The sequence below is a fragment of the Microcaecilia unicolor genome, chromosome 1 (assembly GCF_901765095.1).
Source record: "Microcaecilia unicolor chromosome 1, aMicUni1.1, whole genome shotgun sequence".
In the NCBI taxonomy this organism is placed as follows: Eukaryota; Metazoa; Chordata; class Amphibia; order Gymnophiona; family Siphonopidae; genus Microcaecilia; species Microcaecilia unicolor.
The window spans coordinates 451,977,032-452,209,111 of NC_044031.1; the positions used below are offsets into that span (position 1 = coordinate 451,977,032).

At 44.5% G+C, this 232,080-nt stretch overlaps 1 protein-coding gene and 1 pseudogene across 1 annotated transcript; one reads left to right on the top strand and one right to left on the bottom strand.

Annotated features, from left to right (window-relative positions):
- Window positions 1-39,042: 39,042 nt before the first annotated feature.
- THOC1 (THO complex 1) lies at window positions 39,043-170,677 on the bottom strand. The gene is made up of 21 exons (XM_030212935.1): window positions 170,572-170,677; window positions 152,098-152,171; window positions 151,941-152,001; window positions 144,504-144,570; window positions 132,320-132,438; window positions 127,947-127,995; window positions 126,944-127,039; window positions 118,563-118,645; window positions 116,852-116,928; window positions 107,835-107,943; window positions 100,328-100,459; window positions 91,477-91,577; window positions 90,621-90,687; window positions 90,268-90,318; window positions 85,652-85,722; window positions 85,184-85,279; window positions 71,111-71,176; window positions 57,059-57,142; window positions 47,666-47,813; window positions 46,718-46,793; window positions 39,043-40,497 (listed from the first exon to the last, which is right to left on the bottom strand). Exons 1-21 carry the CDS (start codon window positions 170,617-170,619, stop codon window positions 40,202-40,204), a joined length of 1,971 nt encoding a protein of 656 aa, XP_030068795.1. The 5' UTR covers window positions 170,620-170,677; the 3' UTR covers window positions 39,043-40,201.
- Window positions 83,314-84,349, top strand: LOC115460094 (annotated as a pseudogene).
- Window positions 170,678-232,080: the final 61,403 nt, after the last annotated feature.

Consider the following 232,080-nt stretch of genomic DNA (forward strand, 5'->3'; position numbering starts at 1 on the left):
GCCTGGTGAAGCCTTAGCAGCACTCCTGGAATATCTCCAAGAGGTCATTGAGGAAAGGAGTTTTCCAAGATACGCAAATACAGCGTTGATAACGCTAATTCCTAAACCAGGGAAGCCCCTAGACAAAGTGGAATCTTACCGACCGATATCGCTATTAAATGTAGACACAAAATTATTGGCTAAAATGATGGCAGATCGGTTGGCGCAATGCTTGCCCTCGTTAGTAGGCACAGAGCAGGTGGGATTCGTGAGAGGCCGTCAGGCGGTGCATAATGTTAGGAAACTCTTATTGGCAATGGCAGCAAGTAGGCAGAATAAAGTGCCCACCCTGATTCTGAGTCTCGACGCTGAGAGAGCTTTTGACCGGGTTGGGTGGGACTTTATGTTTCAAACACTGGAATTGATGGGTCTAGGGGGTGGTTTATGCAAGCAGTGGAAACACTTTACTGTCAGCCCAGAGCGAGTGTATTAGTGAATGGTATTAGAGAACCAGAATTTCGGATTTATAGAGGTACTAGACAGGGTTGTCCCCTGTCTCCTCTGCTGTTTCTATTGTCTCTAGAGCCCCTGATACGAATGGTCCTCGCAGCTCCAGACCTTCAAGGGGTTACTTTAGCGGGTCATACCATAAAAATTCTGGCCTATGCAGACGATCTACTGGTGGTGATAAGGGAGCCCTCCAGAACTCTAGGAAGACTACTAAAGATTATCGAACAATATGGGAACCTCTCTGGCTTCCAATTGAATCTGCATAAATCTATGGCCCTCCCGGTGTTCTCGGAGATACGTGCAACATGGCCTGGGACTTTTCCCCTACAATGGGCGCAGACTTCTCTGAATTATCTGGGAGTCTATATCCCCATGGACTTGTCCAAACTTTATGAACATAATGTGTTGCGGCTTTTGCGAGATACTAAAAAACAGTTGTTGGCCTGGAGGGCGTTGCCACTTTCCCTAATGGGACGAATCGCTCTGGTCAATATGGTCATAGTTCCTAGATGGCTATACACATTTCAGACTCTTCCACTCTTTTTAAAGAGGACTGACGAACGGCAGATGATAAAAATGGTGCAAGCCTTTATATGGAAAGGGAAAAAGCCACGCCTCCCTTATTCTGTGTTGTGCATCCCGGCAGAATATGGCGGCCTGGGACTCCTGAACATCAAATTTATGACAGTGGCTAGTGGCATGCGTCATGTGAATGATTGGTTCAGAGGAACTCAGGATTTTACAAATACAGCACTCGAACTACAGCTGCATCCTGAAATTCATTTTAGCAGCTAGTTGCATGTAACGGGACCCCAGATACCTTATATCTTGAGAGTTACTGGAATAATGAGGACAGCGAGATTGGTGTGGAAATGGATCTGTAAACTCCACAACTTCTCAGCAAAAACCACCCCATACCTACCCATATGTGGAAACCCAGCCTTTAAAGCTGGCTTGTTATATCCAGCATTCCAGAGATGGGGGCGCAATGGGATGCGATATTTATTGCACGTTATTACCTCCGAAGGAAAACTTAAATCTTTTCCGGAACTGCAGAAGGAATATGCTTTACGCTTTTCGGATGAATTTCACTATCTCCAGCTGAGGCACTATGTGCAGTCTTTGCCTTGGGAGGATTTAGCAGAGGACGATCAAGAGGAACTAACTTCAGCCTTCTCCCTCACAGCACAACAAAGGGTTCCACTCAGATTTCATCACAGACATATTAGAGATACAGCAGAAGAATTAGATTATAACAAACTACTGGCCATGTGGAAAAACGATATACCGATGGACTTGACGGTATCTCAGATTAAAGAGCATCTGTTAAAGATACGAAAACAATCCACCATGACTATGCATTGGGAACTGCAATATAAAGTGGCACTCCGCCAATACATATCCCCAAGAAGAGCCTTCCACATGGGGCTCTCTCCATGGGGGGAGTGCCCCAAATGTGGGGAGGTCGGAGCCACACTGGGACATATGCTCTGGAATTGCAGGGGTGTAGTGCGATTCTGGACAATTCTGATCCAATATTCCTCCAGCCTTTGGTCAGCAAAGTGGAAATATGACCCTGGGTTATTGCTGGGACACCCGAAGTTCATCTATCCAGTCCCAGCAGGATTTACAATCTTTGTCCAGAAAGCAATCATAGTTGCCAAACAAGTGATCATGGCTGAATGGCTGTCTCGGCGATGCCCCACACAATCTCAGTGGAGGACGCGCATGATAGCACTATTGAGGTTGGAGAGAGTGGGGATAGTGGATTTTAATTCCAAAGCTGGATTACAGTTTCAAGATGTATGGAGCCTGTTTCTCAACACATTGACCCCGACAGCTAGGAGTAGACTTTTGAACTATTAGTGGTACCTTGTAGATTATGCATAAATGGGTAGGGGAGGGGGGAGGGTAAGTGGGAGGGAATAGGGGGAGGGAAAGGGGTTGGTTGGGGGGGGGATGTTTATATAAAGCAAGTTGTGGTTACTGCGTTTCTGTAACAATGTGTTTCTCTTTTATTTGCAATAAAAATGATTTAACATAAAATGATCTGAACCAACAGTTTTGTGTGAATGATTTTGAGTTCAGATTTTAATATACTCTCGTTTTCAAATTTTTTTGTGTTCAACAAGCTTCAACCAGGAAATCGTGCTGGCCCAGTTTGCCCATTAGAATGCAGCCAGCCACCTTGACACATTCACATGTTCACTTCCACAACTCTTGTTTTATTTTCTTCATCTCTCTTTAACAGTCTCCACTTTAGTTACATTGTAAATCAGGCCTTGACAAATTTTCTTAGGCTATAGGAACCAGACTTGGTCTCAGTAGAATTATTTATTCATGCTCATTTATATATTGCACATAATGTGCTCAGTGATGTACACAAAACAATTTATTACAATAGTAGAGTGGATAAGAGGCTACTGCTTTCCCATCACCTACCCATCTGCAGTGTTTGTGGCAACAGAGGCTTTAGGCTGCAGTTGGTGGGACAATAGGGGAGAGGCTAGAATTGCAGCTGCTAAGGGTGGATGAAGGGTGCACCAGGCTGCTGGCATCAAGGTATAAAAAGGAGATAGAGTAGCTTTTAAACTAGAAACTGGAGGCAGGCTGATAGTCGCTGAAAAGTGCACGGTTCAGAACAATGTATCTTTAAAAGGTATCACCAAAAGAGGGGAAGATAGGGCATCCTGATAATGAGGCTGCAGTAGAGATCATAGTAGATCAGGTGACTTTAAATAGAAAGCAGATTTTAAAGATTGCAAGTTATCACTGTAAACTGCTGAGCAAGTTGTAACATTGATCTGAAGAAGAATTTTGATAGGAAGATAACCAATGAGACATTGTCAGACCGGGGTCCAAATTATATCGCAATGACAGGGTGGATCGAATTGTTGGGAGAGGTAGCATATGTTAAGGAGGACATTGAATAGAACAGACTAACAATTCTGCAGGACACAAAATACATCTTGGAATCCTTGTGGATAGAAACTCCATGTGTGAAGGGGAAAAGGATAGTGTTGGGAGTATACTACTGTCCACCTGGCTAGGATAAAGACAGATGCAGAGATGTTATCGGAAATACTAACAAACCAGGTCACACAATAATAATAGGTGAATTCAATTATCCCATTATTTTCTGGGTAAATATAACATCAGGACATAGTAGGGAGGTAAAATTCCTTGATGAAATCAAGGACTGCTTTCTGGCGCTGCTGGTTCAGGAACTAAAAAAAAAAAAAAAAAAAAAAACAATTCTAGATCTGGTGCCGGAGGTAATGGTACTGGGGCCCCTTGATAACATATTGGGCATGGATGCTATTCAAAAATACCATCCTGGAAGCCCAGACCAGATACATTCTCCTTAAAAAAGGAGGAAGGAAGGCCAAATGGTAGCCAGCATGGTTAAAAAGGGAGGTGAAGGAAGCTATTAGAGCTAAAAGAAAAATCCTTCAGAACATGGAGGAAGAATACGACTGAAAATAATAGGAAACCGTGTAAGAAATGGCAAGTCAAATACAAAGCACTAATAGGAAGGCAAAGAAAGACTTTGAAAATAAGATTGCGTTGGAGACAAAAACATAAAGTAAAAACATAGGCATGGGTGTCTATTCATTACATATGAACAGTAAACCACATTGCCAGTATTAAAGACTGTTCCCTAAAAGAGTGATTGGTTACAGACTAAATTAACAATAAGTAGCATTAGTGTGAACTAGAAATTACTGAATAATAGCAGCAACAGAGAAAATTGTCTGTAAACACAGTAAAAGCAAGTTAATTCCTTCTTTGTTATTGAAGCAGTGCTTCCACATTTCATTACTGTAATTAACCTTCTCAGTAGTGTGAATTCTGGGTAGCAGTATATTTGCTTATTATAGTTTAAGTAATCATGGTGGCCGTGATCAAATTTAGAATCCATTATCTCCCCGATTGTATTAGCTGTTGGGAGGGAGTAGTGTATGTGGCAAAAGGGGCAGACACATGAGGGCATATTGGTCCAGGAATATCTGGGCTGCGGTAGGCAAGCTATGGATTTTCCTTCATCCTTAACACAATTTGATAAGTGGCAAACTCTGCGTTTGGAGGCTATAATAAAGGTACAGACCTTGAAAGACTGGTATAGGTAGATGTGTATATTGCAAGTAAAGGGCTGCTGTGCCAACATCTTCCCTGAGGAGCAGACTTGCATTGGAGAGACTGACCATCTGAGGGACCCACTGACATCTGAAGGACTGCAACGGGTTATCTGCCATGCATCTTTATATTAGTGCTCTAGGGTTAGAGTGACTCTTTGTACTTCAGAGTCTAGTTAGGGATTTGTGGGTGTTTATTCTAAGCTATTTCTGTAATGAGAGTGTTTTTGTCTTTATTCCTGTCTTCCTTATATTACTTGCTGCTGTTGTAAATAAAATACCTTATTTTTATAATACTTGGGTGTGGAGTTAGTTCTTTCTATCATTTTGGTGCAGTGGGCTTGCATCTAAGCTTAAGGGGAATACATTTGCATCTGACATCAGACTTACTAATGTTTGGGACCCATTTCTTTCACAATTTATACAAAGTGTCAGGTACCCCAATAACATCCCCAAAAAAGTGTCACAAACCTAGTTAACCAGAGAAGGTCATATAACTTTAGCAATAAGACAGAACAAACACAGATGTGATAAATTCAGCAAAGTCTCTACAAGAAAAAAAACAAGGGTCCTAGCTCCCTAAAAATAACAGATGTTAAGTCACACTCCCCCCAGAGGAATTGATCTACTGTATAAAAGCCTGAGCAGCCCCCAGGGCGTCCACATCTATTTCCCCAATGAAAACACTTTGAGCACTGCAGGATCTAAAAACATAAGCCAAATGTTTTTTCTGACAATGTGGCACAGGTAGGGGAATATCACCAGCGGTGTTCTTGCAAAGCGGGAGAAAAATCCTGGAAGATTTAGATAGGTATGCCCTCATACTGAAGGGTATCCTCTAAGAATATCCACCTTGTGCTTGAAATTGGAGAAATACATTCATCTTATTTTCCATCTCTTTCATAATAATTTTAAGCATCCTATTTGCTTTTTTGGCCCCTGCCGCATACTAGGCAGTAGATTTCAGTATATTGTCTACGATGATGCCTAGATATTTTTCTTGGGTGCCGACTTCTAAGGTGGACTCTAGCATTAAGTAACTATTTGGACTATTCTTCCCAAAGTGCATCACTTTACATTAAAAGTTGTCTGCCATCTGGATGCTCAGTTTCCCAGTCTCATAAGTTCCTCTTGTAATTGATGGACCTTTGGTCTGTCCCAGTATGGCACTGACTTCTCCCATGTCCATCTCAATAACAAACTATGGACTTTAACTCCAAGAACTTGTCCAAACCCTTTAAAAACCTAGATATGCTAACCGCTGTTACCACATTCTCTGGCAATGAGTTCCAGAGCTTAACTATTCTTTGAGTGAAAAAGTATTTCCTCCTATTTGTTTTAAAAGTATTTTCCATGTAATTTTATTGACTGTCCCCTGGTCTTTGTACTTTTTGAAACAGTGAAAAATCAATTCACTTTTACCTGATCTATAACACTCAGGATTTTGTAGACCTAAATCATATGCCCTCTCAGCCATCTCTCTTCCAGGCTGAAGAGCCCTAACCTCTTTAGCCTTTCCTCATATGAGAGGTTTTCCATCCTCTGTATTATTTTGATCACTCTTCTTTCAACCTTTTCTAATTCCGCTATACTTACAAAGTTACATAGAGGTGTATTTTCAAAGCACTTAGACTTACAAAGTTATATAGTAATCTACTTTGTAAGACTATGTGCTTTGAAAATACACCTCTACATCTTTTTTGAGATATGGGAAAGTTGATGGCAATATTCAAGGTGAGTTCACACGATGGAGCGATACAGAGGCAGTATAATATTCTTGGTCTTATTTTCATCCCTTTCCTAATAATTCCTAGCACCTTGTTGCCATTTGGATGCCCAGTCTCCCAATTTCCTATGCTCTTCCAGGAATTTTTCAGTCTGCATTTGTTTTGACAACTTTGTCATCTGCAAATTTAATCACCTCACTCGTTCCAATTTCCAGATCATTTATAAATATGTTATAATAGCACTGGTCCCTATACAGATCCCTATGGTACTTTACTATTCACCCTCTTCCATTGAGAAAAATGGCTATTTAATAGACGAGACTGAGCATTTTATGGCTGGGGAGAACAGATTAAGATGATGGGGTTTTTTTTTGCGTTGCTTCATATATATATCTGGTACTCTTACATTCCAGTTAAGTGTATTTTTTTTAATTGAGTGCTGCAGTGAAAGGAAGAGCTTGTATAGTATGATATAAGGCAAAGTCAAAGGGAGATCTAGCAGTTTCACACTTCCAGAAGTGTTAATGAGACTGTCCAGTTGAGAGCAACTTTGGACTAGAGAGGGCCAGTGAGTAAGGAACAGGTACTTATAGAACAGCAAGAATGTGGTCCAATTCCCATCTGTCACAAGGTAGATATGAAAATACCATAATTACCGTAAAGGTCATTCTCACTTGCGACATAAAATTTTCCAGTAACCATACTTCTGCTTTATTCCTTATCACCTGCTCAGCAACCAAAAATTCCCCTTAAATCAGCAAAGCTATAAACCAATTTTCAGTAAAACCATATTTCTGTTCCTTAGCAAGCTGCATTCACTTCCTTATCAGCTTGTGTTGCAAGCTTTTATAGGAGGACATCTGTCACGCTTATTAACTAGCTTCTTAGTGACTACTTTTGACCTTTTATTGAGGCCTAGCTCAACACACAACTTATTCAGGCTGCAGTTCGGCCTGCTCTATGGTTCATGTCCAGCATGTTCCATATATTAACATCTATATGCGAAGACAGAGAACACAGCGGGGCTAATGGGTGTCTTTCCCAGAGATTGATTGCACTGGGTACAGCACTTGAAGCCACTGGGAACCTTCCTGGACATGGAAGGAAAAACTGATATTTGGTAAATTATGATTTGAAAGTGCCAAACCCCTCCGAGAAAAACTGCACTGGCTCCCAATCAAAGAACGTATTACCTTCAAAACCTGCACCCTGGTCCACAAAATTATCTACGGCCAAGTCCCAGGATACATGACAAACCTCATAGACCTACCAATCAGAAACATAACCAGATCTTCTCTAACATACCTAAACCTCTACTACCCAAACTGCAAAGGACTTAAATACAAAGCAGTGGCATTCCTAGGGGGGCGGTGGGTGCGGTTGGCCCCGGGTGCATGCCGCTGGGGGGGGGGGGGCCTGCTGCGCAGGCGCGTCCTTTGTTCGTTCCATACTCCATCTGCCCCGGAAGAGGTTACTTCCTGTTCCGGGGCAGAGGGAGCATGGAACGAACGAAGGACAGGTGCACGCGGCACCCCCCCCCCCCAGCGGCATGCACCCAGGGGGGGTTCTTTCACCGGGGGGGTGCTACACCCAGGGGGTGGGGCGCATCGGCGATCCGCCCCGGGTGTCAGCCCCCCTAGGAACGCCACAGATACAAAGCAACCTATGCATCCAGCTTCTCCTATATAAGCACACAACTATGGAACGTATTGCCAAAAGCTGTGAAAACAACCTACGACCACCTAAACTTCAGGAAATCACTAAAAACCAGCCTGTTCAAAAAGGCATACCCCACCGACCCAACATAAATACCTACACTCTGCAACACAGCAAAACAAAAGCTCGTAATGGACACTATATAACCTTTCCTCTCCTCAATCCCCATTGCACCTGAAACACATGTACCTTATTCGACCACAGTATCACCTTGTATTTGTTTCTCTACCGGACTTGGCGAATGCCTTTACGGTACTATGTAAGCCACATTGAGCCTGCAAATAGGTGGGAAAATGTGGGATACAAATGTAACAAAAAAAATAAAATAAATATGAGAGAAGTTCCATCCCCTTTATCATTTTGGTCTTTCTTCTTTGAAACTTTTCTAATTCTGCTATATCTTTTTTGAGATATAGTGACCAGCACTGAATGCAATACTCAAGGTACGGATGCACCACGGAGCAATACAAAGGCATTATAGTATTTTTGGTCTTATTCGCCATCCCTTTCCTAATAATTCCTAGCATCCTATTTGCTTTTTTGGCCAACTCTACACACTGAGCAGAAGATTTCGGCGTATTACCCAGATCTTTTTCTTGAGTGCTGACCCCCAAGGTGGCATCAGGTAACTATGATTTGGATTATTCTTTCCAATGTACATCACCTTGCATTTGTCCACATTAAATTTCATCTGCCATTTGGATGCCCAGTCTTCCAATTTCCTAAGGTCTTCCTGCAATATTTCACAGTCCGCATGTGTTTTAACAACCATGAACAGTTTTGTGTCATCTGCAAATTTGATCACCACACTTGTTGTTCCGATTTCCGTATCATTTATAAATATGTTAAATAGACCAGTCCCAGTACAGATCACTGCGGCACTCTACTGTTCACCCTCCTCCATCGAGAGAAATTACCATTTAACCCTACCCTCTGTTTTCTGTCCAATAACCAATTCCTAATCCACACCAGAACCTTGCCTCCTATCCAATGACTCTTTAATTTTCTCAGGAGTCTCATGAGGAAATTTATCAAACGCTTTCTGAAAATCTAAATACACTACATCAACCAGCTCACCTTTATCCATATGTTTATTCATGTCTTCAAAAAAATGAAGCAAACTGGTGAGGAAAGACTTCCCTCGGCTGAACCCATGCTGATTCTGTCCTAGTAAACCATGTTTGTCTACGTGTTCTGTAATTGTATTTTTTATAGTAGTTTCCACTATTTTGCCCAGCACCGATGTCAGGCTTACCGGTTTATAATTTCCTGGATCACCCCTAGAACCCTTGTTAAAAATTGGCCACGCTCCAATCTTCAGGTACTATGGACAATTTTAATGACAAGTTACATATTGCTAACAGCAAATCAGCAATTTCATGCTTGAGTACCCTTGGATGTATGCCATCCGGTCCAGGTGATTTACTACTCTTTGTCAATTTGGCTCACTACATCTTCCAGGTTTATCGAGATTTTGTTCAGTCATCAGAAAGACTGGGTACACTATCTGGGAGGAAAGCTCACTGGTATAGCATTTGAGGCATTCCAAGGACTATCTATGGAAACATGCTCCCACTTTGAAGAGGTGCGCAAAGCTTGGTTGAACCGTTATGCTATTACCCCTGAGCCATACAGACTAAAGTTCTGGACTTTGCAAAAAGGGGGTGGATGATATTCAGTGAGTTTGTGATTCAGTTAAGATACCAGCATCAGCGGTGGCTCAGTGGAGCTGAAGTTAAAACCCTGGAGGACTGCCAAAACCTGATGGTCCTGGAGCAGTTTCTGCAGCATTATCATCCAGAGGTGATAGAAAATGTTCAAGATCATCAGCCCCATACTCCAGAGAAAGCGGCTGAGTTGGCTTACATCTTTATGGCTAACCATCCCTGGTTGGCAAAGAGGAGCTGACCATATCCGCAGAAGCCAGTATCTAACGGCAGCCAGGGCCCTAAGACAAATATCCCTGCAACCTCAGAGAATGTCAGCAAACCCTCCAGTGTTCCCCCAAAACATAAAGACTTTAGGCATGAGTTCTCTTGTTATCAGTGTGGGCGTATAGAACATTTCAAAGCGGATTGGCCAGATAATCCCAAGCCTGCACTAAAGAGCATTCCAGTTCCTGTACCAAGGTTGAGGCTTTTGTGGGTGGCTCCAGTCCCACGAAGGAAACCCACACAGTTGCCACAGCACAAAATGTTACTGGCTATTCAACAAGCAAAGAAGCAGATGGATTTCCATGATACTACAGTACTCTAGTAACTGTGAACCAGACCCAGGTGGTTGGGCTTGTGGACACTAGCTCTAGCATGACTTTGTTACGACCAGAGCTAGTGCCGGAAGATGCTATTCTACCAGGGCGCACTGCAGAGGTAGTGCTAGCCAATGGATCAAGAGAGACTGAATCCATTGCTCAAGTATTCCTGGATTGGGGTACCAAGCCTGGATACAGAGAAGTAGGCATAATGAAAAACATGGCGGTACCAATGCTGTGTGGGACCAACATAGGTCCAATGAACATTACCCTTGATAGCGGAGTCAGCAGAATAAAATAAATTAAAAACATTTTTTAAATATATAGCATTCTACTCGCTCAAATAATATCTGCAAAAAAAAAATACTGTTCTTACTACCTGTTTCAAGTCCATTTTCTAAACAAATACTTGTTGGCTATCTCTGGGAGGGTAAAACCAAATATCGCTGTACTCCCTACTCCAGCCAGACACCAGCGCATGCGCAATTTTGTTATTTTAAAGTCCTGTCTTGGATTGAATTCATGACGTGTTAAAAGCCCATTGGTGAACTAATATTCAGGATATCCACAAGTGAACATGGATGTGCCTCCATTAAGGCAAACCAGGACCCGATGCCAACAGCACATGCCCAAAGAGTGATTTTCAATCTATCATCTAAAGTTCTTTCATTGGATCAGATTCAAGTTTTATTCGCGTTATGACGCTATTCAGATGAGGAAATATTTGCACAAATTTTTTTCACATACTCAAACTGCAATTATGTTTTGATAAAGTGACACAGGATATGGGGAATACATCTTTCATGTCAACTCATCGCTTACCTTCAATTTGGATGCCCCCGGGCTCCCTGGATTCAGACATAGATGCTTTTCAATGGTCAGTATTAAGAGACCTTGATGTGATGGAACATTTAAAACATCCTGTCAATTTGACCTGTAACCAATGGGCTGCCTTAAAAAAATCTACAACAAGATCCGTCCATAGTAATTATGAGAGTGGACAAGTGAGGGGGTATAGTGGTGTTGGATAAAAAAAAAAAAAGCATATGTTCAGGAAGCTAATAGACAACTGTTACATTTAGAATTTTATACTCCATTTCAGTCTGATCCTATCATGTTGTATCAAAAAGCTGTTTATTATTTGTTATTACAAGCAAATCAGCATGGAATTATTACTTTTAGATAATTTAAGTATTTGTATAAACAATTTCCCACAATTCCACACATTTACTTCCTACTGAAAATTCACAAATCATTACATCATCCCCCGGGCAGACCAATTGTTTTGGGGAATAATTCATTGTTTGAACCTCTTTCTCAGTATTTAGATCACTACCTCCAACCATTTCTTTTGAACACACAGTCATATTTTAAAAACTCTACTCATTTAAATCATATATTGAATACATTACAAATAGAACCAAGCAATTCCATAACTTTGGTTACACTGGATGTTCAAGCACTTTACACTAATATCTCACAAGAAAGTATGTTACGGTTAATTACAGATTACATTCACAATACGGAGGTATCATCCATGGACAAGAAAAACTTTTTGAATCATATAGCTGAATTCATTAAGAATTATTTTGCTTTTGATATGGAGTTCTATCTGCAGGTAAAGGGAGTAGCCATGGGGGCAATGGTAGCACCCACTGTAGCATTTTTGTACATGGCAGAATTTGAGAGATTCCACCTATATGAATCATACCGCTTTATGGAAATGTTTAATTGATAATGTCCTTTTAGTATGAACAGGTGATAGTAAAGATTTGCAAATTTGTTTTACAATACCTCAATGGCTGTGATCCAACATCAGATTTTCCTTTCATGTAGGTGGTCTTGATATAGATTTCTTAGATATCCGTGTACAATATACAGAGGATGGCTTTCATTCGGCAGTTTTTAGGAAGTCTACAGACAGGAAAACCATTCTCCATTTTGATAGTTTTCATCCTAAAACACTGAAGAATGACATCCCCATGGGCCAATTTTTATGAGTCAAGCGCTCGTGTGGTACATAGGAATCCTTTGCACACCATGCATTAGGGATGGTAAAAAGATTTCAACAATGTGGATATCCCAGCAGGGTGACAGCCCATAAATGTGCTTATAATGCACAACTATGTTGGTTGTTACAGGATGAATGGTCAAAGCAGGTGGATAATCAAATTATTCAGTGCACAATGCCATACACAGCTCAGAGTAGAGCTATTAAACAAATTATTGATAAGATTTGGCCTATTTACCCAACTTTGTACAGAAACCTCGGATCACCTATACTAGAGCTCGCAACATGGGTGAATTGTTATCAATTTTTAGATCCAGAGAGCACAATCAAGATGGATTAGGTCATACTACTTGCCAAAAATTTGTATACTGTAAATGTGCAATTGTAGCTCATTCAAATTGCACATCCCAAAACAGGCAGGGAATTTCAACTGAGATCGCAAACTAATTGTGACTCTGCTCAAGTAGTATATGGCGTATATGGTACATTGATCTAACACGTTGCAAAATTAAACATTGAACAGTGAAGCATCTCAGTAATTCAAGGACATCTAAACAAGAAGCACCATTAGTAGAACTTTGGACCGCCAGTAAAACATTTGGAGTCTGATCTGAAATTCATGGTGTTGACACAAGTATGTATCAAAATGGGGAGGAGATGTATCATCATTATTAACCCATATAGAACAAAGGTATATTTATGACTGGACTAATCAGAGAGATCGACTGGATATCCTGAATATTAGTCCACCAAAGGGCTTTTAACATGTCATGAATTCAATCAAAGACAGGACTTTAAAATAACAAAATTGCATATGTGCTGGAATCTGGCTGGAGTGGGGAGGACAGCGGTATTTGGTTTTACCCTGTCAGAGATAGCCAACAAGTATTTTTTGCAGATCTTATTCGAGTAGAATGTGATATATAAAAAATTCTTTAAAAATTCTTTTATTCCGGTCTTATTTCTCCTGAGGATGCCGGTAGTGGCAAAATGTGACATCACGGGAACAGCAGAGGGAGTGACATTATGCAACATTAATGACTGATGCACTATTTATGCACTTCAATTGGATATGAACATTTCGATTTTGAAATAACTACATACTGGCGACACCATCCCCTCAAAAGATAAGTCAATAGAGTCTTGAATAAGGAATTGCATGTTGTTATAATTGACACATTTATATGTAGCATTATTAATCATCAATATTGACTCTAGGATTCATTTAAGAACAATGGACTTTAAATTATTTAACACATTTTCTGTGTTGAATGGTCGGTAGGGAGGGAAGTGATGATGTCTGACCGTTAAGTGGCTGAGCTGGTATCCATTTCATATGGTGTTTGGCACTATACTCACTCTGAGTACTATAACATCATATTTTGATATTACTGTAGAATATAATTATTATTACACTGGTAGATAATTAGAAATTTTTGGAGTTAAAATTTAACGCCAAGAAGAGCAGAGTGATGCACTTGGGATGCAGAAATTCAAAGGAGATGTACCAGATAAGGGGAGAGAGATTGATAAATACAGCTTAAGAGAGACCTTGGGGTGATGGTGTCAAAACAATGCAACAAAGTGATGGCCATGTCCAGAAGGATGCTAGGCTGCAGAGAGAGGGGTATAACCAGCAGAAGAAAGGAGGTGCTGATGCCCCTGTACAAGTCATTGGTGAGGCCCCACTTGGTGTACTGTGTTCAGTTTTGGAGGCTGTATCTTGCTAAGGATGTAAAAAGACTTTAAGCGGTTCAGAGAAAAGTGACCAAAATGGTATGGGGTTTGCGTCACAAGATGAATGAAGAGAGACTTGAGGACCTGAACATGTATACCCTAAAGGAAAGGAGAGACAGGTGATATGATACAGATGTTCAAATATTTGAAAGGTATTAATTTACAAACAAATCCTTTCCAGAGATGGAAAGGTGGTAGAACTAGAGGACATGAATTGAGGTTGTGGAGGTGCCGACTCAAGAATAATGTCAGGAAGTACTTTTTCACAGAGAGGGTGTAGATACCTGGAATGCCCTCCTGCGGGAGGTGGTGGTGATGAAAATGGTAACAGAATTCAAAAACGTGTGGGATAAACACAAAGAAATCCTGTATAGATGACGTGGAACCAAACAATCTTAGTGGTGATTAGATGGCAACACTAGTAATTTGGAAGCAAAGCGAGTGCTGGGCAGACTTCCACGGTCTGTGCCTTGATTGTGCAGATTCAGCTTCCGTAACTGGAGAACAAGGCCAGTGATGCCCTGTCTATGCTCTGAAAATGTCAAGGACAAATCAAGACCCGGTATATGTATCATACCTTTCCTATGAGTTTATCTTGTTGGGCAGACTGGAAGGACCTTACAGATCTTTATCTATTATGTTACATGTAATGGACACATGGGGACCGAGATATGTAATGCAGAACTAATGTTTAAGTGTTTTTCATAAGATAAATTAATTTATGGATACTTTCTGTTAACATATCTGGGTTTAAAAAAGGTTGGACAAGTTCCTGGAGGAAAAGTCCAAAGTTTGCTATTGAGACAGACTTGGGGAGGAAGCTGCTTGCCCCAGGATTGGTAGCATGGAATGTTGCTAATAACTAGGTTTCTGCCTGGTACTTGTGATCTGGCTTGTCCACTGTTTAGAAACAGGATACTGGGCTAGATGGTCCATTGGTCTGACCCAGTATGGCTACTCTTATGTTCTAAGTTGGAATTATGTATTAAGTGTTTTAAATGCCAAAAAAAACAAAACAACGTTTTTGGAGAAAAATGGACCTATGATGAATGGTTGTGAGTCAGAAGAACATTGTATGGAGAGGATCATTTGAAATAGTCACCTCTGACAGTCCCATAAACAATTTTGCTATAGCATGTGATTAATTATGGTCTAAGTTAATCTTCTATGCATTGGGATTATTATGGTAAACTATTGAATTCTCCTACATTTAAGAATCCTACTAAGATGTGCTAATGAATTTACATGCCCCACTCTATACCTATGTGTTGCCTGGTACGTAACGCACACTAAATTTATGTGTGCTAAATCTGATATGCACTTCAGTGAAAGTACCCCTTAAATCACTTTATCCGGTCAATTTATTTATTATCAATTTACTTTGTTAAAGTAAGTCTTGCTGGTGTAAATTCTAGGGTCAGATGACATTATCTTCTGTATCTGCCTCTGCTATGCAATTCTTTTTCTTAGCATAGGGCTTTGTGGATCCTGGTTTATGCTGCAAAGGCCAATAAAACAACTCTGAAGTGCTGGTTGTGAAATAGTACCTCATGTATTGTCCTATCTTAGAGTGGACTGAAGTTTTGAGCACATATCTCAGATCTTTGCTTACTAGTTAGGTCCAACCAACAAAATAGTTATCTGGAAATTGGTATCATCTCAAGTGAATTTCCCCAAGAACTATGTCAGACTCTTTGATATCTTGTGTTTAGCCATTAAAGTAGCTTTGGGGTTCTGGAAAGACAGCTCAATTGTATCTGTGCATAACTGGTGAAATCTAGTATGTCTGACACATAAATACCTCTGTTTAGCTGCTGCTTTTTTGTATCTTAAACATTTGTGAAAGTATTTGATACAAACTGAAGGATTATGTAAATTCTCATGCACAATGGGTAAATATGAAGAGTAGGACTATAATGTGATACAACAAGGTACTTGGGTCTGTAAAGTGCCAAGATGGAGATAAAGCAAGGCAGAATGGTCAGTGGATTAATGGAGGAATAGCCTAGTGGTTAGTGCAGTGGACTTTGATCCTGGGGAACCGGGTTCGATTCCCACTGCAGCTCCTTGTGACTCTGGGCAAGTTACTTAACCCTCCATTGCCCCTGGTACAAAATAAGTACCTGAATATATGTAAACCGCTTTGAATGTAGTTGCAAAAACCTCAGAAAGGCAGTATATCAAGTACCATTTCCCCATTAATGAAAACAAAACATAGAAAGATGAAAATCTAATGCCTGATACAGCCATGTTTCACCTTCCAGTAGGACTAGAGCAGGCCAAAGATTTGCATTTATGAAAAAGGTGTTTTGTTTTGTTGTTACTAAGTTTTAATAAAAGATAAAATGGTGTCTTAAAAAGGATTCACAACAAAGGTAATGACATTTTATTTCAGCTTTAGGCTGCTGAGAACCACTAACTCTTCCTGGACAGTACCTTCTTGCCTCCTTGAAGCACCACCCCATGGCCAACTGAGATCAAACTGAAGCTTGGAGACAATTTTTTAGGAGCCCAGAGCCTCCAGAGTTTTGACAAGCTTTTCCAAGAAGCAGCTTGCCTTTAAAGGGTCCATTTAAGTACTGTTTCATCAACGTATACCATTAAAGACTTGAACCTTTTCTTTGGAGGCCCTTGGTGCTTTTTGTTTGTTGGCTTTTGCTGTATCCATTTCAAGCCATACCACTTTGGAGACCCCCTCCTAGACATGACAGGGATCCCTCTGGCAACTGTTCTGCTCATTGAAAATGGCTTGGGCCATGTGTAAGGCCAGAATGACCACTTCAGATAACTGTTTAAACTTAGAGTTACCATATTTTGTCCTCTGAAAAAGAGGACACATGTCCTGCCCCCACGCCCATGCCTTGCCTCACCCACACCCCCTGTCACATATTCCCCTCCCCTGCCCCCCCATCACCTCCCCTCCTCTTACCTACTATCTTCTGCCCTGGTGGTCTAGTGATGTCTTTGGGGCAGGAAAGAGCTCCCTCTTTCCTGCCCAGAGCTCTGTCCTTGCCCTGCATCCTGTTGCTGTGATGGTCTTGGGATTCAAAATGGCCACCGAAAGTTGACCCTATCTCCTCCAAAGTCCTGAAGGGACAATTCCAGGCCCTTCACCCTTATATACTTGCTTTGATTACCACTGGCCTTACTACTGATGGAGCTTGTACCTCTGAGGAAAAATGCAGGTGTCAGGCCTATTTAAAGAAAGGCAACTTTACATAGTTCTGGATCAGATTATTATAGACCAGTCTTGAACTTGCCCTATGTATCTAAAAATAAGTAGAAAGAGCTGCTTTGAACAATTAAAAAAAAGTTGTGGCATAAACAAATTTGTTACACCTGCAACAACCTGGGTTTAGAGAGCTCCATAAAAGTCCTCTTGATGGCTCTAGTAAGTGAGATCCATGGATTCTTGATAAAGGGAGAGATGCCCTGGTGGTCTCTTAAGACCTCATAGAAGCCTTCAATCTGGTTCATCTGCCACTGTTGACACATCTCCAAGATTGTGGAAATGGAGTTGTCCTTTAAATCTTTTCTATCAGACTGTTGTTACTACATCAATTTTAATTTTACTTACTTTGATTACACACCTCACCAATAAGCCTGAAGAGACTTACATAGAAAACACAAAATGAAAAATACAAATAAGATTAAATGCAACAAAAATGGATCACAATTTATCAACAACCGTATTCTCAAATAAAAACAACAGTACAATCATAATAATGTTTAAATTTAAAACATATAAATTAATATAAAAACAAATCTTTTCCAGAGAAGGGGAAATGGTAAAACTAGAGGAGATGAATTAAGATTGTGGGGTGCTATACTTAGGAGTAATGTCAGGAAATTCTTTTTCACGGAGAGTGTGGTCAATACCTAGAATGCCCTCCTGAGGGAGGTGGTAGAGACAAAAATGGTGACGGAATTAAAAAAAGGATGTGGGATGAACCCAGAGGATCTCTAAAATGGGCAATATAAAAAACAAAACTTAAATGGCTGCCATGTGTGTTGATGTGTCAAGTGGTGCTAAGATGGCAATTCCAGCTGTGAAGAACTAAGGCCAATACCTGGCCGACTTGTACAGTCTGTGTCCCATATATGGCAATCCGGTTTAGGATGGGGCTGGAGGGCTTCGACGGCAACACTAGTAGTTGGAACGCGAGGACAGTGCCAGGGAGACTTTTATGGTCTGTGTCCGCCAATGATAAGATGGATTCGGATAGGCTGGGCTTCGACGGAACAACATCGAATCTATCTAGCTTACTGCCACCAAGCTTATATATATGCTCCATATGATCACATTTTAAGAATCTGAATATCCATAAATTTTGACAAAATCAACAAATCATCAAATATGTCATACCACAGATAAAACAAGAAAAACTAAAACAACTCAAAACACTTTTGGAAAGGAGAAGATATACTAAGCCCGATTTTAAATGGTGATCAAAATCACATGGAATGTGTATATAAGCTTGGTTGCAACATGCCAGGTAGATTCAATGCTGTTCCTCCTGCAAATTGATGCTGCTTGAAAAGTGACAGTATCTGCTCCACTTGGTAAGCTGAATCTTGATGTTATAATCTTGTCCGATTGTCTTTTAATCTAGTTGCAATTATCTTTTATTCTGATTTATTATTTTCTGTTTTAGCTTTTCATGTTCTAGTACTGTTTTAAAAGGAATCTATGTACAAATTGATCTCAAGATAGGTATGTAACGTGTGTCTATTTACATTTTTATATATATGAGTTATGTTTACATACGATTTTACGTTGCATTTTATATTTATGATTTTTCTGTATTGATCTTGGAGTTACCCCTGACAGCCCAGTATTAGGAGAAATGTGGCCATGTCAGGCATTTTATGTGAGGTTTCCTATCTTGAATATAAAACTTTATCTAATACACAAGATATGCTGATCTGTCAAGATATGCATAATTAAAAAAATAAAACTCAAACATGATCATGCTAACACAAAAAATGGCTATATTTTATACTAATTGTACCCTTTTCAACTGATATTTTGGGAGTCCACAATACAGAGCACTGCAATTAATCTAGTTGTAACAAAAGCATGAATCAGAAACAAAACCACTGTTCTCCGAGGACAAGCAGGCTGCTTGTTCTCACTGATGGGTTGACGTCCTCGGCAGCCCCCTCCATCAGAAAGTTTACTAGCAAAGGCCTTTGCTAGTCCTCGCGCGCCCATGCGCACCGCGCATGCGCGGCCGTCTTCCCGCCCGAAACCGGCTCGAGCCGGCCAGTTTTCTTTCGTCCGCACTCGGTACGGTCGTGTTACGCCGTTCGTGCCCAGAGAGTCGACCTCGCGCGTCCTTTTCGACGTGTTTTTTGTCCTTTTTTCCTTGGAAAAAGTTCGGGAAGCGCTCCGGTAGTGTTCCGGAAGACCCTTTCGGGTTTTCTGCCCTTCCCGTATTTCTTAGTTTTTGCCCGTAAGTTTTCTTTCGTTGTCGGGGTAGGCCTCTTTTGGCCTCGGTCGAGATTTTTCTCCCTCTAAATTTTGGTGCTTCAATTTTCGCCATTTCGGCTTTTGATTTCGGCCGGCGTTATTTTTTCCGCCCATGACATCGAAGCCTTCCAGCGGCTTCAAGAAGTGCACCAGTGCGCCCCGGGTAATCTCGCTCACTGATAGGCACTCTGCGTGTCTTCAGTGTCTAGGGGCCCAGCACCGCCCTCAGAACTGCAGTCTGTGTTCCCTGTTACAAAGGCGGACTCAGGTAGCGAGATTAGCCCAGTGGAACGTTTTGTTCTCGGGCTCTTCGGCGGCCTCGGCACCGGAGGCATCGAGTGCATCGACGTCGTCAGCGTCCGGACCATCTTCCTTGGCTGCCGCTCCATCGACTGCATCGAGGCATCGGACCTCTGCATCGGCGCCGAGGCATCGGGCGACTGTATCGACGGTGGTACCGAGACTTCGTCTGCTGATGTCGTCGGACGGAGGTGCATCGTCAGGAGTGCAGGTGAGGGCTGTCCATTCCCCTGCTGGTGGCGGTGAGCCTTCGGGTGGGTCTCCTCCTACCCTGAGGGCTCCTGCGGTACAGCCCCCCCCGGGATCGACCCTCTTCGGTCTCGGCCCCGAGGAAGCGACGGATGGATTCTACGTCCTCCTCATCGGTGCCGGGGAGCTCCGGTGACATGCTTCGGAAGAAGTCGAAGAAGCATCGACACCGGTCTCCTCCCCATGTCGGCACCGAGAGCTCTGGGTCGCCGAGGGATTCGGCACCCAGCAGGCATCGGCACCGAGAGGACCGCTCACCCTCTGTTCAGGAGGTGTCGATGCGCTCCACTCTGGACAGCCCGGAACAGCCTCCTCGCCCGGAACAGGTTCTGACGTCGACGCCTGCATCGGCCTCTCAGCCTTTCTCTGCAGCCGCTCTAAACGAGAGCCTCCGGGCCGTTCTCCCAGAGATTCTGGGAGAGCTGTTGCGCCCTACCCCTCCGGTACCGGCGGTGCTTGCGCCTCCGGTACCGTCGAGCGTGGCGCCGGCTGGCCCATCGCCCAGGTTGAGGTCCCCGACGTCGGTACCGCTGTGCGGTGCCGACCGCGGCCACCTCCCAGGAAGGCTCCCCGACTACGTCGGCGGAGGGAGCTTCGCCGATGCGGGCGAGGGAGTCTACCTCTCAACGCCCCCACCGTGGACGGGGTTCCACCGAGTCGAGCAGGGCGAGGTTGCAGACACAGGTTCGTGAACTTGTGTCTGACACCGAGGGTGAGGCCTCGTGGGAGGAAGAGGAGGACCCCAGATATTTCTCTGACGAGGAGTCTGAGGGTCTTCCTTCTGATCCCACTCCCTCTCCTGAGAGACAGCTTTCTCCTCCCGAGAGTCTGTCTTTTGCTTCCTTTGTCCGGGAGATGTCTACGGCCATCCCCTTCCCGGTGGTTGTGGAGGACGAGCCCAGGGCTGAAATGTTTGAGCTCCTGGACTATCCTTCTCCACCTAAGGAAGCGTCCACTGTTCCCTTGCACCATGTCCTGAAAAAGACATTGCTTGCGAACTGGACCAAGCCACTAAGTAATCCCCACATTCCCAAGAAGATTGAGTCCCAGTACCGGATCCATGGGGACCCAGAGCTGATGCGCACTCAGTTGCCTCATGACTCTGGAGTTGTGGATCTGGCCCTAAAGAAGGCTAAGAGTTCTAGGGAGCATGCTTCGGCGCCCCCGGGCAAAGACCCTAGAACCTTAGACTCCTTGGGAGGAAGGCCTACCATTCTTCTATGCTCGTGGCCAAGATCCAGTCTTACCAGCTCTACACGAGCATACACATGCGGAACAATGTGCGGCAGTTGGCGGGCTTGGTTGATGCTCTTCCCCCTGAGCAAGCCAAGCCTTTTCAGGAGGTGGTCAGGCAGCTGAAGGCGTGCAGAAAATTCCTGGCCAGAGGAGTTTATGACACTTTTGATGTTGCGTCCAGGGCCGCTGCTCAAGGTGTGGTGATGCGCAGGCTCTCATGGCTGCGTGCCGCCGACCTGGAGAATAGACTCCAGCAGCGGATTGCGGACTCGCCTTGCCGTGCGGACAACATTTTTGGAGAAAAAGTCGAGCAGGTGGTAGAGTCTCTCCACCAGCGGGACACCGCATTCGACAAGTTCTCCCGCCGGCAGCCTTCAGACTCTACCTCTACAGGTAGAAGATTTTTCGGGGGAAGGAAGACTGGCCCCTATGCTTCTGGTAAGCGTAGGTACAATCCTCCTTCCTGACAACCTGCGGCCCAGGCTAAGCCCCAGCGCGCTCGCTCTCGTCAGCAGCGTGCGCCTCAGCAAGGCCCCGCGGCTCCCCAGCAAAAGCAAGGGGCGAGCTTTTGACTGGCTCCAGCAGAGCATAGCCGACATCCAAGTGTCAGTGCCGGGCGACCTGCCGGTCGGGGGGAGGTTGAAAGCTTTTCACCAAAGGTGGCCTCTCATAACCTCCGATCAGTGGGTTCTCCAAATAGTCCGGCAGGGATACACCCTCAATTTGGCATCAAAACCTCCAAATTGTCCACCGAGGGCTCAGTCTTACAGCTTCCAACACAAGCAGGTACTTGTAGAGGAACTCTCCGCCCTTCTCAGCGCCAATGTGGTCGAGCCCGTGCCATCCGGGCAAGAAGGGCTGGGATTCTATTCCAGGTACTTCCTTGTGGAAAAGAAAACAGGGGGGATGCGTCCCATCCTAGACCTAAGGGCCCTGAACAAGTTTCTCGTAAAAGAAAAGTTCAGGATGCTTTCCCTGGGCACCCTTCTCCCCATGATTCAGCAAAACGATTGGCTATGCTCTCTGGACTTGAAGGATGCCTACACACACATCCCGATACTGCCAGCTCACAGACAGTATCTGCGATTTCAGTTGGGCACACGCCACTTCCAGTACTGTGTGCTACCCTTTGGGCTCGCCTCTGCGCCCAGGGTGTTCACAAAGTGCCTAGCTGTGGTAGCAGCGGCACTTCGCAGGCTGGGGGTGCACGTGTTCCCATATCTCGACGATTGGCTGGTGAAGAACACATCCGAGGCAGGAGCCCTGCAGTCCATGCAGATGACTATTCGCCTCCTGGAGCTACTGGGGTTTGTGATAAATTACCCAAAGTCCCATCTTCTCCCAGTGCAGAAACTCGAATTCATAGGAGCCCTGCTGGATTCTCGGACGGCTCGCGCCTATCTTCCAGAGGCGAGAGCCAACAACTTGTTGTCCCTCGTCTCGCGGGTGCGTGCGTCCCAGCAGATCACAGCTCGGCAGATGTTGAGATTGCTGGGCCACATGGCCTCCACAGTTCATGTGACTCCCATGGCCCGCCTTCACATGAGATCTGCTCAATGGACCCTAGCCTCCCAGTGGTATCAGGCCGCTGGGGGTCTAGAGGACGTGATCCACCTGTCCACGAGTTTTCTCAAATCCCTGTATTGGTGGACGATTTGCTCCAATTTGACTCTGGGACGTCCCTTCCAAATTCCTCAGCCACAAAAAGTGCTGACCACGGATGCGTCTCTCCTGGGATGGGGAGCTCATGTCGATGGGCTTCACACCCAAGGAAGTTGGTCCCTCCAAGAACGCGATCTACAGATCAATCTTCTGGAGTTGCGAGCGATCTGGAACGCTCTGAAGGCTTTCAGAGATCGGCTGTCCCACCAAATTATCCAAATTCAGACAGACAACCAGGTTGCCATGTACTATGTCAACAAGCAGGGGGGCACCGGATCTCGCCCCCTGTGTCAGGAAGCCGTCAGCATGTGGCTCTGGGCTCGCCGTCAAGGCATGGTGCTCCAAGCCACATATCTGGCAGGCGTAAACAACAGTCTGGCCGACAGGCTGAGCAGGATTATGCAACCTCACGAGTGGTCGCTCAATTCCCGTGTACTGCGGCAGATCTTCCAGGTGTGGGGCACCCCCTTGGTAGATCTCTTCGCATCTCGAGCCAACCACAAAGTCCCTCAGTTCTGTTCCAGGCTTCAGACCTCCGGCAGACTAGCATTGGATGCCTTCCTCCTGGATTGGGGGGAGGGCCTGCTGTATGCTTATCCTCCCATCCCTCTGGTGGGGAAGACTTTGTTGAAACTCAAGCAAGACCGAGGCACCATGATTCTGATTGCTCCTTTTTGGCCGCGTCAGATCTGGTTCCCCCTTCTTCTGGAGTTATCCTCCGAAGAACCGTGGAGATTGGAGTGTTTTCCGACCCTCATCACACAGGACGAGGGGGCGCTTCTGCATCCCAACCTCCAGTCTCTGGCTCTCACGGCCTGGATGTTGAAGGCGTAGACTTTGCCTCTTTGGGTCTGTCAGAGGGTGTCTCCCGCATCTTGCTTGCTTCCAGGAAAGATTCCACTAAGAGAAGTTACTTCTTCCATTGGAGGAGGTTTGCCGTCTGGTGTGACAGCAAGGCCCTAGATCCTCGCTCTTGTCCTACACAGACCCTGCTTGAATACCTTCTGCACTTGTCTGAGTCTGGTCTCAAGACCAACTCTGTAAGGGTTCACCTTAGTGCAATCAGTGCATACCATTACCGTGTGGAAGGTAAGCCGATCTCAGGACAGCCTTTAGTTGTTCGCTTCATGAGAGGTTTGCTTTTGTCAAAGCCCCCTGTCAAGCCTCCTACAGTGTCATGGGATCTCAATGTCGTTCTCACCCAGCTGATGAAACCTCCTTTTGAGCCACTGAATTCCTGCCATCTGAAGTACTTGACCTGGAAGGTCATTTTCTTGGTGGCAGTTACTTCAGCTCGTAGAGTCAGTGAGCTTCAGGCCCTGGTAGCCCAGGCCCCTTACACCAAATTTTATCACAACAGAGTAGTCCTCCGCACTCACCCTAAGTTCCTGCCAAAGGTTGTGTCGGAGTTCCATCTGAACCAGTCAATTGTCTTGCCAACATTCTTTCCCCGTCCTCATTCCTGCCCTGCTGAACGTCAGCTGCACACATTGGACTGCAAGAGAGCATTGGCCTTCTACCTGGAGCGGACACAGCCCCACAGACAGTCCGCCCAATTGTTTGTTTCTTTTGATCCCAATAGGAGGGGAGTGGCTGTAGGGAAACGCACCATATCCAATTGGCTAGCAGATTGCATTTCCTTCACTTACGCCCAGGCGGGGCTGGCTCTTGAGGGTCATGTCACGGCTCATAATGTTAGAGCCATGGCTGCGTCGGTAGCCCACTTGAAGTCAGCCTCTATTGAAGAAATTTGCAAAGCTGCGACGTGGTCATCTGTCCACACATTCACATCTCATTACTGCCTGCAGCAGGATACCCGACGCGACAGTCGGTTTGGGCAGTCAGTTCTTCAGAACCTGTTTGGGCTTTAGGATCCAACTCCACCCCCCGAGGGCCCTGTTTGTTCTGTTCCAGGCTGCACTCTCAGTTAGTTGGTAAATTTTTTAGGTCAATCTCAGTTATGTCCTCGCCGTTGCGAGGTCCAATTGACCATGGTTGTTGTTTTGAGTGAGCCTGGGGGCTAGGGATACCCCATCAGTGAGAACAAGCAGCCTGCTTGTCCTCGGAGAAAGCGAATGCTACATACCTGTAGAAGGTATTCTCCGAGGACAGCAGGCTGATTGTTCTCACAATCCCGCCCGCCTCCCCTTTGGAGTTGAGTCTTCCCTTGAAGTGTATTGTCTTGCTACATACTGGACTGGCCGGCTCGAGCCGGTTTCGGGCGGGAAGATGGCCGCGCATGCGCGGTGCGCATGGGCGCGCGAGGACTAGCAAAGGCCTTCTAGTAAACTTTCCGATGGAGGGGGCTGCCGAGGACGTCAACCCATCAGTGAGAACAATCAGCCTGCTGTCCTCGGAGAATACCTTCTACAGGTATGTAGCATTCGCTTTATGCGGCATCCCACAGGGGTCAATACTGTCTCCACTTCTTTTTAATTTGTTCTTAAGTCCACTGACACTTCTAATGCAACTCCTTGGAAATCAGTTCTCATCTTTTTGCTGATATTCAGTTCATTGCTTATACAGACCCAGTTCATCTGAATGTTATATTATTTGATGCTCATCTATCAGCTGTTTCTTCCTGGCTGGAGACAAATCATTTAAAATTAATTCCACTGAAATCAAAGGCAATGTGGTTGTCGTGGTCTTGCTTCTTTAGCACTACATTCTGAGTTATCAGTTAATTTTAAGATGTCAGCCCTTACCTTTTTAATTAGCAAGCTAGAGTATTGCAATTCACTTTATAATGGTTTACCTCTCATGGTCATTCACCATCTACAATTAGGACAAAACACAGTGTTCAAATTTATTTAATTTGTTCACAAATGTGACTCTGTCATACCATTGCTCAAAAATGCACACTGGCTTTTGGTCAATTACTGGGTGAAGTATAACATTTTTATTTTGCCTCATTGAGTTTTTACACAGGTTTCTCATACTATTTCTTTGATCTTCTTATCCCTTATGCCCTAGCAGATCAGTACAATTGCAAGATCCAAATCTCATTATTGTCCCACTTTTGATTACAACTAGATCTGATATCACTAGGCCAGTGGTTCCCAAATGTGGTCCTCGAGGCACTTCAGCCAGTCAGGTGTTCAGGATATCCACAATGAATGTTCTTAAAGAGAGATTTGCATATAGTGGGGGCAGTGAATGCAAATATCTTTCATGAATACTCATTGTGGATATCCTGAAAGCCTGACTGGCTAGGGTGCCTTCAGGACCAGGTTTGGGAATCACTGCTCTAGGCAGTCTTTTTTTTTTTCCTTCCACCAAGTTTATGGAATGCCCTTCTGCTATTTTTTTTTGTTTAAATTTTACTTTTCCTGAGAGGCAGCTTTGATGGGGATATCAAAGATGGCTACAAGGTCTATTACTGTTGACCCCCCCCCCCCCCCCCTTTTCAGTTTGTACTTTTCATTTGTGCTATATGGCCTATTAGCTCTGGTTCTCTCTTCTTTCAGTCTGTACACTTTTGTCTCTGTTAACCTTTCCTTTTCAATCTCTTCCCCCCCTCTTCTTTGGTTTCTATTATAACCTAAAATTATTTTAATTTGATGTAAACTGCTCTGATTCTGTCCCAAGGTCAGTATAGCAGATCTATTAATAATCAAACATATAGTCTTTTAAATTCTTTTTTTATGTTTAAATCATTTTTATTGACATTGAATGAAAACGTTACATTTAGTGTTTATATGAGAAGACATTATTCAATATCAGAACATTGAACTTTCAACTTTTATCCCCTTGACCTCTAATCCTGCCCTCCCCCTCCCTCCTCTTATCGGCAGGCTATACCGGCAAAGCCAATAACTTATACATCCTATATCATATGAGCTTGTGCAATATATTTGCTCATCTTACAATTGTATGGAGAAGCCTTGTTCTGGTTGCTCTCCCTGGTTTATGGCTTCCCTGCGGGAGTCTACACTCCTGTCCCCCCCCCCCCCCCCCACCCCTTGTGGCCTTGCTTCCTGGGCACAGTCACTTCATTATTTTTATCCAGTTCAGCACTCTTTAGTCCGTTCTGTCCTTTATATTTGGTGTCTTAGATATTCAGTAAATATCCTCTGGCTGCTGGTGTTAGGGTCTGCCAAAAAGCTGTCCATCTTTGTTGGAAACTTTGGCCGTTCTTTGTGTCCATCTTAGGGGTCTCCACTCTCTCCATTCTCATTAGTTGTATCATCTGTGCTCTCCACTGTATTATCGTAGGAGGCTTTCTGGACAACCATTCTTTCAAGATGACCTTCTTTGCTACTGCAGTGGACCGTTTTGCAAAGGCTTTATATCCTTTTGGTGCCGGTGCAGTAATCTTGAAGTGGTCAAAGAGTAATTTGCAATCTGGCTTCCACTGCACTCCCCACATCTGCGAAATTCTTTGTAGCAGCGTTTTCCAGAATTTGTTTATTTGAGGGCAAAGCCAGAACATGTGTCCCAGCGTTGCACCCACTGTGTTACATTTTGGGCATTCTCCTGCTGGGGACAGTCCCATATGAAAGGCCCGTCTGGGTGGTATATGCATTCTCAATGCTGTCTTGTACTGGACTTCCCAACTCCACGTGACGTTTGTCGTAGTCTTTATTGTTTTGATATGCTTCTGGAATATTTCTGTAGGCAGACTGATGCCTAAGTCAATTGACCACTCCTTTGCTAACTGCGCAAAATGCAATTCTGCTGCCGTATCTCTAATGTGTCTATAATGGGCTGATAATAGTATCTTGTTCTGGGCTGCCAGCGAGTATGCTGTTGCTAATTCCTCTTGCACGTCTTCTGTTAAGTTTTGCCACTTCAAGCTAGTCACATAGTGCTTCAGTTGTTGGTAGTGGAAAAGATCTGAACTTGGTATGGAATAAGAGCGCTACAACTCTTGAAATGTCTGCAGACGGCCTTCCTCTGTTAGGATCTGATGTAGGTATTTGATTCCTTTTGTCTGCCATTTTTGGAAGGCAGGATACATGTCTCCTGGGGGGAACGCCGGGTTTCCACAGATGGAGAGATATGGAGTGGCCCTTGCTGAGAAAGTGTGACGCTTGCACATCCATTTCCACACTTTTTTTGCTGTAGGCAATATGGACGTTGTCGCTAGCACCTGTGGGAGAGGCCCTCCTGTCCCATGCAGTAAACTGCTGAAATATACTTTTCCTGTGAGTTTCAATTCCACAGGGGTTGCCGTGAAATCTTGTGTTTCTCTGTACCAATCCGCTATGTGCCTCATGCCACTGGCTACTGTCATTTGTCGAATACTGAGCAAGCCCAATCCCCCATGCTCCACTGGTACTTGCAGGATTCTCAGTGGGGCCCCGGGCTTTTTCCCTTTCCACAGAAACTTCTGGAGCTGTCTATTTAAAATTTTTTCATCTTTGTTTTTCAGGTATAGCGGAAGGACCTGAAACACATATAGCCATCGAGGAATAATTAGCATATTGTATAAGGCTATACGTCCCATCAATGATAGTGGGTATCCAGTCCACGTCTTTAATCTGTCCATTGTTTCATTCAATAACCTGGTTATGTTCAGGATATACAGTTTGTTCAAATCTTGTGAGATATAGACCCCCAAATATCTGAGAGGTTCGTCTTTTTGTAGTATAGTGATGTTTTCTCCTCCTGTCCCCACCGATTTCCCCTGCACTATTAAGGCCTTTGTCTTTTGCAAGTTCAATGTAAATCCTGAATGTCTCCTGTATCGTTCTAGTTCTTCAAATAGTCTTGGCATTGACCTTTGCGGATCTTGCAATAAAAGTAACAGGTCATCGGCAAAGGCCAAGGTTTTTATTGTGGTCCCTCCGACCTCTACTCCCTGTACCCCCCTGCCCCTTCTATATGTCTCAACAGTGGCTCAAGCGATAATATGAACAGTGGGGATAGGGGGCAGCCCTGCCGGGTCCCTCTGCCTATTTGAAACAATGGTGTCTTGATCCCATTTATTAATAGGGCTGCCTTTGGATCTGTGTATAGCAGCTGGAGTGCCTCTACATACCAGCCCTCAAATCCCATCGCCTGCAATACCTCAAACAGGTAGTCCCACCGAAGCTTATCAAAGGCCTTTTCAGCGTCTATACTGATGGCCCATGTCTGCTGTCCCTGCTGTTGACTTGACGCCATTCCCAGTAACAGTCTGCGGACATTCCCTACTATCCGCCTATCTTTGACAAAGCCTACTTGCTCATTACTAATAAGCCATGGTAGTATTTGGGAAAGGCGATTTGCCATAATTTTGGCCAGTAGCTTTAAATCTACATTTATCAGCGATATTGGTCTGTATGGGTCCACTAAGTGTTCTTCTTTTCCTGGCTTTTTAAGTATTATAATTAGTGCTTCATTTGCATGCTGTGCGAATTGTCCTCACCTGATTGCCTGGTCATAGTAGGATGTCATGGGGCCTATAAGTTTGTCACTGAGTATTTTGTAAAATTCTCCTGACAGGCCATCTGGCCCCGGGGCAGAATGCAATTTCAGGGCTTTCACTCCTTCCTGGACCTCTTTTCCCATTATGGGCGCATTTAACTGCTGTTCTTGGTCCGTAAGGGATGGGAGGCCTGCCTGTGGTAAGTAACTATGTAGGCCATCCCTATCTCCTCTGTCTGGGGCTGCGTAAAACTCTGAGAAGTGTTGACTGAACAGATCTGCGATCTTCTCACTTTTATGATGTATTTGCCCGTGCTTGTCTTTCATGGTTGTTATCGCCCCCTTTCTTCCCCAAATCCTTACCATTCCGGCCAACACAGAACCCATTTTGTTGCCATATCTCTGGAATTTATATTGGGAATACAGGATCCCTCTTGTGGCCCTTTCATGCAGCAATGAATTGAGAGACACTTGCACTGAATGCAGGTTCTCTCTGTTCTGCGCTGTCGGTGTCACTATGTATTTTTTCTTTGCTTGGGAGAGCTTGTTTTCTAGGTCTATTATTGCCCCTGATATTTTCTTGTTTCTGGCCTGCACATATGCAATTACTTTTCCCCTCAGGACCACCTTAGCCATCGCCCAAAATAGGGTTGGGTCTTCTCTATGCTGATCATTTCCTCTCATTTGTTCCTAAGATATTTTATAAAGTCCTGATTTTTATATAGGTAGGCCGGAAACCTCCATCCTCTCTCCTGTTGTTGGTAGTAACTGGGCGCCTCCAGGTCCAGCCACACCATTGCATGGTCTGATATGTCCGCTACTCCTATAGTTACTGATATCACTTCCGGGAACATCACTCGCGCTAAGATATAGTCAAGCCTCGAGTGTGTCCCGTGCGCCCTTGACAAATGCGTGTAGTCTTTTTGTCCCGGGTGTAGGGCCCACCAGCCGTCCACTAAATCTAGACTCTTTATAAATGATGGTAATACTCGTGCCCGGGGGCCTCCTCTATGTGCCAAGCTTAGCGCTGAGCAGTCTACTTCAGGCTGAGCTACCAAATTAAAATCGCCCATTATCATTAACTTTAGTGATTTATACGCTCTACAGGTTTGCACCAAGTTATTGTAGAATTTCGTATCCCCGCTGTTGGGCTCATATAGCGTCAGCAGCAGGATTTCCCTGCCTTGCAACCAGAGATGGATTAAGACATACCTCCCCTGTGGGTCTGATAATAGCATTTCCGATTTTGTCACGAGCCCTTTCTGTATTAATATTGCTACCCCCACCTTTACGACCATCTGCGGGAGAGGCGTGTACTTGTCCCACCCAACTTCTCTGCAGCTTAGCGTGTTCTTCCTGCGACAATCGCGTCTCTTGTAGGCACGCTATGTCTGCCCGCTTCCTAAGCAATGCTGCTAACACCTTGGAGCGTTTAACTGGAGATGTAATACCTCCCACATTCCACGTGAGCAAGTGAACAGACCTAGCCGCCATGTTTCCGGTCCCTGCCCAACCTGTAGTACTGTACTTTTGTGAGGGTTAGGCGCCTAGCCCCACCTCTCCCTCTTTTTCACTTTTGGTAGATCTACACCCTTAGCCAGTGTTGTATATTGGACTATGTTTTGTCGATGTATAATGATTAGGTTCCTGTGCTGAACTGGATAAACTTGACTCAAAGCCTTTACTGCGCCCCTCCCATTCCACACTTTTCCTACCCTCTGCCCGTCTCCCCTTATGCTACCCTCCCCCCTGTTACCCACCCTTGCCCCCTTTGCACCACCTGGATCTTGCCCCCTTCTTCCCTCTCTGCCCCTTTTGTATCTCCACTCTCTGTAAAGGAAATTGTTGATCTACTTGATTTGATCCCCCGTCACGGCTGTGGCCGTGACCACCCTCAGACTTACCCTGTTTCTGGGAGTCAGTGGCTGTGCTGGCTTCTGCTTGTCTCTGTGTCTGTCTTGGTTTCTCTCTGGCTCTGTGTGCTGATTGCCTTACTGGACCTCACCTGTGTGGGCTATGCCTCTTCCAAGATGGCTGCCGCCTCCTCCTCTATGCCAGTATCCAAGATGGCTCCTGCTTGTCCTTCCTGTAGGCTCACTTCCTCTGTGTGTCAAGCCTCTGTTTGGAGGCAAGGAACTTCCTGCTTCTGTCCTGCGGGTGGTGACTCATCAGTGAGTTCCTTTATAAGGAAGGCCTGTGCTTGCAGTCAGGGCCTTCGCATGGTGTCATTGTCTGGTGTCATGCCCAGAGGGCGACAGGTTAGTTAGTGTATTGCTGCGCTGCTTCTAAGCCTGTCTTCTGTGTGGGCTTGCTCTTCTGTCTGGTACCTGTGGGCTGCTTGCCTTTGTGTGGGCTTGCCCTTCTGCTTAGTACCTGTGGGTTTCTTGCCCTTCTGTGTGAGCTTGCCCTTCTACTTAGTACCTGTGGGCTTCTTGCCCTTCTGTGTGGGCTAGTGCCTTTCTGCTTAGTACCCGTGGGCTTCTTGCCCTTCAGTGTGGGCAAGTGCCCTTCGGTTCCCAGTACCTGTGGGCTGATTGCCCTTCTGCGTGGGCTGCTAGCCTTCTGCCTTTAGTCTGTGTTTAGAGCCTGCTGTTCAGGCCTAGTTTCCCCGTCTGTGTTTGCAGCCTGCCCTACTCCTTGCTTGTATATTCTGTGTGCACATCCTGAACCTGGTATATCCTGTGTGCACCTCCTGGCTGCTAGCCTTCTGCCTATAGTCTGTGTTTAGAGCCTGCTGTTCAACCCTGGTTTCCCCGTCTGCGTTTGCAGCCTGCCCTACTCCCTGCTTGTATATTCTGTGTGCACATCCTGAACCTTGTATATCCTGTGTGCACATCCTGATCCTTGTACATCCTGTGTGCACATCCTGGTCCCTGCTTGTTCATCCTGAGTCCTTGTTTTGGCTAGCTAGTGTTATCCGGTTTCCCGCTCTGCCTAGCTACCTTCTGTCCCATGTGTCTACCTTGTACCTTGCTTGTATATCCTGTGTGCTTATCCGGATCCCTGCTTATGTATCCTGATTCCTGTATCTGTCTAGCTAGCGTGTATCTTCGGGGGGATTTATCCTGTTACCTGCCTCGACCTAGCTAGTGGGTTTGCCCAGGGGGTATTCCCAGTCTCCCCTTCTTCCTTGCTTGTATGTCTGTCCTAGTTCCTGCTCCTGATAAGCTTCTGTCTGTCTAGTGTGTCTGGCTTAGCAGCTGCGTGCAGCGCTTAGTGCAGTCTAGTATTGTTCCCCTGTTTTTCCTAGACCCGAGGTGGGTCCTCTGGATCTTCCGTTCCGGCCTTGCCCTACAAGTCCTGTCGGCCGCCCGCACGCTAGAGCTCAACTCTAGCGGAAAGGTGGCTAAGTACAGGTGAAGCGGTTCCTGTACTGCCGGTTCAGTTGCCTACTTCCAGTCCAGAGTTTCCGGTCCGGTCCTTCCGGACATCCAGTTCCAAGACAGTCTTGCCTGCCTCTGCGGGCCCAAGAGCTCACGATTCCCAGTGCTGTCTTGAGGACCTGACAGTATGCCAAGGCCCTCGAGAACGCGACAGAATGCGAAGGCCATGATTCCAGCAAGATCATCGGTCCAGGTGGGCTGCCTGCCCATGAGTTCGTTCCCTATGGACAATCCGAGGGTAACTTCTGATTTTGACCTTGACCCTTATGCTAGTCTAGTTCCTTTTTTGGATCCTTATATGACGCTTCGGGAGTACAGAGACGAACTTCTGTCTGATCCAGCCTTGAAGGATACTCCTGAAGCAGCAGCTGAAAGAAAGCGTCTCTGGTGGCGTCTGGTCCACCATAGCCCAGTTTCGGATATGAATCCTGCTATCTCGCTCTGTGAGTACCGCCTCAGACTTCTGGAAGAGCCAGCTCTGCAGGATACTCCGGAAGCTGAGGCCGAAAGAAGACGCCGGGGACTTCCTCCGCTCTGGTCTCTTCAGCCGCCTCAGCCGAGCAGCCGGCGGTACCATGGTGGGTTAGTTCTTCTTCGGGAGTCCAGTCCACCAGCGCTGAGTCCAGTCCGAGGAGAGTTTCAAGTGGAGCCTTTGAAGCCTCTTCGAGTGAAGCCTCCAGCTAAGCCTCTGAGGTCAGCCCGAGGGACGGGCCTGACCATGTTGCTGAGGTTAGGCCGAGTGAGGCGTCGGACCAAGCCTCTGATTCCAGTCCCAGTAGTGCCGCCACCAAAGCGCCTGAGTCCAGTCCAGGGGATGCTTCATACTGAGCCTCCGATTCCAGTCCAAGTAACGATTCCACTTAAGTCTCCGAGTCCAGTCCGAGGGAGGCTTTCGATTGAGCCTCAGATTCCTGCTCGAGTGGTGCTTCGGGCCGAGCCTCCAGTCCTCGTTCAAATGGCACGCCCTTTGAAACCTCTGAGTCCAGTCCGAGGGGTGCTTCTGACGGAGTCTCCAAGGCCTATGCAAGTGGCGCTCCAGGTCGAGCCTCCGGTTCTTGCCCAAGTGACCCGTCCAATCAAGTTCCTAAGGCCAGTTCGAGTGACGCCTCAGATCCCTGTCCAAAGGGTGTTTTCTGCCAAGCCTCAGTTAAGGTTCCGTCCCTGCCAGGAGGCAGAGGGCGCATCGAGTTCCTGTTCCAGCCAAGACTCTGATTCCAGTCCGGGTCCCAGTCCCGGTTCAGCTCCTGTTCAGAGTTCCTGCTCCAGTTCCACTTTAGACTTGGATGCCAACCCGGGTCCTAGCCCCGGTTCCGTTCCTGATACCAGTGTGGGCGCCCAGCCCATAAATTTTGCTGCAGCTACCGCCTTTAATGATGGGATGACGCTCCAAAGGCACCGTGATAAACTTTGTTCTGATCCTGCCCTGGAGAATACTCCTGAAGCTAATGCTAGAGAGATATCCCAGTCCGGCCAGAGGGGTGTGTCCAGCCCTGCAGCTGAATCTTTTCCAAATTCCAGTTCCAGCCAAGATGCTGCGCCTGCTCCGAGTTCCAGTTCCAGCCAAGATGCTGAGTCCGTTCTAAGTTCCAGTTCTAGCCAAGATGCTGAGCCTGCTCCGAGTTCCAGTTCTAGCCAAGATGCTGAGCCTGCTCCGAGTTCCAGTTCTAGCCAAGAGGCTGAGCCTGCTCCGAATTCCAGTTCCAGCCAAGAGGCTGACCCTGCTCCAAGTTCCAGTTCCAGCCAAGATGCGGAGCCTGCTCCAAGTTCCAGCCAAGATGCTGAGTCCGTTCCAAGGTCCAGTGTTAGCCAAGAGGCTAAATCTCTGCTGAGTTCCAGGATCAGCCAGGAGGCTGAGTCCGTTTCCAGTTCCAGGTCCGACCAAATGTTGAGGTCGCCCTAAGTTCCAGTGTCCGTCAGGAAGCTGACCTCCTGCTGAGTTCCAGTTTCAGTCAAGCTCCTGAATCCAGTTCCAGTCAAGGGGTTGATTCCAGTCCGGGTCCCAATCCCGGCTCCGTGTTGGATGCCAATCCAGGTTCCAGTTCCAGATCCGCTTCTGTTCAGACTTCTAGTTCCGGTCAAGACTGGGATGCCACTTCGGGCCCCAGCCCAGCGGTTGAGGTTAGCTGGGGTAGTGGCTCCAGCCTTGTTCTTGCCATTACATGGAATTGCCAAGAGGTCCAGGACATTGTGGGTTCCCTCAGGGAAGGGTTACTTTTGAATTTTGTTCCTCTTGATGCATCCATGTTCCTGAAGTTGCCCCGTGGTGATTCGAAGGAGCCTCCTGGTCACAAGCTCTACTTTTGTCTGCCAGTTTTGAACTTCCTTGTGACTTCCAGTCCAGTGATCTATGTCTGGCTTCTGAGACCCATCAGGAAGTTTCACCATAGTTACCCCTGGATACCTGACCTCCTCAGGGAGACCGAGAGGGGGGTCTTGAGGAGGGGATACTGTCACGGCTGTGGCCGTGACCACCCTCAGACTTACCCTGTTTCTGGGAGTCAGTGGCTGTGCTGGCTTCTGCTTGTCTCTGTGTCTGTCTTGGTTTCTCTCTGGCTCTGTGTGCTGATTGCCTTACTGGACCTCACCTGTGTGGGCTATGCCTCTTCCAAGATGGCTGCCGCCTCCTCCTCTATGCCAGTATCCAAGATGGCTCCTGCTTGTCCTTCCTGTGGGCTCACTTCCTCTGTGTGTCAAGCCTCTGTTTGGAGGCAAGGAACTTCCTGCTTCTGTCCTGCTGGTGGTGACTCATCAGTGAGTTCCTTTATAAGGAAGGCCTGTGCTTGCAGTCAGGGCCTTTGCATGGTGTCATTGTCTGGTGTCATGCCCAGAGGCCGACAGGTTAGTTAGTGTATTGCTGCGCTGCTTCTAAGCCTCCCTTCTGTGTGGGCTTGCTCTTCTGTCTGGTACCTGTGGGCTGCTTGCCTTTCTGTGTGGGCTTGCCCTTCTGCTTAGTACCTGTGGGCTTCTTGCCCTTCTGTGTGGGCTAGTGCCCTTCGGTTCCCAGTACCTGTGGGCTGCTAGCCTTCTGCCTTTAGTCTGTGTTTAGAGCCTGCTGTTCAGGCCTAGTTTCCCCGTCTGTGTTTGCAGCCTGCCCTACTCCTTGCTTGTATATTCTGTGTGCACATCCTGAACCTGGTATATCCTGTGTGCACATCCTGGCTGCTAGCCTTCTGCCTTTAGTCTCTGTTTAGAGCCTGCTGTTCAGGCCTGGTTTCCCCGTCTGCGTTTGCAGCCTGCCCTACTCCCTGCTTGTATATTCTGTGTGCACATCCTGAACCTTGTATATCCTGTGTGCACATCCTGATCCTTGTTCATCCTGTGTGCACATCCTGGTCCCTGCTTGTTCGTCCTGAGTCCTTGTTTTGGCTAGCTAGTGTTATCCGGTTTCCCGCTCTGCCTAGCTACCTTCTGTCCCATGTGTCTACCTTGTACCTTGCTTGTATATCCTGTGTGCTTATCCGGATCCCTGCTTATGTATCCTGATTCCTGTATCTGTCTAGCTAGCGTGTATCTTCGGGGGGATTTATCCTGTTACCTGCCTCGACCTAGCTAGTGGGTTTGCTCAGGGGGTATTCCCAGTCTCCCCTTCTTCCTTGCTTGCATGTCTGTCCTAGATCCTGCTCCTGATAAGCTTCTGTCTGTCTAGTGTGTCTGGCTTAGCGGCTGCGTGCAGCGCTTAGTGCAGTCTAGTATTGTTCCCCTGTGTTTCCTAGACCCGAGGTGGGTCCTCTGGACCTTTCTTTCCGGCCTTGCCCTACAAGTCCTGTCGGCCGCCCGCACGCTAGAGCTCAACTCTAGCGGAAAGGTGGCTAAGTACAGGTGAAGCGGTTCCTGTACTGCTGGTTCAGTTGCCTGTTTCCGGTCCGGTCCTGTCCTTCCGGACGTCCAGTTCCAAAACGGTCTTGCCTTCCTCTGCCGCTCCGCGGCAGGGGCCTAAGGGCTCACGATTCCCAGTGCTGTCTTGAGGACCTGACAGTATGCCAAGGCCCTCGAGAACGCGACACCCCCCCCCCCTTGGTCTCCCCCCACCCGTCCATTCCTGTTATATGTTATTTGTCCCCTGTGTTGACTATTTTTATTGATGTTTCCAACCACATTCAAACAACAAAAATTTTCCCAACATTTACCAACTTCTATGTCCTTTGTAGTCCCGAACTTTGGGTCCTTTCCAAGTTTAAATCTCTTGTGGAGAGCTTGGCCTTTTCATGTCTGTCAAAGTTCCACTCTGTTCTATGTGAGTGTAACTGGTGCTTTTTGCCTTCGTTTCTTTTTAATCCTTTTGTGTCTTGACCGCTTCTGACATACTCAGTTCCTTCTTTCCATTAACTCCAAGTCGTTGGTCAGTCTTCTATGTCTCCTGCTTTATGTTCATTGCCTTCTGGAATGTGGCTGTTTCATCCGCTGATGTAAAAGTATGCCATTTGCCCTTATATGAGATTTTTAAAGTTGCGGGGTATATCATAAACTTTTCCTTCTTAACAGACAGCGCATTACACACTGGGTTAAATTCCCGTCGACGCTGCTGCAGTGCCAGTGAGTAATCTTGAAATATCTTTATAGGTGCTCCTTCATAGCTGAGGCTGTCCCTTTTTTGTCACGCTCCCCTCATTATTTCTACTTTATGGAGGAAATTGTGCACCTTTGCGATGATTATTCTAGGCCGCGTGTTACCCTCCTGTCTACGGCCTAGTCGGTGTGCACGCTCCAAGCAGACTTTTCCAACGCTGTCTGTGAGGATGAGTTCTGCACTTAGCCATCGTTCCAGCACTGTGCTCAATGTCTGGTCCAGTACAGTTTCAGGAAATCCCACTATCCGTATATTTGATCGATGGGATCGGTTCTCCAGTTCATCGAGTAACTTGCCTTATTCTGCTACAGTGCTTTGCAGATCGCGTATGGTTGTCTCCAGCGTCGACTCACGGTCCTCTGTCCCCGCCACTCTTGATTCTAATTCACTCGTGCGACATTTTATATCCTCCATTGCTCGTTCTATAGATGTCATGTGCTCTTTCAGTTGCGCGAATTGTTGTTCTGTCGCTCCTTTTACTGTGACTGCTATCTGCTGCAGCTGAGGATCGCTGAATAGTTGTTGCTCCGGGCCCGGACTCCGCACCATCTTGGAATCTGTGTGGCTGCGTGTCCGTACTTGGTCTTTTTCCCCGGTTTTACTCGTCTTGCCCGCCTCTGTCCCGAGTAACAAAAGGATTCATGCAACTTCTACTTGTATTCAATTGCGTTTTTCCCGATCTCTGTTCGCGTTTCTGTCCGGGTGGAGTGCGAAACCAGGAGGGGACCCGAGAGAGAAAGCAACATGCTGGCTTCCTCCTCTAAGGCATCACTTGATCTTTAAATTCTTAAAAAAAAAAAATATATATATACACACACAAAGGAAAGCTCCCTCAGGACCTGTCCCCAAAGAAGTAGCAGTTCCTTTCTCAAGATTTACTAGGCTGGGTTCAGACTACACAGGCTAGCTTACCTACCCCATCTACTACAGCAGCGATTCCCAAACCGGTACTGGGGAAACCCCAGCCAATCAGGTTTTAAGAATATTCACAACTAGTAAAAAAGGCCCGTTTCTGACACAAATGAAACGGGCACTAGCAAGGTTTTCCTCGGAGTGTGTATGTTTGAGTGTGTTTGAGAGTGACTGTGTGAGAGAGTGAATGTGCATGTGTGTGACAGACTGAGACTGTCTGTGTGAGAGAGTGTGTGAGAATGAAGTGTGCGGCAGGGGCCCCCCCTCCCCATTCCAGGTTCGTCGCCCCCCCCCTGCCTTTCAGGGTCGTTGTCCAACCCCTCCCTCCAGCCTTTCAGGGTCCTTGACCCCCCTCCCTCCCAGTTTCAGTGAAACGGTCCCAGTCTTTGTCAACCAAGGAGCTTCCCAGGTACAGGTCCCAATGCAACTTGATTGTGCTAAGCCGTGCGCTGGAACCCGGGCTCTTGTATTGGTTGCGACGCGCTGGGCTACTCCGTCCCTCAAGCTTCTGTGAAGCTCCACCTCTGCCCCATGCCCTGTCCCTTTCGCCCCTCCTCCTCCGTCTCTGGCGTTCTACGTGACGTCTGCCTGGGGGGGGGGGGGCGACATGCTCAGAACAGCCTGATCTACGGAGCCTAGCACACCAAGGAGCCACGGTCTGAGGCAGCAAGATTCGAACATTGGAGATGAGAATTATTATATAGGATGAATATGCATGAGATAGATCTGTCTACCAAGGAGGCAGTGAATGCAAATCAATCTCATGAATATTCATTGTGGATATCCTGAAAACCCAACTGGGGACAGGTTTGGGAATCACTATGCTAGAGACAGAGAAATACTGGCTGGGTAGACTGCTGGCAGGAAAATGTATATTCATGTGTCTGAACTGGTCTGGAGGGATGATGAGAAATGTCCTGTTGTGTCTGTTGAAACAAAAGGGTACAGGATACCAATACCTCCATTTATAAACCTCTAGAAAGAGGAAGATGGGTCAGAAATGGACCAGGAGAGGGACAAGGTCAATGAGGCACTGAAAAATATTCATTCTCCAAAGATATTCTCTCCATAACATGAGACATCAATGAGCTTTTTCTGCATGTCTTAATAGAGATCAGAAGCTTGCAGCCAGTTTGCTATGGCTACTGGAGCTCATAATGTCATCTCAAAAGCACTGAAAGGTCAATTGGATCATATGCTTTCCACATTTCTTCCTCTTGCTGATCAGTGATCTGAGTTTGGCAGACCTGTCCTGAGGGAGAGGATTTGTGAACTTGTATCTCACACATATACTGGCTCATGAAAGAATTGGTCAGGAAAGATGCAGAAAGTACAGCATTATGAAATACTTTTAACAGAATCCAGTCTCTGCCAGTGGGGATGGAAGGGAACTCAAAGAATTGATCTTTGAACGTTTGGATCTGAGTGGATCTGCCCAACAGATGCGATTAGGAAGCTGTGGCATCTTGAAGCTGGGAGCCTTCTAGACTTTATACTTCAGTCCGCCTTCTTGTTAACAGAGCACAGAGAGAGGAATCTCCAAAATTCTTACCCATGTCTCCTTTAGGATTTTGTGAACAGGAACCGTTATTTCTTCCTTGGAAGCGGGAGAGGATTGAGGAATTGTAGGATACCAGATATTTAAAAAAAAAAAAAAAAAAAAGTAAGGTGATGGAAACATAAGGGGTTAAGGATGAAAAGGGATAGAAACAGCCACCGCAAACTCAACACTTGATAAAAAAAAATATGACAGTGTAACTTACAACTAATAAATCAATCCAATTAAAGCTAGGTGATATTGCTGTTTGAAATATTCACATTATGAGAAAATAATTTTACCATATATAACATGTTCATCTTCCTGAAGGAAAACAACTACAAAACATTACATACAAAAAAAGTTTATTTTTGTAGCTCCCACTCAACGGTATATGAACTGCCATCTAAAAAAATCTGTCTGTTTATAAAATTATTTTTAAATAAACTTCTATCAGAAATAAATTAACTATCATTTTCTGTGTCATTTGTCAAGCTTTCTGCAAGGTCACTTAATCGAGCATTATTCAAGGCAACAATAAGGTTGTCTGGGGTTGCATTTGGCCCCTCTCGGTCCTGCCAAGCAACGAGCAGCAATTTTGCCCTCATGTGTACATCTTCACTGTCTGACTCAATCTCTCGAATGTCGAAGTCCCTCATCTCCAAGTAAGGGGCCAGAATTTTCCAGTGCTCTCCCAATTTATTTGCAAATGATTCAATCTGCTCCCCAGTCACAGGTTTTTGGTGCTGTACATCTGGGCCTTGATAAAGGGAAACAAAACACTGCTTAAGAAAGGGACAGAAATACCATCCATTAAGGTGATGTGCTTTCACATAAGAATAATAAAGACATGTACATGTATATATTTGAACAGCAGCTGTAGCACACATTTTTAGACAACTTTCCCTCAACAATATCAATTTGAGGCAGTTTACAATAAAATATCTCAAACGCTGCCTAATTATATTTTTATTAGGTTTGTTGAGGCTTTGAATACCATCCATGTTTATTGTTATTTTACAGAAAGATTCAAAAGAACTAAGACCCTTTTTTGAAAGGGACCTTCCCTGCCCAGTATGTTTTTCAAAAATAGGCTGTTGATTGTTTGTCCTTACTTCTTGCACTTACTTGCTGTGTCCTATTATAGGGGTGAGGTTTCTATTTACTTTTGGATACAGCTGTGAAGAGTAGCATGATCTTTTTCACTGGAGTAACAGAAGCTGAAACCTTATCAAATAAGCAGAATACTGTTACTACAGTCTTTTTTGTGTTTAATTATTTTCACAGACCTGAATAACTCAGGAAGCACACAACTGGCTTATGTTCTTTACAGCAAAGTTACTTACCTGTAGCAGATGTTCTCTAAGGACAGCAAGCCAAGTATTCTCACATCTTGGTGATGTCATCCAAAGGAGCCTGAGTGCAGACGCTACTTAGCGTATATAGCTACTAGAAATTTCTAGCAGCATCCTACTGTGCATGCACAGGTGCCCTCCCGCCTGACACGCGAGTGCAGGTTACTCAATAGGATAACATAGCTGAAGGAATACAATGCCTAGGGGAGGTGAGAGGGTATGTGAGAATACTCGGCTTGCTGTCTTCGGAAAACATCTGCTACAGGTGAATAACCGCTTTCTCAGAGGACAAGCAGTCACTATTCTCACATCTGGGTATACTTAGATAGTAGGCTCCTCAAAAACAACAATGCTAGGACAATAGGGACTGGAAACATCAAGATCTTGTAGTTAAGTCAACCTTAAACTATATACAATCTAGTTGTGGGGGTGCAGTCTGGAACAGAATAAAACTGGGCTTAGGAGGGTGGAATTGGATTCTACACACCAAACAAATTCTGCACTACTGCCTGACCAAACTGGCTGTTGTGTTCGGTATTCTGCTCAAGGCAGTAGTAAGATGCGAATGTGTGGACTGAAGATCACGTTGCAGCCTTGCAAATCTCAATGGAGGCTGACCTCAAGTGGGCTACCATTGTAGCCAAGGCTCCGACATTATGAGCCTTGAAATTACTTTCTACAGCATAAGTTTTCAACCCCATCCTTGGGGCACACCCAGCCAGTGATGGTTTTCAGGATATCCTGAAAACCCCAACTGTCTGGGTGTGCCCCGAAGACTGGGTTGAAAAACTGTGCTCTAGAGTCAGCCTAGCCTAGGCATACGTGAGGGAGATACAATCTGCTAGCCAACTGGAAATAGTGCATTTGTTGATAGCTAACCCCATCCTGTTTGGGTCAAAAGAAAAAAAAAAGCTGGGTGGACTGCCTATAGGCTTTAATCCGCTTCATATAGAAAGCTAAGGCTCGCTTGCAGTCTAAGGTATGAAGTATACTTTCACCAGGAAGGACATGCGGCTTTGGTAAAATGTTGGCAGAACAAATGACTGGTTAAGATGGAACTCAGACACCACCTTAGAAAAGAACTTAGGATGTGTGCGAAGAACTACTCTACTGTGATGAAAGTTTGTGTAAGGCAGATCAGGTACTAGGGCCTGAAGCTCACGGACTCTGCGAGCTGAAGTGACCGGCACAAAAAAACACAACTTTCCAGGTCAAATACTTCAGGTGACAAGAGTCAAGTGGCTTAAAAGGAGCTCTCATCAGCTGGGTTAGAATGATGTTGAGATCCCATGATAGATGGAGGTTTGATCAGGGGCTATGACAACATCAAAACTCTCATGACTTCAATAACTAGAGGCTGAACAGAGATGGGCTTACCCTCTACATGAGAATGGTAAGCACTGATTGCACAGAGATGTGCCCTTACAGCATTGACAGGTGTAGGAAGTATTCAAGCAGTTTTTGTGTAGGACAAGATTTAGGGCCTGGCCCTCACACCAGGCAGCAAACCTTCTCCATTTAAAAGAATAAAACTTCTTAGTGGACTCTTTCCTGGAAGCAGGAAAGATTTCAGAGACATCCTAAGGCAAAGTCAAGGACTGAAATTCTATGCTCTGAACATCTGGGCTGTTATGGCTAGGGACTGGACGTTAGGATGCAGAAAAGACCCCTTGTTCTACGTTATGATGGTCAGAAAACACTGCAATCTCCATGGCTCCAACTCCAGAAGGAAAGGGAACCAGATCTGTCTTGGTTAGAATGGAGCAATCAGGATCATTGCTCCCCAATCCTGCCTGAGGTTCAACATAGTCTTCTCTATGAGAGGTATCGGAGGATACAAATTCAGAAGACCTTCCCCCCAGTGAAGGAGAAAGGCATCAGATGCTAGTTTGCCGTGTGATCTAAGCCCAGAGCAGAACTAAGGGACTTTGTTGTAGAGATGAGTAGTGAAAAGATCCACCGACGGGGTGCCCCTCTCTCAGAAGATCCTGCGGGCTATGCCCATATTGAGAGATCACTCGTAAGACTGCATTACCCTGCTCAATCTGTCTGCAAGGCTGTTATCCTTGCCAGCCAGCTATGCTGCTCGAGGTTTCATCCCCTGTAGGAGGACTTACTGCCACATCTGTACCGCCTTCTGACACAAGGGATAAAATCCCATACCCCCTCTCCCCGCTTGTTCACATAATACATTGCAACCTGATTGTAGGTTTGGATGAGAACAGTTTGATTCTGTAGTCAATCTCTGAAAGCTTTTAGAGCACTCAAAACAACCCTGGGTGTGAAGCCCCATCCCAAGTTGGATGCATCCATTGTCAACATCTTCTGAGGAGGTGGAATTTGGAATGGGAGTCCCACGGTCAAATTGGGCCGAATTGTCCACCATAGGAGAGACCAAACAAGCTCTGGAGGAACTTGGATGACATCTGCTAGGTTCCTTGTAGACTGAGACCACTGGGAAGCTAGAAATCTCACAAATGGAGGTGAGTCATGGGAGTGACATGCACTGTGGAGATCATGTGACCTAAACATCTGCCGAACTGCAACCTGCCTAATGCTTCGGACCTGCAAAGCGACTGCTATCAAGGTATCTGCTCTCACCCGGGGCAGGAAGGCCAAGCTTGCATTGTATCTAGCAGGGCTCCTATATATTTCAATCACTGAGTTGGGAGAAAGATGGAACTTGGAGTAGTTTATAACAAACAATAGGAGCACCAGCACTCGAACAGTTCTTTGCATTGACTCTTGTGCTCTTTCCTGTGATGTGCTCTTGACCAGCAAATCGTCCAAGTAGGGAAACACAAACTCCCAGTCTGTGTAGTGATGCTGCAACTACTGCTAGACATTTGGTGAAGATCCTGGAAGCTGACAAGGCCAAAAGGCAGAATGCGATAATGGTAGTGGTGTTTCCCTACTCAAAATCTGAGATACTGCCTGTTACTGGGAAGCACTGAAACGTGGGTATAGGCATCCTTCAAGTCCAGAGAGCAGTCAATCTTGTTCCTGAATTATGGGAAGAAGGGTGCCCAGGGAAATCATTCGGAACTTTTCTTTGACAAGGAATTTGTTCAGATCCCTTAGGTCTAAGGATGGGATACAATCCCCCGCCTTCTTGGGCACAAGGAAGTACCTACAATAGAATCCCTTACCTTCTTCCCTGTGTGGCACAGGTTTGACTGCATTGGCCTACAGAAGGGCAGAGATCTCCTCTACAAGTACCTGCATGTGCTGAGAGCTAATGTAAGATGCTCTCGGTGGGCAATTTGGCAGTTTCTGACGCCAATGAAGTGCGTAATCAAGACAGACTATTTGACGAATCCACTGGTTGGTGATTATAAGGGGCCACCTTTGATGGGCAGCCGTCGAGGTCGATGCTTCTAGTACTGATGTCGATGGACTGGCATTCGAGGAGCCAAAAGGTTTCTCCTGCTGGATCTGAGAGGCACTCTGTGGCCTCAGCTGCATTTGCAAAAAGAGAACAAGAATCAGGCACCAGGTCAGGCCAAATGCACTCGATGCATCAATTGTGTGGGACCGTGGCAGAAATCACCCCATTACATTGGATGCAGGTTTTGAAGCCACTGGGGGGGTCTTCCTAGACATCGAGGAAAGAATCACAGCCAAATTAAATTCCTCAAAAAGGGGCAAGGCTCAAATCGAGGTCGGTGCTCAGGGCTAAAGAGCCATGCAAAAAAAAAAAAAAAAAACTTGAAAAGTAAAAAAAAAGAAACCTAATAAAGGGGAAAGGTACCAAAATAAGATGAAGAAAATGAGAAAAATTAAGGAAAACCCTGCAAGGGAAGGCACTGAAAAAAACAATTGTTAATACATACAGAGAACATGAAGATGTAACCCCTCAGCTCCAAGGATAAAAACAAACTGAGAAACCTCAGGCAGGAAGGCAACCGTGCATGTGCTGTGGGACATTGCTAGAAATTCCTAGGACCTATATACGCTAGGTAGCGTCCGCACCTGGCTCCATCAGATGATGTCTCCCAGATTTGAGACTACCAATGGCTTGCTTGCCCATCAGAGAATTTACTATTATTTGATACTCGTCTCACCCAGATAAGTCTCAAGGTGGGTTACAGTAAAATGTATTTCTATTTCTGGACTTTCAATGTTTGTTTTGGTAATTTTTTTTTTAAATAAACAGTGTTGGCAAACCAATAGCCCACATTAGTCAGCCATCATCATTTGTAGGGGGGAGCAGAAGAGTTCCCGGAGAAGTGAGAGATGGTGCAACTGCAGGTCACTGGCCAAAGACCTTTCATCAGTTTGGGGGAATTCCTCACTCCCACATCTACACTGTGACAGGAGTCTTAGCATCACAGCTACATCAAGAAAATGCAAACTCTCCGGTGTTTGTATCTAAAAAGGAATCACAGTGTTAGGGAGGAGAAGCAGCTTTGCTCCTGGCAGCACACGTCAATGAGATACAGACATGCAATAGCCTTGGGGAGAGAAGCCTGAAAGGGAACATCTGTGGTGAGTGAAAGAGGATTCTGTGCCCAAGGTATTTATCTGGAGGAGTGTGAACAAGGTTGTGTCTTTCTAAGGCGTAAAAGTTAAAAGCAGGTTCTAGATGACCAAGTAGAATGACAGAAAAAAAAAAAACATGCAGAAAAAGAAAGAAAAGACACACAACAGCTTAAAGAGGTGAGCTTGAAAAACTATGTTTTTATGACTTTTAAAACAGTATCAGTGTACTGCATATGCTTTTTTAGCTACTCTGTATATAGAGTGTGCACAGTGCATTTGTTTCTTTTTTGAAACTGCTGAACAGTTCACTGTAACCCTAAACAAGCTTTTCATCCAGCTTACCTGGCATTTCAAAATTTAGTTGCCTGCTGACTGCGTAGCTCTCAGGCTGACCATGCCAATATCTTCAGCAGCAAAAGCTTCTGTGTATCATAAAACACAGGTGGATTGAGCTTTGCTGATGTCAGAATAAGCAGGGATGGGTGGGAGCTACAGTGGCTAGGAGATGAAGAGAGAGGAAGCTTAGAAAAAAAGTTGTGGAAGTTGGCAGGTTTTGTGTTTTGGGACACTGTGGCTGTTAGTGTCACCCTACTCTCTTCTTGCTCTTATTATGCTTCACTTTCTTCACTGTTAAAAAGCCATAAACAAGAATAAAAGAACAAATGCCATTAAGTATGACACAGCAATACAACTCCACTGGTAGCATTTAAGCTTATAATAGTTTTTCCTCTTTTTTTTTCCACTCCCACTTTCTCTCGATCAGTCTTCTCTAGGGGGTGCCAAGGCCCCTTCTTTCCCCAGGAAGAGCCCCAAATGTGTCTAAGGGTGAAATTAAAAAACAAACCAACCAAAAACCAAAATGTTTGCCCAATATTGCTAATATAATCAGATTAAAAAAAAATTGTTCCTTCCTGGGTGCTCTTCAGACAAAATGAAAATGGAACATACAAAATGCTCATATAACCATCCTTAAAACACGATTTTGAAAAGTTCATCCATATGTCTACCTTCAGCAGTAGTTCAATTACACAGGACATCAGAGACACTCCAATAAGTCTTCATTTGACTGCTGGTTAAGAATCACCAGCCAAAACATGTTACTTTAATATACACACATGAATCAGCCAAACAACATCCTCTTACTTTCACTGTTCTCCTTTAACAAAGCATCATTGTCTTCCTCATCATCTTCACCAGTCTTGATCTCTTCAGAAGGAGGCTAAAATTAAGAAAAACTATAGTAGACATGAGGGTCCTCTAGTTAAAAAAACATTTTGTAAAGATTTATTGGACATCAATTGCCAGCAGTAATGAGGATAGTTCATTACATTACACTTTTGGATTAGAAATAGAGAGCCAACATCTAGAAACCTACAGAAGTAGGTAATAAAACCAGGTAAGGACATAATAACCTCAAAAACAAAGATGAAAAGGCTCTATATGCAAAAGGAAAATGTTATGATACAATCAATAAAGCAAATGAAACCCAATTGTGTATATGCTGGATGAGAAAAATCAGTACTGACAGGTTCTGAACACCAGTGGGATGGGCTTAATAAACATGAATAGAATGACGAACAAAGCAGTAAGAACAATTGCACACAGGGATCAAAAACTGCTCTTTTTACAGCTGATATAAGAGAGGAACTTCCAGGATATCAGGAAGTCTCTGAGTTGTAGGAACCGCACTAATAAAATACATTCAGCAGCAGATGATAGCACTACAAGCCATTATATCACTGCTCCCTTTTATTATGTGTGAATTTCTACTGATTCCCTGTCTGCCGCTCTCATTCAGCCAAGCATGGGGCTTCTGCTTTTATCTAGGGTTTCTTTTACAAAGCTGTGCTAGCGATTCCCGTATCGCAAATGAGAGGAAGCCCATAGGAATTGAATGGGCTTCCTCTCATTTGTCGCACCGAGAATTGGCAGCATGGATTTGTAAAAGAGGCCCCTAGTCAGGACAATCTGGTATTTCTACTCCTACCAACTATTTCTTTTGTAACATTAGTGAGCAATTTTAAGAACTACCACTCATGCTTTATGAGTTCTTCAAGTGCTTCTCAAGAATTAAAAAAATACTTTACTTACAGGCAACTCCTTGGCCAACTTGATGACCATACTTTCTAGATATTCTGGCAAACTTCGGAACTGCTGGTTAGTTGGCTGGAAGAAGTGGGGACTTCTGCGTGCTAAAAGTCTCAGTGCTCGCCAGCCATAATTTGAATTATTCACCACCCTGGAAAATGAAGGTTAGTTAGCAAGCAAGCAAGCAAGCATGTGCTGTTCTACACCGAGGAGAGAATATTTGTATGATGGTGCATATACAGACATTATTTTAGACGGATCTGAGGCTAAGGGTGAAAGTTATTAATGTGAGGGTATACACAAGTGCGGGTTATACACAAATTTATTTACAAAATCAGCGCTTTCAATAGGAGAAAAACAATTTTATGCTTTATTGCAATAAATGCAGAGTATACATGGGTGCAGGTTATATACGTAACAATACAGTAATAGCTCAGGTTAACAGTAAAATAACCTGTCCTAATGGTAGCCCATGTTGATAACTTCCCCCTTAAGTTTTAATTAATAAGCTTTGGTTCCTTTGGAACAGTGTTCTATAAAGCAGGACCAAAACTGAAAAAGCTCTTTTTAGACTCAATATATTTTGTTTCTGAAATAGAAGGGGTGTGAATTAAATACATCTTGGGAAGATTATAATATTCTATTAGAGATACCTAACAGGAGTCTGTCTCTCAAATACTGAGGGCCAGTTCTAAGAATCAGGATAAGAAACCTTAAAAATCCCCCTAAAAGCAGTCAGTCAGTGAAGGAGAGCTATTACTCCTATGGCAATGGAAATTTGACCCCATCAAAATCTGTGTGGCAGTATTTTGGGCATTCTGGTCTGTTTAGCCCTTTTTTTTGTTTGTTTTACAGCAATCCCAAATATAAAATACTAAGGGCTAGTGTTTTTAGCGCACGTTAACGCTAGACACACCCATAGGAATATATGGGTGTCTTTAGCGTTAGCGATCGCTGGCTGAAAACACTAGTGCAGCTTAGTAAATAGGGCCCTATAGTCTAGTCTATTACCAAAGCATGAATGATTTGTAGCAAGATTTTCTCTTGATAAATATGGTCAAAGTTTTCATAAGAACATAAGAATAGCCATACTGGGCCACACCAATGGTCTATTTAGTAACATAGTAAATTACAGCAGATAAAGACCTGTACGGTCCATCCAGTCTGCCCAACAAGATAAACTCATTTAACATGGTATGCGATACTTTATACCAGAGTTTGATTTGTCCTTGCCATTCTCAGGGCACAGACCGTAAAAGTCTGCCCAGTACTGTTCTTTTACTAATTTCTGAAGCTAATGTCCAAACCCCTTAAAATTTACACTCCAGCCCATCCATATCTATTCAGTCACGATCAGGGCATAGACCGTAGAAGTCTGCCCAGCACCGGTTTTGCTTCCCAATTACCGGTGTCACCACCTAATCTTCTTGCTTACCATAGACTTGCTTTGTTCACTTCCACTCCTGTCTATTGAACGTCCTGCAGCAAGTCATAGGTTTGTTTGCTTTCCCTCCCCCCTCCTCTGACTCGCCACTACTGACAGAGTATAACATAGAGAGCCAAGCTTTGAAATGTGGGCCAAAACCTAGGACATCTAGAACTTCAATCATAAAGGGCCATTCAACACTTATCAAATGCCTTTACGGCGTCAATAGAAAACTACTAAATAGTTGGCAATAGACCAAGATGGCTGCTTCAGTGTGAGGATGTGTGTGACCTCTCTCTGCATTTTGCCATTTACCTTCTACCAGGCCAAAGCGCTGCAGGAAGCCCTCGACTCAGCCTGCCCGATGAGTGTTTTTCCCTCAATTATGCCAGGTACAGATCACGACATTCGCTTGTGCTGCTCAGGGCGAACTGGCTGCTTGTGGCAGGGAGAACCTAAACTTTGGAAGTGAAGTTACACTTAGCCCTGCATGTCCCATTACTCCCCTGCCTCCCAGGTCAGAACCCCAGCCAGGTCTTGCTGGGACGTTGCAAGTTATGTTGCCGCTGGTAGAGGCGAGCGGGTCGAGAGTGAGGTTTCTTCTGGAGTGATGCCATCATTGCCAGTGTCTTTGGATACTGTGCCGGTTCAGTAGAAGCTGGAAGGACAGGCCATGTCTGCACGCAGTCTGCAGCGATTCCTAGGCAGGGGGAGGAGTAGGGAAACACGCTCCGCATGTTTCCCTACTCCTCCCCCTGCTTGGGTTGCTGTTTGCTGCTGGCTGGTTCGCCGTTTGCCTGGGTCGCTGTTTCTTGCTTGCTGGGTTGCGGTTTGTTGCTGGGCGTCGAGCTGGAGGCGCAGCCAATCAGTGGCACTTCAGGAATGACGTCACTTTTATCTACTCCACTTTTCCTGAGCATAATTTTCCACCTAATTAACGAGAGCTTGCATATTTGCATACATTTGCTTAAGAGTAAAAATTATGTTGGTGCAGTGTGGATTTACAGCAGGCTTTGGTCTGAAAGCAGAATGCAATACAACCGTGGAAAAGTACTGCCTTCACCCATCCCTGGTGACACTAAAACATTGCAAAGATCCCTTCCCAAAGCTCTAACCTGGCCCTAGAACATTTTAGGCCCATGTCTGAGCTGAAGTGAGGTTTGACCCATTGGGCTACTAAGGATCGGAGGAGACTTCCATTTCGGCCAGTAGGACTTCAATTTTCATCTGCTGTGCAAAAGGGACATTATTTTTTTCTCTTTCACCTCTTGGGAAAATAAAACAAAAACCTACAGTTCTTGAGCTGTAGTTATTTTCTTTGAAACAGGCCTGCAAATAAAGTCTGTGTACAGAGCTGGCACGCTGACCTGTTTGCTGTCTTTGCTGGAAACAGCTTCTGAATCTATTTATACTAGTGCTTCTCAAATATTTATAACATGACTCCATTTTAATAAGGAAAATTGATATGATCTGTAATGATGATAACAACAAAACAGACCTCTACTCCATTTCTACCCCTTCACTTCATCAAAAGCAGAAAGGCAGCAACAGCAATGGTGGCAACAATGGCAGTAGTCGAGGAAGTGACGTCAGCCCTAGAGATGGCAGCTTGATTTCAGAGCTCTGCTGTCTCCGGAGCAAAATAGGAGCTTCCCCTGCGTTTAATTAAGAAATTCACTCACCCAAACGGCGGAGAAATCATCGGAACGATGGCAGCGAGGAAAAAGTTGGCGAAGTATAAATTCGGGGCTGATACGCCCAATACGAGTAAAGGATCGAACCTCCGGACACGCGGTGCAAAGATGGCCGCCGAGGAGAGCGAATCCGACCCAGATCCCGAAGAGCAAATGGACAGCGAAACGGAGCTGAGCAAACGGGACTTCGTACGTTGGTTCAAAGATCTTAAAACTGAATTGGTGGCGACTCGGCGAAGTATTCAAACCGCTGTAACGGAGTTGCACGAAGAAATAAAAGAGATTGGTAATCGAGTGGCGGAGAATGAGGAAAAAACGGAGGCAGCAATGGCGGAAGTGAAAGAACTTCGGGGAGTTCTTAAAGCTGAAAAACAAGTAAGAGCAGACTTGGAAATAGTGCTGGAGGATCTGGAAAATCGCACAAGACGGTGCAATTTGAGATTTAGGGGTATCCCCGAGGAAGACCAGTATAAAGATCCAGAAAAGGTAGTGAAGGAAATTTGCTTCTTTTTACTACAGCAAGACTCTAACGGGCAGCAAGAAATGGAGCCCATAGAATTGGAAAGAGCCCACAGAAGCTTAGGGCCACCAAGAGGGGGAATGCCCAGAGACATAGTGGCATGCTTCCATAAATATACTGTTAAAGAGAGAATATGGAGAAAAGCAAGAGAAATGGGGGAAGTAAACTGGCGGTCAGTTAAAGTTAAAATCTTCCAAGATCTAGCAAGGAAAACGTTGCAGAAAAGAAGAGACTTTAAAGACATTACTGCTTATCTGCAAAAGGCAGGACTGCGATACCGTTGGTTATTTCCATTTGGATTACAGATTACAGTGGGAAATAATACCAAGCGTCTACACACACATCAAGGAGCGTGGAAACTATTGAGAGAGATGGGATGTACAGATGTACCCAGAGATGAAGAGGTGAACAGGCCATCTACTAACAATTCGAGGAGGATGGAGCAGAATGGCTGGCAGAAGGCTGGGGAAAAGAAAAAGCGTACACCCCCAAGGGAGGACAGAGAGGAAGATCAGTCAGTAGCAGTTACCTGAATGAGAGCTATACAACTTCTGGATTTGAATTATTCATGTTTTGATTGAAGTTGGTGAGAGACATGGGGAAAGGAATGTTATATGTAGATGTTAAAGTGGAAGAGAACAAATGTTAATGATTAGGTTGGAAACGCAGGGGGTTAAGATTCTATGGATAAACATTGTAATGGTCAGGCTCTGGGGAAGGCTAGCTTCCTAAAGGGTAAGACTGGCACGAGACACAGTTTGCCAGTTACAAGGGGGTACTAGGGGGGGGAGGGGGGGAGGGGGGTTGGGGTTGGGGAAGGGGGGAGTACGAATCGGATCATGGAATGTTAATGGATTAAATAACCCGGGTAAGAGAAGTATTATATTTAGGGAACTGCGGAAACTGAATTGGGATATAGTAATGTTGCAAGAGACACACATTAAACAATGTGATGAATCCCTAATCATGAACAAAGGTTTGGGAAAGGGGTACGCTCTAGCAGACTCCAGGGGAAATAAGACGGGAGGGTTGGTGATTTATGTGAAAGACCACTTGAAGTTTAACAAAGAAGCAGTCTATAAAGATAGAGAGGGAAGATGCTTAGCAATTAAAGGGAATTTGAATGGTCGAAATGTTACACTTATTAATGTATATGCTCCTAATGTGGGGCAGGGAAAATACTTTGAAGCGCTTCGGGAAGAATTGCTCCCTTTTGTGAGGGGGGGGAGTGCTGATGGGGGGGGGACTTTAATCATTCAGTGGGAACACTCCACACGGCAGAGAGGAGGGGGCGGATATAACGGGCGACAATTCCACAGATTGATGAGAGAATTGGATTTGATTGATATATGGAGACTGAAACATCCGGGCAGACGACAATTCACGCACTATGCACATGTACAGGGAACATATGCGAGAATTGATGCTATTTGGGGGAGCAGGAATGAGTGGGGGGAAGTGCGAGAAGCCTCTGATCATGCTCCGGTATGGGTGAAGCTAGATGGGTTAGGGGAGCAGAAGGGAAGTCAAATTTGGAGATTAAATGAATCCCTCTTGGACAAGGTCGAAGACTGTCAAGAAATAAGATCCACTATTAAAGAATATCTAGAACTAAACGATACAGGGGAAGTGTCAGAGGGGATACTCTGGGATGCACTTAAAGCGGTGGTGAGGGGGGTGCTTATACGTAAAGGAACATACCTGAAAAAGAAGAGGGCAGCTCATGAGATGGAAGTAAGGCATAACTTGGCAAGATTAGAAGCACTACACCAGAGGGAGGGTAAACCCCAGCAGCTTCTGGAGCTTAAAAAGTGGAGGGGAGAGCTGCAAAAAATTCAGCTGAGAGCAATGGAGTTCCAGAGACAGATATTACAACAGAAATTCTTTGAATTTAGCAATAAAGCGGGTGCAATGCTAGCCAGAGGGCTAAGGGATAGAAGGGTTAGAAACACGGTTACTAAAATAAAAGGGCCAAAAGACTCAATGCTTCACCAGGATGGGGAAATTAGAGAGCAATTTGTAAAATTCTATAAGACATTATATAGCAAGGAATCTAAAGCCTCCAAAGGGGAAATTAGAGAATATCTACAGAATCTGGGACTGCGGAGGGTAACGGCCCAACAGAGGGAGAAAATTGAAGCTACGGTGACCTTAGAGGAAGTAGTAAAAGTTATCAAAGGGCTGAAAGGGGGGAAATCCCCTGGGACGGATGGGTTCACGGCCAAATATTATAAGCTCTTTCATCAAGAGCTAGGGCCACTACTGGTAAGATTGGGCAATGCTTGTTTTGTAGAAAAGGGTTTACCGCCAAGCATGCATGAAGCCGGAATATCGGTGCTCCTAAAATCTGGGAGAGATCCAACATTATGTGGCTCCTACCGCCCGATATCCTTGCTGAATGTAGACGTAAAAATTTTGGCCAAGCTTATGGCAGATCGATCGAGTGAGATTTTGCCTTCTCTTATTCATGAAGATCAATCTGGCTTTATACGTCAAAGACAAGTGGCAAATAACATTAGACGAACTCTTAATTTGATTTGGGGAGCGCAGACAAGGGGGGATTCCATGACACTTCTCACAATAGATGCGGAAAAGGCATTCGATAGAGTGGAATGGGATTACCTATGGGAAGTAATGTTAGAAATGGGGCTGGGAAGACCTTTTGTGGGGTGGGTGAAAGGGCTATATGAGCAGCCAGTAGCAAGAATTAAGGTCAACGGGGGATGGTCAGACATATTTAGTATACAAAGAGGAACTAGACAGGGGTGCCCCCTCTCCCCTTTATTGTTTGCTATTTCTATTGAGCCTTTAGCTCAACAAATTCGGGAGCTTAAAGACGTGAAAGGAGTTCGGATGGGAGGGCAAGAACACAAGTTAGCCCTATTTGCAGATGATCTATTATTCTATATAGGTTCCCCAGGGAATACCCTACCAGTGCTTATTAGAGAATTAAACATGTTTGGAAGAATGTCCGGGTTTAAAGTAAACTTTGACAAATCGGAACTCATGGGGATAATAGCAACAGAGCAGGAGGTGGAACAAATGAAAAGATTCGGGTTCCGTTGGACCGACAGAAGTTTTCGGTACCTAGGTATACATATTCCAAGTGATCTTAATACACTGTATCAGTTAAATTATGTACCACTAATAGCGGCAATCAGGAGAGATTTAATCCACTGGAAAAAAGGATGGTTGTCGTGGTGGGGCCGCATAGCGGCGGTAAAAATGAATATATTACCAAGGTTGCTCTTCCTCTTTCAGACTCTACCAATTGCTGTCCCTAGGAGAGAGTTACAGAAAATACAAGCAGAGGTGGGGGAGTTCGTATGGGGAGGACACCCAGCTCGACTATCAAAGAAAATAATGTGGAAGACGGTAGAACAGGGAGGAAGAGGCATGCCAAATATTAGCTGGTATTATTGGGCGGCACAACTCAGGCAAATTGGGGCTTGGAGTAGTGTGGACTTGTCGCCCGTAACGAGATTTGAGCAGATCTTTGTCCAGGAGGGAAATTTGGATGCATTGCTGTGGGGTTCGGCCCCGGATAACATGTATAGATCTTTGACCTTAAATCCATTTATTTCCCACTTACTTACAATATGGGGGAAACTTAAAAAGAACATGAGGGGTACTCAGACCCGCTCCACTTATGCCTGGATAACTCAAGAACCAGGGTTCCCTGGTGGGCGGGAGAATAATACATTTGCAAGGTGGTTTGATAAGGGGCTGATAAGATTTCGAGAACTCATGGAGGAGGGGAATCTTAAGAGCTTTGAACAGTTACAACAAGAATACAATCTTCCACAGACTGACCTATATGCATACTTACAAGTAAAGAATTACATGAGCAAGGAAAGTGGTTTAAAGATAAAGGGTTGGAGGGCGAGAAGTTTGAAAATTTATGGGGAAGAATAGGAGAGGGTGGGAAAGGAATCACAAAGCTATATGAACATATAAGGGGCTCTGAGATGGTAAAGCTTCCTTATATGAAGGCTTGGGAACAAGATCTTAAAATGGAAATTAATGAGGGACAATGGAGGAATATTTGCAAAGAGATGAAAAAGGCATCAGTGTGTGTCCTAATTAAAGAAAATGCCTATAAGGTCTTGAGTCGCTGGTATTTTACTCCAGACCGAATAAAAGCTATGTATCCTAATGCCTCGGATACCTGTTGGAGGTGTGAGGAGGGGAAAGGAACATATTTTCATATCTGGTGGGAATGCCCGAAGATACAGATATACTGGGAGGTAGTTACTGGTTATATATCACTAGCGGTAGGATTTCAATATTCTTGCGAACCCCAATGGTGTTTACTAGGAGTGGGAAAAAAGGGAAGGAAGAAATGGCAAAATAGAATTACACGAATGGGCCTGGCGGCAGCAAAAACAACCATTGCATTGAAATGGAAGCAGAAGCTGGGCCCTACAGGGCAAGATTGGAAGGGTAAACTTCAGTTAATGATGGGGTTGGAAAAATTAACGGATAGACGTAGGGGACACTATAACCCGAATGCAGAAGAGTGGCTTCACTTAGCTGAAATATGGAAAGATGATTAAAGGAGCAATAAACTAGGGGTACAAGATGAGGACGGGGAAGGGAGGGGGGGGAGGGAGAGTTGGGAAGCGGGAGGGAGGGGGATTGGGAGCTCAGGGGGGGTGGGAGGGGGGAAGGGGGAAAAAAAAAAAAAAAAAAAAACTTGATTGTGAAATTGCTGAATGTTGCTATTTTTGAAAATTTTTAAGGAGTATTTGACTCCAGATGTTGTTCTTTTGATGTGTTAATAAAAACTTTTATAAATAAAAAAAAAAAAAAAAAAAACAATGGCAGTAGTCAGCGTAGGGCCTAAGTGTGCAATCAAAGCCCCCTGTACGAACAGGAAGTCTATCCTAATCCAAGAGCAACCAGGGCCTGTGAATGAATGTTTACTGGCTCACGGGCCCCATACTGACTGGCACTATTAGGCACAAGTCACAATGGAAGCCCAGAGAGAGGCGGAAGTTTGCACTATTTCTGTGATTCTATCCGTTGATGATGTGACCCCCATTTGGGATCCTAGCTTACAGTCTGGAACCACTGATTTATACATAAATAACTACATTGTCTCATTGCTAATGTACCTTTTGTACTGTACCTTTAAGAAAACAGAGATGATACAATTATTTTTAAATACAGTGTTACAGGTAGCCTGTGCTGGCAGTTACTGCAGATACAGTATTTGACAGTCTATATTTTTGCATATTTCTGATTTTTCTGTGCATCATTTTGAAATTTCTGGCACATAATTCCCCGAGGTATAGTTGAGTATGTTTCAACATTTTTTATTGATGTGAGCATAGAAATTTATACAACACTTGCCTCCATTCTCCTAATACAATGTCTGATCCCGCTTGGTATAGTTGAGTATATATATTGAACAGTAGGGCAAATAGATCAGAGCCCTACAGCATCCCATATTTAGGCTCCTGAGATTCCTAAGTATCTCAACACAACACACTTCACACACTATACTGACACACTTCACAACTATACTGCAAAAAACGCACAGATCAGTCTTGTATACGGCAGACAATCAGATGCTCCATGATACGGCCCATTGCTATGAAAGTCACTGACAGGATCCAGCAATACCATTAAACCATTGAAGCCCCTTAGCTTCTGTTAAAAGCATGTTAGTGTCACTCTTTAAAGCATCTTGGTTGCTACTGTATTCTTTCCAAGTTACATATAGAGAATGAAAATCCCACATGCATACTCACTTGTATTCACTTTCGACCATGTTTTCAGGAACAGCCTGTTCAATGGCTTCTTCAAAGAACTCCTCCAGGGTGGGAATATATTCCCTATAAAATAAAAGGTTTTTATATTCTATATATAAATGCTTCTGGTGCAGCCTCTACATTAGCATGGGCACCAAGAGTTTGAAAGGTGGGATTTAATTGTGTGATTTCTGTTTAAAAACCACACACTAATAAGCAGCCATTCCATACTGGAATCTCAAGGTCTGAACACATCACTCCAACATTAAAAAAATTACACTGGTTTCCTGTAACATACAGAGTTCAATTCAAGACTCTTGTATTGACTCATCAATGTATATTTGGGGCTGTTCCAGCCTACTTTTGACATACAATGCAATTATATAAACCAAAACGAGCACCGAGATCTGAAATGTCTTATCAGCTCTGTTTACCTTCCACAAAGTCATATAACTACGTGGAGACAAAACTACAGGCCTTCTTTATTGCTGCCCCATCCTTATGGAATGCTCTACCTGGATACCTAAGTTCATGTGAAGATATTCAACAATTCAAGTGGTTGCTAAAAATGCATCTATTTGTACAAGCCTTTTTGACTACATGAGGACTTATCTGTTTTGACTTTTTTTTTCTTTGTGATTACACCCATTCCATTGATCATGTTTCATCATCATATGCTTAGCGATTGTTATGTGTCTAGGACCATGTATGTGACTATTGTTTAAGACTATGTATGTGACTATTGTTACCCGCCTTGGACAAAGGCGGGATATAAATGTAGTAAATAAATAAAAATTATAAAGCACAGGTTTCCAAATACCAATAAAATACAATGTAAAATCTTATATCTATATAAAGCAGAAGTGTGTGTTTGTTTGTCTGTGCCTGAACTCCTCAGGCCCCAGAAAAACTACGGCCATCAAATTCGGCATGCAGACTCTACCTGTCGTTGCCGAGGTTACTGTGTACCTTGAAGAGATTCAGTTCACGGGGGCAATCAGGGGAAGGGGAGAAATACCTCCCATCCATTAAATTAACAGGATGCAGGTTGGAAAGTTCTTTCTTGCTACTGGGATCAGGCTGGGAAGTGTATGTATGTGTGTGCATGATTTCACTACCCCCTCCCAAGCCCATAAGATGAGACAGACTACTAAGTGACAAATTGAGGGGTTGGGAGACTGTGACAGAGACTGCTTGGGTCAGGGTGAGGGCTCAGAGACTGGCAAGGAGAAACACAGACAGCAGCCGTGGAGTTGTCCCTCTCTTTCTCTAATTCCCTCTTCCCTAACAATTTCAGTACGGGGGGGGGGGGGGGGGGGGGGGGGGAGTCAGAGACAGCTGGGAACAGGGTAGAGAGAAATTATTGGGGTCAGGCTAGGAAGTATGTATGTGAATTCAAAACGCTCCTCGAAAAGGGCAGGAAACTGAATTTCAATATGCCCTTGAAAAGAAGGCTGTGTTTTGACAAGAAAACAGTGAAAGCCAAATGGCAGGCACTCTCTAGATTGAAAGAAACAACTAATCAAGAAAATCAACCTAAACAAATTGATCAGAAAAGAAAAGTTAGTGCTAGGTAGGGATCCAGTCTCCACATTTTCTGATTTATGCAAGTATTAAACTCAATGTCACCCTTTCTCACCCCCCCCACTTACCCATTCTAATATAGCACTCAGCAAAATACCCCACTCACCTGTTCTCACACACTCCTCAGCAAAACAACCCCAATCACATACCCCAGAATAGCACACCCCCACACACACCTCAGTACTACACCCCCACTGACACTCACCCGTTCTCATACACCCCAGAGTAGAACACCTCCACATACACTCACCCATCAGCATACTAATACAGCATTATTACATACAAATAAACCTTGCTTTTCTAAATTACAAAGTACTAACCTATTGCTGAGCAATGCCAGCAGGGACAGCTAGTACTGCTATAACTCAAAATACTGGTTCAACGCGGTTAACAATAAAAAGAAAACCAATACATAATTAGGAATTGAACAATAAAAACATTTTTATGTAATTGATTGAAATGTAAGTCTTAGTGGTTGTAAATAAGACATTTTTGAAAAAAGAAGTTATTTTACCGTATTTCTTATTAGTCGCCAATATTCCCATAAAGGGTTCAATGCGACTTACATCAAGAAACGAAGTACAATTTTCAGAATTACATAGTAAAATACAACAAAAAGAGAAGGAACTTAAATATCATCTGATAAACTAATTACTGGCAATCAATTATTGTAAGTCTAAATCGCATGTAATTTGTTTCCAGTCTTATTTCTAATGGAAGAGACTTCCAATCTAAAGCTGCTATTTGTCAGGGTTATAGTGTTACTTTTTAAGACTCAACTCTTTACCGAGGGGAAATACATAGATCAGGAGGTTGTCAACCCAGTCCTCGGTACCAAGGAGGTTTAAAATGATAGGAGACTGCATGATGTCAAAATGTTGAAGCCGTCTTCCCTGCATAGCTGCTCTACTGGTGTACCCTAAACAAACTATCAGTTGCATCCTTAAATCTTCCCTCGCCTGTGCTCACAGTTTTTAGCTTGATTATGTCTGCATATTTTTATTTAATCTCAGTTATAGAAACATTCCAGCTTGTGCAGCATACGAATGTACAGAGAAGAACCATCAGAACAGAATTAACTTTTATTGGTCAGGGTAGTAATTTGTCATAAACCATAATCAGTGTGTCATTTGGAGGGGTTGGTTATAGGGACACCCCAGTAGGCGTTGTATTGGTGCTGAGATTTTTTTTCACCTAAGGGCCACCAAAGAAGACATCATGTTATGAGAATCAAGTGCTCAACATTCAGAGTTTTCATTTTTAAGTACAAAGGATTTTTAAAAACTTTAATTAGGTTGAAAGCAGGGAACATTTAAAACCTTCTTTTTCCTGTACGTAGAGCAAAAGAGAAAGATGTTGTGTGAACTTGCTGCTTTTGTTTTGTGGAATGCAGTGGTATATTATAAAAATGCACTTGATTTTGATTTTTTTTAAAACTATTATTTAGAGAGGTATTGAATAATGAAGGAAGAGCTACATTCATGTAGAAGTCCAGAGTCAGTTTAAATGTACCAGATCTGTTGTATATATTTATTTCTTCTTAACGTCTGTTTGGATGTAAGTGCAAGCAGTACACTATTAGATGCCAAGTTCATACAAAGTTATTTTCAGTGGAAAATAAACCTGTTGGCTGCCTACTATGTGAATATTCCATCACTATTTCATTGTTGCTACCAAGTACTACATATTTTGGGTGTTTGCTTTAAAATTTGATTGTTTAAATTTGATTATTCAGACCTTGCATACACATGGTATTGCTTGTTAAATCCAAAGACAAAAACCTATAATTATGTATAAAAAACTGTGTTATTTATGACTTTACTTGTTTCGGACTGCTTTGGGTCCTACTGATCCTCCACCGGGAGACTATTCCATGAGTCCAGTCATTAAATCGCGACAGGATTGTGAAAAATTACAAGAGGACCTTACGAGACTGGGAGACTGGGCGGCTAAATGGCAGATGATGTTTAATGTGAGCAAGTGCAAGGTGATGCATGTGGGAAAAAAGAACCCTGAATTATAGCTACGTCATGCAAGGTTCCACGTTAGGAGTTACGGACCAAGAAAGGGATCTGGGTGTCGTCGTCGATAACACACTGAAACCTTCTGCTCAGTGTGCTGCTGCGGCTAAGAAAGCGAATAGAATGTTGGGTATTATTAGGAAAGGTATGGAAAACAGGTGTGAGGATGTTATAATGCCGTTGTATCGCTCCATGGTGCGACCGCACCTTGAGTATTGTGTTCAATTCTGGTCACCGCATCTCAAGAAAGATATAGTAGAATTGGAAAAGGTGCAGCGAAGGGCGACTAAAATGATAGCGGGGATGGGACGACTTCCCTATGAAGAAAGACTAAGGAGGCTAGGGCTATACAGCTTGGAGAAGAGACGGCTGAGGGGAGACATGATAGAGGTATATAAAATAATGAGTGGAGTGGAACAGGTGGATGTGAAGCTTCTGTTCACGCTTTCCAAAAATACTAGGACTAGGGGGCATGCGATGAAACTACAGTGTAGTAAATTTAAAACAAATCGGAGAAAATTTTTCTTCACCCAACGTGTAATTAAACTCTGGAATTCGTTGCCGGAGTAAGTGGTGAAGGCGGTTAGCTTAGCAGAGTTTAAAAAGGGGTTGGACGATTTCCTAAAGGACAAGTCCATAAACCGCTACTAAATGGACTTGGAAAAATCCAAAATTCCAGGAATAACATGTATAGAATGTTTGTACGTTTGGGAAGCTTGCCAGGTGCCCTTGGCCTGGATTGGCCGCTGTCGTGGACAGGATGCTGGGCTCGATGGACCCTTGGTCTTTTCCCAGTATGGCATTACTTATGTACTTATGTACCCTTTCCGTGAAAAAGTATTTCCTTAAATTTCTCCTGAGTCTATAACCTCTTAACTTCATCCTATGCCCTCTCATTCCAGCATTTTCTTTCATTTGAAAAAGCTCACCTCACGGAGATATTTAAATGTCTCTATCACATCCCTTCTCTCACACCTTTCTTCCAGAGTATACATACTGAGGTCTATAAAAGTCTGTACCCATATTCTTTAAGACAGAGACCACTGACCAATTCTGTAGCTGCCCCATGGACAGGTTCCATCTTGTTTATATCTTTTTGAAGGTGTGGTCTCCAGAATTGCACACAGTATTTTAAATGGGGCCTTGCCAGAGATTTATACAAGGGACCTATCACCTCTTTTTTTTCCTGCTAGCCATTCCTCTCCCTATGCACCTGAGCATTTGACCCTTGCCTTTCCTGTTTTGATAACATCTTGGCCTGTAATATCAGTATAGGCGGTATAGCAAATATAAACTAAGGGCTCCTTTTACAAAGATTTGCTAATGATTAGCGGCGCACTGAATGCGAAGAAGCCCATTCTACTACCAATGGCTTCTTCGCATCCAGTGTGCCGCTAATCAGTACTACAACTTTGTTAGAGGAGCCCTAAATAATTTGCAGTGTTTCCAATCTTCTTAATGACCCATTAGAACAACAAAGCGGACAGCACTTCCCTCAGTGACTTCCAAGACCGGAGCCGCCTCGACGCTGAAGACCCGTGATCTCAATGGGGATGTCAAAGGGCCAACTCCTGCATAGAATGTGGCGAAGCTTCCTCCAGCGACGTTGATGGGGAGTCGACCTGGGTGGCAGCCGATACTGGAGCTGCAAGTGGCACCAAGCTCTGGGACCTCACCGCGGGTGGAGGGCTAGACACAGCTGCAGTAAACGGCAAGGTAGGCGCAAGCATCCCTGACACCGATGCAGATTGACGCAGCAGTCCTTCCAGAAGCTCTGGAAGTAAGGCCCGAATGCGCTCATCGAGAGCCGCAGGGCCGGTGTAGCAGTCGGTGGCAGAGCTGCCTGGGGTTCGGGAGCAGTAACCGGGCTGCTGAGTGACCAACGCAGTGGCACCTCTTGTATGGAGGGGGAGCGATCCTCCTGGCGTCGACGCTTCTCGGGTGCCGATTCCATGCATCGAGGGAGAACGGTGTCGGTGCTTTTTAGCCTTTGCTCAATGCACCTCACTGAGTCTCCTCGGTGCCAATGAGGACGACATCTAATCCCCACGTCTCCTCGGGGTCAGGTCCGGATGAACGGTCCTGGGGGGACCTGTATAGCAGGAGGCCTCGAAGCGGGTGGAAACCCACGCAATGCTTTGCTGTTCCAGTGTGTCGGGGTCTCTCAGCAGCCATGCCTACCTCTACTCCCGACACCGATGCCTCCCTCGATGCCGAAGGACCAGACTGAGCCCCAAAAAGCTTCTCTCTTTGGGCTTCTCGAGCCAGTTGAGTCCTCTTCATACAAAGACAAAGGGCACAATGGGCTGGGCTATGGTCGGGCCCAAGGCACTGGATACACCATGAATGAGTATCAGTGCCCTAGATGGTCCGGTTGCACCAAGAACAGCATTTGAAGCCACTGGAAGTCTTCGATGACATGGAAGGGAAGACTGCCCTAGCCAAATCAAAAAAACGCGATTGTGCCGAAAAGAAGCACAAAAATAAGGGGAAAAACATGGCCGAGCAGGCCTAAGGATGGCCGTGACTAACAAATAAAAGAAAACTTAGATACGGGCCAAAAGTAAAACTAAGAAATAAAGGAAACTTCTTTTTCTTTTTTTAAACTAATAGAAAAACAGAAAGAAAAGAAGAAATTAAGAGAAAAAACCCACGAGGCACTGAAGGCTCTCCCGGGCGAAGAAGTGGAGCCAGGGTAAACCGCTGCCGCTCCTCACATGGAAAAAACAGAACTGAGGAGTGCAGTGGGCGGGAAGGCACTCGGCGCATGTGAGGTTGGACACACGGCGCGTTCAGAAGGCTCCAGCAAAAGTTTTTGCTTTTCTAAATGCCGGTTCCCGGGCCGGCACGCATCGCCGACCCCCTTGTGAGGATTATACAGCCTGTTTGTCCTCGGATAATGTGACCTATCAAAGACATCTATAATGCTGTAGATACAAGTACAGTAACAGGTGACTATTTCAATAATAGGTGTAAATCAAACACTGCCTGACAAAAGCTGCACCTTAACTAAAACAGTCTTATTCAATCTCTTCTCCTACCGGTCACATTCAGTTCTCCGGTAATGGAGAGGCCCATGAAACTTACACTGGTAACAACTATTTCCGGTATTACTATTTCCTTGGAAGAGGTTTAAGGTGTCGTGGAAAAATACACTTCTCCGTTAACAGGCTGGTGTAAAGGTCATCTGGATGGCTCCCAATGGCAGTGTTCTCCCATAACTCAAGGAAACCTTTAAAACCGGTTTCTGTAAGCATGTATAAGGGTTCTTGTGCTGAAGACCAAGTCCCATCCTCCTGTGAACTTGGTCGTTTCACCCTCCCCCTCCAATAGCTGACAGCTAGTTCTCATGCTCCTCCACACATAAAAAACAAGAAACTTGCTAGCTAGAGAAAGAAGCTGCAACAGATAAAATAAAGTAATTCAGAAACCAAGCAGCTCAGGACTTTGGCACATGGCTTCTAATGGAATTCCATCCCCCTCCAACACTAAGGACCCAGTTCAGTACTTGCAGGTTCCATGCAGCTGAACCTCTGGCCTCCATCTGTCCCAATGGACCCAAAACCAACACCTGTGGGACCCAAGACTTCAGCCACCAGCACCACATGTGCCAGCACACTGGATGCTGAGCCCACACTGTTGCAGCTTCTTTCTCTAGCTAGGTGTGCAGGACATAAAGGGGGAAGGGGAGTGGGGGTTGGCTCCACGTGAGTACAGCTACACATTCACTCCAACTGCACCTCAGTCAGCCACAAATCTCCCCTAAGATGGAGGTGGCAACCACTCCGACTCCTGTGCGATGTCCACAGGGAGATAAGGTCAAAAGATCCGGGCTCTACACTGCCTCCTAAGACTGGCCAAACTGCTCTGGCTCATTCTCCAGTAGATCTTGCAGCAGCAAAGAGACTCAAATCCAGCTCTCCTAAAGGCACAGCGCCTCCTGGGCAAAACAAGCACTTGCATAAAGACAAACTCCATCTTAAAATCTCTAAGAGGCCTGTGCTAGGACACAGCTCTGCAACAACAGAGACTAAAAGTCGCAAGGATAACCCAGTACTTTCAGGTAACCCCGCTCCTCCACCCATGCTGGTCCTGCAACAACTCCAGACCTTGCTTCACTGGGGGCATCTCCACCACCCTAAAAATGCTCCAAAAGTTCATTTCGAAAAGCACATCCCTACTTTAGCAGGTTTCCTCTCCTCAACCCACTTGTGAGCAGGCTTCTCTCTTGCCCCCTCTCCCCCAAGGAGATACTATGTACTCTCACATCACATTCCACCAGGGATCGATCCCATACCTTGAACCATTAGACTATCCATGGGGCCTATCCTAATGAGCTAAGAAGGATTCATTCCAATACTATTCAGACTTTCTCTTTATCATCTGTGGATCTGATTCACCTGAATTCCCTGAACAGCTGAAGGAACCACCTTCCTCAAGTCCCTCAGACATCTGGGGACCAGCAGAGTGAAGACTGAAAGAGGTAGCTGATTCCCAGGTGGGGGGAAGGGAGTGAGCTTCAGACCTGGGAGCAGGAGGGGCCATCAATGGAAGCTATGGCCAAGGCAGTGAGCTCCAGCAGACACGAGAACAGCTTGGTATTTGCTGCTCATTGGGGATGGAGGGGGAGAGGTAGAAGTGCTGGACAAATATAAAGAGGGAGGTCATGTGATGCACTGTGAGCACCAGACGTAGATATGAGTTGCTCTGGGGTCCCAGCACTCTCTTAAGCCGCTCAACTGCTTCAAACTTGCTCATACTGGGTCACAGATTGTGAAAATAGTGATCGGACGCTTGCATGGACCAATATGTAGTGTCCATGCCTACAGGAATGTCAAAAAGGGGTGCAAAAACTGACAAAGCCACGAAATGCTGAAACTAAAATGGTGGACTCAGTCAGCATCAGGTCATCAGCTCGCACAAATCACTGCACCGCTTGGTGCAGTACTGGAGCCCAGTTTCGAGGCTCTAGCGGGGCAATTGCAAAAGTTCAAAGCCCTACTTGATGAAACTATTAAAAAGACTACAGAGATTGAAAAATGGCTCTCCAATGTTGAAGATGAGGCCTCTCAGTATAAAAACAAGATGGTGCTTTTGGAACGATTAATAAAAGCACAGGACACTAAAACTGAAGACTTAGAAAATCGTTCATGACAAAGCAACTTGAGAACTGTAGGTTTTATTGAACAGGTGCCTGAAAGAAATCTGGCAAATATCTTGGAGCAATGGTTTAAGAAAAAATTCGCTCTCATGGACAATTCTAGTCCATTGTGTATTCAGCATGCGCATAGGCTGGGCAGGCCCCAAGAAGGCCGACAAAAATCTAGAGTGGTTATTATTAAAATCCTTAACCACATTCACAAGCAGGAGGATACACATAGCTATAGACTCAAATGGGATACACTGACATATGGTGAGGAGCCAGTCCAGCTCTTTCAAGATCATTCAGTAGGTGTACAAGAGCAGCAGAGGAGTTTTATACCAATCTGTGCAAAACTCCATGAAAAGAAAGCTCTATCCAGTGCTTCTTAAAGTTCATGCTAATGATAAATGGATATCCTGTGATTCGGTGACCACAGCACAAGAAAATCTGAGCACACTGCTGGAATAATGGCAACACTCCTATGTTTTCTGAAACTGCTGCCAGATACTGGCACTATCAAAAAAATCCCCAAAGGGAGAGACAAAAAAGGAAACTGGTAATGAAAAGTCAATCCCTAAATATACTGGTGAACATCAAAGGGTTCAACAGGATGTTCACGGAGAACATTCTACAGGTATATCTTCTACTTTAATTGTTATTATTATTGAGAGATGAAAGGGGATTCAGAATAGGCTGTACATACAGCCGAGCAAAGTTTCAGTGAGTCACACCGCTAAAAGCGGCTCACCTGAACAGCTCTACACATCATAGCATATCCTCCGATATCAACTCTCCTTCTAATTTTTTTTTACATAAAGTGAATACCTGAACCCTTATAGTGACAAATCCAATCATCAATATATAAAAGTTCTCCCTGAACATACTATGTCCCCAGAATTCACCTGGAGGAGGAAAACGATAGCTAAATATTGCTGTAAACAAACTGAGTAAAGTCTTGACTGTTAGCAAAACGTTTGTAACTCAAAAAACACTGGAATAAAGAACCCCAGCAGCCAACTTATCTAAGCTGCATATTCATTGTGAGGTTTGGCACATCCTACAGAAATTTCTGTTTCCAAGCTCTTCCTCAGGGACGTCAGTGTATGTCTGTATTAATCCTCCATTTTGCACACTGGACTAGACTGATCTTACTGAGGACATAGGCATGTGCCGTTGGCTTTTCACCACCAGTACCTCAAAGATTCTACTCCAGATCTGGACTATGTGACCTGGTACGTCGGTGGGCTAGAGATCTAACCTGTACCCTGACGGGAGAGCAAGTACAGTCATATATACTGCATTTGCATACCATGTCTTTATCTATTATCCACCAAGAACTACTCTACAAGTTTGCTTTCAGGCTTCATATCTCTCCCTACAGGGCTCATAAGGCGAATATTCAAGTTAACGTAGCTTGTGCCAAGTGTGGGTTTTCACCCGCAATGCTGGGACATATACTCTGGCACTGTCCTAATACATACCTATTTTGGAATAAGATTCTTAAGGCAATCGAGAGTTACTAGGGCTGTACGATTAAGCAAGAACCCCAACAATTGTTTGGATGCTATCAGTTTACCAAGCTGTGTCCTGCAGGCCTTAGCACGTCACATAATTGGCTATGTTGTTTGGCATTAAACAATCTTGTTGTTGTGGCTGGTAGATATTACCCCCACACTACAACATTAGAAATCTTTGCTACTGACTCAATTGCGCATGGAACAATAAAGGATTAAGACACTGGAGGATGAACTAGGTTGTAAATTTCAAGAGACATGGGAACCTTTGTGGATGACACTGGGGCGGGGATTTCACTGATGCCATGTAGTTACAAGCTTTTGTGTTCTATTTCTTCAATTCTATGTTTTTTGGACAACTAAATGTATTGGATTATATGGTTTTGGTATGCTGTTTTTGAAATGTAATAAAAAAGATTGTACCATAAATTTAGCTTGAAGGAGAGGCAGTCTGGGGCCGGGGGGGGGGGGGGGGGGGGGGGGAGGTATAATACATTAAAAAAACATGTTTGATGTAGCTTTGTATGTTTATTTTGTAGATGTTGAAGTCTGATGATGTTTCTGTTTGTTATTACGAGTTGAATTGGACAGATAGGGGTTGATGGTTCTATTCCAGATATTTTTTCATACCAAAAAAGATGGTGTGTAGGGGGGAAGTACATCTAATTTTCGGTCTGTAAGCCTTAAACAAGTTTCTACTCAAAGGAAAATTTTGCATGGTATCCTTGGGATCACTACTTCCCATGATACAACTCAATGACTGGCTTTGCTCTCTAGATCTCAAAGAGGCATACACATGTATAACTATTCTTCCTGAAAAGAAAGTTCATCTGCTTCCGCTCTGGAACTCTGCACTATCAATATAACAAGGTCTTACCATTTAGCTTGGCTTTGGCTCCTCAAGTCTTCATGAAGTGTTAAACAGTAGTAGCTGCAACACTTCCCACATGGGCCATCCACATCAACCCCTACATGAATGAATGATTAATCAAGGCAGACTCCCGGAGTCAGCACATACCTGTATTCTATCTGCCATAAAGTTTTTAGAACTTCTTGGGTTTGTGAAAAATTACCCCAAATCACATCTTCAACCAGTTCAGACCTTAGAGTTCATAGGAGAACTCCTTAATACTGTTCAGGGCCAAGCCTTTTTTCCTCAACCAAGAGCAAACATATTGACTCTTGCTGATTAGGTGTTCAAATCCACCTAGGTATCTGCTCATCAGATGCTCTGCCTACTCGGTCACATGTCTTCAACAGTCCATGTAACACTGTTGGCTCAATTCCACTTCTGAATTCCTCAGTGGACATACTCGGTGGGGCAAGCCACGAGATTGCTCTCAGCTCAAATTCAAGTCACTCCATAACTGCGCCACTCTCTACAGTGGTGGATGGTATCCTAGAATCTCACCGGGGTCTTCCGTTTCAGCCCCCTCCACATCACAAAGTCTTCACCACCAAATGCTTCCATGGTAGGTTGGGACGCTCACCTCAACAGTCTCCACACACAAGGTTCTTGGTCCCCACATGAGAAACATCATCATCAATCTTCTGGAACTGTGGGCAGCCCGGAATGCTCTCATGACTTTCCAAGATTGCATTCTTGATCAGGTAATACTTGTTCACACAGACAACCAGGTTGCAATACATCACCTGAACAAACATGGGGGAATAGGATCTTACATCTGTGTCAGCAAACTATACAGACATGGACTTGGGCAGTTTCTCAAAACATCTAAGAGCTGTTTACCTAGCTGACAAACAAAATGTGATGGCAGACAAATTGAGCAGAATCCTACAACCTCATGGTCTCTTAGCATCTCTGTAGTTCATTGAATATTCTAGCAGTGGGGAAACCCAGCAATAGACTTGTTCACTTTTCAGAACAACCAGCTTCCCTGCTTTTCTTCAGTGTTGTAGTGTGGTGGTAGTATCTACCAGCCACAACAGCAAGACTGCTTTAATGCCAAACAACATAGCCAATTGTGCGAAGAGCTAAGGACTGCAGGGCACACTGAATGGTGCGTAGCACCAAACACTCAGAGGTTATAAGGGGCCACCTACTACTACTACTACTAACAAACATTTCTAAAGCGCTACTAGGGTTACGCAGCGCTGTACAATTCAAACATAGAAGGACAGTCCCTGCTCAAAGAGCTTACAATCTAAAAGACAAGAGAACAATCTAAAGACAAGTGAACAATCTGGAGGACGAGTGAACAGTTAATCTGATAGGGTGGATGGATTGGGGCATTTTATATTTCTCGAGCGGTTAGGCGCCGAAGGCAGCATTGAAGAGGTGAGTTTTAAGCAGAGATTTGAAGATGGGTAGGGAGGGGGCATGGCGTATGGGTAAAGGAAGATTGTTCCAGGCATAGGGTGAGGCAAGGCAGAATGCGCGGAGCCTGGAGTTCGCAGTGGTGGAGAAGGGTACTGAGAGAAGGGCTTTGTCCTGTGAGCGGAGGTTGCGGGCGGGAACATAGGGGGAGATGAGGGTGGAGAGGTAGTGAGGAGCCGCAGACTGAGTGCATTTGTAGGTAAGGAGGAGGAGCTTGAATTGTATGCGATATCTGATCGGAAACCAATGAAGTGATTTAAGGAGAGGGGTGATATGAGTATATCGGTTTTGGCGGAATATAAGACGTGCAGCAGCGTTCTGAACGGATTGAAGGGGGGATAGATGGCTGAGTGGGAGGCCAGTGAGGAGTAAGTTGCAGTAATCAAGGCGAGAGGTAATGAGAGCATGGATTGAAATAGGATGAACTTCCCTCCAACTGTACGGTGGCAATGCTGTCTAGTAGTCAAAAATTGGGCTGTTTAAAATGAGAGGGTGTCTGAGATTTTTGACCCCGCTGGTGCCATGGACATAAGCACTGGAGCATAGTCCTTTGAGGCAGAGGAGTAGGAGTATAATGGCACTTAGACATATAGTAATTGAAGAATCAATATCCTCCTGCAAATCTTCTAGAAGTAGTAGAAATTTGTGGCCTGGATAGGGTTTTTATAGTATCTGTATTTTTTCTTTTTTTAAATTAGGCCAGCTTCTTCCTTGAATTTGTCACCAAACAAGTTTTCTCCCCGACAAGAGACATCAGTTAGACTGTCCTGGACAGCAGATAAGATTTCAGGATGGGACTGGACTTGTTGCTCCCTCCCTCTGAAGAGGCTCTTCTTTTCTGATGCTTTTCCATCTTTATCAAACTCATCCTTCTCCCCAATGAATCTCCCCCTTCACCCTAGTCTGTCCTTTCCAAGTTCTCTCATAACTCCCTCCTTCCCTTGATTCGAGAATGAACAAGCCATCACAAAATTACCCACACTTGATCCCCTTTCCACTGTGCATCCTTACTGGCCAGCAGCAGGAAATGCCATTTAATCTCACTTTAAAGTCCCAAACAGATTAAATATGTCTTCTGTTGCAGCCTGTAGGGCTCCTATTCTGATGTAACACTGCACCTACAGAAAATTTCATGAACCCATGGCAGCATTGAGGTCCCCTCTGTTTTATGGACACCTACAGGCTGCAGTAGGAGATAGTGGGAGGGTGATCAAGTATGGAGGACTTCTTTTGGGGGGGGGGGCAGGGGGAGAACTAAGGGAAGGAAGTTATAAAGTTAAGTTAGGAGAAAGTGTGTCACCAACGTATCTTGCCATATGACACCTCGAGCACATGACCTGTTTCCCACCCCTTTTTTTTTCTGTAATGGGAAAAAGTTAACAGGCCTTTTTCATATACAGCTAATTTGCATTTAACATGCACTTATATTCTGAACCTTCCTTTCCAACTTACCTGCTCTCTGCTTTACATGCATCCATATTGTCGGGGCACAGATTCCAAAGTCGTGTCAATTCATCACTGTAAAACAAATATAAGTACTGGGAATGCAACTACTATTCATTCTCAATATAGAAGAAGTAATACAATTTAGATCAAAAGGATAAATAAGAGCCATGTAAGCACAGTAGCATAGTAAATGACAGCAGATAAAGACACTTTCTAAAAAGATAAAGAAAAAACTTAGGAAAACTGTTAAATCTCTTATCCAAGATGGTGAACCTATCAGCATCTTGCCAGGTATATTTATTTTTTCAATATTTATAATCTGCTTTAACTAAAGTGTGTAACAATAAAACATAAAACAAGTAGAGCCATCCTTTTTAAGGCAAGCACTGGAGTGGCTGGCATCAATCAAATTAAGAATGAATTTGACTACACCTAGGAAAAAAGGCACAAACTACTTGTGTTCTGCAGGCAGCCCTTTTATCACAAACCCTGAGAGTCTTATGACATGGAAAACCTTAAAAAACATCATTACAGAATGTATTATGTTTTCTTCAAATAGATGCCAGAGCACTAAAGAGGACACACTGGTACCTACTTCACCAGGGAATCAGGTCACAGGCTGTTACCCCTAGAAACCTGTTCAATTGGTGGCTTCAGCCCAAGACTGCTGGCCAGAAGCAAAGTCCTAATCAACCAGCCGAATCAGTCCACAGACTGCTGTACAAGCGAGTCTAACTGGGATCCTGCTCCACCAAGGGAGGATGGCCTGGGGACCACTGCCCTAAGCCTAGCAATTTTTCTGCACCAGACCACATGTCTACACCATCTGCTGAAGACAGAGATAATGGAGAGCGGAAGGCAGCACCAGCCCCCTCTAGGGGAAGTGAATTCTGCTCTGAACGTTTTCTCTCTGACTCCATCTCCTGGCAGGGGGGACATAACCCACTTGGCCACACTGGTCTGGCACGGACAATAAGGAAGGTATGTTTGCTGAGGGCCCAATAGAATTAATTCAGCTCTGGGAAGAGGAACAGTAGCATGTGTAGTTAAACTATAAAATCTATTCTTTGAAATCTTGTCAGCGGCATCTAATGGTTACATATATCTGATCTCATATTATTTTTTCCAACCCTACTTATTTCCACAGCACTACTAGACATTACATATTATCTGCAGATGCTTTCTCTGTCCCTAGTGGGCTCACAAAGTAAGTTTTTTTTAATTGTACCCAATAGAATATTTGAGTACCGCCACTTCCTCCTCTCTAAGTCAAAGATACCTACAGACACAACACAGTTACACACATACAGGGATTGGAAATAATTCCATGACATATCAGGCATGTAAGAGCCTTGAGGTCTATGCTTCTAATAAATTTCATAATTTTCTGATGCATTGGTTTAAGTTTCAGGTGAGATTGTCTTTTCGGCCTGGAGAGTGGTGACAAGTGCTGTGAAAATTAAAGATGTGGATAACCAAAAGCACAGTAAAAAAAAACTTTTCTTCTGCAGGGATGCAATCAGCTCATGAATTCTGCCTGTCTGGTGAGGCTTTGCATCCAATCATCAGTGAACATTTTAAAGAGAATTTTGGACAGTTTCAGAATCAAGTAGGGTATTAACAGATCTTGTGATTACTGTAATCACTAATGGGCCGATGATCAAAGACAAACGCGGGCACTAGAGGCCATTGGCGCTGAACTACGGCCTGCATTTGCCTTTGCCCTATGATCAGAGCTGGCGAGCGCGTGTAACAACGAGCTTGCCAGCTCTGAGTGCAAGTAGCATGAAAATGTATGCTAAACAGGGAATTAGCTAGTCTTCCCCAATGCTCAGCGGGCAGTGCACCAAACATTGGCACTACTCCCGCGGCAAAACTTACACCAGCTAGGAGCTGGCTTTAGGGTTTGTGGAGCCCTGGACCTCCAGGGCGTATTATTCTGTTTGACAGGTCCAGGCTTTCTTATTTTGGGAGCCCAGACCTGTCAAACAACTTCTGCAGGAGGACTGTGCCTTGGGCACATGCCCAGGCACAATCCTCTCACAGAAGTGCCCCAATGATCAGAGCTAATAGCACGCCTAAATTGGCATGCTATTAGTTCTGATCATCGGAGCTTTATTTCCCCATGCCGTTCTGGTGCTAATTTTATAGTGCTGATAGGAACAGAGCAAAATTTGCTTTCAGACTTCAAAATAAACACCCCCTAAGCAGCAAAAACTGTAAACCAGATTTTTATTTTCTACTCTTATACACTAATTTAACTGCATCAAACAAGATTACTGGGCACCTTAATGCCTTGTTAAACAAAACCATCAAACATCTCTATATATAAAAGGCACCTCCAACGTTCTAAATTTGTAGTTGCAAGATCGCATGAGCGTCTGCCCCGCCCCCGCATCACAACGTGATGACGTTGAGGGCGGAGCAATGACACTCAACAAATCGGATTGTCATTGGGTAATCTCGGTTTCCACTCCCCAATGCAGCCGTCATTCCCATACACTCAAAACCAACCAAAATCGGCGCTGGACCCCGTCCCCCCGCCCACAGTCCCCCTCACCCACCCTGCCGCAGCTGCTCGCTCACCGTTCCACCGCCCTCCCTCTCCGACTCCGGCCACGGTGCACGATGATTACTACACACCAGGGGCGTATCTGACCTGCGGCGGTAGGGGGGGCCAGGGCCAGAGTGAGGGGGCACATTATAGCCCCCCCCCCGCCGCCGCCGCCGCCATTGCCGATCCCCCTCCCCCCAGCCGCTGCCATTGCCAACCCTCCCCCTCCGTTGCTCGCCTACCTTCGCTGGCGGGGGACCCCAACCCCCGCCAGCCGAGGTCCGCGTCCTCCTGCCGCTGCCGGCTGCCTTTGGTCCTTTCATTTTTCCATTGAAGCTGGTGCCGCCGCCGACGAAAAAGTTTCTTTTGAATCTGACGTCGCTGCACGTTGCACGTTGTACGTGCAGGACGTCAGACTCAGAAACAATTTCTGAGTCTGACGTCCTGCACGTACAACGTGCAGCGACGTCAGATTCAAAAGAAACTTTTTCGTCGGCGGCGGCGCCAGCTTCAATGGAAAAATGAAAGGACCAAAGGCAGCCGGCAGCGGCAGGAGGACGCGGACCTCGGCTGGCGGGGGTTGGGGTCCCCCGCCAGCGAAGGTAGGCGAGCAACGGAGGGGGAGGGTTGGCAGCGGTAGGGGGGGCCAGGGCGAAATCTGCGGGGGCCCAGGCCCCTGAGGCCCCACGCAGATACGCCCCTGCTACACACGAGCAAGGAAGCCCATTGGTTAATCTCTGTTTCCACTCCCCAACACGGTCGTCATTCCCATACACTCAAAACCAAGCGCACACACGTTTTTTTTTTCTTCCGAGGAGACTCAGCAGCACGAGTCACTTTCTGTGCAGCACAGAGAAACGAGGAACGTCGCTGGAAGGACAAAACTATTTGGATGCCCATGCTCCTGGTATGTGCAGCCACCCTAAGAAACGACCACGCACACAAAACTAACCACTGACTCGACGTCTGCACCCCCTCGCCCCCCCAACCCACCCAAAATCTAAACGCACACTTCCACACAACGAGAAAACCAGACAAATACAAATGGAGATAAAAACAGCAAGCAGGCAGGTTCCCAAGTGCTTACAGGAGCTTCAAAAGACACACTCCACCCAACCACAACAAACACAGCTATCCACAACACACATTAACGACGTCACAGCCAGGTACCCAAGTGCTTAAAGGGACTTCCTCCCCACCCACCCCCCCAAAACACATCAAAACGCAGCCTTCCACAGAACAAGGAATGCTGACAAATACACATGCAGTTCAAATTTGCAAACACAGCTCACCAGAACACAGGTATATTAACGACTTGGCAGGCAGGTTCCCAAGTGCTTACAGGAGCTACACCCCCCCCCCCCCCCACACACACACAAAAAAGAAAAACCAACCTTCCACACAAGCAACAAACACACAAAAGAAACACACACACACACACACACACACACACACACACACATTCACTCTCTCTCACACACAGTCAATCTCACACATACTCACCCAAACATACACACTCCAAGGAAAACCTTGCTAGCGCCCGTTTCATTTGTGTCAGAAAAGGGCCTTTTTTTTTTTTTTTACTAAGGGTAAAGGACAAAAGGTTTTTGTGTTTGGTTTCTTAATGCACACCATTTTAATTTATTTGAAACCTTCCCATCGGTACATATGAATATCATGAAATCTACATTAAATATCACTAAAACAGCTTTAAAAATTATTCTACCTGGTAGAAACACCAATTTTAAACTCTGTATTTTCAGATCATCCTCTTATATAATAAAACGCAATGCCAACATTCTGAAGCTGACTGCATGGCTGAGGCATTCCTGCTCTCTGTATCCATCTCCTGAATTGACATCACGTACTTCCGGGTTCCTCACAAGCAGAAGTGACCAACCACACGAGGTTTCTCGGTTTAAATAGGATTGGTCAGTTCCTTGAAGCACAGCCACAGCTCAGCGTCCTGCACAGTAACGCTCAGACACCAGAGAGAGAGGGGGGGCCTGACACCACAGAGTGGGGGAGGTATCTCTGTCACACACACACACTCTCTCTCTCTCTCTCTCTCACAGTCAATGTCTCTCTTTCTCTTACTCTCACACACTGTCTCTCACACACTCTGTCTCACACTGTATCACATTCACTCTCTATGTGTCACACAGTCACTCACACACTCTCTTGGTCTCATACACTCAGTCTCACAGAGAGTCTGTCTCTCACACTGTGTCTCACATACACACTTGCACACACTCTCATTCTCACAGACACACTTGTACCCAGACTCACACACTCTCTCTCTCACACATATTCAACTCTCTATCTCACACACACTCTCTCAAACATACACACTCCAAGGAAAACCTTGCTAGCGCCCGTTTCATTTGTGCCAGAAACGGGCCTTTTTTTACTAGTTTTATATAAAATTAGAAGTGCACCATTAGACATGGACTGCCTAGTGCTTAATGCAGCAGATCAAGAACCAAGAAAGCCAAGGTTCAAATCCTACATCTTCCACTGATGCTCCTCGTGACCTTGGGCAAGCCAGTTCACCCTCTAGTGCCTCTCAGAACCACTCTGTGAGGGAATGTGTAAGAGAATGCCAGTCTCCCCTAATGAAACCCCCTCCCTGGGCCACCTTAAGAAGCCAGGGCCCCTAGTACACAGTAGACGGGGAGAGGTGCGGAGTTCAAGCACAGCAGATAAAACCTCATTCTAGAAACAAGTCAAAGAGGCCCTGGGAAGAGAGGAGCAGCCCTCAAGCTTATGTCTCCACAATCTATGGGCAAAAGACCACCAAATTAACAGGGTCTCTGATTTGCGAGAGATTTTACTGGCATAGTACTAAGCCTGTGAAGCAACAGGTTTCCATACATTTGATGAAGTAACAGAATTTTCTGTTTACCTTTATATCTTATCTGGCTGTTTCTGTGAGGTCTCACAGAAGGCCCTCGCTCATGCTACCACACACTCTATACCTGAAACGTAGTTTGCCTTGAGCTCAGATTTGGAAAAATGAGTAACTTATTTAAGAAATATAGCTTTCACTAAACTGAAAATAGAGAGTATGTGGGGAGCTTGAGGGGGCTCAGGACCCCTAATGTTTGTATATGCAGAGCGCTCCTCTGGATAATAACAAACATGGTTTATCTGTAAGATTTCATCCCCCCCCCTAATTATTCTGTGTGCTGCTTTCAAGCCTTGCTAACTAGATCAGGCTGCAAGGTGGCTTTTTGAAATTGTGCAAGGACAGCCATGTGACCCCCCCCCCCCCCCCCCACTCCTCTAGATCCAAAAATATGTTTATGCATTTAGTGTGATTTGTTGGGCAAGTCATGGGAGAAGGGGAAATGGACCTTTTAACTGAGACAGATGTGTGTGTGTGTGGGCGAGAGATCTTGGGAGTGTGTGTCACCGAATGGAAAATAAACCCTGTGTTTTCTGTATTTTTGCTGACCAGTGTTCGGGTCATGCCCAGGGCAAGATACTGTACAAGACAGCTTAAGAATTTGTTGATTGTGAACTTTGTTACAAGCTTTTAAAAAATAAGTACATGCATATAGCGAAGATACATACCTGCAGCAGGTATTCTCCGAGGACAGCAGGCTGATTGTTCTCACGATTGGGTGACGTCCACGGCAGCCCCAGGAACGGAAATCTTCCTAGCAACAAAAAGTTTGCTAGAGCCTTCGAGCGCGTGCACCGCGCATACGCGGCCATCTTCCCGTCCGTCGTGCGAGAGTCCCGCTTCAGTTAAATATAAAGCAATAACAAATAGAAAGGACAACTCCAAAGGGGAGGCGGGCGGGGTTTGTGAGAACAATCAGCCTGCTGTCCTCGGAGAATACCTGCTACAGGTATGTATCTTTGCTTTCTCCAAGGACAAGCAGGCTGCTTGTTCTCACGATTGGGGTATCCCTCGCACCCAGGCTCACTCAAAACAACAAAGAAGGTCAATTGGGCCTCGCAACGGCGAAGACATAACAAGGATTGACCTACGAAGCAGAACATCTAACTGAGAGTGCAGCCTGGAACAGAATAAAAATGGGCCTGGGGGGGGGTGGAGTTGGATTCTAAACCCTGAACAGATTCTGCAGCACTGACTGCCCAAACCGACTGTTGCGTTGGCTATCCTGCTGGAAGCAGTAATGAGATGTGAATGTGTGGACTGACGACCACGTCGCAGCCTTGCAAATCTCTTCAATAGTGGCTGACTTCAAGTGGGCCACCGACACTGCCATGGCTCTAACACTATGAGCCGTGACATGACCCTCAAGAGTCAGCCCAGCTTGGGCTGGGCATAAGTGAAGGAAATGCAATCTGCTAGCCAATTAGAAATGGTGCGTTTCCCAACAGCGACTCCCCTTCTGTTGGGATCAAAAGAATCAAACATTTGGGCGGACTGTCTGAAGGGGCTTGTCCGCTCCACATAAAAGGCCAATGCTCTCTTGCAGTCCAATGTATGCAAATGACGTTCAGCAGGGCGGGTATGAGGAGGGGAAAAATGTTGGCAAGACAACTGACTGGTTCAGATGGAACTCCGACACCACCTTTGGCAGGAACTTAGGGTGAGTGTGGAGGACTACTCTGTTGTGATGAAACTTGAGATAAGGAGCATGAACTACCAAGGCTTGAAGTTCACTGACTCTACGAGCTGAAGTAACTGACACCAAGAAAATGACCTTCCAGGTCAAATACTTCAGAAGGCAGGAATTCAGAGGCTTAAAAAGAGGTTTCATCAGCTGGATGAGGACGACTTTGAGATTCCATGACACTGGTGGAGGTTTGACAGAGGGCTTTGACAAAAGCAAACCTCTCGTGAAGCGAACAACTAAAGGCTGTCCAGAGATAGGCTTACCCTCTACACGATAATGAAAAGCACTAATTGCACTAAGGTGAACTCTTAAGGAGTTGGTCTTGAGACCAGACTGACAGGTGTAGAAGGTATTCAAGCAGGGTCTGTGTAGGACAAGAGCAAGGATCTAGGGCCTTGCTGTCACACCAGATGGCAAACTTCCTCCATTTAAAAGAGTAACACCCCTTCGTGGAATCTTTTCTGGAAGCAAGACTTGGGAGACACCCATGGAGGCGAAGTCTACGCTCTCAACATCCAGGCCATGAGAGCCAGAGACCAGAGGTTGGGATGCAGAAGCACCCCCTCGTTCTGAGTGATGAGGGTTGGAAAACACTCCATGGTTCTCCGGAGGACAACTCCAGAAGAAGAGTGAACCAAATGTGACGCGGCCAAAAAGGAGCAATCAGAATCACGGTTCTGCGGTCTTGCCTGAGTTTCAGTAAAGTCTTCCCCACCAGGGGTATGGGAGGATATGCATACAGAAGGCCCTTCCCCCAATGAAGAAGAAAGGCTTCTGACGCTAGTCTGTCATGGGCCTGAAGCCTGGAACAGAACTGAGGGACTTGGTGAAACTTTTCGCCACTCAGATCAATCACAAAGGGGTGCCCCACGTTTGGAAGATCTTGCGCACTATGCCCGAGTTGAGCAATCACTCGTGAGGCTGCATGATCCTGCTCAGCCTGTTGACCAGACTGTTTACGGCTGCCAGATATGTGGCTTGGAGAAACATGCCGGGACGGTGAGCCCAAAGCCACATCTGGAAGGCTTCCTGACATAGGGGGCAAGATCCGGTGCCCCCCTGCTTGTTGATGTAGTAGATGGCAACCTGATTGCTGTCTGAATTTGACTAATTTGATTGGCCAGCCGATTTCTGAAAGCCTTTAGAGCGTTCCAGACCGCTCGGAACTCCAGGAGATTGATCTGAAGACCTGATTCCTGGAGGGACCAAGCTCCTTGAGTGTGAAGCCCATCTATATAAGCCCCCCAACCCAGGAGGGATGCATCCGTTGTCAGCACTTTTTGAGGCTGAGGAATTTGAAAGGGATGTCCCAAGGTCAAATTGGATCGAATTGTCCACCACTGAAAGGAATTGTGAAATTCGGTGGACAGCTGGATCGCATCCTCTAGATTCCCTGCAGCCTGATACCACTGGGAAGCTAGGGTCTATTGAGCTGATCACATATGAAGACGGGCCATGAGCGTCACATGAACTGTGGAGGCCATATGGCCCAGAAGTCTCAACACCTGCCGAGCTGTGATCCGCTGAGACGCTCTTGCCATGGAAACTAGAGACAGAAGATTGAATGCTCTCATCTCGGGGAGATAGGTGCGCGCCGTCTGTGAATCTAGCAGAGCTCCAATAAATTCCAGTCTTTGAACAGGAAGAAAATGGGACGGGGTTATTTATTACAAACCCAAGTAGCTCCAGCAGTTGAATAGTCATCTGCATGGACTGTAGAGCTGCTGCCTCCGAGATGTTCTTCACCATCCAATCGTCGAGATAAGGGAACACATGCACTCCCAGTCTGCGTCAACTACTGCCAGGCATTTTGTAAACACCCTGGGTGCAGACGCGAGACCAAAGGGCAGCACACAATACTGGAAGTGCTGCGCTCTCCTCCTGTGAGCTGGAAGTATCGAGATGTGTGTATAAGCGTCCAGAGAGCATAGCCAATCGTTTTGCTGAACTTTTCTTGGACCAAGTATTTGTTCAGGGCCCTTAGGCCTAGGATGGGACGCATTCCCCCTGTTTTCTTTTGCACAAGGAAGTACCTGGAATAGAATCCCAGCCCTTCCTGCCCTGGTGGAACGGGCTCGACCGCATTGGCACTGAGAAGGGCGGACAGTTCCTCTGCAAGTACCTGCCTGTGCTGGAAGCTGAAGGACTGAGCTCCCGGTGGGCAATTTGGAGGTTTGGAGATCAAATTGAGGGAGCATCCTAACCGGACTATTTGGAGAACCCACCGATCGGAGGTTACACGAGGCCACCTTTGGTGAAAAACTTTTAACCTCCCTCCGACCGGTAGATCGTCCGGCACGGACACATGGATAGCGGCTATGAACAGCTGGAGCCAGTCAAAAGCCCGTCCCTTGCTTTTGCTGGGGAGCTGCAGGCCTGTCTGGGCGCACGCTGTTGACGAGAACTAGCACGCTGGGGCTAAGCCTGAGAAGGCTATAGGGAAGGAGGATTGTACCTATGCCTATTATAGGCTTAGGGAGCATTCCTTCTTCCCCAGAAAAAACGTCTACTTGATGAGGTAGAAGATGAAGGTGCCCGGTGGGAGAGATTGTCCATAGCGGTTTCCCGCTGGTGGAGCTGTTCAACCACCTGCTCGACTTTCTCGCCAAAAATATTATCCCCCCGGCTAGGGACATCCGCAATCCGCTGCTGGACTTGATTGTCCAGGTCAGAGACACGCAGCCTTGAGAGTCTGCGCATCACTATACCTGAGCAGCGGCTCTGGTTGCAACATCAAAAGAGTCATAAGCACCCCTGGACAGGAATTTACGACACGCCTTCAGCTGCCTGACCACCTCCTGAAAAGGCCTGGCATGCTCCACAGGGAGCTTGTCCACCAAGTCCGTCAGTTGCTTTACATTGTTCCGCATGTGGATGCTCATATAGAGCTGGTATGACTGAATCTTGGACACAAGCATAGAGGTCTGATAGGCGTTTCTCCCAAACGAGTCAAGAGTTCTAGATTTCCATCCTGGGGGCGCCGAGGCGAAATCTCTAGTACTCCTGGCCCTCTTGAGAGTGGAATCCACAACCATAGAGTCATGAGGTAACTGCGACCTCATCAACTCAGGTTCTCCATGAATCAGATATTGGGACTCAGCTTTTTAGGAGATGGTGGGGTTAGTTAGTGGTTTCTTCCAGTTCTTCAGTAATGTCTCTTTAAGGACATTATGCAGAGGAACAGTGGATGATTCCTAGGTGGCGAAGGATAGTCAAGGACCTCGAGCATCTCAGTCCTGGGCTCCTCCTCTGATACCATAGGGAAGGGAATAGCCACAGACATTTCCCGGACTAATGAAGAGAAAGAAAGACTCTCTGGAGGAGAAAGCTTTCTTTCTGGTGAAGGAGTACGATCAGAGGGAAGACCACAAGACTCCTCGGAAGAGAAATATCTGGGATCTTCTCCCTCATCCCACGAGGCATCCTCCTTGGTATCGGACAAGAGTTCCTGAACTGCAGTCCGAAACTGGGCCCGTCTTGACGCCGAGGAACCATGTCCCCGATGGCGATCACGAGAAGTCGACTCCTGTGCTGGCGGCGATGAAGCTCCTTCCATCGATGTCGATGGAGAGTCGACCTGGGTGGCAGCCTGCGCCGGTGCCACTTGGGGACCTCACCACAGGGCCAGAGCCAGCTGCCGCTTCCATCAACGGTGCCGAAGGCGCAAGCACCCCCGGCACCGGAACAGGCTGACGCAGCAACCCTTCCAGCAAACCTGGAAGAATGGCTCGGATGTGCTCGTCCAGAGTCGCTGTCAAGCACGGCTGCGGGGTCGGTGCAGGAACCTGATCCAGAATCTGTTGAGGTCGAGGAGGCGGTACCGGGCTGTCCGAAGACTGACACCTCCTGAATGGAGGGTGAGCGCTCCTCCCGGCGTCGGCACTTCACGGGTACCGAATCCTTCGACGCCCCGGAGCTCCCAGTACCGTGCTTAGAAGGAGACCGATGACGATGCTTCTTCGCCTTCGCTCGAAGCAAGCCATCGATACTCCTCGGTACCGACGAGGAGGACGTGGAATCCACACGCCTCCTCGGGGTCGGGTCCGAGAGTGGTCGGTCCCAGTGGGCCTGTCCAGCAGGAGTCTTCGAGACAGATGGAGACCCACTCGATGGCTCACTGCTCCCAGTGTGTGGTGTCCAGACAGCTATTACCTGCGCTCCTTATGTCGATGCCATTTCCGGTGCTGATATCGACGCCGCCGACCGCGGTACCGATGTCGACGTCGAACTGGGCGAAGCTCCAAAAAGACAATCCCGAAGAGCTTGTTTCGACGCCTGTGTCCGCTTTTTCAAGCTAAGACACAACTTACATGTGTCTGGGAGATGGTCGGGCCCAAAGCACTGAAGACACCACACATGAGGGTCAGTACCCGAGATCGCCCGGTTGCACCAAGTACACTTCTTGAAGTCACTGGGCGTCCTCGATGACATGGATGGAAAAATCAAAATTCTTGATTGTGCCAAAAAGAAAGGCACAAAAAGGAAATAACCGCGTACGCGTGGCTTCGGAAGCGAAAGAAAACTTAACAGGACCTAACCTAAGAAATAAAGGGTTTTTAAAAAAAATATTAAAGGGAAACAACTTAAATGGAAAGAAAATGAGGGAAAAGGAGACAAAAAAAAACGAAAAATAAGCAAAGGTTCTTTCAGGGGCACAGAGAGAGACCACAAGCAGTCACTCTCTACCGCGGAGAATAAAGAACTGAAGCGGGACTCTCGTGCGACTGGCGGGAAGATGGCCGCACTCGCGTGCTCGAAGACTCTAGCAAACTTTTTGTTGCTAAGAAGATTTCCGTTCCTAGGGCTGCCGTGGACGTCAGGGCAGCCTGCTTGTCCTCGGAGAAAGAATGGTCCCAATTACGATAACTTTAATGGATATCTAGACTTGTATTAATTCTTTGGGCAACATTTTCTGTGTTTCATACAGTTTGAAACCACATTGTATCTGGATAGTGAAAAGGGGAAGTTGGGAACAGTCTGCTAGCTTAACCACAAGGTCAGACGAGTTGCGACTGCTCCTGTGGAGATATGGACTTTTCCACCGGTCTCCTGACTTATTGTGGAGTCTGTGCTGGGGTTTTCTTCAGTGTGTGGACCCAGTCCAGTATAGCAGCTATGATTGACGTGGTGGCCAAGCTTGTCCGTGGGCCTGTGTTACTGGCGGGTGAGAAGCTGGAATGTTTCATTACATTCACCAACCCCCTTTCATCTTTCTCCACATCAGCCAGCAGCGAGATGCTTGCCTGGGCCAGTGCTCAGATCCACTGTCAGTTTCACACTAGTGAAAATCGAGTGCTGCTCCCCCCATCTGAGGACACCAAGCACGATGTCCAGGCTGAGAATGAGACAGTCTTTGTCCCAAATATGGACGAGCGAGGTCAGTGCATTCTCTCCACATCACCAAAGATTCTGTTTTGTGATTTGCGACTGGATCCTGGAGAGTCCAAATCCTACTCGTACTGTGAGACTCTTCCCATTGATTGGCCCCCTTCCTTTCGAGGACAGAGTATGAAGTATGTTTACAAGCTTACTATTGGATGTCAGAGGGTCAACTCTCCAATCAAACTTCTGTGTATGCCCTTCCGGGTCCTGGTTCTGCAAGGTCTGAAAGACTCATAATTTCCCCAGGATGATGACACGGCCCCCTCAAACCCCTTCCTGGATGACGATGAAAGCAAAAGAAAGGATTCCAGATTGGTGGATCTCGCCACTGAGCTACCGATGGTTGCCACGTCACGATGCAACGTGCGCCTATTTAACATCAGTAACAATCGTGGGAAGGTGGGGACCTTCTGCATACTTAAGACTGTGTATAAGATTGGAGAGGATATCATTGGCACAGGAGACATTCCTTGCCTACAGTACTGTGTCAGCCTGCAGATGGAGAGCGTCCAGGGGGAATTTCAGCGGCGCCGAGGACAGCCTGTTTCCTACAGCATGCATACCCAGCACCAGGAATCCTGCCTGCACACTTCCAGGAGCAACTTTAGTCTTCCCATTCTGCTCAGCTCCACTCCGGGCTTTGCTATCAATATCGGTCAGACCATAGGTGTATTGTGTATGTTTTGCCCACAGTGCCTCAGCAGTGGCATGTAACCCGAGTGGAGGAATGGCCTAGTGGTTAGAGCACCGGTCTTGCAATCCAGAGGTGGCTGGTTCAAATCCCACTGCTGCTCCTTGTGATCGTGGGCAAGTCACTTAACCCTCCATTGCCTCAGGTACAAACTTAGATTGTGAGCTCTCCTGGGACAGAGAAATATCCGGAGTACCTGAATATAACTCACCTTGAGCTACTACTGAAAAAGGTGTAAACAAAATCTAAATAAGTAAATAAATAAAAACATAATTTGGAAATGTGATATAAAAAAAAACTGAAGTAGTATGAGGAGGTGGGCTTAGAATTTGTGACATGGTGGGAGAGGTTACTACTAGGTGGATGAAGATAACATGGCTTTGTGACTCAGAGGGAGTGGTGTAGTGGCATAACTGCAATTCTAGGAATTTGGGGTATGAATTGATAATAGGATAAAAGTCAGATATGCTGGATTAGGAAAGTAGATGATTGGTTAGTGGGATGTGCTAAGATGGTAATTAGTTTCTGGGTTGTTGTATAACATATGCTAAGTCTATTGTATAAAAATGAGGGAACTCTATGCAGAGGAGGGACTTTTTTGTTCCTATGGCAGGAAGCTGGCATGGAAATAGAAAAGGTCTCTAATATTTCTTTTCTGTATTTCAGACTTGCTTGAGCTACTATGTACTTGTTTCCAGAATAAACTTTTCTTTTTATTTCACTTCTGAGTAAGTATTATTTGTCTTATTAGTGTAAGAAACAAATCCAACAGCGTGGGTGTTCTAGCTCTAGGTTTGGCTAAGGTGGGTGCAGACCTCAACAAGTGCAACATACAGTTAAACGAAAAACAGTCTTACTTTCCCATGATAATTTTCTTGTTGTTTCCTTTGCTCAGGAAATCCTCAGGAGCTGGTCGTTTTCTTACAACTCTTGTAGGCTTGGGGTCCACAGGCCTATGTGGCAAAAGAAAACAGGCTTTTCCAGTTTTAATGGAAACTTTACAGAAATATTTCATCTTCTATTAGATTAGTTTGAAGCAATTATTTCTATTTAAACTTGCGCCAAAGCAGTTGTACAGTACTAGGAAAATGTTATTAGCAATCTGTTAGAATAAAACAGTGGGTCAAACAACAAAAAATTCCTCTTCCAAAAAGCCCCATGCTTAACTAACATATCTAATTAAAAGGAGAAGGAAGCTGAGAATATACATCCCACCCCAAAAGCCCTGTTTAGTGGCACTGCACATTTATGGAGGGGCTACAATACTATGCCCACACAGGAGTTTGAATGGATACATTTTCCCCATTTCTCAGGATTTTCTTTACCTTTCCTTCACAAAACTTGGACAGCCTTCATTTTTCCATGCATTCCAGTTTTCTTCAGTGTTCAATATGTGCTAAAATAAATTAAACAGGGCTCAATTATTACTTACGAAATCTTTGAATTGTCACACGCATCATTGCTAAACCACACCAGGTCACAATTTATATCACAAACAAATCAGCTAAAATTCAATCACGGAAGTGCTTAGTCAATGGCCATTCTATCACCTCCAGTACTGCTCATCCAGAATACCAAAAATCATAGAACCCTAGAACCCAGTGACAGAAACAAAACACAGGCAGTATGTGGAACAGAAATCCAAATCAAACAGTTTAAAATTAGAAGAGTATTTAGATATTTTAATGCCAAGGATTCTCAACAGTTTTCAGACTCAAAACAGATGGGCTAATTTTCAAAGCACAAAGATCCATAGGTTACAATGTAACTTTTGTAAGTCTAAGTGCTTTGAAAATATGCCTCGCAGTAGCCTAGTTCTTTTATCAACACTGTGGTGTAAACTAGTGTGAGAAACAAGGATTGACAGAGAAAATTCTACATATTTACATAGACTAGACACAGAATGCCTATTTAGTTCTTGATACAATATTGTGCTGAAAATTTGAACATCCCAGTGTTATCATGTCAGCCTTTCCCAACTCAGTTTATGAGATATTCCCCGTATAGGGCATCTGACTGTAAAATCAAGGGAGGACTATTCTTAACACAGACCCCCCCCCCATTTCAAACAAAATGCTTTTTCATATATAATGGCACGAGAAAAAAAAAAAGCAGATGGTTAAAGATGTGAGAGAGGGTAAAGACCAATGTGGGAAAGGGCCTCTGTATCCGAGATACAGAAATGGTATGCGCCTTTGAAGGCCATATGCTCACGCGGGAGGGTCCTCTGACTAACAGATCTGCCACAGGGCACGTTGCTGTTTTTAATCATTGGACTGCTGCTCTGGAATTCTTTGAGAAGTTGTGGTTGGAAATGGAGTATGCTTAGTGTTTAATTTCTGGGTGAAGAGCCTGGAACAGTTAAACCATTTATTTTCAGAAGCCAGAGCAGTGGGGAGTTTGTGTTATGCTGCAGGCTGCCTGCAGGACAGAGGAAAGAAAAGGATGAGCCTGGAGCAGAGCAGTCTGGCTACATTCTAATCAGCCTCTCTTCTCCTGTTGCTCCTGCCCCATCCTCTGACTACCCTCTTTCCCTGATTCCACAGTTCTACTTCCTTTTTGCCTACAAATTAAGTCCCAGATAAGCCAATTCCAGAAAGAACCAAAGGAATTTTTATCTGATGAAGCATCTGGTTAGTTTGTGCATAGATGGGTAGGACCCATACTGGTTGTCAGCAATTGATAGGCAGGTCTGTTTTTAGTTGTTTATGGGTTATGTTTTTCAGCTCTGAATGTGGAATTGTAATCTGCATGATAAATGTGTACTGATAGGGAGAACACAAAGAGAAACATTTCAATTTTGTTGTATCAACTTTATACCCAGCATCTGGAGCCTTCCACTACTCTGTGATCATATTCTTGATAGCCAGGAGAACTGGAAAATCTTTGGTAGGCTTACGGATGCCGTCAAGGAAAGGGTTCTTTGATGCCTCCTGGGCTGCTTGTGATTCAAGGCCCTCACGCCGAGGTGTCCAGTGTCTCCCCTTCCCTTCCTTCTGTTGCCATCTCCCAAGCATGTCCCTTCTTCTTGCTCCCTGCTAGACCTATCTCACCCTTTACAGTACTTGCTACAAAGTCAACCCAGGCCTGTGGATCTAAACCAGAGTCAGTGCATTCAATGCAGGCCCTTGAGCACCCACACATGCTCAAGGCTAGCTGACTTCTACCCTTACAAATTTAGTGTTTTGGAGGAGGTGTATCACAGCAGGCCTGAGTCAAAGCCTCTCACCTACCAGGTTGACTATTGTTTAGTGACACTATCAGACAAGAGGCCCCCCCCCCCCCAAATTATATCACCCTAGGTGGGCACCTAGTCAGCCCTAGGGGTCAGGCCAGCACTGGTTAAACTGAGCCTGCTCATGTTCTGGGTTAGATGGACTACTGGTCTGATCCAGCATGGCTATTCTTATGTTTCTATATTATGTTAAGCTAAGTATCCTGTTTAAAACAGTGGATAACCCAGGTCACAAGTACCTGGAACTATATCAAAAGAATAAAACAGATTTTAAGCTACTTATTCTAGAAAAAAAGTAGTGGATTTTCCCAAGTCCATTTTAATAATGGTTTATGGACTTTTCTTTAAGGAAATTATCCAAACCTTTTTTTAAACCCTGCTAACTGCTTGTACCACATTCTCTGGCAGCGAATTCCAGAGTTTAATTACAGGTTGAGTGAAAAAATATTTACTCTGATTCTAAATTTACTACTTAGCAGCTTCATTGCATGCTCCCTAATCCTTGTAGTGACCAAAATTGCACACAATATTTGAGATGTAGTTACACCATGGAGTGATACAAAAACATTATAATATTCTCAGTTTTGTTTTCCATTCCTTTCCTAATAATTCTTAACATTCTATTTGCTTTCTTAACTGCTGCTAAACACTGAGCAGAGGGTTTCAACGTATCAATAATGACACCTAGATCCTTTTCCTGGGCGGTGACCCATAATGTGGACCCTCACATCATGTAGGTATATTTTGGGTTCCTCTTTCTTACATGTATCACTTTACACTTGTTCATATTAAATGTTATCTACCATAGGATGTCATCTCCCAGTCTTGTAAGGTCCTCTTGCAATTTTTCACAAACCTCTTGCGATTCAATAACTTTGAATAACTGTGTCATCAGCAAATTCAATTACCTCACTAGTTATTCCCATCTCTAGATCATTTATAAATATGTTAAAAAGTAGTGGTCCCAACACAGACCCCTGGGGAACCCCACTATTATTTCTTCTCCATTAAGAATACTGACCATTTAACCCTACTCTGTTTTCTATCTTTTAACCAATTCTTACTCCACAGTAGGACACTACTTTCTATCCCATGACTTTCTAGTTTCTCCAGGAGCCGCTCATGAGGTACATTGTCAAATGCTTTTTAAAAATCCTGATAGACAATATTAACCGGTTCACCTTTATCCACATGTTTATTCACCCCTTCAAAGAAACGTAGCAGATTGGTGAGGCAAGATCCATGCTGATTTTGTTTCATTAATCCCATGCCTATGTATATGTTCAGTAATTTTGTTCTTTATAACAGTCGCTACCATTTTGCCTGGCACCAATGTCAGGCTCATTGATCTGTAATTCCTGGGTCACCTCCGGAAACCCTTTTTAAAAATTGGTGTTAGACGTGCTACCCTCCAATCTTCTGGTACTACGCTTGATTTTAAAAGGTAAATTACAAATTACCAACAATAGCTCTGCAAGTTCAGTTTTTAGTTCCATCAATACTCTGGGATGTATACCACCTGGTCCAGGTGATTTGCTACTCTTTAGTTTGCAGCTCCTCCTCTTGCCATGTTATGATGGATGAAGGTGGATGGGATGGCGTATGCCATGCCGGGGGGGGGGGGGGGGGGGCATGCGGGTGAAAGGTGTGTGATGGGGATAAAGTGTGACATTGGGTGTGGGGGTGGAGGACTCCAGAAAAACTGATGGGTTGGGGCATGCCATGGGGGGGGGGGGGGGGGGAGTAGATGTAGGTGTGTGTGACATGGGAAGGGGGACAGCTGGAATGTGTGTACCATAGGGATTAGGGCAACAAAAAGTAAGGTAGGAAGGGGGAGGAGACCTTGGGGATGAACAGGTCTTGCTGGGAAGGAGAGAACACAGGGTAGTGAATGCTGAGAGCTGCGGGGAGAGAATGAGAAAGGTAGTGAAGGTTGAGGAGTGGGCAGAGAGAACTGTAGAAGGCAGAGAACTGCTAGAGCAGGCTTGTACAAGTTCAGTCCTTGAGGGTTGCAAGCAGACTAGGTTTTCAGGATATCCCTAATGAATACACATAATAAATACACCTTTAAGTAACCACTATTTCAGCATTATAATCAAAAATATTATGTTTTTTTATTTTTTCATATGCTTTTAACACATTTTATCAATTTTCATCATGAGCAATATCAACTCTTATTTCCCTCTACTATATTGACATTCATACACCCATTCATACTATACCTATCCACAATACCCCCAAACTGCACTTATTCTTTCCCACTACAAGACCATAGCATAAACATGAATACACATGAGATCTGCATACAATAGATGTAGTGAGCATGCAAATCTTTCTCATGCTTATCCTGAAAACCTGTACTATTTGTAGCCCTTGAGGACCGAACATGGACAAGCCTGCACTAGAGGGTAGAGAACTGATGAAGAGAAAAGGGTAGGGGAGGGGGAGATGGGATACAAGCTGAGAGAGAAATGGAGAATACCGCTATATAAATATATTTCACTTATACTGAATTACATCATCAAAATTATCTGAGAGACTGGAGTGGAAAGGCCACAATTAAATTGAGCCCAAAGAGACAGACAAGATACAAGCACTTCCTTTGATCTTTTCAAAATACACACACCTTTTGAAAGCAAATACCTCACACACGATTTTTTCCATCATAGAAGCAATATGCATACTTTTCTTTTACCAGAAACATACCTCTATCATTTTGGAAAACCTGTCTCCAACTGGAGGGGTTTCACAAAGCAGCTGTTTGGAAACAAAGTGACAGGTAGTTACTGGACCTTAAAATGTCTTTGGTTGACCATTTCAAAAGTTACAGAAAGAAAATCTATCAAAGCTCTCTGTTCAAAAATACATTATGCAGCTACTTATTTCAGTCAATGTGTGTCTACTAATTTAGGACAGAAGGAGAGATCACAGATAAGCAGAACTACTTTTATACAACACATGCAATACTAGACCCCATTTGCAACGGTATGAGATGAAAGACAAAGTAAAAAAAAAAAATGCTACAGAACTGTCACCAATTTCCTTTTAAGTCTACTGACCTGATGGACTAGTTTTGTAGTGTCCTCGATCCAGAGAGACTGTTCATCAAGAAGAACATAGTTGGAACTGAAAAGATAATATTACTAAGTAATCCTTTCAGTTACAGGCAATAGAGCAATCACCATACTAAACTTATAATCATACTAATCCTTCCATTCATTTTTAGGTTTATATACTGCCTTGCTACCCAAAAAGGAGTCCACAAGACAGCGTTTTTCAATGTAAGGCCCAGGGGGCCAATGGCGGCCCCCAGAGACCACTGGAGTGGCTCCCGTTGTGTATGTTTTTTCCCCCTGCTATTCTGCCTCTGTACCCAGCTCAGAACAATGAAAGGAAATGGATGAGGGGGAAGAGCCGCACACTTGAAGGATAAAGAATTTCTCAATAAACAAAAGACAATGCATTTGGAAATGCTGACAACCTTGAGGATACCCCTCAATGAAGTTTGAAGATGGGCTGGTGGAGATGGATGTCATTGCCACACACTGATCAGCAGGATCGTGGCCCCTCATGGAAGATATTTGGTGGCTCTCTTTCAGCTCATTAGAATCCAAAGTGGGCCCCAGCTTAAAAATTAATGAAGACTATTTCCATAAGATATCTGTGTCCAATGCAATGCCTATATAACTTAAAAAGAACAAGAGACCTAATGGTAGGAAAGCTGTCATTTTCCTCTTCCTCGTATCCTACTCTCCCACCAGGAAGCCATATATATTGAAGTAATACTCCTGAATAACATTCATTTTCATATAATGCCTCGGTGTCATTCCACGCTGATGCAATACTCTGTGTACACATGTTAGTGACAAAATACATTACTCTGTGCTCACTTATGATTCACACAGCAGCTCTCACCTTTTGAACTTGACTTGTCCCTTCAGATACTGGAACAATATCAGATACTGCAGTAGGATGTGGCGGCGAAAGTTACTGTCACTTAGCTGCAAATCCATGAGCTTTAAATTACATGAAGGAAGAACTGTTAAGCATAATGTCAAAGTTCAAATATACAGATGTTACAACTATAGAATGCTGAGGGCTTTCATTTCTCTAAGAAAGATGGCCTTTCTATAACATAACAGAACTCCAGCTTTTCGGGGATTTATGCACAAGGCTCTTCCAATTGTAATAACTGCCCTTCAGGTTTGATCAGCAAACTTAACACATTTATATAAAATATTCAAAAAATATCATTAATCACCTAGCAGACCCGCAGCTAAAGATCATGTGATTTACTATGACTGATTTCCTTAAGATGGCTTCTCATCTTAAGAATTCCCTCTTCTTGTATACCAAACTTTAGGTTCCTTCTGTTCTGATTCCTACCATAAGACAGTAGCAAAACAAACTACTATTCAACTACAGAAGACAGCCAAGTTGTAAACAGGTTTTTGGATTTGCCCTGACCATGACATATGGATCTTCACGAGAACATGGTCCCAAGAAACAAACAGGCAAATGGTCCACAAGGGTCAGACCAGCATAGGGTCCAGTAGACAAATCCAAAGTACTTTTATTGGCAACAGACATGACTGCCCCCAGCACAACGAGAAAGGCACATGCCTACTGTGTGACTGGTAAGGCTCCAATGAACTGCAATTGCTGAACTGGGAGCAGATGAACTTGGGGTTGTTTAAAATGAACCCTAGTGCATAGCACCCAAATAGTTCTCCGCATAGATTCCTGAGCACCGTTCTTCGACATGCACTTCACCAGCCAATCATCCAGGTAGGGAAACACATGGACTCCCAATGTGCACAGTGACTAGACATTTTGTGAAAACTCAGGAGCGCCAGTTTAAATACCGCAGCCATCTTGGAGCAGGGAATCGAATGTAAAAAAACTTTAGAAAAGAAAGATATGCAAGGAGAAAGATAAATAGCCTGAAGCAGCGAAGACATTTGCGAAACAAGACGTTCATGTCAAGGAGAGGAACAACGGATCACAAGAAGAAGAACAATGTTTTCAATCCACACGAATTATAATTAGTGGAAGGCATGGAAAGCCCGTCGGAGAAATCAGCAGTGCATATCCACAATAAAAGGAAGAAAGCTCAGTTGAGAGAAAAGCAGAGAGAGGAGATATATCAACACCAGATGGCTGGAAAATACAAAAGAAAACACAAAATAAGTGTGGGTTTTGTATAGGGCAGTAGAATTACTGTAAGAGAAAATGTATTAACATGTGGTGTAAACATAAAGACATTATGAGTGAATTTAGTGTCTGATAGCTGAAGGAATGTGTTTTCACAGGGTGTAGAAATTTAAATTGACCAACAGTGTAACATGAATGGTTTTTCTCAGTAGGAGTTTTTTTTCACTGATGTTTACATTGGGGGCAAACAAAAACAGGACCAATGATAAGACTGACTCCACACAGTTTCCTGGAATCCTTTTGAAAAGAAGGTTCTTTTACACCCGAGAGGGTGATAGACCAGGAGTGGAATTTTTGAGGTTTGGTTAATAACTGTATGTAATTAATAGTTATGCTCATGTGAAAACAACATTCAAAGTATCCTTGGAATTAACCCAAAATAGATGGTATACTACTTGCAATAACTACACAATATGTAATAGAACATTATAATTGGTAGTGAAGGGTAAGGCAAAGTTGTAACATATAGATGAGTAAAAAAGTAGGAAGAATTAGAAAGTAAGGTGACTGATTTGAAGAAAGTTTCACATGAGGTCAGAGAGATGGTTAAATATCATCTCAGCTAGGGCAGGAGTGGATAAACACGTTCTGCTGCAGTATGTGCAGTCCGAGTCAATCATTGTGTGTGTGAGTGAGACTAACAAGTTAGTTACTTCTTCCATTAAAGCCTGGTTGAAGAGCCAATCTTTCACCTGCTTCCTGAAGTACAGATAGTCTTGTGTTAAGCGGCGCCTTTCAGGCAATGCATTCCAGAGTGTGGGGGCTACTCTGGAGACGGCTCGCTAGCAGGTATTACATCGTGTAATGTCTTTTGGAGAGGGTGTAGTTAGTGAAAGTCCTTGGGAGGACCTCAGTGTCATTGGCGGGGTGTGGCAAATCATCCTGTTCTTCAGATACTCGGGGCCATTTCCTTTCAGGGCCTTGAAGATCAGATATAGAGTTTTAAATTTAGCCCTGTATTGTACTGGTACCCAATGAAGTTTTTGCAAAAATGGTGTGATGTGGTCATGTCGCTTGCAATCTTCTCTGAGTCTTGCTGCTGCATTCTGAATCAACTGGAGCTGGTGCAGGCCCTTTGTAGTTGGACCATTGTATAGTGCATTGCAGTAATCCAGTCCCGATGTTACCGTGGCATGCACAACTGGGGTAAGATTTACCTTCTCGGTGTAAGGAGAGAGGCAGCATAGATGTCGCAAATAGTAGAAGCAGTTCTTGAAGGTTGTTTGGATTTGGGGAATCAGAGTAAGTGTTGAATCTAACTGTATTCCAAGGTTCCTGACTTGTGATTTGAGGGGGAGTTCATACTTCCTAAAAGGGAGTTTGATGCCAGGTATGTATCCACATGTGTTAGGGACCCAGAAAAGCTCAGTTTTACTTGGGTTCAGACAAGGTTTGTTGTGTTTAGCCCATTCTTGAATTGATGTTAGACAAGTGTGATGCACAATATTAAGGACTGCTTTTCAGTCTTGCTTTAATCAATAGTACATTTTTAAAATCCCGTCTTTGACCCAAAAGTGACTTTCCTGGTACATCTCAAAGAACAATGTATGAGATAAGGCACACTCAAGAACAATGTATGAGATAAGGCACACTCAAGAACAATGTATGAGATAAGGCACCTCTCAAGAACAGGTTGGACTGCCTCTGAAGGCAGCTTGTGCAGGAGGGGGGAGCGGGGTATGTTTGAGGTTCGGGAGATAATCCACCTGGCCAGTGGTTTGTTTACCTGAACTGAGAGCATATGATTGAAACCTCATACATTCCTGGATAAGTTTTAGCTTAATAAAAAGGGGGCTTTTGCATAGAACATGTCTAATGGAACTACAGGTGGTGCTCAATGAGTTGTTACACCAAAGAGCCACCAAATCCTTAGCCTATTATAAATACCAGTTATACAAGCACGGAAATAAAACGGGCCGCTTATTGGCCAGATTGGCGTGCCCTAAGGGGGGGGGGGGGGGGGGGGGGGGGGGGGGGGGGGGGGAGGGTGCTACAGTTGAATGATGGCCACGGGGGGAAAGTGCGTGCGGATGGGGCTATATGTGAGGTTTTCCATAAGTTTTATAGCCAATTGTATGAAGAGCCTCTAGATCAAGGGCTCCCAGGGACTTTTATCTGAACAACCTTAACTTACCCTCCCTGAGACAGCACGATGTGAGGAAACTAAACCGCCCTGTGCAGGAAGAGGAGGTAGCTTTGGTAATAGCAAGGAGCCCGCTACTCAAAGCACCTGGCCCAGACGGATTACGGATAGAATTTTATAAGATGCTGGGGGAAGACATAATAATACCACCCCTGATTCGGTACTTTAATAGAATAATCGATATGGAGGAAATGCCGCCCCATCTGGCGTTGGCACAGATTGTAGTTCTGCCAAAACCAGGCAAAGACCTGGAGCAGCCAGAGTCCTATCGTCCTATCTCTCTGCTGAACGTAGAGGCAAAAATACTGGCTAAGCTCATGGCTAATCATATGGGAAGGGTATTGCCGGGACTAGTGCATGAGGCGCAGGTGGGTTTCGTGGAAGGGCGAACAGTGGCAAAAAAACCTTAGGAAGATATTAACAGCATTGGAGATGAGGAGTAGGAGAGGGACACCATCCTTACTTATAAGTTTCGACGCCGAAAAGGCGTTCGATAAGGTCCATTGGGATTTCCTGTTCGCCACACTGGTGGCATATGGTTTTACCGGGCGGTTCTTATCAGCAGTGCGGGCCCTATACCATTCCCCTCAGGCCCGGATTTTGGTAAACGGGATAGAGTCATGGACCTTTCCAATATTCAGTGGAACGAGACAGGGATGCCCACTGTCCCCCCTTTTATTTGTACTGTCTTTAGACCCCCTGATTCTGGACATCATAGACATCCCTTCGGTAAAGGGGATAGAGGTAGGACCATTTCAGTTTAGCATAGCGGCTTTTGCGGATGATCTACTGGTACTGCTGACAGACCCGCAGGCCTCTTTTAAGGCTCTAATGGAAATCATGAGAGAATATGGTGATTTTGCGGGTCTACGTTTAAATTTAACTAAGTCAGAGGCACTGGCATCGTCCGCAGAAGTGAAGCGAATGATGGGTCAGGACTTTCCCCTGAGTTGGGCGGAGGACTCGTTTAAGTATCTGGGAATTCGGCTGGCCCTGGACCTGAGGACACTGCATGCTATAAATTATACGGCTCTTTTGGGGGATACTAAGAAGCAGCTGGAGAAGTGGGGATCCCTCCCCCTATCGCTGAGGGGCAGGGTGAATCAGATACAGATGATCATATTTCCTCGATGGCTGTACCTGTTGCAGACATTGCCGATTCGATTGTCACGGAAAGACTTGAAAAGTATACATAGGTCCTTCAGTAAATTTTGCTGGGCGGGGAAGAAGCCTAAATTGCGATATTCCTACATGCTAGGGGGATGGAGACAGGGAGGCCTAGGGCTACTGGACTTGTTTTTATATAATCAGGTATGCTTGATCCGTCACTTGGGGGACTGGTTCACACAAACTAGTAATTACGCTCCAATAGAAATGGAACGGGAACATTTTGCTCCTTTTGAACTCTTCTCGTTGTTACATCCTACGCGTAAGCAGCTCCCACACTAGCTTAGGAATAGTGCGTTATTACAATCCCTGAGAGAGGCATGGAAGGGACTGGTACAGGCAGTGGGGAGGAATCCCTCGACATCGGACCAGCTGACCCTCAAGGGGAATCCAGCTTTCGAACCAGGCTTGGACAACCCAACGTTCTTGGAGTGGGAGCGGTTGGGAATAACAAAGATTGAACACTTATTAAGGGAGGATGGGAATTTAATAGGATACGAGGAATTACAGACTCGGATCGGGGCGACTTGGGGGGCTCGGTTTGCATATGCCCAAGTCAAACATTACATTTCAGCATTGGACCCTGAATTGCTGCGGCAACGACTGGGAAGCAAGTTACGAGATTTTTGGGGGGAACTGGAGGTCACGGGAATGTCGGTGTCAGCACTCCATAAAGCTTTGGTCAGGCGTAAGCCCCCTAAAAACTTTGCAGAAATCAAACAAAAATGGGAACAGGAATCGGGGGCCACATTAACGGGGTGGAATGTGGGGCTCACATTGCAGGGAATCCCAGCCATTAGTCTAGATGAGAGGCTCCGGGAAAGTGGGTATAGAGTCATTTTGCGGGCATATATGTTGGGGCAGCAATTGGCTCACGTAGATTTCCTGCAGGGGGCCACGTGTTAAATGTGGCCACTTCCCACATACATTGTATCATGCCTTTTGGGAATGCCCCGGAGAGAAGGCTTTCTGGGGGGAGATTACTAAGTTTATATCTCAACTGTTGGGGACCCCTGTGATGGGATCCTGGGACCACTTTGTGCTAAATACGCAAGGGGCATTTCGCATGCAATCTAAGACAGCTCGACTCCTGAGCCGTAAACTGTGTTTGGTGGCCCGGAAAAGCATCTTACAATACTGGACTGTGCTGGAGGCGCCAGCCTACTGGTACTGGAGAAATCAAGTACATTTGCTGGCTACTTGGGAGGCTAGGGGGTCCCCGAAGTGTTTAGCACGTTTTACACAGATTTGGGGCCCTTATTTACAGACATTGAGTCCAAAGGGGCGAAGTTTGCTTCTGAATAAGGGGTAGCATGACATTATCAAGAGCCCCAGCAAGCGTCCATGAGACATATATGGCTCCACTAGGGAGGGGGGGTACCCTAGGACTATCAGAGTCCAAGTCCTAGGGCACGCGAGGGAGGGGAGAGGGCAACGGGAGGGGAAAGGGGTAAAGATGTGGTAGGATGGGAGGGAATATAAAAAGGGGGCTTTTTGCAGCAGAGCCTTGGGACTCATTCTGTGGATGGACGCATCGTGCAGAAAAGACTTGTTCCTGGTCTGGAGACTTTGGGCTTTTCGCTGCAACGGGTCCCCCAGCTGATGAGATAAGGGCCTGAATGATGTAATTCCTGACCAGTGATGATGATGTATGTATGTATGATATATATATATATACATATATATATATATATATATATATATATCATATAATCTTTATTTTACTTTTCTATAACCTTCCTTTAGTAATGTACTCGATTAGTGTTTATTTCTTAATCATTGTGATACAGTAATGACTTATACACTCTCCAATTAAAGTGCAAAGAGTTTCATTTACCCAAAACGAATCTAAAAGAATCAGTAGTATTTTAGTCTTTGAGCAGTCTGTGGTGATCAAGTGAGCAGGCTGCAATACCAAAGCAATACAACAAGTAATCAGTTTATTCAAGGCTGTACGTAAGTCAGGTTCAATGGGTATGAGTCGCTGCACATCATCTGCATAGATGTAGAACTGAGTGTCCATTGACCAAATCAGCTAAACTAGTGGCTTGAGGTAGATATTGAACAGAATAGGTGACAGTACTGATCCTTGTGGTACCCCGCAGGCCAGTGTCCATGGTGGTGGTGAGTTGCTGCCAAACATTATGGATTGTTGCCTGTCTGATACATAGGATCTGAACCAGGTAAGTACTGTTCCATTGATACCTGTTTCTGCCAGTCGTGCTAGCAAGATATCATGATCCACAGTGTCAAAAGCTGCTGAGAAATCTAGCAGTACTAACATCAAGGCAAATCCCGTGTCTCGGTTTCTGTGAAGATCATCTAGCAGGGATACGAGGACCATTTCTGTTCCATAACCGGGTCTGAATCCAGATTGACATGGATCTAGCCAGTTACTCTTTTCTAGCCATTCATTAAGTTGAACACAGACTGTTTGTTCTATGAGTTTCCCTAGAAACGGGATGTTGGATACTGGCCTGTAACTCCAAGTTTGTCCTGGTCAAGGTTGTTTTTCTTCAGCAGAGGGCGAACCACTACCCCTTTTAATGCTGTTGGTAGTTGCCTATTAGAAAGAGGTGTTCACAATTTTTGTGGCGCCTTCTAAAAGGCCCATACTTGCCTGCTGCACTATCTTTGATGGGCAGGGTTCGAGGGAGCAGGTAGTTGGTCAAAGGTCTCTTAGGATTTTGTCAAGGCTCTCCTCTGTCATTAGGTTAAAAGTGTTCCATCTGTCTCTGTTAGGAGGGGGCGAGTTTGTGCACCCCTGGTTGACTGGTTGGGCACTGGGTGGGATTGCCTCTTAAATCCTGGCGGAGACTTTTAATTTTGTTGGCAAAGTATGCAGCAAAATCATTGCAGTTCAGTTTAGACTGGGCAGGCTGGTTTTGTTGTGGGGGTTGCAGTAGGCTGTTTACTATACTGAACAGCTGCTTGGTTGAATTGGCAGTCTGTGCAATGCATTGAGAGAAATACTGTTTTTTGGTTGCTGTTAAGGCTTGGCGGTACTTTGCCATGTGCTTCCTGCAGTTTAGCCTGTCTTCATCCAGGTGAGATTTGCACCATCTCCTTTCCAGTTTTCATCCTTCGCGTTTAAGGATCCGAAGTTCTGGAGAAAACCAAGGCTGAGCGTTTGTGAGTGGGGCATAAGACCTTTTTTAGTGGTGCTGTTTTCTCTAAGGTCTTGGCTAAGTGTGTATTCCAGATATCAGCTTGTTCTGACACTTGTCTTTTCATCTACATGTGGATAGTCCAAGGCCTAAGGAAATGTGCCCTAAATGACCAGATGACCACTGGAGGGAATCAGGGATGACCTTCCCTTACTCCCCTAGTGGTCATTAACCCCTCCCACCCCTCAAAAAAATGTGATTTAAAACATTACTTGCCAATTTCTAATGCTATACTCGGGTCCATTACAACAGCATGCGGTCTCTGGAGTAGTCAAGTGGTGGGTGCAGTGCACTGCAGAAAGGTGGACTCCAGCCCATACCTCCCCCTACCTGTTATACTTGTGGAGGAAACTGTGAGCTTTCCAAAACTCACCAGAAACCCACTGTACCCATATATAGGTGCCCGTTTCACTTGTAAGGGCTATGGTAGTGGTTTTCAGTTGGGGGTAGTGGGTTTTGGGAGGCTCAGCAGACAAGATAAGGGAGCAGTGGTGAGATGTGTACCTGGTGGCATTTTATGAAGTCCACTGCAGTGCCCTCTAGGGTGCCCTATTGCTTTCTTGGGATGTCTTGGGGACCAGTGTACTAAAAATATTGGCTCCTCCTACATCCCAATGGCTTGATTTTGTGCGTTTTGCACTTGGACGTTTTTTTTTTTTTCCCCCCCAAAAATGGACCAAAAAACAAAACGTCCAAATCACAAAATCTTGTTCAAAACAGTATTTTTGAAAAAAACAAACAAAAAAAAAAACAACATACTTTTTCTTTTTTGAAAATGACCTTTCCTATTCAGATTTTGGATGTTTTTTGCAGAATGCCCCAAGTCGGACTTAGACATCATATAAAAAATGCCCCTCCACATCAAATGAAATCTAACACTTTGAAGCCACCTCACGGACATCTAGTGCAACATTTATCAAAGGTATTTCCCAGACACAGAATAGGAAAAAGCAGTTCATAAATCAAATCCTTCAGTTACATAGTTGGCTTCATGTCACTGTGAAGGAACATGGACGTAACTGAAACCAATTATGACTTACATACCAACTCCATTGAAAAACAAAGGCAGTATCACCTTTTCACTAGTAAGGAACTTAGCAAAATACACATGTTCTCCTCCTGCCTTCAGCTCATCCAGCTTCTTTCTGGAAGCCTGCGTATCATCCAGCTTGTAGCTTTTAAACACTGACAAAACCTCATCCGAATACTGGAAGATAAAAAAAGGCATTTCTTAATGGAAGATGAAGTGAGAGTTCATTTTTCTTGGCTTAGCTACTATACAGTACTGAGCAGTTGGTATTCAGCCTGTGGCACACAGCATTTTTTTTTCAATTGAAACTTTTGAGAATGATTAGAAAATAATCATTCAAGAAAAACAGGCAAAAAAGAAAAAAACTAAACACTATCAAGTAAAATAATATTAATGTTCCAGTCCACTTTAAAGAGAAAACAGAAGAAATACAATACACATAAATTACTACTACTACTTAACATTTCTAAAGCGCTACTAGGGTTATGCAGCGCTGTACAGTTTAACAAAGAAGGACAGTATAAATCTCAATATATTTACATAACTGTTACATGCACAAATGAAAGTTAGAACCCTATATTCCTGCATGTAATAAAACAAGAAAAACTTCACCTCAGAACTCTAAAGTGAGAACTTTTCTAAAAGAAATTTCTCTAAGTGTGAAGGATCTAAAAAAACGTAAGAATTTTCACATTAAATCAAACACAAAGACACTTTAGGAAAAAGGTAGATAAAACTCACGGTTTCATCAGAAGAACATCTTATGTCTCATTTTTGTGGATTTGGAAACATCATCATAAGTTGCCCACAAAATGGAACTTTTTCTTTTTTTTCAGAAAAGTAATTTTTCAAAACTAACATCTTTTGATCCTCACTTTGAAAAACCACTAACAAAGTAGCCCTTTTGGTTATAATATCTTGAGATGATTCTTTAAAATTAGATACACCTCCACAAAGGGTAGCAAACTGCAATCTAAACATTCACCAAAAAATGTTTGCTAAATATAGATGGCTGCATCAGACCGGGAGCAGCTGAAAAAAACTTATTAGTTACCATAACAGGCCTCAAAGCTCAAAGAGTCCAAGCTGCCTCTTCAAAGGCAGCAGCTCCATACAAAGTCCCCAGTTATTATCATCTGCCTCTTTTTAAACAAATACTCCAGAGAAAAGGAAGCAAGCCAAAAAAACCTCCACAAAATCAAAACAAATGGAGAAAAATAACTGCTCCCACCAAAAAAAAAAAAAAAAAAAACCAGAAGAAAAACAGTCAGACAGCTCACAGTCATCCAAAAATACAAAAACAGGAAAGTTCATCATTCCAGATCCCAGTACTGGCAATCTTCAAACTTTCAACCATTAAACAGTTCCACAGGTACTTACAGTGGTGGAAATAAGTATTTGATCCCTTGCTGATTTTGTAAGTTTGCCCACTGACAAAGACATGAGCAGCCCATAATTGAAGGGTAGGTTATTGGTAACAGTGAGAGATAGCACATCACAAATTAAATCCGGAAAATCACATTGTGGAAAGTATATGAATTTATTTGCATTCTGCAGAGGGAAATAAGTATTTGATCCCCCACCAACCAGTAAGAGATCTGGCCCCTACAGACCAGGTAGATGCTCCAAATCAACTCGTTACCTGCATGACAGACAGCTGTCGGCAATGGTCACCTGTATGAAAGACACCTGTCCACAGACTCAGTGAATCAGTCAGACTCTAACCTCTACAAAATGGCCAAGAGCAAGGAGCTGTCTAAGGATGTCAGGGACAAGATCATACACCTGCACAAGGCTGGAATGGGCTACAAAACCATCAGTAAGACGCTGGGCGAGAAGGAGACAACTGTTGGTGCCATAGTAAGAAAATGGAAGAAGTACAAAATGACTGTCAATCGACAAAGATCTGGGGCTCCACGCAAAATCTCACCTCGTGGGGTATCCTTGATCATGAGGAAGGTTAGAAATCAGCCTACAACTACAAGGGGGGAACTTGTCAATGATCTCAAGGCAGCTGGGACCACTGTCACCACGAAAACCATTGGTAACACATTACGACATAACGGATTGCAATCCTGCAGTGCCCGCAAGGTCCCCCTGCTCCGGAAGGCACATGTGACGGCCCGTCTGAAGTTTGCCAGTGAACACCTGGATGATGCCGAGAGTGATTGGGAGAAGGTGCTGTGGTCAGATGAGACAAAAATTGAGCTCTTTGGCATGAACTCAACTCGCCGTGTTTGGAGGAAGAGAAATGCTGCCTATGACCCAAAGAACACCGTCCCCACTGTCAAGCATGGAGGTGGAAATGTTATGTTTTGGGGGTGTTTCTCTGCTAAGGGCACAGGACTACTTCACCGCATCAATGGGAGAATGGATGGGGCCATGTACCGTACAATTCTGAGTGACAACCTCCTTCCCTCCGCCAGGGCCTTAAAAATGGGTCGTGGCTGGGTCTTCCAGCACGACAATGACCCAAAACATACAGCCAAGGCAACAAAGGAGTGGCTCAGGAAGAAGCACATTAGGGTCATGGAGTGGCCTAGCCAGTCACCAGACCTTAATCCCATTGAAAACTTATGGAGGGAGCTGAAGCTGCGAGTTGCCAAGCGACAGCCCAGAACTCTTAATGATTTAGAGATGATCTGCAAAGAGGAGTGGACCAAAATTCCTCCTGACATGTGTGCAAACCTCATCATCAACTACAGAAGACGTCTGACCGCTGTGCTTGCCAACAAGGGTTTTGCCACCAAGTATTAGGTCTTGTTTGCCAGAGGGATTAAATACTTATTTCCCTCTGCAGAATGCAAATAAATTCATATACTTTCCACAATGTGATTTTCCGGATTTAATTTGTGATGTGCTATCTCTCACTGTTACCAATAACCTACCCTTCAATTATGGGCTGCTCATGTCTTTGTCAGTGGGCAAACTTACAAAATCAGCAAGGGATCAAATACTTATTTCCACCACTGTATCTTGAAGTGAAGAGAACCAGCATACAAATGCTGGAACACCTTGGCTCCTCAAAATTTCCACTCGGACCAAACTCTGGTTCTCCATAACAGTCTCTTCAAAACTGGTATACCATCTCAATCCTAGTACTCCATCCCTTGACAAGGACCACTAGCTTTGTGAACAAAATGCTCAGGGGCCCTTGTTGAGGGATAGAGTACTAGGCTCTGAGCCTCCCAACCCCAATTTCTTTGTGCAAGCAATAAAGCAGTACTCTATTAATTAGGGTGTTTCTGAATAAAGCGAAGATACTCACCTGTAATTCTTCGAGGATAGCAGGTTGATTGTTCTCACATGTGGGTTGACGTCTGCGTTGGTCCAGGAATCCGGCGTTTTGCAAAAGCAAAAATAAACAAAGTTTGCCAGAGTCTTCTGGTGCACGTGCAGCGCATGCACGGACTGACTTCCTGCCCGCCGTGTGAGCATGCCTCCTCAGTTAAATCAAATGAAATAACAAATAACTCCTAAGGGTAGGTGGAAGGGTTTGTGAGAACATTCAGCCTGCTGTCCTCTGAGAATACCTGCTACAGGTAAGTATCTTTGCTTTCTCCGAGGACAAGCAGGCTGCTTGTTCTCACATGTGGGGTATCCCTAGCATCCAGGCTCACTCAAAACAATGAACGCTGGTCAACTGGGCCTCGCAATAGCAAGGACATAACGTTGATTAACTTGAAACTATATACAGCTAGCTGAGAGTGCAGCCTGGAACAGAACAAAAACGGGCCTGGGGGGGGGGGGGGGGGGGGGTGGATCTGGATTGTAAACCCCAAACAGATTCTGCAGTACTGACTGCCCAAACCGAATGTTGCGTCGGGTATCCTGCTCACGGCAGTAGTGTGATGTGATGTGAATGTGTGGACACCAGGGATAGAAGGTTGTCTGCCCTTGTCTCGGGCAGATAAGCCCGAGCTGTCTTTGTGTCCAGCAGCGCTCCAATGAATTCCAATTTTTGGACAGGAGTGAGATGGGACTTGGAGTAATTTATTATGAACCCCAGTAGCTCTAGTACCTGAACAGTCATTTGCATAGACTCCAGAGCACCTTTCTCCGAGGTGCTCTTCCCTGCCTGCGTAGCAACGCTATGACTACTGCTAGACACTTCGTAAACACTCTGGGCGCAGACGCCAAGCCAAAGGGCAGTACACGGTACTGAAAGTGCTGTGTTCCCAGTTGAAATCAGAGATACTTCCTGTGAGCTGGAAGTATCGAGATGTGTGTGTAAACATCCTTTAAGTCCAGAGAGCATAGCCAATCGTTTTGCTGAATCATGGGGAGAAGGGTACCCAGGGAAACCATCCTGAACTTTTCTCGGACAAAGTGTTTGTTCAGGGCCCTTAGGTCTAGGATGGGACGCATCCCCCCTGTTTTCCTTTGCACAAGGAAGTACCTGGAATAGAATCCCAGCCCTTCTTCCTCTGGTGGAACGGGTTCAACTGCTTGGGCCTTTAGAAGGGCAGAGAGTTCCTCTACAAGCACCTGCTTGTGCTGGGAGCTGTAAGAATGAACTCCCGGTGGGTAATTTGGAGGTTTGGATTCTAGTTTGAGGGTGTATCCTAACTGGACAATTTGAAGACCCCACCGGTCGAAGGTTATGAGAGGCCACCTTTGGTGAAAAAACATTAACCTCCCTCCAACCGGCAAGCCGTCCGGTACGGACACTTTTACAGCGGCTATGCTGAACTGGAGCCAGTCAAAAGCTCGCCCCTTGCTTTTGCTGGGGAGCAGCAGGGGTCTTAGGCGCACGCTGTTGACGAGGACGAGAATGAGCGTGCTGGGATTGAGTCTGGGTAGGCTGTCGGGAAGCTGGTTTGTACCTACACCTAGCATAGGACTAGAGAGCACCCCTCTTCCCCCCAAAATACCTCCTAGTTGAGGAGGTTGTAGCAGAAGACGCCCGGCGGGAGAGAGAATCCATAGAATCATTAAGCTTCTTGATCTGGTCAACGAGATCCTCTACTCACCAAAAAGGTTGTCCCCCCTGCAAGGTACATCCGCCATCCGCTGCTGGACTGAATGATCCAGGTCAGAGACACACAGCCATGAGAGTCTGTGCCTCACTATACCCTGAGCAGCGATTCTAGATGCCACATCAAGAGTCGTAAATTCCTAGCCAGGGGCTCTTACGACACGCCTTCTGATGCCTGACCACCTGGCGAAAAGGCTTGGCCTGCTCCGGAGGGAGGGCATCAACCAAGCTAGACAATTGCCTCACCGAGTTCCGCAAGTGGATGCTCGTGAAGAGCTGGTAAGACTTGATTCGGGCAGCGAAAATAGCGGCCTGAAACGCCTTCCTCCCAAAAAAGTCCAAGGTCCTAGCTTCTCTGCCTGAGGGCGCTGAGGATAGTCTCTAATACTCTTGTCTCTTTTGAGGGCGGAGTCCACCACCATGGAATTGTGAGGTAACAGACATCAACCCAGGTTCACTGTGGATCTGGTACTGGGAATCAGCTTTCTTCGCGATCACAGGGCCAGAGAGAATGACCAGTTCCGCATAAGAACTTCTTCAGTACCTTATACAGAGGAGCCGTTGCAGCCTCCCTAGGTGGAAAACGACAGTCCTGGACCTCGAGCATCTCAGCCCTGGGCTCATCCTCAACCTCCATAGGGAAAGGAATAGCCATAACCAGACCATTTGTCTCCTTTCAGGTGGAGGGGAAGGTTCAGAGGGAATCCCATACGACTCATCAGAAGAAAAGTATCTGGGATCTTCCTCTGACTCCCACGAATGCTCCACCTCAGTATCGGATAAGACCTCTCATAGAGCACTCGGCGACTTTCTATACACCGAGAAGCGACGCCTGCCTGGACTGCGGCGAAGCTTCCTCCACCGACGTCGAAGGGGAGTCGACCTGGGTGGCGGCCGACACCGAGGACCTCACCACAGGGTGAAGGGCCAGACACCACTGCAGCAGACCGTATGGAAGGCGCACACCCCCCCAATACTGAAGCAGACTGGCGCAGCAGTCCTTCCAGTAGCTCTGGAAGCAGGGTCCAGATGCGTTCGTCGAGAGCCGCCATCGGAGAAGGCTACGGGGTCAGTGGAACAACTGGTGGCAGAATCTGCTGAGGTTGGGGAGCAGGTACCGGGCTGCTAGGAGACCGACGCGTCGGCACCTCCTGAATAAAGGGGGGAACAGTCTTCTCGGCGCCGACATGTCTCTAGTGCCGAGTTCCTCGATGCCCCAGCACCGCGTGTAGAAGGAGATCGATGATGAGAATTCTTCGCCTTCGCTCGATGCCCATCATCGACACTCCTTGGTACAGACGAGGACGACATGGAATCCTCACGTCTCCTCTGGGTCGGGTCCGACGATGGTCGGTTCCGGGGGGCCTGCATAGCAGAAGGCCTCGAGACAGGTGGAGACCCACCCGATGCCTCACTGCTCCCAGCGCGACCTGGTCTCTCAGCAACCATTACCTCTGTTCAAGACTTTGATGCCTCCCTCGATGTCAATTACACCGACCATGGTACTGATGTCGAAGGCCCGGCCGAGCCCCAAAAAGTTTCTCTCGTTGGACTTCTCGAGCTATTTGTGTCCATTTCTTCATACGAAGACACAGACTGCAAGCAACTGGGCTGTGGTTGTGCTCAACGTACTGGATACACCAGGAATGGGTACCGGCACCTGAGATGGTCCGGTTGCACCGAGTACAACGTTTGAAGTCGCTGGGTGTCCTCGATGACATGGAAGGAAAAACGGCCTCGGTGAAATTAAAGGACTCGATTGTGCCAAATAAAAGGGGCACAAAAAGGTGAAATACGGCCGCGTCGAAAAAGAAAGAGAACTTTAACTTGTAAAAAAGAACTCTGAGAAATTATAATGGAAATCCTAATACACTTTTTTTTAAAAAAATCAACAAAGAAGACAACTAACTAGCGCGTAAACGCAAAAAATGGCAAAAAAAAGAGAAGACTCTTTCCCAGGTCAAACAAGGAGCACAGGGAAAACCCTGCCACACCTCATCGCGGAAAAAAGAAAGCTGAGATGCGCTAAAGCGGCAGGCAGAAACTCAGTGCGCACAGCACACGTGCCAGAAGACTCATGGCAAAACTTTATTTTTGCTTTTGCAGAATGCCAGATTCCCGGGCCGACGCGGACGTCGACCCACATGTGAGAACAAGCAGCCTGCTTGTCCTCGGAGAATAGCTTTATCAGTTCCTTTTCTATGTGGTACCATGTTATGGAGGCAGGCCTTTCCAATGCAGTTTTAATCCAATGTGCACACTTGGCTATCCAACTCTATCTTCATATTAACATACCATGATTTCTTAGCACTTTGAAACAAAACCTCAATTTACATTAGTTTTAATTAATAATAGCATAAGAAACTTTTTAGTTAATCCCAATGAGTGAGTAAAAAACAAACAAAAATCACCATCAGACATTTTAGAGTTCTCTTGATGCAAATAGGCCTTCCAAATTCAAATCTGAGCTTAAAGGTTATCTTCTCCTAGAAAATGGCAAGACTTGAAACAAAGCTCCAGTATTCAAGGTACAAGCCTGGCTTCTTTAGGCTTTAGTCATGTGTGATTTGTTACCTTGAGAAATGTTTTCCAGGCACTCTTGTCATAGCACTGCACGGGATTCCGGAAGTAATCCTGGAGTGACCAGAACTTTCTGTACAGGTTGTAGTCTATAGGAATGGAGCTAGTGAAAAGCAACACAAATTGATGAATTTTACTGGAATATGGGATTTCAAGACAGATTAAAAATTGCTTTTAAAACAGCAGAATAAGGAACATAAGAATTCCTACACAATTCAGTTTATCACAAGTTTTGGGAACTTAGCTGCAGCAGGTGCAAAGCAGTTGCAGAAATCTAGAGCAAGCTGCAGTTGAATTTGCTAAGGAATACATAGACTACCTAAGAGTAAGGATGTTTTTCTATTGCTCTGTATTGTAATGTAAGAAGTGCCTAGAATAATAATTCCCACATAAAAATCACAGCAATCAGTGGATGAAGTTACAAAAATAAGAATGGTCTATCTCTCTCCAGAACTCCACTTTGACCTGCAACTGGTAAACAATGCAGGGTCTATGAGTTAATGTGCATTCAGAAGTCCTGCGTGCTTTTCCAGCATAGGCTTTCTTCCAAAGCAGACACCCATGTATATTGATTCACAGGCTCTGTGGAAGCTGATGCTGCTTCCCTGGCTCCGGTGAGACAACCAAGGATAAACTTCTACAGTCTGAGTCTGAAAATGGCAAAAGATGTGGGTTAGGGAACTAAGGCCAGTGCTAGATAGATTTCTACAGTCTGTGTTCCGCAAATGACAAATATTGTCCCAAACTGCATCATATTTAACTACTTATATGTAGTTGCTATGATAGCAAACTGCCAACCAGTGTTTAAGCATGAATGACTATAACCTGCACAGAAAAAGGATTGCCGGTTCGGCTGGTTGGGCAGACCGGATGGATTGTGCAGGTCCTTATCTGACATCATTAACTGTGCTCCTCTACATTTTGTTTTGGTATGACATCATTTGATCTTTCAACTGTTAAATCTGAGTCATATTGGAAATCACTGGCCTAGAGCGCTACCTGAGGCTAAAACAAAACAAAACAAAAAAAAGTTTGCTTTTTAATTTTAGTGAATTTTATGAAAGACCCAACATGGCTGTGTTTTGCTGCATTTGTCTGCATTAGGGGTTAGAAAGGCATTATATTAATTCATCCTGTTTCTAAAACAGAAAAATATTTAAGGGCCCCTTTTATGCTAGAGGTTCCCATGCGGCAATGCTATTCAAAGCGAATGGGCTTTGTCGGCATTACTGCACCGGGGGACCACTAGCGCGGTTTGATAAAAGAGGTCCTAAGTCTCTTACAATGAAGTTTTTTCACAATCACTTAAATACATATCTAAATTTAAAAACAAACAAACAAACCTGTGCCTAACCTCAGGCGCATCTATATAGATCCGAACAATCAACAAGTTCTCTCTTCTCTAAATGAAAATTTTTTTAAAAAATAGCTAACTGGTTAGAACAACACAAAATGAAAAACAAAGGTGATTATCTTTAATGAAAAGGACACACCAACATTATAATCTCAAATTCAGATGGCTGGTTTACCATAAATTGGGTCCCTTCCCTGAAAACTTTAGGGATTTTCTTGGATGAGAAATTAACCTTTAAACCTTATAATGTCTTACCAAAATAAAAATGTCATCATAAACTACCAGGGCTGTGGAGTTGGAGTCAGAAACAATCTTGGGTGGAGTCAGAGTCAGTAAAAACATACTGACTCCAGCTTTTAAAAAAATAAAAAAATAATTTATCATTTTATAAATACTTTAGATCCAGAACAAAAAATTTAAAGCTTAACATCAGTAAGAGTCAGTGTTGGAGCTGGAGTCGAAGTTGGGCAGTAGAAAAATAAAGGAACTGAAGTCAAAGGTTTGGTGTAACAACTCCACAGCCCTGCAAACTACGCATGATTAGGTCAGTCAGGTCTCTCTTCACTACTGATGTTCCGAGATTAATAATTATTTCCAGAATGATGAGCAATATAGACTGTTGTAACTCTTTGTTAAAAGGAGGAATTTGTGTCATTGACATTTGACGCCTTCAACTGCTTCAGAACATTGCTATCAGACTACTTAAGGGGGCATGAAAATGGGATCATATTACTCCAGAAGAACATTGGTTACCTATTTCTCAAAGGACTTCACACTCAAGGAGGTGTGGCCAAGATGCTTTTCAGTAGACTCAAACTCCTCTTGGGATTGTTGCTGTTGACATTGCTCTCTTACCTTGAAGTTATGGGGAGAGAAAAGGGAAATTGAAGGTGTATCCCTCTGCACCTGGTCAATTCCCTGCATTGCGGCAGACCACCTTTGGGGTGGTGGTGGGTGGGTGGGTGGGGGTTCCAGCACGTTTCTGATTCCGGGGAGGTTCCAGCTTTGATGGTGATGCTGAGAAATCAGGTGGAGCACAGCATTGATGGGATTTCTTTTAGCCCCAAAGTGAAGAAAGCTTCCCCACAACCGGATGTGGAAATTCTACTGGACTGTTGAATTCAGCGCCCGGTGAGAGTGAAGTGCTGATACTCGCTATACAGGGATCCCCAGCAGCAAGGTCCTCTGCCAAATCTCCAGAAGAACTGTTTTTTTCTGGGCAGTCTGAGGGAGAGGGTGAGGAGCCTTTAGAAAAATTTCCTCCTGGACAGCATGGATTTTTGAGACCAGCTGTGGTGACTTTGGAGTCCCTGTGGAATGTAATTCAGGCCAGTAATTTCTCCTTAACAAACATATCTAATAAGTTTATGGATAAAGTAGCGCTAGGTATTGCTGCTCAATCCAGGCAGATCAAGCAGTTGAATGCCACGATGGTTACAAGTGTATGGTACAGTGCAAGTTAGAATATTTTGAAAATAAACAGAGGTGCAATAATCTACGTTTTTTTGAACTTCCCTAAACCACCAATTTTATTACTGATGGATATGTTGAGAAAATATTTGAAGTATTAAAAATGACTGATCAAACTATGCCTCCTATTGTAAAAGCATTTTATGTGTCTGTGCCAGGGAAAGGAGATCAGTTATCTCAGGTTGACTGTAAGACATTGGATTTGACCAACTTTTTTGGAGTCTTTGCAAGTCATAACCCAGAACACTTTAGTAGTGACATTTGCTTTGGAAATGGACCACAGCTTTCTATTGTGTTTATTCTTCAAGTACATGTAAGAGCATTTTTTGGGATCTGCAATCCATGTATTTCCTGAGCTGCCCAGGACTACACAGAAAAGGAGTTCTTAGCTTTCAATCCTAGAACTCTTGCGTTTGATGTTAGCTTTTTGCTTAAATTTCCTTGTAATTGTTTTGGTATTTTAAGGGTAAAAATTATTTTTTGACTCCAAGCAGCTCTAGATTTTTTTTTTTATATAGAGAAGGCGTGAAAGTTTTGAATGTAACTCTACAGGTATAATCGCTGTTAATGTCAGCTGTTGGATAACCCTGGAATCACCGTTGGTTAAAATTTGATTTTCCTGTTACTGTATATTAGTAGCCCACCCTCCTTTTTTTGTGGACGAAGTATTTATTTCTTTATTCCCTTATTCTCATTTATTATTTGTTGCATTTGTATCCCACATTTTCCCACCTATTTGCAGGCTCAATGTGGCTTACAATTTTCCATCATTTAATTGATATGGTTTATTTTTCTTTTCACTTCTAATGATGTGATAGTAATATCTGGAAATTATAAAAAAGGGACTTCATTCAAGATTATCTCTCTAGTACATAAAAACTTTTCCATTCAGGAATGCCTTCATCATTGTCCGGTTACATTATTCCATACACTATCAGATCACTGAGGTCAAGTCAACAGAACATTTTAGTTGTACCTTCTTTTCGTCATACTAGTCTAGACCAGGTGTTCTCAACCCAGTCCTTGAGACTCACTTGGCCAGTCAGGTTTTCAGAATACTCACAAGGAATATGAATATGCATCAGAAATTTGCATAACATGGAGGTAGGGCATGCACATTTTTTTCTTCATATTCATTGCATATTGCTAGCTAGGTGAGTCCTTAGGACTGGACTGAAAACCTCAATCTAGACTCAATAAAATTTAGCATAGTAGGTCCCTTCGGAATCACTTACCAAATCATCTACATCCTATTATGAACTAACTAACTTCCGCAAACTATTGAAGACCCATCTCTTTAACAAGGAATACCACAAAGACCAACAAATATGAACTCCTTCACAAATACCCAGAACTGTCTTTACTACTCGCTTGTTATATTAATAGCATGCTTTATCACTATCATGTTACCCAAGAGCCTTCTGTAATACTAAATGTTTACTTTCTCATATATCTCTATTATTCATGATGTATTGTAAGACACATTGAGCCTGCAAAGAGGTGGGAAAATGTGGGATACAAATGCAATAAATAAAATAAACCTTCCTACACATACTTCAGGAAAATATTGACTCTATGGCAGGGCTAGTGCACAGTCCTTTACAACACATCTTTACTTTTATTTTCACTTGTATTGAGATGATGTAATTTTTCTTCTTTCTCCTTTGCATGGCTATCTCCTATATTTTATTTTCCAAACAGTGGTAATAATAAACTAAATATAGAACAAATGCATCAACTACATATAAAATTCCAAAGACCAGATTTGAGATATAAATGCTACTAAGTTATGCCAAAAAATCAATACTGAAGGACAGAACCAGAACATGTGGCCCAGAGTGGCGTTCACATTTTGGCATTTAAGACAACAGTCTGAAGACTTCAATGTTGCCCTATAAGCTCTTCTGGGAGATATACAGAGCCTCATGACAATTTTATACTGCATCTCTCAAAGTGTAACATTATCCTTGAGGGCTCTTACTCTAGTTAGGCGCATTTTCAACTGCTCTTCTGTAACCTCAGTTTAATTCCCCTTCCCAAGCATGAGTCAATTTATCATAGTTAATAAGGGGTAGGACACTATGCAAATATTTATAAAAAAAACAAAACAAAAAAATATATATACACACACACACACACACATACCGGAACAGTAAGACATAAGCATCGCCACACTGGGACAGACCAAAGGTCCATCTAGCCCAGCACCCTGTCTCTGACAGTGGCCAATCCAGGTCACAATCACCCGACAAGATCCACGGAGCAAAGCATTTTGTACTGCTTGTCCCAGGAATAATGGATTTTTACCTACGTTCCTTTAATAACATTCTATGGCCTTTTCCTTCAGGAAGCTGTCCAAACCTTGCTTAAACTCTGCTAAACTAATCGCCTTAACCACATTCTCCGGCAACGAATTCCAGAGTCGAATTACGCACTGAGTAAAGAAACATTTCTCTTATTTGTTTTAAACTTAATGCACTCCAGCTTCATCGCATGCCCCCTTGTCCTAGTATTTTTTGAAAGCGTAAACAGACACTCCATACCTATCTTTTCCACTCCACTCATTATTTTATATACCTCTATCATATCACCCCTCAGCCGCCTTTTCTCCAAGCTGAAGAGCCCCAGCCGCTTTAGCCTTTCCTCATAGGAAAGTCGTCCCATCCACTTAATCATCTTCGTCGCCCTTCTCTGCACCTTTTCCAATTCCACTATATCTTTTTTGAAGTGCGGTGACCAGAATTGAACACAATAATCTTGGTGTGGACGCACCATGGACCGATACAGTGGCATTATAATATCCTCATTTTTGTTTTCCATCCCTTTCCTAATAATACCTAACATTCTATTTGCTTTCTTAGTCTCAGCAGCACACTGAGCAGAAGATTTCAACGTATCATCAATGATGACTCCCAGATCCCTTTCTCGTTCCGTGACTCCTAATGCTGAACCTCGCATGACAGCTATAGTTTGGGCTCCTCTTTCTCACATGCACCACTTCGCACTTGCTCACATTGAACGTCATCTGCCATTTAGACGCCCAGTCTCCTAGTCTCGCAATATCTCCTTGGAACTTTTCACAATCTTCCCGTGATTTGACGACCTTAAACAACTTTGTGTCATCAGCAAATTTGATAACTTCACTAGTTATCCCCACCTCCAGGTCATTTATGAAAATGTTAAAAAGCAACGGTCCCAGCACAGATCCCTCAGGGACCCCACTAACTACCCTTCTCCATTGCGAATAGTGACCATTTAACCCTACTCTCTGTTTCCTATCTTTCAACCAGTTTTTAATCCATAACAATACACTACCTCTGATCCCATGACTCTCTAACTTCCTCTGGAGCCTTTCATGAGGGACTTTGTCAAACGCTTTCTGAAAGTCCAGATACACAATATCCACCGGCTCACCTTTATCGCCATGTTTGGCTTTTTATTATATACCACTTGGGAAACTATGTTAATAAAGTGGTTTTATGATTTGGTGCTACTGTTTCAGTGGACAACAGACTTAAAGAAAACAATCTTATGAGCCTCCTTAGTATAGAGCACACCACCCCTTTTTTTCCCCTATAAAGTTGTATATTGCAGTTGAGTGTGGCATCTCCAATAATTGTTATGAGGACCAACAGCGCTACCTCTCTTTCTTAATAAGAAGTGACAGCATTAGATTTTTGTTGCAAATTATTGTAAGTAATGTGAGATTGTCCCAGTATATATTTTTATATCTCAAAAATTGTGTTTGAAATTTTATAAATAATTGATGCACATGATCCATACATTAGATATGCTTGGTCTTATTTGCAGAAACAGTTCTTAAAGAAAAAAAAGTTACATATGAATCCTAATTATTGTGGGAAATCTCATTTATGAGACTTAAGAATTGCTCTGTTTTATTCACATGGTGAATCATTAAGTTCTTAACAGAATGCCTTTCAGACCCTGAAGCAGGCAACTGTGTCAAAACATGGCCATGTTGAGACAAAACTTTTATAAACTATTTATTCTATTTTAAATTTGAATAGTTTGCTATTAAAGTTTTTACTTTTTCTTATAGCCTTTGGCTTAACTTTGCTTTTTTTTTTTGCTTGGTGGTTTGTAAAGCAGATCCTCTCTTTACAGTGCTACTTGCCTGCTCATGTAGTGTTTGCATTGCTCTTACAATCTTCACTTTGTGGCAAGTTCCACACAGCAAATTTACACTAAATAGCTTTCCTGTCGGTGTTGGCCTACTGTGCAGGTGACCTAGCTTCAAGTCCCCAAAACAGTGCCTGGCTCTCAGACTAGCAGAGGCCAGATACAGTGCAGAGGTGATGAATGAGAAGGAAATTCCAAGTACTGTACAACAGCGATACCAATTATGGAAGGAAAAATGAAGGAAAAAAAAAAAAAAAGAGCTGGCCTAACCAGGGAAACTTCCCTAGTGGCTTTGAATGAAGTTTTGTGACACCTCAGCTTCTGAAAATCTGTCCTCAAAGGTAGGATGCAGGGCTAGAAGCAAACAGAGGTAGCAAAATAAATAAAATTGTCTCTGCCAGAAAACCATTTTTTTTAAAGAGCTCTTCTTGACATAAGCCTATAAAAACGATAAACCAGGATATTTCAGGGAGACATCCAAGATGGCTGTACTCATCTAGGAGCGCTGCAGACCTCGCGTTTCTTTCTCATAGAATGCCGAAAAGAAGAGGCAAGGCAGTGGTTCGGGCTTCCCCAATGCCTACCTCTTTGCCTGTTGGTCCTATCGACCGTTTTCTGAGGATGACAGCTCAAGGTGGAATGCCCAGGAGCAGTTCCATAGGAGACGCCAGCACAATGGAGGAAATTTCGGCGTCTCCCGGACTAGATGTCACGCCGAGCCCTGATGCAAGAGCCCCGCCCCCGCAGCGGACAAGTTCCCCCTCTGTTAGAATGAGCAGTCAGACGCCAAAGAGCGGATCCGACTTGACTTCGTGTGAAGCCCATACTGAATATCTTCAGAGGGAAGCAGGGGGGCGATTGTTGCCCCCTTAAAGGAAGTAGTCCGGTGATATGTGGCGCGGGACAAGAAGAACCAGGTAATGGTCAGAAAACAGATTTATCAGATATGTCTTTAGCGATGTTAGAGAAACCGGTAACTTTGGATTCCTTGTGGGACCTGGTCTCTCAAATGGTTCAAAATCAACTGCAACAAAAGTAGTATCTCAAAAAGTTAATGTTACTGAAAAAAAATGGAGAAAAGTGAAACCGAAACTAAACTTTCTTCTGAAAAGATTGATAAGGTAGAAGAAAAAGTTATAAAGGTGGAGAAAACACAAACTGTTATATTGAAAGATATTACAAACTTTAGGAATAAAATGGAAATTTATGAGAACCACATGCAAAGATACAATCTAAGATTTATAAACTTTCCAAAAGTTAAAATGATAAAACCATTGGAGATGATACAATGCTATTTTAAAGACATTTTGGAGATATCAGAGATAAACCTACCACCTCTTACTCAAGTGTATAATGTGCCTTCTAAAATACAAGAGCAATTACAACAACAACAAGATTCCTTAAATGTGACAAATCTTTTGGAAATGTCTGATACTGTACAAGCAACTGCGGCAACCTTGGTAGCCACAGTTGCTTTACTGCCAGACAAACAATGGCTGTTTAGAATGTTCTTTAAACATAAGGATAAAATGTTTTTGGGATTAAAGATATCACTATTTCCAGATGTTTCGAAAGAAAGAAACAAAAAACGTAAACAATTTTTGATATTGAAACCAGAAGTACTGAGACTAGGAGCCACATTTTACCTTCGTTTTCCTTGTAAATGTATAATATGCTATAATTCACATAAATATGTTTTCATGGACCCATCACAATTAACATCGTTTGTAACATCTAAAAGAATTGAAGGAGCGAAATAGAATTTTAAATGTCTCCTAGATGCTAAATTTCCTTAAAGAATCGTTCTTCTTTCCCACTTTAATCCTCCTATACTAATGATGTCTCCCTTTAAAGTGGACTTGAGTGTTTGTATTATGTGAAATTTAGTTTATTTTGTTTGTTAAATATGAGAAAACAACACTTTCTAATCAAGTGTAATTCCTTGAAATAATTGTATATGTATAAAAATTAAAAACAAAATAATAAACCACTGAGATAAGAATCTGCCTTATAAATCTACCGGCCCATAACTCAGATTTAAACTTACCAGCTTGTAGGTGTTTCATCATCTCCCATTTCACCTTCTTCTATCCCTTCCATTCCTTCATCTTTGTCTTCTATATGCTGAGAATGAAAAGCTATTTTAACAATTCTCACAAACCGTTCCTCCTTTTAAGCATGTCCAGTTTAAAACAAAATGTGGCTTAGAACAAAACACCTACAGAGAGAGAGGCCGATCTGGAAGCTGTTCTGTACACTTGTACCACAAATCTGGCTTAAAAAGTGCATGAGAGTGGGAAGGAAAGGGAGGCTTCTAGTACGAATCCATACCAAAACTCTAGGCACAAGACTCAACCTACCAAAACCCATGTGGGCTCACTTTGAGCCTCTGTTTCTCTCCTCTCATCACCATAAGCCAGAACTCGACTCTAGCTGACACACTGGTTGGTATGAGTCATTGAAGGCATGATGACCTAGAAGCAACAGGAGCGACATTGCTGCAAAGACTGGCCTGCCTTCCATTGTGCTCAGGCCTCATCTAGCACAGGTCTCCCATACCAGAACACTTAATACCCAAGACTTACAAACAGATGGTTTGACTATTACTACATATCATAGATTTATGTCATGCATTACAGTTAATCCACTTCATGAATACACTGCAACAAAACCTAATTCCATGTTATTACTTAAGCATAATATCTATAGTGTTCCCTCTGGGACAATTCTTAGGTACAACCAAATGAATCAAAGTTATTTGATATACTGTCATTTGACTACAAGTACAATGCAACAGCAGAAGAGACGGTCAAAGTACTGACAATAAAAATACAAAAAAAAAAGCACCAAGAGCCATTCAAGCACGGGATAGTCAAGAGTCCTTTATTAGACTCGACACAGGCCGTGTTCCGGCATCTGAAACTTTGGTGCCAACTTCAGGACATCGGTGTGCTATGATGCACTTTGATTCTCCGTAGATATTTTTAACTTGTTTCAGTTTGCTGATTATATGGGCTTTTAGCTCACAATTTTAAATTGACTGACTCTATTGAGCCCCGACGTAGGCGCTCGACACCGAAACATGGTCCGTGTCGGGTCTAGTAAAGGACTCTTGACTATCCCATGCTTGAACAGCCCTTGGTGCTTTTTTTGTATTTTTGACTAGAAATAAACATCAAAATGGTTTACAAACAATTAGATTCTAAAACTCACAATGAATCCACAGTTAATATGCACGAGATAGATTTGCAAGCACTACATCCTTGGAATTCAAACCTCTCTCATGGATATGCATTGTGGATAACCTGAAAACCTGACTGGCTGGGTGTGCCCCAAGGACTGGGTTGAAAACTACTGCTCTAACATCTCCTCTCAGTCATCTATTCTCCCAGTTGAAGAGCTTGTTTAGCTTTTCTTCACAGGAAAACTGTTCTATTCCCTTAATTATTTTGGTTGCTGTTCTCTGTGCTTTCTCTAGCTCCTTGCATCTAAAAAGAAAATGGTACATATTTCTTAGCCATTTTCACGATGAAAGAAAATGTATTTTAAAATTAGAGACGTTTTCATCATCAAAATCATCCTTTTTTTTTTTAGCTAACAAGAATTTCATCACTGTTAAATGATACACCTTTTTAGGCTGGAAAGGATCATATGGAATTAACTATCTTTCAAATCCAGGTGTAATTTAGACCTGCAAAGGACACCTTTGTTATCCAACAAATTAGAAGGTTGGAGAAGAGCATTCCTATATGCTTCACCTTTTGTCCCAGTGTGCTCTCCTGCTCATTGGTATTGAAAACAGTGACATTTTCCAGGTTAAACTGAGACTGCAAATTCAGGCCTGTGAAGAAAGAAACACAGGTTACTAAAAGCATGAAAGGAAACGCCTAGACTGAAGTATTTAACAGACAGATAATCTGCGTGTAGGTTCTACCAACTGCACTAGGGATGGAGAAAACTAAGCACTGCAGGTTATGATACCATTTATTGGACCAATATGAAGACCACACAAAGATATATAGTATATAAGCTATCTGAAGAAAAGAATTGCAACTTCTTCATATAAAGCGAAGATACATACCTGTAGCAGGTATTCTCCGAGGACAGCAGGCTGATTGTTCTCACATTTGGGTCGACGTCCGCATCAGCTCAGGAATCGGCATTTTGCAAGCAAAATATAAAAAAGTTTTGCCAGAGTCTTCTGGCGCGTGTGCAGCGCGCACCGCGCATGCGCGGACCAATTTCCTGCCCGTCATGTAAATGCGTTCCTCAGTTAAATCAAAAGCATAAAAAGAAACAAATCAACTCTAAAGGGGAGGTGGGCGGGTTTGTGAGAACAATCAGCCTGCTGTCCTCGGAAAATACATGCTACAGGTAAGTATCTTCGCTTTCTACGAGGACAAGCAGGCTGCTTGTTCTCACATGTGGGGTATCCCTAGCAACCAGGCTCACTCAAAACAATGAACATTAGTCAACTGGGCCTCGCAATGGCGAGGACATAACAGAGATTGACCTGAAACCATAAACAACTAACTGAGAGTGCAGCCTGGAACAGAACAAAAATGGGTCTACGGGGGTACAGTTGGATTCTAAACCCCGAACAGATTCTGCAGCACCGACTGCCCAAACCGACTGTCGCGTCGGGTATCCTGCTGAAGGCAGTAGTGAGATGTGAATGTGTGGACTGATGACCACGTTGCAGCCTTGCAAATCTCTTCAATGGAGGCTAACTTTAAGTGAGCCACTGACACCGGCATGGCTCTAACATTGTGAGCCGTGACATGGCCCTTCAGAGTCAGCCCAGCTTGGGCGTAAGTGAAGGAAATGCAATCTGCTAGACAAATGGAGATTGTGTGTTTTCCGATGGCGACTCCCCTCCTGTAGGAATCAAAAGAAACAAACAACTAGGCGGACTGTCTAAAGGGCTTTGTCCGCCCCACGAAAAAAAACAATGCTCTCTTGCAGTCCAAGGTGTGCAAACTGCTTTCGCCAGGGCGGGTATGAGGACGGGGAAAGAATGTTGGCAAGACAACTGACTGGTTCAGATGGAACTCCGACACCACCTTTGGCAGGAACTTAGGGTGCGTGCGGAGGACTACTATGTTGTGATGAAATTGGATACAAGGTGCATGTACTACTAAGGCCTGAAGCTCACTGACACTATGAGCTGAAGTAACAGCCAACAAGAAAATGACCTTCCAAGTCAAGTACTTCAGATGGCAGGAATTCAATGTTTCAAAAGGAGCTTTCATCAGCTGAGTGAGAACGATGTTGAGATCCCATGACACTGGTGGAGGTTTGACAGGGGGCTTTGAGAAAAGCAAACCTCTCATGAAGCGAACAACTAAACGCTGTCCAGAGATAGGCTTACCCTCTACACGCCGATGATAGGCACTAATCGCACTAAGATGAACCCTTACTGAGTTGGTTTTGAGGCCAGACTCTGATAAGTGTAGAAGGTATTCAAGCAGGGTCCGTGTAGGACAAGAAAGAGGATCTAGGGCCTTGCTGTCACACCAGACGGCAAATCTCCTCCATTTGAAAGAATAACACATATCCGTGGAATCTTTTCTGGAAGCAAGCAAGACTCGGGACACACCCTCTGAAAGACCCAAGGAGGCGAATTCTAAGCTCTCAACATCGAGGCCATGAGAGCCAGAGACTGGAGGCTGGGATGTAGAAGCGACCCCTCGTTCTGAGGGTTGGAAAACAGTCCAATCTTCATGGTTCTTCGGAGGACAACTCCAGAAGAAGAGGGAACCAAATCTGACATGGCCAGAAGGGTGCAATCAGGATCACAGTTCGGCAGTCTTGCTTGAGTTTCAGTAAAGTCTTCCCTACTAGAGGTATGGGAGGATACGCATATAGAAAGCCTGTTCCCCAATGCAGGAGAAAGGCATCTGACGCTAGTCTGTCGTGGGCCTGAAATCTGGAACATAACTGAGGGACCTTGTGATTGATCTGAGTGGCAAAAAGATCCACAGAGGTAGTGCCCCACGCTTGGAAGATCTTGCGGACTACGCCCATGTTCAGTGACCACTCGTGAGGTTGCATTACCCTGCTCAGCCTGTCGGCCAGACTGTTTACGCCTGCCAGATAAGTGGCTTGGAGAAACATGCCATGACGGTGAGCCCAAAGCCACATCTGGACAGCTTCCTGACAGAGGGCGAGATCCGGTGCCCCCCTGCTTGTTGGTGTAAAACATGGCAATCTGATTGTCTGTCTGAATTAAGATTACTTGGTTGGCCAGCCTATCTCTGAAAGCTTTTAGAGCGTTCCAGACCTTTTTCCTGAAAGGACCAGGCTCCCTGAGTGTGGAGTCCATCTACATGAGCTCCCCATCCCAGGAGACATGCATCCGTCGTCAGCACTTTTTGTGGATCAGGAACTTGGAATGGTCATCCCATGGTCAAATTGGATCGAATCGTCCACCACTGAAGAGAATTCCAAAAGCCGGTGGAAAGATGGATTACATCCTCTAGATCCCCGCAGCTTGATACCACTGGGAAGCTAGGGTCCATTGAGCTGATTTCATATGTAGACGTGCCATGGGCGTGACATGAACTGTGGAGGCCATGTGCCCCAGAAGTCTCAACATCTGCCGAGAAATGACCTGCTGAGATGCTCGAACCATGGACAAAAGGGACAGAAGGTTGCCGCCCTTGCCTCGGGGAGATAAGCTCGAGTGTTCAGCAGCGCTCCAATGAATTCCAATTTTTGGACTGGGGTGAGATGGGACTTGGGATAATTTATGACGAACCCCAGTAGCTTCAGCACTTGAATAGTCATTTGCATGGACTCCAGAGCACCTTCCTTTGAGGTGCTCTTCACCAGCCAATCGTCGAGATAAGGAAACACATGCACTCCCAGTCTGCGTAGCAACGCTGCGACTACAGCTAGGCATTTGGTAAACACTCTGGGCGCAGATGCCAGGCCAAAAGGCAGTACACAGTACTGAAAGTGCAGTGTTCCCAGTCGAAATCGAAGATACATCCTGTGAGCTGGAAGTATCGAGATGTGTGTGTAAGCATCCTTTAAGTCCAGAGAACTTAGCCAACCATTTTCCTGAATTATGTAAAGAAGGGTGCCCAGGGAAACCATCCTGAACTTTTCTCGGATAAGAAATTTGTTCAGGGCCCTTAGGTCTAGAATGGGACGCATCCCCCCTGTTTTCCTTTGCACAAGGACGTACCTGCAATAGAATCCCAGCCTTTCTTCCCCTGGTGGAACGGGTTCGACTGCATGGGCCTGTAGAAGGGCGGAGAGTTCCTCTGCAAGTACCTGCTTGTGCTGGGAGCTGAAGGACTGAGCTCCTGGTGGACAATTTGGAGGTTTGGATTCTAGATTGAGGGTGTATCCTAACTGGACAATTTGAAGAACCCACCGGTCGGAGGTTATAAGAGGCCACCTTTGGTGAAAAAATATTAACCTCCCTCCAACCGGCAAGTCGTCCGGTACGGACACATTTACTGAGGCTATGCTGAACTGGAGCCAGTCAAAAGCCCGTCCCTTGCTTTTGCTGGGGAGCCGCAGTGGCCTTAGGTGCACGCTGTTGACGGGAACTAGCACGCTGGGACTGAGCCTGGGTAGGCTGCCGAGAAGCAGGAATGTACCTACGCCTAGCATAGGAATAGGGAGCACTCCTCTTCCCTCCAAAAAAAACCTAGTTGAGGAGGTAGTAGCAGAAGACACCCGGCAGGAGAGAGAATCCATAGCATCATTGTGCTTCTTGAGCTGGTCAACTAGATCCTCTACTTTCTCACCAAAAATGTTAACCCCCCGGCAAGGAACATCTGCTGTCCGCTGCTGGACCGAATGATCCAGGTCAGAGACACGCAGCCATGAGAGTCTGTGCATCACTATACCTTGGGCAGCGATCCTGGATGCTACATCAAAAGTGTCGAACGTACCCCTGGCCAGGAATTTTCAACACGCCTGCACCTGACCACCTGGCGAAAAGGCTCGGCCTGCTCCGGAGGGAGTGCATCAACCAAGCTAGACAGTTGCCTCACCGAGTTCTGCAAGTGGATGCTCGTGAAGAGCCGGTATGTCTGGATTTTGGCAGCGAGCATAGCGGCCTGATACGCTTTCCTCCCAAAAGAGTCCAAGGTTCTAGATTCTCTGCCTGGGGGCACCGAGGCATAAACTCTAGTGCTTTTGGCTCTTTTCAGAGCGGAGTCCACCACCATGGAATTGTGCGGTAGCTGAGACCTCATTAATCCAGGTTCCCCATGGATCCGATATTGGGATTCAGTCTTTTTCGGGATCACGGGATTAGAGAGAGAGAACGACCAGTTTCGCATAAGGACTTCCTTCAGTACATTATGCAAAGGAGCCACTGCAGGCTCTCTAGGCAGAGAAAAATAATCCAGGACCTCAAGCATCTCAGCCCTGGGCTCATCCTCAACCTCCATAGGGAAGGGAATAGCCGCAGCCATTTCCCGGACAAAGGAGGTAAAGGATAGACTCTCCGGTAGAGAAAATCTCCATTCTATTGGAGGGGAAGGTTCAGAGGGAATCCCATACGACTCGTCAGAAGAAAAGTATCTGGGATCCTCCTCTTCCTTCCACGAACGCTCATCTTCAGTATCGGACAAGACATCCCTCAGAGCAGTCTGAAACTAAGCCTGCCTCGACGCCGAGAAACGACATCCTCGATGGCGGTGCCGAGAAGTCGACGCCCGCCTGGACTCCGGTGAAGCTTCCTCCACTGACGTCGAAGGGGAGTCGACCTGGGTGGCAGGCAGCACCGAGGTCGGGGACCTCACCACAGGCGAAGGGCCAGATGCCGCTGCAGCAGATGGTATGGAAGGCGCAAGCACCTCAGACACTGAAGCAGACTGGCGTGGCAATCCTTCCAGAAGCTCGTCGAGAGCCGCCATCGGACAAGGCTGTGGGGTCGGTAAAGAAGTCGGTGGCAGAATCTGTCAAGGCTCGGGAGCAGGTACCGGGCTGCCAGAAGACCGACGCATCGGCACCTCCTGAATAGAGGGGGAGCGATCCTCTTGGCGCTGAAGCTTCTCGGGTGCCAATTCCCTTGAAGCCCCAGAGCTCCCAGCACTGTGTGTCAAAGGAGAACGATGATGGTGCTTCTTCGCCGTCACTCGACGCCCATCATCGAGACTCCTTGGTACCGATGAGGATGTGGAATCCTCATGCCTCCTTGGGGCCAGGTCCGACGAAGGTCGGTCCCGGGGGTCCTGCATAACAGAGGCCTCGAGGCAGGTGGAGACCCACTCAATGCCTCACTGCTCCCAGCGCAAATAGGTCTTATTACCTCTGCTCCCGACGTTGATGCTTCCCTTGAAGTCGATGTTGACACTGCCGACCTCAGTACCGATGTTGAAGGACTGGACCGAGCCCCAAAAAGCTTTTCTTGTTGGGCTTCTCGAGAAGCTTGGGTCCGTTTCTTCATACGAAGGCACAGACTACAAGTGGCAGGGCTTTGGTCGAGCCCAAGGCACTGGATACACCAGGCGTGGGTATCGGTACCTGAGATGGTCCGGTTGCGCCGAGTACAACGTTTGAAGCTGCTGGGTGTCTTCGATAACATGGAAGGAAAAACGGCTTCAGCGAAAAGACGCGATTGTGCCTGTTAGAAGAGAAAAGGGCATAAAAAGGGAACAACCCGACCCCATGGCCTAAGCCGACTGCGTCAAAAACAAAGGAAACTTTAAAAGAGCAAAAATAAAGAAACTACGGGAAGTGTTTTTTTTTTTTTACTGTATAATTGTTGAAAAAAAAGAATAGAAAATAAGGAAAAAAGCCACGAAATAACCGAAGACTCTTTCCCGGGCCTGAGAGCAGCGCAGAAAAACAACCCTACCACACCTCAACGCGGAGACAGGCAGGAAATCAGTGCGCGCTGCACGTGCGCCAGAAGACTCTGGCAAAACTTTTTTATATTTTGCTTGCAAAATGACGATTCCTGGGCCGACGCGGACGTCGACCCACATGTGAGAACAAGCAGCCTGCTTGTCCTCGGAGAAAAGGATTTTACGCTCGGTCAATGAAACTGATTACTACCTGCACCATACACCCTGTTTTCTATGGGAATATGACTAGTACTGTTCCATAATTGTTTATCATAACCTGCAGAGTGTCTAGTTTACGCATATTTCAGGGCAGGCTCCAGAAATCAGGACTGTGCTCCATCCTTGGATCTGCCTCCAACTTCTTTGGCCTGCAGTGACGCTTTATAGGAGATAACTGGAAAGCACCATAAACTGCTCTTGAGGGATCCAGATCAACACAAGATGGCATAACATTGCTTAATAGAGCAGAACAAAATATTTTATTTTAGTTATATTTGTACCCCGTGCTTTCCCACTCATGACAGGCTCAATGTGGCTTACATATAGAGGTATTTATTTGTACCTGGGGCAATGGAGGGTTAAGTGACTTGCCCAGAGTCACAAGGAGCTGTGCCTGAAGTGGGAATCGAACTCAGTTCCCCAGGACCAGAGTCCACCTCCCTAACCACTAGGCCACTCCTCCACTCCTAATATCAAACCAAAAAGGTAGAATCCCCCTCCAGACACTGTTGGGAAGTTGTGTTTTGGGCATGTAATCTCTACAGACTCTTGCCTGAAGAGACAGAACCAAAATATCAATGGACTGCTTCAACAAACCTTCCATTCACTATTCTGCAGATCTTTGAGAGCTGAGCCCCCTTCCATGGGGACAGTGGTCTTCTACATCATGGCTGAATCCAAGGCATAAGAACGTAAGAATAGCCATACTGGATCAGACCAATGGTTCATCTAGCCCAGCATTCTGCTTCCAACAGTGGCCAATCCAGGTCACAAGTACCTGGCAGAAACTCAATTAGTAACAACATTCCATGCTAACGATCCCAGGGGAAGCAGTGGCTTCCCACTTTAAAGCAGACAAGACGTTCTCCTCCTCCTCGAATATGTAACAAAGTCTACTCATAGCCTTCCCCACCATCAACCCAGTGTTGCAATCACCTCCGTGGAATGGAAATGCCTTGGCTGGCTTTGTAATTCTTTATAGGAGCAAGTCTTTAGCAATGGATTGCTTTGTTAGCTTCTCCTTTGAGATTCTTTAGCCTGCCAGAGCCAGGGCATTCAGGAGCAAAAGTTCCTTTTTTACTGCAATTATACATTTTTTGTATTACAATAATAATAATAATAGAAAATACCATAAGCAAATATACATCCACAAAGAGAAGCGTCTCTAATTCAAAACATTACACATGAAAAGCACAAATTCAAGGGGAAAAAACCTCTGAAGTGCCACTAAACTGTGGCGTAGCCCAGTCTGGAAGGATGACAAATGCATACTCCAAAATGGCAGTCTTTCCTAACAAGTAGTCATTCCACTCTGCTCTGGGATCCTGTACAATGGCTACTGCAGACACAAAGCCTACCTTCTTTTCCTTGTAAAGATACCCCCTTCCTCCGTTCTTCTCCTAGAACTCGTCAATCCTCTATAAAGGTGCAGCAAATACTGCCTGCAGCTAAACCCGAGTACTTACAGCACTGCTACACTTAGCTTGCTCTGACATTCCAAGGCTGTGTTGCTTCCCCTCAGTCCCTTTCCTGGAGGATCAGAGCTTCAAATGCATCATGGAATCTTAGGTGTCCGAGGGGAGGCCCTGGCCAAATCCCTATCAGGCTATTCACTTGTCCCACTCTCCCTTTTTTTTTTTAATATATATTAGTCTAGTCTCAGCCCCTGCTCTACCCTGGAATTCACTCAAAAGTAGAAGAGGATAGGACATCAAATGGAGGTATAGGAGACAGAAGGGAAACCATAGGGATGAGGCTTTGCATCCACAGGCTCCAAGATCAATATTCCACTTCACCCAAGCCCTTATTTGGCTTTAATGCCCCACAAGGCTGATCTGCAAAACAGTTGCCCCACAGGACAATCCTGCATGCCTGGATTCTGACAAATATGCTAATCTACTCTTTACTAGAAAAAGAAATACCAGGATGGTGAAAATCCTTATACAGCAATATCAAACCAGTGATTTGCTGCCTCCATCTGCTGTTAGGGAAGCATAAACACATGCATCTGAATTAATCTGGAGGGACAATGGAAGAAGACATAATTAAGTTAAATCAATTGAATATATGGACCTGCAAATGCAAGTTAACAAAATATACCTTACCTGACTTCTCAGACAGTGGAAATAATCGAGCAAGGAACAGTTGAATTCTTCCACAAAACACTGTATTCTGTGATTTCGACAATCTTCTCAGGAGATCTAGAAAACAAAGATAAAGAATCCTTAAGCACACCCTCTATCTTCTAGTCACCTCTGCTTTTTGTACTGCCACATTCAATGCAAAAAAAAGGTTTCATAACTATGGTGGTCTCAGTCTGAAAGAAACACACTTTCACAATGCAGAACACCGATTCATCACTTTAAAAAGCTTGGAGTTTAGAGCAGCAATATGATCTGAAGAAATAAGGAAAAGCCCACAGTATCACTTTCACACTACTTGAAAATCTTTCATACCTGGTCTAAGGTGACTTGTTAAAAGCTGCTCAGAAGTCTCTTGCATTCAAATATCATGAAGCTGCTTGCAATATGTTGCTGATCACACTGGCTAGCAGCAGGTTAACTAGCTCTCTACACAAAAACTCTAACTGTACTACTATCAGCATTACATGATGTTCTCTCGTTCCTACGACTACTGATGATGTTATTAGAGCTGCAGAATACAAACAGCAGCATAGCAGGAGTGAGACAGGTGGCGGAAGTTCAAACCTAGTGCATGCCTAACACGCAGCCACCTTTAGCCTCCCATTGGCTTAGTCTGCCTTTGTCCCTGAACAGCTGGCTGATTGCTCAAATTGGTTATTAATTATTTTTCTGCTGCAAAAGTATTAAAAAGTAACTTCCAAGTCTTTGCTAAACAATAAAAAGGGTAGGAAATCTTATTTTATGAAAAAATAGTTTTAAATGGCATCATTTCACTTAGGTTGGAAAAGTCCATGTTCTCCAGGCTGCCAAAGTCTTGCCAATAGCACATCGTTAAAATGGTGTCACCATGAAGACTGCTGTTGTCCCTTCAGTTTGCTTTAGTGTAATTGCAGCGAATGTGGAAGAAGTTTTGCTTTTTACCAACATTTTCCTAGCAACACTAGTAAAAACAACTAAACCTTACCATTGCACATTCTCAGTAAGTAGTTCTTCCCAGCTGAATAAAATATATTCTGAAAGTAAGAGAGCACAGTTATGCCAATAATTCTCCTTCTATGGCAGATACAAGCACCAGGAATACTTTTTAACACAAAAGAAACGTACACATTTGGCAATGTGTTTACAGGAAATAAAACTGACAGGCATCAAGGGGTAATGGAAATGCAACAGAAAGGGCCTTCTACTCTTCTGAGTAGAAATAAATTAAGCCACAGAGGAAATTCACAGCTAGATGGTACAAGTTAGCAAGATACATGTAAATAAATGCTCTTATTCTCTGTATGGCCTGTAAAAATAGGTTCAATATATTAAAGTCAAAAACATAGCAAAAATACAGCATTTCACACTACTTGGATGGACCATGCAATTCTCAACTGTGCAGAGTCTTCATCCCCCACGCCTCCTAATCCAACTGGGAGATAAGGAACCAGTGTGGCTACTCGTGGTCTACAGAGCACCTCAAAATAACGAATCATTTGGACAAGAACTGCTGTACCTGGTGACTGAGATAACCCTGAGCTACCCTAGGTTACTGATCATGGAAGACTTTAACCTACACATTGAAAACGCCAGACACCACTACTGCTGCCTTCCTTGATGGCAACTCTAGGATTCACTCAGGTGATCAATTCTCCAATCCATGAAAAGGGCTATATGCTAGTCTTGGTGTTCTGCAAAAGGGCTGACATCTTTGAACACAAGGCTGGTGGCATCGAGATAACACCCCTATTATAAACTGATCATTTTCTAATCAAATTTTCTATTAAGGACCACATAAAACAGATGGGCCCTATCAAAGTTTGGAAGGAAATCCGAGACACAAGAAATCTGACTGCTGATAACTTCCTGGAGGCCTTGTCCTACTACCCCCATGTGGATGGAAAGATGATGATGGTATCAGAACAGGTTGGTATCTGGAATAAAAGCTTAGCAATGGCCTTAGAAAAAAAATGGCCCCTCTAAAGAAGGTCCTATGCTCTACAAACGTTCCCCATGGTTCTCCCCAGAACTATAGATCCTTAAGCGTCAAGGACTTCAACTTGAAAGAAAATGGCGAAAATCTCACTCAGATGAAGATAGGCTCAACTGTAAGAAACACATGGCAATGTACCAGCAGGCTTTAACAACACCCAAAAAAATAAATATTACTCTCAGAAAATAGAACAAGCTGTAAATTCTGTCAAGCAACTATTTAAAACAGTAAATAGCCTACTGCAAACCCCAAAACTACTACTACTACTTAACATTTCTAGAGCGCTACTAGGGTTACGCAGACCTGTACAGTTTAACAAAGAAGAACCAGCCTTGCCAATCACAACTAACCAGCAATGATTTTGCCACATCCTTTGCAACAAAATTAAAGGTCTCCATCAAGACCTATAGATAGTCCCATCAAAAGCTCCCACTAGCTAATGAAGAGAACACTCCCTCTTCCTAATCATACATGACTCATTGAACCAGATCACAGAGGAAGTTCATGAAAAAATTCTGAAAGTCCTATGGCCTATAACCTGCCCAGCAAACACAGTACAACGAGCGAGCATAGGCCTCATTGAAGGGGCCACAAAAATTATTAACACCTCTCTTGTGAAAGGGCAGCTGCCAACACTACTAAAAAGAGCTGTGGTGAGCCCCCTACTGAAAAAGAGCTCACTCGACCAGGCCAAGCTCAAAAACTACTGACCAATCTTTAACATTCCTTTCTTAGCAAAACTTATAAAAAAGACAGTCTGCATTCAACTCAACTGGCTAACAAAGTAATTTGCTAGACCCATGTCAATCTGGCTTCAGACCTGGGTATGGAACAGAGACTGCTCTTATGTCTCTTCTTGATGATCTGCACAGAAATCATGACAGGGATCTGCCTCAATATTTGTGTTGCTGGATTTATTTGTCAGACAGACAACAATTAGCTCTGTTCAACAACCTTGTACACTAAACTGTGGAGTGCCACAGGAATCCATAATGTCTCATTTTATTTAATATCTACCCCAAGCCTCTGGCTGAGCTCCTTCAGTCAATGGAAACAAAATTCTACATCTATGCTGACGATGTACCTATTGAACCAGACCTACCCACAGCTTAGAGTAAACTGCCTGCCTAACCGCAACTCAGGAATGGGCAAACAACAACAAACTCTGCCTGAACCCAAGCAAAACAGAGATTCATGAGGTATCTAACAGAAGTGGACAAATAACAAAAGGTATTTTGAAGACAGGTAAGTATTAACTTCCCCTAAAATCACAAGTCACGAATCTTGGGATACAGCTAGACTCATCATTCACTCTGATACCGCAAATTCAAACAACCTTTAAAAACTCTCTCTATCACCTATTGCAGCTACAAAATCTCTCTCCATATATTGAAAAGATGAGTCTGATCAAAGTGGTTCATGCCATGATAACATCACAACTAGATTATTGTAATGCTCTGCACAATGGTCAAACCACAAAGAGTTTGTATCAGCTCCAACTAATTCAGAAGGCTGCAAACAGCGTGATCACATCACACCCTTCCTACAAAAACTAAACTGGCTACCAGAACCTTACAGGACTAAATTTAAAACTATGTTTGATTTTCAAGGCCCTCAGACAAAATGGGCCAGAGTACTAGCCCTTTACACACCTCAAGGATAATCACTATCTGTCCCCTCATCAAAAGAAACTGTGTGATGCGATACCCGCCAGCGAGTCTTCGCAGAAGTAGCCCCCACACTCTGGAATTTACTGGAAGGAGGTAAAAGCCTGGCTCTTCTCCCAAGCCTTTAATACATAGGGTGACTGACTATACACCCATTTTGAACCTGGACTAGCTTGCTACACACACTAACTTAGACCAGTTCCTTATATTGTGATTAACTGTACAAAGAACTTGCCTTTAGTTTAGCCACGCATACTGACTTTGTACCATGCATCTTGTCCCCACCTATATATCTGCACTTGGACTCCAGCTATATGGTAAGTTGTATTGTAGAAAAGAATTAGTTTCATAGCAATGCTATTTGAATGTTCTAATTGTGTGCTTATTAGATATTGCATTAGTATTATGCTCACATCAAAGTATTATGCTCACATCATATTATATATCTCTGTTATACACATTTAACAACACTGAAATTCAAATATTTTTGATCCTGTTTCATGGTACTCCTATTAGGTTTCAATTTACTGTTTTCAAGTTTACCTCATTCATTGCTATGTTTGTACTTGTTCATTTTACTATTGTTATGCTGTAAGTTTTATGTTAAACTGTACACCACCTTGGGAGAATCTCTTTATAAAGGCGGTTCATAAATCCCAATAAATAAATTAAAAAATAATTCTCCAATGGGTTTCATCAGCATTCAAATGCACCTTTCCTCTTATTTGTAGTGCAACATCTTAACCACCATATTAATAATAAAGGCAATTTGATATTTTGCAGGTTATGCCCTTAGACAAGCACAATAATATCATAATTATAGTAACATCAAAGTTTGTAATTGCACCAGTGCACTACAAAGCTACAAAAGGCTAGCAAATTGAAGACAATTCCTGGAAATCAACTTCTGTGAACTGGGCTCTCAAAAGTTAGGGAGAATATCCCAGACACTGAATAACAGCGATGCCAAAAGGTAGGATTCAGGAGTGAACTATGGTCCCAGACAGAAGACTCCTTTCTGAATGCTTTAGAATGTAAGGTGGCAAAAAAAATCAGATAAGCAAATAGTTTGTGTTACTACATACAGCAGAAACAGGAGTGTGGGGCTCAAATACTATGTAATGATATCACTGATACAAATTTGCTGGTACTTAATTTTTGCTCTGTGTAATTCTGAGGAACAAAAGCCCCACAAGAAGTTCTATGTAGACCTAACAAACTTACTATCTATATAATTTGGATAATGGGAGGAAAGGGGAGTGAAAGCACCATTCCTTTCTGCTGATCTTTACTAAACGGGGTAAGTAGAATTCATTTTCACATATATGTGGGCCAAAATAAAAAATGTCCCTGTCAGAATCCTTATGTCCTCTTGATGTATCCTTAATAACTTTTGTGTTTAGTATCCTGTCAACACCACATTTTCAGGAAATACAAGCAGTGATCAAAAAAGCCTTATTTTCTTTCAGAAAGTAAGAAAAACAATGCATTGCCCAAATCAGGCTTCTGTGAGGTATACAAATATTAATAGTTTGATTTTCAAGGCCCTCAGACAAAATGGGCCAGAGTACTAGCCCTTTACACACCTCAAGGATAATCACTATCTGTCCCCTCATCAAAAGAAACTGTGTGATGCGATACCCGCCAGCTATTTAGAAAACCCAAAGAAAACCCAAAGAGAACAAATACTGAACTTACAGACTTCCAAGTGGTAACATTTTTCTCCACAAAAGTAAAAACTCTGTCACAGTTATCGAGAGGAAGGCAATCAAGGACATCTCCAAGGAGCACAAAAGGGGTGGATGATGTGCAGATACCTTCACAAAAAAAATAATAAGCTTGATTTAATAAGATGCTCACAAACCTCCACCCACATCAAAGCCACACTTAAGCTCAACCCTTGCGCTATCATGTAAGGGAATAAATCACCAGAGACTAGATCGTATCAAAGTTTATTTTTGTATTGATTTCCAAACAATGCTATCTTAAGCTCAGGGTTGAAGGGTTGGGGGGGGGGGGGGGGGGGCGTTTGCTGGTGGTTTGGGGGATTTTAACACTAATCCCTGGATTCTATATAATGCAAACTGAGTTGCACGCGCAGTGGAGGAGTGGCCTAGTGGTTAGGGTGGTGGACTTTGGTCCTGGGGAACTGAGTTCGATTCCCACTTCAGGCACAGGCAGCTCCTTGTGACTCTGGGCAAGTCACTTAACCCTCCATTGCCCCATGTAAGCCGCATTGAGCCTGCCATGAGTGGGAAAGCGCGGGGTACAAATGTAACAAAAAAAAAAATCTACTTGTATTCTGGATTTGCACACAACTTAATTAGCTTAAGCCAATCAGCACCGATAATTGAATTATTGACACTAATTGGCATTAATTAGAACTTCCGTACACGTCTAACCCCTGTTTACTAAGCCGCGCTAGCAGCTGCCTTGCACTAAGGCCAAAACAGCCCTCATTTTAAATGGGCTGAGTCAACATTGCCACATGGCTTAGTAAACAAGGGGGGGGGGGGGGGTAAACGTATTCTATACATTGATGTGTGTAAATTATAAGACACGAATCTGAAAAGGGGACATGACCATGGACGTTCCTAGAATTTACGTGCAGTGTTATAGAATATATCAGTGTCGCGCGTAATTTAGGAATCGGCATTTACACCAGGCTTTCATTGGCGTAAATGGTCGCGACTAAATAAAGTCACAGAAAATGGGTGTTGGGCGTACTCTATAAACTACACCTACATTTAGCCATATTTTTTTTCAGTGCTATATATTCAACCTAAGGGGATAAAAGTAAGCGGGCTAATTATATATATATATATATATATATATATATATATGTACTGTGAAAGCATGAGTTACAACCTGAGGGTCCTCTACCATCACAAGACTGCACAGCAGTGCTTTCTTCCCAAAGTTTTGCCATGGATGGCTTTTCTGAAGCCATCTGTCATGGTGCATATGTTTCTATTGAAAAGATCTTTGCAGAGAGAGAGTAAGAAGGAAGAATTCTAACTGTAAATATTAAAAATATATTATGTTTCAAAATAAGCTTATTTAAAACAAAATCTGCATGCAATACAAAATGTTCAGGTCAAGAAAGACAAGAATCTAAATAAAATAACTTTGGGGCAAAATCCATGAGTGTTTATTAAAAACACTGCGTTAAAAGCGAAATCCTCTGTAAAGAAGAGAGGAATCATCTAACTTTTGAGAGTAAAATGTACAGAAAAGCACCACACTTTAGTCATGCACTATACTGAATCCCCCTGATATTCAAAACTATTTAGACGCCCAAGAATGGCGGGACTCTGCATAGGAGGAAGCTTGAGCTTGCGTAGAAAGAGCACGAACTTGCAAAGGGCAATGCTACATATGCCGAAGAGAAGGCCTCCCATAACCAACGGGCTATGGTGTCCTTTGACGCCATATGACCCTTCTTACTGCCTCCAAAAAAAACGAAGAGATGGTCAGAAAGACGAAATTCATTAGTAACCTCCAAATACCTGAGAAGAGCCCGGAATTGCTCAGGGTAATCTTCCCGGCAGAAGGCCGACAAATGCAGGGACTGCCCCAAGTAGAAACAAGAAACCACCTTGGGCAACAACGAAGGAACGATACCCCTGCCTCCGTAAAACGCAGGAAGGGGTCTCTGTAAGAAAGGGCCTGCAACTTTGAAATTCTCCGAGCGGAAATAATGGCTACTAGGAAAATCGCCTTCAAGGTGAGATCCTTAATTGTAATCCCCGATAAGGGTTCGAAAGGACGATGCTGAAGCACTTTGAGAACTAGATTAAGGTTCCAGGATTGGCACGTGAAGAGGGCACAAACGATTTACGCCCCTCAAGAAACGAACCACATCCGGGTGGGAGGCAATGGATGCACCCTGAAGCCGGCCTCTAAAACATGCCAGAGCTGCCACCTGCACCTTAAGAGAACTCAACGAGAGTGATTCTTGTACAGCCTCCTGAAGAATCGCGAGGATAACCGCTACTGAAGCCGAAGCCGCCGACAATCCCGAACTCGCACACCACAAATTGAAGGTATGCCACACCCTAGCATAAGCTATCGAGATGGATATTTTCCGAGCCTACAGCATTGTAGTGATAACCACGTCCAGATACCCTTTTCTTCTCAACCTCGCCCTTTCAAGGGCCAGGCCATAAGACCAAAGGGGGAGGGATCCTCCATTGTGACCGGCCCCTGCGCTGGTAGCAGAAAAGGACGATCGAACAGAAGTCTGATCACAGTTGTGTACCAGGGTCGTCTGGGCCAATCCGGGGTCACTAGGATCACTCGACTGGGATGACTGGCAATGCGAGTCAGTAACCTGCCCACCACTGGTCACGGGGGAAAGGCATAGAGCAGGCCCCCTGGGCCAAGGTTGAAGAAGGGCATCAATGCCTTCTGAGTCCAGCTCTCGTCCCCTGCTAAAGAAACGGGGAACCTTCGCATTGAATGTGGTGGCCATTAAGTCCATCTCTGGCATCCCCCAACGGGTAGTTATCTGATCAAAGACCAGAGGGGACAGCGTACACTCCCCCGGCTCCAACTAGTGGCAACTGAGAAAGTCCACTTGCACATTCTGTGATCCCGCTATATGAGCCGCTAACAAGAGAGAGATGAGTCTCTGCCCAATGGCAGATCAGATCTGCCTCGCGCGCTAGGGGTGCACTCTTGGTGCCCCCGACGGTTTACGTAGGCGACCGCCGTCACATTGTCTGAACGAACTCGAACTGGGCAACCGCGGAGAAGAGACAGAAACTCCCGAAGGGACCAGACGAATCGCCCGTAACTCCAAGCGGTTGATGGACCATGACGCCTCAGTCGAAGTCCAAACGCCCTGGGCCATCTGTTGCAAGCAATGAGCCCCCCAGCCAGACAGTGACACATCCATGGTCACTATCTTCCAGTCCGGGGTTGCCAGAGGAAGGCCAGACACCAGATTCTTTTGAATAAACCACCAGTGCATGATTGTGTGAAGACAGGCCGAACATGGCACCCAAACCTTGTAATCCTCCAACAACGGAGACCAACGGTTCAGAAGGTGCCACTGGAGGGGGCGCATGTGAGCTCCGGCCCACTTTACCACGTCCAAGGTGGAGGCCATGAAACCTAGAACTTGTACATAGTCCCAAGCCCGCGGGTTCGGAGTTTGAAACAGCGCTCATAACTGAGCCTGTAACAGATGTTTTTACCTAGGTGGTCGATTTTCCACAGGAGTATTTCGGAAGATGACAGACAAAAATACCATACTACATTGTGATAGTCACCATCCACGGAAATTAAAGGAAAGTATTCCCATAGGTCAATTTTTATGTATTAAACGATTATGTTCTAATCAATTAACATTTAATCAACAAGCCAAACTGATGTCACACAGGTTTCAGGCGCGGGGTTATCCTCACTATGCTATTAAATCTGCATTTAAATCGGCGAAATATGCTCAAAGATGTTGGTTGAACAGTGAGAGACATACTTCAGTCAATTATAATACACAAGTTAATTGTATGCTTTCCTAATTCAAGCAGACACATGCTATATGGGATATTATTTTGAAGTATTGGCCAGTTTTGTCCGTACACCATAGTTTAAATAACAAACCACGGTTTTCATGTAATCGTGATAGAAATATGGGATTTTGTCCAGAAAAAGATTCAGCACACGGAACGGTCAACAAGGAATGGGTGGTCACACTCGTTGTAATGCTTGTGTATATTGCAAACATGCATTATGCACAAATCGGATTTGAATACAATCGAATAATAGATATTTTTAAGATTTCAGACAGATTGTAACACACAGAATGTAGTTTATGCCATATGCTGTCCATGCCAGCTATGGTATATTGGAGAAAGCGAATGCTACATAACTGTAGAAGGTATTCTCCGAGGACAGCAGGCTGATTGTTCTCACTGATGGGTGACGTCCATGGCAGCCCCTCCAATCGGAACTTCTCTAGCAAAGGCCTTTGCTAGTCCTCGCGCGCCGATGCGCACCGCGCATGCGCGGCCGTCTTCCCGCCCGAACCGGCTCGTGTTCGTCAGTCCCATATGTAGCAAGAAAAAAGACAAGGGAAGACACAACTCCAAAGGGGAGGCGGGCGGGTTTGTGAGAACAATCAGCCTGCTGTCCTCGGAGAATACCTTCTACAGGTATGTAGCATTCGCTTTCTCCAAGGACAAGCAGGCTGCTTGTTCTCACTGATGGGGTATCCCTAGCCCCCAGGCTCACTCAAAACAACAAACATGGTCAATTGGGCCTCGCAACGGCGAGGACATAACTGAGATTGACCTAACAATTTTTCCAACTAACTGAGAGTGTAGCCTGGAACAGAATAAAACATGAGCCTAGGGGGGTGGAGTTGGATCCTAAACCCCGAACAGATTCTGAAGCACTGACTGCCCGAACCGACTGTCGCGTCGGGTATCCTGCTGCAGGCAGTAATGAGATGTGAATGTGTGGACAGATGACCACGTCGCAGCTTTGCAAATCTCTTCAATAGTGGCTGACTTCAAGTGGGCTACCGACGCTGCCATGGCTCTAATATTATGAGCCATGACATGTCCCTCAAGAGCCAGCCCAGCCTGGGCGTAAGTGAAGGAAATGCAATCTGCTAGCCAATTGGATATGGTGCGTTTCCCCACAGCCACTCCCCTCCTGTTGGGATCAAAAGAAACAAACAATTGGGCGGACTGTCTGTTGGGCTGTGTCCGCTCCAGATAGAAGGCCAATGCTCTCTTGCAGTCCAATGTGTGCAGCTGACGTTCAGCAGGGCAGGAATGAGGACGGGGAAAGAATGTTGGCAAGACAATTGACTGGTTCAGATGGAACTCTGACACAACCTTTGGCAAGAACTTGGGGTGAGTGCGGAGGACTACTCTGTTATGATGAAATTTGGTGTAAGGGGCCTGGGCTACCAGGGCCTGAAGCTCACTGACTCTATGAGCTGAAGTAACTGCCACCAAGAAAATGACCTCCCAGGTCAAGTACTTCAGATGGCAGGAGTTCAGTGGCTGAAAAGGAGGTTTCATCAGCTGGGTGAGAACGACATTGAGATCCCATGACACTGTAGGAGGCTTGACAGGGGGCTTTGACAAAAGCAAACCTCTCATGAAGCGAACAACTAAAGGCTGTCCTGAGATCGGCTTACCTTCCACACGGTAATGGTATGCACTGATTGCACTAAGGTGAACCCTTACAGAGTTGGTCTTGAGACCAGACTCAGACAAGTGCAGAAGGTATTCAAGCAGGGTCTGTGTAGGACAAGAGCGAGGATATAGGGCCTTGCTGTCACACCAGACGGCAAACCTTCTCCATAGAAAGAAGTAACTCCTCTTAGTGGAATCTTTCCTGGAAGCAAGCAAGATGCGGGAGACACCCTCTGACAGACCCAAAGAGGCAAAGTATACGCTCTCAACATCCAGGCCGTGAGAGCCAGAGACTGGAGGTTGGGAAGCAGAAGCGCCCCTTCGTCCTGTGTGATGAGGGTCGGAAAACACTCCAATCTCCACGGTTCTTCGGAGGACAACTCCAGAAGAAGAGGGAACCAGATCGGACGCGGCCAAAAAGGAGCAATCAGAATCATGGTGCCTCGGTCTTGCTTGAGTTTCAGCAAAGTCTTCCCGACCAGAGGTATGGGAGGATAAGCATACAGCAGACCTTCCCCCCAGTCCAGGAGGAAGGCATCCGGTGCCAGTCTGCCGTTGGCCTGAAGCCTGGAACAGAACTGAGGGACCTTGTGGTTGGCTCGAGATGCAAATAGATCTACCAAGGGGGTGCCCCATACCTGGAAGATCTGTCGCACTACTCTGGAGTTGAGCGACCACTCGTGAGGTTGCATAATCCTGCTCAGTCTGTCGGCCAGACTGTTGTTTACGCCTGCCAGGTATGTGGCTTGGAGCACCATGCCCTGACGGCGAGCCCAAAGCCACATGCTGACGGCTTCCTGACACAGGGGGCGAGATCCGGTGCCCCCCTGCTTGTTGATGTAATACATGGCAACCTGGTTGTCTGTCTGAATTTGGATAATTTGGTGGGACAGCCGATCTCTGAAAGCCTTCAGAGCGTTCCAGACCGCTCGTAACTCCAGAAGATTGATCTGCAGATCGCGTTCCTGGAGGGACCAGCTTCCCTGGGTGTGAAGCCCATCGACATGAGCTCCTCACCCCAGGAGAGATGCATCCGTAGTCAGCACTTTTTGTGGCTGAGGAATTTGGAAAGGACGTCCCAGAGTCAAATTGGACCAAATCGTCCACCAATACAGGGATTTGAGAAAACTCGTGGACAGGTGGATCACGTCTTCTAGATCCCCAGCAGCCTGAAACCACTGGGAAGCTAGGGTCCATTGAGCAGATCTCATGTGAAGGCGGGCCATGGGAGTCACATGAACTGTGGAGGCCATGTGGCCCAGCAATCTCAACATCTGCCGAGCTGTGATCTGCTGGGACGCTCGCACCCGCGAGCCGAGGGACAACAAGTTGTTGGCTCTCGCCTCTGGGAGATAGGCACGAGCCGTCCGAGAATCCAGCAGAGCTCCTATGAATTCGAGTCTCTGTACTGGGAGAAGATGGGACTTTGGATAATTTATCACAAACCCCAGTAGCTCCAGGAGGCGAATAGTCATCTGCATGGACTGTAGAGCTCCTGCCTCGGATGTGTTCTTCACCAGCCAATCGTCGAGATATGGGAACACGTGTACCCCCAGCCTGCGAAGTGCCGCTGCTACTACAGCCGAGCACTTCGTGAACACTCTGGGCGCAGAGGCGAGCCCAAAGGGTAGCACACAGTACTGGAAGTGACGTGTGCCCAGCTGAAATCGCAGATACTGTCTGTGAGCTGGCAGTATCGGGATGTGCGTGTAGGCGTCCTTCAAGTCCAGAGAGCATAGCCAATCGTTTTCCTGAATCATGGGGAGAAGGGTGCCCAGGGAAAGCATCCTGAACTTTTCCTTGACCAGATATTTGTTCAGGGCCCTTAGGTCTAGGATGGGACGCATCCCCCCCCTGTTTTCTTTTCCACAAGGAAGTACCTGGAATAGAATCCCACCCCTTCTTGCCCGGATGGCACGGGCTCGACCGCATTGGCGCTGAGAAGGGCGGAGAGTTCCTCTGCAAGTACCTGCTTGTGTTGGAAGCTGTAAGACTGAGCTCCCGGTGGACAATTTGGAGGTTTTCAGGCCAAATTGAGGGTGTATCCTTGCCGGACTATTTGAAGAACCCACTGATCGGAGGTTATGAGAGGCCACCTTTGGTGAAAAACTTTCAACCTCCCTCCGACCGGTAGGTCGCCCGGCACTGACACTTGGATGTCGGCTATGCTCTGCTGGAGCCAGTCAAAAGCTCGTCCCTTGCTTTTGCTGGGGAGCCGAGGGGCCTTGCTGAGGCGCATGCTGCTGATGAGAGCGCGCGCGCTGGGGCTTAGCCTGGGCCGCAGGCTGTCGAGGAGGAGGATTGTACCTACGCTTACCAGAAGAGTAGGGAACAGTCTTCCTTCCCCCATAAAAACGTCTACCTGTGGAGGTAGAAGCTGAAGGCTGCCGGCGGGAGAACTTGTCAAAAGCGGTATCCCGCTGTGGAGCTGTTCTACCACCTGTTCGACCTTCTCTCCAAAAATATTATCTGCACGGCAAGGCGAGTCCGCAATCCGCTGCTGGATCCTATTCTCCAGGTCGGAGGCACGCAGCCATGAGAGTCTGCGCATCACCACACCTTGAGCAGCGGCCCTGGACGCAACATCAAATGTGTCATACACCCCTCTGGCCAGGAATTTTCTGCACGCCTTCAGCTGCCTGACCACCTCCTGAAATGGCTTGGCTTGCTCAGGAGGGAGCTTGTCCACCAAGCCCGCCAACTGCCGCACATTGTTCCGCATGTGTATGCTCGTGTAGAGCTGGTAAGACTGAATTTTGGCCACGAGCATAGAGGAATGGTAGGCCTTCCTCCTAAAGGAGTCTAAGGTTCTAGAGTCTTTGCCCAGGGGCGCCAAAGCATGCTCTGTAGAACTCTTAGCCTTCTTTAGGGCCAAATCCACAACTCCAGAGTCGTGAGGCAACTGAGTGCGCATCAGCTCTGGGTCCCCATGGATCCGGTACTGGGACTCGATCTTCTTGGGAATGTGGGGATTACTTAAAGGCTTGGTCCAGTTCGCCAGCAATGTCTTCTTTAGGCCATGATGCATGGGTACTGTGGACGCTTCCTTAGGTGGAGAAGGATAGTCCAAGAGCTCAAACATTTCAGCCCTGGGCTCGTCCTCCACAACCACCGGGAAGGGGATGGCCGTAGACATCTCCCGGACAAAGGCCGCAAAAGACAGACTCTCGGGAGGAGAAAGCTGTCTTTCAGGGGAGGAGAAGGAAGGCCATCAGACTCCTCGTCAGAGAAATATCTGATGTCCTCCTCCCACAAGGCCTCACCATCGGTATCAGACAAGTTCACGGACCTGCATCTGAAGCCGTGCCCGGCTCGACTCCATGGAACCACGGCCACGGTGGGAGCGTCGAGAGGTAGACTCCCTCGCCCGCACCGGCGAAGCTCCCTCCGCCGACGTCGTCGGGGAGCCTTCCTTGGAGGCGACCGCAGTTGGTACCGCAAGCGGCACCGATGTCGGAGACCTCACCCAGGGCAAGAGGCCAGCCGGCGCCTCACTCGACGGTACCGGTGGCGCAAGCACCCCTGGTACCGGAGGGGAAGAGCGCAACAGCTCTCCCAGGATCTCTGGGAGAACGGCCCGGAGACTCTCGTGCAGGGCGGCTGTGGAGAAAGACATGGAAGCCGATGCAGGAGTCGAAGTCAGAGTCTGTTCCGGGCGTGGAGGCTGTTCCGGGCTGTCCAAGGTGGAGCGCACTGACACCTCCTGAACAGAGGGTGAGCGGTCCTCTCGGTGCTGATGCCTGCTGGGTGCCGACTCCCTCGGCGACCCAGAGCTCTCAGTACCGTTGCGGGAAGGAGACTGGTGTCGATGCTTCTTTGACTTTTTCAAACGAAGCATGTCACTGGAGCTTCCCGGTACCGACAAGGACGTAGAATTCAGCCGTCGCTTCCTCGGGGCCGAGGCCGAAGAAGGTCGGTCTCGAGGGGGGCTGTACCGCAGGAGCCCTCAGGGTAGGGGGAGACCCACCCGAAGGCTCACCGCCACCAGCAGGGGAATGGACAGCCCTCACCTGCACTCCAGACGAAGCACCACTGTCCGACGACATGGACAGTGGAGGTCCCGGTACCACCGACGCCGACGCAGCCTTCCGATGTCTCAGCCCCGACGATGCAGAGGGTCGATGCCTCGATGCAATCGATACAGTCGCGGCCGAGGGCGGAGGTCTTGACGCTGTCGACGCACTCGATACTCCCGGTGCCAATGCCGACGAAGAGCCTGAGAACAAAACGTTCCACTGGGCCAATCTCGTTACACGAGTCCTTTTCTGTAAAAGGGCGCAAAGACTACAGGGCCTGCGGCCCGTACCCAGCCCCCAGACACTGAAGACACGACGCGTGCCTATCAGTGAGCGAGATTACCCGGGCGCACTGGGTGCACTTCTTGAAGCCGCTGGGAGACTTCGATGACACGGGCGGAAAAATCACGCCGGCGAAATCAAAACTCGTAATTGGGGCACCAAAAAGAAGGGGAGAAAAAAACTCGACCCAAGGCCTCAAAGGGGCCTACCCCAAAAACAAAAGAAAACTTATCGGGCCCAAAAACTAGAAGTACGGGGAAGGGAAAAAGACCGTAAGGCCCTTCTCCGAAATCCCTTTTTTTTTTTTTTTGTAAGCGAAAAGTCAAAAGATGCGCGAGGGTCAACTTAAGGGGCGCGAACGGCGTAAACACGACCGTACCGAGCGCGGACAAAAGAAGACTGACGAACACGAGCCGGTTTGGGCGGGAAGACTGCCGCGCATGCGCGGTGCGCATTGGCGCGCGAGGACTAGCAAAGGCCTTTGCTAGAGAAGTTCCGATTGGAGGGGCTGCCGTGGACATCACCCATCAGTGAGAACAAGCAGCCTGCTTGTCTTCGGAGAAATACACGTAAAGTTAAAATGCGTATTGCTCAACATCTTAGTAATATTCGTTTGAAAAAAAATAGATACACCTCTGGTTAGTCATTGGTTGCAATTAGAACACTCAGTGGATGATCTACAGTTTGTAGTCATTAACAGCATGCAGGGTTGTTATGGGAACATTGAACAGGAACTAATTCGCCGGGAGCAGCAATTTATCTTTAATTGGGGAACTGTGCAACCTTTTGGCCTCAATAAGGAGGTAGATTGGGCGTTATTGATGTCAGTATAAAAGACAGAGACTGCATAAAGTTAGATCATTCAATCTGATTGTGATGTTCTCACATTATCTGCTGAGATTACCTATGGTGTGCCCAGCACTCTAATGTGGTTGGTAAGATATTTGATAATTCAGATTCAATTATAAATTATTTACTAGGTAGTACGAATGTATATAATTGTGTGTATTATTTACAAAGGATCTCCTGAGGAAGTAAATATGAAACACGGCTTATGTTGAGATCTATGAAGTGTTGAATAAATGTAGAATTGACATGGAGGTCTCAAGTGGAGTTTTGTTTCAAGTAAAGGCGAAGTGAAGATTGTTTTTTTTTGTCAGCCAGATTTTAAGTGGCGTTGCACTATCCTCAATGAACTATTAGAACTTTTAATAGTGGATATGTGCTAGAATTGTCGACGGGACACATAATATGGCTGGATTGTTTCCATCATGTCAACTAGATACTTGAAAGTTTCTGGAAAAAGAATAATAAGATCGACTCTTTGCTTCAGTATAAATGAAGTGAAGAAATTAAGAAGTATTGTGGACTATGTTTCAAAGTATCTGTATACTGCTTAATAATTAGAGTTCAATTGCTCTTGATGAACTCCGTTTGAGACTATATCTGCCTCATTCTTGATGTAAAATAGAGTTCAATATATTATGTTTATATTGTGTTATGTATACAATATAATGGATAGAGTCACAATTTAATTAACTGAAAGGTCACATATGTTGTTGATTGTTATATTAAGTGACTAGTGGAAAAGACTTCTAACCCTTATATATTAGTAGTAAAAATTATTATTGCGGATAAACAAGTCAGCTCAAACTGAGCAATGGCAGGTCACAATGTGGAGAATGCCATCTCTGAAGCGTTGTGAGAGAAGATGTGGGAACCAGCAAAGCAGCACATACACTGGAGGCAAGTAACTTAATTCTCTAAGGGTAGTAAACAGGTCTAGTGATCAGGATAATCAAAATTAAATTAACCTGCTTATAGATTAACCTGCTTATAGATCAAATGTACACAGTGCTGGGAAAACACAGGACCTTACACAGTTTCAAAATACTTTCCAAATGTTTAAACATTTAGGATGACCTTTGAAAATACATTAGTATAATGAGCGTTTTTTCTTAATTCATAACTTGTGTTCACAGTGTCCTCCTTCAACCTTGACACTAAATGCCATTTTGTTAAAACAGACCTTAATGGTCACTTCCTGAATGATGTCATTTCAAGGGATCATTCAGTATTTACAGCATCTTGCAGGAACACCTGTCAATTACAGTAAAATAGTACATTTGTTTTTGGGTTATTTGGAAAAATGTTTGGGGGGAGAGTTACACTTTTTCTGGACACTGTGTATATCCATTTGCCATTAATACTTAAGCACAGATACACAAAACTATACTGCTTTGCAGCCCTCAAAGGCTGGAACTGTGCTCCAAATGGAAAGTACAACAGTCAGTTGCCACCTTCTCCATTTCAGCAACCACTGCACACCTTACAGATGCACAGCTGCAGTTGGGTTTGGAGAGTAAAGTGGAGTGAAGAATGAAAAAATATAGTGCATGCTTCCGGAGATTATTAGCCCTCATAATTCACCTTCTGTGACTCCATTTATAGCAAGAGAAATGATGGCTAGGAAGTTCTCAGGGGATGCGTGGATTACCTGTATAACAAGGGAAAAAAGACAATTGAAGTTAAAAGGAAAACAACATTTCACCTCAAGCCCACCCAAGGTAAGGGAAAATTAGGTTCTTACCTTGATAATTTTCTTTCCTTTAGTCACAGCAGATGAATCCATTAACTGATGGGTTGTATCCGCCTACCAGCAGATGGAGATAGAGAACACTGAAAGCACATGGTGTTCCAGGACGCCCAACCCCCTCTGCCTTCAGTATATGAAATTTCCAAAGCAGAGTGAATAAAAAAGACAATATAACAAACTTTCCTCACAGAGAACAAACGCCCCAGAACCGGGGCAATAACCAAACAAGGGAGGGACGTTATCAACCTCCTGCAATAAAAACAGCATGTAGAAACTCTGATAGCTTGTCTTCAAGTACTCCTGATGAGGCACAATGTCTGTTGTCTGTATGCAACATCTGTACAAAAACTAAAGTCAGTCAGGGAGGGATCACGGATTCATCTGCTGTGACTAAAGAAAAGAAAATTATCAAGGTAAGAACCTAATTTTCCCTTCCTTGTCATCAGCAACAGATGAATCCATTAACTGATGGGATGTACCAAAGCACTCCCTAAGTAGGGTGGGAACAGGCAACTCCGCAAGCAAGCACTCGTGCTCCAAAATGCGCATCCTGCTGCGCTGCCACATCTAGACTGTAATGCTGCACGAAAGAGAGCTGAGAAGCCCAGGCAGCCGCACGACAGATCTCCTGAAGAGAAAAAACACCCGTTTCAGCCCACGAAGAGGACATTGCCCTCGTAGAGTGCGCTTTAAACGCTTCATGCAGCGACCGCACTGAAAGCAGATAAGCCGAAAAAATTAAGCCATCGGGCTATAGTGGCCTTAGATGCCGGAAACCCCCGTTGAGGACCTGCCAACTGAACAAATAAATGATCAGAATTCCTAAACTCATTTGACATCTGCAGATACTGCCACAGAGCCCTGCGGACATCCAAAAGGCGCAATTGCCCAAAGGAGTCCAGAAACTCCTCCTTAGAGAAGGAAGGAAGAAAGATGGGCTGGTTGAGGTGAAAAGCTGAAACCACCTTAGGCAGAAAAGAAGGCACCGTACGAACAGTTATCCCAAATTCAGAGAAGTGCAGAAAAGGATCCCGACAGGAAAGAGCCAGAAGCTCAGACACTCTTCTAGCCGACGTCATTGCCACTAAAAAAAAAAAAAAACTGTCTTGAGAGTCACATCCTTCTCAGAAGCCCGTTTAAGAGGCTGAAACAGAGATCGCTGGAGCGCCTTCAACACGAGCCCCAGGTTCCAAGCCGGACAAGGCGACCGCAAAGGAGGATGGAGACGAACTACCCCTCTGAGAAAACGGAGAATATCCGGATGAGCAGCAAGGGACAATCTGGAGACTTTCCCCCGGAAGCAGGCCAACGCTGCCACTTGAACTCGAAGGGAATTGTAGGCCAGGCCCTTTTGTAGCCCATCCTGCAAAAAGTCCAGCAAGAGCGAGACTGTTGCCAGAGTAGGCGAGATTGAGGCGTGGTGTACGCCAAAGTCTAAGGTGAGCCAGATCCGAGCATAAGTTGCAGAGGTAGACTGCGTGTGAGCCTGCAAGAGGGTGACAATAACCTTATTAGAATAGCCCTTGTCCCTCAATTGCGCCCTCTCAAGAGCCAGGCCGTAAGACCAAAGCGACAAGGATCTTCCATAGTCACCGGACCCTGAACTAACAGGTTCGGAACCCGAGGCAAAGGAAGAGGCGCATCCACCAGCATCCGCCGGAGATCCGCATACCACGGATGCCTTGGCCAATCTGGGGCGATGAGAATCACCAATCCTCGGTGAAATGAATCCGAAGTAGAACTCGCCCTATCAAGGGCCAAGGAGGGAACACATACAGGAGGCCCGAGGGCCAAGCTTGAGCCAGAGCTTCCAACCCCGCCGAGCGAGGATCTCTCCTTCCGATGAAAAAGCGAGGGACTTTGGCGTTTATGCTTGACGCCATGAGATCCAAGCCTGGAGTTCCCCATTTGGCACAAATCTGAAGAAAAACTTTGTCTGCCAGTTCCCATTCTGCTGGGTCGATTTGATGTCTGCTGAGGAAATCGGCTTCCACTTTGCACTGACCGGCGGCCGTGGACAGCAGCTCTAGGTGGTACTCGGCCCAGTCGCAGATCTGAGATGCCTCCGCAGACAGGGTCCTGCACTGAGTGCCGCCCTGGCGATTGATATAGGCCAATGCTGTCGTGTTGTCCAACAGAACTCGGACAGGAAGACCCTTCAGCGTCCTGTGGAAGGCCAGAAGAGCCTGAAATATCGCTCTCAGTTCCAAGTGATTGATGGACCATCCCGCTTCCGCGGTGGACCACAGACCCTGAGCATAGCGTCCCCGGCAATGAGCTCCCCAGCCCGAAAGGCTGGCATCCGTTATCACCAGACACCAAAAAGGAAGAGCCAGTGGCATCCCCTGCTGCAGCCTGCTGTCGGAAAGCCACCAATTCATACTGCGCTGGGCCACGGGAAGTCACCGTAGTCTGCGTTGGTATTCCTGGGAAATCGGAGACCATTGCTGAAGCAGAGCAAGCTGCAGCGGTCTTATGTGAGCTCTCGCCTAGGGAACCACCTCTATGGTGGCCGTCATCGATCCCAGGAGCTTAACAAAGTCCCAAGCTCGAGGGTGAGGCATCCGCAGGAGCAGGCGGACCTGATTCTGTAGCTTGAGCCGCCTGCTGTCGGGAAGAAAAATGAACCCTGAAGCCGTGTCGAACCGGACCCCCAAATACTCGAGAGGCTGAGAGGGGGTCAGATGACTTTTGGGCATATTGACCATCCAGCCCAGAGTCTGAAGAACTGTAACAACTCTGGCTGTGGCAAGTTGACTCTCGTCTGCCGAATCCGCTCTGATGAGCCAGTCGTCGAGATAAGGGTGAACTCTGATACCCTCTCGCCTGAGAAAGGCAGCCATTACCACCATGACCTTGGAAAACGTCCGAGGGGCAGTCACCAGGCAAGGCGCAAAACTGGAAATGTTGACTCAATACTGCAAACTGGAGAAACCACTGATGCGGCAGCCAGATGGGAATATGCAAGTACGTTTCCTTGAGGACCAGAGACGTGAGAAACTCTCCTGGCTGTAACGCTGCAATGATGAAGCGCAGGGTTTCCATGCAGAAGTGTCGCACTCCTAAGGCCTCGTTGACTCTGCGAAAGTCGAGGATAGGTCTGAACGACCCGCCTTTTCGAGGCACCACAAAACAGATGGAGTAGCGACCACAGTCGCATTCGGCGGGAGGAACCAGAACCACCACTCTGAGCTTCAGCAACACCTGCAAGGTCTCGTATACTGCCACCCGCTTGACGGCAGTGCCACATCGGGACTCCAAAAACGCGTCTTCTACTGGAATGGCAAATTCCAGCCGGTAACCTCCTCTGATCAGGTCTAGGACCCACTGATCCGAAGTAATCTTGGTCCACTCCTCAAAAAAGAGGGAGAGACGACCCTCTACTGCAGGAACCAACGAGTGGACCAGCGTCCCATCATTGTGGATGGCGCCCCTGAACTCCTGGACGTTGCCCGGACGCCGCCGTGCGTTTGTCTGAACGAAAAGAGTTCCTCTGCTGAAAACGGGTACGTTCACCAAACCCCGCAGAGCGCCCCGGGCGATACCTGCGAGCTTTGCGAAAACGAGGCCTGGAAGAGGAGGGAAAAGAAGGACTTTTGGAAGAAGGCCTCAGCCTATCCTCAGGCAACCGTTGGGACTTAAGAGTCCCCTAGGTCCTTAATCTTCTCCAAATCCTCCCCAAATAAAAGAAGGCCCCAAAAGGGTAACCTCACCAGCCTTTGTTTAGAGGCCATGTCAGCCGCCCAATGCCGGAGCCAAAGAAGGTGGTGGGCAGCAACCGCACCACATACATCTGCTTAGCCGAAGCTCTGACCAGATCATAAAGGGTATCAGCCAAAAAAGACGGGGCAGACTCCATACGCGGGCCGACCTCAGCGAGGGAACCCGCTCCATCGGCGGGCTGCTCAACCGCCTGCTGCAACCAGGAAAGGCAGGCCCGGGCTGCATAGGAACTGCAAATAGTCACCCGTAAGGAAAGGCCCGAGATACCAAAGGACCGCTACAGCGCGGATTCCAGCCTGCATATCTTTCAAAGCGACCCCTCCTTCTACCGGGAGAGTAGTCTTTTTAGTCACAGTCATGACTAAAGCATTCACTTTAGGCATCCCAAAGAGGGTTAACTGACTTTCCCTCAGGGGGTAAAGTGACACATAGCCCTGGCCACCTTCAAGGGACCCTCAAGGTCAGACCAATGAGCTGAAATAAGCTCTTGGATGGAAGCATGCACGGGAAAAGCCTGAAAAAGTGCTAGCCATCCTAGGATTAAAAGAAGAGGCAGCACCCTTGTCAGGATCTTCAATACAAAGAGCCTGTAAAGGCATCAGAAATGAGAGCTGGCAGCTTGTCGCAGTGGAAAATCCGAACAGCTTTAGGGTCATCCAACTCCTGTGGCAAGCAGCCACCCTCATCTGGATCATCAGTCCGTGAGGGCCTGCCAAACCCCTCAGACTCCCCGAAACTAGACCACGGAGAACAGAGTGAAAAGTCCCCCTCAGACGGGGTATTCACTCGTCTACGCTTAGCATCAGCCAAAAGCTCGGAGGAAGAAATAAAGTCTCCAGCAGACACTGGGCTATAAAGAACCTCAGGCAGTGCTCTTTTTAACATAAAATCCTTATGCATCAGCAGCAGAAATTCAGGGGAGAAAAACTCACCCTGTACATCCGCCCCCACATTGGGGGAAGAGAAGGCAAAAGCTCCTCTAGAAACCTCGAAAAGAGACGTACCCCTGCACTCAGACCCCTCCGCAACCGTGAGGGTCGAGTTACGCGGTGCCTCCAAGATGGCGGCCGCCGCCAACTCCGGCGGGCAGGAAGTATCACCGCCCGCCATGCTCGTGCCAGCATAAGCATCTAGGCAGCTACTGATCTGCGTTTCCCACAGTGGGAGCAGCGCTTAACCCCTTCAGCAGCCATCAAATACAGAAAACAAAATGGCACTTTCACGCCAAAACTTACCCCGTACAGAGCACTGTCAGCGGGAACCTCTCCGGAGGAGCTGGGCACCACTCTCACCTCAGGAGATCGAGTCAAACGAGCTGCGGTCAACTGCACCAAACCAGGAGCTCAGGAGAAAGCCTCTCTCAGTTTTGTTTTTACTGTGAGGAAAGTTAGAGGCAGGCAGCCACAGAGGAACTCCGGGGAGGGGGAATGGGGAAAGGCAGGGACAGGGAAAATCAAGTGTGCCTTTAAAGTGGGCACCACCAGCCACAACACCCCCTGCTCTTCTGGCAAAGCACAGGAGCCACCCCCAGACAGAAATCCAGGAGCTGAGAAGCGATGTCCACAACTGCTGGGAGAGTCATACTGAAGGCAGAGGGGGTTGGGCGTCCTGGAACACCATGTGCTTTCAGTGTTCTCTATCTCCACCTGCTGGTAGGCGGATACAACCCATCAGTTAATGGATTCATCTGCTGTTGATGACAAGGAATGTTTGGTTACAGACGTCACTGCATATGGGATTTTAGGCTGAAACAAATTTCAATCCGTATACGAGTCATGTTACTGAAAAATTCTAGAACCACTTTCTAGTTTTATCTTATTTACTGATTATACAAGTGCAACAGTTACACACAGGAACCCAGAAATAACAGCAAATAAAGACCAGCATGATCCATCTAGTCTGTACAACAAGGCAGCCAGAGCAGCATCTGCAGGTTACAACTCCTTCATGATTGAACACTGGCATCACAGCTAGGGCAGTTGGCAATTTCCCATGCCTATCATATATTGGCAGTTCTATATGATGCCACAATATCACACAATCACACACCATGCCAATAGTCTGAACAGTGGTTTTATTATTGACATATCATAATCACATTCTATATCAATACATGTTGAAACTAACAATCCAACCATATTGATAAGTAACAATATTTTACTGTCTTCCCCTCCCCCATAGAGATACATAGCACTCTCACTCATAGTATAGGATATAAATGTGTAAAATATACATACTTGATTCAGACCTGTCATTGCCAGTCTGCCCAGCACTGGCCTCACTTCCCAACTCTCAGAGATGTTGTCAAATCTCACTCCAGCCCATCCCGATTTGTCTTTTGCCATTTTTAGGCCACAGACTGTAGAAGTCTACCTGGCACCAACCTTATTTCACAACTATCAGAATTGCCACTGAAGCCCACTCCAGCCCATTCTGAGCAACATTTAAATGCTGCTTTGCAAATAGATCATCAAAGCAGCTTAACCACCACACCTTCCCCAATGTTGAAAGTTAAATAAGACAAACATGCAGCTTAATCTCCCTCTGCTCAATCATACATCATAAAATCAGAGAGTAGGAGGGAAGAAGGGACACTGGGACTACCTCAGTACACTAAAGGCTCTATACAAAACTGCTGCTACTACCACATCCCAAAACATATTTTACCCTGGTCTTTATGGTTTTTACCATAACACACAAGTTCTTCTATCCTCAAAAAAAGTTGCATTTCAGTTATACTGACAAATGTTTAAAAAAAAAATCTATTTTCCCACTCCTCCAATTGCTGCAGTCAGATTTCCACAGCATTTAACTCTGAAAGGTGAACGTCTATAGTTAATTTCCACAGAGAATCACTTGCCCTCTGTCCATCACTGTTTACTTAGTACATTTATTACTCACCACTGCTTCATACAGCTCAAAGTAAGGTACAATAAATAAGAAAACATGAAACAGTAAAAATACAGCATTACTAAATAAACTACAGAAAGGAGAGACAAGAACCACCAATAAGACTCACAAAAGGACAAAAACTACAAACCCCTGAATTCTATAAAAAGACTTAAAAATTGCGCGCACAAATTTGGGCACCTGCCCAATTTAATTGAAGCCAATTAGCAGTAATAATTGAGATCTTAATTATTGATGTTAATTGGATTTAATTAAAATTTACATGTGGGTCCAAGGGAGCATGGTCATGGAAGGGTCATGAGTGGATCAGGGGCATTCCTTTAATTTACATGCGCTGTTATAGAATAAAGGGGATCCGTGCCTAAATTTAGGCATGGGGATTTACACCAAGGTTTTGTTGGTTGAGCCTAAAAGTAGTCGTGGTTCCTGGCACTGAGCGCTATTCTATAAAAGCACTTAACTTTAAACGCCTTTTACAGAACAGTGCTAAGTGCTATTTTTTTTCAACGATGATTTTTTAGACATCATTTATGGAATTTAGTCCATAACATGCTGACCAGTCCATCAAAACAAGCCCAAGAACATCAGTCAAGAGTCAGAATACTACACTCAAGTTGAGTATAAAGAGAACTACTTACAATTTCCTCCTCTAGAACCCCTCTGAAGGCTTGGTCCAGGGTACACTTCTTTTCATTTTCACTATGAAACAGAAAAAAAAAAAAGCTTCTATTTTTCCAAATGTACTCTAGCAAGACTACAAGGGGCAACTCCACCAAAGCATTTTCCCCTCCTTACCTTCCAGGCAGTTGGTTGAATGTTGCCAATAAAGGTTTGATGGTTTTGTTATTCAAAGCATCTCTGATGGAGCTCTGAAAGGGAAAAACAAGTTGTCAAAATAAGTTTACAGAAGGAACTAGCTGCATTCTCAACAAAACCTGACCTTAAAGCATACTGAACGGTATGGAAATAAAAAAAAGTGTTGAGAGCAATGCATTACATGGAGAAACTGGACCTTACCTGCTAATTTGCTTTTCTTTAGTCCCTCCGGAACTGATGGGTTGTGCATGCCTTCCAGCAGGTGAAGACTGAGAACTCTGACTCTAGTGAGAGCCAATAAGAACCCCTGCCAGCTAGAGCCAGATCCAGTATTATTGTAACGAAGCAGAAGAATGATAGCATAAGAACATCTGTGCATCCAAAAACCTGAGAAACCACGGGCACTAAGCTAACACTGAGCATATGCCTCGCGATCGAGTCGCATGAGGACACCTTCTCTGGGGTTTTTTTTTTTTTGGAACAGAATGCACTCACAAACCTACAACGCAGCTCCATTTACAACAAAACCTGAAGTTTCCACACAGAAAACCAAAAACACCAGAACAGCCGAGGGAGGGATCTGGGCCGGTCTGGAGGGATTAAAGGAAAGCAAATTAGCAGGTAAGGTCTAATTTCTCCTGCCTTAGCGTCCCTCCAGACTGGTCTAGAATATGACTGATGGGAAGTAACAAAGCAGTATACTCATGGGAGGGACCCAAGCAACCCCTGGTAAGAACAGAGGATCCAAAAACTGCATCCTTGCAACACTGCACATCCAACCTTTAATGTCTAGAAAAGGAATGTAAGGAAGACTAAGTTGCTGCCTTACAGACTTCCAAAGGTGGCACCAGAAAACGCTCCACCCACGACGATGCCTGTCCCCTGGTAGAGTGGGCCTTAACCCCCTAGGGAATGGGCTTTCCAGAAATAAGATAAGCAGAAGCTATCAGTTTCTTCAGCCACCGCGAAAGAGTAGGCTTAGAGACCGCCAGATCCTGACGCGAAACTCTGATCAGAAGAAACAGATGGTTTGACTTAAAATGAAATTCCTCTGTAGCCTTCAAATAATACCTCAGGACTCTCTTGACATCTGGACACTTCAAATGCCTCTGATCCTCCAACCCCGAAGAATCACCCAGGACAGGTAACACCACCGATTGGGACAAATGCAACCGAGACAACACCTTGGGAAGAAAGGAAGGAAGAGGACGCAAGATCATCCGGTCCTTCGCGAACTCCAAGAACGGGGACCTACAAGATAGAGCCTGCAATTCCGAAACCCTTCTAGCCAAAGCGATAGCCACTAAAATCACAGTCTTAAGGGTTAAGTCTTTCAACGTACAAGATGACAAAGGCTCAAACGGGGACTTCTTGAGAACCGTGAGAACCAAAGATCCCACAGTGGGAAACACTGACCAGGCGGGAGGACGAATGAGGCTCACTCAGCGTAAAAACAGGTAAGCGTCTGGATGACTTGCTAAGACTTTCCCCTTAACAAGGCCTTGTACTTTAAGGGAGGTCAAAGCCAGACCCTTGTCAAAACCACATAGCAAAAAAATCCAAAATTTGCAGAATTGAAGCGCAAAAGGGAGAGATATTAAGCTCCGCACACCACTCCTCAAAAATCCTCCAAGTCCTTATATAACTGACATACACCGATGCCTTGACCGAAGCATCGTGACAACCACGCACGCCGAATAACCTCTCTTCATCAAACGCGCCTGCTCAAGAACCAGGTCGTAAGACAAAATCGACCCGGGTCTGGATGAACCACCAGTCCCTGCACTAGCAGCCCTAGGGTCTCCGGAAACATGAGAGGAGTGTTGACAAGAAGGCGCTGATCGGTGTACCAATGCCTGCGTGGCCAATCCGGTGTCACCACTATCACTCAGCCCTCGTGGGATTTGACCATCTGCAGAAGCCGCCCTATCGGGGGCCACAGGGGAAACGCATAGAGAAGACCTGCCGGCTAAGGCTGCAGAAGAGAATCTACCCCCTGCGCTTTCACATCCCTTCGATGGCTGAAGAAAAGCAGAAGTTTTGATTTGAGAGTGGAAGCAAACAGGCCAATCACCGGAAGCCCCCAGTGCTCTACCACTGCTTTAAGGGCCATCTCGCTGAGGGCCCACTCCCTGGGATCCAGAGTGTTTCGACTGAGAAAATGTGCCTGCACATTCTCTACTCCTGCTACATGAGCCGCCAAAAGTGCTACCAGGTGCAACTCAGCCCACTCCATCTCTTGTTCCAACAGACGACTCCTCGTCCCCGCTTGTCGACTGATGTAAGCCACTGTCGTGGCATTGTCCCACATGACTGACTCGCACGACAACAGATGGAGAAATGCCTGAAGGGCCAACCGTATCGCTCTGGTTTCTAAAAGATTGATGGAACATGCCGCTTCTGGCCGCAACCAGAGGCCCTGCATATAGTGACCCTGACAGTACGCTCCCCAGCCCTTGAGACTGGCATCCGTCATGACCACTATCCATTGTGGGGGCTCCAGAGGCATGCCCTTGGAGAGTCTGGAAGCACAACGCCACCAGTGGAGACTCCCTCGGACCCGTGCTGGGAGGGGTAACTTCCTCAGCAGGGGATCCCTTTGCAGCAACCAGCGCAAAAGGAGCAACTTCTGAAGAGGCCTCATATGCGCCCTCGCCCAGGGTCCGCCTCTATCGTCGCCATCATGGACCCTAGCAGTTGAAGGTAATCCTTTGACATGGGCTTGAGGACTGCAACAACTGTTGCATCTGAGACTGCAACTTGAGGATTCGAGATGGGGGAAGAAAAACTTGACCCTGTCTGGTGTCGAAGCACACCCCCAGATAATCCAACAACTGAGACGGCTGTAGGTGACTCTTCTGCGAGTTGACCACCCAGCCCAGGGACTGTAGAAAGCTGACTAAACGATCTGTCATCTAAACACCTCTTGATAGGACTTCACTCTGATCAGCCAGTCGTCCAGATAATGATGAACTAGAATCCCTTCTGTTCTGAGCGTCGCTACCACCACCACCATAACCTTGGTAAATGTGCGATGCCAGACTGAAAGGCAGCACCCGAAACTGATAATGCCTGCCGAGCACTGCATAGCGCAGGAAACGCTGATGCGCTAACCGAATAGGAATGTGCAACTAAGCTTCTGTGAGATCTAGAACCGTGAGAAACTCTCTGGGCCAAACCGCTACGATGAACAACAGGGTCTCCATACGAAAGGAAGGCACTCAGAGCACGACTGACAGCTTTGAGATCCAGAATCGGTTGGAACGAACCTTCTTTCTTGGGAACTATGAAGTAAATAGAATACCGACCCTGCCTGAGCTCTGCGGAGGGAAAGGGACAAATAGCCTGAAGGTTGAGCAGTCTTTGCAGGGTCTGACGGACCACTACCTTCTTGAGGCGAGAACTGCAGGGAGACTCTAGGAAAGCGTCTGAGAGAGGACGCGCAAACTCTAAGGCGTACCCGTCTCAAACAACCTCCAGAACTCACTGATAGGAGATAAGGCCCACCTCTGATACAAGAGCCTCAGACGAGCTCCCACCGGAACCAGAGACTGGGCCTGAAAAACCTCATTGGGTAGAACGAGTGGCAGCTGGAAGAGGAGCCTGCTTCTCTACCCCCTCGCCGATTTCCTCGAAAGGACTGCATCCTCTGAAACAAAAAAAAAAAACGGGACCGCTGTGCTGGAACTGATCTCCCTAATCTATAACTTCCGAAATCTCGACCCCGGCTACAGCTCAAGAAGCCACCGCGACCAGACACTCTAGGCTGATCCTCAGGTAAACTAGGAACCTTGATATCTCCCAAACTACGGACCAACTTATCCAACTCCTCACCAAACAAAAGAGATCCCTTAAAAGGAAACCTACTGAGCTTAGACTTAAGAGGCTGCATCGGCTGACCAACCCCACAACCAAAGCGACCGCCTGGCCGCTACACTCAAAGCCACAGACTTAGACGAGGCCTGAAGCAAATCATATAAAGCGTCCACTAAAAAGGCTGCCCCCATTTTTAACTTAGCTACATCGGCATCTATAGCCAACAAATCATCCGTAGATCTATCCAGGACCTTTTCAGACCAGTGAAAACATGCTTTAGCTACCAAGGAACCACAAATAGCTGCTTGGATTGCCAACGCCAAGACATCAAAATTACTTTTTAACAAGGACTCTATACACTGGTCCTGCACATCTTTGAGGGCTGTACCGCCATCTACGGGAACTATATTTTGTTTGGTAACCGCGGAAACCACCGCATCTACCACCGGAGGCTTCAGAAGATCCTTATCAGAGTCTGGTACCGGATACAGACAAATCACAGACTTAGCGGAATTCGGGGCACCCCACTGCACCTGAATAATGTCCCTGATATCTCAGTGCATAGGAAAGGTTTTCCCAGGTCTCCGAATACCTTTCACCAGGAGGTCAACCTTCCTTTCCTCAACAGCCGGGAACTCCGGTTGTTCAAAGCCGCAATGTAGATAAAACTAAAGAAATCAGTTCTTGTAAATCATCTCTATGAAATATTCTCACCACTGAAGGGTCCTCTCCTGGGTGAAGGACCTCAGCACCAGAATCCAACTGATCATAGCCCTCATTAACCTGCCTGTCACCAAAAACCTCTGGGTCCTCCAAAGAGGGCATGTCCTGGTCTGGATCAGAACTTAAATCCTCCTCCAGATTCCAAGACTGCCTAGGATGCATTGCAGCCACCAACTGACTCTCAGAGTGCTTTCTTACAGAGGCATCTGTGGAAGGAGGATTATTTTTTGAAGCAAAAAGGCCTTGTACATCTGCAAGACAAATTCAGGAGGAAAACTACCTTCTGAACCTGCAGGCAAATCCAACCCCCCATGGGCTGGAACGCCGAAATAATGGGCACATGAGCTGAGTACAAGCAGCTGCTGGAGGAGACAAAAAGGCGGTGCTTCCCGCCAAAAACCGGCCCCGGCTGCTTGTCTGGGGAAACACCTGCCTCCAACCCCCCCAATGCCAGCACTGCCGAAACACACAGAACAGTCGCCGATTCAGGCAAGATCTCCACAGCGGTGCAGTATTTACAGCAACCACTGGAACTCAGACCCCGCCACTGACAGACAGCGCAGTGGCAGAGCTTCTTGGCCATAACGAGGGCAAGAACACCGACATGGTCTTAAATGAGTTATTTTTTGCACAACCTCTGCAACTAAAATGCCCCAGTTTGACAGAGGAGGAGGCTAGCCGCTAATGAAAAAGAAACAAAGCTGCTTTGCTGGTCTGACCAGAGAACAGCTGATCAAGGAAATAAATAAATAAATAATATATATACACATACATACATATACCCACACATTTTTTTTTTAGGCTGCCTCTACCACTATGCTTTTGTGATTTATAATAGGTGAAGTTTACGTCCGTAACATATGATTTGTTGAGCATGTTTTGTGCACCATTGCATTCAAATCAGTACCTGTGTTTTAATGTTATAAAACTCTATTGTGCTTTCTGGCAATGTGTAAAGTGATGTGGTCGCCGTGTGGCAATGTGTGTAATGGTTATTCAGTGTCAAGCAACATAAAGCCGTATTTCAACTATATAGTTTTAATGGATAATATTTCTCTTCCACTCTAGAATATGAACTCAAAAGATATAGGAATATAAGATGTGCCATACTGCCTCAGAATAAAGTTCTTATCCTGTCTTGTACAGTGGCCAGGCTGTGTCACAGGTATAGGCAGGATCCCAAGGAGTAGCTCATTTCTTTTCTCATACACAAAAATACCTGTCTATGGACTTTTTCTCCAGGAGCTTGTTTAAATCCTTTGTTGACCCAGTTATATTAATGATGTTGACATCATCCTCTGAAAATAAATTACATTTAAAAAATACTTCAGTTTGTAAAGTGTGCACTGCTTGCATGTAGTACTCCGGAGGAAAGGAGAAACAGGGGTGATATGATACAGACGTTCAAATATTTGAAAGGTATTAATCCGCAAACGAACTTTTTCCGGAGATGGGAAGGCGGTAGAACGAGAGGACATGAAATGAGATTGAAGGGGGACAGACTCAAGAAAAATGTTAGGAAGTATTTTTTCACGGAGAGAGTAGGGGATGCTTGGAATGCCCTCCCGCGGGAGGTGGTGGAAATGAAAACGGTAACGGATTCAAACATGCGTGGGATAAGCATAAAGGAATCCTGTGCAGAAGGAATGGATCCTCAGGAGCTTAGTCGAGATTGTGAGGCGGGGCTGGTGGTTGGGAGGCGGGGATAGTGCTGGGCAGACTTATACGGTCTGTGCCCTAAAGAGCACAGGTACAAATCAAAGTAGGGTATACACAAAAAGTAGCACATATGAGTTATCTTGTTGGGCAGACTGGATGGACCGTGCAGGTCTTTTTCTGCCATCATCTACTATGTTACTCCCTGTCTAACCAGCTCTTCCCCCAAAGAGACTGTGGCACTCACAGTATCAGTCAATAACTGCTGATTCTAGCGAGGTCAAGGGGGAAGGGACCCGGCCTTCCAAGTTTGGCACCCCCAAGGTTTTTACAGGACTCCACAGGCCTCAGCCTTTAACCACAGGCTAAACCCATGGATGCACAGAGAAATTAACTCAGAGGAGCAACACTAACCTTACAGCACAAAACTCTACTAAACTAGAAATAAAGAAAATAAATAAGAAGAAAAGAGAATGAGATTGAAGGGCTCACCACCTTCCACATGCTGGAGACTGAGAATACTAGATCTGGCTCTAGCTGGCAGGGGTTCTTATTGGCTCTCACTACAGTGAGAGTTCTCAGTCTCCACCTGCTAGAAGGTATAAACAACCCATCAGTCACATTCTGGGCCGGTCTGGAGGGACGCTAAGGAATTGGTATGAAACATGGTTAGGAGGGGGATGGGGGGATACCTCAAGAGGTCCTAGCACAAGACTAAAGTCTTTCACATTCGGTCACACTTACAAATATGCCTCAGATGGGCGTGAAAAAGACATTAACACACAAATGCAACATGTTGACCTATGAATAATGAGTTAGTGGTTACAGTACAGCTCCCAGTGTGATGATCACATCCCTAAAGCCATCACTACAAACTGGTTGGCTTGTTGGAAGTGGAGGAGTAGCCTAATGGCTAGTGCAGTGCCCTGAGAACCACGGGAACCGGGTTTGATTTCCACTGCAGCTCCTTGTGACTCTGGGCAAGTCACTGAAACCTCCACTGCCACAGGTACAAAATAAGTACCTGTATGTAATATGTAAACCTCTTTGATTGTAACTACAGAAAGGCGGTATATAAAATCCCATCCCCTTTCCCACCTCTACTAAAACTGACATTAATCTGCCAAAATTTGTATACAAGTATGGAGACTGAATTAATCTCACTCCCTCGGGTTAGCCCGTAATCCTGATTGGGAGTCGTGCAGTATGGAGAATTTAAGTAGTTGGTGAGTTGATTGGTCATCATTCCTTCCGTTAATTTGGTTATCAGAGGAATAGATGCTACTGGGCGGTAGTTGGTTAAGTCGCTTGTGCTTTTCTTTGCATCTTTGGGTATGGGGGTGAGTAAAATATTTCCTTTATCCTTTGGGAAGAGTCCGTTTTGTAGCATATAGTTTAGATGCTCCATGAGGTCTGATATGAGTTGTTGAGGGGCAGACTTTATTAGGTTATTAGGGCATATGTCTAATTTGCAGTGAGACTTGGCGAACCTTTTGAGCTTTTGGGAGATGTTGTCTTCCGATAGCGTTTTGAAGTTGGTCCAGGTTCTGTCCGCTGGGTATTCACCAGGGTTTGGGTCTAGACAATCAAGGAGTTTTGTGTAATCGGTGGTGTTGACAGGTATCAAGAGACGTAGTTTTGTGATTTTCTCATTGAAGTATTTCGCGAGATGGTCTGCTGCTGGTTTTTCTGTGTTGTTAGAAGTCACCGGTGTAGTATCCAATAATCTGTTCACGAGTTGGAAGAGTTTGTGTGTGTCCTTGTAGTCTGGTCCAATTTTAGTTTTGTAATATAGTCTTTTAGTTTATTTATATTTTCTTTGTAGTTGTTTCCAAGCGATGAGTGTGGAATCGTCTTTCTTTTTGTTCCATGCTCGTTCTAACCTTCTAACTTGCGTTTTTAGCTTTTTCAGTTCTTCATTGAACCATGGTATTGAGTTCTTTCTGTGTGAGGTTTTGGTTTGAAGTGGTGCTACGTTGTCTAATGTTTCTGCATCTATTGTCCCATTCTTGAAGAAATTGGTTTGTGCCTGTCTTTGTAGACCATCCATTATCATAGAACTGTTGCCAGAAGAATATTAACGGATCTATTTTGCCTCTTGTGGTTTAGGTTATTCGTTCTTGTTTGTGGGGTGAATCTTTCATTCGCCATTGGAGGGAGAAGTTTGCTATATAGTGGTTGGACCATGGTACGGGTGTCCATTTTATTTCTGTTAGTACCAGATTTAAGTCAGGGGCGAATTTGTGTGTAATGATGTCTAGTGCATATCCTTTAGTATGGGTTTGCTGCGTATTTGGTCTATGAAGGTCCCATAGTTGGAGGAATTCTTCGCATTCTTGGGCGTTTGTTGAGGTAGGATCTTCAAGGTGTAGGCTGATATCCCCTACTATAAGTAGGTTTGAGGTAGAGACACATGTATTCGATATGAAGTCCATAAAGTGTGTTTGGCAGTCTTGCCAATTACCTGGCGGTCTGTAGAGCAGGATTACGTTAAGGTGTTCCAGCTGTGACCACCAAAAACATCTGTTTATCCGACACCTGAAACAAATCATAGAAGAAAACTGGCAATTAAGCCGGCCTCGATGCTACATCTGGCAAGTGAGGAAGCGGTTGATTGCCTGCCTTCTGGAAGGGATCCGAAATCTGTTACCGCCAGGCTACAGCTCACCCTAGCAGCCTACAAACTGCAGATAGCCACCTCCAGGGAGAGAGAACTGAAATATCAGCAGAAAGCTGTGCTGAAATCATCCATTGATACTAAGCTGGCTTGAAGGGAACCATAGAGATGGGAACCAAAGCAGAGAAGGAACCTCTGAAGTGGTCTGATACAGACTCAGGCCCATGGGGAAATGTCCAAGAAAGAGAACCTTGTGCCCATAACTTGAACCTATATTTCCATATCCTGGACCTGGTAGGGAAAGTACAACCTGACTTGGGTTGGCATCTGTTACTGAGGAGCAAAAGAAAGAAAGGACTTCCCAAGCCTATATGGAACAGCAATCCCCAATAAGCCAAGATTTGTGAGGGAAACAACTGTCTCTTGGTGACACTGATTACCAATCCTAAGGACTGAAGACGAGTAGGTATCTTGGATGAAGTTTGCATCTCTTGATAGAGACAGCCGCAACTCAGTCAGTTACAAGGTATGGATGAACCTGCAACCCATCCTCACGAAGGAAAGCTGCCACTACCACCATGACCTTGCAAAAATGTCCTCGGCAACATGGAAAGGCTGAATTACATGGTCATAAATCGCTAAGATCCCTCTGCAGCAAGAAGCACTGGGAATATGAAAGTAAGTTTCCTTGAGGTCCAGGGAGGCTAGAAACTCTCCCCACCAGACAGAACTATTACACACTGCAAGGTTCCCACTGTGAAAAGTTGAACTGTAAACACCCTAGACTCTTATGATGTCCAAACTCAGCTGGAAGGAAGCTCCCTGGTTGGAACTACAAAGCAAAGGGAACAACTTCCCATTCCCCAATTGCAACTGGGGACAGACTCGACTGTGCCTAAAGGAAGAAACGTTGGCAAGTTGGCAAGAACTGCCTGACAGTGTTTGAACTTGCATGTAGACTCCAAGAAAAATCTGTAGTGAAGTCCAGGTTGTAACTGTGTGATAGAAAAACTAAGACACATTTGAGCTGAGGTAATTTTGGTCTACTCCTCTTGAAACCAATACAGGAGTCTTGCCTGAGGAGTGAACTGAGAACCCATCATTGGAAGATGCAGCAGGCATAGGTTGACCTGGAGTTGAAACAGAGCTCATTCTACCAGCAGCCAGGTTGCTTGTCGTAGTGGAAGTGGAAACCCTAAAAGTGGTTTTCCTGGCCCCACAAAACCTACGACAAAACCAAGCGGATTAAAAATCATCCTTAAAATCGTCCTGTGGCTATCTCCAAGACTTAGAAGCCCCTCAGGTCTTTAACCAACTGCCCTAGATCTTCTACAGTCCCAAGATTACTTCCAAAAGGCAGGTTGCCAAATGTGACTTGGAAGCCACATCAGTGGTCTGATGCCTAAGCCAGCGCTAACTTCTTGCAGAAAGGGACAAGAATTGGCTGGTGTGACTGTGCAGGTATAACTGCTGCAAACTGGAGCTAACAAGTGTGGCTGAGAACCAGAGACAGATGGCGTAGCAGAATATGGCTGTTGCACCATTGCACACTACAGATAGCAAGCTGCAGTGGGTCATGAAGCAGCACCCCTAGAGCTTTGTGCTCACTCTCAGCTGATTGCAACAACTATTGTTACCTCTACACTGAAGTAGCTCCTGGACCACTCCTCATGAAATGTAGGTATCTCATAAAATGAAAAGATGCCAAAAACACCATATAATCAATCAGAGGTACCGGGTACGCTGCAGATACTGGGGTAGCTGAGGCTAGTATGCAAATGTGTGGCCAGTATCAGTGTGCAAAGAGAGAGAAGGGAAATCTTTAGTACAATAGAGTTCTGATAACTGTTCCAGTCATGTACAAACTACTTGGCCAGGCAAGCAAGAGAGAATGAAATAAATATGCCCCACTGGAAACCTAGCTGAGCCCACAGTTTCTAATAGGATGGATAAAATCAGCCTTGAACCTGTAACCTTCAGGCTGAAAGGCCAGCCACCCTCCTGAATAAAACTAGTTTGATGTACACAGTACACAAGACACAGAACAAATGCCACCAGGGCAGCACAGAGGGTGCAGAATTACCATGGAAACCGAGAGAAACCTGAGAGGCCTGCACTAGCCTCAAAATGTAACATTTCTCACAGAAACATGGCGTCAACAGCCTTAAGCCTAACTAAACAAACTGTACTGCCATGCTCTGAGAAACGGGAAGAGGGGAAGAGGGAAAGAGTGAAAAACCTAGAGTAGGATTCCTAATCCTGATCCCTTTCTCCCTTCCATTAATCATGTGCACACACCCTGAACCTCCTCAAAGAGGGTCCAGAAATATTCTTAGTGTATATCACCTAGTGAAGCACAGGCATCTCTACCAGAAGACTTTCAGATAGTCAGTACTTTCCAAGCTGCAGCGTAAGGCTCTCGCTGCCACAGAACAGCCACAGAGATCTTGCCCCTGAAAAGTTGCGTGAGACTCAAAGCTGTGGGAGACCTGAGGACTCCCACAGGAGTCTGCAAACCGCCCCAGGCCTCCTTCCTTAGAAGCCCTTAAATACCAAATATGAAGAAACTGGGAGTGATCCATCCCAGTTCCCCAGTCACATTTCTGAAAAGCCTACATATAAAATTACCTGAATCGCAAGCAAATCAGGACCCAGGGGAGCGCTGGGGCTTCAGCATTGCCATGTGGAGTGGCAAGAAAGATGGCGCACGCACACCCAAGAAAACAACTAACCTGCGCCCACCAAAATGAGCTGGGAGGGAAGGAGCACACCGCTCCACGGAGTTGGGCTGGACAGTGGATCTCCCACTCTGCGAGCCACTTTTGCTCTGCCCCACCGGCGCAGATAGGATAATGACTACTCACCCCCTCGGGAATCGCTGTCGCATGCCAAGTCGGTCCTCACACCATTCAGTCAGTATTGCAAACCGGCATGAGTTTGCTGTGCTGGACAAATCAGACTGAGTAGATTTTTTTTTTTTTTAAACAGTGCTGAACGGCATTTTTTTTTTTTTAAAGGCAGGAGAGGACGCCGGAGCTAAGGAAACCTCAGACTCCTTTTAAAGTCAGGAGTGTGAGAACCACAAACCCCAGTCAGGCAGAGAGGAGGGGTTGATGGGGGAGGTCAATATTCCATCCTCATTCTTCTTGATCTTTCCGCTGCTTTTGACACTGTCGATCACAGCATGCTTCTCGATACCCTGTCCTCACTTGGATTCCAGGGCTCTGTCCTTTCCTGGTTCTCTTCCTACCTCTCCCTCCGCACCTTTAGTGTTCACTCTGGTGGATCCTCTTCTACTTCTATCCCTCTGCCTGTCGGCGTACCTCAGGGTTCTGTTCTTGGTCCCCTCCTCTTTTCTATCTACACTTCTTCCCTTGGTTCATTAATCTCATCCCATGGCTTTTCCTACCATCTCTATGCTGATGACTCCCAAATCTACCTTTCTACCCCTGATATCTCACCTTGCATCCAAACCAAAGTTTCAGCGTGCTTGTCTGACATTGCTGTCTGGATGTCTCAACGCCACCTGAAATTAAATATGACCAACACCGAGCTTCTCATTTTCCCCCCCAAACCCACCTCCCCGCTCCCCCCGTTTTCTATTTCTGTTGGCGGCTCTCTCATTCTCCCTGTCTCCTCAGCTCGAAACTTTGGGGTCATCTTTGACTCTTCTCTCTCCTTCTCTGCTCATATATAGCAGATTGCCAAGACCTGTCGTTTCTTTCTTTACAACATCCGTAAAATCCGCCCCTTTCTTTCCGAGCACTCTACCAAAACCCTCATCCACACCCTTGTCACCTCTCGTTTAGACTACTGCAATCTGCTTCTTGCTGGCCCCCCACTTAGTCACCTCTCCCCTCTCCAGTCGGTTCAAAACTCTGCTGCCCGTCTCATCTTCCGCCAGGGTCGCTTTACTCATACTACCCCTCTCCTCAAGACCCTTCACTGGCTCCCTATCCGTTTTCGCATCCTGTTCAAACTTCTACTCACTCTGCTGCTCCCCAGTATCTCTCCACACTCGTCCTTCCCTACACCCCTTCCCGTGCACTCCGCTCCATGGATAAATCCTTCTTATCTGTTTCCTTCTCCACTACTGCCAACTCCAGACTTCGCGCCTTCTGTCTTGCTGCACCCTACGCATGGAATAAACTTCCTGAGCCCCTACGTTTTGCCCCATCCTTGGCCACCTTTAAATCTAGACTGAAAGCCCACCTCTTTAACATTGCTTTTGACTCGTAACCACTCTCCTCCAGCTACCCTCCTCTCTTCCTTCACGTTCACATTAATTGATTTGATTACTTTATTTTTTTTTGTCTATTAGATTGTAAGCTCTTTGAGCAGGGACTGTCTTTCTTCTATGTTTGTGCAGCGCTGCGTATGCCTTGTAGCGCTATAGAAATGCTAAATAGTAGTAGTAGTAGGGAGGAACCTGGCACCATTAGGTGTGCACCCAATTCCCAAGACTGGGACACCTCAGACCCCAGAAGCTCAACTAGACCCAGGGGACCAGGCCAGGAGCCAATCAATCCACAGCTGCACAGATATGACCATCCACCTGCTAGATAGAGAGAATACTGAAGTTAAGGTGACTGCACATGACCACATATAGTAAACATCTGAAGTTCTCTTTATCTCCACCTGCTGGAAGAAGGACATAACCCACAAGTCTCTGGATTGATCTGTGGGACGCTATGGAAGGAAGCCAGTTTTGCTTAGAATGTTCCAGCAGAAATCTGAACGTCCCAGTCAGGATGTTCACAAATTTGATCATTTTACTCAAGACTGTTGAATATTAGTGAAATACATATAAGGACACCAAACACATATGTGTTTGCTGGCACAGGGAGCAGAAACTTCATACATTTATACAATTAAAAAAAAAAGAGCAACATCAATTTGGATTCCACACATTTAAGTGCTGCTGTTGCAACATACATGTTTAAGTGCTGGATTTTGCAAAACTACGTACAAGGGGAGTCAAGTAAGGAGCTGAGTGAAATAACTTAAAAAAAAAAAAAAAAGTTTTGCACCGACTCCTTACAAACTGTCCCCCTCAAGAATTACCCCTCACAAATTCATCTGCACCTAATTGCTCACCCCAAAAAACTATCCCTTGAAACCTGCCCAGGACCACAAACTGCTCCAAGCAACTTTACTACTATCCTGTATACTGCCCCCATTAATTGTACATCACCCCACAAACTGCCTGCTCTCTAAAATCCACCCCTGCAAGTGCAAGAAATCTCCCCCCAATTGCCCCAACTCTAAAAGCTATCCCCCCACAACCCCTCCACCCTGCTTATAGCCCTACATTTTAAAATACTTCCCTTCTAATGCCCCTATCCCCAAAACTACCCCATGATTGCACTAGGCCCACAAACTGCTTCTACCTTTCCTGCCCAGCGCAGCTGTAGACCTGTCTAGCTCCCGGCACTGCTTCACAATGGCTGCCGAGAGTTCAAGCTGTGACCTTGCAAGACCTCTGCGGAAGTCTCACAAGGCCACTGCTTGAACTCTCGGAAGCCATTCTGAAGCGGCACCAGGAGAAAGATAGGTCTGCAGCCATGCCAGGCAGGAAAGAGGGGAGTGGGTTTTGCCAGCCTGCCCGTTTGTCTGGATTTGCGGACGAACAGGCAGGCTAGTGGGCGGACGGACGGGCCTCAGGGTGTCCTATCCTCCCCTCCTTTACCTTATTGTAGTGCTCTGGTGGTCTAGTGGTCTCTTCAGGGCAGGAAAAAAAAAAAAAAGAGGACATGTCTGGGTAAAACCATACATATGGTAATCCTAGGGGGAAGGGCAGAAGCAAGTCTAGTTCAAAAACACATGAAATAAAAGCCCTTAATAGCAGAGAACAGTTTTCAAATACAGTGCCCAGTAAACAATATCAAATAAGAGTTTTTAAAAAATACAGTGCAAACAGAACAGGCAAGGTAAAAAAGGATTAGCCAGGTAGAAATGAGAGGGCAGAAAGAGAACAGAAATGAGAGGGCAGAAAGACAGCAGCTGGACTAAGGTCATGAGAGCCTGCAATATCAACTCCCCAACTCTATCCGGTGGGACTGAAGAATCGGTTCAAAACCCTGGAGGCAGAAGAGCTCAAAACATCTGAAAAACAAGAGATGATGATCAATAATCCCAAAGCTGTGAGATCAGTGGCCAACAAGAAACAAAAGGTAGTGGTTGTTGGTGATTCTCTTCTGAGGGCCACTGAGTCACCCATCTGTAGACCAGACATGTTTTCCAGGGAGGTGTGCTGTCTGCCTGGTGCCAAGATTCGAGATGTAGCAGAAAGATTGCCTAGACTCATCAAGCCTACTGTCCATTAAACTATGTTACTCATCCATGTTGGCATAAATGATACTGCTAAGCATCCTACTGAACAGATCAAACATGACTTCATGGCTCTGGGTTGGAGGGTAAAGCACTTGGGCGCGTAGGGGGGGGGGGGGGGTGTTCGCATCGATCTTTCTGGTTGAAGGTAAAGGTCAAACGAGGGACACTAGCATCCTAGAACTAAATGTATGGCTGCGTGGATGGTGCTAACTCGAGCACTTTGGTTTCCTAGACAATGGGATGGTTTTCCAAGAACTACTAAGCTGCAATCTTGTCCATCTCTCAAGGAAGGAACGTAGTGTTTTCAGTACCAGACTAGCTACTGTACTAAAAAGGGTTTTAAACTAAATTTTCTGCGGATGGGTGAGAAAAGCCCTAAAGTCCTCAATAGCCCACAGGAAGGTAAGACACCGAAACCCTTATAGAAAGGGGGAAAAAAAAAGAGTAACACCTGGACAGCCTTATATACCAATGTCTGTAGTATGAGAAACAAATTACTAGATCTAGAGGCTGCAATGATATAAGCCGACTTGGATTTAGTGGCAGTCACGGAGACATGGTTCACAGAATACCACGACTGGGATATAGTTATACCTGGCAATAATCTACTCAGGAAGGACAGGATGAAAAAAGGGTGGAGTGGCACTATATGTTAAGAATAATATTAATGTGACAGAACTGCAGGACATATGGGGTAAGGAAGAAACGCTGTGAGTTAAACTGAAAAGATAGCTAGGAAAGGGAAATTACTACTGATAGGTGATTTTAGTATGCCGGATGTCGACTGGGGTGCCCCTGCTGCAGGGTCATCTAGAAGCAAAGGGATGTTGGATTCTCTACAGGAAGAATTGTTTCAGCAGTGGGTGACAGAACTGACACAGGATGGAGCTATTCTAGACCTAGTGCTTACAAATGGAGACAATGTTTCTGATGTTACAGTGGGAGATCATTTGACATCTAGTGATCACCGAATGGTGTGGTTCAATATTATGACAATGGAGAGGGCTTATTCGAGTTTGAAGGTTCTAGATTTCAAAAGACCTAACTTTGCTGAGATGGGGAAATTTCTCAAGGAAGAGCTAGTTGGATAGGAACAGCTAAAGAAAGAAGAACTGCAATGGGTGAAACTGAAAGGAGCCATCTTAAAGACGACCAACCTTTTTGTTTGTAAACTATATAAGCTGAGGAGTTCTAAAGAATATTATGAGCCATGTTCTGTATGCATTCTCCACTTATGCTTCATGCAGAACTTTAGCCAGTCTGACTGAATGCCCTATAACATATAGCGCAACCCCTCCACCAATTTTATCCAGGCTATCTTTGCACTATAATTTTTACCTTGGTATTAGTGTCCCCCTGATTATTATTCTTTAACCAGATCTCTAAAATGCCACTCAAATCTATGTCATCATTCAGAGCTATATATTCTGCAATTCTAGTATTCTTATACAGACATTTCAAAGTATGATGTTTGTATTTGTAACCTGTCTAGTTAATGATAGGGCTAATTTACAACCTTTCTTCTGTGGCTGCCCTTTATTTCAAGATAGTCAAGCTACTTTTGCCTTCATTGCAAACTACTGCACCAACTCCAAAATGATATCAGAAAACTAGAAAAAGAGAGAAGGGCAACCACTACTGCTACTTATTTCTAAAGTGCTACTAAACGTACGCAGCGCTGTACACTTGAACATGAAGAGACCAAAATGATAAAGGGAATAGAAAGGGTACCTTATGAATACAGCCCAAACAGATTAGAGCTCTTCAGCTTGGAAGAGAGCGACAAGTCATGAGTGGAGTGGAATTGGTAAACAGATACTGCGTTTTTACCCTACTAATGATAATAAAACAAGGTAGTAACATAGATGATGGCAGAAAAAGACCTGCACGGTCCATCCAGTCTGCCCAACAAGATAACTCATGCTACATTTTGTGTATATACCCTACTTTGATTTGTACCTGTGCTCTTTAGGGCACAGACCGTATAAGTCTGCCCAGCACTATCCCCGCCTCCCAACCACCGGCTCTGGCACAGACCGTATAAGTCTGCCCAGCACTATCCCCCCCTCCCAACCACCAGCTCTGGCACAGACCGTATAAGTCTGCCCAGCACTATCCCTGCCTCCCACCACCGGCTCTGGCACAGACCGTATAAGTCGGCCCAGCACTATCCCTGCCTCCCAACCACCAGCCCCGCCTCACGATCTCGACTAAGCTCCTGAGGATCCATTCTTTCTGCACAGGATTCCTTTATGCTTATCCCACGCATGTTTTAATTCCGTTACCGTTTTCATTTCCACCACCTCCCGCGGGAGGGCATTCCAAGCATCCACTACTCTCTCCGTGAAAAAATACTTCCTAACATTTTTCTTCAGTCTGCCCCCCTTCAATCTCATTTCATGTCCTCTCGTTCTACCGCCTTCCCATCTCCGGAAAAGGTTCGTCTGCGGATTAATACCTTTCAAATATTTGAACGTCTGTATCATATCACCCCTGTTTCTCCTTTCCTCCGGAGTACTACATGCAAGCAGTGCACACTTTACAAACTGAAGTATTTTTTAAATGTAATTTATTTTCAGATGATGATGTCAACATCATTAATATAACTGGGTCAACAAAGGATTTAAACAAGCTCCTGGAGAAAAAGTCCATAGACAGGTATTTTTGTGTATGAGAAAGGAAATGAGCTACTCCTTGGGATCCTGCCTATACCTGTGACACAGCCTGGCCACTGTACAAGACAGGATAAGAACTTTAATCTGAGGCAGTGTGGCACATCTTATATTCCTATATCTTTTGAGTTCATATTCTAGAGTGGAAGAGAATTATCCATTAAAACTATATAGTTGAAGTACGGCTTTATGTTGCTTGACACTAAATAGCCATTACACACATTGCCACACGGCGACCACATCACTTTACACATTGCCAGAAAGCACAATAGAGTTTTATAACATTAAAACACAGGTACTGATTTGAATGCATTGGTGCACAAAACATGCTCAACAAATCATATGTTACGGACGTAAATATCACCTATTATAAATCACAAAAGCATAGTGGTAGGTACAATCATGCGGAAACTACATCAAAACAGTGGTAAGCCTTGCGAAACCAACCGCCACAGCTCCAAAGGGAGTATGAAACAAGCACCGGAGTCGTCCCGAGTGAGGAGAGCATCAGGAATGACGCAGCTTCTCAACCACTCACGCTGGGCTCCGAAACGTCAATTCGCACGACACACGCAGGGATATCACCGTGAATATTTATTATCCTAGTGGCTATAGAATTTCTCCCTGACTTCTTACCGTGGAGCGACTCCGCGCCTCAGGAAAACTGAAGAACGGAGGCGACATCTTGAGCCTAGTCCCGTCCCACACTAATGACGACAACACACACTAACCGCTTTAACAAAAGCCGAGAGATGGGTGAAAGTGACATCAGAGTGTCTACCTACGGCTGCGCATGAGAGGGAAGGAACGCAAGGTGACGTCGTAGCGTACGCGTTCAAGTCTTGATGAGACTCTCTACTTCTTTGGTCTGCTGAGTCTGACTAGCTCAAGGAGATTAGATTTAGAACAGGAGACCAAGGAGGTTTAATAGACAGGAGTGGAAGTGAGCCTATCTACTCCACTATAAGCAAGGAAGCCAATTAGGTTAATCTCTGTTTCCACTCCCCAGCGCAGCCGCCATCTCTAGTACACTCAAAACAAAGCAAGCAACCCTATGAGCTGCTGCCTGCATCCACGTTGTCGTTTTTAATTGTTGGTCCACCTGTAACAAGTCTAAAGCTGTTTCAGATGGATAGGCAGTGCCTTAAAAGGTGGAGGACAATTTTTTTTTAACTTATTGGACAGCTTTTTAATTTATTTGAAAGCTTCCCATATGTAAATACAAATATGAAATAACAACTGAATATCACTAAAACAGCTTTAAAAATGATTATAGCTGGTAAACAGCAATTTTAAACTCTGTATTTTGTGCTCATTTTTCTACACTAACATCTAAATAAATAAATACATTGTATGCAATACAGATGGCCAAATTTCATTTAGGATATCCTGTTTCCTGATGGGTTCATCTTAACTGCTGTTGTAGTCTGCCTTGATGGAATATACTGAAATTAAATGGAAATAAAATCAAACTCTCCTTTCAGAATCATTGGGGCACATGGAATTACATTGTCATCTGTTTTGTAGAAGTTTACCTTTTAGATACACAAATGGATTATTCTGTTTTGAACATGTTTCAGGGGCAAGTGGACTATAAGCCCCTAATGCAGTCCATTGGTTTTCTTATATTTTGTTCTTGTGATGACTTATATTATTATTAGCATTTGTATAGCGCTACCAGACGCTCACAGCGTTGAACAGCTGACACAAAGAGAGACAGTCCCTGCTGAAATGAGCTTACAATCTAAATAATACAGACAGACAAGACAGTTACGGGTGAGGGAAGTACTGGGTGAGAAGGAAGGAAGGAACAAGGGGAGGGCAAATGAGTAGAGGCTAGGAGCCAAAAGCAGCAGTGAAAAGGTGGGTTTTCAGCATGGATTTGAAAACAGGTAGAGATGGAGCTAGATGTAAAGGTCCAGGAAGTCTATTCCAGGCATAAGGTGCCACGAGAGAAAAGGAACGAAGCCTGGAGTTAGCAGTGGAGAAGGGGGACGACAAGAGAGATTTGTCCAGTGAGCGGAGTTAACGGGGAGGAATGTAGGGAGAGATGAGAGTGGAGAGGTAATGGGGGGCTGCAGAGTGGATGCATTTAAAGATCAGTAAGAGAAGTTTAAATTGTATGCGGAAGCGGACAGGGAGCCAGTGAAGTGATTTGAGGAGTGGGCTAGTGTGGGTATAACAATTCTGGCGGAAAATAAATCGTGCCGCAGAATTTTGGACAGATTGGAGAGGAGAGAGATGGCTGAGCGGAAGACCAGTGAGAAGTAAATTGTAATAGTCCAAGCAAGAGATGACAAGGGTGTGGATAAGGGTTCTGGTAGCGTATTCATAAAGGAAGGGGCGATAATAAAAGGAGCTCATGGTGAACACGATCCATCCTAAAAGGTTGTTTTGTGGCTGTACATGAAGAATTGTGATAATGACTAAATAAGTGTATGTTTGTGTCCCTAGTCATGCATTCAAAGTTTATATAATCCTTTCAAGAAAGCCAGTTAATCGTTTAGGGGCCCTTTTACTAAGTCGCGTGATAGGCACCTATGTGCGCTCAATGCGCGTCAATTTTGAGTTGTCGCCCAGCTACCGCGTGGCTCTTGCAGTAATTTCATTTTTGACGTGTCTGCAACATGCACCGGAAATATTTTTATTTTCTGGTGCACGGGCGGTAATTGTCATTCTATGCGCATAGACCATTACTGCCTGGTTACCACGTGAGACCTTACTGCTAGGTCAATGGCTGGCGGTAAGGTCTCAGACCCAAAATGGACGCGCGGCAATTTTCGTCAAAAATTTAAAAAAGGTATTTTTTACAGGTGCGCTGAAAAATGATTTTGCGCACACCCAAAACACATGTCTACACTACAGCAGGCCATTTCTCAGCACGCCTTTGTAAAAGGGCCCCTTATTAGTGGAACATAACCACAGAGGAATGGTATGGTTGCATCTTCAATATGGTAATACTAGGGCCCAGCTAAGGAACAGGTATTTTGAGTTAGTCTTCATTGGACCAAACTTGCTATCCTTGTGCCATCACTATCCAGCGGGTAGGCAGTCTCTTAAAAGGTGGAGGATAAAGGATTTTAAAAAAACATTTAAATCATACATTATCCCATGCAAAGCCGAGTTCAATGTGGCTTACATTGGAAAATACAGTGAGACAGAATAATAGAATTCAGTATCATGGGAGCAAATAGATGGATATGTCTGAAACATTTAACAAAGTTTAAATTAGCATATATACTAAACTGGGCATTTAAAAGTTTATCCTTTAATGATGCCACATGTTCAGAAATCATAGCCATAAGTATAGGCAGTTATGCAAATATTATCACATACACACACCAGAACAGGCATCCACCATATTGCAAAAGTAAACAACAACCTCTACAGAGTACATCTAAAATTTAATTTTTATTTCCTTATTTCCATCTTCCAAAATTCCAGACAGCAGATGTACAGATCAGCAGGACCCAAAGCACTCCAAAACAAGTACAGTCGGAACAACACCGTTTATACCTAATTGTTCAACCACCCTTAGGATTAATCTTTGGGTTTAAAAAGCAAAACCATGTGCATGTAAGATCTGGATAAACAAATTAAAACAATCGAAGGACTATGTCTACAAGTAGAATCAATCCCCCAGAAGGACGTGTGTATACAATTATAAATCACTTAACAGCAATCACAGGAATTGTATAAACACTCTTGTGCTGTATTTTAGGGGCAGAGCAAATGCAAAGCTTTCAGTATAGGTTGTCCTCTACAGCCGAGCCAAAGTTTTAGTGAGAAAAAAACGGACTTCAGCTCACTCAGGGCCCAGGGCCCTTTTACAAAGACGCGTTAGGTGTGTGCAGCACGTGCCTAAATGAGACTACCGCCAGGCTACCCCACCCCTGGCGGTAATTTTAGATTTGGAACGCGCCCGTGATTAATTTTTCTCACAAGCACGTCATTTCTGGTGGTAATTGGCAGTTGGCTTGCACCGACTGGTCACTGCACGTGTAGCATGTGAGCCCTTACTGCTAGATCAATGGGTGGTGTTAAGGGCTCACGCCGGTTTTGGACGTGCACCAGTTTCAGTTTTACTGCGTGCCCTTTTCCCATCCCATTAAAAAAGCCCCTTTTTGCAGATGCAGTAAAAATTGGCCCGGTGAGCGCCAAATACACGCACCTACACTACCACAGGCCGTCAGCTAGATCAATTCCCAAGAAGCTGAAGAAGTGCAATCAGTTTTGGTCTGCTGAAACTAACAGCTCTCCATTCAAAGAGCTAGGTCAAAGTAATTTAATAGTAATAGCACCAGATTTACAAAAACAGACAGCAACAAAAACTTATCTTAATATTTTTGTATGCTTCACTTAGCTACTTTTTATATCGTCTAACAGAGCACCCTGTTTTAGCAACTCCTTCGTCAGGGACGCTGGTGCTATGATCTCTGCAACAGTCAGCAGATCTTTTCAAATGTTTTCAGCGTGGCAGCGCCTTTCCTAAAAATATATATGCAAATGCATACTTGAAGGATCTTTGAGATAAGCTGGATGCTGGTTCCTACTGCTTAGCGTCTTTTGGAAGCAGCGCTAGCTTTACCACTTATGCGTTCCTAGAAGCAGGAGTAGAGGTTAGTGAGTAAGAGAAAGCCTTTTCTCATAACCAAAGAAGCCAACTTTCTAAAATAATTGGGCATATTAAATTCAATTTGGCCACAATGTGGGAGTAGTATTCAAACACCACTGCACCCACAAAGCTCCCATTTATGCCCGAGTAGTACCTGCTTCCTTAATGGTACAGGGGAGGCAGTGATGCTGAATGTTGTTGTTCTGCAACCCTATGCTCCCTTAAGAGAATGTGACTGACAAGGCATTACCTTCTGGGCTGAGGGCTCCTTTATTTGGAGGACTGATCTGTAGCAGTACATTTTGACCTATTGCAAAGGGTCAGGTGCTCCCATGTTGCAGAATACCAGTGCTGAGACAGGAGTGAATGGGGAATTGCTTCTGCTCCCTACTGAAAGTCTTTAGTTTGCAGTGAACTAGGGTTGGAGGGGTGGTGCGCAGTGGGAGTGGGGCTTGGTGAGGGGAGGTAAATTTATTTTACTTTCAGAGAGTGGAAGTTGGTTGGGCCTCTGGTCCGTAAGGGATCCCCCCCCCCCCCAATCCAGAAGGGAGGCATTTTCACACAGGTTGGGATTAGGGCCACCAGCTCTTTGACCCTGGGACCAGACACCAGCAGCCTCTTTAAGTAGCTTCTGGCATTGCACAAGATATGTTTTAAAAATAGCCTTTCTTGTGAGTTGCCATGGCTGGGAATGCATGAGAAATCTGTCACAAATTTAGCTAAGGGATTTAAGTCAACCAGGATCTCATTTGTATCCTATAACTACATTTTGCAAAGACAGCTTCTAATCAAAGACAGCTTCTAAGCAACAAATGTTTTCATGACTTTGTAAGCTCCTTTGACTGGTAGACCTCTGAACAGGGAAATATCTGAATCTTATTCAGTTTTATTTATTTTCCCCATTTCATTTATACACTAGTAATAAAGGCCCGTTTCTGACACAAATGAAATGGGCACTAGCAAGGTTTTCCTCGGAGTGTGTATGTTTGAGAGAGTGTGTGTGAGTGACTGTGTGTGAGAGAGTGAATGTGCGAGTGTGTGTGAGAGAGAGAGAGAGTGAGACTGGGTGAGAGTGTGTCTGTGTGAGAGAGAGTGTGTGTGTGAGAATGAGAGAGTGTGCCAGGGGTCTCCCCCTCCCTCCCTCCCAGTTCCAGGGTTCCCCCTCCCTCCCAGTTCCAGGGTCCCCCTCCCTCCCAGTTCCAGGGTCGTCTCCCCCCTCCCTCCCTCTGAGTTCCAGGGTCATTCTCTCCCTCCCTCCCACTTCCACGGTTATTGTCCCTCCCTTCCTTCCAGTTCCAGGCTCTTTTCCTACAAATTTTAAAACTCATCTTGACTCGTCGGGGTTACGGCGGCCCCCCTCCCTCTCTCCAAGTTCCAGGGTTGTCCCCTCCCTCCCTCCCTCCCTCCAAGTTTCAGGGTCCCCTCCCTCCAAGTTTCAGGGTCTCTCCCACCCAGTTCCAGGGTTCCCCGTCCCTCCCTCCCTCCCAGTTCCAGGGTCCCCCCTCCCTCCCAGTTCCATGGTCGTCGTCCCTCCCTTCCAGTTCCAGGCTCCCTCCCTATGAATTTTAAAACTCATCTTGATTTACCTCGTCGGGGTAATGGCGGCCGGCATCAGCGGTAAAAGGCGTGCAGGCTCGGTCTCTCTCTCTCTGAGCTGTGGTCCCGCCCACATTTTCTGTTTCCGCAAGGGCGGGACCAGAGCTCAGAGAGAGAGAGAGAGAGGGGCCAAGCCTGCACGCCTTTTACTGCTCCTGGGGGGTGCCGCATGTATCTCTGAGGGGGGTTACCCAGCGGTACCGGCAGTGTTGAGGCCGGTTGTCTTTCTGCTTCGATGAAGTTCTGTGTGTGAATCTGTGTCTGGGCAGGCGGGTTGCGCTATTCTTTGAGTCCGTTGGTGTGCCTCGTGCTGCTATCGTGTGGTTGGTCAGTGCTGCTTGTGACGAACCAGGAAGCACGCTAACGTCAGGACAGGAGATGGATACAGCGTTACAGGCAGCACGAACCCTACAAACCCTTCACTGCCACGGAGTCAGCTTCAGAACGTTGGAGGTGCTTTTTATTATAGTAGATTTTAAAAATATATTTAACACCAACTGAAGAGGGAAAAGTGAATATTGCTTAGATAGTACAATGATTGACAGTGTTGTGAATTGGGATCTGGTTAATAGATAGAAAACATTTACTGTGTTACCATCTTCTGATCTAAACTTGGCAAGAACTGGAATGTCCTCACCCAGACTACAAGCTGCCTCAATCCTTAGACAACAAGTCATGTGCCAGCCGCTGGCTGCTAAGGTGAACATTGTTGCAGGAGGAACATCAAAGCACAGTCTGTAATTCTTTCAGGAATTGGTATCTGTGGAGCAAAAGCCAAAGCCAAATAGCAGGGTCAGACTTACATTTGGTAAAACAAAATACGAAAGTGCCAAACCCCTAAGAGAACAACTACATTGGTTTCCACTTAAAGAACGTGTCACGTTCAAAGTCTGCACCCTGGTTCATAAAATCATTTACGGAGAGGCCCTGGTCTACATGTCAGACCTTATAGGCTTACCACCCAGAAACAAAATAAGATCAGCACACACTTTCCTGAATCTCCATTTCCCCAGTTGCAAAGGATTAAAATACAAATTAACACATGCATCCAGCTTTTTCTACAGAAGCATGCAGTTATGGAATGCACTACCACCCAACGTGAAAAAATTGCTAGACCTAACCAACTTTCGGAAATCATTGAAGACCTACCTCTTCAACAAGGCATACTGCAAAGATCCCTCTTAAGAACGTTTTATCTCCCATTCCGAATTTGAATCTACTATGTCCTCATCAAAACGTACTCCAACGACCCATCCTATGAACTTTTAATGGAATACCGTTCTATCTCTTATTCTGAACATGAACTCTTTATACCTGATTGCTTAATCTACTATCCTGCTTATTTTCGAAGGAGATCGCCGGCCATCTTCCGACACAAATCGGGAGATGGCTGGCGATTTCCTGAACCTGGCCAAATCAGTATAATCGAAAGCTGATTTTGGCCGGTGCCAACTGCTTTCCATCGCGGAGCCAGCCAAACTTCAAGGGGGCGTGTTGGTAGGGTAGCAAAGACAGGACAGGGTGGGACGGGGGCATGGTCACGAGATGGCCGGCTTCGCCCGATAATGGAAAAAAAAAAAGCCGGCCTTGACGAGCATTTCGCTGGCTTCAGTTGGTCCCTTTTTTTTCAGGACCAAGCTTCAAAAAGGTGCCCCAACTGACCAAATGACCACCGGAGGGAATCGGGGATAACCTCCCCTTACTCCCCCAGTGGTCACCAACCCCCTCCCACCCAAAAAATAAAAATAAAAACATTTTTTTGCCAGCCTCTATGCCAGCCTCAAATGTCATACCCAGCTCCCTGACAACAATTTGCAGGTCCCTGGAGCAGTTTTTAGTGGGTGCAGTGCACTTCAGGCAGGTGGGCCCAGGCCCATCCCCCCCTACCTGTTACGCTTGTGGTGGTAAATGGGAGCCCTCCAACCCCCCTCCAAAACCCACTGTACCCACATGTAGGTGCCTTCCTTCACTCATATAATTATCAAGTTCATGTAAGCAAGAGAAAGAGGAAAGAATTATATTATTATTTTTCAATCATTCTGGAATAGATAAAGGCAAGAGATGGGGACTTAAAGAAGAGCCCCACACCAGTTGCTCCATTGCTAGCCAAACCAGTTGATAATGTAGCGGTTTTATCAACCAGTATGACGCCTGACCTAAAATGAATGCTTTGTGATAAACCAAAAAATCAGGAAAAAGGGCACCCGCTTTTCCTTTGGTGTTTTTAAGAGATTTCAGAGCAATCCTAGGAGGCTTATAATTCCACAAAAATTTAGTTAAGATATTATCTATTTGAGTATAAAAAACTTTCGGAAAAAGGGTAGGAAGCATACTAAGGATGAAGTTGACTTTGGGCATTAGCACCATTTTAATAGTCTCCAATCGACCCCACCCAGAAAGATATAATGGGTTCCACGAAAGAGATAGAGATTTAACCAACTCCAGGATATAATTTTTATTCAATTCCAATGTACCTTCCATAGATGGACATACATTAATACCTAATGATCGAATATGCTGTGAAGACCATAACAGACCATGCGGCAAAACCAGACATAGCATGATCATTAAGTGGAAGAACCTCCGTCTTAAATTTATTAATCTTATAACCAGAAATATTAGAGTAGATAGAAGTAAGTTGAAACAAAGCCATTAAGGAGGAGGCTGGATTTGTCAAGAACAACATTATATCATCTGCATAAGTGGAGAGCTTGACTACCAAATTAAAAGCAACAAAGAGAGTCCGAAATCTCCCGCAAAAAACACAAGAAAGCAACAAAATAAGCGGAAGATATCCAGAAGGATTAGGCAATCAAGTAAAGAGAATTCATTTTCGTGATAAGAAATAAAAGGTAATGGGTTAAAGTTCAATCGTGATAAATTAGCTTAAACAGTCAGGGATAGAGAGTTCTGTTTTGTGCAGTTCTGGTATGAATTTTGTTCTCTGGGGTTTAAGATGGATCTTTGTGGTATGCCTTATTAAATAAGTTGGTTTTTAGTAATTTTCAGGTTATCAATAGAATAGTAAGAGTGGACTAACACAGCTACCACACTCCTCTATTAGTAATTTTCAGAAATTAGTTATGCCTTGTGTTGTTTTTGTGGATTTTGGTAGTGCATTCTATAGTTGCGTGCTTATGTAGGAGAAACTGGATGCCTATGTTAGTTTATATTTTAGTCCTTTGCAGCTGGGGTAGTGGAGATTCAGGAATGTGCGTGATGATCTAGTAGAATTCCTGGTTGGTAAGTCTATGAGGCTTGACATGTACACCGGAGCTTCACCGTGTATGATTTTATGAACCAAAGTGCAGATTTTGAACGTAATACGTTCTTTTAGTGGGAGCCAATGTAGTTTTTCTCTTAGGGGTTTGGCGCTTTCATATTTTGTTTTTCCAAATATGAGTCTGGCTGCTGTGTTTTGTGCAGTTTGGAGTTTCTTAACGATTTGTTCTTTGCATCCGGCATAGACTGCATTGCAAAAGACTAGTTGGCTTAGTACCATTGATTGTACCAGTCTGCGGAATGTTTCCCTTGGGAAGAAAGGTTTTATTCTTTTGAGTTTCCACAGTGAATGAAACATTTTCTTTGTTGTGTTTTTCGCATGGCTTTCTAGTGTAAGATGTCGGTCGATTGTGACTCCTAGAATTTTCAGACTATCTGAAATAGGAAGGGCAAAATTTGGGGTGTTTATAGTGGTGGGTTTGTTCGTGTTGTGTTGTGATGAAAGGATGAGACATTGTGTTTTTTCTGCGTTGAGATTTAGTTGGAATGCACCTGCCCATGAGTTCATGATTTGGAAGCTGTGTTTGATTTCTTTTGTGATTTCTGTTAGATCATGTTTAAATGGGATGTAAATCATGACATCATCTGCATAGATGAAAGGATTGAGGCCTTGGCTGGATAACATTTTGGCTAGATGTGTCATCATTAGGTTGAAAAGGGTCAGTGAAAGCGGTGATCCTTGGGGTACTCCACATTCTGGTTTCCATGGTGATGATGTAATTGAATTTGATATCACTTGGTATGTTCTTGCAGTTAGGAAGCCTTTGATCCAACTAAGTACGTTTCCTCCAATTCCGAAGTATTTTAGGCTATTTAATAGTATTTTGTGGCTTGCCATGTTGAACACTCTGGACATGTCGAATTGTAGGAGAAGTATACTATTGCCAGTTGCGACTGCTTGCTTAAATTTGGTTAGGAGAGTAATTAGTACTGTTTCGGTGCTGTGGTTGGATCGAAATCCTGATTGAGATTCATGTAATATTGAGAAATTGTTTAAGTAATCGTTAAGTTGCTTGGTTACCATACTTTTCATTAGTTTGACTGCCAGAGGGATAGATGCCACTGGGCGGTAGTTAGTTATATCGTTTGCTTTTTTCTTTGTGTCTTTAGGTATTGGTGTCAGTAGTATGTTTCCTTTATCCTTAGGGAATAGTCCATGTTGTAACATGTAGTTTAGGTGGTTCGTGAGGTCTGTTATGAAGCGTTGAGGGGCGGATCTTATTAGGTTGTTGGGGCATATGTCAAGTTTACAGTGGGATTTGGCAAACCTTTTGATCGCTTGGGTGACAGATTCATCAGTAAGTATAGCGAAATTTGGACAGATTCATGCGTAAGTATAGCGAAATTTGTCCAGATTCTGTCTGCAGGATATTCATTGGGGATTGGGTCCAGACAGTCGATGAATTTTTCGTGGTCGGTGGTATTAGGTGATAACGTGAGTCGTATCTTTACAATTTTCTCATTGAAGTATTTAGCAAGGTTGACTGCTGATGGGGTATCTGTGTTGGTTGTAGTGACTGGTGTGGTGTCTAGTAGTTTGCTCACTAGTAGGAAACGTTTATGCGTGTCTTTGTAGTCTGGCCCTATTTTGGTTTTGTAGTATGACCTTTTGGTTTGTTGTATTGCATATTTGTATTTCCTTTGCACTTGTTTCCATGCATTGAGTGTGTGTTCATCTTTTATTTTACTCCATGCTCGTTCGTACCTCCTAACTTGTGTTTTTAGTTTTTTCAGTTCCTCATTAAACCAAGGTATCGAGTTGTGTCTTCATGAGGTTCTTGTTTGTAGTGGTGCTATGTTATCTAGTGTGCTTCTGCATCTATTGTGGACATGTCACAAAATGAATTTCCTAGTTTAAATGATATACTTTGTTATTGTATATTTTTAGATGTGTAAACCATTCTGATTTGCAATGCAATAAGTGATGGTATAGTAAACAAATAAACGATAAATGATTATGTGACATGTCCACAATGCCTTAAACTAGAAGCCAAGAATTTAGTTCAGTCCTCCATTATCACATAAAAAGTTGGCTAGACAGTGCTCTATAGAGCCCTCTCACCATTCCATGGATACCTAAAATCCCCAAATTTTATAAACTCTTTTTTTCACTTCTTGTCCTGTAGGGATAAAGAATATTACAATTTTTGTACTTCAATTTTTCTTCATTAACCTGGAATAAAATGCAATTAATACAGTAAAAAACACATTTCATTTACATTCCTCTTTTGAACAAGAAACAAATAGGTAACAAAAGACATCCACTCTGATCTAGCTGGCAGCAGGAAACTACACCCACCAAACATATTACATTTCCATTACCCCTTTGGAAAATCTAAACACATTCCTTGAACACTTAGTAATATAGGCTTCCACTAAATGGGAAATATGTATTAACATATCTCCAAGTTCCTCTAGGTTTCTTCTCCTGAACCTATGCCTTTAGATAATCATGATTTACTGACAGTATCACTCAGACTAGGGGCCAGATGCACTAAAAATAATGAGCCAGCAACGTGGTTTTTAAACTAGTTCTAGCCAGTTTAGTGCGCAAGTAGTAAACTGGGAAATGCACAAAAGGGTTCTCCGAGCTATTTTCCAGTCACAGTAGCAGGTAACGAAAACGGAATGCAAAGCTATTATAATGAGCTAATGACTATTATAATGTGCATTCAATGCAAATCACTACCGTTTCGGACCCCATGCACAAAAGCAGTCCGTACCTTTACCGTGGAAATTTAACGGGAGGTCTGGACCTGACGGTTCTTCATTATCGCAAGTAGGAGAAGGGGAGAAAAAAGGCAGGAAAGATGGAGCACAAAAAAAAAAGTACACCAGCTTACACGTAGCTTCGAGTATATGAAAGCCATGCCATGATTCTTTTCTCAGATGACATTATACTGGCAAGAAATTGGGGGGGGGGGGGGGGCAGTAAATGCAAAGCATAAAAGTAATGGTGACTTACCAAAAATGCAAGAAAGACAAGGGTCAAACAACCTCTGCTGGGAAACAGCATCCCCCCCCCCATGCTTAGAAGCACAACAGAGAGGGGCTAAACCAATTGAATAGTGTCAGCCTGGGATGTCCCGCCTACTCACTACTGGAGGGGGACACCAGGAAGTTTGGATCCAATTAGCTCAGAGCTCTAGAGTGATGTCAACAGGGAAGCCTTGCAGGGAGGAGGAGTTGGGACAGCAGCCAGCCAATGAGAGTCCATCTTCAGAGAGATGGGCATTCCAGGATGTCAGCCAGCCAATAGAAGGAAGCAGCAGAAACAGCTGGGGGTGGAACCAAGCTCTGATGCTGATTCCTCAAAGCCCAGAGCTGAGACAGCAAGCATATTCCCAGCAGCGGGGAGGCAGGGAGCCCCAACACAGGTCTGTCCACCCCCCCAAAATGTGCTTTTGTGCTTGCCAAAAAAAAAATGGCTACATCTACTGCTATCATACACGTAGCTTGTCTGTGTGTATGAGAGCCGTCTGTAGCATGCTCATAGCGTGTCTGCGTGTATGAGAGCCATCTGTAGCATGCGCAGAGCAGTCACGCATTGCAATTGACTGTTCTGCGCATGCTCAGCTAGCCGACTGGCTTCCCTGATATTGCATGCAAATGAGTTGGGTCGCAAAAGCAACGAGCAGCTCATTTGCATGAGATTCTCTTTGTGAATCCCTCTGTGTTTCTAAATCGGTAAATTGTTACCGATTTGGAAATGCAGACGGATTCTTAACGGGACCTTTGTGCATCTGGCTCTAGGAGACATCCATATTCCATCTGACTGCCCTTCAAGAGTCAGGCAGACTGATTACACTAAATCATCACATTAACACAATACTGAGCTAGGAACACTCCACTTCCTGGCAGATGCATAACCTGTGAAAGCCAAAACATTAAAAGGGATCCTATCTGGACAATCACATACATTTCACATTACTACAAAATAATTAAACCAGTTCACAGGTGGAGGTACTATTCTAGACCTGCAATGATAGAGCATACGGGTGCCCTGCTTTGGGAGGTGCACCCCCCCCCCCCCCCCGTCTCCTCCTTAATATAACATCCAGTTCTAGAATCTTTCCAGGCTCATAAGGAAAGATTTTAGCAATATAATGGCCTGCTGTCTCTGGCTCAATTAGTTTTGGAAAGTACTATACTGCACACTCATGGCAGCTGACACAGCAACCCCTTTGGTACAGTTCTCAATCAGGGCATATCCATTGTATCACTTGCTTGCCATTTGCTCTCTCAAACACACATTTCCCAGCAAGGATTGCATTTCTCCATCACAGTGGTATCCTGGGCTATGTGCACCAGATGGTACTTCTTTCATAAATATCAGTTAAAAGGTGCTGACACAGTCTGGATCAGATGTGGCCAACCTGTACATAGTTCCTTCAGGTCTTGCTCAAGCAACAAGCAAGGCATAAAGCATATTTTCACATGGTTCATCTTGATCAGACTTCAGAACAGTAGCCGAGAACTCCCGCTGTATGCCCAGGAATTCACTTGGGGCCCACTTCACAGTGCAGGCCTCCCCAATGGCTTAACACAGTTAAGGGTCATGATTTGGTATACCACCTTTCTGTGGTACAACCAAAGTGGTTTACATACACATTATTTATGTAGCTACCTTCTGTGCCTCTAGTGGGCTCACAATCTAATGGGCCCTTTTACAAAGGCGCACTAGCGTTTTTAGTGTGCTCTAATGATATGGGCATCTATAATGTTTAGAGTGTGCTTATTTTTAGCATGAGCTAAAAATGCTAGTGCGCCTTTGTAAAAGGACCCCTTAGTTTTGTTTCTGGAGCAATGGAGGGTTAAGTGACTTGCCTAGGGTTACAAGGAGCTGCAGTGGGAAGTGAACCCAGTTCCTAGCTCACTGCACTAGACAGTTCTGAGAGAAGAGGACATCTCTGTGGGTAAGTGACATTATTTTATTCTGTGCTTGGTAACTTAAAGATTAGGGTTTAAAAAAGGAATTGTAGGATATTGATAAACACAATTAGAATTAAAAAAAAAAAGAAGAACACTTTATTAGCTAGTCTCCATACCCTTTTCCCCATAGTTTTAAAACTTGAATTTTCTGCCACAGCATTAACAGTCTCTAGAAGGCACAGAAGGGCCCAGTTCAGTCCTCATTCCCACCCACCCCTAGCTCAACTCTTCATATATAGTCAATTATTCTAATTAGGACAGCAAGAGGGGCATTTTCATTAGAGTTTTAATTAAATTTAATTAGTTTCTAAGAAGCAAACCCTAAATAAATTACAAATTACACCAATCGTAAGGCTCTTTATATTCATCTGATATCCCCTAGTACCTTAAGAAGTTTTAATTAAACAACTCTATAATGCTAAGATGCAGACAGAAGTCCAGCAGTGAGAGGGGTGCTATCCAGTCTTTTGCATTGAGTGCCACATGTATGATTATCTCCCAGTTGGTGAGAGGTTATATGTGTGTGCTTGATGCAAAGAGCTCCTAGCTCTCAAAGAATGAGTCCGTTCTCTTGAGGCTAGAGCAGCAGACTTGGAAGAGCTGAAGGAGACAGAAAGCTATATAGAGGAGGCCTACAGGGAAGTTGTAGAGAAGTCCCACCTCCAATCTGGCAGCCCCTGTGTTGCCTTGGAGGAGGGAGGCCTTCTAAAAGAAGAGCATCACCCTGGTGCAGCTGGAAGTAATCCTGCAGACAGGACGAGCACACCAGGGGATGCAGTATCCTCTCGCACTGAGGATGTACCTCCAGGAGCTACTGCCCAGGTGGGAAGGGTTAGGTTGGCGGGTTAGTTGGTGATTCGATTATTAGGCATGTAGACAACTGGGTGGCTGGTGGACTTGAGGATCACCTGGTCACTTGCCTGCCTGGTGCGAAGGTGGCGTCACCTAGATAGGATTTTAGATAGTGCTGGGGAGGAGCCGGCTGTCTTGGTACATTGGGTACCAATGACATAGGAAAATGTGGGAGAGAGGTTCTGGAAACCAAATTTAGGCTCTTAGGTAGAAAGTTCAAATCCAGAACCTCTAGCGTAGCATTTTCCGAAGTGCTACCCGTTCCACGTGCAAGGCCAAAGAGATAGGCAGAACTCCGGAGTCTCAAAGCGTGGATGAGGCGATGGTGCAGAGAGGAGGATTTTAGATTTGTAAGGAACTGGGCAACATTCTAGGGAAGGGGGAGCCTATTCCGGAAGGATGGGCTCCACCTTAACTAGGGTGGGACCAGGTGCTGGCATCGGCATTTAAAAAGGAGATAGAGCAGCTTTTAAACTAGAAACTGGGGGAAGGCTGACAGTCACTCAAAAGCACATGGTTCGGGATTAGGTATCTTTCAAAGATATCACCAAAACAGGGAAGATAGGGTATCCTGATAGTGAGGTTGCAAAAGAGACTGTAGTAGATCAGGTGTCCCTAAATAAAAATAAAAATCAGACAAAAGATTGCAAATTAATATTGTCAAGTACTGAGCATGATGTAAATAGGAACAACAAACATAGTTTGAAATGTCTATATGCGAATGACAGGAGCCTAAGAAATTTATTTATTTATTTATTTATTTATTGCATTTGTATTCCACATTTTCCCACCTATTTGCGGGCTCAGTGTGGCTTACAATACATTGTGAGTGATGGAAATACAATATGTTACAGTACAATTATGGTTACATTGTGAAGAGTTATGAGAGACAGAGTCAAGTCAGAACATCTTTGGGGCATAGAACAATGGAATGATACAATGGGGAAAAGATGGGGCGAAAGAACAATAGCGGATAACCTTAGGGTATAACAATTTTATTTGTGGGTGGAGTATTAATTGTGGTGGAAATGCGGGGTGAGAGAATTCAAGGAGAGTGTATTGATTCATTTCTGTTGGTGTGTATGGGCTTCATGTGTTTTGATCCTTGCAGTAGATTTTCTTGAAGAGATAAGTCTTCAATCGTTTGCGGAAGTCGGTTAATTCGTAGATCGTTTTCAGGTTGCGTGGTAATGTATTCCAGAGTTGCGTGCTCATATAGGAGAAGGTTGATGCATGCAGTACTTTGTATTTTATCCCTTTGCAGTTAGGGAAGTGGAGGTTGAGGAAAGTTCGGGATGTTCTTTTAGCGTTTCTGGGTGGCAGGTCTATTAAATCAGTCATGTATGCAGGGCTTCACCGTGAATGATTTTGTGGACTAAGGTGCATACTTTAAAGGTGATACGTTCTTTGAGTGGGAGCCAGTGCAGTTTCTCACGTAAGGGTTTTGCACTTTCGTATTTTGGTTTTCCGAAGATGAGTCTGGCTGCTGTATTCTGGGCTGTTTGTAGTTTCCTCAGTATTTGTTCTTTGCAGCCTGCATATAGTGAGTTACAGTAGTCTAAATGACTAAGTACGAGTGATTGCACTAGGTTACGGAAGACGGATCTCAGAAAGAATGGTTTTATTCTTTTCAGTTTCCACATGGAGTAGAACATCTTTTTGGTTGTGTTGTTTGCATGAGTTTCAAGTGTTAGGTGGCGGTCGACAGTGACTCCAAGGATTTTTAAAGTTTCGGAGATTGGCAATTGTAGTTTTGGTGTGTTAATATCGGTGAATTTATTTGTGTTGTATTGGGAGGTAAGTATGAGGCATTGAGTTTTTTCTGCGTTCAGTTTCAATTGGAATGCATCTGCCCAGGTATTCATGATATGTAGACTTTGGTTGATTTCGTTGGAGATTTCGTTAATGTCTTGTTTGAAGGGAATGTATATCGTTACATCATCTGCGTATATGTAAGGGTGAAGGTTATGATTTGATAGTTTTGCCAAGGGGGTCATCATTAGGTTGAAAATTGTTGGCGAGAGGGGGGATCCCTGAGGTACTCCACATTCAGGTGTCCATGCTGCAGACGTGGTTGAATTTGATGTGACTTGATATGAGCGCATGGTTAAGAACCCCTTGAACCAACTTAGGACATTGCCTCCAATTCCAAAATATTCGAGTATGTGTAATAGGATTCCGTGGTCGACCATATCAAAGGCACTTGGCATGTCAAATTGTAAGAGGAGTATGTTGGTGCCGGTGGCAATCATTTGTTTGAATTTGGTCATTAGGGTAATTAGTACTGTTTCTGTGCTGTGATTCGATCGGAATCCTGATTGGGCATCATGCAGTATTGAGAACTTATTGAGATAATTTGTGAGTTGTTTGGTTACCATCCCTTCAGTTATTTTGGTTATTAGTGGAATAGATGCTACTGGTCTGTTGTTGGTAATTTCGCTCGCGTTTTTCTTTTTATCTTTGGGTATTGGGGTGAGTCAAATTTTTCCTTTTTCCTTTGGGAAAAGTCCGTTTTGTAGCATGAAATTTACATGGTTTGTTAGGTCTATTATGAACTGTTGAGGAGCTGATTTCATGAGATTGTTTGGGCAAATATCTAGTTTGCAATTGGATTTGGCGAATCTTTTGAGAGTTTTAGAGATGAGGTCTTCTGGCAGTAATTCGAATTTGGTCCAGATCCTGTCTGCTGGGTATATTCCGTCTTCTGGGTCTAGGCAGTTCAGCAGTGTGGCGTATTCAATAGGGCTGGTGGGTATTTTAAGTCGTAATTGTGTAATTTTTTCTTTGAAGTATTTCGCGAGGTCGTCGACCCCTGGTGTATCTTTGCTGTTGTTTGTAACTGGTGTGGTGCCTAGTAAGTTATTTATAAGGTAAAAGAGTTTGTGTGTGTATTTGTAGTTTGATCCAATCATTGTTTTGTAATGTTGTCTTTTAGTCTGTTTTATGGTATATTTGTATTTCCTCCAAAGTGATTTCCAGGCATTCAGTGTGGTTTCATCTTTCTTTTTGTTCCATGTGCGTTCTAGCTTTCTGACTTGTGTTTTGAGTTTTTTCAGCTCTTCGGTGAACCATGGGTTTGGTTTTTTCCTACGTGATGGGAGAGTTAGAATATATTGCACTAAATGAAAAATTAGATATAATAGGCATCTCTGAGACCTGGTGGAAGGAGGATAACCAGTGGGACACTGTCATACCGGGGTACAAATTATATCTTAATGATAGGGTGGATCGAATTGGTGGAGGGGTAGCATTGTATGTTAAGCAGGGCCTTGAATCAAATAGATTGAAAATTCTGCAGGAAACAAAATACATCTTGAAATTCCATGTGTTAAGGGGAAAAGGATAGTGATAAGAGTGTACTACCGACCACCTGGCCAGGATGAACAGACGGATGTAGAAATGTTGAAATTAGGGAAGCTAACAAACTTATCAACACAATAATAATGTAACATCAGGGCATGCTAGGGAGGTAAAATTCCTTGACGAAAGCAAGGACTGCTTTATGGAGCAGCTGGTACAGGAGCCAACAAGAGAAGGAAAAATTCTAGACCTAGTCTCTTGTGGAGCACATGATCTGGTGCGGGAGATAATGGTGCTGGGGCCACTTGATAACAGTGATCATAATATGATCAGATTTGATACTGGCTTTAGAGTAAGTACACAAAGGAAATCCAATATGTTAGCATTTAACTTTCAAAAAGGAGACTATAATAAAATGAGAAGAACTGTGAAAAAATTTTAGAGGAGCAGCTGCAAAGGCCAAAAATTTACATCAGGCATGGATGCTGTTGAAAAGTACCATCCTGGAAACCCAGGCTAAATATATTCCATGTATTAAAAAAGGAGGAAGGAAGACCAAATGACAGCCAGCATGGTTAAAAAGTGAGGTGAAGGAAGCTATTAGAGCTAAAAGAAAATCCTTCAGAAAGTGGAAGAAGGAACAGACTGAAAATAATAAGAAACAGCATAAGGAATACCAAGTCAATTGCAAAGCACTGATAAGGAAGGCAAAGAGGGACTTTGAAAAAAAGATTGCGTTGGAGACAAAAACACATAGAGGGGCATAATCGAACAGGGGGTGCCCAAGTTTTCCTGAAGGCGTTCTTGCAGGATGTCCCCCCGAAGGGGCGGGGAGACCCGTATTATCGAAACAAGATGGGCGGCTATCTTTCGTTTTGATAATACGGTCAGGGACGCCCAAATCTCCACATTTAGGTCGACCTTAGAGATGGTTGTCCCTAGAGATGGTCGTCCCCGATTTTCGGCAATAATGGAAACAGAGGACGCCCATCTCAGAAACAAGCAAATCCAAGCACTTTGGTTGTGGGAGGAACCAGCATTCATAGTGCACTGGTCCCCCTGACATGCCAGGACACCAACCGGGCACCCTAGGGGGCACTGTAGTGGACTTCAGAAAAAGCTCCCAGGTGCATAGCTCCCTTACCTAGTATGCTGAGCCCCCCAAAACCGACTCCCCACAACTGTACACCACTACCATAGCCCTAAGGGGTGAAGGGGCACCTAGATATGGGTACAGTGGGTTTCTGGTGGGTTTTGGAGGGCTCACATTTACCACCACAAGTTTAACAGGTAGAGGGGGATGGGCCTGGATCCGCCTGCCTGAAGTGCACTGCAGTACCCATGAAAACTGCTCCAGGGACCTGCATACTGCTGTCATGGAGCTGGGTATGATATTTAAGGCTGGCATTGAAGCTGGAAAAAATATTTTAACATTTTTTAGGGTGGGAGGGGGTTAGTGACCACTGGGGGAGGTCATCCCCGATTCCTTCCAGTGGTCATCTGGTGATTTATGGCACATTTTTGTGGTTTGGTTGTAAAAAAAAAAGTACCAAGTAAAGTCGGCCAAGTGTTCGTCAGGGACGCCCTTCTTTTTTCCATTATCGGCCAAGGACGCCCATGTCTTAAGCACGCCCCAGTCCCGCCTTCGCTATGCTTCCGACACGTCCCAGGGAACTTTGGTCGTCCCTGCGACGGAAAGCAGTTGAGGACGCCCAAAATCGGCTTTCGATTATACCGATTTGGGCGACCCTGGGAGAAGGATGCCCATCTCCCGATTTGTGTCGAAAGATGGGCGCCCTTGTCTTTCGAAAATGAGCCCAATAGTAAAATTTTTTTTAGATATATTAAAAGCAATAAGCCGGCAAAAGAATTGGATGGACCGCTAGATGACCGAGGGGTAAAAGGGGCAATCAGGGAAGACAAAGCCACAGTGGAGAGATTAAATGAATTCTTTGCTTCGGTCTACACCAAGAAAGATTTGGGAGAGATACCGGTGCCAGAAATGGTATTCAAAGCTGACGAGCTGGAGAAACTGAATGAAATCTTTATAAACCTGGAGGATGTAATTGGGGAATTTGACAAATTGAAGAGTAGCAAATCTCCTGGACCGGATGGTATTCATCCCTGAGTACTGAAAGAATTGAAAAAGGAACTTGCGGAACTATTGTTAGTAATATGTAATTTATCTTAAAAATCGAGCGTGGTACCGGAAGATTGCAGAGTGGCCAATATAACGCTGATTTTTTAAAAAGGTTCCAGAGGAGACCCGGGAAATTATAGACCGGTGAGCCTGACATCGGTACCGGACAAAATGGTAGAGACTATTATAAAGAACAAAATTACAGAGCATATTCAAAAGCATGGATTAATGATTAATGATCTCTCCTCGATCTCTTTGGATCGGATTATATTTACGTGGCAGTTAGTGTTCATCCACTCAGGTGGATTACTCTCTCCTTAATGAGACAAAGCCAACATGGATTTAGTGAAGGGAAATCTTGTCTCACCAATCTATTACATTTCTTTGAAGGGGTGAACAAACAAATGGATAAAGGTGAGCTGGTCGATATTGTGTATCTGGATTTTCAAAAGACGTTTGACAAAGTACCTTATGAAAGACTTCAGAAGAAATTGAAAAATCATGAGATAGGAGGTAGTGTCCTAGTGTGGATTAAAAACTGGTTAAAAGATAGAAAACAGAGAGTAGGGTTAAATGGTCAGTATTCTCAATGGAGGAGGGTAGATAGTGGGGTTCATCAGGGGTCTGTGCTGGGATCACTGCTTTTTAATATATTTATAAATGATCTAGAGATGGGAGTAACTAGAGGGGTAATTAAATTTGATGACACAAAGTTATTCAAAGTTGTTAAATCACGAGAGGATTGTGAAAAATTACAAGAGGACCTTACATCAAAATGGACTGGACATCAAAATGACAGATGACGTTTAATGTGAGCAAGTGCAAAGTGATGCATGTGGGAAAAAGGAACCCAAATTATAGCTACATAATGCAAGGTTCTACATTAGGAGTCACTGACCAGGAAAGGGATCTAGGCGTCATCGTTGATGACGCGTTGAAATCCTCTGCTCAGTGTGCTGCGGTGGCTAAGAAAGCAAATAGAATGTTAGGTATTAATAGAAAAGGAATGGAAAACAAAAATGATAATGTTATAATGCCTATGTATCGCTCCATGGTGCGACCGTACCTCGACTATTGTGTTCAATTCTGGTCGCCACATCTCAAAAAATTTATAGTGAAATTAAAAAAGGTACAGAGAAGGGCGACGAAAATGATAAAGGGGATGTGAAGGTTTTCCTATGAGGAAAGGCTGAAGTGGCTAGGGCTCTTCAGCTTGGAGAAAAGACAGCTGAGGGGAGATATGAAAGAGGTCTATTAAATAATGAGTGGAGTGGAATGGGTAGATGTGAATCGCTTGTTTACTCTTCCAAAAATACTAGGACTAGGGGGCACGTGATGAAGCTGCAAAGTAGTAAATTTAAAATGAATGGGGGTTTAAAAAAAGGTTTGAATGGCTTCCTAAAGGAAAAGTCCATGGACCATTATTAAAATGGACTTGGGGAAAAATCCACTGCTTATTTCTAGGATAAGCAGCATAACATGTATTGTACTTTTTTGGGATCTTGCCAGGTACACTTTACCTGGATTGGCCACTGTTAGAAACAAGATGCTGGGCTTGATGGACCTTTGGTCTGTTCCAGTATTGCAATACGTATGTACTTATGCACTCCTCCACTGATAACATCTTTAAGTTAGGTCATCATTTGAACATCCCTCACTTATTTGGGTTAGGGGCCACCACGCTCAACCCTTTCTCATTTCCTTCTTCCTGTCAATATTCAGTTCAGGTGTCTTTAGAGTCTCTCTCACTACATCCCTGGTCTCTGTTTTGGGTCTCCTACTTTGGAGAGACCTGGAATATTCCTGTGTTGAGATGCTGCTCCTTCTAAGATAACTTGCCACTCAGATACCTTCTATGTGCCCTGGGCTATGTGATGCTCTCCTCTTGAAATGGAGTAGCCATCTAATGGTTAGTGCAATGGACTGCGAACCTGGTGAACAGTGTTTGATTCTCACTGTAGTTCCTTGTGACTCTCAGCAAGTCACTTAACCCTCCATTGCCCCAGGTGTAATACTTAGATTGTGAGAGAAAGTACCTGCATATAATAAAAGCAAGCTGCTTTAATTGTACCACATAAAGGCAGTAGATTAAATCCCATTATCCTTACCCTCAGATTAAGGGTTGACAACCTCCTTTGATGTTAGTACTTTCTCTGCAGCAGTAGTTGTGGTGGCTGTGTCAGCTTGCTTGGCTGGGGAACTCACTGCAACAGATTGCAGAAATTTCACAACACACTGGGACCTCAGTGTAGAAGCTGGGATACGGCAGTCTCAAGCCTTGAGCATGGCCATTTATTTCTCTCTGCACAGACCTAGGCTTTCCACGTGAGTTGGCATGGTTACCTCATTTTCTCTGGCTGACACATCCCATGCATGTCAACGGTTTCGCTTCCCTCAGGTTTTTAGATGTTGTCTGAGTTGCTCCTTGTCTGTGAGGTCTTCTCTGACATTTGGCATCTATGCAGAACTCCATTCTTCCTGGTGATTTCACATGCTTAGCTCTCCATCCTTCTGCAGTTCCAAAACATCTCTTTTTCACTCCAAGTTCGGATTCTATACCTCCATGCCCCCTTATTGGATGCTGCCTATAAAGGAGGTATCCTGGTTGCAGGATGATCCACTCACAAATTCACCCTCACAGAATATTAATTTATGTCCAGTCATCTCCCCTCTTCTCTCTGCACACACATTGTTCTCAAAGGGAACAGGTTCTATCAGGAGGGAGGGATTTCCCTTTAAGGCTGTGGTTTAGAAGTCCCTCAAAATGATCACTCAGAGACAGATATGGGTGCGCCTATTTTCTTTGTTAATGTCAAGTATAACCCAAACATACCTTTGATGGGAATCGCTAATGCAGCTTTGTAAAAGAAGCCCAAAGTTAGCAACAGTTCATCTGTTATTGAAGAAACTATCATTGTTTGCAGAGACTATTCAGAATTGCAGGCCAGTGTCATCACTATGGCAAAGTTGACAAAGCGTGTGTTATGTGGGCAACTTGAAAATTATTTGGAGAGTGGCAAAATTTTGGATCCTTTTCAGTGTGGGTTAAGGAAGGCTCATAGTACTGAATCCTTGTTGCTATCATCAGTTGATGTGATATGTTAAGCCTTTGACCAGATCTGCAATAACTATTTTATGGGTTCAAAACAATTATATATTATATCAGCCTTCAATATAGTGAATCCTGACATATTGTTTGATTTACTGAATAATTTTGGTATTTCAAGGACGGTGTTGGATTGGTTCAGGTCCTATTTGCGTGATAGAAAACAAGAACTACAAATAGGAGAGGTTTTTCTGCTGGGGTTCCCCAGAGGTCTTTGTTATCTGCTCTACTATTTAAACTTTGCTTAGTACCACTGTGTTGGGCATTAAAAAGGTTTAGATGTCCAGTATAGGATCTATGTGGACAATGTTCAATTTTTCTTTTGATTCTGCAGTAGGACATTTGAAATTAGTTTTTTTTTTTCTGCTGTTACCTCATGGTTGAAGAATAAAAAGCTGATCTTAAATGTTGCTAAGATGGAGATCATGTTAGTGTCTGGAAACTGAGACACAAAATAGTCCCGAGAAAATACAGCTATGTGGTCAGGAGATTATACTTTGCTTGACAGGTTAAGAACCAGGGTATTGTGTTAGATTCCAGGCTCACTTGTAAACAACAAAAGATGGTAGTTTAAAAAGTATTTTTTAAAGCTAAAATTTTTGTGCAAAGTGAAATCTTTTATTCTGGCTGAAGATTTCAGAACTGTAGTTCAGGCTATGGTTTTGAGTGGTTTGCATTATTGTAATTCACTGTATCTTGGGACCTGTTATGGAGTGGTGGTATGGCTTGGAATCCAAAAACCAAATGCATGCAACATTTTATGCAGTTCCAGTTTCTCTCCAAAAGGAGTCTTCTCCTACCATTACCTCACTGGTCAGGAGAGCCAACCCTTTTTTGGGGGAAACTGTGGGGGAATACATAGGTCATAGCCCAATATTTTAGTAGATCCACTAGAGCTATCTGCAATCCACCTAAACCAGAACCTTAGGGACTCTAGATAGGGACCTGGACTAAGAACTAGTAATGTTTCAACTGTTTGAAAACTTGAGTCTTCTCGTGCAGCATCATCAGGATTATTTTTAAGGTGTCTTGTATAGTATTCAAATCTTTACATTTTCAGCTTCACTTTTTTTTTTATATATAACTTACTTCATCATTCATATTCAGCTTTTTCCTAAAGTATATTGTCTTGTGTCTAAAATACATCATGAAAGATCATATTCATGAGATCCTAGGAATGCAAGAGACATCATTGCCACCAATAACTAGAGCTTTTTACCTTCAGCTTGATGTTAAATCATCTGAAAATTTACCTGTACAGGGAGCAATGAATTTGACTGCATTCCTGGAAACATCTCTTGAAGTTATTACACAAAGAACTACTTTACTTGTAATATTTGCTTTAGAAATTGATAGAGACGCAGTACTTAAACTTTCTTTAAGGCATCTGGATTCAGACTTTTTGGGTTCAAAGATAAGAGTTTTTCCAGATCTCTCCAGGGAAACACAGAGGAGACGTAAGAGGTTCCTACTGCTGTGGTCTAGAACAGTAGCAGTGGGGGCTGACTTTCTTCTGAGATTTCCCTGTATTTGTAGAGTGAAATTTCAATCTAAACAATATCAATTCTTTGACCCAAAACAGTTGGAAGAATTTCTTATAAGCAAAGAAGAGATTAGAGTACAAGTCTAGTCTCATATGCAACACTGTAAGAGCAGGCTAGAGGCAACCACCTGAGATAGATGCTCCTTTTGATTAACTGTTTTATGATTGCTTAATTGTAAGTAAGAATATCTTTTCCTTTTCTTGGATCTTGAGTAATGTTGTGGACGATAGTAAGTGGCTATTGAGGAATTAGTTGTATTTCTATATTTTGAATAATCCTTTTCTTTTTGGGTATTAACACTCATTAAAGAATATTAAAAGCTAATAAATAAAGATTAAAAAAAAAAAAGAAAGATCATATTCATTTATTTGGATTTTGCTCACACCTTTTTCAGTAGTAGCTCAGGGTAAATTACATTCAGGTACACTGGAGTATTTCCCTGTCCCTGGAGAGCTCATAATCTAAGTTTGTACCTAAGGCTATGGAGAGTTAAGTGACTTGCCCAAGATCACATGGAGCAGCAGTGGGATTTGAGCTGGCTGCCTCTAGATATCAAGACTGGTGCTTTAGCCACTAGGCCACTCCTCCACTCCACTCCACATATTGGAAATCTCTTCTGACTAATCTTGAGACTCAAAAAATTCTTACATGATCTTTAGTAAAAGTCTGAAGACTTTTCCGTTTGATGAACATTTAGTTGTAAACTTAGGTTAAGAGTGATTCTGTGTATTTAAGCTTTGCAATGCTGTTGTGTTTTTTTATGAATCTACACTATTTTGTTTTTCATGTATTTTATCTGCTGTAAACCGCTTTGAACCTTTTGTAGGAATTCAGTGGTATAAATGTACTAGATTAGATTTGATTCTTCTATTAAGCTTAATTAGACCTTCTGTTCTTATGGATTTCTGCTTGAGTTTTGTATTGTATGTATTCATTCTATTTTTTCCTAAGGGGCACATATGGGTGTTTCCTAGCCTGTGCACACACAGCTGGCATCAGCAGCTTCTCAGCTACAAGCAAATTAACTTCTTGTCTTCTCTGGGTTTTTTAAATTTTTGTAGCAATATCTGTAGATCCTGGGGAGGATATATGAAGATCTGGCTCATGAACCTCTGTGTATAGCTGAAAGAGAGTGCACATGTAACAGAGCAATAATCTGTTCTATCCTCCAGTAGAATTCCATCTGGTAAGTTAAAGTATTCATTCTTAACTGTTATGGCTTCTCGTATACACATTCCATGGTCACATTTTATTATAGCAGTGTCTTTGTGAGACGAATGTCTAGGCTGTAATGAATGTGTATTTTTAAGGTGAGTGACCTCAGTAGTGGGAAGGGAGAAATAGATTACTATACTTTGGAACCCATATGTAAAAGCTTCATGTCAAGACATCCCTAATAAAAGATTTATAAGGACATTCGGAGACAAATAGCATTTGTGCTCAAGTTTCTTTTTTTTTTTTTTTGGTAATAAAACTATGCTGCTTCCTAATCCAAACTGACACCTCAGATAAGTAAATTGTTTTTTTTTCAGGGGTCATTGGTCGGGGCTTTGAGAACACACTTCAATCCATTAGTTACAAAGAAGAAAACTTGCATGTCACCCGTCGCCTGTACAACAGCACCAGTGTCAGCTTACACAGGCTACGCCTTTGCCGCTTTATTGGATAAATCAGATGGAATGCAACATCTCTTTCCTAAGTGAAAGAGATGTTACAGCCAGATTGCTTTTACAGTCTTCTGGGAAGACTAAATGAAATGTTTCTTGCTTTACTTGGTGTCTCCATCCTGGATACTGCATCAACAAATTGAAAAGGCTACAATTCTATAACCATTCTATTTAGTTTTGGCACTTAATACTGCGTAATGCCTTGCTGTCTTGAAACTACTAAAGAGTCATGTGCAAATCTGCTGTGCACATTTCTTGGGGTCAAATTGCAAATTTTCTTTTTACATAGTAACATAGTCAATGACGACAGATAAAGACCTGTATGATCCATCCAGTCTGCGCAACAAGATAAACTCATTTTACATGGTATGCGATACTTTATATGTATACCCGAGTTTGATTTGTCCTTGCCATTCTCAGGGCACAGACCATAGAAGTCTGCCCAGCACTCTTCTTGTACTAAAAGTTCTGAAGCTAATGTTGAAGCCCCTTAAAATTTACACTCAAGCCCATCCATATCTATTCAGTCACGATCAGGGCGTAGACCGTAGAAGTCTGCCCAGCACTGTTTTCACTTCCCAATTACTGGCGTCGCCACCCAATCTCTGCTAAAGATTTTTTTTTTGCCGTCATAGGAACGTCCTAGTTTCTGAGTGCTTATGAACTTTTAGATGTTATGATAATAGACAGAGTCTATTAGGTCCATCTAGTCTGCCCCACTTTCTCTTTCTCATGTGATATCTCTGCCTTTACGTTCCATTCCTTCCAACTAAGGATCCTTTGTATTTATTTATTTGGTTACATTTGTACCCCGCGCTTTCCCACTCATGGCAGGCTCAATGCGGCTTACATATTATATACAGGTACTTATTTGTACCTGGGGCAATGGAGGGTTACGTGACTTGCGCAGAGTCACAAGGAGCTGCCTGTGCCTGAAGTGGGAATCGAACTCAGTTCCTCAGTATTTCATGCGGTCATGAATTCTGATACTCTGCGCATCCACTGTGCTATATATCTACCACTCTTTCTGTGAAAAAAAGAATTCCTTTACTTACTTTTCAGCTTCTAACCCTTATATCAGAACATACTTTCCCCTGAAAAAGACTGCATTTTGTCATCTGTACTTTTGAGCTATTTGAATGTCTCTCTTGTATCTCTCCACTCTTTTCTGTTCTCTAGGATATACATATTTGGGGCTTTATTCAATAAAGATTTGTTCTGTAAGTGCAGACTGTGGAAGTGTTCATTTTCAAAATGGCACTTAAGGCTACCATCAGTCCCCTTTGGGCGCCTTCAGATGTATACAATACAATATTCATTCTTTTATTCCACAGAATACCAAACTGTTTTTTCATGGATCACAATAAAAACACTAGCCAAATCTAGGAAGTACAGTTAAAATCAGTCAGTACACTCAAGATCTAATGCTATAAAAAGAAATTTCCAAACAAATATATCTTCAGTTTCTTACAGAAACCTAAAGTTATTTTCTCCACTAATGCACAACGAGAGCAGCTTGATACAACAGTTGGATATTAGCATATTGATTATACTTAATACCTCTTCCTGAGGGAGGATTTAAAATCAAACTGTCAATAGCATGCAGAAGCCTTACTCTCCCTGGTAAGAATATATGGCAACTAATATACTTAGGTGACTGCCCAAAAATAGATCCAGTGCTTTTTTTGTGCTGGCACGCAACGGTACGGCGTACTGGCACCTTTTTTTTGCCCCCTGGTGCCCCCCCCCCGGCGAGTCCTGCACTTCCTCTTAGTCCCCTACTTACTTTTTATTTTGCAAGTCTCAGCAGCGCGAATGGTGCAGGCAGCGATTGAAAGAGGCTGTCAGCATCGGAGCTTCCCTCTGTGAGTCCTGCCTATGTTGTTTCAACTTCCTGGTTCCGCATAGGTGGGACTCGATGAGGGAAGCTCCGACGCTGACAGCCTCTTTCAATTGCTGCCTGCACCGTTCGCGATGCTGAGTCCGATGCTGACAGGCAGTGGAGAAGGAGGACGGGCTGGGAGGAGGATGGGCTGGAAGAAGAATTGCTGGACATGGGAGAGGGGAGGGCAGGGGAGAGAGGAGAATAGCTGGGCATGGAAAAGAGGAGAATTGCTGGACATGGATGGGAAGGGAGGACAGGCCTGAGATGAGAATCGCTGGACAGGGATGGGACGGGAGGGCAGGGGAGAGAGCAGAATCGCTGGACATGGATGGAGAGGAGAACAGGAGATAGAGGAGAATTGCTGGACATGAATGGATGGAGGGGTTGGCGGGGAGAGAGGAGAAATGCTGGACATGGATGGAGGGGAGGAGAGAGGAGAAGTGCTGGACATAGATGGAGGGGTGGAAAGAAAAAAGAAGATGCACATCTCCAGATGAGGGAAAGAGAAGAAAGGAGAAAAACTGCATATGGATGGAGAAAATAGGCAAAAGCTGGATCCACGTTATACCTCCTCCAGTTAATTCCATGGAGGAGCACCCAGCTTTTACTTATGGATGTATGGCAAGAAATGAAGAAGAAAGGAGGAAAGTAAAGAAATAAATGGAAAGGAGGAAGCTCTGAAAACAGAGTTAAGGGAACAGATAGAGAGCAGCAGAATGAGAGACTGGGATGGATAGAAAAACAAAGTCACCAGACAACAAAGGTATTTATTTATTTGTTGTATTTGTATCCCACATTTTCCCACCTATTTGCAGACTCAACATGGCTTACAATCATACATCCTGACAATCGCCAATCAAGAGTAGATAAAACAATTGGTTACATAAAGAACAAGTGTAACATAATAGATATAATCAATTCAATAAATCAGAAAATGGACAGATTAAACAATTCGATAAATCAAATAAAAAAACAGACAGATTCTCTAGTAAGTATATGCAAGTATATTCTCTAGTAAGTAATGATGTGTTGGAGTTCCTATTATTGATTATTATGGTAAGTCTTGTTAAAGAGGTAGGTCTTTAGTGATTTTCGAAAGTTGATAAGGTCATGAATATTTTTTACGTCAAGTGGTAATGTATTCCACAGCTGCGTGCCAATGTAAGAAAAGCAGGACGTGTGAACTAGTTTGTATTTTAAACCTTTACAACTAGGGAAGTGGAGTCCTAAGAATGTACGTGCTGATTTGTTAGCGTTCCTGGGAGGTAAATCAATAAGGTCTGACATATATGCCGGAGCATTTCCATGAATGATTTTATGAACCAGTTTGCAAACTTTGAACACAGAACGTTCCTTAACTGGGAGCCAATGGAGCTTCTCTTTTAGGGGTTTTGCACTTTCATATTTTGACTTTCCAAAAATGAGTCTAGCTGCAGTATTCTGGGCTGACTGAAGTTTCTTGATGATATGCTCTTTATAGCCAGTATATAGTGCATTGCAATAATCTAGATGACTCAATACCATTGATTGCACCAGGTTGTGAAAAATGTCTCTTGGGAAGAAAAGTTCTAGTCTTCTGAGTTTCCACATTGATTGAAACATCTTCCTAGTTGTATTCTTAACATGGCATTCACGTGTAAGATTATGATCAATGGTTACTCCAAGAATCTTCAAAGTGTCTGAAACAGGAAGGGAAAAGTTTTGAGTGGTTATGGAGGTGAATTTGTTTGTGTTATATTGTGATGTAAGTATAAGACACTGTGTTTTTCAGTGTTAAGTTTTAATTGAAAAGCATTCGCCCATGAATGCATAATTTGAAAGCTGTGGTTGATATCATCCGTAATTTCCAATAGATTATGTTTGAACGGGATATTGTTACATCATCTGCATATACATACGGATTGAGGCCTTGACTGGATAATATCTTGGCTAGGGGCATCATGATTAGGTTAAAGAGGGTTGGGGAGAGTGGAGATCCCTAGGGAACTCCGCATTCCGGTATCCATAGAGCTGACGTATTAGAGTTCAATTTTACTTGGTAAGATCTTGTAGTTAAAAAACCTCTAAACCAATTGAGAATGTTTCCTCCAATTCTGAAGTAATCCAGAATATTTAATAAAATTTTGTGGCTTATCATGTTGAATGCACTGGACATGTCAAATTGTAGGAGGAGTATGTGATTGCCAGTTGCTATAGATCGTTTAAATTTATTGAGAAGAGTGGTTAATACTGTTTTGGTACTATGGTTAGACTGAAATCCTGATTGAGACTCATGGAGAATTGAAAATTTATCTAGGTATTCAGTGAGTTGTTTGGTCACCATTCCTTCCATTAACTTGGTTATCAGGGGAATAGACACTACTGGGCGGTAATTGATTAAGTCATCTGCATTTTTCTTTGGATCCTTGGGTACAGGGGTGAGTAGAATATTTCCTTTATCCTTTGGGAATAATCCATTTTGTAGCATATAATTCATGTGTAACATGAGGTCAGATATGAATTGCTGAGGAGCTGAATTAAGAAGCTTGTTAGGGCATATGTCTAGTTTGCAGTGGGATTTGGCATACTTCTTGAGCAAGTGGGAGATGGAATCATCCAAGAGTGTATCGAAATTAGTCCAGGTTCTGTCTACTGGATGTTCACCGGGTAATGGCTCTAAACAACCAAGAAATTTTACGTAGTCTGTGGAATTTATAGGTAACGTGAGTCGTAGCTTAACAATTTTCTCTTTGAAGTAATTAGCAAGATTATCTGCTGAAGGGAAGTTCGCGTTGTTAGAGGTAATCGGTGTGGTATCTAATAGTTTGCTCACTGGTTGAAAGAGTTTATGTGTATTATTGTAGTCTGGCTCAATTTCATTTTTGTAGTGTGCTCTTTTGGTTTGTCTAATAGTGTATTTGTATTTTCTTTGTAGATGTTTCCAAGCAATGGATGTGGAGTCGTCTTTCTTTTTATTCCATGCTCTCTCTAACTTTCTAACTTGAGTTTTTAATTTTTTCAGGTAGAAAAAAATCATTTTATTTTCATTTTAGTGTTTGAAATATGTCCAATTTGAGAATTTACATCTGCTGTCTTATTTTGCACTGGGTATACTGGAGCTGTAACAGCTTACAGAAATTATTTCTGATGAAAAAAAATCACATTATTTTTTCTCCTGTACTAGTATAATATTTTCAAATAGTAACCCTGGAGCTCACAGGTAAAACACAAATATCCATTTTTAGATTAAGATAAGATTAAGAAAAGATGAAGAAAGAAGAGAGGGGAGCTGGAGGAGAGCATGCTAGAGATATAAGACACATCAATATTTATGCATTTCACTGAACAACATTGAAGTAAGATACAAGCGGGAGTCATTTCTTCCTATAACACATAAATCGAGGAGACTGCTTAGCAAGGTGGGATTCATACTTGTACACTTGAAGCAACAAGTTCCACCATTCCTGGTAAGTGGCTTGATGCAAGGACTTCCAGTGCGAGAAGATTACCTTCAGCGCTAAAGATACCATGGTGTTTAGAGACCCTTCATTGTGAGTCAGTAGACTTGTATAGCACTGATCCCTGAGTATCACAAATTTATAAGAGATTGAGCCAGGAAGATGAAAGATATCAACCAGTTGCGACCAGATTTCTTACCAGTATTGCCGGATGCATACACAGTCAAATATAAGGTGCTTTAAATTACCCACTTGTGACAAACAAGACCAACATACTTTAGGGTTAGAGGGATCAATAACATGCATCCTATAAGGTGTCCATAAAGATCTATGCATAAAGAAATACAACGACTGTATATGGGAAGATCTACAGCATCTGAAGAGGGATTTCCAAAGTCGTTCCCTCAATGAATCAGGAATAGGTTGCTGGAGGTTCTCTTCCCAACATCTACACAAACCCTTACAAGCAGTGCGGGAATTGCTGAGAAGATACTTGTAAATGTGGGAAGCAGCGTAACCAGTATGTTGGAGCCTCAAACTAAAATCGATAATCTCTGGGATTTGGGTCAAAAACTGCACTTGTAATCTACCTTTATTTTTCTTTTTTAACATGGTGCTAATATGAAGCCACTGGTAAAACTGGCCATCTGATAATGAGAATTCTGCTTGCAAATCTGAGAATTGATTTCCAGGTCTGACTACTCAGAAGGATCTAATCTTTTAAAGACCAAATTCCAATACGCTGCCACTGAGACCATGAAACTTGCTTATTACCAATTTTAAAGTTGGGATTATTCCATAAAGGAATGAGTGGCATATCAGCCCAAGGGATACCCATGGACTTACACATGTGTTTGAAATGAAGTCCATGAAGTTAGTCTGGCCTTCGTTCCAATTACCTGGAGGTCTGTAAAACAAGACACAATTCAAATGATCGCGTAGGGTTTTGTTGTGGATTCTGATTGAGGCAATTTCAAGTTGAGGTGTCATGGACTCGGCAGTGGTTTCGGTGGTAAAGTGGGATCGATAGATTAGTGCTATGCCGCCGCCTCTCTTTTCCTTTCTGGTCCAGTGTGTGATTTTGTATCCTGGAGGGCAAAGGTCTAGGATTATGGGGTCCTTTTGGTCGTGGATCCAGGTTTCATTGATGAAGAGTAGGTCAAGGCCTTCTGCCATGATCCAGTCTGTTAGTATTGCTGTTTTGTTTACTGCAGATCTGGCATTGATGTAGCCCACTTGGATTGTTTGGAATGTACATAAGTACATAAGTACATAAGTAGTGCCATACTGGGAAAGACCAAAGGTCCATCTAGCCCAGCATCCTGTCACCGACAGTGGCCAATCCAGGTCAAGGGCACCTGGCACGCTCCCCAAACGTAAAAACATTCCAGACAAGTTGTACCTAAAAATGAGGAATTTTTCCAGTCCATTTAATAGCGGTCTATGGACTTGTCCTTTAGGAATCTATCTAACCCCTTTTTAAACTCCGTCAAGCTAACCGCCCGTACCACGTTCTCCGGCAATGAATTCCAGAGTCTAATTACACGTTGGGTGAAGAAAAATTTTCTCCGATTCGTTTTAAATTTACCACACTGTAGCTTCAACTCATGCCCTCTAGTCCTAGTATTTTTGGATAGCGTGAACAGTCGCTTCACATCCACCCGATCCATTCCACTCATTATTTTATACACTTCTATCATATCTCCCCTCAGCCGTCTCTTCTCCAAGCTGAAAAGCCCTAGCCTTCTCAGCCTCTCTTCATAGGAAAGTCGTCCCATCCCCACTATCATTTTCGTCGCCCTTAGCTGTACCTTTTCCAATTCTACTATATCTTTTTTGAGATACGGAGACCAGTACTGAACACAATACTCCAGGTGCGGTCGCACCATGGAGCGATACAACGGCATTATAACATCCGCACACCTGGACTCCATACCCTTCCTAATAACACCCAACATTCTATTCGCTTTCCTAGCCGCAGCAGCACACTGAGCAGAAGGTTTCAGCGTATCATCGACGACGACACCCAGATCCCTTTCTTGATCCGTAACTCCTAACGCGGAACCTTGCAAGACGTAGCTATAATTCGGGTTCCTCTTACCCACATGCATCACTTTGCACTTGTCAACATTGAACTTCATCTGCCACTTGCACGCCCATTCTCCCAGTCTCGCAAGGTCCTCCTGTAATCGTTCACATTCCTCCTGCGACTTGACGACCCTGAATAATTTTGTGTCATCGGCGAATTTAATTACCTCACTAGTTATTCCCATCTCTAGGTCATTTATAAATACATTAAAAAGCAACGGACCCAGCACAGACCCCTGCGGGACCCCACTAACTACCCTCCTCCACTGAGAATACTGGCCACGCAATCCTACTCTCTGCTTCCTATCTTTCAACCAGTTCTTAATCCATAATAATACCCTACCTCCGATTCCATGACTCTGCAATTTCTTCAGGAGTCTTTCGTGCGGCACTTTGTCAAACGCCTTCTGAAAATCCAGATATACAATATCAACCGGCTCCCCATTGTCCACATGTTTGCTTACCCCCTCAAAAAAATGCATTAGATTGGTGAGGCAAGACTTCCCTTCACTAAATCCGTGCTGACTTTGTCTCATCAGTCCATGTTTTTGTATATGCTCTGCAATTTTATTCTTAATAATAGCCTCCACCATCTTGCCCGGCACCGACGTCAGACTCACCGGTCTATAATTTCCCGGATCTCCTCTGGAACCCTTCTTAAAAATCGGAGTAACATTGGCTACCCTCCAGTCTTCCGGTATTACACTCGATTTTAGGGACAGATTGCATATTTCTAACAGTAGCTCCGCAAGTTCATTTTTTAGTTCTATTAATACTCTGGGATGAATACCATCAGGTCCCGGTGATTTACTACTCTTCAGCTTGCTGAACTGACCCATTACATCCTCCAAGGTTACAGAGAATTTGTTTAGTTTCTCCGATTCCCCCGCTTCAAATATTCTTTCCGGCACCGGTGTCCCCCCCAAATCCTCCTCGGTGAAGACCGAAGCAAAGAATGGGTCTGCTGCGTCTGGTGTTGTGTGGACTTTTATTAGTTGTCGTTTCTTTGTTGAGGTGAGTTTGTTTGGACTCTTCTTTGCATTCTGTGGTGGTAGTCCGCATGTTGGTGTTCTTCCTTTGTTTAAGTTGTTGTCAGTTTGATGAGGTATGGTGTATCTGATCAATCTTTGATGATTGTATAGTATGAGTACAATGTTACTTTCTGCAAGAGGGGTGGTTAGTGTTAAGTGGATCAGTGTTAAGGAGTAGATTATTAGGAGTAGTTTGAAGGTATTCATTTTGGTTTCTTTTCGCTGTGGGCTACTAATAAGACCGAGTTTTGATGACTGGATGCGTGATAAGACTTTTATTCTTTGGTGTGGGGTCTGGTGTTCTGGTCTTGTGTGTTATTTCAGGCTTAGTCTTTGGTTAATATCGTGGGGTTCTATATGTGAGTGTGCATAAGATTAGTGCATGACTTGGTTTTTGTTTGTGTATGACTGTTTGAGATCTTGTCTGCCTGCACTATTTCTTAGTATGTTTTCCTTGGGTTAGGCGATGTGTGACTGTGTGTTATCTTTTGTTGGGTTGTTTTGGACCACTACTATACACTCACGTGAATGAGAGGAGAGGGAAGAGAAATGGGAGATAATGCATTGGGCGGGGTGGGGCAGAGAGAAATAAAGAGGGAGGAAGATGCTCATGTGTAGATTGTGTGTGTGTGTGTGTGTGGGGAGCGGGGTGCCAGAAACCCTAACCTTGGTTAGAGTGGGAAAAGGGAGATGTTGGATTGTTGGGGGAAGGGAGAGAAAAGGGAGATGCTGGACTGTGTGGGGGGGGGGGGGTATGGAGGGACAAGGTTGTGATCCTAATATGGAAGAAAAAAATGTCATTTAAAATTAATGGTGAAAGCTGGGGGCAGGGAAGAAGAGAGGAAAGAGAGAAGATGTGGGAGCAGTGAGGCACAAAGAGGTGTGTGTGTGAGGTGGGACTGGGTTTTTGAATGATAAGTTGGTTGTAAAGACTAGATCCAGTAGGCAGCACAGAGAAAGAAACAGAAATGGAAGGATTTCCTCTGGAAAGAAAATCACAGGGGAAAATTAACAGTGGACTGAGAACTGAACAAGAAAAAAGAATTGATTGCCTTAAGCTACCGACAAAGCCAGGACTCTCAAGACTTGCAAAAAGCTACGCGTTAGAGCTGTTGAGCACACGGCTTCTAATGCAAGCTTTCTGCAAAAATGTACTGCATAGATACAGCAGTAATTTGCATGCTCACTGATTACTGCATTAAAAAAGTGCATACGGTCAGAAAAAACCCAACAACAATGCATATCGTGGCAGTAATCTGCAGCTCATTGCTAAAGTGTTATCTTTCCTATCAGTGTGTGAGTGGTGTCTGCTTCCCCCACCCCAACACCACAAAAATTACCAAAGTGACCAAACATCATGGTAGTCTAGTGGCCCCCCTTCCCCCCAACCTTACCCACCCTAATAATAGCAGTATATTCTATATGATATATTTCTTTTTAGTTTACCGTTTGCCATTAAGTGTTGGGCTAGTTGCGCTCTCAAGACTTAGGGGGTCTTTTACTAAAGCTTAGCTTGAGTTATCTATAGTAGGGTCCATAGGATTAAAATGGGCCCTGCTGCAGAAAACTGAAGCTAATCTTTAGTAAAAGACCCCCTTAAAGTAGAAACCCCTTTCCATATGATGCACCGAATGCTGTTATTTTCTTTTTGCTGATTTTGCAATTTTAAAATAATCTCAATAAGTGTAACCTGCACTGGTTTCTGTTACCACCAGAGAGCAGTATTTGAACATAAAATAGATGATTCCATTCAGTTTCTAGCATTCTTCTGTGAATTAAGTGGTTGCTCTTAGGGTTGTCACTTGGTACCCTATGATAAGGAATTGGATAAACCAGGCCTAGTTTTATGCTGCTGTATTTCTGAACCTGCAATAATAGTTCTCTTAAAGGGGATGCAGAGTCAATTTTTTTCAAGGTTTAAGTGCTTCACAGTTAGTTTATCTTAAATGTACCATTTTATTTATGCTTTGGTGTATTTTTCCATTTGCTAGTATCTAGTCAGCAAAATTGCTTTTAGTGTCTGTTCTGTTTTTATTTGTTTCAAGCTAGGAACTTTTGAACTGTTGTCACCTTGAGACTGGCATTGATTTTGGAGAGGGGGAGAAGCAGGCTTATTTTCGAAAGAGAAGGGCGCCCATCTTTCGACACAAATCGCAAGATGGGCGTCCTTCTCACAGGGTCACCCAAATCGGCATAATCGAAAGCCAATTTTGGGCGTCCTCAACTGCTTTCCATTGCGGGGACGACCAAAGTTCACGGGGGCATGTCGGAAGCGTAGCGAAAGCGGGACTGGGGCGTGCCTAACACATGGGCATCCTCGACCAATATTAGAGAAAAGAAGGGCGTCCCTGACGAACACTTGGACAACTTTACCTGGTCCTTTTTTTCTTACAACCAAGCCACAAAAATGTGCCTTAAATGATCAGATGACCTCCGGAGAGAATCGGGGATGACCGCCCCTTACTCCCCCAGTGGTCACTAACCCCCTCCCACCCTCAAAAAATTTGTTTTAAATATTTTTTCCAGCCTCTATGCCAGCCTCAAATATCATATCCAGCTCCATGACAGCAGTATGCAGGTCCCTGGAACAGTTTTAGTAGGTGCAGTGCACTTCAGGCAGGTGGACCCAGGCCCCCCGCCTAACTGTTACACTTGTGGTGGTAAATGTGAGCCTTCCAAAACCCACCTGAAACTCACTGTACCCACATCTAGGTGCCCCCCTTCAGGGCTATGGTAGTGGTGTACAGTTGTGGGGAGTGGGTTTTGGGGGGCTCAGCACACAAGGTAAGGGAGATATGCACCTGGGAGCAATTTATGAAGTCCACCGCAGTTCTCCCTAGGGTGCCCAGTTGGTGTCTTGGCATGTCAGGGGGACCAGTGCACTTTGAATGCTGGCTCCTCCCATGACCAAATGGCTTGGATTTGGTTGTTTTTGAGATGGGCGTCCTCAGTTTCCATTATGGCCGCAAATTGGGGATGACCATCTCTAAGGATGACCATCTCTAAGGTCGACCTAAATTTCGCGATTTGGGTGTCCCCGACTGTATTATCGAAATGAAAGATGGCCGCCCATCTTGTTTCGATAATACGGGTTTCCCCGCCCCTTCGCCAGAATGTCCTGTGAGGACGTCCTCAGGAAAACTTGGGCGCCCCTTTCAATTATGCCCCTCAAGGTGTACATTAACATTCTCTTTTCCACCTTCATCCCACTAATCCACATTCGCACAGGTATAACTTTCTCTCCTACAATTACACCTCTCAAACTCACTTTGTTTTTCAATCTCATTTGTCCTACCCTGACCCCAGCACTCTTGTCAGGTCTAAATTCAACACTTTCCTTCCTCCTTCCACCTTAAATCACATAGCTTCAAGCTGTATTTCTGGGGGCATCCCTTTCAGGGGCGTAGCTATGGGGGGGCTTGGGGGTCCAATCTTGGCTCAGGCCCCCCAGTTGGGTATACAAGCACCTCTACCTCTTCACGGTCTGACATCAGACCTGCCAAGTCTCCCTGTAATCCTGCTGAGACACTGCTACCACCGCACTGCTGCTGCTACTTCTTCTGAAGAGCAGCAGCGGTGGCAAAACAACAGAAGCATAGTAACATAGTAGATGATGGCAGATAAAGACCTGTACGGTCTATCCAGTCTGCCCGAGAAGATAAACTCATTACATAAGGTATGAGGTGATACAACATATGTATACCTGATCTTGATTTGTCCATGCCATTTTCAGGGCTTAGACCGTAGAAGTCTGCCTGGCACTGTCCTTGTTCTAAAACTTCTGAAGTTGTCATCGAAGCCCTTGAAAAGCTCCATTCCAGCCCAGCCAAATCTATCCAGCTACAGTCTGTGCCCAGTACTGGCTTTGCTTTCCAATTACCAATGTTGCCACCTAGTCTCCACTAAGCTTCTTTGGATCAATTCCTTCTAAACAGGATTCCTATGTGTTTGTCCCATGCATTTTAAAATTCTGTTATGGTTTTCATCTCCAACACCTGCTGCGGGAGAGCATTCCAAGTATCCACTACCCTCTCAGTGAAAAAATACTTCCTGACATTATTCTTGAGTTGGCCTCCCTTCAACCTCAATTCATATCCTCTAGTTCTACCACCTTCCCATTTCTGGAAAAGGTTTGTTTGCGGATTAATACTTTTCAAATATTTCAATGTCTGTATCATATCACCCCTGGTTATCCTTTTAGCCTTCAGGCATGCGCTGTTGGCTACCGGTCCTCTGCCCCCGCAGTTGGGTATACAGGCACCTCCACCTCTTCACGGTCTGACATCAGACCAGCCAAGTCTCCCTGCAATCCCGCTGAGACACTGCCATTATGCCACCACCGTTGCTTCTTCTCCTGATGAGCAGCGGCGACGGCAAAACAACAAAAGCAAGCGTGGAGCTGCAGCCTTCAGGTATGCGCTGTTGGCTGCTGGTCCTCTGCCCCCCGATGATGTCAACTTTCTCTTCTGGACCAGAAGACCGGCAGAGCTGACAGCGCATGCCTGAAGGTTGCAGCCCCATTCTTGTTTTTGTTGTTTTTGCTGTGGCCACTACTGCTCATCAGGAGAAGCAGCAGTGGCCGCAGGAAACAGAAGATACCAGGGGAAGGGGGTGTGGACTGAAAGGCAGGAGATGCTGAATGGAGACAGAGGAGGAAAATATAGAAGAGTAGGGATGCTGAATGGAAGAGGGTGGGGGGAGAGAGAGATGATGGGGAGAGAAAGAGGGAACATGCTGGATCCAGTAGATGGAAAGGGGCTGGAGAGAGAGAGAAAGAGAATATGCTGGTTAGAAGAATGGGGAGAAAGGGGGAGACCCTGGCTGGAAGAATGGAGAGAGAGATGCTGTATGGAAGGAGGAAGACAAAGAGGGAAGACACTGGAAGCAAGGGTAGGGAGAGAAAGAGGGGAGAGATGGAAGGGTAGGGAGACAAAGAGAGGAGATGCTGCATGGAAGAATGCAGAGAGAATGAGGGGGAGACGCTGGAAGGATGGGGAAAGAAGGAGGGGAGATGCTGGATGAAAGGGAGAGAAAGAGGGGAGACACTAGAAGGGTAGGGATAGAAACAGGAGATGCTGGATGGAAGGATTCAGAGAGAAAGAGGGGGGTGCACTGGAAGGATGGGGAGAGAAAGAGGGAAGACGTTGGATTAAATGGTAGGGAGAGAAAGAGGGGAGATGCTGGATGAAAGGGTGCAGAGAGAAGGACACTGGAAGGATGAGGAGAGGGAGATGAAAAGCTGTAGGTAGATGTGGTGGTAAAAAAAAAAGGAGGATTGAAGACTGAATAGTAAAAATGAGTGAAGTCTGAGTAGAGAGGCAGAAAAATAAATGAAGGAAGGCTGAACGGAAAAGATCAAAGTCAAGGATGGATATAGGAGAGGAATTGAAGACCAGAAGGGAGAGAAGAAGTGGCAGATGGACTGGAGATCTTGTAAGGAAAGTAAGAAAAAACAGAGGAAAGCAGAAACTGGACACTGGGACAAACATGATTGGAAAAACCAAAACAATCAGATGACAAAGGTAGAAAGAATTTTATTCTTAATTCAGTAAAGGGAAAATGTCAATTTCACAGCAAATTTACACTACTTTCTTTATATTTTTCAGAGTGCAGGGTGTTCTTTCTATTTCTCTAGTGTTGCATTGCCTGCAGAGTATGGCTTTGTGGGGTTTAAATTTAATTTGTCTCTACATATACATATTTTAACTTTGTGCCCACTTATCCAAGACTCTGATCCTGCCTAGCAGCCGTCCTAAAGAGCCTCGTGGCGGCCAAAGTCACTCTGGTTTCCAAGTTCCAGAGGTTCTTGCTACTTCCTGTCCAGTAGTCCAGGTCTATGTTTTGAGACCCAGTGGTAGATTTCATCACAGTTACCCATGGAGACCTAAATTTTCTTTGGAGATCTGGAGCTCCCGTGGGGACACGGGAGCCTTGAGGGGGAGGTGCTGTTATGATCGTGGTCAGAACTCCTCTCAAACTTACCTTTTGCCTGGGGGTCAGCTTTTTAGCTGGCTTCTGTTCTGTTTTTCTGTCCTGTTTGAGCTAGCTCTCTCTCTCTCTGTGCTGGCTGCTGCCAGCATGGGGCTAATTGTCTCACTTCACTGCAGCTGTGGGTGTGGTCTGAGTTGCTCTACCTCTCCCTGGGTGTACTGGCTTCAAGAGCTTCTCGGTGCTGCATTGATGTGGGTTGGGCCTATCGGGGTTTCAATGTGTTCTGCCTGGCTCTAGGGAGAGTGACATCATCTGGGAGGGCCTTGATAAGGAAGTGGTGTTCTTTCCTTCAGGGCCTTCGCAACGTTTGCTTCTGGCTACTTGCTTTAGGTCCAGGTTAGTTTAGTGCAGTGTGCACTTGTGACTTGTGTGTTGACTTCCTGTTTTTCCCTTTTGTTACGGTGAGTAGCGCTGCTGATGGTGCAGTGCTGGAGTTTGGTGCTGGGAGCACCCTTGTTAGTAAGTGCTTAGGAAGCACCTTTTGTTGTTTGGGTATTTGGCTTTCCTGCCTGTTTCCTTGTGTCTTCCCCGCTTTTCCTCGTGACCTGTGTTTAGCTGCTGTAGCTTGGTGCTTAGGAAGCACCGGGGTGAGAACCCGTGTTTAGCTGCTGCAGCTTGGTGCTTAGGAAGCACCAGTGTTAGGTCTGGCATTTGTCTTCCCTTCCTTTTCCCTTGTGGCTTCCCTGCACTTTTGTTAGGGTAGGGCGTAGGGGCACCCCTGTTAGTTTCTGTTAGGAGCACTGCTGTTAGTGGAGGGCTTAGGAGCTTTTCTGTTGGTGCTGGGCTTAGGAACACTTTTGCTCACATTAGGAGTTAGGTGCACTTCAGTTCAGCTTGTTCTAGTCCTGGTCCCTGTGTCGTCCAGTAAGTCCTGCCGGCTACTCAAACCCAGGAGCTCAACTCCTGGGGGGCTTAGTAGCTAAGTGCAGGTGAAGCTGTATGGACCAGTCCGGTGTGCTCCAGTCCAGTGTTCCAGTCCTGTGTCCTCCAGTCCGGGGGATTTCAGTCCAGTGTTCCAGTCCGGGGAGTTCCAGTCCGGTGTTCCAGTCCTGTGTCCTCAAGTCCGGGGGATTCCCGTCCAGTGTTCCGGTCCGGGGTTCCAGTCCTGTGTCCTCCAGTCTGGGGAATTCCAGTCCAGTGTTCCAGTCCGTGTGTTCCGGCTCGCTGGGCGGTGCCTGCAGTCCCTGCCGGTGTTGGTGTGCTTGCCCAGTGTTGGTTGGTGGGTTTTGCCTGCTGCTGTCGCTCCTCGTCAGCAGCCCAAGGGCTCACGTTTGCTCCAGAGCCCGGCCCCGCGGGCTCTGAACCTGAGAACCTGACATTAACAACTTGATAGTCCAGTGTGCAGTGTTAGGGGCTGGTATTTTTTTTTATATTGGATTTCTTAGGCTACATATTTAAACTACTACTTCAAAGATATTTACCTGTTTTGTTAATACAGGTTAATGAGGTGTTTATATTTGTTATAAAGTAAGTTGAAGGATATGTACCATTGTAGTAATTATTTTGCAGGATACAGTGATGTGTGTTGAGTTGTCTGGACTCAAGTCTACTATAATGCCAGAGTTTAAGTTATGGGATAATGTGATTATATTTTTAAAATGTCAGTGTTTCCAAAGTTTCCATAAGTGTGCTTGGGGTTTATGTTGCTGCAGGACAGCTGTTCGCCAGAGTGTTTACTTAGAAATCCATCACCAAGTGCACTCTAAGGCATTATTTAAGAGTATACCAAGCACTACTCACACCTATATGCCTAGTGCCCTTCATGTTAAGTCTGCCCTCCCCCCAGTGGTGTTCCTAGCGTCGACGACACCCGTGGTGGATCGCCGATGCGCCCCCCCCCCGGCGAAGTGACACCCCCCCGGGTGCACGCCGCTAGGGGAGGGGGTGCCGCGGTGCGCGCCTGTTGTCTGTGAGTTCGAATCGCTACGTTAAATTCTCTCGTTCGCTGCAGCTCCCTCCCTCTGCCCCGGAACAGGAAGTAACCTGTTCCGGGGCAGAGGGAGGGAGCTGCAGCGAACGAGAGAATTTAGCGTAGCGATTCGAAGTCGCAGCCGACAGGCGCGCACCGCAGCACCCCCCAGCGGTGTGCACCCGGGCCGGACCGCCCCCCTGCCCCCCCCCTGGTACGCCACTGCCTCCCCCCCCCCAAAGTCAGGTCTAGCTATGCCATTGTTTTACCTTCACTCTGCCTTCATCTGAGTTCCAAGTCAGAGTATCAGGAAGAGTTTCATGCTGTTGTGACTGTGTCTGTTCAGGAGGGAGACTTTCTGGTCAGTCCTGTTTTTAAACTTCCATCCCAGAGCAGTGTGGGAATAGTAGTTCCTGAATCTTCCCATTGAAACCAGTGCTACAGGTCCTATAATGGATCAGAATGAGGTTGTCAGTAGTCCTGGACTACTCTAAAATCTCCCTTCTGCAACTGGATAATTTAGAAGCTCTGCTCCAATCCCTCCCCTCCTGTTTTTCCTCACAAACTCTCTTTGATTTTGGGGACAGGAATGGAGGGGGGGGGGGGGGGGGTGAAACTGAATCCCACACAGCAGAGTAGAAGATAATTGCTCTCCTCCATTCTACATCCTTTCCTTCAGTCTCCCTGCTTGCTGATGAGGGAGAGGCGAGGCAAGGTTGGAGTGGACACTGCAAGTGAGTAAAGCAGCTGCTTTCTGCTGCAGGAGCTTTCAAAGTGTTTCCCAGAGACAATGTGAGGATAATTTTATAACAGGGCACCTAGGTTAATGAGCCTGGAAGGTGCCTATTTTAGCATATTTTATAAAGACTCATGGGGACCTATGCATCTTTATAAAACACTATGTCAAATCCTGCAGAATAAAGATAAAGGTGTGGACAGAATCAGCTTCAGTAGATGGAGAATAGGGCCTTTGCCGGGCAGACTCCTACAGTCTGTGCTCTGAGAATGGCAAGGACAAAATCAAGATCAAGTACATACGTAGTATCTCATCATACCTTATGCTATGAGTTTATCTTGTTGGGCAGACCGGATGGACCATATAGAGGCTCATTTTCAAAGCACTTAGCCTCCCAAAGTTCCATAGAAACCTATGGAACTTAGCCTCCCAAAGTGCTTTGAAAATATGCCTCATTGGCTTTTATCTGCTGTCATCTACTAAATTGCTATATACCTGCTCTTGCGCACCTGTGTATTTTATAAGATACTTATTTATTTAGACTTAGCTCACACCTTTTTCAATAGTAGTTCCAGATGAGTTACAGTCAGATTCACCAAGTATCTGATTGTAAGAATTTGTCTAAAGGGCCCTGTTTTTAAATGCATTGGAAAATGGGCTTAGCATGTTTTAATGCTGGACTTTCCCATGCACTAAGCCTGTTTTAATGTTGCCATAAAATAGAGCTTTTTTTCTTTTTTCAGATCCCACACTAAGGGGCTCTTTTACTAAGGCACACTAGCCTTTTTAGCACACACTGATCAGGGTATGCTAAATGCTAGAGGCGCCCATAGGAATATATGGGCATCTAGTGTTTAACGTGTCCTAATTATTAGTGTGCATTAAAAACTCTAGTGTGCCTTAATAAAAGACCCCAATATTTTTTTATTAGCGCGTGAGACCTGCAAAAAAATTAATGTGGGAGCACTTAGGAGGCATCAAGATTTAAGGCTAGATTCTATATATCATGCCTAAAAAATCAAATTAAAAAATATGCCTAAATGTATTCTATATAGAATACATTTAAATTTCCGTGCCATTTATAGAATACACCAAGCGCCCATTCGCGTGACTAAATTTAATTGTGGGCAGTAACGCCAAGTAAAACTTGGTGTAAATGCTGATGCCTAAATTAGGCATGGACCAGGTGTATTCTCTAAGAGTGTGCTTAAATTTTAGAAATGCCCACAACCCGCCCATTCCACATCCATGGCCATACCCCCTTTTGAACTATGCAATTTAGAATTTACGTACATCAAATTACAGAATAGGATTATACAGTTGTGCGCATAAATTCTAATTAATACCAATTACTATCAATAATTGCTTGTTGATTGACAATTATCAGCACTGATTTGGCTTGTTAACTAATTAAGTTGTGCGTGCAAATCCAGAATATGATTGAATCTGCAAACACAACTTAAGTCGCGCTACATAGAATCCGGGGGTTAGCGCAAGCTAATTAGAATGTGCTCGCTTCCCGCTCATTTGCTTTTCAAGAACCCAGTGCCAATACCATATATTGTTTTTCACTCAAGGAACCTACAAAAGGCAAGTCTCTCAATAGACTTTACCATGGATTTCAGCAGCGACTAATTTCACATAAGGACACAGCCTTATGACTCGCTGATCTCATCATTAGTCCAACTCAATGTTAATTTATCATTTTCATAAAAAGCTATTTTTATTATTATTGCCCACATTCATAATCACACATTAATAAAAATTTTAGAAATTCAATACTTACCTTTTGTATGCTATGAACTGCTAACAGGACTCTAGCCAATAAGGGCCATGCTTCATCTATGCTTCATCAGGGCTCGGTCCTGAAAAACAAAATTATAATGAATACTTATATATTTAAAACAATCCCCCCTCTTATGCCAATTGGTACCTTGCTGACGTCAATACTTAGCTTATTCACTCCATATTCTATATCCATAATGGTGCCATATACTGAACGCCAAACTTTAAAGCAATCATATGATCATTTGCCCAATCAATAGTGGAGTTTCACAATAAAGACCAATTAACTTCCAGATTCAACCCACCAGGATATATAGTATATAAGTAATAAATCCAACGCTGCTCTTCCATGTTTAATAAATACTCAATATTACCTCCCTCCCAACCCATCCTGATCCTATGTATCACCCTTCACTTAATATCTGCTACTGTATGTCCCTCTTGCACCCAATGAGACACTATCGGTGCATTCATTACTTTATGAAACAAATGGATTTATGTTCATTTAATCTTAATTTAATAGGTCTATTTGATCTCCCTACATATATCAAGTTGCAGGGACACTGAACAGCATGTATGACATTCTTAGAGTCACAAGTTGTAGTAGAATGGGACTCTAACTTTTTCTGATGATCATTTAAAATTCAAAATCCAATGAAGAGGAGGTAGAGAGACCTATGTCATGACAAGGTCTGGGTTTTTTTTAATCCAATCGGAAATTATTGAATCATGGAAAGGGAGCCAGACAGATAGCATTTCAAGATCAACAACAGGGCCCCAGGACCAGAGCTGGGTGTGCTCAGGATTGACAGTGATTAAATTGGGGCAAATCGAGATATCTCATCAACATCAGAGGATTTTGGAGTTAGGTTTTTGTACCCACTATGATGATGCGTTCAAGGTCCAGATAACACTACATCGGTTCATTCAGAAATTACATCTGCGTAAACATTTTAAGCATGTGAAGGAGAGTAGAGACATTTTTAAAAAAATATATCTTTATTGATGTCGGAACAGAAGCTTCACAGAGAAAAAAAAATCAGCTCCAAACTGATTATACAAAGTACAAAAAATCCATTTGCATTATCATCAACTGGAACACCATCCCAAAAGACACCCTTCACTTCGATGCCCCCTCAATAGCAATTAACTAACATTCCACAACAAACATCAAACAGGTAACTTGTCTTTCTCCGACTTTTCTTGTTTTTAAGACCCCTCCTATAACTGCCCCTTAACCCCCCCCCCACTGTGTCCACGGCTCAGTACTCACACTCACACCCTCTCCAGACATACCCCCCTAGTGATCTAATAAACCCACAAGGGAACTCAATCCCCCCCCCATAGCCCAGCGAGGAGTATGTCTTCCAGAGCTCCCGATACTCCTCCTGCCTCTTTGAAGCATTTAATGAATATTGAAACTCTACACATTCTGCCATCTCCCCCATCAAGCCATGCCATCTATTTGTCAAAGGGGGAGACGAATCAACCCATGACTGCAAAATGCATTTTTTAAGCAGAAGTGACACTAACAAAACAAACTGACATTGAGCTTCCGATAAACCCTCCCATCTAATCTGGTCTACTTCACACAGTAAAAGCGCTCGATAAGACCACTCAAAGGACCGCTGCAGGGACTTCTCTATGACCGCCAGAGAATGTTTCCACAACTGCGCAAGAGTTGGGTATTCCAAGAAAGAATGGAGGAGGGTACCCACTGCCACTGGGCACTTTACACATGTGTCATCTTCCCACAAACCCATTTCCTTCCCTTTCTTTCATGAGATATGTACTCTATACAGTATTCTATATTGTATATCTTGTAGGGCCGCATTAGGTGTAATCCTATGAAGGGTCTCAAATGCGTCCCCCAATTGTACTCTCATAACCAGTTCACCCAATGAATCACTCCACACTTCCGCCAGCCCATCTAGCTGCTCGACCCCCCTGGATTCCAGCGCCACTTGATACCACTGAGAAAGTCCATTTGAGGACGCTGGAAGGGCCAAAAATACTCTTTCCATTTTTGTAAATCTTGCTAGGGAACCTGCCCTGCTCTGCAGCTTCTGACAGTAATCTCGCACCTGTAAAAATTGAAAGAACTGCTGGTGTGAGAGACTCCATACTCGCCTAAGAGTCTCAAAAGTAGGAAATGTCTAGTCCCCCAACTCCATCAGACAACCTGTATATTGAGAGCCACCTTGCACCCACGAGCGGAAGGCCCCCTGCCCCACCCTGGCTGGGAACCCAGGGTTGTTAACTAAGGAAAAGAACGGGTATGCCTTCCTTGCTCCCCCAACCTCCACTCTCCACCACTTCCACGCTTTCCCCATCGCAGTTATATATGGGTTCCTACTGACATGTCTCCCCCCCCCCCCACTTGAGTAGAGACATTTTAATTGTGAAGTTGAAATCTTTCTGGATATCTTCAGAGACTCCAATTCTGATTGTACAAACATTTCAGAGTTTAGTACTCTGGGACTTAGAGATATTGGAAGCTGACATAGATCGTGGCACAATATTACGTCTACAGAAATAGAACTTTTGTATGAATTGAAAGACCATAGACAAATTATGTTCTTGAAAGATAATAAGAGTGAAGCTACCACTGTACAACCAGTGGGGATATATTTAGCTGAGGCTAAGCCTCAATTACAGGATGATGAAGTGTATCGCATGTTGGAGTGTGACCCCACTCAACAGCTACAAGAAATTATTATCATTTGTGTGAGCCAAGCGTATTTGTCTAATATGCTTATGTCTAAAGAATTGGCATTTCTTTGTGAAAGGCATCCTCACACTCCTAGAATTTATTTTGTACTTAAGATACACAAGAGCATTACAACCCCTCCTGGGTGTCCAATTGTGTCATTGAAAAACTCAGTCCTGGGGAGGAAGTGACGTCACCGATGTAAGCGGTAGCCTGATCGAAGAGCTCCGTGGGTTAAAGCTAAAAGAAGCGTCTACCCCATGATAAAAGCGAGATAAGCAACACAGTGAACGTGGGAAAAGGATAATAATAGCGTATGGCGGCCAGAAAGAAGCTGGCGAAATATAAATACTCGGCGGAATCGCCGCGAGTTGTAAAAAAAGGGAGCGTGGCTTCTATGCAGAGCGGAGCTAAAATGGCGTCGAACGAGGAAGAAGAACCAGATAATGAGATGGAGGAGCTCAGCGCGGGTGAGACAGAGATAGACAGAAATGAAATCATCCGATGGTTCCAGGAGCTTAAATCAGAGATGATAAATACAAGGAAAAGCATCCAGTCAGCTGTAGCAGAGCTCCGGGAAGAAGTAAAGGATATGGGCCACCGTCTAGTTGAAACAGAGGAAAGAACGGAGGCATTAGTGGGAGAGTTAAAAACCCTGAGAAAGAAAGTGAATACGGAACAGCAAATGAGACTGAATATAGAACAGCAAGTAGAAGATCTGGAGAACCGCTCCAGGCGGTGCAATCTACGCTTCAAAGGCTTGCCGGAAGAGTCACAATACAAAGATGTAGAGAAGACTATAAAAGAGATCTGTGTCTACATTTTGCACCAGGGAAAAGACCCCCAGGAAATACAGGAGGGGCCCACAATAAAGCTTGATAGGGCCCACCGAAGTCTGGGACCTCAGAGGAGTGAACTCCCCAGAGACATAATTGTTTGCTTCCATGATTTCCAAGTAAAGGAAGCAATATGGCGGAAAGCACGTGCTCTGGGGGAAATTGCATGGAGCAATGCAAAGGTGCAGATTTTTCAAGATCTGGCGAGAGCTACTCTACAAAAAAGGCGGGACTTTAAAGATATAACTAAATACTTGCAAAAGATGGCCTGCGATACAGATGGTTATATCCCAATGGCATCTTGGTATCAGTGGGCAGCCAAACAAGGAAAATATTGCAAAAAGAGGATGCATGGACAATATTGGCAGGGTTAGGTTGCACGGACCTGCCAGTAGCAACATCGGCACCACAAAGCTCCCAAAAAAACAAACTGCTAAAGGTGCGGGGGGCTGGAATCAGCGAAGCGGAGGCAACGCCAGTAGAAGTCCAGCACATGAAGACCACGAGCATGAGAGAGACGCAGAGACTTGAAAAAAGCTTCTTGTTTCAGGGCACTGCCCGGATCTAAATCTGGTTGTATGAATATTTTAATACAGGAGACGTTAGGTTAAGAAACATAGAATGTTATCCCTTTTTTTTTTCTGTTACACATGTTTAAAGGAGGGATTGTATAAGATGGTTGATGGTGGGCAAGGGGGGGACACAGAGGTTAAATTGTCGATGGAAAACCCATCGGAACAACACTTCCTTAGGGACATAACTGGCATCTAAATTTGGAGGCCAGTCAAGGGGATCCAATGGGGGAGGGGAAGGAAGGGGGGGGGGTAGGGAGGAGGGTGGGATTACAGTGGGTTCATGGAATGTGAATGGGCTGAATACCCCTGAGAAAAGAAGTATGATATATAGGGAAATTCATAAAATGCATTGGGATATTATCATGTTACAAGAGACACATATTCAAAAGAAAGATGAAAGATTAATACAATATAAAAATATGGGCACTGATACTACAAGGCCGATCCAGAGGGGGGAAAAAGGGAGGGCTGGCAATATATATAAAGGATACAGTCGCCTTTGTCCATGAACAAACATATGTGGAAGGTCAGGGCAGATGCATAGCGGTTAAAAGGTAATTAAATAATCAACCAACCTACAATAATAAATGTCTATGCACGAATGAGGGGCAGGGTGCATTTTTGAAGCCCTAAGGTTGGATTGATGCACTTGTATCAGGAGACATAATGCTTGGGGGTGACTTTAATTGGACCTTGTCAGACTTGGACCGCTCTAAAGGTGAGAGGGGGAAGGGACAGGCAAATACGACCAAGCTATTGAGATTGGCCAAGGATCTGGACTTGATCGATGTTTGGAGGATGCAGCATCCGGGCAGAGGACCTACTCTTTTTATTCTCATGCACAGCGTACTTACACTAGGATAGATACACTATGGGGATCCCGCAATTTATGGGGAAAGGTAAGGGATTCGGGCATAGGAACCATTCATGTGTCGGACCATGCTCCCATTTGGATCACTTGGAAGGGTCTAGGGAGAGTACGGGGACATACTTTTTGGAGGCTAAATGAATCCTTGCTAGACACTGTAGAGGCCTGTGAGGAAATTAAAATAGTGGTGCATGATTATTTAAAACATAATGAGTAATGGGGAAATCTCTGAGGGGATCCTATGGGACGCCCTGAAGGCGGTTGTGAGAGGGCATTTGATCAGGAGAGGTAGTCAGAGGAAAAGAGAGGGGGTACAGCAAGAATTGAGGGTGCGGCAAAGACTGGCCACTTTGGAAGCTCAACATCAAAAAGGTCGAAATCAGGGACTATGGGGAGAATTGCAAGAATGTAGGACAGAACTACAACAAATTCAATTACGTCAAATGGAATATCATCGGAAACTCATGAAACAGAAGTTCTTTGAGTTTAGTAATAAAGCGGGTAAAATGCTGGCGCGAAGTCTTAGACAACAGCGGATAGGTAACACCATTACTAAGATAAAGGGTACAGGGGACCAGTTAGTTCATCAGGATGGGGAGATTAGGGACCAATTTGCTCAGTACTATGCAGCCCTCTATGCTAAAGAAACGAGAGCCAGCATGGTAGGAATACAACAATATTTAGAGGGGTTGGGTCTACAAAGGCTAACGGAGCAACAGAGGGAATATTTAGATAAGCCAATTCAGGAAGAAGAGATAGAAGGAGTAATCAAAGGATTGAAGGGGGGGAAAGCACCGGGATTGGATGGGTACACGGCCAAATTTTATAAACTGTTGGGGAAGGAATTAGGACCACTATTAGTAAGGGTGGGGAATGAATGTTTCCAGACTGGGACGCTGCCGAAGAGTATGTATGAAGCAGGGATAACGGTCCTCCCTAAGCCAGGTAGAGACCCTACACAATGCGGCTCGTACAGGCCAATATCTTTAATAAATATCGATATTAAGATACTAGCTAAGGTAATGGCTGAAAGAATCAATACATTCCTACCCCAGTTAATACATAAAGATCAATCAGGCTTTATTCCCAAAAGGCAAGTGGCTGACAATATTCGGAGAACGCTCAACATAATATGGGAGGTGCAGCAAAGGGAGGAAGATATGGTGCTGTTAACAACTGATGCAGAGAAGGCCTTTGACCGGGTTGAATGGAATTATCTGTGGGAGGTGTTAAAGGTTATGGGGGTTTGGGTCAGGGATTCTAACATGGCTCCAGAGGATTATATTCAGCACCAGTGGCAAGGATAAAAGTTAATGGGGGATACTCAGAACAGGTACAGATACAGAGGGGGACTAGACAGGGGTGTCCACTCTCTCACCCTGCTCTTTGCAATTGCAATTGAACCACTGGCACAAAAGATTAGGGAGACAACACTGATACGGGGATTTAGAATGGGAGCATGGGAGCACAAAATAGCATTGTTTTGCGGATGATATCCTCTTTTATGTAAGTCATTCCGGAGAGACCTTAGTAGCATTTGTAATGAGATACGATTTTCGGTGAAATTTCAGGATTTAAAGTAAATTATGATAAGTCAAGAATTTTGGGCATTAATGCATCACAAACCCCTTCTAGAGGCCTTGTTGAAAAAATACCCCTTTAGGCTTGCACGAGATAATTTCAAGTATTTTGGGAATTCGGATACCAGGGGATACAACCAATTATATGGATTGAATTAGCGCTCCGCTGTTTCGGGAGTTGCGCTCAGACATGAGGCAGGTGGAAAAACGCATTGTTGTCATGGTGGGGTAGGATAGCTGTGATAAAGATGAATCTGGTTCCCCGGATGCTGTTTCTATTCAAACATTGCCGATAGAGGTCCCCACGGCAGTCCTGAGTAAACTACAAGCTGACATATCTCGTTTGCATGGGGGGCAAGCGGGCCAGAATATCGAAAAAAATAATGTGGGGGAAAGTGGAGGAGGGAGGCAGGGGGTTACCCAATATATTGTGGTATTATCAAGCAGCGCAGTTAAAAACAGGTGGCGGAATGGAGTAAAGGGCACAACTCATCAGTGGCACCTTGGAACAGGATTTAGTACCCTGGTGCAATCTTGAGCGAGGATATGGGGATACGGTAAAGATGGATAGCCCGCACCGGGGACACACACCACCCGTTATAACTCATTTGCAACGTATTTGGGATGTATTAAAAATAATACAAGAAGGGGGTCAAACTTCTACCCTAGCATACATCGGCAGGAAGCTGAGTTCCCGGCAAGGACGAGAGGGAGGGGTATTCTGGGAGGTGGAATCGAAAGGGATTGAAAAAGATTTAGGGATCATTAGGTCAGAAGGGGTATTGAGAAGAGTTTGTAACCCTTCAAAGGAAATTCAAACTGCCAACTCCGATCATTATGCTTATTTACAAGTTAGGCATTTTATGAGGAGTCAAGGGTGGTTGCAGTCTGACCCACGGGAAAGAGAGACATTGGAAATGTATGTTGACCTTGAGGGAGGGAAGAAAAGGTGTGTCCAGACTCTATAGATATATTAGGGGAGATAAAATGAGGAAGCTACCCTATATGAATGCGTGGGAGCGGACCTAAATATTGAATTGAGCGTGAAGGAATGGGAAAGGGTGTGTATGGAGGTAAAAAAAAGCATCTATTTGTGTATTGATAAAAGAAAATGCATATAAGTCTTAAGTAGATGTACTACACACCGGACAGGTTAAAACGAATATATCCTATGACATCCGATCAGTGTTGGAGGTGTGATAATTGGGACAGGCAGCTTTCTGCATGTATGGTGGGAATGTTGGTTATACAAGCATTTTGGGTTGATGTTACCACACATCTGACACAAATTCTAGATACCCAATTTCAATAGAGCCAAAATGGTGCCTATTAGGTTGGGGAAACAAGCGGGGCCAGAAAGTGGCAAAGGCGGATTAAAAGGTTGGGGCTAGCAGCTGCAAAGTTGGAAATTGCAGCTCATTGGAAACAAAGAATTGGCCCCACTCTTGCATCATGGAAGATGAGAATCAAAAATATTGTGGGCCTAGAACAGCTGACGGATAGGAGAATGGCAAATATAAACCTGATGCTAAAGAATGGACCCATATAGAGAAACTATGGATTAATACGAGGTAGGAGTAGGGTGATTTCAATCAAGCAAGGGATTATGATGAACAGGGGAGGGGGGGGGGTGGGAGGGGGGAGGGCAGGGAGAAAAAATATTAAAAATTATGATATGTTTGCGATGTAACTCAAATGCCTGTTGTATTAAGACTTTGAAGGCCACATGGCCTTATACTGTATTATTCACATTGTGTTTAATAAAAATTTTCAATTTAAAAAAAAAAAGAAAAACTCAGTCCTGGAACCACTGAGTAAGTTAGTGGGTATTTTCTTGAAACCTTTGGCCAAGCAAGTACCTTCTTATATTCAAGATACTACATATTTTTGAATGATATACAAACTGTACAATTGTCTGTTAAATCATGGTTTGTTTCTTTGGATGTAAAGTTGCTGTACACTTTTTTTTTTGTTACATTTGTACCCGTGCTTTCCCACTCATAGCGGTTCAATGAGGCTTACATATTATATACAGGTACTTATTTATACTTGGGGTAATGGAGGGTTAGTGACTTGCCCAGAGTCACAAGGAGCTGCCTGTGCCCTGCAGTGGGAATTGAACCCAGTTCCCCAGGACCAAAGTCCACCACACTAACCACTAGGCCACTCCTCCACTCCACTGAAAGAAGCTTCCGCAAAAATAAGCTTTAAAACATTATCTGAGAGGGATTAGAGAGATGTTCAGGGTTACAAAGGATTTCTACTGCCTTTTTGATGAAGTTAGAAGAAATGGTGATTAACCGAATTATTTTTTGTTTCAAGGCACTTATGAGTGCAAAAGGGACGTACGGCAGCAGATATTAAGTTGGAAGGTGATAGATAACGATCAGATGGTTGGGAGGGAGGTAATATTGAGCATTTATTAAACATGAAAGAGCAACATTGCATTTATTACTTATATGCTATATAGTGCACCCTATTAGTACACACCCCAAAGACGTGCTGCCATGACGACATAAGGGGGAAACCGAAAAAAAAAGAACTACCCTCCACAGGTATCGCACAGAATGAACAAAAACCAGTGGAGGTGACCAATCAAAAAGTCTCTGAGGCAGAAAAGCATGCGCCATCAATCTCCCTCCCCTTTACATCACAGCCCTACACACACCTACGCTCACTAATCAGGAAGCAGTGTAGGGGTTTGTGTGACATCGGCTGTCATGGTTTTGTTGAAGAGGTGATACTAGACAAGGACTAAGAGAGTGGATCAAACAAACTTTGAACAGGATTTGCTTTTCCAGCACATTAAAGTTGCTTATCCCACAGCACCTGCTAGCCTCCTGATGCAAGTCTCCTGGGCCTAAACATGATTCGTGTTGAGTCTATTGAAGATTCAATAAATATTTGGCACCATACTACTACTACTACTTAACATTTCTAAAGCGCTACTAGGGTTACGCAGCGCTGTACAATTTAACATAGAAGGACAGTCCCTGCTCAAAGAGCTTACAATCTAAAGGTGAAACAAACAAAACAAACATTCCTGGAAATAACACAAGATGAAAATTTTACGGATGCCCATCCCTAGTGATTTCTGGTTCTGTAGGAGAAACTTTCTGCAGGAAAAGAGGATCAGAGTAAGTGTGAGACTGACAAGAGGGGAGGACTAATGGAATATGTTTTGAAGCAGCTTAGGAAGCATCTGAGTGCTACATATGCTTTATGGAGCAACAGCAGTAGAAGGGGTGAGATAACTCAAAGAGTGAAGCCAGCTGCAACAGGAGGTGGGAGGGGATCTGAGAAGTTATAGCAATTCGATTCTCAGGTGAGGAAAGGAGAGGAAGAGGAATGATAGCAGCAGCATCAGGAGAGAGAGGAATGGTAATGGTATAAAAGAATGGCTGCAATGGCGACTGGTGTGGTTGGAGATGCAGAGGTGTGTGGTAAGGAACCTAAAAAATGGAGAATCAGTGGCTATAGGTATAAGACAGTGTTCTTCAGTGCAAGGCCCAGGGACCAATGGTGGCCCCTATTATCATTCTGAATTTTTTTTTTTGGCTACTCTTAGCCTATCTACCCAAGCTTGTGATAGAAAGAGGGAAGTCGATGAGGGGAAGGCATTTCTCATAGAAGAGAATGCATTTGGAAATGCCCACCTCCTTGAGGACACCCCCAATGAAAAGTTCAAAGGGGGGCTGAAAGGTATTGATATCATTGCAGCCCCACATGGGACAATATTTGGTGACCCTAATTTCCAAAAATAGTGGAAGACATAAAACGTAACATAAGAATAGCTATACTGGGCTGGTGCAACAGTCCATCTAGCCTAGTATCCTTTTTCCAAAAAATGGCCAATCCAGGTCACAAGTACCTGGCAGAAAGTGGCAACATTCCATGCTATCAATTCCAGGGTAAGCAGTGGCTTCCCTATGTCTATCTCAATAGCAAATTATGGACGTTTCCTCCTCCTTGAACTTGTCTAAACCTTTTTTAAAACCAGATACACAAACTACTGTTACTACATCTCTGGCAACGAGTTCCAGAGCTTAATTAATCTTTGAGTGAAAAAATATTTTCTCCTATTCATTTAAAAAGTATTACCATGTAACTTCATTGAGTGTTGCTCTTTTTGAAAGAGTGAAAATTTGATTCACTTTTACTCCTCCACTACTCAGGATTTTGTAGACCTAAATCATCTCCCCCCCCCAGCTGTCTCTTTTCCAGCTGAAGAGCCTAACTTCTTTAGCCTTTTCTCATATTAGAGGAGTTCCATCCCCTTTATCATTTTGGTCACTCTTCTTTGAACCTTTTCTAATTTCTGCTATATCTTTTTTGAGATACAGCATCCAGAACTGAATGCCAATACTCAAGGTGAGGTCATATCATAGAGTGATACGGAGGCATTACAGTATTTTCAGTCTTATTTATCTTCCTAATAATTCCTAGCAGTCTGTTTGCCTTTTTGGCTGCCACTGCCGCACACTGGGCAGATTTCAGCATATTGTCTACAATGAAACGTAGATCTTTTTCTTGGGTGCAGACTCTTAAGGTGGACCCTAGCATCAGGTAACTATGATTTGGGTGATTCTTCTCAATGTGCATTACTTTGTTTTTGCATTAAATTTCATCTGCCATTTGGATGTCCAGTCTTCCAGTTTCCTATTTCTTCCTGCAATTTTCACAGTGTGCATGTATTTGACAACTTTGAATAGTTTTGTGTCATCTGAACATTTAATCACCCTCACTCATTGATCTGATTTCCAGATCATTTATAATATATTAATAGCAGCGGTCCCAATACAGATCCCTGTGGCACTCTACTATTCACCCTCCTCCATTGAAAAAAATGGCCATTTAACCTTGGATATTGGAAATATCTTTTCTTGTTGCAGCAGTTTCTTGTGTCTTAGTTACCACTTCAGTTATTTATTTATTTATTATATTTGTATTTCGCACTTTCCCACTAAAAGCAGGCTCAATGCGGCTTACATAGTAATAGGAAACACAGAATTTTGTTATGTAAAGTAGGAAATTAAATTATTTTGCTATGTAAAGTAGGAAATTATCCTTGAGAGTCACGCTTTTTCTGGCTTACAGAGAATTTAGGGGACCTTTTACTAAAGATTAGCTTGCGTTATCTGCAGCAGGGCCCATAGGAATAAAATGGGACCTGCTGCAGATAACTTGAGCTAACCTTTAGTAAAAAGACCCCCTTAACTTTTTAAGAAGTAGGAACTATCCTGACATAGGATTAGCTGCTCACAGCCAGTCTCAGGAATCCATGCTCTATCTGAATCGGAAGCTCAACATCAGTTCCAGTTGCTTCTGCAGAATAACCTGTTTCTTTTCATTAGAAGGAACAGCTTCAGAACGGAAAAATTTCCTCTAGAGCAGGGATTCCCAGACCTGACCTGGGGGACCTCCAGCCAGTCATTTTTTCATGATATTCACATGAAACCTTCATGAGGTCAATTCTATCTCATGTATATTTATTGAGCATATGCTGAGAACTCAAGCGACTGAATTTAAATTTCAGGACCATGTGGTCTTCATGGTCCCTGCCACTGGTGTGTCTTTCAGGAAAGCAATTCCAAGCCATGAAGAAAAATCATAAATAATGTCACATTCCTTCCATGTCTACCTGACAAACCAACCTAGAACTATAAATTACACATGGTTAATTCTTTCAGTTTCTCAGCATGATTATAAATTTACACACAAGCCTGTTTTTCAGCTGGTGAAATTTATATATGGAGCCACAGCCATTACTGTCTGATTTATAGCTACTAACCTTCTAAGGCAAAGGATTATTTATAATGATCTCAGCTGCTTCTAGTTGTTCAAATATTTAATGCTGAAAATTATACTGCTGTGGAAATGTAACTGTGGGTTGATAAAATGAAACAGATATTTGTATTAGTCTGAGATTTGCCTTACAGAACCATGTATAAAATTAAATTGCATTTAAAAACAAAAAGTTAACTTTAATAAGCTTTGATGTTGTTATATTATCTGCAACAATGTGGGGGCCTTAAATATAATTAAGTACATAAACCAGCTTATTTTCAAAAGAGAAAGACGCCCATATTTCGACCCAAATCGGGAGATGGGCGCCTTACTCTCATGGGCACCCAACTCGGTATAATCTAAAGCTGATTTTGGGCGCCTCCAACTGCAGTCTTGGGAATGAACAAAGTTGATGGGGGCGTGTCGGAGGCGTGGTGAGGCGGGACTGGGGGCGTGTTTATCGGCCGAGGAGAGATGGGCGCGCTTGGCCGATAATGGAAAAAAGAAGGGTGGCAGAAGCGAGAATTTGGGCCGCTTTTTTGGACCCTTTTTTTTCACGAACAAATCCCCAAAAAGTGCCCCAACTGCCCAGATGACCACTGGAGGGAATCGGGATGACCTCCCCTGACTTCCCCAGTGGGTCACTAACCTCCTCCCACCCTAAAAAAAAGAACTTTAAAAACTTTTTTTTTCCAGCCTGCATGCCAGTCTCAAATGTCATACCCAGCTCCATCATAGCGGTATGCAGGTCCCTGGAGCAGTTGTTAGTGGGTGCAGTGGACTTCAGACAGGTGGACCCAGGCCCATCCCCCCTACCTGTTACTAGTAACTGTGCTGGTAAATGGGAGCCCTCCAAACCGCCCCCAAAACCCACTGTACCCACATCTAGGTGCCCCCCTTCACCCATAAGTGCTATGGTAATGGCGTAGAGTTGTGGGTAGTGGGTTTTGGGCGGGATTTGGGGGGCTCAGCACCCAAGGTAAGGGAGCTATGGACTTGGGAGGTATTTACATTTTTTAAAACTTTTACAAGTGCCCCCTAGGGTGCCTGGTTGGTGTCCTGGCATGTGAGGGGGACCAGTACACTATGAATCCTGGCCCCTCCCATGACCAAATGCCTTGGAGTTGTTCGTTTTTGAGCTGGGCGGTATCGGTTTCCATTATCGCTGAAAAACAGATACTGCCCAGCTCAAATCTGCCTAAATCTGATGCATTTACCCGACACCAACCGTATTATCGAAACAAAAGATGGACTCCCATTTTTCGAAAATATGGTCTGTCCCACCCCTTCACGGACCCGTCTTCGGAGATAGTCACCCATGGAGATGGGCGTTCGCATTCGATTATGCCCCTCCATGTGTCCCAAATATTGATATTGTAGCAGGAAACTCAACTACAAAATCTACAACAATATGACATTTTTTTAGAAGAATATTTTTTGGGGGGATTATCAGATCTTAGTGCAACTCACACCATTAGAACATCTTGTTCCTTCTTCATATTGAAAAAAATGGTTGCGGTGCAAATCATCATTAGATCACCCTGATTTTGTGATTTTTTGGCATATATCTTATGCAGTATTTTATAATTCTTTACAAAAAATGTAGCATAACACTTACCTTAATAAGTTGGTGACAGTATCTAGTAGCAGGAGAACCTCCACCGACATGGCCAGTTTCGTAAAAAAAACTTCCTCAGGGAAGAGGTTCTAAAAAAAAAAAACAGATAACAAAGTCTCAGATATAATATAACAAAATTACATTGATCCCTCATATATTAAAGATCAGATATTCAATTCCTTTCATAGAGCACTCACCAAAACATATGTTTCATATACCTCCTGCATAGAAACAAATGGCCACAGCATCTAAGTGCGGTCTTTAGCTTTAAATAGACTACAGCTGACTCAAATCACTGAGCCCTGATAGGCAGAAAAAACAGCCAATCAGCTAAGAATGGAGACTTCCAGTGAGCTCAAAATAAAGAGTGGAGACTCCCAGTCAGCTCAAAATTAAGACCACCAGTCAGTCTCAGCATTTAATCCAGCAGATGAAGAGTATGAAGCTGGAAAGATCCATCTTTGTACTTTGTAATTTAAAAGTTGATTAGCATTCCCTCCTTCCCACCCTAATTTAATCTGATCTGTAATTCACCATTGTATATCAGTGAGTAAATGTTGATGATCCAGCCAGTGTTGAACCAATCGAGCTGTAGTAACTTGATTTTTTATCCTAGATTTGTGTTCAGTGAGACGTAGCTTCACCGGACAGCTTGATCTGCCTATGTATAACATCTGACAAGGGCAGATTATAGCGTATACTACGTTACTCGAGAGGCAGTTTGTACAAGATCTAGAATAAATCGACGTGCATTAGCTGAATATTGCCACTCTGAGAACTCAATAGTAGTTTCACACCATTGGCATGCCCCACAATGTTAATCAACTTTAAATATAAATATAGATCCAACTCCGATCACAGGGCATAGGAGAGTTATTTGTAATGTGAAGGGAAGATAACATTTCCTTTCTCCAGCTAAAATAAATGAATGAAGTTTAAAGTAAAATTGAGGACTGGTGCCTCAACACATACTGAGCAGAAGTCCAGTAAAAGTTTGGGGTTGTAAATAAGCAGAAAGTGTATTATTTATCTAAGTTGCAGAGCCTGACGTGAACCCAGCCAGCCAGCTCCCCAGCTCCCAGTCCAGATATCACATTAACTGTTACCATAAACAAACACCAACAGTCTTTTACTAAATCTCTTAAACCAGTATATCAAATACTTTTTAATTTGTGCATCAAAACTAACAGCATTAGTCTTTAACCCCAATCTTCAGAACCAGTAACATGTGGAGGGGCATTTCAATTACGTCTAAGTCCGACTTTGGATGTTTTGCAAAAAATGTCCAAAATCTGAATAGGAAAGAAGGTCATTTTCAAAAAGAAAGATGTCTTTTTTTCAGAAAATACTGTTTTGAACAATGTTTTGTGATTTGGATGTTTTGCTTTTGGTCAATTTCAAACAAAAAATGTCCAAGTGCAAAATGCACAAAATCAAGACATTGGGATATAGGAGGAGCTAGCATTTTTAGTAGCCTGGTCCACCTGACATCTCAGGAGAGCAATAGGGCACCCTAGGGGGCACTGCAGTGGTCTTCATAAAATGCTCCCAGGTACACATCTCACCATTGCTCCCTTATCTTGTCTGCTGAGCCCACCAAAACCCACTACCCCCAACTGTACACCTCTACCATAGCCCTTACAGGTGAAGGGGGCACCTATATGTGGGTTTAGTGGGTTTCTGGTGAGTTTTGGAGGGATCACAGTTTCCTCCACAAGTGTAACAGGTAGGGGGAAGTATGGGCCTGGGTCTACCTGTCTGCACTGCACCCACCACTAGACTACTCCAGGGGACCTGCATGTTGTTCTAATAGACCTGAGTATAACATGTGAGGCCGGCATACAGGCTGGCAAAGTAATGTTTTAAATTACATTTTGGGGGTGGGGGTGGGAGGGGGCTAGTGACCACTGGGGGAGTAAGGAGAGGTCATCCCTGATTCCCTTCAGTGGTCATCTGGTCATTTAGGGCACCTTTTTGTGCCGTATTCATTATAAATACAGGTCTAGCTCAAAACGTCTAAGTTTTAGTACTGGACAGTTTTGTTTCGTTTCCATTATGGCTGAAAATGTCCAAGTGGTTAGAAACGCCCAGATCCCATCCCTACATGCCCCATGCATGCCCTCTTGTGATTTGAATGCACTTCTGACAGACCTCATAGAAAAATATCTAAAATACCAGTTTGGGACGTTTTTGGTGAGAAAAACATCCAAATGCATATTTATGCCAGTTTTTGGACATTTTTCTCTTTTGAAAATGAGCTCCATTGTCTACTGCA

Coding starts and splice junctions, on each gene's coding strand:
- THOC1 (XM_030212935.1), bottom strand. CDS start 170,619: ATGTCGCCTCCGTTCTTCAGTTTTCCTGAGGCGCGGAGTCGCTCCACG. Junction 152,002..152,097: donor TTCAACCAACTGCCTGGAAG/GTAAGGAGGGGA, acceptor TCTGTTTCATAG/TGAAAATGAAAAGAAGTGTA. Junction 127,040..127,946: donor CTTACTGAGAATGTGCAATG/GTAAGGTTTAGT, acceptor TTTGTTTTCTAG/ATCTCCTGAGAAGATTGTCG.